This window comes from Ambystoma mexicanum, chromosome 1q, assembly GCF_040938575.1.
Source record: "Ambystoma mexicanum isolate Mex_15411 chromosome 1q, UKY_AmexF1_1, whole genome shotgun sequence".
NCBI lineage: Eukaryota > Metazoa > Chordata > Amphibia > Caudata > Ambystomatidae > Ambystoma > Ambystoma mexicanum.
The window spans coordinates 495,830,394-496,118,751 of NC_090922.1; the positions used below are offsets into that span (position 1 = coordinate 495,830,394).

Below are 288,358 nucleotides of genomic sequence, written 5' to 3' on the forward strand. Positions count from 1 at the left end.
AAGACCAAAGTCCAAAGGCTAGTGTCAACACCTGCTCTAAATCCATATAGCAGTAATCCACTGAAAGCCATGCTCTGCATGCAAGACAAAGGCAACAACAGAAATGTTACCATGTTCAAAGGGGCATCCAAGGGGGAAGATCTTACCACCATCAAGCACTCCCATGGGCACTGGCCTAGGCTACTGGCGAGTCCTTCACTAATACATTTTGTGGTGAGAGAATGACATCTGGGTCCACCTGCAAGAGAAAGAACGGAGGAGAGTTTTCCATGATCCAACCAAATTATTTAGCTCACTACACCTTTCACAGAAGAGACATTTCCATTATATATCAGTCTTTGTCCTGCCCAGGGGAAGTCCAGCACAAAAATGCCAGGCAATTCTCTTCTGAACAAGAGTACCAACAGCAACCGCAGACACGTGTTTCGGCCTGGTTGGGCCTCATCAGTGAGGTGGAGCTGTGCCTCTCTAAGAACGGCGAGCAAGGGGTCCACGTCCAGATTACCCTAGTAACTTGGGGTGAGAACCCAAAGCTACTTAATGTGCACAGACAAGGGTGGTCCTGGGAGTCCCTCTCTACCGGCCAATATCCCGGGAGAGTCTCAACCAGATTCTTTAGCCTACTATCCCTTTCACAGAAGAGAAATTTCCATTACATATCAATCTTTGTCCTGCCCAAGGGAAGTCATGTAGTCCCACATAACTCTGGTTTTGCACTGAAACTGTTTTTGCAGCACCCATCACGGTATCCAAGGGAGAGCAGGAAGGATATTAGTCTTTTCCATCTTGCCGTCCTTTGGTTTGTGTAAACATCCTGTGTTTCCATGCAGACATAGATAGCTCGAGCGTACATCAGCTTTTGTTATCCATCTCTTTATCCCGATCTTTTGGCAGCAAGACCCCTTTAATATAGCTCGATAGAGCTCTCCTGTGTATTATTAGGTCTCTCCATTCAGTGTGTGCCTCTGAGTCAAATTAATGTTCTCTGATGGGTCCTATATCAACAATACCACCTTGAGGCTTTTATTTTCAAAAATACACTGACACGATTCTCTTGAGAGACAGTTCTATTTGATTTAATATTATTAAGTAAAGCAAAAAATGAATACAACTACTACTCAGTTGTGCTTTAATTGCGGCAAACATTTTCCTTCTGTCTTCTTTCCATAGTAGTGCAGTTCTGTAGACGCTGGAATGCAGGTTTGGAAGCCTTAACTCGCAGACTGACGAGAAGCAAGGCCTTCCCTGGCTGATGGCACTTTGATGTCACACCTTTTTTCCATTTGTGCACTCATTGTATTTATTATATATAATTATACCTCCTGGGTACACCGGAAGATGATTACACTTCAGCGCACTCGCACAACCATAAACAGCCACTTCCATAGGATTCTCTGTGCAGAGACAAATACATCGGTTTAGCAACAAGACAGAAATAGGTTGAGACAAGTTACTAGAAATTGCATATAGCGTAAGACATAACGTACAATGGAGGTATCGTAGAGTTGGGATGATAAAATTGTTACAAAAAATTAAGTGCAGTTTTGGACATAATAGAAAGTTAGGCAAAAGTTGCTAAGGAGGTGGGTTAATGAAGGAAGACGCTGCATGTAGTGATACAGGATGTGGAAGTACTTGGATTGAGAAGAAAAGAGTGGCAATGGTGAGGAGAGTGTTGTGAATGGTAGATCAGGGTAAGAAGTTCGACAATGGTGGTCGGGCAGTGAATTGTTAGAGGTAGCTACTGAGAATGTTCCAGGACACAGAAGAAACTAGAGATGTGTAAAATGCAGTAGAGTAGGGGTTGAATCCCTTTACAGAGAGTTTTTTGAGATTGCAAATAGGAGGATGGAGTTGTAGGCATGTGCTATGGTAGAGCTAGAGTACATTGGGGACATTGTGGGATTAAGATAGAAATGTTGGTGGGTTTAGAGGAGAGTAATTTTAAAAATGATACAGGCATTGACTGTGTGAAAGGACTATCGGCATTAGAGAGAAAACCAATATTTGATGTAGTCCTAAAAAAATGGCAATGGCTGAGAAGTGAATGTCAGAAGGTGTTGAGGATAGAGTTTTTCAAGGTTAAAAAAGTTGGGGAAAAGCTGTTGTTGCACTACAGACATGGAGTTGATGTTGTTGAAGATATATTGTGAATTCACATACTACTGGTTTCAAACTGACAGTTCATGAAAGATTTTCCTCTAAAATATACAGTTGATGCAAACCCGAATCATTTCAAAATAAGCATGTGCGTATCACATTTTCTGGTAATTCCTGTGTGGATTTCAGTCTGGCCTTCCAGCAAAACCTCCTTGCCTATGAGAGAGAACTGTGAGCCAACGGTGTGTTGTCACCCCTTCCTTGTCCAATCTGTTGAATAATGGCATAACACACAGATCAGGGGATCCTTGTTCTAGTTCTCAAATGTTAGCTAGGATAGAGTTGATCCTTAGAAAGAGGACTGATATCTTTTTCCACGTTAGCACCTCTAAGAAGGTATAGGTATTTGAGGCAGTATTGTGGGAAAGTTTGTAAGGGACCACATCTCACATCAGCTTCAGGGAGGTATGGGGTGTCAGTATCAGGTGCCTGTTAGGCTTAACAGACTCACGACAGCAAGAGTTGAATGCTATTGATTCTACTGCCTTATCACGTTTCGATTACAAGAATCAGTACATTACAATTATTACAAGAATCAGTGTACGTTTGCTGGTATATTTTATTAATGCTTTTACACTCAGTTTCTTGACTGGATCTATTAGAATTTATAATGCTGTGTTTCAATTATTTATTTCATTTTACATAGATAAACCTTTTAGTAGCTATGCCTGATTCATTGATCGTTCTGTGCAGCTGGGCCTTTAATCACCTTAACCCAAACAGGCCCACCACTTAAGAAGTGCGTACACGGTTGTACATAATGCATGTTTACTGTACGATTCTCCTGGTAGTAGTTAGATGGTGTTGCAGGACCAACAAAACACATCAGTTCACATCTTTGATACAATTTGGCAACAGTTAAAACACTCCCAAATACTTTATTGCAATCCACCCCCAAAACATGATTGGACAAAACTGTTTTAAAAGAAATCCCATCTTTTCCCAATTCCTACATTTGTATTGGCCAGTTTTATTTTAATAGTCATCTTCATATCACATTCATAACACACCTCTTCTTAGGATTCATCTGTAGTATGTCATGACATCAGCACATGGTTACACATTGATATTGAAACAAAATTCATTATTTGCAATAACTGCCCTAAGCCTATAGACCCCAACTCTTGATTTGCACATGGCTTGCATACAAATTCCCTGCGATATGAGGAAGGCTGGGTGAATGATTTCTCTTTGAGTTAGTGATGCTATCTCATTCCCCAGGGCACTGTTCCATTGAAGCTCTCCAATCTACAAAACTCCCACTTCATCGCAAAATTAAAACTCGTGAATAGCTTTAGGCACTGGCTTACCCCACGTTTTACTACTCACCAAAATAAATAACAAAACACCTTCTGTCATGCGATCAGGCACATGGAGATTACATCTACTAGCTACGATACTTATCAGACCATAAAAACGCTATTTTGTACAGCTGTACTGAGCACAACGTTTATGAAGTTACTTATTCACCTTGTCCTCAGCTCCTAAAACCTCACAGAATGAGTTTCAAAGTTCTCTTTGCAAAACAGCCCTCAACTACTCCGTTTCTGATTCATTTGTGAGATTCATTAATTCCCCATGTATTTATTTTATTGTACATGTATGCTTTTCGCATTTGGTGGGTTTAAAATTTTATCTTTCTGTGCGCATGCAAGCTAATATGTATCAATGTGTAGACCAACAGGAATACTAAAGTAACATATCCCATCCACAATTAACTACACTTTGATACCTATGACATTGCAACATGGCGCCCAGCTCACTGCCACCCCCAGCTTGCAATACGGAGTGTGCAACATGAACCACTAGTAATCACGGGGGCCTTTTCTAACCACCACAACAGTTCTTAATACTTAGTGGTCTTCTGTCCCCAGGCATATTTGGAGCACACTGCACTTTCATTACACCTTTAGGCATTGATTAGGGATGAGAAATGTGTAAGGGACCACATCTCCCATCAGCTGCAGGCAGGCATCAGTTTCAGGCAACTGCTAGGCTTAACAGACTCAACACTGTAATCAGGTTTAGCTTGTTTAGGCCTGTTTGGGCTGATGGGGCTGGCAGTGGTGGTAAACTGCTTTTCAGCATTCTCTTTTATTTACACCTTTGAAAAGGAGTGTTATAGGAACTCTCTTTTTATGATGCATAGTTCTCCTCGTATGGCGCTGTAATTAAAAAAAATACATGGACTTTGCACGATCTGACTGGACATAACTTTTGAGGCAAGATAACTCGGAGTTTTATGGAAATATTTTTTTAAATGCATAGCCCTTGCTTTCCAATCTCTCTAACGACCCTATCGGTAACATAGGGCTACAAGACCATCTTATGTTTGAGTTAATGAAAATACTCTCCATGGGTTTGAGACCATATATGATAGGAAGTGTCGCCCAAACTAACAAACAAGTCATTTAATCAAGATAATCGAGCTCTTCTGCAGCACTTTGATAGCAGTGTTTTTCCAATTAAATTGAACCTGGTTTGCATAATGATTATATCACTGATGTGAAACCTCTTCATGGTCACATTTTACTTTTCAATATACTTTCTGAGCCAGTGGGAACTTCTCACTCATTCTGTGTGAGAAGGCTTGCAGTGAGCATTGTTTAATGTCCGCTTGGTGCTAGCACACGCTGTTGAAATCTGAAACATAATTAGTGATCTTAATTTAGATTTGTTAGCCATCTTTGAAACCAGCCATACCATCTGTTTACCTCCAGGATGTTCTATTATTACATCAAATATGTTGAAGGGTGTTCTGCTCAAGGATATTCATGGATGGTTATGAAACAATTCTTAATCCTGCATATATTGTTAATTATAGATTGGAATTTTTCAGAAGTAAGAACACCACAGAAGAGTTTTATCAGACAGACCTGAACATTTTATGTACACCCAAATAGGGTGTCTAATAATACAATAGGGTCATTATAAATTGATAAATCCATGATAAACCCATGAATATCCTTCAGCAAAACACACATTTAGAATTCCTACCTTTTTAACAGATGTTCAAACCTCTGTGAAAAACATCAAAGTGACCACTTCTACCACACAATCGAATTAGGCAGATAGGATTGGTAGTTCAAATTCTTATTTGATATTATTATTAGGTAACTGACAATACGCAGATCACAGATTCAATAGAATGCAATACATTAATTAGGGCTATTTTTCCTTTGATTAGGAGGTTCATTTACAGCAGTAAATGTGGAAAACGTGACTCTGGGCCTCATTAAGACCCAGGTGGTAGGGGGTTAACAGCGCCAGTAGAGCTGCCTGCGCCGTTTACCCCCTACCGCCTCATTACAAGGTCTGCTTGCAGGTCCCTAGTTAAAACCAGTCGTCCTTAGTCGGGTCCCGCAAGCAGACCAGGATGCTAACAACGGGCCCGTCATTAACAGCCTGTTGTTAGCATCCTCCCCATTCCCATTGGGCCCTATGGGGGCTCAAATGGGAATGGGGATTTACCGGGTCCCGATTCCTTGAATGGGGAAATACCAGGCCCTCCAAGGTCGGAATGGCCCGGTATTTCCCTATTCAAGTAACCCGGACCCGGTATGCTGCTAAATGCGGCATGGCTACCTCCATACTCGTAATGAGGCCCTATGTCTATAACTGTAAGAAGACATGTTGTAATGTCACAAGTAACAATAAGCTTTGTATTCCACAAACAAATGTATTGAGTTTAACTTGACAGAATGGACACTATTTTGAAATTATTTTTCTAAATTGTTTATACAAATGTAATAAGAAAAAATCCCCTTATGAAGAGAGAACTTTTAGAAACGCGTTGAGACCTACCCCTTCACTATGTTTTGTTGACTGACGTTGTAATTAAAGTACATTAAAACTATGTGTTTGGACTAACCCATAAGGATGATTGAAAATATAAATTTGTAATTAAAATCTTAAGATTTTAGTTTCTCTGAATATCGGTATTGGAGTTGTAAACTTTAACTATACATACATACATTATTTGGCGATCAGCCCTAGACAACGTGCAGGGGACGGAAGTTCCCCATTTAGGGAACCTCTTTCTATTTTGTATATTTCTACTGCCCATGTGCCAGGACAGTCTATTCTCTTCTCCACCTAGACTCCACATAAGTTATAGATACTTCTTTCAAACTCTTGGTATTTTTATATTCCAGCATAAATTTAAGGGTGTGCATAGTGCATCATTAGATACACAGTGAGAGAGAGGCCAGGAGAGATACGGAGCCTGCAGACCAGGCATTCAAAGGAGTAGTAAGCCTGCATATGAATGACAGAAGCAGGGACCCACACCATAAAGATCACAGGCACTCCACCTCCAGGTCAGTTGTTCTGGGCTCGCAGAGGATCTTGGAGCCCTCAGGGAGGAGAGTGTCAAAACTCATGACAGAGCTGGCCATGAACCATGTCTCAGTGAGAGCGAGGACATCCAGGTTAAGTTCTATGAGGAGGTGTCAGATGTCAGAGGAGTGTTTGAGAGCAGAGTGAGAGTTGAGAGTAGCGGCATGTGGGGTACAGGCTTGAGGTACACCCAGCAGAAGTGGTAGAGGGGCTAGAGAGTGAGCAGAGGTCGTAGCGGGAGATGGGATAGTAGCAAGAGACAAGGAGGACGGGGCCAGAGAGGCGGTGGAGACAGGAAGTTGATAAGATGTAGGAGACACCTTTCGGAAAAGAGGATAATGGGCTGAGGGCCCTGGACCAGGACGGTGCCATTAAGATAGATATTAATGATGGTCTTGGAGGAGTCAAAGGAGGCCAAGAGGACCTCCTACCGAGTGCCACCATTAACGTGAGAGGAAGAGATAGGAGAGAGAACCAAGACCATATGAGGTGTCCATAGGTCTGGTGAGGGAATGACAATGGGGATGTCAGTGAGAGTCTGTCTAGAGGAAGCACTGATGTAAGTATCAGCGCTAGGAAGGCCTGGATTAGAGACCAAGATGTCCCTCTTGAACATCTTCCTTCCAGACTTAGTGAGAGGGAAAGGATAGGAGATAGAGTAGCAGTTAGAGAAGATGGGAGCACCATAGAGGGTGCAAGGAGGAAAGTGGAGGAGGAGGGAGCGAAAGAGAGAAGGAGAGACACAGCCCAGCCCCACACAATGCAGGAAGTGCACAGAGGTGTGGGGGTCACACAGTAGATAACACACAGGAGGAGCAGACAGGAGACACACAACAGTACAACGCTACCCCCAGCAGGAGGTGGGACCAGTAGAGTGGGAGAGAGAGCCTAATGGAACACAGTTAACAGTAACCACAATGCAAAACCACCCAGATTCGACTTTCCTAAAAACAGGCAAAATGGCCTTGTTTTAAACACAGCAGCAGTGCAAATGCGAAACTACCAGGAAATTTGAGGGGTGGCTAAACAATACAATTAACTGAGGTGCTAAAGGATGGTGTGGTAGCGAAATAGGAATAATTTGAGGGGTGGGTCATTTTAGTGCAGTGCAGTGATTGCTACCCCCTGACCGCACCGCACCTTCATGGTTGGTAGTAGCAGTTTGACGGCTGCTGGCTTCTTGCTTCCCCGGCTGTCACCAGCAGACAAGATCTGGAGCTGCTTCGGTAGGAGCTGCCCTTTGTCTTGGGGTCCTTAGCTGAGGGCAGCCTAGGCAAGGCCACCCTGGAAGGGCTTTTGAAATACAGCTGTTCCAGTCACAGGTGTGGCACGGACCAATGAGATTCAAACGAGCAGAGAGACACCTGACTGCTTGAGTTAATTGCAAGGGGAAAGGTGGGGACAGTAAGAAATCCAGAAACAAACAAAGGACTACACCACAGAGAATGCAGAGCCTAGATGCAGACCAGTTCAGAACACTGAGTGAGCGTCCACAAAAACACATGATAAACCCCATGGAAAACCACAAACTAGACAGAAATCGATTCACAAAAGCACACAAATCCCTCCACAAAAGCAGCTGGAACAGGCCAAAGACGCATTGAAATCAATGTAAAGCTACTCACTAAGCATCAACCAGCCCCTAAGACTGCTTTTCAAGTGGTTACCTTGCAGGATGTTTCTGGATTACAGTAAGGAAGGCAAGTGGAAATGGCTGCCAGGGACAGAGGCAGAGAGACACATATAGAGATAGTTGTCAACTGGTCATCTAAATCAAATTTTTGGGGAATGCAGAAGTGTTCCATACTGACCGGGATATACCTGCTGCTTTTGTGACCAAATACAATAATTCCATCCAGTCTACTATATACGTGTTGCACCTTTAAAAACTAAAAATATTAAACAAAACAGCTAGGAAATATCTGGTTGAATCAGAGTTAGCCATGAAGGAAATACCCATAAAGAGATTAGAACATAGGAGAAGAAACCCCTATCAGGAAGAATTTGTGATCCAAAAATGTGAAGAAGTATAATATAAAAGGGCACTGCTAAAGTCTAAAAGACAATTCCTAGATTCTAGAATCAATATGGTGACCAGTTCCTCCAAAGCTGTCTTTAGGATGCTAGAGGACCAATGATCTCTTCTTATAAGGATAAGTAATGCATCCTCCTCTAATTAATAGTACAATAATATGCATAACAACAAGGATATGTGAAACACAATTCCAGTCCAATTTTGAGTAATCAGATAATGCAGAGTCAGGGTAATTAATGATGATGCTAGCATCTAAAAAATAACTTTTTTAATTTAAAAAAGAGGTACAATTCTCAGTTTAAAACTAACAAACTGTCAAGGCAAATCGTGTCAATCCTGGGTTGTGAAAGACTGTGTTCATTCTATGTCTTCTATAATATCTCATATTATTAATGCCTCCTTTAGAAAATCCATAACCCATGATTGTCTGAAATATTGATGGATAACACCTATTCTTAAAAAAAACTTCTTTGCATCTTCTCGGAGGCAGACAATCAGTTTTTCAACTAGAAATACTTAATTTTCCCTTATTCATGTGAAAGGCACACTTTTAAAAAATGAAGGTGATATTGTATTCTAATGCTTCTGGATCTCTCTGAAGCATTCAATACATTTGGATCAAACAATCATTTGAACGGGGTCACTGGTATATCAGATAAGGCTTGCTCTTGCATTGCCACCTTTTTAAGGAAAATAATTTCCAGGATGAACATTAGGGACCTTTCTGCGGTCAAGGGTTACTCACTTGTGTCATGCCTCAAGGTTTCTGTATTTTTATTCTTGTTATTTAACATGTATGTTAAACTGATCCAGGATTTACTGAGACAATTGCTGACAACACACATATTATGTTTAATCTAAATGGATCCTGAACATCTGCATAATTCTCTTTTTCTCCCCTTTCACTGGGCTAAGACTCTCATCTCCCCTGTTGTTCTCATGAAGCTGGATTTCTACTCTAACCACCCCATTGAAGTCCTTCTCTAATCAATTACCTGATTCAACAAGGTTCTCAATTTAGCCACTCTCCTTCTCGTTAATATTCCAAGGTCCTCATCCACCTCTGTGCACCGTCTTAGTGTGGGATGACTGCGCATGAACAATTGCTCCAACTTTAAGGTGCTTCATCTTGTGTACAAATCCATCAATGGATTGCCCCTCTTCCCCACTAAACAACCTCCACCTCTTCCAACTCTACTTGCATTCTCAGATCTTCAAATCTCCTCAACTTTTATGTTCCCTGTCATCCCTTTGATAACTCTTGCTTTCGCTCTTTCTTCATACTTGCCCCAACCACTGGGACTCCCGCCCCCATGTAATCATCTCTTTCCCCACTTCATTAGGATTCAATAATGGCCACAAAAGGCAACTCCCCTTCATTGAATGAGTAATTGAGCAGATAGTTTTGACATTCCACTCACTCCTTGAAAACCTATCCTCCTCTATTAATATTGTGCATATGATGTTCTGTAATATGTAAATAATTTACTCTGCCAGTCATATTACATGTATGTTTAAACATGTCTGTGCTGTCATATCTTACTGTCTCTTTGCACCTGTGGGATATTTTGTCCCATTCCAATGTGCCTCACTACATCACTGTACTGAAATGGTGAAAGAAACAGCCCAAAATGACCATGCTGACTCCTGTGCGCGCCAAAATCTTAAAAACTGCGTTTGTGGCACAACAAGAAAAAGGCTGCACACCCTGCCACACACAGTCAGGGGAGTGAAAATAGAGTCCTCACTGCAGGAGCATGCCAGTGGGCTCTGCCACAGTCAACATGGAGCAAAGTGAAGGAATTGTGCTGAAACCCCAAAATGCCTTTTAAAGTGACATTTTTCGAACCTTAAAAAGTGCTGTTTTTGGCAACAGAACCAATCATTTTTACTGAATCCTTGAGACTAAAGGGCCCTGCAATGCCCAGGATCATCCAGTGTGGTTCAGAGGAACCAGGCCTCATTGGAATGACAGCTCCTATAAAATGTATCTATGAAAAAGCAACGCAGGAACCCTTGTTTTCATCTTCCTTGGAAAAAACGCAGCTAATTCTTTGCTACAAGTATCAGGAAACAGCTGTCCAGAGAAATTCTAAACAAAGGCATGATACATGTATCTGGGCTGTAAACAACTCCAGCACTCAAGGGAAGAACTAATGCTGACTGAAATGTGTATGTGCTGCAGATGAAAATCGGATTGAAAGAAATAAGTTTAATATGCTTTTTCATGAATGAAGCGCAAAATCACCTGTTTTAAAGTATGTTCTTTTTTAAAGGCTTAATTCTTTAAGAATGTCAAAGGATTGCTAAGGTTAAAAATCCACCTATAAACTGTGTTAATTTATATGTTTAAATGAAAGATTTAGGTGAAACTTAAAGCTAAACCTAGTCTGAGTTAATCAACTATATGAAAAAACAACCCTGCTCTGAGCCTGAGAAAGGTTGGCACCTCCACTGCTGGCAGGAAAGGCTAATTGCTGCTGGGAGGACTCCCATACTCATGACAAAGGGACCTCATTAGACATTTGTCTGTGCCCCAGGCGAAGACAATAGCAGGCTTGGACACTCACCCTTCCAGGTGAGGGGCAGGAAGCTCCACTCTCCAGGGAGAGGCCCCTCATTCAACTTCAAAGGATATGCCATTTGCTCACACTTGGGAAGAAAGAAAACAAAGCTGACATGTGATTTTTGGGGTTGAAATGCTTATTTTGCCACTGAACTACAAGACTTTGAACTTGGCAGCAAGAATAAGAAAAAGAGGGAAGGAATCTGTTCTCGCCCGAGTGTACGTGAACAACGGTAAGAGCTTTATCAGCGAAGCCATGTTCTGAAAACTCCCAAAAGATCCAGTAATTCCCACATTTAAATTGATAGACAAATGGGAAATGGTCCTGGAAACTCCCAATTCCAAACATCTCCTGCCTAGCAGGTGTATGCTCAAAATTTCGATAGGCAACAAAAGCTTAGTACATAACTGTTGGGTCGTGCTGCATTTTATTTAGGCAGTGACATTCTCAATCGCTTTGCCATTAATACGGACCTGATTAACTACATAGCCTGGTCCCATTTATGGGGTAATCCCATGGACTTTGATGATTCAGAAAAAGCATTTCGGTCAGCCCAATTGCTGCCATATGCAGTTGAAGTTCAAATTGGAGAGGAAGTCACCATCCCAGGACGGACACGACTAGCCTCACTTAAAGTAAAAATTAAAAGAGGACAGAGACTGCAAAATCCTGACGCATATGTTCACCTCAACGCCCACCTCCAACCGCAAGGGTTGGGGTTAAATCCAACACCATTAGTCACTATAGAACACAACACCATTCCAATATTGGTGGATAAAAGCGACCTTAGGAGTATCACTCTGGGCGCAGGCACCATTATTGGAACGGTGGCTGATGACCACCATTTTTCCATAGATTTAGGAAATTAACTGATAGGACCAATCCCCAATGACTGTTTTGACAGTGATAGCGACAATGACATACCAGACAGGACCGACACCCGGCATGGGGGGAATTTCCTGGTGTACTCTTCCTGCCCTTATGGTAAGAAAGAGGTGACCTGTGAGTTCAGGAGGGATGAGGTAATCTTCCAGGTCCACAAGGACTGCCTCCCCTGCCTGGAACCCTCTGTCCAGGTCAATACTTTAACCAGGGACATCTCCACCCAGCTGGAGGAGGCAGCTGAGATAGCCAAACCAGAAGTCTTCCGGGCTTCAGGCAAATGGTTGAAGAGAGAGTCAACCTAGGTGATGCCTGTGAGACTCTGGAACAAAAGCAAAAGTTGAAACAAGATTTTCAGGATCTCTTTGCAACAATTCCCACGGACCCTGGCATGACTCCAGTGTTTGTGAAGCAATATCGCTTGCCTCTCGCTTCCAAGGAGTCCCTCACAGAAATAATTAAAAACCTTGAGTCCCGTGGGATAATTCGTCCAGTCCACAGCACCTTTAATAATCTGGTGGTGGGGATTTTAAAACCAAATGGCCAGTGGAGACTCTGTGCTGACCTAAGGGAGCTAAACAAACGGGTCCATACATCCCGATGGCCCCTCCCCTACATTGACCAGGGGCTGGCCAGATCCAGGGGTCAAAGGTATAAACTGCCATTGACCAGACCAATGGGTACTGGACCATACCTGTCAGTAGTGAGGACCAATGCAAGCTGGCCTTTACCTTTGGAGGGCAGCAGTACACATGGACCCAGACTCCCTTTGGATACATCAATGAATTTAATATCTTCTTACACAAAGCCATGCCCGACTTGGGTGAAAGGGGTAACCTGGCCTATGTAGATGATGTTCTGATCAAAAGCTCAACTGTGGAGGGACACATGGTGGAAATCCGTTATGTTCGGACACAGTTGAGGGTTGCCGGAGCAAAACTATCTCTCCAAAAGGCACAGTGGTGCAGGACCCGTGTCAATTTCTTGGGGCATGAGATAACTCCTGAGTGTCTCTGTCCCCTGGAAAAGAAAGTGGAAGCACTCCTGAAACTAAAAGACCCCACAACTCTGCGTGAGCTAAGGAGACTCCTTGGACTGACTAATTACAGTAGAAAGTTCATTGAGGATTATGCAGAGAGCACAAGACCCCTGATCCATCTGTTGAACGGGAGGGTCAAGTGGGAGTGGGGTCCAGAACAAGCCGAGGCAGTAAAGCAACTCAAAAGAAGCCTTTCACAAGCGCCTTGCCTAGCTTACCCTGTCAAAAACAAGGAGTTCTTCTTGGAGACAGGGTTCTCAAATACATGCTTGACCGCAGTATTATACCAAAAGCATGACAAGTTCAATAAAGTCATCTCCTATGCAAGTAAGACTTTATCCTCTGTGGAGGAAAAATTCAACGATTGTGAGAAGGCACTCCTTTTTTGGCATGATAAATAAGGGAACTTCACAACACGCAGACACTCTGATTCCTGACTCCATCCTGATTTCCACATGGCAGCCTGTTCCTGAATTCTCCATCTTTGTTCCTGATTCCTGATTTCTTTGCAAAGCCAAGGCCTCAGCATTGCTGAACTTCTTTTCAGCTAGGCCCAAATTCTGAAACAATCCCAAAACGTAAGGGAAGCAATTTGATCCAGTCTGCCTTGCTACCACTAAATGCTTGTCTGCTCCAAACTCGCCATCCCACTGATCTCCGGTCTCCAGTAACCAGTGCAGTCCAGTGCAGTCAAGTCCGAGGTGCCAGTCCAGGTGACCAGAACTGCCCAGCTGACCTAATTCCACCAAATGTGCCCTGCTGTCCTTTAGACCCGATCCGTGTGATGACCAGAGCCCCTGACGGTCCAAAACCTTAAATTAAAGTGGACTGTAAGTATTAATAGGAATCATAGTAAACCATAGCATATTTTGCATTGCCTTGTCGTATCCTAATCTCTAACCCATCCTGTCTTTACCTTAAGAACCTATAATATTGTCAGAACCATTCTTGCAACCCGGTTTGTGATTCCGAGTGTTTAGCGCCGAGATTCTCCTCATTTTTGTTTTACTAGACCATAAACCATTAGTGATTTTGATTAAATAAAGTAATTCCCATAAAGAAAACGGGGTATCGGCCACGTGAAGGGTTACAAGCAGCCGTGTAACTGTGGAGATTCACGGGTGACAGTCTCTTTTTCTTAGCCACAGTGTATTTCACCCGTTTTTCTTAAAAAACGTTTAGTGAATTTTAGGCGGGAATTCGCATTTCTGCAAAGCTGTACACGTGTGATTTTCAATTTCAATTATTTCCAAACTTCCATTAAGAGTCAAAGTGTGTAATTTTGCTCATACTAAAACTTATGATTGTTGGCATCTTTCCCCTGTTGCTTTTGCAACTTTTCATTGTTTTGCTCAGCCATTTTCGAATGTCATTTTAAAAGTGTAAGATTTCCAAACCGTTTTTCTCTCTTGTTTGGGGACGGAAGGTTGTATCCAGATCCTGTACACTGTCCTTTGTTCCTGAATACCTGCTGCTCCCTCACATCTGTGTAGATTTGCTGTGTAGAATTGCTTATTTGTGAGTTGAGAAATTTGCACGGGGAAATGTTAACTTAAATGCTATCTTTCAAACAAGCCAAAACTGTTGTTTTCTCTGTGTTTTATATTTTGTGTTGCTAAAAGTGAATTCAACTGCATTACCTACTTTTTCAATTGTATTGTCACTACATTGGTGATTGCTGCCCCATATATTAAAACATCTGTTTGATTTGAATTTTAAATAAATAAATAAATATTACCTTTGCCAACCATCCTGATTCCTGGTCCATTGTGACCTGGGGGTATTTTGAGAAGGGGTGTGATATGAGTGGTATATCACTCAGAATATTGAACCTATATACAAAATAAAATAAGTATTTCATTTGTGCACTGCACACTAGGCTGAGACGAGGGTGTATTGCCTGATTGAAATCATTAACACACCCCTACTACACATAGTTTGTGTCTCTGTCATTGCTATTATTGTGTTATTGTAAGGCACTCTAGTCTTTTCTAATGTAATAGACTATAATAGTATGGCCTCCTCTATTGTAAGGCATTCCGTGGGAATGCCCAGTAAGCCATACATGCTCATGTACAGAGTGTCCTGCTATGCTAATACACCTCTCTATATATAAAAGGGACATTTGTGGATATGCGTGCGTCTATTCAAAATGTTCAGCATACTTCCCAAATTCAGTTTAGTTTAATTTCTGTATTTATAGAGCGCACTGAGCCCATCAGCAACTGGGCGCTAAACTTACATGTTATAGTAATACAGACATTTGTAGAGAAAAACCTCAACGAATGCAGTACTTACAGACAATGATGAGATTACAGTATTTACAGACATTAATGAGATGATCAGAGAGATAGCACCGATTTAAAATATACAAACAGAGGAATGAAAAGGGAGAAATAGCATTTACAAAGTACAGGTGTGTGCAGGGCGAATCTATGTCGGGCAGGCTAGGCTTTAGATATGGTATGTTACTCTTGGAGCCATGATTTGGTCTTTTTCCGGAATAGGTGATAGGAGGGTTCCTCTCTTAGTGCATGGGGGAGGGCATTCCATTTTCTGGCTGCAAGGACAGGGAAGCTAGCTCCTCCTGCACATTGTAGCCTAGATCTGGGTATGTTAACACTGTGCCTTAATGCAGTTCTGGTGGAACGCAATGATGTATGGCGAGAGATGGTGTTAGCCAGTTAGATGGGTGCTTGGTTGAAGATCATTAGTTTGTAAGTGACAGAGTTTTGAAGGCAATTCTTTGGTACATGTTGAGCCATGTTAATGATTGTCTGGTTTCAGAGTTGTGTTGATTTCTTAGGAGATTCAGCGCTGCTCGGATGGCAATATTTTGCAGAACTTGCATGTTATTGATGTTTTGTTGTGAGATGCCAAGGTATAGTGCATTACAATAGTCAAGCTTAGAGAGCACTAAGACGCTGGCTATTGTGATGCAGTTTTCTGGGGATAGGTAGGGTCGGCACGCTGTGGTGAGCTTGCAAGTGTAGGCAGATGAAGAGGCCAGTGCATTAGTTTGTCTAGTCAGGTTTAGTGCAGAGTCGATGTAGATTCCTAGTGGTTTCACCACATTAGCGACTTTAATGATGTTGCCATCAATGTTGAATGAGGTGAATAATGCGTCCATGTTTTTCAGGTTGGCCGGCTCCCCTAAAAGGAGCAGCTCTGTCTTATCATCATTAAGACAGAGCCCATGCTTCCCCATCCAAGCTTGTATGATGAGATACATGTTGTTGAGTGTTCTGCTGTCTACAATATAATCACCAGTAATAGGGATAAGTATCTCGGTGTCATACGCATAGTTGGTGTAAGTGACACCCAGATAGTCAAGTTCATCAAAAAGAGGCTTGGTGAAAACATTGTAGAGAGTCGGGGACAAACAGGAACCTTGGGGCACCCTGCAGGGGACGGGGGTAGGTATAGCAGAAGCAGAAGGTGAAAAGACCCTCATGGATTTGTTGTTGAGGAAGGATTCAATCCAAGCGTTCACTTGTTCTGAAAAGTTCACAGCAGATGAGAGGTGTTTGCATAGAATTTTATGGTTCATGAAATCAAAAGCTGCTGATAGGTCTAGTAGGAGAAGCAAGGCTAACTGGCTTTTGTCTTTCCTGGCCTGGATTTGGGACTTGAGGTTGATGAGGACAGTGTCAGTTCCATGTCTGGGTCTAAATCCAGATTGCCTCAGTCCTAGTAAGTTATTGGATTCAAGGTGAAGTTGTATCTGCAAATATGCAGCTCGGTCGAGTATTTTTAGTATGAATGGGACCGTTGTAATAGGTCTGTAATTAGCTGGGTGTTTAGGGTCTAGCAATCGTTTTCTTTTTTAAAATTGGGAGTACCTAGGCATCTTTCAAGTTATTAGCTACTGTGCTAGATTTGAAAGAGGCATTAATGACTGAAGTGATAAAGGGGGCTAATTCCTTAGTGGCTTCCTTAACAAGGGAGGTAGGACATGCGTCACCCTGACAATTAGATGGTTTAAGATTGTAAGAGGATTCAATTCAACACTACAGCTAAGTCAATGCCTAGTCTGGGATACTGAATGGAAACCCTTATTGATATATCTTTGTGTCCAGTTCATGCGTTCTGGATGACTACCCCTATATAACACCCCTCTCTTGGAATCCCCCTGACCCCACTGAGCCAAGAAGTAGTTCTGTTTTGCAAGTTTAAAGGTTTATTTGATAATTTAAACAATATATATATATATATATATATATATATATATATATATATATATATATATATATATATATATATATATATATCACGGTTTATAATAAATTAATAATTGAATATCACACTGAATCTGAGCAGTAATCAATAATGGATAGTCTGGCACTAGCACACTTGTGAATAGGAACAGAAGAATAAGGTGGTAGAGAATACTTTATATAAGTTCAGATGGATGTAATGTTGAATGAAAAATGCAATACAGAAAATACTCAATATGATTTCAACAAAACAATGTAATCACTTTTCTCTGGCAATTCACCCCCCCTTTTATGCAATGCAAGGAAATGGAGGGAAAGCACACAGTTCTCAGAAATGCAATCAAATGTAATTCAGTTCACCCCAGCAAGCTTAGACTACAGAAGTTTGAAACACAGGCCCAAAATGCTTTTATATGTGCTGGCAATGAAGTGAAAAATATGCTAAAATGCTTTTAATTCCCTCTAGAGGTTCAGGGTGAGTGGTGTCAAGTTAATATTAGTCCAGGCTCACTCTAGCAATGATTCAGGGATGGTTCTTATGAGGCAAACGAATTTTTAGCAAGGAAAGCAAAGAATCTGCTGTTTTCACACGTGGAGAAATTTGCAAATCGCGGTAAATTCGCGAGTGTGTTTTTCGCGATTGCGGCAAACATATAGGGGGTTGGAATGCGGTTCTAGGTTCGTTGAAAAGCCAAGATTCCTAGCTTTCAGAGGAAAGTTACTGCAAGTCTCTAAGACAAACGGTCACGGAGATATGAGCGATATGGTAAAGGTCGTTTTTCAGATTTGAAATTTTAAAGTTCAAAAAGACAAGTGACAGCTAGCAACTAAAAATGACAGGTGACAGCTTTGCAAATGACAGGCGACAGTTAAGAGGCAGTTCTACTTAGATTAAAATAGCTTGGATTAGATTATTTTAACTAAGAGATTGGTTCTGCACAGTTCTGCTAGGTACTCACAATATATTAAGAAATAGAATGGGCCTCGCCACGGATCTGGTCAGGTTTTAGACTGGACTCTGGTCTGGTCTCGGCACTTCACAGTGATCTGGGTCAGCTCTCTGGTTCTGCTAACAGTGGTCTGGGTCAGCTCTGCTCTCTCTGGTTACAGCACTGCTTCTGGATCTTTCTGCACAGCTTTCTCTGGAGATTGATGGATTTGAAGTCTGGATCTCTGGATGTGGTATAGTCCGGCAGCATGCTCCGCAGCAAATGGAATTGAATGTCCCTATCTGTCCTGTCTGTCTGCTTTTATGTGTTTTGAAAATGGGTGGAGAGGGTATCTTCCTAGGCCCTACCCCTCTCCACGTGTCATTGGCCACTTCATCCTCTTCCCCTTGATTGGGGGAATGAAATGAAGTGTCATCATGATGAGGTCTGTTTATGGTACAGAGAACCCACCCCTGTCAAATTACACACAATCTATATTTTGACCCAAAAGAAATATTTGCACAGGTACACATTTGTTTAAAATTACATGCACCCATCACATATCACAGGAGGTATACCCTGTCCAAATCTGCTCTTCCTGAGAGCTTGCATTGAGAAATGGCAACATATTTCACTTTTTGGTCAAGTTACCAATATCAGATTCTTACTCAAATTTACCCAAATGTGTGCAAGGCATGCAGGCATTGATTGATGAAGTATCAGACTTTTCACATGCAGACATTTTAAGTAATACCCTCTTAACTGCTAGTTTGCCCCCAGAACATCACACAAATTGGAGTTTGGGCTTGAATTGAAGGTACATTTTTTAAATTAAGGCTCTCAAAGTTATACATTTCTGTCATTTGATTACAAAGAGTTATCAGTGTTTCTGTAAATATATATTTTGCTTTCAATTCAGTTCTCAGAGTGTTGGAGTCCGCCTCCAAGACTTGGGTGGGTCAGTCACATGTGTCTTCTGGCAGGCAGGCCTTTGTTGACAGGAAACAGTCAACATCAACATATCCTATTCAATTGCAAGAGCCTATTGTGTGGTCTCCAGGAGGCTCCCAGCCAGTCTGCCTTCTATCAATCAAGAGGTCATGTGAGATTCTAACTCCTGGTGTGAATCTCTAGAGGTGAGAGGGTTTCCCAGGCTTCAGGCCTCTGGGAACAGCAGGTGGCTAATTTTTAATTAAAATGCAGCCTTTGAAGTCAGCTGAGTCAAATCCCTTTGTCAGCAACTGCACTCAGTTCTCCTGTCAGAGTTTAGACCGCTAGCGCCGCCTTGAGGATTTTGTTGGTACTGCATGCAATTTTGGGATCTTTCTTGGATTAATGCATTCTAAACAGGAATGGTTCTTACATGGTAGTAAATCCTTGCTTAACATTGTTTTGATGGGGCTCCTTACAGTAAGATGGTTATGTGGAACCCCACAAAAGGGTTGAATCTTTAAAGTGGTCCAATGAGCCACGATTTCAGCAACTTTTTGACATCAGTAACAGTGGATTTTGTTAACAAAGATCTTTCTTTACACTGGTGGGTGGCAAGTTAGGTAACCATTTTGGTGTGCGCACAAACTGCGTGGTTCTCCTGGATTCTGGCGCACTTGTGGGCTTTTTGGCCATCTTGGATTTCTAAGCCCACAGCACCAAATGCTGCAGCATGATAGTCCAAACGTGGGTCAGGACACCCAACAAGTTACAAGATAATGGTTTCAACCTCTTTGATGGAAAGTGGTGAGAAGTTGAATTGAGGTTGTATGTTATTGGTTGTTGAATTAGATTCAGGTGTAGGGTCTGTATTAGAAATAATGGATTTCTTCATTGCTATTTTGTTTTGTAGCATGGTGATTTTGTCTTGGAGAGCATTCTGTATATCAGTGCACCATTGAGTGTCTTTGATACACGTGTCAGGGGGTGGGGCTGGAGATTCTAACTCTTTCAGGATGTTGATGTGTTCCTTTGTGTTGCACTCAGCTTTGCCAATACCGTCATTATAATTATCTTTTTTAGCTTATATTATGGCTATTTTTTAGTTGAAGGGGATTGCTGCAAAGTTGACTTTGTTTTCGGAAGTGGGATTGTTTTTCCATAGGGTTTCTGATGATCTTTTGTTTTTTCTAAGTACCTTAAAATGGGGGGGGTGTACCAAGTATTGAGGCGGGTGTGTGGTTTGACTTTACGAAATTTCATTGGTGCCAGCATGTTAATTGCCTTAAGAATGGCATGATTAAATAAATCAACTAAGGCTTTAGGGTCATCAATGGTCGTGGTGGGATTGATAATTGGCTACAATAATGGTATGAGCTTGTCTAAGGTAAGCTTTTGTTTATTCCTAGTCATCATGGCTGGAGCTTGGGGGATTTGGCAAGTGGGTGAGGCAGTTTGAATGATGTTGAACCTGATGAGATGATGGTCAGTCCAAGCGCAAGGAGAGTTGGTCACGGTGTCAATATTACAGTTGAGGTCAGCAATCTAATCTAGGATTCAGCCCTTATTGTGGGTAGGAGCAGTGATGCGGTGAGAGAACCCTAGTTCAGTCATAGTGTCCTTGAGGGAGCAGGCTTTCTGGTCATTGGGGTCATGTAAGCCTAAGTTAAAATCCCCAAGGATGATAACTTGTGACTTGTGTTTTGTGTTGGAAGATAATAGCTATGCAATATCATTTTCAAAGGTCTTGGTTGGACCTGGTGGGTGATAGACAAGGTGCATGGTGATGGTAGAAGTTGGGTGACGTAGATAATTTGGCAGATAGAAGTTCTGCTGAGGGCAGGGAGAAATTTGTGATTTTTCTCAAGCCTAAGGATGTCTTGTGTAAACATGCTATACCTCCTCCTTTGGAAATATTGGCATCTCTATATTCGCGGATAATCGAATAGCTATCCGGAATGGCAAGGGCAAGAGAGGGCCTGAGGCTGTGTGCAGCCAGGTTTCTGTGATCGCATTGAAATCTAGGTCATGTGATGTTATGAGATCTGCGATGTCTAGGGCGTGAGCCTGTAGAGATCTGGCATTAATGAGGGCAGATTTTAGGGGCGATGAGAGGTTATTTTGTTTTCCGTTTGAAGGTCTTGGTCTGGTTTTAAGAGTATTATGAGCCTGAAGGGGTGGTTGTGATAATTGCTGATGTGGTCCCCTGAGTAATAGGGGTAGAGTGTTGTTGTTTGGATCTGGAGCTTAATCTTTGGTTTCTGTACAGTCTAGAGCATGGCAGAGTACCAAATACATTTGGAGTGCGTATGAGGTGTGGTGGGCTATTGGTGGTAACAGATTGGTCAGTGGAGAAAGACGTGGATGTGTTGTTGGTAGGAGTGGTTTTAGGGAGATGCTGATCTGTAAGTTTTATGTTAGGTCCACGTAACGTTAACTTTTGGGGCAACACCGAAGCATAATCTAAACAAGGTGGTAAAAAACGAGATGGTGGTATAGAGGCAAAAATGGCATATTAGGTGATTGTGCCAGGCGAACGGAAGGCACCCTTTGGTGGGTGAGCGAATGCATGGATAGCTGGATGAGTTGGCTAGTCATGGTAAGTAATAGTATAAGCAAATTTCGATAAGCAAAGCAGCTGGGTGGGCTCGTTAGAGCTTGGTGGTATACTTTCATGGCTTTGATGGCTAGGGGTAACCCTGGTTTTCAGGGCTTCACCGGGGGTCGTGCAGTCCAGGTAAGACACTTGTATTCGTATATTAAGGAACATAGGGATAGCGTCATAGAAAGCAAACAGTGCATAACAAAAATACAGGCGCAATGTGAAGGCAAGAGTATTTGCTGTGCTGAATAAGCAGGCATAATATAGGCAGATACCATTTAGTGTCACAGGTTTAAGGCAGCAGAACAGAGACTAAGCAATCACAGTGTAGAAAGATACCATTACTTTTTTCACAGTTAGGATACTCAGTATTCGTAATTCAGGCACATAGGGACAGTGTCGTAAAAAGCATGCAGTGCATATCAGTGATATAGGTGCTATGTCTGCAAGATGGCAAATAATTGTTGCTAAGCTGGTAAAACAGGCATGCCATGGGCAAATGCAGTTTGGTGGCACAGGTTAAGGCAGCAGAATAATGACTAAGCAATCACAAAATATCCAAATTCCATTACCTTTTTCAACATTCACTAGGTAGGCACGGAGATATAACGTGAGATTTGGAGGCTAGTATTGGTGATAGAGTGGTAAAGTTAATAGCGCAATGCGCGGATCACTTTTAGTCATACCGTTATACAGTATATAATGGAGATATTGGCCGTTGTAGTATCTCCGGCTGAGCAAGGGCCGCGTATCTAGTCTAAAGCAGATTGTGGAATACTCGAGGCCACTTGCGATGGGCTGTAAGTCTTGTGTTATTGTGCAGGGAAGGTAAGCTAGTAGAACAGAGGTGCACTCACTGCAGCGTTAGGGCAAAGGGGCGTGCGGCTCACACCGGCGAACAAGGGCAAACAAGGCCTTAGCACTGGCCTTCTTCACATGGCCTGCTTCCTTCTGCCTACTGGCGGATGTGGGCAGTGAAAATAAGGATAAGTTGCTTAGCAACTACAAGCAGCCTCGATGTGAGGCTGTGTTGCGCTGGCCATTTTGGAGCCAGGCACGGCTGGAACAGCTGATTTTGTTGCACGCCAATTCAAATGGTGCATATCATGCTATCAGGGCTTGGTATAAGTCAATGCTGGTTACAGTGAAGCTACCCAGTCATTATGCTGCTCAGAGGTTGTTGCAGATCGCTACTCGCCAGAACGATCTCGTGTTGCTGCAAGATGTGGTCAATCTCAGCACTCCGCATGTGTTGAGGTGCGCAGCTGTAGAAGGGGGAGGAGGGCTCTGGCCCTCTCCGACTCCAGAGGTGGTGTAGCAATGGGTAAGGGATGGGCAAACAATGCCTTTTTCACTGGCCTTCTTCGTATGGCTGGCTTCCTTCCGCCTGCCAGCGGATGTGGGCAGTGAAAATAAGGATAAGTGGCTTAGCAACTACAAGCAGCCTCGATGTGAGGCTGTGTTGGGCCGGCCATTTTGGAGTTAGGCACGGCTACTGGAACAGCTGATTTTGTTGCGTTCCAATTCAAATGGTGCATATTGTGCTATCTGGGCTTGGTATAAGTCAATGCTGTTTACAGTGAAGCTCACTAGTCATTATGCTGCTCAGAGATCGTTGCAGATCGCTACCCGCCAGGTCGATCTCGTGATGCTGTAAGATTTGGTTTATCTCAGCGCTCTGCATACATTGAGATGCTGCAGTTTTAGAAGGGCGAGGAGGGCTCCCAACATGCTACAAACCTGACATTTTGCATGTTGGTAGGTTCTGTGGTATGTGCAATGTAAAACGTATAACATATGAATGTTTCTGTTTTTTTAATCAGTCTGCAATGCTTTCCCCTGACATATGTGGATATGTGTGTGTGTCTGTTTGAAATGTTAGCATACTTCCCATCATGCTACAAACCTGAAATTTGGCATCTGGGTAGGTTCCATGGTGTCGATAATGTAATAAGTATAATATATACATTTTACTATTTTTTTTTATTCTTTAAGCCGTCTGCAATGCTTACACCTGCCATATGACACTTTGCACCGTAGTTCTGCCGTAGTTCTACGTAAACTTCAGCAGTTCATTGTTCTTAAACTTTCCACACTATCAGCATTATAGGTGATTTAAGTAGCACTCACTTCTGAAGTCATGCCAGTTACAGAAAACAGTGCTTTTGTAGTAATGCGGGTGACAGGAAATGGTGCATGTCTCTTCAATAGTGTCCGCAGTGACATTGTCTGTAACACCGTGGCAAATCTCTCATGATAATTAAAGGAACTTCATTTTCGCACGGGAGTTGATGAATATATGCCATCTCAACAGTACAAAGCGCACATGCTTCAGCCATACATGTATGGGTATGGCACTTCAAGCTTACATGTACAGGTACAGCATTTATGTTGCGGTCGCTGCTGCCTCAGCTGTAGTTCATGAAATGAATAATGTTGCTGCGCAAGCTCAACACTCCATCTCAAAGTAGCTGGAATCGATTGCGTTGTTATTCGGGTAAAGCAAACAACCATGCCACATCATCATCTATATGTGTTCATTGAATGAACTTCAAACTTGAGATGAAGTTGGAATTACCATGCAAAGCACAGGTACACTTGCTAGCAGAGCCGGCCTTAAGGGGGGGCGAGCCGGGTGACCGCCCGGGGCACCACGCCCCCCAGGGCACCCTTTGCCCCTGCCACGCCAGCTTGGCAGAGTCTTTCAAGGGCTCCCCTGAGCTGGTGTTGTGGGAGAAGGTGCAGCAGGTGGCCTTTTACTGAAAAATGTGCCCGTGGCAGGGAGGTGCATTTAAATGAGCCCCTCTGCCACAAGCACTTTCCACAAGAATAGGCACCATTAGCCCCACACCACGCCTGCTCTGGGGAGTCTTTCAAGGGCTCCCCGAGCTGGCGTGGTGGCAGAAGGCGTGGCAGGCACCTCATTGCCATAGAATGAACCCTCGGCGGCAGACTCATTCAATGGCAATGGGGTGCTAACGCGCCCCATTTAACCTCCTCCCCAAAGCGAGGAGGTAAAAAAAAAAAAGTGGCCCCTCTTGGCCCCGCCCCCTTCTGCACCGCCCCCTGTTAACCAGGGGAGCACGGTGGGTGAGGGGGGGTGCAAATTCACCCAGGGCGCCGCTGCACTTAAGGCCGTCCCTGCCTGCTATTGCTGATATAAATCACACAAATAATGTATGCATAAAACACGAACGTAACATCAACCACCAGATTGGTTTCCAAATGCACGTGGATAATGCATGTGCCAAACACACATGAACCAACAACAGCTAGGTTTGTTTGGACTTGCACAAGGAAACCGATGATACATGGACAAAACATAGACAAAACACACACTGAACACCACCAACTGGATTTGAACAGATATACATATATATAGATAGTGCATGCCCAAAAAAAAAAACACATGCACAAATACCAACCAGACTCTCTGAGCATGCTTATGATTACAAAAAATGCAAACACAAAAATGAAAATATGACATACTTACCGAATCATAAACTATGAACTATTGGCTTTTGCAGCCTTATCTATTCAACCACAATTAAAAGTATACAGTGGGGGTCATTCCTAGGTTGTAGGTAAGGGAAAAACGATGCCGGTAAAGGATTAACGGCATTGCTTACCACTATGGGTTATTCTGACCACGAGACCGCTATTTACGGCATCGTACTTTAAGATGCCGTAAATAGTGGTCTATGCGCGCGCACGCGACACACCATGCCGGCATTAGCGGCATGCCCTAAACCGGAGCTGATCCCAAGTAATGCGGACATGCAAATAACGGCCTTCTGAAGGCCGAAAAAGAGCTTACCGGCATGGTGTAAATACCGGCATCTCCCAGAAGGCGTAAAGAACCCTCAGCAGTGTTAAGAAGTGCCACAAATGCACACAATCAACACAGATGGAGGCAATGGAGTGAGGGCCAGTACAAAAGGAGCACACCCACATACCACACCCCCTCCCACACCAAGATGATACCAATAGTAATAGCATTACTGGAGCTGGAGGCCCTGCTTGCAAGGCCTCAACAACAACAACAACAACAGCCCCCACCACAGAGGAGACACAGGAGGAGAAGAAGGGTGAAACAGGCCCAGCATGCCCCACCAGTGCAGCCACAGTTACCACGCCGGCAGCCCCCAATCCCTTGCATCAGAGCCACCCCCTTCAACCTAACACCTGAGCAGATCCACACCCTATACCGGCTTGACCGTGACACCATCACCACCGTAGTGGACCTGATACACAACGACATAGTGAGCCTCATAGAAATACGCACCGCCATCCCCCCTCTACTGAAGGTAGTGTCTGTGCTGCACTCCCTTGCCACAGGCCCCTACCAGCACACAGTGGGGCACATGCATGGCATATCACAACCCTTATTTTCCCGGATACTGAACCAAGTGCTGGATGCCCTCCTCAAGCACACAAGGGACACCATATCCCTACCACGGACTTGCCAGGAGATATTCAATACAAAAGTTGCCTTCCATGCACTGGCAGGCATGCCAAATTGTGTAGGTGCCCTTGACTGCACCCACATGGAGTTGGTAGTCCTGCATGCCATGGAGGTGGTGTATCACAACCGCAAGCAATATCACTCCATCAATGTGCAGATGGTGTGCAACGCCAGCAAAATCATCACACATTGCTGTGCCAGATATCCAGGATCAACTCATGACTCATTGGTCCTGCGGAACTCCACACTACCATGCTTCATGGTGCGACATGCCGGACGACATGCCTGGCTGCTTGGTGGGTAGCCTGACTGGCACATGGCAGTGCATCGGGGTTGTGAGGCGGGTGGCTGCATACTCCACCTGGGTGGGAAGGGGGGGGGGGTGCATACTCTACCTGGATTGGAAGAGGGGGATGCATACTCCACCTGGGTGGGAAGGGGGGTGCATACTCCACCTGGGTGGGAAGGGGGGATGCATATTCCACCTGGATGGGAAGGGGGGGATGCATACTCCACCTGGGTGGGAATGGGGGGGATGCATACCCCACCTGGGCAGTAAGGGGTCGGGGATGCATACTCCACCTGGGTGGTAATGTTGACGTCAGTGCACAATGTGCACATCACCGAACACTGTACCCCAAAGCAACTGAAACGGCACATGACAACCAAATTCCATTGTGATGAAGTAAGTCTGACACCTATCACTACATGATTAACAGTTAACCAGCCCACATCCCACAACACATGCACCACTCATCGCGGCCCTCACACACTGTAAGGCCATCCTGCACTATGCACTGCATATGCACTATGTTGCTGTATCCAGCATATCACCACACATGACAGTCCTCCCTGGGAGTGCATTGAATTGAGCCAACCAGGGATACCACAGTGTGTCCCTGGTTCCGCACACCCATAGGAGCGCTGCAAGTCACCATGGAACTGATCAGTGCAGAATGACGAATATGGTACTGACTAGAGCCAACAATCCCTATTACAAAATCTCACAGGACACAACACATGAATGATTTTACTCCAACACTGCTGCATGTATATATGATGCGCGTGCAACAAGATGTCAGTGCACACCATGACCCATCTCGAAGATGCAACCCACTCCATCAGTCCATTGCACAGGACACATAGCGTGGCCAGAAATGGGGTAAAAGCATCCGGGACATGTGCGTGTGGGCAGAAATTACCTGCTGCCATGTGAGACTAGTACAGTTGTCCACCATGAATGTACAAACACTTACCTTCATTCCCCTCTTATGCAGGTGATGGTGGCTATCCCTTGAAGCCGTGGCTCATGACCCCTGTCTGAAACCCACAGAACAGGCACGAGGAAGACTACAATCGTTCCCATAGCCGTACACGTGTGGTGATTGAGCAGACCTTTGGCCTGTTGAAGGCACGATTTCGCTGCCTCAGCCGGTCGGGTGGGGCACTCCTCTACAGCCATGAGAAGGTGTCCAAGATAACCATGGCATGTGTAATGCTGCACAATATGTGCAATCGTCGGAACATGCCCCTGCCCCCTGACATGGAACTGCTACCGCCAGATGATGATGAAGGGGAGGAGGAAGATGTGGCAGGACATCATCAGGGTGCCGATGCACAGGAGGGACGTGGACAATATTTATGACACACAAGTCAGCAGAGGGTGTCATAATTTGAGGACATAGGGCACTGGGTGTGGGGATACATTTACACTGTGCACTGTTATATATTAAATGACACATGCACAATGATGAATGTCCACTCTGGTTTTTCTTTGCAACACAACTGCTGTATTAAAAGTGAAAATGTCTAAGTGAAAAACAAACCCTCCACCACACTCACCCCCCTCCACCTCCCCCCCCAACTCCCAAACACTAGTCCCATAGGGCCCACGTAGCTCACATGTGGCTGGCAGTAAAGTCACTCTGCGCTCCCGGAGCCAGGGGGAGGCATGTCCCGGCGGCGCTGGCCACGGAGCGACTGACGGAGTGGTCTGGTCTGGATGGAGTTGCTCGTTGAAGGGATGTCCTCATGCTGAGGCTGTTGGCCAGGATGAGCAGCCTCCAGAGCATCGGCTATGTGGCTGAGCACCTCACAGAGCCAGTTGGTGCTGTCCGTTATTACCTGGCCCAGTGCCCTCAATTCATCACGCCACTCCTCCCTGGCCTGCCGATTGTCCTGCACAAAATCTGTGATCAGGGCTGTGAGCTGGTCAGCCCGCTGTGCATTGGCGGATGAGGTAGTGGCCCTGCTGGGGATCGAGCTTACATGTCTTGTCAGCGCTTCCTCAAGGGAACTGGGCACAGGACTGGCATGTCCCTGTGTTGGTTCCTGGCCAGATTGCTCGAATGTGTCGGTCTCACCCGAGTCACTAAAGGATACCTGAGGGTTACAGTAGGTTTTAGGGGTGTGCACGACTTCAACTGTGTCATCCTCAGTCGCTCCCCAGATGGAATTGGGGCTGTCCGCACCTTCGAGGGGGGCCGTGGCTGCCAGCACCCCAGCCACACTCGACTCCTCAGACCGTGGCATTGGGCATGTGTCTGCAGCCAGTGCAGGGAGGGGCGGGGGTGGTGCACCCTCCACAGGCCTTGCTGGAGCTGGTGGTGTACGTCCAGGTGTTGTCTCCTCGCTGGGAGACGGCGGCCCATGCCTTGTGTTATGAAGATGGCAGGCAGAGACAGGTAAGGGTTCGAAGATATATTTATTTCAGTTTCTCTGGATACTAGGAGGGAAGAAGACCCCCAACATTAAGGGGCTCCACCTCATTCAGCCCTTGGCTCCAACTGACAACATTAGAATCAAAACAGAACTATCAGAACTATGCCACAAGAACATTCCGTGACATCACGCAGGATGATGTATGATACTGCTCCTCTCAATACACCTCATACTATCATGGAAGACATCTCAACACATCTTCCCCTTTTTTTTTAACATAATCTATCACTATATATTTATCAACTAAACACTACCTAGGCTTCAACAACATTCCGCGACCTCACCTCTCACATGTCCTCTCCTCACAGTGGCTATTCTGTCTTTGTTCCACACCTGTCCACCAGTCACTCGAACAGCCCCGCTCATGACTGCCACGACTCTGACAGGATCGGAATATAAAGAATGCCCTTTCTTCTTGACCAGACCCTTCCTTATCCTGACCCAATTTCCACACTCCACACGAAGCACTTTCTTTCCTCTCCTCAGATTCTCGCGCGTGACCCACTCTGTCTTCTCTTTTATCAATGACTTTCTTACTTCATCAATGACTAGATCCGTTTCCCTGCTCCTACCAAGCCATGGTGGACACGCCATGGAATACGGCTTCCTGCCCCTCATAAGTTCAAACGGACACAAACCGGTTGTAGAATGAGGTGCCATCCTCAAAGCCCAAATTCTATTCTGTATCATGACCAGCTTGTCCAAACCACACTCCTCTCCCATACGTACACTCTCCATCACACATCTATTCATCCTTTTGACCACCCCATTAGACTTGGGATGATATAATGAAGTCCTTTTGTGGCCAATTCCACACTTCCTCAAATATTTTGTGAAGTTTTCCCCTATAAACTGGGGACCATTGTCCGTCAGTACGGTTTCAGGTAAACCTTCATTCGCAAAAATCTCCTGTAGGACCTTTATCATATTCTCACCAGTAATGTCTCTTACCACTTTAAAATCCACCCATCTGGAAAACAAATCTACAACCAAAACAATGCATTTCCCACGGCCGTAACCCAGCTCCATGGGACCTAATATGTCCATGGCCAGATCACTCCATATCCACCAATGGCTGCTTTTTGGCCACTACTCCCTTCCCACTCTTGGCACAAAATTGACGATTTGCCAAACAATTTTCTATCTCCTTATCAAAACCCGGCCACCAATAGTCTTCTCTTAGAACTGCTTTGGTTTTGGTAACACCAATGTGACCACTATATGCCAGATCTATCACTTTCTTCCTTAAACCGATCGGGACCACTGCCCTACCCCATCTAAACAAAATACCTTAATTTACCGATAATTCGTCCTTCACCTCCCAAAATGGCTTCATGCCCTCCGCCAATTCCACCTTGTTTGGCCATGCCGCAGACACTACATAGGGAATTACCTTCTTTATGATATCATCTCTTTCAATTTCCTCCAACCACTCCTGTTTGGACACAATACCATCTGTGTTGACAAACACTAGTTCCATGTCCTCATTCTCCACAATTTCATGGTTTGTCCCCCGTACTCTCGACAAACTGTCGGCCAAAACTTTTTCCCTCCCGGGTATAACTTCCATCCCAAAACAGTGAGTCTGCATCCTGGTGACCCAACCTGCCACTCTGCGTGAAACTTTGTCTAAGCCCTTATTCTCAAAAATAGATTTCAGGGGTTTATGATCAGTCCCAATTACAAAATCTACACCCCACACAAAATTTCTGAAATGTTCCACAGATCAAAAACAAGCCAGGGCCTCTTTTTCTAGAACAGAATACCTCAACTCCGCCCCCTTGAGACCCCTCGAGGCATGGGCTATCACCACTTCAGATCCGTCACTCTGCCTCTGGGACAACACAGCTCCCAAGCCAGTTTCACTAGCGTCCACTGTGATGATGGACGGCTTCCTCGTATCAAAATAACCTAAAGGACGAGCCATATTTATTTCCTCCTTTATTCTGGTAAACTCCATATCACATTTGCTATTCCACACAAAGCCAGCTCCCTTTCTCAGAATCTTTCTCAGTTCCTGCACTTCATCAGCTAGTTTACCACAAATTTATGATAAAATTCCGTCAACCCCAGAAAAGATCGCAGTTCGCTCTTGTTTTTCGGTTTTTCAATACTCTTTATGGAATTCACCATATCTTCTTTGGGCCTGACTCCATCCCCCGAGACTTCATGACCAAGATAGTCCACCTTTGTCACCACAAACATACATTTCTCTCCTCTCAAAGTAATGCCTCTCTCCTCAAATATCTTCAAAACTTCACTCAAATTCCTGCCATGCTCTTCCAAGGTCTCTCCACTCACCAACACATCATCTTGAAAACAGAACACCCCTTTCACTCTTCTCAACAATCGGTCCATGATCTTCTGAAACACTGAAGAGGCAGATGCCAAGCCAAATGGCATCCTCCTAAATTGAAACACACCTTCATGTGTCACAAACGCGGTAACTTTCGTACAAGCCTCCTCCAGTTCATCTTGATGATAGGCTGAAGTCATGTCCAATTTGGAGAAATATTTTCCCCCACCCACCATGGTCAATAGCTCACCCATGTTGGGCAGAGGATGCCTGTCTACCAACACACACTTATTCAGTTCGCGCATGTCAACGCATAATCTCAGATCCCCTGAACTTTTCTTCACAATCACGACTGGGACGCTCACAATCATCCGTCTCTCCACTATTTGTGACCACATTAACGGTATTAACGATAATATTTTGCACTGGCATCACAACTTCGTCATCTGAGGACTTCCCATCTTCTTCCTCATTTATGTAAAGGACCTTTCTTTGGGTTGACTGTCCAAATTGATAGTTCTTGCAGCATGTAGCCAAATGTCCTCTTCTTTTGCACTTTGTGCAAATGCTCTTCCGGCCCGGGCATATTACTGAAGATGCAAAGTGTGTTGCACTAGCGCATCGATAACATAGCCTCTCTTCCTTTCTGTCCTCCTTCTTATCGTTTCTCTGCATTAATTCTTGGTTCCTCTTTTCTTCCGGGTTGTTCCTCCCTGACTGTTTGTTTCTTCCTCTCCTTTTGTTCTTTCCTTCAGACACATTTAATACTTCCGCCTTATTTTCTTTGGACTCTCCTCCTTCGGTCTTGGAAAGTTTGGCCACACATGCCAAGGAATGTTCTACACGTTTGGCAAAGCTAATACCTCATCTAAATTTGGCTCATCCTTCAGCCATAGTTCCTCCCGAATCTTGTTTGATCGGCAATGTGTCATAAATTGATCTCGAATGTGTTCGTCGAAACTACCTTGAAATTTACATGTCAGAGCCAGATGTCGCAATGCAGTCACATAGTCCTCAACAGATTCGCCCTGAGCTTGTGTGCGCATACGGAAATTGTAGCGTTCTAAAATTGTGCTCCTTTTTGGGTTGAAATGCTTGTCAAGTTTTAGCAATGCTGATTCAAATTCATTTAATTCATCACCACTTCCATCACTCACTAACTGGGGAAGAGTTTCAAAAATCCTCTGGCCTTCGTAACCTAATAAATGCAGCAATAGTGCTAGTTTCCTCTCGCTGGAATAAGCTGTTCCCTCAGCAGCTTTCATATAATGCATAAACCCCTTGCGCCACTGAGGGACGCAATCTTTGCTGCTCCAGGAGCAGGCATGAAAATGGGTGGGCCTGATATGCCAGGTAAGGCTGCCATTATTTAGTGTCTACCCAAAACAACTGGGTTTGGACAATAAAACTCCTCTGAATTTCTTGGAACTTCAAATCTCTTCTTCTGGCTCCTGGTTGCAATCTTTTTTTTAAATTAAAAAGTAACAGTGGGTTCTGAGATTTTTTTTCTACAGAACAACAATTGGCAGTGTCATCTGCGGTGATCACTACAGCGTGTTGTGTGTTCTACATGGAAGCCCCTCCGCTGTGCACTACAGTGACTGCCTTGCCAAGCGCCTGGATGCTTCACACAGTTTGCATCCCCCCTTTTACAGTCAATGTGGTAGTTCCTGCAACCTCTTGGCAGATCCCCTGGCAGCTTCCTTAATCCTCTTCTTTTAGGGGTAATACGGTAGGAAGGATGGCTCCACCCCCCCGGCACACGCACTTAATCCACAGCCTTGGTATTACGAGAGTCCAAACCCTCTGCCGGCTGCTGCTGAAAGCGGCGCACAACTAATGGGCAGCACTTATTTGTCGGGAGGTGCGAAGGTGCCAGGTGCCGGATTAACGTTAGCGGGCGCTCAACACCAGAGCAAACGGAGCGGCCAGCAGGGCTGCTCCTCCTTCACCCGGCGGTACACCCGCAGGAAGGCACTTCGATGGGCGTCACAAGTTGGAAACTTCTTTGTGGATTGCGGGCCGCTCAACGCAGGCAGAGGAGCAGCCCACGGCAGTTGCAGCAATCGCCTTTCCAGGTGGATGTGGGCCGCTCAACACAGTAGACGGAGCAGCCCACTGCGGATGCGAGCAGGGCCTCTTCAAACGGTGTCGCTGACTCCACGGTGCCCACGAGAGGGAATCGCCGCTGCACGTCGACCGTCGCTCAACGCCGAGGTAAAGCGGAGCGGACGTGGTCGGTCGCTGGGGGTCTCCGCCAATTTGCCTCTGATGGCCTCACCATCCCATCCTCGTCGCCATTGTTATGAAGATGGCAGGCAGAGACAGGTAAGGGTTCAAAGATATATTTATTTCAGTTTCTCTGGATACTAGGAGGAAAGAAGACCCCCAGCATTAAGAGGCTCCACCTCATTCAGCCCTTGGCTCCAACTGACAACATTAGAATCAAAACAGAACTATCAGAACTATGCCACAAGAACATTCCGTGACATCACGCAGGATGATGTATGATACTGCTCCTCTCAATACACCTCATACTACCATGGAAGACATCTCAACACCTTGGCCCCTGGAAGTGCTGGGACGGTAGCTCTCCTACTCCTCACTGTCATGCTCACTGCCTGAGTGATGATATGAGAGCCAGCATTTATACATTTATACATGCTACAATAGCACATTCAGATATTTGTGGGTTATCGGAATTTGGATAGGGAACGGCACATCATTCAATACTTGGGTGGTAAATGCATGCATATGTCGTTGTCAATCATGTTGGCGGGGTACTGTGCTGTCTAACATGCACACTGTTTACATCAACTGCCCTGTGTGTCTCATGGAATGGGCCCCTTTGTGTGGTATGTGTCATGTACTTTAGGGCCTTGCACCTGGCAGTAGCTTGGGTCTCACTTGCTTCGGCATGATTTACAGGGGGGTGTGGCCGACCATGCCGTGACTCCTTGGCCAGACCTTAGCAGTGACTTTCATAACATTGGCGTTGGCAGTATTGACTTTGGACACTCACCTCCATCAGTGGATGACATTGCACCACACTCCATTTCTCCGACCGCTTCAATGGATTCGGAGCCTATCATGGCCGCACATGTCTCCTCCCACGGCATTAGTTTCATAGGCAAACTTGGGCCTCCTCCAGTCTCCAAGGACTGGCTTCCATTCGCAGAGAGGATGTTCTGCACCCTCAGCTGCAGGTCGTCCCACCTTTTGCGGCAATCCTTTGTGGTGCGGGGGGTGTTGCCCACAGCGCTCACCTGCTGGGCCACTAGTGCCCAGATGTCTTTTTTTTCAAGCACCCCCACACTCCGCATGTCGTTGCTGAAAACAGTCCCAGCAAGCTCATGGAGGGTATCCACAAGCATTTGCAGCTCATCTGGGCTGAACCGCTCCTTTCGGAGGCGGCAGCTCACTTCTTTGGCGCTTTGGGCATTCCTCGGTAGTAGTGGTAACTTTCCGGTAGGTCAACATTGTGCCAGGGGCCCTGTCTGGTGAGGATGGCAATGGATTGTGTTTTTAAAGATGGCCACTGTGCTCCTTCCAGTTCCTGTGCGATGACGCTATTTCCGGTTCCGCATTTTAACGGTGACCGTAAATAACAGTGACCGCTATTTACAGTCACCGCTAATGCCGCGTTGCTCTATTGCGGTAGTGTTCACTACGGTGCGGTCCATGCCGGTAGGGGGTTTTTTGGGCATTTTTGCGGCATGCCGCTACATTCATTACCGGCATGGCGCAAAGCTCGTGCCCGCGAACTCGTAATAGTGCGATTTTAGCGGTCGATTGCCAGCTCGGACACGCTATTTGCGCCATGCCGGTAATGGACGGTACTTAACTCCAAACTCAGAATGAGGGCCAGTACATTACCAAACTTTCAGAATGCATGATAGGGTTAATCTATTCACTTCAGACCAATAAAGTATGGTGAATTGAAATAAGCATGTATTTATTTCTATGAGGAAAGCATAATATAGGAGATGGCCTAAGCAATACTCTCTCTTCTAACCTTGACCCATTTTCAAAATCCTGTTCAAAACACATTATAGCAGCATTGCACTCAGAATAAAATAATTTGCATTTGGTAAACGAAATAATACATTTCAAAGGTTTTAATTACTCACTGCAAATACACTTAGAATTGGATTGGTAAATAGGGATTTGGCCCTTTTGAACCAGATTTTTCAGACAGTTGGGGGAAGTACCTGAAATGTCTCCAAGGGCTATGACAAGGTAGACCTCGAAGAAGCAGATCCTGTTCCAACCAACATGATCGCTACCTGCCTCAGTAAGGGAGCAGCCAAAACTATGATGACTTGGACAAGCTTGCAATTCTAGTTTTTGAGCCTAAAAAAAAGACTTTGCCAATTTTTCCACATACTGATTATGAATGAGCTAAATTACAAATCTGAACTACCTTGGAAACAAACAGCAAACATTGTTTAAATGTCTTCACCCTGAGACAGTAAACTGTTCTGCGACTAAACATTAGCACTTTGGCAATTTTTCGAAATTGCAATTTTTTGAATTATTCCAATATTTTAAGCACTGAAAAAAAGCTATTTTTACACTTTTTTAGACATATACATATTTTTTTCCATAGGAAAATCATTCCGAGATGTAAGACTCCATGAAGCGTTTTTGTTAGTTTAGCATTTCAACTTTCCCTCTGCTGGTGAAACATAGGTTTGACACAACGCCCACGTGTAACTTGCGTTACCCCTCATTCTTCTTCTGCGAGGATAAGGGATATCATCCAAGGAACGTGCATGAGGTATCCTTGCAGTCGGATTTAAAAATGTTTTGTAATATTTGCTGACCCAAGACTGCAGATCACTTTCAGCTTGTTCTTAGTAAACTGCCCATTGAAACCATGTACTTTTAAGAGAGAATTCAACCCTTTTAACTTAGTGGGCTATTCAGAGGTTAGTCTGTCTAACTACACATTTCCTCTAGCTTGCCAAAGCACAGGAATACAATTGTGAGCATTATTTTAACTTTACTGGACCACAATGGCAATACACATCGGTTATTGGTAGTAGGTAGTTTTACCATTTTAGAAGTGGATATTACAGTAGGATGCTAGGTATCTACTCAACTACTATTTTGCTAATATTAGGAACTATATATTGTTTGACTATTTTATTTTAATTCCGATATATTTTCTCTACAGGAGAATACATGTACATGTGTGCTGAACAGGAGAGAGCGTTATTAACGTGGTTCTAGCTTTGAATATAAAAGACACTATTTTGCAAGTGCAAACAATGTTTCTGTTAGTGATAACACTGTTTAGGTAGGAATGCTGTTGATAGAACATAATTATGAGCCACCCAATGGTAATAAGCATTGATACAAAGATACACCCAGAAGGTGGATCCATAACAAAGTTGCCATACAATAGTAAGCATGTCTGGTGCTCAGAGATAGTAGTTTCTCTTGAAATATAAAGCAGACATCCAACTTTCTCCAGAACCTTGCTTCGGGTGTAACACTATCCTCTGTTGCAAAACCTGCCACAGCCCCTGGTGGACATTAAGACAGCGTTTGGGCGGAGTTTCGGATCTGGCAGGCAGAGTATGATTTAAATCAAGGTACTACTTACTGAAGCAACTTCTTTCACTTTCCCAAAGCACACATAGCGCTCTCCCTTATAGTGGAAGTTGCAGTAGTATGGCTGAATTATGTGGCGCTTTGAAAGCCTGCGTCATAATGGCTACAAATATGCAATACCCAAGAGCAAGGCATACATATCAAGCCAGGTAAAACATATTTCCACTTTGGGAGAGGTTCATCATAGCCCTGGCTTGTGAATATAAAACATATAAAACAAGTTTTGTGGAACGTTAACTTGCATTGTTTATTTGATAACCCAACGTCTATAACAACAGTGTGGTGAGAATAGCACACAACTGCTATAAAGTGCTGGTCATACAAGATATTGCTTACGAAAGACTGGGTTAGTCACTCATTGTAACATATGTACTTAACGAAGTGGCATGGGATGCAGAGGTGTACCTACATATGAGGGAGTCTCGCCTCTTTCAAGATTCCGAGAACATTCCTAACAGAATTCGTCTTAAAGTCCGATCAGATATAGTGACATTTTGTTAATCTATATCTGCATCCCAAGTGGTCTGTGCCCATGCACATTTTTGTTAGTGGACTTGACTCAGTTATTTGACTTGATTTTTCTGACATTTGACTGACATTTTTCTTAATGTGTTAAATGAATACGTTAATGTCAAAAGGTTATCATACAATAATGAATTGATTGTAATTTACAGGTATTCTATGAATACTCAGAGATAAGTAGAGAATAATTTCCATTTTAAAGTAAGCTAATATGAAACAATTAAGTACTCTTAGTTCCTTGTTATCATTGGTTTTGAATCTAGGATACTGTGTTCTTTTAACTAGATCATTTTTAATGAATTAATAGTGTAATCTATTATTATTCTATTGTATTAGCTATTGTGCTCTTGTAGAAAAGTGTCGTGAAATGAATGTGTTTATTTATTCAATCAGAAGGCTATTTAACCTGGGACAGTTACAATTATTCATTTGCTTTCTGGCTGTCTCACTTTCCTCTATCATTACTGTAGGGTTAAAGAGACTCCTTGTGACATACTCAATTGTGGGGATAGCTAAACCAACAAAGATTGCGTTAATGTCCACTGAACTCTGGCCCACAGTGGATTGGCTAAAAGCGCTACAATAATCCAGAAATGTAGATTTAATGTCATGGTAAGAACTAATTCTTGACCAACGATTATGGGCCTTGCTTTTCTTGAATACACCATTTGTTGTGCTTATTGTGAAGAATCAGATGTTGTATTTTCTTCAGCGTATGGTAGTCTGCCTTGTTGAAGATTTTTAGTATACATTTTTATTTTATTGTTCATTTATAACACGCTTAATACCAGCGAATGGTTTCTAAGCTTGGGATCAGGGATTCAAACTTGTGTTGTACCGCCTTGTCCAAGGCAAACGTGTTGCCGCTTAGCTATCCTTCCCCCATACACACTGAAAGTTTCGTTCACACTATAGACACTATAGATGCTGTCTATATTCCTAACCCCTGTGTTTTTGTTTTTGAATGAATAAGATGATGTCATCACTCCTCCCCCGGGGAAGTCTCCCCACATGTGGCCTGGGCACAGCAGCTGTTCCCTGATCCTGATGCTGGGGGCAGCAAGGCGAGGGAGGATCAAATGGGGGGAGGCGACTCTTGTTGGCAGGGAGTTGACACAACAGGTGAGACATGATATCCCCTTTTCCTTTTAGGGATACTCATCCATTCCCCACGCCTTAATGGCATATTGTCATGGCTTCCTTCATCCACCCATGGAAGCTACTGAGAATACCGTACCATATTCTATACATATGTCACCAAGAACTGACTACCATTCCCATGCATGTCAAAATACTGCAATGAGAAAGCTGAATGGAGTAATGAGGATTAGCAAAGGTGAGAAGCGCAAGATGTGCTCTAGGGGTTGCAAGCACACAATAGGTGCCGGGACATTTAAAAATGCTAGCCAGTTGACAGGGGATAGATGCTGCTTGCAGAAGTTTAGCCCTCTCACTGTTGACCTAGTGACCATCAAGCTAAGAAGTCTGTGGAGAAAGTAGTCTCAAGGATAAAGCTGAAGAGGACTTTGAGAGCAGCTTTGCCATTTGGAGACTGCAGGAGAAGGATAGGAGAGACTTCCTCACAGGAACCCTTGGAGCAGCCTCAATGCCACCGAAAATTGAGAGAGGCTCAGGAGGTAAATGGATGATGCGAAAGACGTGGAAGCCACAGAACGAAGCCGGCAAGCGTTTGAGGTGGAGACAGGACACAACGCCTCTTCCCATTTACTGCAGAGGAACTGAAGAACGCCACAACAAAGCCAGTGAGTTCTGCAATGGGGAAGGGGCACACCAAGGCGATTCAGCATTGCTGTTAGAGAAGGATAAAGGAAACTAGAACAAATGAGAGGGAATGTGAAACCCAATATTTGCAGAAAAAGACTAAAATAATGAATGCGAGATAACAGTTTTCAAATGTAAAATGTCCTGGCATGATAGTACATCAGTCACAGACAAGTTTACATGTGTGAAATTAATGTCCCATAAAAAGCTTAGAAAAAGCATAAAAAGAGAGCTTACCAGGCACAGAAAGGTTTCCATGTTTGTAAAGCAAGTCACAACATAATCCCTGGCAGGATAGAATACCGGGCCAGCAAGTCACATAAAAACCCCAGCGGGAGAGTATACCAGGCCCAAAAAAGTTTACAAGTGTATAAAGCAAGTCACATCGAAAGCCCTGTCAGGAGAATACACCAGGTACAGTTGAGTTTACAAGTGTGTAGAGCAAGTCAAGTTATGTTTGCACATATATCAAGTGAAGCACATGATAAAGCCAAGTTGGCAAGAGTGTAAAGTGACTTAAATGAGGAAGTCCTGGTAGGAGATGACGCAATGCGAAGCCAAGACTGTGAGAAAATGTTACATTAAAGAGGTGAAGAAACCTGATAGGGGAGTACACCAAATATTCTATGAAATTGATACTAACAGTCAAGTTGCTCAACATACAAGTTGTTTTATTTTGTTAATCAGAGAACTGCAAGGAAGACAACTACCCTTAGGAGTTTAAAGTATCATGAAGAGAAAACCTTCGGAAGGAAGCAATCGCTTGTAGATGGGAGGCCAAATCTGACCCTGTTGTCCTCCACACAACTCTCAACACGAAGGCAGAGAAACAACAGATGTGCCTCATTTTTAGGCCCATCACTGCAAACTTCAATGTATCGTAGGTGTTAGAAGCATTATTCAGTCACACAGCAATTCAAACCATACCCAATTGAGGACTTGGACGACATGTTAATTACATTGATTGAGCAAGTCGACTGACTGCAAAGCCAAAAATCAATGACGTCATAACTGACATGAGGATGTAGCCACATTATACATGAAGGATATATTCATCCATTCATGGAGGTACACAAACATGTTCTAGTTTATTGCATATAGGCACGCCCAAAGCACATGCTTATGACCCACGTAGGTAGAGGACGGATACACATACATATCTGTATATTCATATCTTTTGCAAAAGCTGAAGCCGCAAGATGCAAAGTACTCATATATTTAGCTTGCACATGCTTGACTGCGATTAACATGGAGAAGCCATAGGGAATGATACAGAAGCTATAGGTCTCTGAAATGGATGACAAAGGAGAGACAAGCTTCGAGTACATGGAAAAGCCGACATGATCGACACAGCCAGAGGCGAGCAGAAACAGGGCATTCAACCAAAGGCAAATGAAGATGGGAAAGTTCCAGTAATCAAGACAATGAGCCACTTGCAGAAAAATCAGACTGAAATTGTCATAATTACAAGCAGGACAGCTTCATGTCGAGGTCCCCACACACGTGACCGAGCCAAAAAAGGACAATGCCAATTCAATCAAGGTAGATGAAAAGGACTGGTCCCATCAAACAAGAAGAGGAAAAAAGCTACAAGTGTTGCCTACAAGTGGCTAATTGAAAACACTCTCCCAGACTTAGGTGATCAGAGATGGCAACATTAGAGAACAATTTGCACCTCCATGTTCATTCATTGCCTTGAAAAGGTACACTCTGATAACTGTCCAGGATCCCAAGGATGGGAGGACTAATTCTTACCAATTCAGATTCACCTTTCACATGGGGATATAATTTGTTGCAAGGGCCAATGGTCTCTCTGCGACCCTGCAGCATTGTAGATTGATACCAGCAGAGTTGATCTTAGGAGGAGCCACTTAATATGGCTATCTAATTGCAGAACTAACCCGTATGTATCCTACCCAAATTGACTAATATAAATGTGTGATAGTTTCTGGGATGGAACCTGGATTTGTGACATCACATCAGTATAAAACCGGGTGACACATGCTTAGAAGACAAGAACTAGAGAGAATACTTGTTTTTCTGTTGTGATCCCTGTAATTTAAAAGACCGTAACTTTGCCCCATGGCTGAGCCTTCCGTTCTTGTGGCGGAGAGCATTTGAAGGGCCCAAGTGTTCTCTGCTGATAATTGGGATGACTGCTAGAGGTCCCCAGCAACACCTATACAAAGTGGTAGCAGAGGACAGTTGATAGGATTTTTTTGCGACATACCATCTCATCCCACCACATGCCTGAGGGGCTATGTGGCGACGCATGGTAATCAATACATTAAAATCACATGTGTATGAAGAGAGGGTCAACAGGAGCCACCTTTTGAGGTATATTCCTGCCCGGTTCCCATGGAACGCCTATCAGACCAGATGGCAGAGTGGCAGGTTGTGGGAGAGTCGGTGTCAGAGAGACCTCAGTGGATCACAGAGTGTAAGTATAGACTCAGCTATATGCCATGTGTGGGAGGGAAGGTCCGTTTGATTTTGTTTTTGAAGGCTTTGTTTGATGTGAGGATATCTGATTTGAGGAAGTCTATTTGGGCGGTCAGCTTAGACAGTCAGCTTAGCATGGGGATAAAAGAAAAAATAAACTTTGACAAAAGAGGAAACATATATTTCCCCTTGATTTGGGCAGTTCAACTTGGTTCATCAATGATTATTTAATGGTTTACCTATGTATATTGGTTAGCAGAAGAAGCTACCGTATACAGCAGAAGGTCGTTTCCTGTTTTACCTTGGAGAGATACATTTCTATTAGGCGACACTATAGAAAGGGGACCACAAGATGTATTTAATTTCCCTATTAGGAGACAGCAAGGCGGCCGTATAGATGTTATGTTGTGTTTGTCATTGTGTTTGGGGCAAGTCATAAGCAGACACATCAATTGAAAAATGGAGTATTGAAACCTCTTCCTCTATGGTAGTGGTAACATCACTGGTGATGTTGTTTAATAGGACTTGAAGTGTACAGAACGCAGTAGAACTTGGTGGGTATTTTGGCCATTGTGATTGAAAATCAGTGTTGTACCATTTGGGCAGAACTTGAGAAGCTTACAAATGGAGTTGTGATTTGAGCCTTCCGGGTTGTAAAGCCACAAAAGGGGTGTTGTGTGGAACATGCCTGCGTTTTTTGGTGGTGAGCCGGAGAGCCTAAGAAAAGATTTGTTATATTGTATTGTTTAAATTGAATGTGTCAAAATCCTGATTTGAGTTCAAGTAAGTATTGATAAGTATTACATAGGGTGATGAAAATGAGGGATACACCACTTCACTATATGTGTAAGTCCCTCCCGCGGTACCAAGACAAAATACACAAGTATATTGCTGAATGAACTCGCGACACAGAGGGCAAGTTGATAATACCATGACCCAAAGATGGACGTTTATCCAAATGGGTATAGCAACAAATGATCACTTATTTGCAGGCAGTTTAGAAGGGGAGTAAACTATTGGCTATATTAGAATTATAGAAAATGATTTAGGACAAGGAAGGGGATTTGCTTCGGCGGCATTGGATGCTGAGCCAATGGGATATGGGGGACAAACAGCCCTCGACTCCCCCTTCCCTTTTCCTCCTCAAACATAGGACGAAGACACAGCAACAGTGTTAGGGAGAATTCTCTGTTTAGGCTGAATTTCCTAACCTAGTGAGTCCCCCAGCAGCTTTGCTGGATTTTTGGGGTTTATTTTTTTCTCCTGCCAAGAGTGAGACTCTTTTACCCTCACTCTTGGGCATGACTTGAGAGTGTTTCTGTGACTTGCTATGTGCTTATGGGCTATGGGGTATTTTTTCCCCATAGGCTATCATTGGTTTTTGAATGTGTGTTACACAGCACCCTCAGTGCAGTAACACAGGGGTGTCATAGAGACCCCCAAACATAGGCTCCACACCCTGGGACTGACTACTGTCTCCCTGGGTCTGTAAAGTCACCATTGACTTTACTAGTCTTAACTTAGGAACCTAACCAGTACAAACCATCATACTGTGGAAGTACTGGTAGGGGCAATTAGATTGCCCCTGGGTCTGTTGTCGAGGGGGTACTGTCCCGTCCCCCCTCGCCGAGTTTCTGGCTGGTGGCAGTGGATACCACAGAAATATTCCACCGGAATATTTCCCAATGGGATTTCCCATTGATTTTAATGCACCACTTTTTGGTGCAATGTTAAAGATACCGCCGGTTTATTTATTTAATATAAATTCACCGGTTGGGATTTTTTGCCAGAACTCGCCGCCAAAATGGCGTCTAGGTTCACTTCAGTAACCCTGAACCCGAGTCGAGCCTTTGTTCCACTTTTGGCGGGCTTCTGCACAGAAGCCCTCCAAAGTGGTGCCATTCTGTCTGGGTACCACAGGGGGTGTGGGAGGGGGTTTAGGCACCCTGGACTGAGTTGCCTTGCCAACTCATGTCGCACTCTGGTGTGATTGGCCCAAGTGGTGAGCCGCCCCGCTCACCACTTAGCATGTTTGAGTGACAGCTAGGGTGTATGAATGGGGGTTTGCTGCATAAAAGCAGGGTTTTTGGGACTGGTTCTTCAGAAGTCGCCACAGGACCTAAGAATCCGAAGAGGGAGAAGCCGAGCCGACCTGCCAAGACGACACCACCGGTGGAGCCCTGCGGAACCGTCTCACCACTTTTCCCAACGACAGAAGAGATCTCCCGCCTGGAGAGTCTTCTTCCCTTGACTGGTGGGGACAACCAGTTTCTGCCTTCTTTTTGCCGCCCTGAAGCATCTCGTGGCCGCCTTGCCTGTGCCAAGCACCCCGGCAACTGGGATACCACTTTTTACCTCAACCGCGAAAGAGGGGTAACATCCTTTTAACCGGAAAAACTCCACGGCTGGTTTCTTCCCTGGTAGTGCAACGACCTTCAGTTTTCCTCCACGATGAGATCTTCTCTTCCTCTGGACGACGCCATAACTTGCACCCACTACCAGGAACCACTGCCACCGCTGGAGGATCCTTTCCATTTTAAAGGTACCGTGTTCCGCCCGGCTTCCCTTGCCACCGATTGTACGGGGTAGATTTAGCCCTCGACTCTCGAACCTGGGTAAGCCTGGGACACCCTAACTAAACTTTTCTAAACTTAGTAAAACCTTTTCTACTCACCTGTAAAGACTTGTGACATTGTGTGATCTTGGGCATCTTTTCGCCTGGCTTTCCCTAGAGTGGGCCTGGCAACCGAACTTCCTTGCTCCTCAATAGACTGCCTTTCTAAACTCACTGTGAATCTCTGAAAAGTGTTTTGCCTTGCTATTTTCATTACTTTTGCCTTTCCCCTCCCTTTTTAACTAACTTGTTGGAGTGCCATCTAACGTTAAGCGCTCACCTCTGTTTGGAAATAAGTGGTGTTAACTTAGAACTGTCCAACAAATAACTAGGGATGTACATATAAGTAATAGTGACTGTGTTTTGACTTACTTACCTTTTCTGTGCTAGTGTAATTTATGAGTGTGTCTTTTAAATAAATAATTATATACTTTTACACCTAGCTCTGGTCAGTGTTTGCTTGTACTACTGGGCCTCTGTACCTATTATGTATGCTCTGTATACTGCCTAACTCTTCTTGAGGGAAGTCTGACTGCTCAGCCACAGCTACCAGGTAAATATGGGTGGTACAGACTGCTACCAAGTGGGTTTACTGCCAAACACCTGTAGTCTTAAATATTTTGCAGTGGTCCCAGAGGGAACTGCACAGGTTTCTGCCTAACAAACAGAAAGCAAGGAATTTTACCCCATGAATGAATTAAAATGCAGCAGCAGTATACACCAATCCCACTTTTGCACCTCAAGCGCCTACTGGCGAAAGCGCACCTGATGGCGCAAAGCAAGAAAGTAAAGCAGCACGAGACAGTAGCAGCGAACTTAAGGAGAGCAGCGTGATGCAAGCAAAGCTAAATGCCAAGAATCAGGTGTATCAAATGAATGGATAGGTGGACAGGTATTTCTCAAACAGGAATGGAAAATGGCAAGTGAGACAGGGCATGCAGGGATGGAATTACTGAGTAGCAAATACGCTGGAGGATGAAGCTAAGGAATTAGCAGAGATAATGAAGGAGGTACACAGTAGAGAAAGGGAAGAAAAGGAGGACATTGAAAGACTGCTATAAGAAAGGGAGGGAGCTGGAACACTATAGAGAGAGGGAAAGGAGAGAAGAAAAAAGAGAGAGCACAAAGATATAACAACGAGAAAAGCAGAAGAGTGGGAAAGGCAACTGCAGATAAAGAAGTTGAAAAGGAGGTTAGAAGTCGAGAGGCTTGTTAAAGAACAATGACACAGGAAAAGAGAGCAGCGCGGAAGCTAGCAAAACACAGACAAGAGCAGAGAGAGACACTCTTCGAAGGTGGTAGAGCTCAAGATGGAATTTGCCAAGTTTAGATGATGAGGATGGGGAAGGTATGAGAAGAATAGGGGACTTCTGTAGGAGCAGGAGAAGCAGAAGGGTTGCCCCATGGGCAGACAGGAGCACTGAACCCTCAGTGATGGGAGCACAAAGTTGCGGATTGACCAAGTGAAACGCGGTGGGAAGACACAACATTAAGAACAGTTAGCTTTGATGAAGACAGAAAAGGGGACAGAGACAGTAAGTAGTATTGGGACCATGTGGTCAGGCAAGGATTCACAAGGGAGCAAAGACAAGGAGGAGAAAAGGCACTCTTGACACTGCATGGAAGCAAGCCCAGACAGAGACGCAATATAGGGAGGCAAAGAGAATATAGGTTGAGGAGAGGAGGACATTGCTGGGTGACTACCACATTCCGAGTGTGGGTCACAGAGCACAGACAATATCACTCCATATGCACAGAGACTCAGGGCATTCACCACCACTAAAGACATGGGAAGGCAGGACAGAGGGACGACACAGACACTGTTCACATTGCTGGGAAAGGTGGAGGGTGAACTCAGTATACACTATGGCAACAGATGGACACAGATAATTTGAGATGCAAGCTGCCTTCGTTAACTGCGGGGGCTGTCAAATGGATTTATGTGCTTGAAAGACTGACAGCAGGGGCGGCATTAGCGGTAGGGGATATGAAGAGTCTACTCTCAGCCATGCTTGGGGAGGTATGAGACGATGTATGGAGAAGAGCAGCATATCCTGGAATGACTGCACAAAACACGGCACATGATGGTGCGCTGTTAAATAACTGCCAAGCGGGCGTATGGCAAGCTCTAAGAGTTCAATACCCAGACACATCGGACATAAGCATGATTATGGCATGCAAAATGCGTGAGGATGAAGACACACTTCAATATATTCAAGAAATTCAAGATGAATGGTGTCTCAAGACAAGAGAGCACTGGCAAAAAAACAGTGGGGTTATTTTACAACATATTATGTCAGGGGTTACCCAAGCAAGTACAAGAACAGCTTGAGAAGCTAGTGGTGATGGAGGTTAAGCTTATTAAAAATTCAGCTAACCATAGTACACTATTGCAAGCTAATGCATGAGAATACAAGAAAGAATGTGGGGAGAGGAAACAAGAAGAAGCAAAGTTAGTGCAGAACTAATTATCTAAGTATACAATGGAAGGGGTAATATTGACGAGCGGAGAAGAAGTAGTTGCTCAGCAGGCGTAGAATGGCTGACAGATGACCGGCAGACGTTTTGCAACACGAGGGCATATGACTCAGTGGCCAAGAGGACAAGGAGGGATAACTCCCAATGCAGCAGAGGGTTTCATGGGGGACACAAAGACCAATGGGAGGTCCCACACAATGCTGGGTGTGCGGAAAATTGGCCACATATTGCAAGTGTGCAGATACAGGGATTGGATGCCGCAAATGGGGGAATGCAGCAACAGCCCACATACCAGACTGAGCATACTGACTATTCGGCACAAAGATCACAGGCAAGTACAGATGTATGCACCACAACAGACGTATACCCAAGACAGGCAAGTGCAGCAGTACTAGCCCATGACACATGCATTACAGCTGCAGATACACATGCAGCAATCACATCCAGCACAGCAGGCACCAGTTCAACAGAACATCATAACCAGGACACATACAGGCTCCACAATCGGACAGCCCACAGACAGACCTGATGTGTTCAATCCTATTTGTTACACCCAATCTGGATGAGGAACCACATGAAGGGTTTACTTTAGGTGACAACACTTTTTCAATTCTCGTGGATTCAGGATTGACTAGGTCTTGTGTAAGGGAGGGGTGATACCCAATGTCAGGCATTGGCACAAATGTACAGGGATTCTCTGAGGCCACAGATTTGGTTCCTTTTACTGACAAATTACCACTTTATGTGGATGAACATGACCTGACCATGCTACTGTTAATTTCCCGACAGACACATTTCATTCACAGGCCAAGGGATAGAGTGCTCAACATCAGGGATTCATTACATGAATGTGAGGGAACTCATCCAGGCTTATTGCGGCCTGACAGTACCGAGGGGGGAGCCAGTAGTCATTGAACTGTTTTCATATGGGGTAGAAGTTTTAATCGCATGGCTTCCAGGGATACAGGGTAGACTGTTATGCATACCCAATGAATTCCTTTTCAGGCCAGAGGTTCCTTTAGATGAGAAAAAAGGAAAGGTGATCCCAATAGAACTCGAGGCAGCAATAGTGAAAGACAAGAGAATAGTACTACATGGGACTGACAAAACAGGACAATCATGGAGATCTGTAATTGCAGTGGGGGAAGGAGAGTGGTTTACTGACTTGACAGATGATGTGTTATTCCAAGACGATCGATCAGACAGCGAGGTGGTGTTTGACATAAGCATTACACATTGGGTGGAAATTCATTACAGGGAAGTGCCACAGAGAATGGGCCTCATTACACGGACGGCGGTAAGGGTTAACGGTCACCGTTAATGGCAACGGTGACCGTTAACACTTACCGCCGTACTACGAGGTCCCTTTGCGGGTTGGAGGATTTAACGCCTGCTTCTTGCAGGCGTTAAAATCCAACCCGCTAAGGGACCTCGGAGCTAATTACGGCAACCGTAATTTACGGTGCCGTAATTAGCGCCTTCCCCATCCCATTATGCCCTATGGGGCAAAAATGGGAATGGGGAAGGGCAATGGCGGAAAGGGGATTTACCGCCCCTCCAACCTTGGAATGGGGCGGTAAATCCCCTTTCCGCCAAGGCGGTGCCGGTATTTTACCGGCATGAGCCATGGCGCTAATAGCGCCAGGCTCACTGCCTACCGTGTAATGAGGCCCAATGTCTGTGTTGCGAAAACCTGCACCACCATTTCTTGAGGAAGTCTTAGGACGGGTAGCCAGTGTCTTATGGACCAAAAGTCCCTACGATGTGGGTCTGTTAAAAGGGATAGAAGTGATCAAGATAAAGCTTAAACTAGGGTCTATTTTACCAAGGGCAAGGCAGTGGGCCACATTACACGGAAGGCGGTAAGGGTTAACGGTCACCGGTAATGCTACCGGTGACCGTTAACCCTTAACCGCCTTACTACGAGGTCCCTTTGCGGGTTGGTACTTTAACGCCTGCTTTTTAGCAGGCGTTAAAAACCAACCCGCAAAGGGACCAGGGTGCGAATTACGGTACTGCAATTTGCGGTACCATAATTAGCACCTTCCCCATTCCCATTATGCCCTATGGGGCAAGAATGGGAATGGGGAAGGGCAATGGGGGAAGGGGGAATTACCGCCCCGCCAACCTTGGAATAGGGTGGTAATTCCCCTTTCCTCCAAGGTGGTGCCGGTATTTTACCAGCATGGACCAAGGTGCTAATATCACCTTGGTCCACTGCCTACCATGTAATGAGGCCCAGTATCCGCTATCAAGGCAGGCAGACAAGGGTATTTATGAGACAATTGCTGCATTAGTGAAGCAAGGCATTCTGGCACCCCCAGAATGGCAGTGCAACACTGCATTGTATCTGGTGAAAACGGTGATCATTGTGTTTTATTCAGGATTTGCGCCCGTTGAACCAAATTGTTGAAGCAGAATTCCTGTTAGTTTGAACCCAGTGAAAATCCTGTGCGGCATAGGACTTAACTTCCCTCCTATATGGAAAACGGAAGTGGAAACACATGATAGCAAGCACAGTCATACAATGTGCAGACAACATTTTAATTGCAAGCAAATAAGAGCAAAGGTGTGGAAATGGCTTGGGATATTTGCTGCAAGTATTGTCAGAAATGGTTTACAAGGTAGACAAGGCAAAATTACAATTTTGCAAAACGGAAGTGCTATATATAGGGCAGTGGATATCACAAAAAGGGTCAAAAGTGACTCCAGAAAGGGCTGAGGCAATCTGTAGAACGCAGATGCCCAATACAGTGAGGGAAATGCAGCAGTTTCTGCGCCTTTGCAATTATTGCAGAGCTTGGGTGTTTGACTACAGCACATACACAAGACCCTTGTTGAGCAGGCTCAGGGAGGCACAGAGAGGGAATGGTAAATTGGTATGGAGACATCAAATGACTGAAGTTTTCAAAGAGCTGAAGAAAGCAAAATGCATAGCCCCAGTACTAGGGATCACAGACTATCACGACAAATGTTATTTGTTCTTACACTCCAATGGAGTAGTGATGACTGCGGTACTCACACAGAAGACTACCCTATGGCACAAGCCATTGGTCTATTATAACGTTTAGACCCAGTGATGAGTGGACATTACCCTTGTGAGCAAGCTCTGGCTGCTTCCACATTCGCGGTAGAGAAGTCAGCGAGTATCAACATGGGGTGCAGCACCACACTTTACGTGTAGCATGCTTTCTTTGCAATTCGAACAAGACCCAAGAGTTCCTTTGACCACACAGTGAGCTTTTGGATACAAGGTAATTATCTCAAATCCAGCTATCAAGCTAGTGTGGTGCAGGACCTTAAATCCAGTGACATTTTTAGCTGAGCCAGTAGAAGACGGTGACTATGTAAACGATTATATTAAATACATGGACCAGTATGACGATCTTTCCAAGGTGGGGGAAAAACCAATTGAGTGGGTCGAGATGGTTTATATTGACAGGTCATCGACAATAGATCAGACAACAGGGGAAAAGGCATACAGGAACAGCAGTTGTGAGACTAAAAGCATATGGTACAGCAAAAGTAGTAGCAAGTGTGAGGTTGCCTTCACATTTTTTGGCGCAAGCAGCAGAATTAGTGGCTATCATAATTGGCATTAGAAGCGCATAGGGACCAGTAAATCACAGTGTATTCAGATTCGGCCTACGTGATGTCTACAGTACACTTTGTGCAGTCACAATGGCAGAGGAGGGGCTTTAGATGTGTTGATGGCACACTGGTGCAGCACATGCTCCTATTGGGTAGGCTTGTATAAGAGTTTGAACTCAAAGCAGCAGTAGTGGTCGTAAAGTGTCAGGCCCATAAGAGGGGGGAGGATGCAATCTCACTCGGGGCAATAAAGCAGCAGATGCGGAAGCAAAGTGCACAGCATATTTTTTAAGAATAAAAGACTTCTATACCCCATCAAGCACAGGTATCCGTGTGCGTAACATGATTGGAAAGGAAGAATATAAAACGTTACCAGTCACACAGATAGTGGAATTTCAGGGAAGGGCTCCAACTGAAGAGAAAGACTTATGGGTAAGAAGGGGATGTTCAATCTCTCCTATGGATGATCTGAGTCGAGCCATACCTTGCCCAATCGGGCCGTTCCAACATCTCCACATCAACTATGTTGATATGTTGCGGTGTGCCAGGGCTAATGGTACATTATAGTGGTTGTGTACCCATTCTCCCAATGGATTGAAGCTGGTCCCTGTTCACACCCCGATGCTCTCAGGGCAGTAATCTTTCTCGTTAGAGAGGTTTTCATACAATGGGGTGTGTGTGAGGTCCTGCAGTCAGACAATGGACCTCATTTTGTGAATGAGACTTTTGAGCACATCACAACTTTACTGGGGATACAACCCAAATTCTCCTGTGCCTATCACCCGCAAGTAAACAGGGTATCTGGGAACCGCAATGGCCTGCTCAAAGAAAACATTGCAAAAACAAAAGCCACCTTAAAAACATGATATCTTCATTGTTTGGTGTTAGCTCTGTTCGCACTGCGCAATCAGCCCGGATTCCACCACCACTTAACGCCCCATGAGGTGGTAACAGGATGGTGCATGGTCCTACCCCTGGCTCCTCCCACTAGAGCATTGACAGATGCAAATGCAACACTGATGTGTTTGTAAATGAAATGTGCGAACATGTGACTTCTTTGATGGCTAGTGTGTCTTTCATTTCTCGTCAACTGCAGGCGCAGCGTGAGATGTCGAGCAACCGGGGAACACAGTTCTACTCTGGAATGTTGTAAGGCCCTGGTTTAAACCCAGATTCGGGGGCCCCTATACTATGGAGAAAGCAACAGAGCATGCAGTGAAACTGAATGGGAAGAATGTGCGGAGCTACATTGGAAATGTTAAGCCCTGCCGAGGTCAGACCTCTTCCCGTCTAACAGAAGACGATTTGATGCAAGACAGGGAAGAAGAACAACAACCACGAATAAGATGGCCCACAGCAAGAGAGTTAGGGAAGGACAATGCACAGAGCTAGACTAGGCACACTACCTTTTTCTTACAATAGGTAAGAAAAAGGTAGTGTTTCCTCGAGAACGTAAGGACAGTTCAAGCCATATGGTACTTAATACATGTAACCCATTTCGTGAATGCTTTATCCACTTCATGATACATACAGATATTGAACAAATGATTCCTCCAGCATTGTTTTTTCATGCCTTTCTGTTATATGTTGCCCACATCTACCCACAATTGACCCGTGGAATCCCGTCTATCATTACTGTGCTTGTTGATTCGAGAATCCGTATAGTGTGTGATTGATTGATCTTCGCAGCACTCCTCCAGTACTATAGGCGTAGAGGTTAATCTAACATATACTAACATGACAATAATGCACTTCGCAGACTTTTCAGGTGAGTTGCACACATCCTTGGATCAACGCAAAGAAACACTCAAGAACAATAACATGGGAAATATAATTTGTAATATTGTGATAATGTTGTGTGTCTTCTGCTGTCTCTACCTCTTTACACTCCATGCTTTACGGAGGTTGATGTCTCTCCAAGCACAAGCTTTGACCCTTACTAAATTAACCCTGATCCATGCTGTTACAGAGGTCATATCTAGGCAGGCAACAAGCACTGCTAGAGAAGTAAAGTGAGTTAGGCACAGTGCAGAACCAGATTTTAACCGGGTAAATTCCTGCATAACTGATTCAGCCGGTATATATAATATGTGGTATAGCCACATGGCCAAAGGGGGGAACAAACAACAAAAGAGAGCTGTTATGTATGCTCTCTAATCCCCTATGCCCTGAGTGCATCCAGAACATGTGTGGCAACTGAAATTCCAGCGGCAAGAGCACAATGCCTCATGCATTTATCGCTCTGCACCACAAGAGGACGATTTCAAGTGAAACGTGCTACACTAAGGTGGATGTCCAAGAAGATGTTCCCGTACAAATACAACTACATATAGACTCAGGAAATGTTGGATGATTACTGGAATGCTGATACAAATATAGAGTATATCACAGATGGTCAGTGTAAGGGAGAAATACAAATAGCAACACAGAAAGAGTTACGAAGTCCCAAGTAAGGACCCATAGAAATGGGAGGAATGCCAGGATGCTGGGAAAGACTGAAGATCCTCGTGAATGGACAAGTATACACAACAGGTGGATGGAAAGAAGGAGTGGTTGGGAGCAAGGCACATGCTCTCCTAATGGTTTCAGTGCAAGTAGTACAGCAAGCAAATGACAAGTGCCTCAAGGAATGGAAGCTAGTGCCCATCATATCGCTCAAGGGAGCAGCTTTATGTTTCCGGAATGATAGCGAAGTAGAGGTTGGCAAAATGAAGGGTGTCAGCAGATTTCGAAGATACCATGCATGAAGGTTAGAATGGCAGTACTCATAGACCACCATTGGGCCTGTGGGTCGAAGGAATACCTGCAGCTGCCAACAAACTGGGGAGGAATACGTTCACTTGTACATCTCAACACTCCAGCATTAGTAGTGCCCCCGAAGGACATACAAATAGACGGGTTCACTAAAAGGATACAAGCACATGGAAGAAGAGATCTGTATGGCTAACCAGAGTGAAAAGGGAGGTCTATGTCTCATCAGACATGGAAAAGGCATTGGATGTCATACCAGCAGAATGCAGATTGTTTAGCAGAACTGAGATGTTCTTTGCATCTATCGTTGCAGCAGTACAGAAAAGCATGAATTCTAAATGAATCCAGATTATGTGGTGGGAGCTGATTCAGACAATAAACTCAACTGTGAAGGGGTTCAATGCCATCAAGGAAGAGCTCAGAACAGTTAAACCTATGGCCCTCCAGAACAGATACGCTCTAGATCTCCTGACAACCATGGAGGGAGGAGTTTGTGCCAAGCGTGGATCTTCTTGCTGTACATTCACACCTGCCAATGATGAAGGCAACGGGACACTGACAAAGGCCACCACCTGACTCTCAGAACTGCACACGATAATGACAAAAAACTAAAATGTCAGAAAGGATGAAGGTTGGCTGTCCTACATATTCTCATGGATACCCACATGGATGGCCAATGGACTGAAAGTACTGGCAGCAGCTTTGACTAGTGTTGGTGACATTTTATGGCATCAGGATAATCATCACGCAGGGTAGGAAGACAACTAAGAAGAACTTTATGGATGAAAATGCTGATATACGCAGAGACTGAGGAAGATGAAGAAACAAAAACACATCTTGGATGGATAACACATGTCTGGCTCCTGAAATTGCAGACAACCCCAAAAGAGTTGTGAAAGCACTGTGGTTGACAGGTCATGTCTCTCAACATGAAGGCAGAGAAACAACAAATGTGCCTCACTTTTAGCCCATTCACCATGAACTTCAATGTAACGCAGGTGTGAGAAGCGTTATTAGCTCATACAGACATTCAGACCATACCCTTTCGATGACTTGGACTACATGGAAATGACATCGGTAGAGCAAGTCGACTGACTGCAAAGCCAGAAATCAATGACGGCTTGGAAATGCCTGAAACCCTAGTCCTCAAGAATGCCCTTGATTACCTCTATGATGACTCCCCCTACAGATCATGCATAATACCTGCCTAATATGTGTAGTGAGGGGTTACTCATAACATGCTGCTATGGTGAATTGCCCTAGTGATCCTTTGTGGATCACTGGGCTGGTGCCAGGAGGTGTAGAGTCCAGGTGTTCCCCCTCTACACCTTCGTCAGTCTAAGACACATAAAAGATGATGGGCCGGTGTTGACTCCTAGTGGAGCAAATCAAATCCCAGAGCATCATCATTTGCAAGTGGACCAAAGTTGTGAGACAGAAGTCATGACAGTTATGGCCTTTGATGACCATGATGTGAGTGAGTGGTTGGGGGCATGTGCATAGACCAACCAACAAATTAAAAATGAAGTATGAACATGTCCTAGGGACTGGCAGTGCCACATATGCATATGAGGGTCATGCAGGAGAGGGCCAGAACTCACCTACTATGCTGCTGCTTCCACTACCCCAAAGTTCCAGAATCCTTTCTAGAGCCCCTTTGCAATAATCCTCCCATGGACTGCTCACCTTTGTTTATTGGCGCCTATGAAATGTGCATGCACTATGTATCATTATTTCATATTTTACCTCCAGTGAGGTCCACTACTCCTTCAAAGTGTACACAGTTGGTCTCATCTCCGGTGCAGTTCTTCATCACTTTTTCCTTACATTCATAGCCCGTCAGATTGAGGCAGGCGGGGCACTGCACTCCATTCATTGTGTTATTCATTGGTGTAACTGTGAAAGAAAAAGGATAGAAAGGGAATCAGGGGTGAGCTTGGTTAAAACCAGAGATGGACTAGCTTCAAACAAATGGGTTAGGTTGTGAAGCACAATGACCCTGGTAGCAGAGCTGTAGCTTCAAAGGGGTTATCCAAGTGTCAGGTGAAATGTGTCTTGTCAGGTCAAAGTAGGATCATTGGTTCCAAAGCTGTCATGACTTGGGTCAATAAAGACTTCCTGCTGATCTTTCAATTCTCATTTTATTCTGGTGTTATCTCTCTGCGGTGTAATATACTATTATTATTATTATTATTATTATTATTATCATTATTATTATTATTATTATTACTATTATTATTATTGCATTTATTGAGCGAGTACATATCTTTGAGAAGCACTGGAGAGATATACAACAATACAGATATACAGCAGAGCGCTTTACAGAGGCATACAACACTACAGATGCATAACAGAGCACTTTTCAGAGGTAACAACAGAACAGATATACAGTGGGAGTAGGATACAGAAGGACACATAGGAGGGGTTCAGATGTACAGGGTGGTGGGGAGGAGAGGGGTGGAAGCTGTGTAACAAGTCACGTGGTCTGGGGGTATCCTGATAACGTAGGTGTTGAGGAGGCAAGACCCCTTGAAGAGGTGGGTCATGAGTTCTTTTCTGAATTGTGGGAGTGTGGGGGTGAGACTGATGCTGATGGAGAGCAGGTACCATAATTTTGGGGCATAGGCAAAGAAGTCTTGTTTTCAGGTCCTGTCCTTTTTGCAGCAGCGAATGTTAAGTCTGCATGTGTCCTGGCTTCTGGTGGTGTGCTGTCTGCTGGAGATGGAGTTTCTCCATGTGGTAGCTGGGTGACTAAAGAGCAACTGCCTTATAGATGATGCAGCACGATTTAAAGGTGATTTGTATTTGTATTTGTATTTGTATTTATTTATTTGTAATGCGCACCTAACCCAAGGGTAGCCAGGCGCAAAGGCAGCAAGAGGGTTGCAAAGCTTGGTTACATACAGTATGGTGAAGGTCCAGCTAGGGTTACATTGCCGGACGTATCACGCCAAATAGGAACTTAGAACATGTACATTAAAGGCAAAACTATAAACATATTTACAATCAATGGGTAGAGCATGTACATTAAGGGCAATACTGTAAACATATTTACATTCAATGAGGAGCCACAAGGTAGTGGTGATTCTGGGTATCTAAGAGTCGTTAAGAGTCGAGAGATTTGAGCCAGTGGACGGTCCTGGCTCTGAACTGGTGGTAGGGTAGGTCCTCCCTGCAAGTAGGGTGGAGGGAGTTCCAGAATTGCGCTGCTTTTACTGGAAAGCTATTGCCTCCAGATGCAGTACGTTTGAACCTGGGCACCAGAATAAGGTTAGCGTTGGCCGTTCTCGAGGGGCGGGAGAGGGTAGGTCTAGTAAATCTGGCGATGAGGTATTGGGGGGCTGCTTGGTGGAGGCATTTGTGAATCAGGGACACCGATTTAAGGAATATCTTGTTCTTAGTGGATAGCCAATTGACAGATCTTCTGGATTCTGAAATATGGGCTTTCTTCGGAATACTAAGGGCCGCTCTGAGGGCATTATTTTGGAGGATTTGGATTTTGTTACAGATATATTTGTTGCAGCCTACATATAAGGCATTGCAATAGTCCATCTTGGACAGGATCAGCGCCCTGGCCAAGGTGGTGCAGTTGGTGGGGGTGAGAAAGGGTTTGGCTGCCCTGATGAGTTTGCAAGTGTAAGAGGTGCCAGAGGCCATTGCGTTCACTTATTTGTTGAAGGTAAGGGTGGACTCTAGATAGAATCTGAGGGTTTTAACCTCCTTAGCTACCGTGATTTTGTTATCGTCAATTATGAATGATGAGTATTTGTGGCCCAGTTTGTTGAGGTAGTGTGTGAAGCCTAGAATGAGAAGTTCCGTCTTGTCATCATTCAGGCATAGACCATGTGAGGCCATCCATGCCTGGATGATGAGGTACACTTTATTAACGAAGGCCAAATCCTTGTCATAATCCCCCGACAACGGGATGAGGATCGGGGTATCATCGGCGTAATTAGTGTAGGTGATACCCAGATCGTCTAGTTCATCAAAAAGGGGCTTCGTGAAAATGTTATAAAGTGTAGGGGAGACGCAAGATCCTTGCGGCACGCCGCATGTGATAGGGATAGGGTCGGCTGCTGCTGATAATGAGAAGACTCTCATCGTACGGTTATTAAGGAAGGATTGGATCCAGTTGGTTGCTTCTTGAGAGAAGTGGGCAGCTATTTGTAGGTGGTTGCACAAGATCTTATGGTTGACCAGATCGAAGGCCGCAGAGAGATCAAGGAGAAGCAATAATGCTGTCTTTCCCTGGTCTCTCAACTCGTCTATCTGTGTCTTGAGATCTATGAGTGCGGTTTCTGTTCCGTGTTGTGGCCTGAAGCCTGATTGACGGATGCCTAAGAGCTGGAGTTGCTCAAGGTAGTGTTGGATCTGTTGTTATGCTATTTTGTCTATGATTTTATGGAGGAAAGGTACTGTGGTAATAGGGCGGTAGTTAGTTGGGGTGGAAGGGCCTAAATTAGGTTTTTTAAGCAGAAGGAGGACCCAGGACTGTTTTAAATTATTAGGTACGGTGCCTGATGTGAAAGACGCATTTATTAGTTTGGTAATAAATGGTGCGAGATCACGGGCAGCATCCTTAATCAGTTGAGTGGGGCATAGGTCTCCATGGCAGTTTGAGGGTTTGAGGGTAAGAATGGTATTTTCTACCTCTTTGGTTGATACTTTGTGGAAGTTGAAGGAGGGGTAGTGCGCTGGGGGGGAGGATTGAGTCGGGAGAACCTTTTTGTGGGAGACGGTACTCTGCTTGGTGGAGGAGATTAAAGATTTTTTTTATTGCTTATCTTAGTCTTAAGGGAGGAGATTTTGTTCGCTAGGGCATTTTGAATGCCCGTGCACCAATTTTTATCTTTGATGCACGAATCAGGTACTAAGATCGGGGATTCAACCTCTTTAAGTATTGTGAAAAGCTCTCTAGTGTTGGATTTAGCTTGTGAGATTCGCGAGCTGAATGACGATTGTTTAGCCAGTATAATTTCTTTTTATATTGGGAGGCTAGACTACTCAAGTTTTTTTTGTTTTTTTCTGAGGGGGTGGCTCGCCAGATTTTTTCACAGCGTCGCTTTTCCTGTCTGAGGGCTTTGAGATGAGGAGAAAACCAGGAGTTAATGTGTTTCCGGGCTTGCTCTTTTTTAGCTTCAAAGGGGCTATAGCGTCAAGGGATGAGAGCATGATTTTATTGTAGATGTCCACCATCGTGAGTGGATCAGTGTGATCCGGGATGGCATTCAAGGTAGGTGTGATGAGCGGGATCAGGTTTTCCGGGGTGATATTTTTTGTATTTCGGGATTTGACAGCTGGAGCTATGCTGTTAGCTTGAGCTGGGGTTGCCATTAGGGTAAACGAGATCAAATAGTGGTCTGTCCAGGGCTGCGGGAGTATGGCAGAGACCAGGACTGGGCAGTTGTGCACAGCTAACCAGTCCAGAGTTCTACCTTTGATATGGGTAGGCTTGGTAATCTTCTGGGTGAAGCCCAGTTCCTCTAGTGTATTGTTGATTGTACTGACATTGGCGTCTGCAGGGTCGCTGATTTAGCTTGTGAGATTCGCGAGCTGAATGACGATTGTTTAGCCAGTATAATTTCTTTTTATATTGGGAGGCTAGACTACTCAAGTTTTTTTTGTTTTTTTCTGAGGGGGTGGCTCGCCAGATTTTTTCACAGCGTCGCTTTTCCTGTCTGAGGGCTTTGAGATGAGGAGAAAACCAGGAGTTAATGTGTTTCCGGGGCTTGCTCTTTTTTAGCTTCAAAGGGGCTATAGCTTCAAGGGATGAGAGCATGATTTTATTGTAGATGTCCACCATCGTGAGTGGATCAGTGTGATCCGGGATGGCATTCAAGGTAGGTGTGATGAGCGGGATCAGGTTTTCCGGGGTGATATTTTTTGTATTTCGGGATTTGACAGCTGGAGCTATGCTGTTAGCTTGAGCTGGGGTTGCCATTAGGGTAAACGAGATCAAATAGTGGTCTGTCCAGGGCTGCGGGAGTATGGCAGAGACCAGGACTGGGCAGTTGTGCACAGCTAACCAGTCCAGAGTTCTCCCTTTGATATGGGTAGGCTTGGTAATCTTCTGGGTGAAGCCCAGTTCCTCTAGTGTATTGTTGATTGTACTGACATTGGCGTCTGCAGGGTCGCTGAAACACAGGTTAAAGTCTCCTAGTAGGATGCGTTGTGAAGAGTTTTTAAGATTGTTTGTTAAGATATCTGTGAGGTCTTCTTCGAATGATCCTAGGGGGCCCGGTGGTCGGTAGATAAGGTGAATGGAGATGGATTGAGTCCTAGATAGTGGTAACTTGACTGTTAGAGATTCACAGGAGCTAACATTGGTGGGAGATTCAATAGTGATAGTAAATTTAGTTTTGGCTATGATAGCAAGACCTCCACCTCTCGAGGTAGTGCGATCAAGACTTAATAGCGTGTAGTCATCTGGAACTGCTAGCATGATTGCAGGGCCTGCCGTGGGGTGAAGCCAAGATTCGGTAACTGCTAAGAAGTCCAGGTCTTCATTATGTAGCAGGTCAGCAATGTCTGATGCATGGGCAACCATGGAGCGGGCATTTATTAGTGCGCCCTTGGTCCCTAGATCTACTGGGTTTAGGGGAGGTGGCATAGATTCGTGCATTCTTTTCTGGTCCCGGATGGGCTCACGGTGAAGTCTACTGTTCAGTTGAAGAGGGTGTAGGGAAGGATTCCTGGTCACCTTGTTGTGGGCTAGTTTAGATAAGGGGTCATGGAGTCTTGCAAGCCTGGCACGTAATCTAAGGTTTCTTGTGAGAACAGGGCAGGGTGTGGAGTTAATTTCAGTTAATATGTATGGGTTATGTGCTGGCTCACGTGCTGATAGGTTGGGTAGCATGATTAGGTATTGACTGTTCAAGATGTACAGTATTAATCTCAGTAACATTGTATAAAGCACATGGAGATACATTGTAATGTTGGGCAAGGTAGACTGGTGCGGTGTATTTAGTGTCTGGTAGCGTGGGTCTAGTCTAAGAAGGGAACTTAAGTCGATTCGAGCAATCCAGGCACGAAAGCAAGGTCCCTAGCATAGTGCAAAGGCAACGGGTCATTTAGGTTAAATTTTTAGCAATCAAGGCTTAAAGCATAGTTCAGTAGCAGGGTGCGAAGGCATAGGTTTTATCTAGATTCAATTTGAACAATCAAGGCACAAGAGCATTTGACAATCAAGGCACAGGGGGTCTGAGTAGTCAGAGATATGGTTCGATGAGCTATGTATGCACATGGGCTGGGTATAATAGTCCAGCGCAGGCAGATAACGCCTGTGTCGCTAGTAGGGTGCATAGGCAATGGGGCACCTAGGTTCGATTTTAGCAATCAGGCACAAAAAGCATAGGTCACTAGCAAGGTGCATAGGCAATGGGGCACCTAAATTCGATTTTAGCAATCAGGCATAAAAAAGCACAAAATGCATAGGTCACTAGCAGGGTGCATCGGCAATGGGGCACCTACATTCGATTCTAGCAATCAGGCATAAAAAAGCACAAAAGGCATAGGTCACTAGCAGGATGCATAGGCAATGGGGCACCTAAATTCGATTTTAGCAATCAGGCATAAAAAGCACAAAAGACATAGGTCACTAGCAGGGTGCATAGGCAATGGGGCACCTAAATTCGATTTTAACAATCAGGCACAAAAAGCACAAAAGGCATAGGTCACTGGCAGGGTGCACAGACAATGGGGCACCTAAATTCGATTTTAGCAATCAGGCACAAAAAGCACAAAAGGCATAGGTTACTGGCAGGGTGCATAGGCAATGGGGCACCTAAATTCGATTTTAGCAATCAGGCACAAAAAGCACAAAAGGCATAGGTCACTGGCAGGGTGCACAGGCAATGGGGCACCTAAATTCGATTTTAGCAATCAGGCATAAAAAGTACAAAAGGCATAGGTCACTAGCAGGGTGCATAGGCAATGGGGCACCTCGATTTTAGCAATCAGAGTTACAGGTGGTAGGTACGCAGTAGAGAGGCAGTGGACATGCTACTTGGGCGGTTTAGATCCAGTAGCTGAGAGGCAGCCCAATGTTGATATATCATGTAGTAACAGCATTAGTTAGTCTGGTCAAAAACAAACGTAATATTCTAAATGCAATTGTGAGTCTGATGTATATGGCAAAGTCATGGCTGCAGGTGCTTGGGTTACCTTGTATGTGGCTGGTAGGGGGTCTGGCAGACGGCAGACACAGGCACAAACAGGAACCAAACAGGAGCTGGCCTTGTTACTGTGGGCCTTGATGAGTGTGGGCCGGCTTCGCCTGCCGGCGTCCAATGGGGGAACAGATAGGCACGGCAGCCTATCGGATGCGGACGTTGTGGCCTCAATGGGCCCTGTGGATTAGGCAGAGGGAAGGCAGACAGCCATTTTGGAGGGTGCAAGTACCTCGTGTACTTGAATGGCATTTGTGGCACAGCCACTGAATTAAAGATTTGTTGCCATAAAATGTGCTGGAAAAGAGCTTTGCCTTTACTGCTGGTCGGTGGGGATAGCCGATTCAGCAATTTAGAAGGCGATTTCAGGGGAACAGCGTTACGAATGTAGTGCTTGCCTTATTGGGCTGGAAATAAGGTGGTCATGCTACTGGGTGCATTTGTGAATGCAGTTTAGCCAGTGAAGCTGGATGAGTGCCAGGTGATTTGGTCATATCTACGTAGACCCTTGATGAGGCATGCGGCTGCATGTAGGACACTTCCAGAGGGCACAAGGGAAGACAAGAGGAGGCCTTCGGGGAGGTGGGATAGGTCCAGTGCTTAATCAGTGGATCTAATGCTGTCTTGAGGGAGGAAGGGATTGATTTACCACAAGAGTGAGTGTTGACATCAAGCTGTCTGAGTTTTCTTAGCTATGTGTGCCTTGAAGGAGAGGTGTTTGTTGATGTGAACCCGAGGGACTTGGTGCAGGAGGTGAGCTTGGGTCTGAAGCCCTCAGGTTTCATGGTTAAAAACCATGTCGCTATGACTGGGTGTTCAGTGTTTTCGGTGAGAGTAGGAATTCTTTCTTGGAGGGGTTCAGCTTCAAATATACACTGGACATCCAATATGGGATCAGCAAGAGGCAGGTTTTGAGACTGTGGATGTCCTTGATGGAGTCAATGTAGAGGTATAGCTGTGTGGTGTTGGTGTATTGGTGGATGTGGTTGTTGTGTGTGGCTAGAAGGGCTCCCAGTGGCTGCAGGTATAGAATGAAGATCACTTGGGAGAGGATGGAACCATGCTGGACTCCACAGGTGATGGGTAGTATTAGCAATCTAGAGGAGTCCATCTGAGCACACTGCTGGCAGTTGGCGAGGTAGGACTTGAACCAGCGTAGGACAGGGTTGTTGATCCACATGTGCTGATGTAGGGTTTCCGTGAACGCCTGGTGGTCTACTGTGTCAAAAGTGTCCAAGAGGTTGACTAGCACAAGGATGCAAGGGTGGCCGTCGTCATGGATGTTGAAGGTGTCGCCGACCACATGCATGGTTGCCGCCTCCAAGCTGCATCTGGGTCTGAACCCAGATTGGTAGATTTGAAGGAGATTATAGGTGTTGATTTGTTGCTGCAGTTGTGCAGCTATCGTTTTCTTGATGATCTTACCTAGGAAGGGAAGGTGGGTGATGGGGCGATAGCTCCCTAGGTTGTTGGGATTCTGATGGACATTTTGTCACTTAAGGGATTCCCAGCAGGCAATTCTGAATGGGAAATGGGTCATGAAGTCAAGTTTATCTCCAATAACTTTCATATGAAAAGTTCCAAATCTACATGAAAAGCACTGAGATTTGGATTGAAGATCATGATGTGATATATGCAATTTAAATCCTTATCCCGCTTACATCCAATGCAGTGGATTGTATAATTTATGAAGAAAGGGTATATTACACACTTTCCTTTTAAAAAAATGACAAAGTTGTCTAAATGTTTGGCAATAAAACAAAATGAATAAATGTTTTCTAGAATCACACATGTGTACACATACTGCATAACACAATGGCGAATAATGTTCACCATTCCTGCTAAAGGAAGTCTTTTCACTCTCAAGTCGAGAAGTGGCCCCTGCGCATCTATGCTCCAGTTCTAGTGGAGCAAGAGGGGTGTGAGGAGTGATGAGGTCTTTGTCTCTAATTCTTGGAAGAACGTTCACCATCCCTGCTGACTGAAGTCTTTTCTCTCTGGCCTCTACTCGACTTCAGATGTGGAGCCTGTGCAAATATGGTCTAGTTCTAGCGGAGCGAGAACAGTTCGAGGTGTGTTGTGAAGTTTGGCTCTAATTATTGGAAGAATGTTCACCATTCCTGCTAATGGAAATCATTTCTCTCTGGCCACTACTCAATTTCAGAGGCAGACCCTGTGCATATTTATATTTCAAGAGTAAGAGGGGATCGGCATCATCCGCTGCTGTATTGCAAGACGATGTTAACATCTTAACATCTCAGCAACACATTTGGCCTCATTAGGACCCAGGCGGTAAGGGGTTTACAGCGGCGTAAACAGCGCCGACCCTTACCGCCTGATTCCGAGGTCCCTTAGCGCCATGGCGGATTTAACACCTGCTTTTAGCAGGTGTTAAAAACCATGGCGCTAAGGGACCTTGTTGTTAATTACGCCACCGTAATCTACGGGGCAAAAATGGGAATGGGGAAGGGTAAATGGGGATTGGGGACTTACCGCCCCGCCAACCTCGGAATGGGGCGGTAAGTCCGCCAACCACCATGGCGTAAACATAGTTTACGCCATGGTGGTAAAGGTACGACCCAGGCAGTAATTTACCGCCTGGGTCGTAATGAGGCCCATTATCTAGAAGCACTGACATCCCTGTTGGAGTATGTGTACGAAAAGAGTGGGGAAGAGGCTATATCTATCACCACTGGTCACATCCTCCTAATGAGGGGTACGATCTTGCCATCTACGGATGTAATCTGTGCAAAAATGGAGTGCTTTCTCACACTGTGTGCGCATATTGCTGCAGAGCAACGTGAGTTGGCACACATACTGGGCAAAGCGCTCGGTATAATTCTTGACAACAGTGTTTCTGCTTCCATAGCGCAAGTAAATGAGGAAACCAATACCAACAATTTGATAATGGCAAAATTCATTGATGTGGAAAACGAAACAGGGGGCCATTTGGATTGTGACTTTACTCAAAATGCTATCATTATACCTGATACGCTGAATATCATGGTGGCCTGGGAAAGTGACAGCACAGAGGCACTTGGCGATGAATTATGGATGATTGATAGCCCCCATTTTGGAGGAAATGGGAAACAACGTAAGCAACCTATTGCCACCAAAGAAGCTCAAACATGGAACGATAACTATGTCATCACCCACCTCTGGACATAGGGTACTATCAAAAGACCTGGGGAATGGTGCCACCGTCATGTGATTTTGCAGGGCCCTATGGATAAATGGCTATGCTCGGCACAGCCAACTAATCCTCGCCTTTTATTTGCATCGCATGGACCCAATACGAAATTAGTAAACAACTCCATGACAAGGATGGTCAAAATACTGTTTGGATCCATGAAAATATTGGACGCCCGCCCAAGCATTGTCTATCCCCAAGGGCCTAACTAGCCATGATCCACGGCCTGACAACTGCCTTGCACAAGCAGAGGTGACCTTCTACGCATCACTGGGAAAGGTGGTGAAACTTGAAGAAATGTACGCTAACAGGGAGAGTGCTTCCTTTAATCGTACTAACTTCTCTCGCTATAGAAATCCATCCCTTGGATTGTTGCTATTGCAAAACTTTGATATCCTCCACCTAGAGCTGCTGAAGTTGGATAGCATACAGACGTGGGTACTCATAGAATTTAGATATCCAGCAGTAGCGTTATTACTATGGCTCTGCGTTGAATCATTGACATCGATGGGTTTAAGACTCATATGATGTAACAGGAGAGAGAGAAAATAAATAATAATATCTGTGCCTCAAAGACCCTATACATACTAGGGGATTGAGTAGTGAGGCTGCAAATTTAGAAAGAGTGCTCCCCTCTTATAAACCAACTCACAAAATCCCTTGCCTTAAGAGCGATAGGGGGTACGACAATAGACAATCCTCGTACATGACACAGGAGGATATATGACTGTGGTGACAGAAGGTAACAATAAAATGGCTGTGTTGGAACACACATGGTTTTCGGTTATTTATAGTGAACCCTTAGGCATAAACTTTATTAAAGCAAGAGATATATTTTTGCTGCAGGAGACCTGGGCCTGTGAAGAGTTTTCTATCGATGGCTATACTATATTGTACTCTCCAGACATACGTGATGTTAGGGGATGACCTTGTAGTGGCCTGGCAATTGGTGCAAATGTCAAATACACCCTAAAAGGTTACAACATGTACACACCTTCACACATTGTGATGGCCACTATGCTCCTAGAGCCCATAAACAGGATTCTCATTATCAGTATCTATGACTTCCAAGGTGGCATGGCTACAGCTGGGATTATCACAAATATTGAAAAACTGTTGATGACCTGGCAGGATGTTTGCCCTAAGGGTGGGGGATAATTGTTGTAGGTAATCTTAATGCCGTTCTCTCTTGCAAAATGTTTTGCTCTCTCTGGATGTGATTGACAACATCTGATGGGGGAGGAAATATTCATCTTGTCTCCTCTACTGTTTCTGAAGGGATGAACTTGTGTCATGTCCACGATCTTGCCTGCTTAAATATCGAACACAGCAGCAATTCCATTTCCAGAGACACTGGGGGTCATTCCAAGTATGGCGGTAAGGGGTTAACGGCACCGGTAAGGATGCCGGTGCCGTTAACCCCCTACCGCCGCATTCCAAGGTTTTACCAGCTGCCCTTAGTGGGACCCGTTAAGGGACCATGGAGCTAATAACATTATAAGCTCCTTCCCCATTCCCATTGAGCCCTATGTGGGCTCAAATGGGAATGGGGAATGGTTTTCGAAATGGGGAGCCACAAAGGTCGGAATGTCCCGGTAAGTCCCCATTCCGACACCACAGACCCAGACCCGAGTTTGGAGGCAGCCATGGTGCTAATAGCACCATGGCTGCCTCCAAACTCGGAATGACCCCCACTGAGTCTACCAGTACCAGTGTGTCCTGTTTGGACTACATATTTGTTGATAGGCACAATTGGGATAGTTGTAGGGACCTTACCATTTAATACTGTTAACGACCATGCTATGTTAGGGTCGACCTACAATCTACCTACTCCAAGATATTTGCAACATATGTTTTTTTTTTAATCTGTTAGCACACAGGGCCACCGTGTTGTTTTGAGTGATAGGAATGTAACCAGAATTAGCAATTCTGTCCAACATAACCAGCATACACTTTTGAAATGGCTGGCTGAGCAAGAGTGGGACATATCTAAAGTGATGAAATGTTTTAACAAACAGTTATACTGAGTCATAACGTCCCTACTCCATTCATTGGCATTCGAGTAATTTTGATATCATTGTCCATCATGCCAAGAAAGCCCATCAAAGGAGGTATAATGCCATTAGGAAACATAAATTACAGTGACCTGGATAAAAAGAGCCTATTGGCCCCCCTCTCTACTACATACAAGAACTGGCGACATAGTTATACATTCTCAATGATGGGTGCAGATTGGAAAGCTGTGGTTTGCATATTAAGAAGTAAGGATTATAAAAAATGTTGTCCAAAAATCAGAATATTCACTAATGGTACTAGCAAGCTAGAATTGAATCGCATTAGCGTGCTGTATGACAAACCAGACATTGGAGTAATTTCAGTACCTTATATCTCTAACTTTACTTTTAGCATGGTATTCGACAACGATGATATCGAGATGATTATTACATCACTAAATATTTCCCTTGTGCCTGGGCCTGATAGGATGGCTGACATGATTTTATTCTAGACCTGATTCTGAATGGCATGGAGCTATTTTGTCAAGAGGGATCAAAATTAGAGAGCGAGTCACAAAAAATCATAAAAGCTTATAAATGTGGTGCTATTTGACGAATCTGCCCAAAGGTTTGCAAAATGATTTTAAATCTAGATATACATGTTGTTGTAAAGTTTGGTGGGATTTTGTCAAGAGGGGGCTAAAATAGAGGGGGGGCCTCAACATTTTTACATGGCTTATAACTATGTTGCCGTCTGACGAATGTGGACAAAGGATTTTGAATGGATTTTGTCAAGTTATATGACTATTGTTTGTACATACATTTTGACACCTATGAAAAAATAAAACATGGGTGGATGTCAAACAAACTCTTATAAGGAGCATTGGCAAGGACCTTAAAGCATGGTTTTGCAAATGTGCCTGTGTTTTATTTTTTGACAAGTGACATAATGTAGGTACAAAAAATAGTGATATACCTTTGGTGACTGAGCTATAGCCTGTGGCCAGATTATCCGTTTCATGGCATGGTATCAGGTAATAAAGTTGTGGCAAAAATGCTGTGGTTTGATGCGGTAAAGGTGTACCCCATTATACCATTTAAGGGGAGCAGGGGTTGCGGGGGTGTCCCCTGTTCCCCTTAAATGGTATAATGGTTCCGGCAGTTGTGGGGGTGTCCCCCACATCCTTTACATGATTGTGACAGCAAGACCACTGCATTTTTGCCGTGTTACTTTGCATTCACAGCCATTTTTGCTGTAACTTTAAGACATGGAACCCATGGCATTATTTCATGACCCGGACAATCTGGCTGGCCGTGACCATGAGAGACGGCAAATGGGGTTAAAGTGGCCATGTCCACCTGGGACCAGCTATGTGCCAGAGTTATCCAAAAGTGGGATATGTTTGAAAGGGAAAAAAAGTGTGCTTGTGGTAATATGGTCATAGTGTTCTCTCTTCCACTTCTGCAGGGTGCCATGGAATGGGAAGAGGGCCCCACCTTCCCTTTCCATGGTGGCCATCTTGGAAAATAATTTTCTTTCCTACAGCGGGACACCGCAGGCATCCCGGTGTAGGAAGAAAAATCCTTTTTTTAGCCCCCGATTCCTGCTTTGGGAGCCAGGGGTGCTAATGGCCTTCATCCCCCATGCAGGGGCTGGAATGGGAGATAACGGTCCAGAGCATTATTCATTTATTTATATATGTATAACCCGGCAAAGCCCGCAGGCATCAGGGCGCACACAGACACACTTCGCTTTGTCCGATAACTTGGGCTGCTGGGCTGTTATCCCCCGTTCCAGTCCCTGCAACGGGGGATGAATGCTACATTTTTCCCATTAGCATAACACAAAATGCTAATGGAAATGTTGGAACATCTTATTGCGTCTATGGGCCTCATTACGACCCTGGCGCTCACGTAATGAAGGGTGCCGGTACGGTTTATTACGTGAGCGCTGATTACGAGTTTCCCTTTGCGGGACCCGGACCAGACATCTGGTAAAACCAGACGTCCATTCCGGGTCCCGCAAGGGGAAGAGGGAGGTAATAACGGGCCATTTGTAATGTGCCCGTTATTACCTCCCTCCCCATTCCCATTGAGCCCTATGGGGGCTCAAATGGGAATGGGAATGGTTCCTTCAAGGAGGAATTACCGGGTCCTCCAATGTTGGAATGACCCGGTTATTCCTCATTGAAGGAACCCGATAATGGAGCCTGGTCTGGAGACAGCCATGGTGCTAATAGCACTATGGCTGCTTCCAAACTCGTAATGAGGCCCTCTGTACTTTAATGAGAAATGTACACTACATGGAGGGACATGAGGGAAGAGGCACCAAGCACTAATATGGAGGGGCAGGTGGACAGGGGAAGATGTTGTGTGTGTGTTACTTCTAAGGTAGGGGGCAGTGTTTCTCATGCTCCTTGATTACAGCTTCAAAAGCACTTCGAAATTGCTTCCCCCTGCAGAGTGGTGTGTTGCAGTATCTACAGAGGACTATTGTCTTTGAAAGGTATGGATCAACAGCCTCTTGTATTGCTGGCAAGGTAGCTGATGGGATCTTGAGTCCCACAGAAGTAGGCTGTGTGGTTACAGTATTGGTTTAGGAAGATGATGTGGAGGAAGACAACCTACTACTTGCTAAGAAGGGAACAACCTTTCTGAGCACATTGCAGTGGTTGGGTTTGGTGTGGCGGCGCATGGAGGTGGTCCCGTAGGAGTAATGTCCAGGTAGTCCGCGACTAAGTACAAAGTTGCACTCAGTGCATTTCACTTTTGTAGCTTTAACCCTTGGTACATTTAAAACAGTGGTAAAGAACTGCCACACCCATTATTCTCTCTGGGTGCTAGAGGTAAGCAGTTCCTCTACCTCATCTTCTTGGTCCTCTTCGTTGTCTTTGGAAGTACTGTATTGTGCTTTTTTTTTGTTTTGCGTAGTTTCTCCAGCTTGTGATGGTGCTGGCTCTTGGGGAGGACGGTTGGCAAAAGCTGATGCCCTTTTTAAGATAAATAGCAGTTTTGCTAATATTCTTCCAAGTATGTGCTCTGTACTAGATTGTTAATGGATGATGAGTAAGACTAGGTGTAGGAGCTGTGCAAGGGTACATTTTGAACTAGAAAGTTCCTCAATCAGTAGAAAATGCAGTTCCGAAGTATCTTCGAAGCACGGACCCGATCACAAAGTATCTACATGTTCCTGAACACGTCATCATGCCGCGCGAAAGCGCATGGTCAGTGGCACTGTCCGAAAGGTCTGCGATAATGTCAGACATTCGCAGACGTTGACGGATGCGAAAACAGTGAAAAAGTTTGCAAAGAGTGTATAGAAGTGTTAAACATGATGCTAGAAGGTGGTGAAACTTTGGAAATTGGACAACAACGTTGCTAAACTGGGGTAAATATGATATTACTAGTTGTAGGAAAATAACATGCACTGGTAAACACCCATGAAATTCACTGAAAAAAATGTATTAAAGGGACATTATGGTTAAGTTGCACTAATGAAAATCTATGAAATTCAATGAAAAAACATTGTTAAAGGGACGTTATGGTTACAAGTAAAACCGAAAAACCTCAGAAATGTGCCAGTTATGGCAAGCTAAGCAACCATAACTCGCGCCACTGCCATGCACTGCTAGGACTAACACCCAGGACATCAAATTCAGTGCCACAAATTCGGTGTTACGTGATATTTTATCATGAATTTTAACAGTATGTTGAATATATGATAGACCTCAATATGTTCTAAAGAGCTTCTATGCTCCTAATGCTCTCTGAGTGCTCGGACCATTTGTTGCCTTTTGCTGAATTGCATTCTGATATTTGTAGTCTCCCAGTGAAGATGTGCGGAATAATGCCACACTTGTGCACTTGTTGACTAAAGAGGTTCTATAAGGATTTTTATATTTGAGTGACACTATGGTATGTGTACTTTTCAAGTTATCTTTATAAAGCAGAGTATTGGTGAACGCCAGACATGGGGGTAAGGAGGGGAAATTATGAGAGGGGAAGTAAGTCATGAGTATTTTCCATGATGTGGCAAAAGAGGTTACCATCTTGGACACTGGTGCAGTTATTTTCCCCTGATTTATTTATTTATTTTTTGTGTGCTTGTTAGGTGCTTATACAGGAAATACATTCTGTTTCAAATCGCTCACAGGGCAGCCGGGAGAGAACACGGGATAGCAGTACAGTTAAATACAAAAAATACAGAGGGAGAAGGGCCGGCCAGACCTAATGCCTTGTGAGTGTTCACAATATGCACGTGCAGGAAGGATGAGGGTAGTGGGGTAGGTGCTGAGGTGTCCGTGTTCGAGGGTAGGCCACAGATGAAGTGCAAGGTAAGGTAAGTGCTATGTAGCCAAGAGCCGCGTTGGGAGGAAAGTGCAAATCTCCAGTGCGGAGGATGTGCCGAGGCAAGTGCTGAGGAAGACAGATACTGGGGAGATTGAGTGTGAATGGTCAGACGCCCAGATGATGCATAAGGGTCCAAGACACCAATCACAGCAACTATGGGATTAGCATAGGAAGGGAGAAGGGATGGATGAGGAAAAGAGGAGAGTCTTGAGGTGCTTTCGGAACTTCAATAGGTCCTGCTCAAGATGCAGAGGGAGGGGGAGGCTGTTCCAGGGGAGGGATCCAGCGGAGGAAACGAAGCAGCCTCCTACTGTCTGTTTAGTGAAATGTTTTATACACAGAGAGTTGGCTCCAGAGAAGCGTAGAGGTCCAGACGAAGGAGAGTATTTGGTAAGAGCGAGTTGCAGATAGTGTGGTCCCCAGACATCCTTGTGCAGATGGATTTGAATTTTATCTGTGCAGGAACTGGGAGCCAGTAGAGGCTTTTTAGGGCAGGACAGATGCAGTACCTGGTCTTTAGGAGAAGGATATGTCTCGTTGCTCTATTCTGGATTAACTGAAGGGGTTGCAGAGTAGAAGAAGGTAGATTGAGGAAGAGGCTGTTCCAATAGTCAAGCCTAGAGAGAACCGTGACTCGGGAAACATTGAGCTTCTCGGGGGGGGAAAGTGAGAAATGGGAGAATTCCTTTGAGAAGGAATATTTGGAAGTGGGACTTCTTGGAAATGTCCTGTGGGTGAGGGAGTCAGGATAAAGAGGAGCCAAAGATGATTCCAAGGTTTCTGGCTTCAGAAGAAGGAGCAGTGGGAAAGGCCAAGGTGGGAGGCAAGAGAGAAGGGAAGAAGCATCGAACAGGGACCCAATCAGAAGGATCACAGTTTTGCTGCATTGAGGCAGAGATCATAAGAAGAGCACCAAGCCTGAATGGCAGACAGGCAGTCAGGGATGAAGAAGGTGTGATTGAATCAGCAGGATGTCTGAAAAAGAGGTGTGTGTCGTTTGCATAGCACTGGAAGTTGAGGGAGAAGGAAGAGATGAGATGTGCTAGATGAGCAAGGTAGATGTTAAAGAGCCAGGGGAGAGGATAGATCCCTGGGGGAAACCACAGGTGGAGAAGGAACTAGGAGAGGCTGACATGGGAAGAGCGGTCAGTTAGGAAAGACTTCATCCATTCTAGTGCCCATTCCGAGATACCAAAGGTATCGTGGAGACTTTGTATGAGGATGGAATGGTTGACAGTGTCAAAGGCAGAAAAGAGATCAAGTAAAATGAGGACAGCCGGGAAGTTGGAGTTCGGGGATGCAAGTGGTTCTTCATATGTGTGTGGAGGAGCAGTTTCAGTGCCTCTGGATGCTCAGAATCCAGATTGATGATCGTGGAGATCACCAACAAGTTCAGTGTGTGAGTTGAGTTGGGGCAAGGCCAGCCTCTCCAGCAGTTTCCCCAAGAAAGGGGTAATTGAAATAGGGCGGTAATTGGATGGACAGGTATGGTCTGCTGAAGGATTTTCCAACAGTGGGCGCACCCGGGAGTGCTTGAGGGAGGAGGGAAAAGAGCCAGTGGTAAAAGAGTGGTTGCAGAAATCAGTAAGTGTGAGGTAAGAGAGCCAATGTTGTCTTTGAAAGTTCTGGATGAGCAGGGGGCAACTTTTCATGGAACAAGTACAGTACACATGTGGGTGTAGAGCGTACATTTTCTTTTCATAGGGCAACCACAATCCCTTGGTTTATTTTTACGTTAGCAAGCTTTCTCAAGTATTTAGCATGAATGAATGTGCTCAGGTTGTCATGTTCCCAGTGCAGACACTTACCCACAAGACCACAAGCACTTGTCCTGTATTGAGATTTAATTTTACAGGAAAATTTCAATACAGATTGCTGGGTTTAAAAGGTGACCAAATTCCTACAGAGAAAATATGACCAGGACCATATCTGAAAGAGTTGAATATATCCCAGAGAGACTCTATTAACACCAAGACCACCAACGACTAGTTCCTTATTGGTATACGCAACTACATACTCCACACAGAGTGTCAGAACTAAGAAGGTGATAAAGAAACATTGACATATGATGCAAATTGACCCCATCTCGCTCATGCTATTTCGTGAAACTGCCAACCTTTGCATACAGGAAAAGCCAGGCACTTAGGAATACACCTGTGAGAGCAGAGTGTGTACTACCCAAAAGATTGGGTACACAATTCTTGGGAACGCAACTTTTATTTATTTTATTTACTGGTTATTTATAATGCACCTATACACAATGTGTTTACACAACCTTGCTATAATTGGCAGCACTGTGGAAACACTATCAAGGGGAATAATATTACACACGCATATTCGGGCAAGAAAATTGATCAGAAACATTCATGCACATGTGATTCAATGTGGGTACGTGTATGTAGGGATAACAACATGCAAAGCAAAGGTTCATTGGACCGAGCATAAGTCCAATAATAGAACTAAGAACCTCAAATCCCCAGTAGAGACACGCTTCTTGAAGGCTTGACACAATGTAGCATAATTAATATGCGCACTTATGGAACAAATGACAATGCCCAAAAGGGCAGGTGACCTATAGAGGAGATTGATGAAGAGGGAGGTTGTATGGCTCGACCTTCTAGACTCACTGTCACCAAGGGGAATGAATTGTGAGTGGGACCTAATATGCTATGTATAGACCTTAGACTGTGTGGAATTCATAGATTGTGAGCATGATTTACCTGAGAGAACTGGTTGGACAATAAATATGGTCAATGCAAGCAAATGTGGATAATCACCTCAGTACTATAGACAGAGTGGTGCAGAAACTCTGTCATACATAGATAGGGATAGACTGAGCGCAGGAACATCATGAGACGTTAGCTCTTAAAAAAAATACCAGGGGTCAGGCAACTGACAGTGGACTAGATTTCTAAGCAGGGATAGATAATAGACTGGTAGGTGTGAGCAGGGTTTACCTGCAAGCTATGCAGGGCCACATCACTGTATAGGAAAAGTTCTTATGAAAAATCGACATGAATCCCAGGACTTGAGCTGAAAAGTGTATCTTGAACAGGTATGAGGGACTACACCATAGGAGACTGTTATACGTTTTAAAGGGATTGTACTGACATAGAACATCATTGTAGATATGGAAAAATAGGTTAATAAGGTGGGCAGGAAGATGCTCCTTAATGGCCGACTCAAGGTTGAGGGATCTTGATTGACATCTGTATAAGAACAAAGAAAAACTACTGGCGAGGAACACTGGACCACTCCATTGGTCAATAGCTCTGATGGCTGATCCTTAAGTAGAGGATACCCCGCACATTGTTTCATGAGTGGGAGACTGTGATACACATTAACATTTAAGCAAATGAATTAGAGCATCATACTTCTAACATAACAGTATGGGTTACATGCCTCATGAGATGCATGGTTACTAGAAATACTAATTTGAACATCGACCAGTCGGTCGCTTGATAGAAAATATGGAAGAAAGCGTCCTTGACACTGCTTCTGAAATTAAGAATAGATAAGAACTCCATTAAAAAGATGGCTGCTGTGTGTGTGTGTCCATATCCATACGGAGCATGAACAGACATTACTCGTTCTGCAGTCTCCTACTTACACAGATGCAGGGCACCCAACCGGTAATGCCGGTCTGCTGCCTCGTCATCCATTGATTTATTCATCTTACATAGTAAGTACGGAATTGCTGCTCTGGAGAGAATAGGTGGCTGTTATTTTACAAAGTTTCGAGTTGGTACAATGCTGGAGTGCATGCTCCATGAGTGTAAATATTTCACTCTACCGCGGCAAATAGGTGCATATCATGCAAAATGGGAAGTAAGGTACTACTGTACTGTGGCTCAAGCATATCACAGATAAGGATCTCATTTATAGTTGGCGCCGGATGCTGTTAACAATATTATCACAGCGAGTATAAAATAAATAATAGATTCTCTATACTTAAAAATGAACATTGGCTTTTCATAAGCAGTAAGCGCTGTCTTACTGCTTCATAGGTGGCTTCAGACAGCCTGACTCATTGGTGAACTGCAAGGTGATCATATCTTCTTTAACCTTGTTGCAGAGATTGTGAAGGCTCACATTCCTTAGACGTGGAAAGCAACCCCTACAATACCCAGTGGAACCTGACTCTGAGGAGCCGGGTGAGCTCTTCTTTCTAATGCCTCACAATTACTTGTACATCAGAACAATTAATCAGAAGATCTTAGAAAACATTCATATTTACAATAGTAACCTTTTTGTTTTAGGCAAACCTTAAGGGTGATTTATGGTGAAAGGAAGAGGTTAGTGATAACAAATGATATATTTTATAATTTTTAAAGACATTAGAATACATTAAAATAACACACCACTACCTTTTGTAGGTTTAATGACGAGAATTCCAGGTATTATAAGAAAAGGGAAGGGCGGCTTAAAAGCCCTGAATATGGATAACATAATGTATTTGAAATGCAGCAGCATAAAGGAGAGACAATTTTGTTGACTCAAATTATTAAGCTGTACGAAATGTCTAGAATAGTTTTGATTTGTCTAGGAGCTGAATAATCGAGGAGAGTTTTAGGCCTCCTTACACGGTAGGCGGTGGACCAAGGTGCTGTTAGCACCTTGGTCCATGCCGGTAAATTACCGGCACCGCCTTGGCGGAAAGGGGAATTACCGCCCTACTCCAAGGTTGGTGGGGCGGTAATTCCCCCTTCCACCATTGCCCTTCCCCATTCCCATTTTTGCCCCATAGGACATAATGGGAATGGGGAAGGTGCTAATTACGGTACCGCAAATTTGCGGTGCCGTAATTAGCACCAAGGTCCCTTTGCGGGTTGGGTTTTAATGCCTGCAAAAAACAGGCGTTAAATTCCCCAACCCGCAAAGGGACCTCGTAGTACGGCGGTAAGGGTTAACGGTCACCGTTACCATTAACGGTGACCGTTAACCCTTACCGCCGTCCATGTAATGAGGCCCTATATTTCTGTTTTTGTGCCTAAAAGAAATATTTTACAACTATGTGAATTGTGTTACTTCAATATGAATTGGTTGGTGCACCTAATGTCTTACTTACGCTTCACACACCTTTTAAACTTTGCCTGCATATTTATTGGAACATTTCCTCCCTCAAGTTATTTTTCTGGTGATCTTATTTCATTTAAAGTCCAATGCTATTTTGTCTTGCCCACTTTCTTGGAAGAAAAGGTCAATTGAACTACATTTGTATATTTCACTTGCAGTGCGTATATTCATGGCTGCCAGATTGTTTTTTTCTTTTTTGCAATCATACATTTCTTTATTAAACTACTCACAAGCCAATAGCGGCATGGCTACCGTCAAAATCATAATGAGGCCCTATGTCTCGATACATACAGCAGTTAGCCACTATCTTGCTTTCAAAATACCAGACTACACATTTTATTGTAAACTTACCCAATTTTACATTCACACTAACTAGCTGATTGGTCAGACTAGTGGCTCGATTTTTGAACCACGTAAACAGCTTGACAACGAAGGCCCTAAATTAAACAAAAAGTAAATCAGCAAATTAGCTTTAGACACTACATTATTCCCAATATGCCAATAGAATTTGCTATTTTTCTTACTTTTAGTTAGCTGGATAACTCTAGATTTAACAGCGTTAACTTTGAGGGTCTGACCTTCTACAAATTCCACAAAAGCATTTATTATTTGCTGAAGACCTATCACGGTACAATCAAATAATAAATAATCACCCACGTAGGCCAATCAGCAAAATCTCAGATTATGGAGTATAGGAGACACAAAAGATACAGGTAGTAACTGTTCATCTTTGTCTGCAAGATATACATTAAACGTGCAGGGAGCAAGAACGCAACCCTGTCTGACACCACTTGCAGTCACAATTATACATGAAAGATCCCCTGATAGATTTAAACGTACTTGAACATCTGTATTTGAGTACAGACCCATAATTAGTTTCAATAATCCTAGTGGGATCCCCCAGGAGTGAAGCCTAGCTCATAAAAGCATGCAGTCCACTGTATCAAAAGTTGCACTCAGATCTAATGAGGCAACATATATATTCTCAAATTTGGGGGGGCGTGGCTTACCAGCCATGGATTAGGACGTGCGGGCGAGAGCTGCTCCTATGATCCGACGCTGATCCTTAAGGAAATGCACTTAATACCTGCCAAATTGCTCCCAAAAGAGAAACGCGTGCGTGGGAACGTATGTGCTACCAGATCTAAGAAGATTGAAGCCCGCTGTGCAAACATCAACGAGATAGAGGACTCTGAGGTGCCTGGCTGCAATGATACATTGTATCTAAAATGGCGGCGAACAAAGGATAAACGGCCGTAGCTGCAGAGCGGCCAAGCGGATAAAAGCGTACCGCGTACATCGAAGCCATGCCACTAAGAAGACGTGCTGATCCCCTGCTCCTCTAACGACCTGTGGGGAAGAAATTACAGAGGCGGATCGAGTGAGGCAAAACACGTGAAGCGGATAACAACCGTGAACGGAGCCGGTTGACGAAGCGCGGAGACGAGGTAGCCCCCCCTCGGCCACACCAACTGACTTGATGCGCGGGTCCCGCTGCCTGCGGGAAATGAAATAAAAGCATTGAGGGGCCTCGGATGGGAAATCGAACAAAATGACTGGCGAGGCGGAACAAAGAGATACAATATAGCAGTAGGAGACGTGAGGAGACCCGAAGAGTGGATAATCAGAATCCACGCAATTATAAAGCGTGTTATGTTGTGATTACACAAAGCCGAATTTACGGTGAGGCTCCGCTGCTCGGCTGAACAAATAGAACAGCTGGTGTGATACGAAACAAGCAGTAGATGTGACGGGCTCAGTGGGGGACTGAAGGCGCTGCAACCAGCATGAGCAAGTTTTAGAGTGGAAGCCGGCACAACAAAGGGAGACCAGCAAGCGGCAGCTCATGTAGTGGCCCGTGAAGGACTGGCACACAGCGGGACGGGAAACATTTTCCTTTGTTATTGAAGCGAGGGGCTCCGGCGCAGGCCATAACCGGAACTCGGTTATAGTATAGACACGATTTGGCTGCACAGAACGAATGTGCGCCATACTACTGCATGTGGGACTCATTGACCTGGAGCATTTGGCCCCCAACTGAGCGTTAAACTGGCCATAATTAGCAGGCCCGCATGGAAGTGTGAAGGTGCAGTGATATGTCAAATGGATTTTGGGATAGTGGCTCACTGTGTGTCTGATACGATGAACTCAGCCATAACACAACTGGGAAGGTGAGCCAGCGAGTATACATATGAGAGGCCATGGGGGCATGGTGCATGGAACTGTTGTGCTGGTAGGCACTGCCCAATGGTACACTGAAGTGTGATGAGACAGAGCCTAAGAGCAACCGGCATCACAGAGAAGCACGGCATATGGTAGGATGCGAGGAAGATTGCTGATGACATACCCAACGGTGCACATTGTGCAGAGGGCCCAAAAGTCAGGTGCCTACGGCAAATGGAAAACTTATCCCTGAGATCAATAAAATGAACCAATACGTGGGAGAGCACAACCCACTCCAGGTACAGCACGGTGAACGCAAGCCTATACGGAACCTCTCCTGGTCAACTTTCTTGGACCTGGGTTTGCATCGAAACAGAAGTGCGGAGTCGACACGTCAGAGACCAAGCAACCTCAGACATATAGCTGTGGCTACAAGATGGTGGGAAGAGGGACCACAACCAAGAGTAAGAGTAAACAGTCCACTATGGAAGCATTTTCCAAGACGCAGTTGTCTCCTGCGACCACAGCACTCAAGGGTGCGTCAGTACCGATGGAGAGCACCACAACGATCGAAAACCACCAGATTCTGGCAGCTATCATGGAACTAAAAGATTCATGGGGGTTAGCGATGGCAGACTTGCGCACTTCCCTGGAGGCCAAGATAGATGCAGTGGGCATCGATGTCGCCTTGCTGAGACAGGATGTTAGGGCGTTGGCAGAGAGAACGAGTAGCTTGGAAAGTGCGGTGAAAATCAACACGGACACTAGTAGCAGCAATGCAAAGGAGGTTCACGTGCTGAAGCAACAGGTAGATAACCTGGAGAATCGGGCAGAGGAGGCGGAAGGGAGAGCAAGGAGGAACAACATCCGCATGGTCGGCCTGCCGGAGGGGGAGGAAGGCCAAGACCCTACAGACTATGTTGAGAACCTACTGCTGCAAGAAATAGGGGCTGAAAAACGTTCACAAGGATTTGCAGTGGAGCGGGCGCACAGAGCCCTTATGAGGAGACCGAAGCCTGGGGCACCCCCCCCAGGCAATAATTGCGAAAATATTGAATTATAAAGATCGCAAGAAGATACTAGAGTACTTCCGCAAAGGAGGAACCATTGAAAGGGCTTCATGCGCTATCACAGCGTACCCTGACTATACAATGCTAGTCCAGAGGCAGCGGTACAGCTACGTTGCAGTCAAGAGGAGACAGCGCACAGCGGGAATAAAATACATGCTTCTGTACCCTGCAAAATTGAAAGTGCAGCACAAGGGCTAGATGTACTTTTTTGACACCCCGGAAGAAGTAACGACATGGCTGGACCTTCAAGGCTGCCCGGAACAAGATGTGGAACCAGCGCGAGGGGAACACGATAAGTGATGGGGCATTGCAATATATTGAGGGGATGCAGAGCGAGTATCCCAGCGGAGACACTGATAGTGTTTCAGAGTAAGGGAGGTGACTGAGTAAGCTCATACTCTGCTGGGATACCCTTGACATTGTTCATTTAAGAGACTGGAATATAGTAATGTGCATACATGCGCAGATTGGGTAATAATGTGTAATTAAACTATTGCATATAGGAGCGGCAAGACACAAGCACCCTACTCCCCCCGAGTAATAATGGTAGTTGTAGGAGGTTGGTCACTAGGTCGACCTCACCCTGCAGAGCTTCGAGTATAGGCGCGAGCCAGAAAGAGCTAGATGCGGGGGAGCCTGAGATCCAGGGATGGAGCAGTTGAGTGGGGTGTTGTTGGGGGTGGGAGGGGTTGTGAGAAGGGAGTATGGGAAGTTGGGGGAGGGCAAGGTGGCGGGAGGGGGAGAGGGAGGGTTGTTTGGGGTGGTTGTAGTTGTGGGTAGTTGGTTTTGGGGAGCGAGCCTATATAGTCAGAAATGGAAAAAGGATCTGGCCTGCATTGGCGGAGGGGGAATGGGACTACTAACATGCCATGGGGGACCTTAAAATAATTACATGGAATGTCAGAGGCCTCAATAGTTATTTAAAAAGGAACAAAGTGATGTTATACTTGCGTAGACAAAAGATAGACATTGCACTGCTACAGGAGACTCACTTGACGCGGGAAAAGCTGGAAACAGTTGTGAAGAAATGGAAAGGGGTCGTAGTGGGCTCGACATACTCTGCATATGCCAGAAGCGTGCTTATATGGGTGGCACCGCATGTCCCATTTTACAAGTTGCAAGAAACTGCGGAAGTAGACAGGAGGATGGTTATGTTGAGGGGACTGGTGGAGAATAAGGATGTATGTATTGTGAACACTTATGCCCCCAATCAGAACACAGCGACATATTTCAGAGCCCTGAGCACTAATCTTAGTATGTGCATGGGAAGCGCAGTGATTTGGGGAGGTGATTTCAACTGTGTATTAAGCCCTATGATAGACAGATCAGACCAGAGGTTTGTTAGACCTGCTCCAGCAGCAAAAGCGTTACAGACACTGTTAGACGACTTTGGCCTTGTGGACATATGGAGAGTGAAACATCCCCATGAAAGGCAGTACTCGCATTACTCTGCCCCACAGCAGCTGCATACGAGGCTGGACTACGTCTTTGTCATGTCTGAAACTGTGGCAGAGGTAGTGCAAGTAGAATATAAGGCGCGGGTACTGTCGGACCACTCGCCCCTGGTAGTTAGCTGGCAATACCTCCCCCCAAGAGCCAGGATACCAACGTGGTGCCTCCGGGCGGAGGCACTCAAAGACCCCTTTTTCTAGAGAAGATATAAGGGAGGAGATTATAAATTACTTTGAGGTGAATACGGGCAGTGTGGACTCAGCGAGCACGCTATGGGAAGCTTTTAAGGTGGTGATGCGGGGCATAGCCATAGCAAAATATAAAGGCCTGCAAGGCGGAATTCTGGCTGATCTAAATAATGCAGAAAGGGAATTAGAAGAGGCGCTGAAGGGAAAAGATGATACAGGGATAGACATGGAGTTGATACTCAAATGGCAACAGACATGTGCGGAGCTGTGGGATAAACTGTCTAACCTTAATTATAAGAAATATGTTGAAAGACAGCATGCGGGAGGTGATAAAACGGGAAGGCTCTTGGCATGGTTATACAAAAGCGAGGTCACCAGGCCCACCATCAGGACAATTACAAGAGAAGATGGCAGTGTAGCTGATACTCAGGAGGTTAATTTGGAGTTTGCTAATTATTACAGGGACCTATATGGGGATGTGGAGGGAAGCAGTTGTGGAGAAATAAGAGAGACACTAGATGATATAGGTCTACCAACAATAAGCATCGAAGAAAAAGAGGAACTAGATGCACCAATTACCATGGAGGAGCTGGAAGAAGTAGTGAGGCAGCTACCCACTAGCAAGACCCCGGAGGCAGATGGCTTTCCAAGCAAGTTTTATAAAGTTTATAAGGCAGAAGTGCTCCCCCCGATGCTGGATATGCTAAATGAAGCATTTGACATAGGACGGCTGCCAGAGTCACTTAGAGAAGCGATAATAATACCGCTTCCCAAGACTAATAAGCCTGGACACAGCTGTGGATCATATAGGCCGCTCTCAATGCTGAATCAAGACAGCAAGATATTGACAGCTGTCCTGGCAAGCAGACTGCGTAGGGTCATTGGCAAGCTGATACACCCAGACCAGACAGGGTATGTCCCGAACAGGAACATAACTCATAACCATAGGCGACTCCATCGGGTTGTTGAATGGGGGTGTAAGAATGATGGCAAAATGGCGATAGTGTCCTTAGACGCTGTGAAGGCTTTTGATTCTGTCAAGTGGCCATGGTTACTGCCAGCCTTGGCGGGTTATGGTATGGGGCCTGGATACATAAGGTGGGCAAAGATGTTGTATAGCGAGCCGTTGGCCAGGGTCAAAACAGGAGCAGTGATTTCTGAAAGATGGCAACTAGGCAGGGGCACCAGACAGGGGTCCATGGCCCCCTATGCTGTATATATTAGCTTTAGAGCCTTTGGCAATATACCTTAGACAACAGTACGATATGATAGGTATTGAAGTGGGTGGGGAGAGACATTTGATCTCCTTATATGCGGATGACCTGCTGCTGTACCTGAGATACCCAGAAGAGAATCTCCAGTATGTCTTGGAGGTCATGGATAGGTACGCGAGGCTGTCTGGCATAGCGGTGAACCCACAGAAATCTATTATTTTCCCATTGGGTAACTAAAAAGAGCGATTGCCGGTGCTGCAGGCTCCTTCGGTGGTTGATACTTTTCGGTACCTTGGGATAGATGTGTATCATACAGTAGAAGAAGAGCATAGACATAATACCGAGATAGCCATAAGAAAAATTGAAAAAAACATGACATTTTGGGCAAAGCTCCCTCTAGCAATGATGGGGCGAAGTGCAATGCTCAAAATGGTAGTTTTGCCCAGGCTCCTACATTATTTTGGAAATATTCCGTATGTAATACCCAAGAAGTTTTTTATTAGATTGAAAGGCCTATGCAGAGACTTCCTGTGGCAGGGTACCAGGAACAGGATGGCGCTATGAAAGTTGCAGAACTTCTATGAAAAAGGGGGAATAAAATGACCTAACTATGAGGTTTATTATGTAGCTAGTCAGCTGCAATACGTTGCCAAATGGCTCTCGGACGAAGTGACACCTGAGGCTAGGTTGTTTAAAACAGATTGTGCCCCATACTATTTAAAAGAAATTATCTGGCTGCCCAAAATAGAAAGGAAAGCGGGCCCTATGTTGATGATGCTCGGGTGGAAGATCTGGTGCCGAGCATGCCAGATGATCGAAAACTCAGCCCCATGCTCTCCACAGATACCGCTAGTGGCGTTGACCAAGGGAGACGAGCAGCTACGAAGGACAATTAGGGGCCACTGGGAGTCGGTGGGGTTGGTGACTGTGGGAGATGTCTGGCAGGAAGGGGCTATCATAAATTTTGAAGAGTTAGTGGAGGAAGTGGGGCTACGTGTGGGTCAATATATTACATATTACAAAATGGTGCAGGAATTTAAAAAATCTTGGCCTGAGACAATACTGGTAGGAGAGCCTGATGCAACCATAGATACGATATATGATATTACGGAAGGAGGGCATCAGATTTCCAGATTGTATGAAATGCTGATGACCAGGGTTGGAAAGGAACCAACGCAATTAAGATTAGACTGGGAAGCGGAGGTGGAAGCCCCGATGGAGGATGGGATGGGGGAGCATGCCCTGGGATACCACAAAAAGGTGTCGAGGAACGCTAGATTAAAACAGATGCAACTATATAACACGCATAGGGCATACATGACACCCCTGAGAATATCGAGTTCGAGAACGCTAGCAGACAGGCATGCCCCAAATGTGATGAGGAAAAGGCCGATATGGTACATATGTTCTGGTCCTGCCCGGTGATTGAGTGCTTCTGGAGGGAGGTAGCGGGGAAACTGGCGGAAAAGGGGGTTATTATTGTCATAGACTCAGCCTGGGCTTGTTTACTGGGAGTGTTCCCCAGATCGCAGAAACTTAAGCATGTTAACAAATTGAAAGATTTAGCATATGTGCTCGCAGAAAGGAGAATTGCCATGGGATGGAAGGCTTGTCACAGGCCATGGATGGAGATGTGGTGGAAAGAATTGCAGAAATGGGCGGAGGCAGAGACCATGGTATGGCAGGATGCAAGTAATATATGGGGAGAGGAAGAAGTGGGAACCCTGATGGCATGGAAACTGATGGTAGCGGAATTGTTTGGAACAACACAAGAGTTGACAGCATCCACAGGAAAGGTGACCCCTCTAAGTGGTGCGGACGCAGAGCGAGAAGAACAAAAGGCTCGTTGGGGGGGTGGGATGAGGGGAGTAGTGGTTAATATTGAGTGCTTTTGTATTGTGTGTTTGGTTGGTGTTTTTGTTTTGTTTATTTTGAAAAATTAAAAATTGTTCCAAAAAAAAATATATATTCTCAAATTTCCCACTCCATGCCAGATGTTGTAAAAAGTTCACTGGCAGACCATTCAGAGAGGTGCCCATCTTGCGCCTATAACCAGTCTGCCATTTTTCCAAGATACCCATAGCATCCATCCACGATACCAGATGCGACAGAAGAATTGATGCAAATACCTTAGTTTCAGCATCCAGAATCCCGATGGGCATATAGCTCAGAAGACTAGGTCGGTCTCCTTGTTCATATATAGGGACTACAAAAGCTGTAGACAACTTTTCTGCATGCACTTTTGTTCTTAAAATATCACCAAAAAGTATGGATAGAACCTTAGCCCAGGCAATGTGATCTCCCATAATACAATATTAGATGGTGTACGCGAGGGCCTGATTTTTGTCAGTACCTTATGAACTTTTCCAAAACCAAAGTCATCAAGGACAAGATCTACGGGGGTTACTCACCCACTGAGGCACCCCCCATAGTCCGCCTGATCGGTCTTCAAATACCTTGCTGTAATGAGACACCCAGACAGATTACAAAACTCCATTGATCTGATGTTGAGATTATGTTACCTCAGTAGTGTTAATAATTTGCCAAACCGCTTTCGTGTTTGTCTTTCATGCATGTTAGCATCAACTCTCCATCCTCTGTAATATATTCGCCCGAGACTGGGATAACCAGTTTTTGTAAGATTGGCGTATAATTTATTCTACCTCACCTTTCTTCTAAGGAAATATCCCTCACCTTTTTCAACTGAGAGATCTTGTATCTCAAGTCCTTTTTCCATCTTACAACTTCCTCATTATATACATGACAATGTACCTTTAATCCTCCTTTTGCTTTACATTTCATTACAACTTTCCCAGTTTCAAGTAAACATTTTACAAAGTCACCAAAATGAGAAGTTGTAAAGGTTAGAAATGTTCAATCTTCAGATAAAAGGTTTAAATGGTTAACAAGGAGGTTATTAACACTCTGAACCTGAACCCCATTAGGCTTCCTAGAGATCCGGTTACCCGTCAAGATGGATCCAAGGTTTACCACACACCTAGGTTGCAGAACCCATTCACCAAAGTTAATGAAAAAACAGGTTTCCAACATGGCATGATCACTATGGGGGGTAGAAATAACTTCAAATGTGTCACAACTTGAGGAAAAATATTCATCCACAAACACATAGTCCACTGTCGATTTCATATGGCAATTTGTCCAGGTTGGGACTACATGTTTGGAGGAAGTAACAGCTCTGTTCAGTGGTGCTAAACCAAAACCTCCAAAACACTTTAAACAATGGGGGTCATTACAAGTTTGCCGGTCCGGAAACAACGGTACCAGTAAGCTTGCCGGTACCATTTTTTCCAGACCAGAAAACTACGAGTTCTGTGAGTGGATCCTTGAAGGATGCACCGGCACCATTCATGAATGGTGCCGGTGCATCCGTCCACCCCATTCCCATTGAGTCCAATTGGTCTCAAATGGGAATGGGGAGCAATATTTTCTGGTGGCCGGCAATGAGGAATTACCAGGACTTCCGGGGCTGTAATGCCCCGGTAAATTCCCATTGCCGGGCACCAGAAAAAAAATTACTCCGGCGGCAGCCGCGCCGTTTTTACTGGCAAAGCTACCGCCGGACTCATAATGAGGCCCATTGTCTCCCATACCCCCTTTTATTCTAACTCCATTGTCCCTTTTGACCAGTCTCTTCTCAGTTTTCAGTGTTTTTACAGTCTGAATTCAGAACACCATTCAACATGACATGAGTTCCCGGAGAGCAATTATTCCATTCATAAATGCGTCTTGAAATACTTTTAAGCATATCCTCATGCCAGTAGATATTCAGAACCAACAGATTCATGGGGTGACCTTTCAGCATCCTAATGTGTGTTGGCAACACACCCCGACATACATCAAATGATCCGACCATTTCAATTGTGGTGGATGATTTAATTAGTGCCAACAAACCACCAGATGGTCAACTAATAAGCCCTTGTCTAGCTGACTGAAAGGAGATGACATAGCAATCAAACGATGGAGGGATGGTTGACCAAGTTTCTTGTAGTACTATAACACTATAATACAGAACGTTTGAAGTTTTTGAAACCAATTCAGGTGAGGAGAACAATTGTCCATGGCCCCTAGTATTCCATAATAACAATTTGAACTGAGTAACCAGGTTGTTGTCTGTAACCAAATTATGCTCCTTTGTGGTGCATGGCTTTCAGTGACCAGTTGTTAGGACATTCAGAGCGTTCCATTTTTTGTTTCACTTATTCTATTTCCGCTCTTGGTATCTACCCATCCATCAAACAACCCTCATCTATAGGCCTTTTGCACTCTTTTAAAGAAAATATGACATATGAAAACCATATGCTTGAATCGTGTCTCTTTCTTTCAGAATTGAATCAAAAACAAATTGAGTGTTAAAAACTGCAATTGAACACTCCAACCTTTGACGATCAATGAAGTCCCCCCTGCTTATGTCATTAGATGAGACTCCCACCAATATAGGGATTTCTGATAAAAGCTGTAAGATTGCGTTTGATATAAAAATCCACATCAATGTTATATGAACTGGCTTTGATACAGAGTGTAATTAGAGACTGGCAGTTTGCTTCAAAGAGCCTGCACAAAAGTTCAAATTATTGGGCCTCATTACGAGTCCGGCGGTAGCCGTGCTGGTTAAACCGGCAGGCTGCTGCCGGACTAGTGATCAATTACCGGCATCTGACTTGCCGGAATAACGGGGGCATTACAACCCCGTCGGTCCGGTAAGTCAAATAGCGGCAATTGTTACTCCCCATTCCCATTCGAGCCCCATAGGACTCAATGGGAATGGGGGGTATGGAAGCACCGGCACTGCATGCAACAGTGCTGGTGCTTCCGTCAAAGTCTGCTGACGGGTGCCGTTCCACCCTCCAGGATCAGGCCCTCATCTGCCAGGCTGATTAAATATGTTTTATGGTGCTTAGAATGCGCTCAAAGGCACTCAGCTGTCCATTTTTAAACTAAACAGCTATGTGCTTTTAATGGGTGCCCAGTCAAAGGATCGATTACAAAAGGTTTGAATGCAAAAAGTGAGAGACAATATTGTCGAAAACCAAGGGTTCACATATTTTCGTTTATATATTTATTTTTGGGTTTCCGTGTAGGTAAAAAAAGTGGTTTTTACCACAAAAACGGGGGTTGTGGGGGGGACCCCCCCCAAAAAATATATATATATCTATTAAAAAAAAAATTTGAACCTTTTGTTTTCGAGACTATTGACTCGAACCTTTTGTCATTCAACCCTTTGCAGTCGATCCTTTGACCTATAACCCTTTTAATGATGTGTTTAAAAGTGTACAGTTTGCTTAGAATTCTGTGTGGTTGTGCATGTCAGCCAGGATAACACAGAGGTGCTGGTAATGCCGGATTGCGTGTGTGTGTGTTGTTTTTGAGATTTTGACTACAGCGCTTGCGAATATGTTGAAAATGTGTAGATGGGTTTGTAAGTGTTTAGAGATTATGGCACTGCTACACAATCAATCAGACACTTCAGTATTAAAGCTTGGAAAGTATGAGGTCGAGACAGCTAAATCAACAAACCAGTATTCAGAATCTTGAATTTCACTGAGTCTCTGAAAGTGCAAACATGTTCATATTCTGTAAAGAATGCATTTCTAGTTCCATTATTTATTTATATATTTTTATGGGCTCACTGCCACCCTTATAGCTGTCCGAAACATTCAGTTTAAAAAAAATAAAAGCCAAAGGGCCTCATTACGACCCTGTCAGTCCGGGAACTATGGTACCGGTATGAGTATGCATGCCAGTACCGCAGTAACCCAGACCGCCATACTACGTGTTGTGGTTGCGGGTGCCTGTCAGCCTGCCAGGTTTTTCCTGGCAGGCTGACCAGCACCCGCGAGCACAGCACGTCGGATGCACTGGCAGAACTCTGGAAGAACTCTGAATGGGGCACAAGGGGGATGTGAATGGGGATGTGCAGGCCCTTGATACCAGCACCGAAAACAGGCAAGTACCGGGTCCGCCTAACTCAGCATGAAACGGTTTTTGCCCATTCATGGGTGCCGGAAAAAATGCTACCGCCAGAGTTGTAATGAGGCCCAAAGTCTTTGCACGAATAAAGCCTGACTGCACTTTTGGTGCACTTGTCTTTTTGTGATGCAACATATTTGCAAAAACACAATGCAGTGATACAGTGCTGATAAAGTTGATAACATATTTTTAGTGTGTGAAATAATTAGATTGTATTAAAATGCATGCAATGTGAAGTTAGTATTTGCCAAAGTTCACACATGCTGTGTTGAATAAAAGATAGACGTAATGGTGGAATTTTTTAAAGGGTGGCAGGTCGCAGGATGTTATACCGGGCTTGAGATATTTGGGGATGTGTAAAACCCGGCTTCTTTTAAGTTTTCATGACTGTTCCAGTGCATGTTTTCGATTGTGATGGATTAGTTTTGTACTTCCAATCAGGGACTATTGTATTTTATTTTGAGCGCAGAGTGGCACAAAGTAAAACTAAATGTGTCCATTATCTGTCTGCAAGGGAAGAGCAGAGTGATGGCCTGCATCTTTACATCGTTTAAAGCAGCATTTTGCTAATAGTATGCAAGCAATTTAAAATACAGTTCTAACTTTTGCAATGTTTTATAGACTATAGACAGGCCACAAGATGTAGTGGATTTAAGTATGTGTTGAAGATCACACCTTTGATGAAGCGCTGCATTAGATATTTATTTCCACAAAACGCTGGAATGGTGTATTTTCTTAAGGGTGGCAAGTACCAGGGTGTTATACTCGGCTTGAGGTGTTTGTGGATGTGTTATGTATTGATGGAGGACTGTTCCTGTCTAAAAGATGGCCTATTCTGATTCTATATTCTTTCTATTTAAAGCCGGGATGTCTCCCGAAAACTTGATTTTGCAGCAGGCAGATTCTGAAAAAACAAAATGTGTCAACTGACAAGCGTCACCCGTTGGATTTTTGCAAATTTGTGCAGCTGATGCAACATGCCCAGAATGTTCTAGGGTCCGAGGATGGGGGGCACATGCTTTTGCCAGATAACAAAGGACCGATGGATTGGTGGCTCCAATGCGGCAGAGTTCTCCTCAGATTTGGCAATGGGCACAGGTGGCTTTTCTGCTTCCAAAATGTGCCTCTGTAATCAGTGTCTTGGCAATGTCTCGGCTTATGGATGCAGGCCCTGGGACAGCGGCACAACCAATGTTCAATCATGGAACTCTATAGGTTGTGATATTTAGACCCCAGATGGTGCTAAAGGTTGTGACAGAGCCCACAACAGTTTGTAAGTGTGAAACATTGTCGTGCAGGTTTCAACCATTTCACTATACCACAGCGCCCTTGTCGTCTCTACCTTTAAATCATCTAGGTCACACAGGCAATGCACGCATCCTAGCTGAGTGTCTGAGAGTTAGTTGTTTGAATCTGCATGTTTATTCTTTCTTTGCATTACAACTATTTCTCCCTGCATTGACCTCATTGTGCATAATCTTTTTTCTTTTCTGTATCAAATATGTCGTTTTATATGAATAAATATATTTTCAAAATCATTAAAAGCTCTGGCTCTTTATTACGTGTTCCTATTTATTATGTATAATGACACCCATTGCTTGTTGATTTTTAAAAAGTTATTTCATTCAGAGGTATAACGCTAGGATGTGGTGGGGGACAGGAATCCGATACGGTCTAAAGAAACAGTTTCAATTTTATTAATCACACTTTGTAAGTTAAGACACAGATGACACTCCAAGCTCTCAACATCCTTCCATACCTATAAACATTCCTTTGTCTTAATATATTTCCAACAATGTCATGGCCGGGCATGTTCGTACCACAACAGCTTTGATGTAATTTTCCACTTCTTATCACATCAGAGTGGAACACCTCTGTGATGCCATCACTGCATCACTGTCCAAAACCCTAGATTCACAGTCCTGGCTTCGGAGCTCACTTTGCTCCCAGCGCTGGACTGATGCTCCCATCTTTACCTAGATTTTATACAAAAAAGATATCAAAAACATTTTAACATCTCATTTCCTATAGAAATATACATTTGATATAAAATCGATATCCAATATTTTTGATATCTTTTTATTTCAAATTCATGGTAGGTTTGTATCAAAGTGTATTAAAGGGGGGCGGGACTAAGACCGGCCACCTGTCAAAAATGAAATGAAGGTAAAAAGGGCATATCTCTACTACTTATGTGCTTGTGAATTGGTTGTGCAAAAAGATATCTGCCCCAGCAGATTTATGTTTGTGAATCAGCCCAATGGGTGAAAACAGTATCTTAGATTTGCCAATTTATACATGATCTGAGTAATGTGCACTTCAGTGTTTGTTTTGCAAGGTTTTGCGTTAGCCCTCCTGCCCTCAATGTCATAGGGCCTCATTACGACCCTTGCGGAAATGGAAAAATGATGGCGGAAATGCAATACCGCCATCGAACACCGCTCGTTGCGATCATGACCCGTCACCGTAAAGTACGATGCCATTAGCGACACCGCAGTGAACGGCAACGCTAACTGCACCAAGTACGCGCACGCGCGCCTTGCAAAACCGGAATCACCGCCATGGCGCAACGGTACGCGAATTCTGACCCTAGCGGACATGTACTGAACGCCATCAAGCACGTCGTAAAGTACCATTCCGCCATGGCGAGAAATACGGCAACGCGAACCAACCGTAAATGGCCCACTGAGTGCCTGTACTCCACTCCCTGGCCTCATTGCACAACTCCTGGCAGGCGCAATGTACTCACACTATGCAACCAGTGAAATCCACTATTCACCCATGCATGCCAACGTAGAAAAGCATGCAGGGGCTCAAAGCGCCCCGTGAGTGGGCATCCATGTACGGCATGTCACCATAGCCGTACTGACGCAGCACAGGCATGTGAAGGTACAACACATCAAAATGAAAATCAAGAACACATGACACAAAACAACAGTAGTCCCCCATCGCTTGCCACCAGCGCAAGGCAACATCCACAACAGCATCCTGAGGGGGATTGCACCAGCCCTGTACTCATGCCAGTAAACAAACCAACCATCAGCAGAAGCATGTACCACACAAGTCAACTCAGAAGGCGGAACACAAAGCAGATCATCATGCAATACATACCGCCACAAAGCGAAAATCGCCACATCACCTGCAAAGAACAACGCAACACGACAAATATCGGAATACAATTTAAATGCACATCCAAATGACAAAGGCCCCACATCAATTTGCAAAATCCCACCAAAACAACCATCATCACCGAGGGCTGCATCTGCAATAATTGACCGGCTTCCACTTGTGTGACGCCCTGTACCATCATGGCACACAGGGCTTACATCAACGTTCCAAAAGGCAACATGGAAGCGGCAAGAACCGCAGGTCCGTCCCATGAGGCAGGCACTAGTCGAGCTGAAAGGCCGAAATGTTGCACCTAGCCACCAGTACAGCGTAAGGGCATGTGGCCCATTGGCGATCGTCCCATATGATCGAAATGGTGCTCCACTGATTCACCCGAAGCTGCAGGAGTCGAGAGTAAAAACCATCTGGAGGAGTGGCGTAGAGATGGCATCTGCAATAGGGCAGGAGATACCTGTCACCCAAAAGAAACACAAATCAACCGATTGCATTACGGGACTCATGATGCATTACAATCTTCATTCAACACACCAAATCCACACCCATATGCATGCTAGCCCACTCCAAAGGAATATACACACCCCTAATCCAGTATCGAATCACAACGAAACCAATCGAGCTAAATACACCATTGGCAACGTCGGTTACTGTGCATGCGTCCGTCAAGATAGAACCCATGACATGGGATTAGTAACGTGCCTAGACACAAGTGTATGAAGGCGCGTCGAGACAGGGAGGATCCGACAAGGGCAGAGAGACGTATGTCCCACTATGGCAGCCTTGCATCACATAACGCAGGGGAAGGGGAGTGAACCAAGAAACCCATGTACATGGCAGACCCTAAACGGATTCATCAGTCCATGCATCCACACATCATTCCCTCATCCCGCAATGAAAACGCATGAATATTCACTCACATAATATGTGAAACTTCCATCGCGTCTGTGCGTAATGCAGTCCGCAAAAACCACTGTGCCCCTGGCCGGATCTGTAGTGTTGTGAAGCAAGATGGATTTGGGAACGTCCTGCCTTATCGTCCACTACGCTATTGCGCATCCCATTCAATTCATATCATTCATTGCCTGCTCGTTATGGGCCATGTCCCAAGGACATTCTACAATAGAACGTTACATTTCCAGCCAGACCTGTGGGCGTATCCTCGCCGCTACTTCAAAACCAAAAATGCTGGCCTTCGAATACCTCACTTGCAACATTACGTCGAAAAGGCTTCTGTGAACGCTTGCATTCACAATTACATCAATGTAGTGCGGCTGTGTGTCATGATGCTAACTGGCTGCAATCACAAATGGCACGCCACGCCCGTCGGTGAAGTACGTTACTGTGCTGCATGAGGGTCGGCCATCGATCGAGCCCTACATACCACTGACTCTTCACAGGTATGTAAGCGGCTGCAATCATAGCATGTGTAACAATGGGAGCATAGCATGAAAATCAGTCAAAGTACATCACACTGCCATCGGGATTTGATACATGATTCCAATCCCAAGATGCCATGCGGCCAAATGCAGCCTTACGTGCGGGCCGTGCTCGACCAGAAGGGATTGCATCTGCCACAGATTCATTCAATCAGCACAGGTGGAGGCCATACAGGCCGACAGCACATATATTGCAGACCCAAACCCCTCCCACAACCACTCCCACTCCAAAATGCTACCGGCAGGACTAGCGATGTTGGGCCTGGGGTACCAGATAGCACTGCAAGTGCTACAACTACAAGAAGACGACGAACAACAACAGGTACAACAACCGGGCGCACAGGGGAGACGGAGGAGAAGGAGGAGGAGGAGGGCAAGGCAGGGTCAGCAAGGCCCACAAGCACTGCCACCACCACCACGCAGGCGGCCCGCAATCCCACGCCTCCGAGCCGATCCGTTCAACCTCACTGCTGAGCAGATCCACACCCTCTACCGTTTGGACCGGGACACCATAATCGCCATTGTGGACATGACACATGCTGACCTCGTGAGCATGCTAGATAGCCCAACCGCCATCCCACCCCTACTGAAGGTGGTGTCTGCACTCCACTTCCTGGCCACAGGCACCTACCAGCACACAGTGGGACAGTTGCATGGCATTTCACAGCCACTGTTCTCACGGACACTCTTCCAAGTGCACGATGCCCTCCTGAAGCACGCCGACGACCACATCACACTACCACGCACGTACCAGGAGATTACCAACGCTAAAGTGGGATTCCATGCACTTGGCGGCATCCCGGGTTGCATTGGTGCCATCGACTGCACCCATGTTGAATTGGTTGTCCCACATGCCATGGAGGTCCAGTACCGCAACCGGAAACAATTTCATTCAATCAATGTGCAAATGGTGTGTGACTCCAACAAGATCTTTACGCATTGTTGTGCCAGATTTCCAGGATCTACCCATGATTCTATGGTCCTGAGGAACACAAGAATACCACGCTACATGGAGCGACACGCAGGGCACAGATCCTGGCTACTCGGTGAGTCTCATTTCATGCATGACATCGTGGCCCATTTGATGCGTCAATGACCTTGCAGGGGGGGGGGGGGGCTACTTAGCACTATCATTCCACTGACACCCTTTATTCGTCTCATACAGGTGATGCCGGGTATCCACTGAAGAGATGGCTCCTTACACCAATCCGGAACCCACAGAACGAGCATGAGGAGGACTACAACCATGCCCACTCACGTACCCGTGTGGTCATTGAACAGGCATTCGGCCTACTGAAGGCTCGTTTCCGCAGCCTCAGCAGGTCTGGCGGGGCACTCATATACAGCCATGAGAAGGTTTCTAAGATGGTCATGGCATGTGTCATGCTGCACAACATGTGCATACGTAGGAATGTGCCCATGCCCCCTGACGCTGTACTGCATGCACCTGAAGATGATGATGATGATGATGAGGGTGGGGATGTGGAGGCACCTCAAGGAGTCCATGAGGCACAGGATGCACGTGCAATCCGACAGAGCATCATAGATGCATGCTTCTAGCAACCACGCATGGTGCCTATTACACGGAAAGGGGACCTGTGGCACTGTGTGTGTGTAGTACAGGCACATTGTGGACTGTACGCCTATGAAGGCCTCGTACGCAAATATCAATGTCCACACATGTCATTGGATGATAATGAGGTGCTGTATTGTTGATGTGATTTGATTTATACACCCTATGGACCCGCCACCCAGTGAAGCCCAACACACCCCCTCCACCCTACTACCTCCCCCCCAACACCAGTGTCCAAATATGCATGCTGTCCGTGGGTAGACGCTATTGCAAGCCCCCTCTACGGGTATCAGGGGCACCCCTGCCCGTGGAGCGCAGGTTCCTGCCAGATCTGCGTTGGGGGCTGCCCTGGACGGAACTTGCCACGGATGAGGTCTCTGCCTGCTCGCGTCCATGCATGTCTCTGAGGGTTTGTGAGAGCTCCGAGAGCACACGGCGCACAGCAGCAAGTTCAGCACAAACGTCTTTGGACGTCGCATGCAGTTCCCCCCTCAGGCTCTCGGTGCTTTTCTCCATTTGTGCTCTCAGGCTCTCGGTGCTTCTCTCCATTTCTCCCCTGAGGCTCTCACTACTTTTCTCTATTTGTGCCCTGAGTGTCTCGGTGGATGTTTCCATGGCTGCCCTGGAACCCCCGCATTCATTTGCATGGTCCTTGAGTAGCGTGGACGCTTCCTGCTGTTGCTCGATCAGCAGGTCGAGGGACTGTTGCCTCTGCTGGGCCATGGACATTTGCGGTGGTGTGACAGGGGGGCTGCTCAACACATGTTGCCTTGGCACAGGACTTGTGGGGGTTGGCCAGTCGTCGTCTTCAGGGTGCCCCTGCGTGGTTTCGTCATGGTGTAGGGGATGGGACATGCAGGGGGATTGGGAAAGGTCATGGATGGTACCTACGTCGCCAGCACTGTTTTCCGTGTCGGAGCATGCTGGCATGACAGCTGTGTCCCCTATGGTGCTGCTACCACCAGAGGCGGTGCCATCAGATACGTTCTTTGGGGGGACCTGTGGTGCTGGGGTTGTGGACTTGCTGGCTGCTGGGGTGCCTGTTGCAGTCCCCTCCAGTGTGCTGCCACTTGATTCCTGCTGCTGCCGTGTCTTGATCCTTGCACCTGAGGTGGAGGCTCTTGGGACGTTGGTCCTGGCCCTCTTTGCAGGCGTGCTGGTAGGGGTGTCCTGCAGCTCGTCGTTGGTATCGGACCCTGTGGTGGAGTAAAGAGGGGCGAGCGTTAGTTATGGGTCTGTCGGATTTGGAATGGCAACGTATCAAATGCATTGGGGTGGTACATGAGGCTGGTTTGGGACTGGGCCTTGGAGGTGGTCTCATTTTCGTGTGGATTGAGGATGCATTCATTTGGCTGCCTGCAGTTAGGGGGTGCATGCTGCACATGTAGGGGTTGTTTATGGCTTCTTGATTGATTTGTTTGTTCATTCTGACTTTTAGAGGGCGCTGTCAGGGCTAAGTATGTATTGCACTATGGGGTCACATGGTACTGCACATGTTCGTGGTTTGTGGATTTCGCATTGTTTCTCTTGGCCAACCGACCTGATTCTCCGGATGTCGGCACTCCTTTCTCCATCCCTCCGACTCCCTCTATGCTCTCCATTCCTATGGTGGAGGCGCAGATTTCCTCCCAGGGGGTCAACTTGATGGGCGACTCTGAACCCCCCCCGGTAGCTGTGGCGATGTTCCTGTTCGCAGAAAGTATGCTGCGTACGCGGATCCGCAGGTCGTCCCACCGCTTGCGACATTGCTGTGGCGTGCGGGGTGTTGTCCCCACCGCACTTACGCGCTGTGCCACCAGGACCCATATGGCCTTCTTGTTGGCAAGGGCCGTCCTGGTCATTTGACTGGAGAAGACGACGGCGGAATTTTCCTGTAGGGTCTCGGTGAGCACGGTCAGTTCCTCTCGGGAGAAGTGTACCTGCCGCTTGCGGTCACACGCTTTCTTGGCTACCTTTCCCATATTTATTTTTTTAACTGGGGTTGCTAACGGGTTGGGATGTGTCAGGGTCGGATTTTTTATGGTTGTGTTGGGATTCGGATTTTATAGTTGTGCGGCGTGCTGTTTCCCGTTCCGGCCACATGCTTTTACTTCCGTTTCCGTATATTTACGGTGGCCGTAATTTGCGGTGCACGCTCGTTACGGTGACCGCTCATTACGGTGACCGCTAAGATGGGTGGCGGTATTGCACCTGGTGCAGCGTACGGCGGCGGTAAGGGCCGTTTTGGGGTCATTTCCGCCATCGCAGCCTTTCGGATTCCGCCATGGCGTAATGCTCGTGCCCGATGGGTCGTGATTGGCCGCACTTTGCTCCTTCGTGCAATGGCGGAAACGCTATTTACGCTGTTGCGGTCCGGTCAGTCGATTTCCGCAAGGGTCGTAATGAGGGCCATTGTCTCAGGCCTGTTAACTCATTTTTTAATACACCTTTTTCCAAAAAAGGAGTAGGAGAATAATTTGAGGGAGATTATTTAGAAAGGAGGATGATCAGGGGTGTAACAACAGAGAATGCAGAAGTAGTGGTGAATGAAACAGGAGTCCAAAAGGGATGAGAGGAGATGGAAGAGGAAGCAAGATGGCGGACAGACAGCGTGGGAGGATGAAGAGATAAGAATGAAAAGAGGAGGATGAATGTGAAGTGGCAAAAGAGAATGGAATAATCTAGATGAAGGATAAAGACAGGGGGTGTAGAGAGCAATACAAGGTTCAGGGGAGCTATTCAGGTGGAGGTGACAGAGAGGTAGATTAAAGAGAGAAGCATGAAGGGAGGAGGAAATGAAAAGACGGTGAAGGAATACGGACAAGGGGAAAGGTGAAAGCAAGGAGCAGAGTTGAGATGAGAGAAAATGTAGATCCGAGAAAACTGAGAGCAACTTACACTCAATATTGCGTGAGTTGCAGCCATCACCTTTGCAGTAGACTTGCATTGCCCTCTCGTAGGCCCCTATGGCAGACTTGCTGATATAATAATCCTTTAATTTGTCATCTTTGCAACCCTTGAAGACAATTTCAAATGATTGGGTCCCTGTAAGAAATAATAAAGAACATTGCTGGTTTAAACAACTCCATATGAAGAGACTCAGTTCCTCCCTCATGTCCAACAAAATACTGTCCCAATGTCTGCAGTTCAATTACCATTACTCAACACTGGTCAATGGGTGGGTCTAAAAACCGAGCTGCTTCCTTCCCAAAATACATGAATATGAGTAATTTAAGCATTCCAGGTAACACTTTGTGGAAGATAGCTAACGGTCAGTGTTAGCCTGGCGTATAGGGATAGTGGGCCTCATTACGACCCAGGCGGTAAGTTACCGCCTGGGCCGTGACTTTACCACCATGGCGTAAACTACATTTACGCCATGGTGGTTGGCAGACTTACCGCCCCATTCCGAGGTCGGCGGGGCGGTAAGTCCCCAATCCCCATTTACCCTTCCCCATTCCCATTTTTGCCCCATAGGGCATAATGGGAGTGGGGAAGGCGTTAATTACGCCACCGTAAATTACGGTGGCGTAATTAACTCCATGGTCCCTTAGCGCCATGGATTTTAACACCTGCTAAAAGCAGGTGTTAAAAGCGCCATGGCGCTAAGGGACCTCGTAATTGGCGGTAAGGGGTCGGCGCAGCTAACGCTGGCGTTAACCCCTTACCGCCAGGGTCGTAATGAGGCCCAATGTGAGAATTGGGGAAATGCAAAGCACAACATGTAACTGATTCTGCTTCAATGCTCATCGGTTTCAGATGCATCAGCCTCTTACACATCGTATTTATTCCCTAATCAGTCAGCCCCTTGATCCTCCTAGCACACTAACCCACCTTCCTAACCATCCTTGTTGGCTCTTAACCAAAAATGAAGATGTGCAACACAGCTTCCACTTGATACTCACAACCTCTGATGCTTCACCAACACGCTAGCAAAGTATGGCATAAATGATGGATCCATTTGGGCTCAGATCATTCTTCAGACCCCTTAAAATATCATGTGCCATGCCACTGTTCAAGACTGGTGAAAGTTCTAGGTTGCCAGTAAGTTTTTCTATTGGATACGTTTGCAGCAGGTGTGTTCTTGGGCATTTCCATATGGACAGAACAAAAATCAAGCTGAACAGAGTATCTGGTGTGGCTGGACCTGCTGATTAGTCCTACGGACATTGCCTGCTGCAACTCTGTTATTAACAGAGCCTTTCCTCAGTGTTTGCCATTGACACCTCCTGCTTACACTCGCACATATTACCATCCGCCTAAGCTAAGCATAGCGGAGTGAGCAGAGTGTCTGGTGTGTCTGGTCCTGCTGATTATTCTTTCGGACATTGCCTGCTGCAATTCTGTTGATAACAGAGTCTTTCCTCATTGTTTGCCGTTGACACCCCTCCTCCTGCTTACTTACGGTCGCACATATCACCATCTTCCTAAGCGAAGGGTAGCACAGTGAGCAGAGTGTCTGGTGTCCGGTGGGCCGATGGCATGTGGATCTATGGAAGAAAGTTGCTCATCAAGGGGCGGCAAAACACGGAAAGCTGAAGAGCCTGCCTACACACCCCAGCTGGAAGGAAAATGTTGTCGCTGCATTTACCTGGTACGGCGGAGAGTCTGGACCCTCTCACAAGACTGACGGGTAAGGCGCTAGCGAATTCCACACCTATGAATACTGAAAGGAGCTCTCCCCCTGTGGCAGTGTTTCAAGCTGTTTTTAGCGAGGAGGCTGCATACATGCTGGGGGCAGATAGAGATGACTCCTGCACTTTCTACCCCTTTAACATTGAGGTTAAAATTGCAGCTAGTACAGCGCTGTATATTGACAACCAGACTGCGACCAAACCCACCATAATGCCTGATGCTGGGTGCTGCACCGATCGCGCAGAGTTGATTGAGTGCAGTGGAAGCAATGTGCTGTAGGGCGCTACCGTGGATACGCCTGTGGATGTGGAGGTGGGGGTGTTTCAGGTTGTGGAGGGTGAGGCTCCAGAGAAGAATGGGAGAGGGGGTATGATCCTCCCCAACAAGAGCCTAGAATTGTACACCTGGCTGAGTCTAATTATAAGAGCACCTCTCAGTCTATAACTCCAAGAAGTTTGACATTGAATAGGATGGAGACAGGTGCCTTCATAAAGAGAAAGCTGAGCATCGTTGATGAAGAAAGATGCAAAGCCGATGCCTCCTCTGAGCTAAACCTGGTGGATAACTCTGCATGTCAAGAAGAATCATCAGCCCTATAGAAAGGCAATATAGAAAAAAAGAGCAAAAATTGCAGGTGGAGCAGAGCCCTCTCTGGGGAACAGTTGACTGCCAGCTGTAAATTTGGGGCTGTGAAAAAATATACAGTGGGGAAAGACCACTTTTTGGGGTAGAGGAAGAGGCACAAAGCCCAGACATAACACAATCGGTTGGCCACAACTGGAAAAAAAACATCTGGAAACCGCCAAAGTTGACTCCAGCTTGTGAAATGATGGGCAGGCGTTTCTTCTTTAACAAAATGAGGCTGACAGGGGGTGAAACTCAATGGCTAACAGCCTTCGAAAAATCGGAAGCAGGGTCACTGAATGCAGGGGAAGACATTCCAGACTGTTGGGCAGAATCACATGCAGAACCCTTTGGGAACACCACATACAATTAAGCCTACAAGTGCAAGTACAAACACTCAAGGTTTCTGAGTAAAATAATATACATTTATTTACACCATCATTTGTAAAACAATTCACTAAAGTAAAGCAGCAGAAAAATCACAATCTTAATGCACTACACAGCACTCAATGAATTCTGGACAAGTTAAGCTCAAAATGAAGTGTGAGTAAAATGGCACACCAGTAATTTAAAAAGGGAGGGAAAGACAAGGTTATACAAAATCAAACAGCACCAACAAGTGAGTAGGCAGGACAATCAAGAAAAGGCTTGCTACAATGAGTATTCAAATCAATAGGCCTGGGCAAATGTTAATGGTTCAGAGTCGTTGCAGAGGATCACACAGTTCAGAGTAGTTCGCGGTTAAGTCTTTGCTAAGAGTTTGAAACAAAGTTGGTCAAAGGAAATGTTATTTAAAAGAGTAGAGAAGCACAAGCACTCGGATTGGTGAAAGATTTAAAAAAACTTTCATCGCGGTCTGACTGAATGAAAAACTGGGCTTGAACAGTACCTTAGAAGAAGAAGAATGCTGTAGCTGAGGCAGAAGTTCCTGGCAGTTCCTTCAGGCACACGGTTCCTGAAGCGACTGTCGGACTGACACGAAGGAGGAAGACTGGAGGGTCCTGCACGGCCCAGGGAAGAAACCAGCAGCAGAGCAAAGCAACAAATAAAAGGTATGCTCCTTAAAACCCAAACAGGGTCTGGTCCTCCTGGCTATCCGGTTCACTGCAGCTGTGCACAGCAAATTTGACCAGGAGAGGGAGGACCTGCTTGGTGTTTGGTGAACTGGTTGGTCCCACCAGCTCAAGGGAAGAAGATTCCTTGCAGATCATCTCTGTTGTCAAAGTGTAGGAGATTCAGACCCGCATCAGTGCTTCACCGGGAGGTTCAGTAGATGCAGCAGTCCTCTTCCTTCAGCTTCTCTTCGGTTCTCTCGATCCAGTGGCGACTCTGCCTTCCAAGTCCCAGAGACCTGCTTTTTATGCAGTTTTCCCCCATTCACACAGCCTGGCAGTCAATCACACAGCATGGTTGCTGTCCTGGCAGGAGAGTCACCTAGCCAATCAAACAAGAGTGTGACTTGTGCAGAGGGCAAACCCCTCCTTCACATCCTGTCTACCTAGACTCTCAGGTGCCTAAGGAGGGCTTCTGTGCAGAAGCCTGCCAAAGGACGGCAAACAAAGGAAACAAACCTGGTTTGGCACGCAGAGTAAAACACGAGAAAGACCCTTACGAAATGAAATGGCGAATAAACTCAGCCGGAACCAAAGAAAAGTAAATGGGGTCCAGCGGATTTAAGTTTGAGGCTACTAACATAGCCTAAACAGTACCATGGCTATTTTCATAGAAGACAGCGGTAGGAAAAATATGGTGGATACCGCTGCCACCTGCCAAATCTTAAAGAAAGGGGAACAAAATAATATTCCATGAGAGACAGACAAAAAGGGATAACTATTAACCCTTTCCAGTACTCTATGTAAGATAGTTTGTACTGGGTCTGTGAATTTAAAAAGACTTATAAAGTCAATGGCAACCTTACATGTTCTGGGAGACAGTAGTCAGTCCTAGAAAATGGAGTTTAAAGTGGGAAGTCTGAAAAAGACAACCCTGTGTCACTGCACTAAAGTGATGTGCGACACATAGTAAAAAGATGATGCCTACAGAGTAGGTGAGGCTCCACAGTCTATGAACACAAAAAAGTAAAACACACAGCAAAACACATATAAGAGTGGGAAAAAAGGCTCACACTCTTACCAGGTGAAAAAAATAAATCCTAGAAATTCAGCAAAGCTGCTATGGGACTCAGTAGGTAAGGGAAATTAGCCATTCTGGAGAATTCTCCATAACACAGACCAGCTGCTGTTGGAAAGCTCCCTGGTGGTTGAAAAGGAAAGTAACTCGCACAAAAGGTCCAAGCTGAAAAACAGTGAAAATAGTAGCCTTATAGGAAATGGCCATCATAGGCAGCATAAAGAGATCTAAAAGTACCAAAACAATGGGAAGAAAAGCCACAACTGAAGAGCGAGCACCACTAGTAACCACAACAAAAGACTGCACCACAATGCCTTGACATGGCAAAATGGTGAGGAGGGTCTCTCTAGAGAAACTCTAGAGCCCTGCCAGGGAAAGGTAACATACCACCACTTTTTACTGGTCTCGACCCTGTCAACCACAATGGCCCCCATTTATGAACCTATATGAGAACATTGGAGACACACTAAAAGATCATACCACCATGTTAGCGATGCTCGACTCAGAAATGGTCTTTGAGAAAGTCTCTATTGCAGCTATACAGGACAAAATTGGGAATGAGATAGAGCAGATTGTTTCATCCAACTCCACTCCCAAAACTGTTCTGCTCGGAGACTTCAATCTAGGTCTTAATGACCCTCAGGATTCCAATGCACTATCCTTGTCCAGCACACTATCATCACTTGGCTTTACCCACAGGATACAGGAACCTACTCATGTAAAAGGTTTCACAATCGAAGGGCTGGCTGACATCAACTGCACCGCCTCCATCACCTCTAACTCTCCCTGCCCATGGACTGACCACCACCTTATCACCTTTAACATCAACACTGTGAGCAGCCTTAACCACAACACTTACAGTGCCCCAGAAACTCCCTCTAGAAATGAAAAAACATTACTGCCAACAATCTGCTCCCCTTATTACAACCTGTCATAGCTTCTACCACGACTAACTCCACCGACCCCACCAGTATGACCAAAACCTACAGTGACACTATCCTAGCGTCCATAAACAAAATTGCCCCGCTCGAGAAAGGCAAAGCTAAACAACCAGCCCACCTCCATACCTGGTTCACCCCCGAGTTAAAAGACCTAAGAATCACCAAAAGAAAAACTGAAGCTCAATGGAAAAAATCCCCCACATCGGCCAACAAAACCCTCTTTGATACAACCTCCAGGGATTTCAACCTAAAAGTACTGTGTACCAAACGGGAGCTATTCAATGACAGCATTGCTAAAGCTAGCTCCAGCACAAAGGAACTTTTCCAAAACCTCAGAGAACTAGAAACTCCCATCCCTGCCCCTGATAGGTTCAACAAAGATGCTAACTGGTGCGAGAACATTCAAACCGCTCTACAAAATGAAATCATTCACCTCCAATCCACAATTGAAGCAAAACAAAACAGCCTTGACAAGCTCCACAAAACACCACCACCACCCACTAACTCCTCTATCCCCAAGGAGCTTCCCCAATTTGAATACTCTGAGGTCTCGATCCCAGAAGTCCTAAAAATCATCCTCAGCCTTAAACCTTCCAGATGCCAAGGAGACCCCTGTCCACCCACAGTCATCAAAGAATTTGCCCCCCAAATCGCCCCTTTCATCAGCAACCCGATCAATGCCTCGTTCAAAGAGAACTGCATCCCATCCGACCTAAAAAAAGCTTGGGTTCTACCCCTCCTAAAAGAAAACAACCCTGGACCCTAACATCCCCGCCAACTACTGCCCTATTACCATGGTCCCCTTTCTCTTGAAAATACTTGATCGCGTAGCATATCTGCAGATCCAGAATTACCAGGAAGTTAACAATATCCTTGGGCTACGCCAATCCGGTTTCCATCCAAGACACAGGACAGAAACTGCACTATTGGATTTAAGAATCTAAATGGACCACCTCAGAGACAATGGGAAACTATCTGTGCTTCTTCTCCTAGACCTCTCTGCTGCTTTTGACTTGGTGGATCACAATATCCTTTGTGAACACCTAGCATCTGCAGCGAACCTCTCCCCAAATGCCACACTCTGGATAAAGTCTTTCCTCAGTGACAGATCCATGAGAGTCATCTCCCCCAAGCAAAGGAGCCCCCCAGCCCAGTCACTTGTGGAGTGCCAGAAGGCTCTTGTGTGTCCCCCACCCTATAAAACATCTTCACAAAGCCACTCTTTGACCACCTGGATGACATGGGTGTCATCTACACTAATTACACTGATGACACCCAGGTCCTTGTACCCATCTCTGGAGACCACGCCACAGACACAACCACCATCAACTGCATATTCCGAGCCATCCAAGACTGGATGGCCCATCATGGTCTTTGCCTGAATGATGACAAGATCGAGTTGCTTAACTACCTATTTCAATCTTTCAACATAGATGGACACACTATCAAAGTCACAAATGAGGAAAAAACACTCAGCTTCCATCTAGACTCCTCCTTGAATCTCAACAAACAAATAAATGCCATCACCTAAGCCACCGCATACACAAGCAAACTCATCAGAGCATGCAGGAAATTCCTATCCACTGATAGTTGTCTCACTTTGGCCAGATCCCTGATCCTCACGCGCCTAGACTACTGCAATGCTCTGTATGAAGGGACAACAAATCTGAATATCAGTAAACTACAGGTCTTACAAAATAATGCCCTGAGGGCCGCTCTCAACATTCCCAAATCTTCACACATCTCAAGCACTAGACAACAGCAACATTGGCTCCCAGTACAGAAACGCATTATTTTGTATAACAAATTGCAGTCCTTGGCGGCTTTTGTTTCCTATTTTGATGATTTCTTTGTGCACAAAGTTAACTTTTTGCTTGCCTGGATGCTGCACCCTTAAGTGTATATTGTGGCTGCTGCAATATTTAAATCAATAATTCTTTTTGAAAACACTTATATGGAGTGCGCTTCTGGCACGAACAGTATTATCACACCAACAAAATAACTTTTTCAGTAGTATTTATTTTTTGCATTGAGATCATGCGGTTTCCTTCTTTATACATTAATACACATCCTTATAAATATTTCCTCTCAGTACACATCCTTATAATTCTTTCCTCTCATTTCCTCTCAGTACACATCCTTATGATTCTTTCCTCTCAACACGTGTTTCCCCACGTGAAATACACGTGGTTCATCAGGAGAGATTCTAATTAAGAGAAGAAATTTATACAAAAAGTAAGACAAGATTAACTCTTTTTTTTAAAGAAACAATAGTGGTGGTAAATGTTATGAGCAATTATAATAGTATTGCCTTTCAGTTATACTCACCAAAATTCTGTGTTTTGTGATATTATTTCTGACATATTATTCCTTTGTTCATAATTATCTCTCTCATTTATGAAAATCTTTCTTTATTAAAGTAAGATATAGGCAGGTTTCTGTAAAATAGTAAGACGTGTGATGTCATCGCGTCACGCTGTGCGATGATGTCACACGTCCCGCCGCGCGGTGACATCACACGCCACACAGAGACGTCTGGAGGCCATTTTAATTCCATAATTTTACCATGAGACCTTGATAATTTTTAAGCTTTCCTAATTTTAGTCTTAATTAGTCTTACTTATGAGACCTATATTTTAATGGTACCCAGCCTCAGAGGATATATAAAGAGTAAGAATAAACGAAAGACTACAGAAAACAAACAAAATCCTTAAAGAATAGACAATCACCTCTTAACAAACAGCTTGACTTTTCTTTGCTACTCCTTTATACATTCCATATTTTAACCCTGAACAATACTTAACTTTAGCAAACAACTTGTGTGGTGTGACATGTGATGTCATCACGCAGCGTGACGCGATGACGTCACACATCGTGAGATCGCGGTTTGTATAAAAAAAAGTGAAAATCATGACCTCGTGCATGAGCTATCTTTCATTACAGGCAAGGATTACCTGGAATTTGCTATCCTTGTTTAGAAAGACACGTGTACGGGAAAACATCTTGCAATTTGAAATCCTCCACAGCGCCACGGCCAAAGGACAAAACGTTGTGGCAATGTGGATGCAGCGTTGCAAAAGCTTACTAGATGAATACGACATTAACATCAACCTGCTCCACGAAAACCCTGATGCTGCAAAATTGAAAATCTGGCGTTCAGATTTTGAGAGAACTTGCTCTCAAAGAGCTATGGCAAAATTGATGACAGACGTGCCATCTGAAGCACATGCCTTTAACACCACTCAACGTTACATCAGCCTTTTTCCAGATCCCTACGCACGGAGACGCTTCATGATGTTTCATATGAATCTGTTTAAAACCAAAGGGCGTTTACAAACATGGAGTTGTAATAAGACCATAAACCTCACGTGCAGATTCTGCATGAAAGACCCAGAAACATTGAAACATTTGGTACTTTTCTGTAATAGCCTCTGCAGTGAAAGAACTATGCAACTCTGTCTGTGGAGCAGGAATCACCCCTCCTTGTGTGCGGAAGAATGGTGGGGTCACATGTTTAACGGAGTTGATTCAAAATTGTTAATTCCATTGACGCACTTCTTAAAAACAATTGAACAACGGCTAGATGCGGTCTCTGGAACTTAGGATCTGAGTCATGACAGAGGGGCCAATGGGGAATTTTGGACATGGCCAGAGGAGGGTCGAGGGGACAATGCAGGATGTCTGTTTGTTGTTAACTGATTTGTGTAAACATTTTAAAGGTCTGTATAAACTGTATAAAATAAAACTGCAGGTCTAGTGGAATGTGCAAGCCCTGAATCATCTCACTAATGTCTTACTTACGGTACGCAAACATGCTATATTGTTGCTCCTTTTATGTCTTAAGTACAAATAACCTCTGGTGACATTAAACCGATTAGTACAGCATTGCTAATCCAGAACATTTTAATTAGCAAACTCTCCTAATCCATTTTTGAAAACAAATTTATTCCTTGCCGTGGATTTTTATCATGGCGAGCATTACTGGACAAGTAGTCCTTGTGGCTTGTATCTGTCGCATGCTTTTTTTTTGGGCCATCTAGTGGACAGTTTGTACAATTACTTGCAAAATCAAACTGGCATTGGCAATGGCAACAATATGGGATTGCGTAGGCATGGGAAAAGCAGTTGCCAGCCCCTGCTGTAGTTGTATTAACTGGCTATTGACGGTAGCACATGCAAAATGGTGTGAGTACTTGGGTGACAGTGCCTGGAAAATGCCAAGTACCTATACACAAACTGTTGGCTTTGCCAATGCCAAGTGTGAAGAGAAAGCATCAAGATTATGACTGGTGTATGATAACAAAGCAAAACAATGGGTATACGTTTTACAAAGAATATGCCAGGTTTCTTAGGAAAAGAGGAGATGGATCTCCCCATCTCATTAAGTTTCCGTGTGATAAGGCAAGAATGTTGAACATGCGATTTTAAACTCGACCAGTTTTTAACAAACAACGAATACAACACTGGCAACGTGATGTAGCAACTAATAACATGGCCTTATGCCGCTTTTGCAATGGTATGAAAGCGAGAATTTGAGCATGTACTGTTTGTATTTTGACAACACTTGCATGATTGTGTCCAACAAATATATTGTAAGTAAATCTCCGCTCTCACTAGAGAATGTTTATGGACTAGATGCATGTGGGGGAACAATCCAGCTTTGGTCCTATCTGACACAGTAATTGATAATAAACTACAAAACTTACAAATGGTTAAAACCCGAAATGTAACTTGGAGAGCATGGTTGATGTTATGTTTGGTGTGTAATCAGGATTTAAATGTTCATGACTCTGAAAGAATATTATTGGGGTCTTGGCTTATACTGTAAGAAGGGGAATGATTTCAAATTGTTCTTGGCTCTGACCCTTCCATAGGCAGTAAGCAATGATAAATTACTGGAATCAAAACGGATGGATTAAACCTGAAATCCAAATATGGAATGACAAACTTCCTTGCTAGGTTTAGGATCATGGTCTCGATGTTTATTTTGAAATGTGATCATGATTTAAAATCATGATTCGGCATGAATGTTCATGGATCTCGGCTCATATTATAAGAATTGAAACAATGAAGGGTAATGGTACCGGGTCCACAACTTTGTTAGATTGATGGACCCATAAAGACAATAGTTTTTTTTTCTTAAGCTATAGCTTAGTCTTTTAGTGACTTCTTGTAGAGGCATGCATTTTTAGATCATGAATAATTAATTTATTGCTCACCTATGTGTATGTAGTTGACTTACAGAGCCATGGGAACGAGCAAAGAAATCTTTTTAGGATTAAAAATTGGGAAGTTGTTTAAGAATTAATTGAAAGATTGTTTTACTCTGTGTTTTTGTTTTAGAATTTTATATATGTCAAATGTACTTGTTTTAAGAAACTTCCTTATGTCAACTTTCTATGTTTTATTATGAGACGATAATGCATATTTAAAGGTTTAGTGTACAAACCATACACAAATAAATAAAAAAATGCTGTTTTCACAAGTCGTCAGTGAAGGACAGACAGTGCTTATACATCGAGTGGCTGAAGGCAGAGCTGGTTGACATTTGTTTTACACCAGTAGCATGGTTCGACCCAATTAAGTCATTAACTCGCAGAAGACTGCTTTGAAAAATCGCTGATGGGCACTTCGCGGGCAGTTTCAGCAGTCTTGATTAAAGCGAGATCTGAGATTCCCAGAGGTGGTGTCTTGGGCGGGGCAGGAACTGGGTGGAAATGGCCATAGGCATTAGCATGGTCATGGGCAGTGAAATAACCAAACTCCTTCAAAGATGTATGTCCCTCCTGATATGCCATTTCCCCCAATATGTACTCTGATTATAGATGGCTCTGCCACCTAAAAATCCCATACTAAAATGATTGCACTGTTAAACAGTTACACCATCGTAGTCCCTCTTTGTCTGTACTGTGAAATGTCATATCAGTGGTAAACTGACTGCAGAAATCTACAAATACAGTATCTGCCCAAGATGGTGGGCTATCCATCGACACTTCCCCTCAACTATGAGGACTTAACACTGATTCATGACAATTTACAACTTGCACTGGCCATTTTCAAGCCAGGAGTAACTTTTACCTTACTCACAAATGCTTGTTGAAGGAATGGCTTGAGACCATCGATGTACGACTGTTTACACCAAGAATGTCAGCAGCTTTGACTAAACCAGTTACAAAAGACGTCAACACTTTATGGATCAAATATATATATTACATGATCGATTTCAAGTAATTCTGCTTCCCTTCCAGTAGCTGCATTCTGGGTTCCATTGTGAAACGCGTTTGTACGGCTTTAATGGCTGTAGAAAAATCGTCATGCAGCTACAACCTGGATGATGCAAATGTGGCAGGGCAGACTGCCCTTCCAGCTTTCCGATCAGGAATCTATTCTCAAACCAATTTTTCTAGTGACCCACCCCACCCCCATTACAAAAGCAGAAAGAATGTCATGAACCCCATACCAGATCCCGTTAAATGATTCATAGGCTAATACCACTACCTTGCCACTACAAGTGTCCCCGACAATAGTGTGAATTAAGTCGCAAACTCAAATGACTACCATGGACACCAGCCAGTGCAGTATAGAAGAGGGCCAAGTGTGCCCACTCATTCGACTTTAGCTCCCAAAGTGACAAATCGGTCAGCAATTACTTCACACCATACTACACTACCACTGATATAACAAGGCACCAACAGTGAAAGTCGAATCTAGAATTGCATTGAAACCGCGCCCAATAGCCTCTCTGAGAAAAGCTGAATTTGATGAGTTCATGATTGCATTTTGAAGTTGCGCCCAATAGCCTCCCTGAGAAAAGTTGAATTAGAAGTGTTCCCAATTGCATTCAGAAACTGCACCCAATAGCCTCTCTGAGAAAAGCTGAATCTGATGTGTAAATGATTGCACATTGAAGCTGCGCCCAATAGCCTCCCTGTGAAAAGTTGAATTAGAAGTGTTCCCAATTGCATTCAGAAACTGCGCCCAATAGCCTCTCTGAGAAAAGTTGAATCTGATGTGTACATGATTACATTTTGAAGCTGCGCCCAATAGCCTCCCTGTGAAAGTTGAATGAGAAGTGTTCCCAATTGCACTCAGAAACTGCGCCCAATAGTCTCTCTGAGAAAAGTTGAATCTGATGAGTTCATGATTGCAGTTTGAAGTTGCGCCCAATAGCCTCCCTGAGAAAAGTTTAATTAAAAGTGTTCCCAATTGCATTCAGAAACTGCGCCCAATAGCCTCTCTGAGAAAAGTTGAATCTGATGTGTAAATGATTGCATTTTGAAACTGCGCCCAATAGCCTCCCTGAGAAAAGTTGAATCTGATGTGTACATGATTGCATTTAGAAAGTTGCGCCCAATAGCCTCTCTGAGAAAAGCTGAATTTGATGAGTTCATGATTGCATTTTGAAGTTGCGCCCAATAGCCTCCATGAGAAAAGTTGAATTAGAAGTGTTCCCAATTGCATTCAGAAACTGCGCCCAATAGCCTCCCTGAGAAAAGCTGAATCTGATGTGTAAATGATTGCATATTGAAGCTGCGCCCAATAGCCTCCCTGTGAAAAGTTGAATTAGAAGTGTTCCCAATTGCATTCAGAAACTGCGCCCATTAGCCTCTCTGAGAAAAGTTGAATCTGATGTGTACATGATTACATTTTGAAGCTGCACCCAATAGCCTCCCTGTGAAAGTTGAATGAGAAGTGTTCCCAATTGCACTCAGAAACTGCGCCCAATAGCCTCTCTGAGAAAAGTTGAATCTGATGAGTTCATGATTGCAGTTTGAAGTTGCGCCCAATAGCCTCTGAGAATTGCTGAATTTAGAAGCGTACACGATTGCTTTTAGAAGCAATCTTGAAGCTGCGCACAATAACCTCTCTAAGAAAAGTTCAACTTAGAAGTGTACATGATTTCATTTAGAAGTTGCGCCCAATAGCCTCTCTGAGAAAAGTTGAATTGATGAGTGCTCTCAATTACATTTAGAAACTGCGCCCAATAGCCTCTCTGAGAAAAGTTGAATCTAGAAGTGTACATGATTGCTTTCAGAAGTTGCGCCCATTAGCCTCTGTGAGAAAAGTTGAATCTAGAAGTGTTCTAAACTGCATTTAGAAGTTGCGCCCAATAACCTCTTTAAGAAAAGTTGAATTTAGAAGTGTACACGATTGCTTTTAGAAGTTGCACCCAATAGCCTCTCTAAGAAAGTTGTATTAGAAGGTCCTAACTGCACCTAGATGTTTCTCGCAATCGCATCTTGAAACTGCGCCCAATAGCCTCTCTGAGAAAAGTTGAATTAGAAGTGTTCCTAATTGCACCCTGAAGTTTCTCCCAATTGCATTTAAAAGTTGTGCCCAATAGCCTCTCTGGGAAAAGTTGAATTAGAAGTGTTCCTAATTGCACCCTGAAGTTTCTCCCAATTGCATTTAAAAGTTGTGCCCAATAGCCTCTCTGGGAAAAGTTGAATTAGAAGTGTTCCAAACTGCATTTATAAACTGTGCCCATTAGTCTCTATGATAAGTGGAAATTAGAAGTGTACTCGACTGCACTTAGAAGTTGCGCCCAATAGCCTCTCTGAAAAAGTTGAATTTGAAGTGATCCCAATTATATCTAGAAGCTGCCCCCAACAGCTCTCTAAGAAAAATTGCATTAGAAGTATTCCCAATTGTATCCAGAAAGCACCAAATAAGTCGTCGACCAGTTGAACCCGAAAGTCTCCCTAAAAAGCGTTAATCATCAACCCTTGAACTACAATCAGAAACCCTCCTAAATCAACCCAAAGCTCGCACCGATCATGAGTGCAGTCACTCCCCCCACTCCTGTCAGAAACGACTCCCGTGGACCACCTCCATTCTCCGATCCGCCTTCCCTCCCGCCCCCCCTTCCCTTATCAGCCCACCCTCGTCCGCAATCCTTGCCACCACCCTCTCCAAACACCAAGCCAGGGGTGCACGATGGCGAGCAACCCACCCTAAAACCACGCATCCCCTGAACTCCACCGCCGACCTGCCAGCAGTGCCCACTGTGCCCACTCCCGCCCTCCTTACTATCATATCTAACACACCCGACCCTCCAATCGCCCAACCTCCTCCTTGCCCCCATACCCCTACCACTTTCACCGGCCGACCGCACCATTTCCCATCCCTAAAAACTGCACGCCTTGCACTAGCAAGAACCAAAGCCGCTTCCCTCTCCCCCTCTGACCCCCCTACCCTCTCTCACACACCAGTTGCAGCAAAGAAACTAAAGAGGAAACGTCCCTGGTCCCCCTCAACCTCTCAGCTCTCCTCGCCTCCCCTATCTCGACCCTGCACCTCTCTCCCACACTCTCCTCCTTCCCCCATGGCCTCTCCTTTCCTGAAACCCCTCTCCCTCGATTTCTCCTCGACTCCAACTGAAACTCCTAACCGCCCACTCCCCTTCCTCAAATCCCCCACCCCGAACCCGATCAACCTATCACAAGCAACCACCCAACCACGCCCGAAGCCTAAATACTTCTCTGCTCGCCCACTTTTCACCAACCTTAACCCCCTCCCTCCAGCCTCTCCGCCCCCCCCACCCAAGCACCAAACTCAACCCTGCCCGCAGATGTAAACTGTATCCTTTTTAACGCGCGATCTGTAGCTAAAAACAGACACTGCATCTTTGACTTCCTCACCTCTGTCAAACCGGACCTAGTCTTCATCACTGAAACCTGGTTCTCTGATGACTTCGGCCCAATCGCCAATGAAGCCTTTCCACCTGACTATTGCCTCATCCCACTGAACCGTCCGTCCAGAGGAGGGGGGATAGCATTCGTCTTCAAATCTCACTTCCGTGCCACAATCATGGACAACCAAACCTCCATTCCATCCTGTGAATCGCTCCTCGTTAAACTATCCCTCTCCCCGTCGCTCTCACACAGCTTCCTAATAATCTACAGGCCTCCTGGCTACGATAGACATTTCGCAAACAACCTTTGTGACTCCATCGCCCCCCTCCAAATCAATCATCCCAACCTCACCCTCCTTGGAGACTTCAACATGTGGCTCGACAACCCCACCAACCCTATGACCCACGCCCTGGTCGACGGTCTAGACGCAATTAACCTCCAACCCCACATAAACGGCCCGACTCACTTTAAAGGACACACTCTCGATGCCATCTTTAGCTCCAATACCCTGATTCACCTAAAGCCCCCCACCCATATCATCTGGTCCGATCATTTTATTCTCTCGTTCAACATCCACTCTCCCAGCCCCCTTCCCATATGCACATCTCAGCCTCCGAACCTACGCAAGTGCTGGAAAAAACTAAAAATCACCCCAGACCTAGCCGAGGCACTCCTCCAGTCTCGACCACCTACCTACCGTCCCCACAACCATCTAACGCCTGAAGCCTTTGACTCATGGCTCAATGCATCTCTGACACGACTCACTCCCCTGGGCAAACCATCATCCCGCCTTGGCCCTTTTCCCAGATGGTTCACTCCTGAGTTAAAAACCACTAAACGGCATTACAAATACCTTGAACGCAAATGGCGGAAAGAGAAAACCCAAGAGAGCAAGACCACCTTGGCCCGACAATTGTATCAGTACAAGGCCGAAATCCGGAAAGCAAAAAAAGCCCACTACAACACCCGAATCCTAAACTCCAAAAACCCAAGCAAAGAACTCCACAAAATCATCTCCGAATTCACCAATCCAGCTTGTAACACAACCATCCCGACCCCGTCACAATCACTGTGTGATTCACTCTCCCTCCATTTTTACACCACGGCTATTGAAAGGACTAAAACTCTAAACACCAAATTGGCTCTCCTACAACCAATTGACACTCCGCCGCCCGCACTGGCCAGCCCCTCACCTGCGACCTCAAAGCAACCAACGCTTGAATCCTTTAGTCCATTATCACCAGAGCAATTTCTCAAACTTCTATCTGCCCGCAAGCCATCTGGATCACCACTAGACCCTTGCCCAGCAAAGGAATTTTTGCCTCCACCTGCGCAGGGGAGCACGCAAGATCTATCATAAACAACTCCCTTTCCTCCGGTATATTTCCCGAGGCATTCAAAATGGTATACGTCAAACCTCTAATAAAAAAATCTTTGCTCGACCCTCTCGAGGTCAAAAACTACCGGCCAATCTCAAACACCAGGTTCCTTGCCAAACTCATTGACCGAACCGTCTACTCCCAACTAAATGCCTTTGTCGAAGCCAATAACCTCCTAGACCCTGCTCAATCAGGTTTCAGGTCACGTCACGGAACCGAAACCAACCTAGCGTCGATCTGGGATGACCTCAAAATGACAGCAGACGCCGCAGGATGCGCAGCACTAATCCTCCTTGACCTATCCGCTGCCTTTGACACGATCAATCACTCAATCCTCCTAGACCGCCTCCACTCCCTAGGAATCTGTGAAACCGCTCTTAAATGCATAGCCTCTTTCCTCAAAGACAGGCACCAGATAACTACACTCTCTGGCTTTACCTCCCAAGTTCGACCTGTCGACACGGGAGTCCCTCAAGGAGCATGTCTATCTGCCCTGCTGTTCAATCTCTACCTGATCACCCTCCCGCCAATAATTCGCTCACACAACATCATATGTTAGAACTACGCCGACGACACCCAACTAATCTTAAAATTCCTGAACTCGAAACCCAACTCCCGACCGACCTGGCAGCCTGCCTCCTTAACATTGACCGCTGGATGACCCAAAGCCACCTCCGCCATGGGCAACTCACCGACACCCTCCAACACAGTGAAAAATCTTGGATGCACCCTAGACTCCGGCCTAACACTCTCGCGCCAAGTCAACAATGTCTCAAAGTCCTGCCACTATCACCTTAAAACCCTCAGGCGCATCTTTCCATACCTCTCATTTCCGAACAGAGTCTCTGCCGTCCAATCAATCGTTATATCCAGACTGGACTATGGAAACCCCCTATACCTCGGAATCCATGCCTACCAGCTGAATAAACTCCAAAGAGCACAAAACGCGGCGGCCAAAATGCTACTTGCGCTAGGTCCAAGAGACCACGTATCCCCAGCCCTCAAGACACTGCACTGGCTTCCAGTAGCCCGTAGGGTGGCTTTCAAAACCTTATGCCTCACCCATCGAGCGCTGCATAAAACTGGACCTCAATATCTTCAAGAAAAACTAATACCATATCATCCCTCTCGCACCCTAAGATCAAGCTCAGCCGGCCTCCTAACAATTCCTAAGACAAACTCAATCAGGATAGGCGGAACATCATTCTCAGCCCAAGCTCCAACCCTGTGGAACTCGCTCCCACCCCACATCCGCCTAACTGAGGACTTAACGTCCTTCCGCAAACTACTGAAAACCTGGCTCTTCCCCTAAAACCAACCGGCTTCCAAACTAGCACCATCACACCGACCTATCAATAAACGACTAAAGTAGATCAAATACAGGGAAGCGGATATTATGAATAAATCAATGAGAAACTAAGGAGATCTGAACCGATGAAATGCACATAGCAGTATGTAAAAGCTAACGTGAACGCAAATACAGAGAAGCAAACAGAACTAAGGAGCACGTAGAACTGATGATGGCGTATAAAATTAACTTTACTGAACCAACAAACGTATAGACTAGGTGAACGCGTGGCCAGACGATCGTATACAAGCGAACGAGCATATAGTCAGGATGACCGTGGAGAGCGGAAGAGTGTTGAGGGCGGATGTGTGTTGAGGGCGGATGTGTGTTGAGGGCGGATGTGTGTTGAGGGCGGATGTGTGTTGAGGGCGGATGTGTGTTGAGGGCGCATGAGTGTTGAGGGCCCATGATTATTGAGGGCGGCCGAGTGTGGAGGGTGGCCGGGTGTGGAGGGCGGCCGGGTGTGGAGGGCGGCCGGGTGTGGAGCGCGGCTGGGTGTGCAGGGCAGCCGGGTGTAGAGAGCGGCCTGGTGTGGAGGGCAGCCGGGTGTGTAGGACGGCCGGATGTAGTGAGTGAAGACATGTGTGGAGAGAAGACGTGTGTGGAGAGAAGACGTGTGTGGGGAGAAGACGTGTGTGGAGAGAAGACGTGTGTGGAGTGAAGACGTGTGTGGAGTGAAGACGTGTGTGGAGAGAAGACGTGTGTGGAGAGAAGACGTGTGTGGAGTGAAGACGTGTGTGGAGAGAAGACGTGTGTGGAGAGAAGACGTGTGTGACGAGAGAAAGTGTTGTGGCGAGAGGACGCGTTGTGACGAGAGGACGTGTGTGGCGAGAGGACGTGTGTGGCGAGAGGACGTGTGTGGCGAGAAGACGTGTGCGGCGAGAGGACGTGTGCGGCGAGAGGACGTGTGTGGCGAGAGGACGTGTGTGGCGAGAGGACGGGGGTGGCGAGAGGACGTGGGTGGCGAGAGGTCGTGGGTGGCGAGAGGTCGTGTTGTGGCAAAAGGACGTGTTATGGAGAGAGAATGGGTTATGGCGAGAGGACGTGTTGTGGCGAGAGGACGTGTTGTGGCGAGAGGACGTGTTGTGGCGAGAGGACGTGGTGTGGCGAGAGGACGTGTGGAGGGCCGACGAATGTGCAGAACGGACGAATTGCTTAACTGCATGACATCCATATTATACCTAGAATGCATGGATCCTTTAAAAGATCACACCTCATATCACACCCCACGCTTACTCTCTCCTTACACCACCACCCAACTAGAACACAGAGATACTATGACACCATTCGGTATAACTGTTCTCATATCAACATCTGACGCCGCTCACTCCACATCACTCTATTGTAATCACTGCTGGTCTCGCACCCCCAGCCAGGCGTTCTCCTCAGGCCTTACGCTGCCACTCTCGGTCTGGATTATTCCCGCCATATTCGAACACATACTCCTGACCTCTCAGCCACCACACCTACCGCTATGAAGCAGCATCCACAGGAATTTTCGCACCAGCTGCACACATACCAGATGCGCACTCGCACCTTTTGGATCCTCTCTCCTCCCTCTACTGACAAGAACTTCGGTTCCCAAGGGCGTTCAACCTACCAGCGCCTTCAGACCATACCAATGGTATATAAGGCGCTATATAAGTGCAAAATAACATAACATAACATAACATAGTTAAGCAGTGCGGATCGAGGCAGACCGGAGGCAATCGTACCAAGGGCAATAATAGGTAACTTTCTTATGAGAGGAATATAATCTGGGCTTTAATGGAACATCTTAGAGACTATACAGCCTTAGGCCATGGAGGAACAGGAAAGCTTGGGTTTAACTCATGATACCCTTTCTTACTATTTTACAGAAACCTGCCTATATCTTACTTTAATAAAGAAAGATTTTCATAAATGAGAGAGATAATTATGAACAAAGGAATAATATATCAGAAATAATATCACACAACACAGAATTTTGGTGAGTATAACTGAAAGGCAATACTATTATAATTGCTTATAACATTTACCACCACTATTGTTTATTTTAAAAAAAAGAGTTAATCTTGTCTTACTTTTTGTATAATTTTCTTCTCTTAATTAGAATCTCTCCTGATGAACCACAGAAACGCATTATGTTCAAGTCACTCACCCTCAGGCACTAATGCAGCCACCGGAAGGCACCAGCCTATCTATCCAACAGCTTCACACTGAAACAACGCTCCAGACCCACATGAGCAACCCATCCGCACTGACTCACCATTCCCAGATTCAAGCTCCATAAGGCCGGTGGTAGCAGCTTCCCTACGTTTGCCAGCAAACTCTGGAACTCTCTTCCACTACCACTCAGAACCCAAGACTCTTTCTGGATCTTCAAGAAACAACTTAAAACGCATCTCTTCACTTAAAGCTTAAGCCACCAAAACACCCTCCTCCTATATATATACTGCCACTGCCTTGAGCCCTCTTGACTAATCGATGTTTGTTAACATTTGTGTTCCTCAGTCTAAGCGCTCACCCCCTTAGGGGCTGTCTGTTTCATGTATTTCCTCTATTTCATGTGTCTCATGTATTTCCTCTGCAGCTATTGTAACTTTTACTCACTGTAAGTAAGCGCCCAGATGCCTCCGGGCTAGGTGTGCTATATAAGTGTCAAAATTAATTAATAAATAAACATGGATAATAGTTCAGCGAGGGTCTCACATTTACTCCATAGTATTTTGGAGCCCATTTTTAAGGAAAAAATGAATAGGAGATCCTCTCGAATGTCAGAAGTGATGGGCCCAACACCATCAGGAGCACTTTAATCCGAGAGGAGCCAGTTGCCGCCACACGCATGGCTACCAAAATGTTGGCAGAGAGACAGGAGGGAACTCAGATGAGCGCAACAATGAATGCTAACAACACACTGAATCTAGCACATGAGCTTGGCCAACGGCCTCATGACATAGCACTGACAAAAGGTGATAATACACAGATCCCTGCTAATGTGTTATCACAAGATCCTCAGCGTGGTCCCACTCAAGATGTGGTCCCATTGATCGAACCTCCAGAGCCAGAACTTCAAAAAGAGGAATAAAAGTGAACATCAAGGAAGACCCAACCAGAAAATATGTGAAATTTTCACTAAGCAACCGAAAGAGAGAAAAAGACAGTAACCCACTCACAACTTAATGTAGGCCAACTAAGCACAGTTCAACCTAAAGGAACGGCAGGGAAAGAAACTGCAAAAGAAATCAAAAAACCAAGTAAACTTTCCTAAACAAAAATCTAATGGTAGTCAGGCCTTCATTAGAAACCTAACAATTCTCATAAGTCTCTGATACAAACTAGATTTATTAAGACGTCTAATATCAAGGAGCACATCAAGAAAGGCCAAAAAGGAATGGTGATCAGTGAACATGAGCTGCCTGAACTGGAAGAGGAGGAGTCGGTCTCAACTTACCTAATGGATTTATCCAAATATACAGTTTCCGAAGGAGAGTTGACGGACACTGATACCAGACAACTTGAAAATGAATAATTTGATGCGGATATAACAGGAAGTGAGCATACTAGGATAGAAGAGGAAGGCTTGGGACACAGGCCACAAATAAAGGAGCCAGTCACCTTAAAGTCAGTGATATATATTAAGGAAACTCCTTTGATGGTTAACATAGGCATAGAAGCCTCTAGAAGGCTATCCTATGTACAATTTCAAGAAGAGAGAAAACTGCAAGTACAACCAAGACAACCTACTATACTGAGAGTATGCAAGGATATGGAGGACAGACCGCGCCCAATGAGCCTCCAAAAACAAGAGCAGTGCAGACAGTGAGGCCAAGTAGGCAAGGTCAAACAAAAGGTGTTGAACAACAGATAAAACTGAATAAAAAGGTCCATCAACAATCCCTGCCATCTAAATCAAGGGTGACTAAACCAAACCTGAGGGTGTCCAAGATCTCACGACAGACTGTAACTACAACTCAACTCAACAGGCAAGAACGACAAAAGAACAGGAGTAGGAGATTCGACTGCCACAGTGAGGGGTTGATGTTGGAAAGAATCTTATATCACAATGATGGGCTAATCTTGAACCGATCCAATGTGGTTCAGCTGTTACACCATGTGCCCATGTTAAGACTTGTGTCCTTAGAAGACCTGACCATTATTGAACATCCGGATGAAAACACAACGGAGAGAGTAATCATATATATGGCCTCAGCGTTGATCAAACAACTCCTGATGGAAGAAACTCATTACTTAAGGCCAATGGGCTTTGACCTATCAGAGAAAGCTCCAAGAGCATGGGAGGTGGAAAGCCAAGAATGGTATCAACCAACAAGCCCTAGACCTCCCCACCTTCATAGAGAGGTTGACTAGGAGCCAACCGAAAACTTGGAAAGGTGAACAAGAGACTCTACGAAGAAAACAACACTGGATGCCATGATCCCCAGATCAAAAAAAGATGGGCATGAGGAAAAATGGAAGTGGTTGGTGGGTCTGTTGGCAGGCACAATGAATAACCCATACTGCCAAGAGGCAGAAGGGGGACTTGACATTAGCAGGATGGAATATCGGGGGATTCACCCACTTGTTTGTTAAAGGTGAAACTGCAGTTTGATGCATTTGACGTGCTCGGTCTGCAGGGAACATGGCTAAGAGACAGCCCATCCCTAGGTGGCAACACTGTTTTCTTAAATCAAGAAATTAAGGGTATTAAAGGAAGACCGATGTCGGAACTCCTGGTCGCCATTAAAAATGATCTTCATTTCACACTCTTACAAACCCAGCATCCAAGCCCATGTATACAGTTGGTGTCTTTTGAGATAACTAAAGAAGAGATGAACACGAACGGGTGCTAGTCATCATCAACATATACTGGAACCCCGCAATTTAGGTTAACAAGGACCTCCTGGATCAGATTGCGGAACTGGTGGATGAACAAAGGATCAGATTGTAACGCTCACCTGATTCCCGTAGAGGCGCCGGTCTTGACTGAGCGTATACCGTATCTTCAAAGGTGATGTGTAACACACGGCTGGCTCTTTGGGCTGGACCTCTGGGCACTGTATGTCTGACTCGAAGGGTAAGATGTCTTAGGTAAGTGAACGCTGTGCTCTCCATCTGCCTCGGGGCAGGGTGCTGTAACCAGTTTCTTCACTGGATTAGGGGAGCAGGCCTCTTGACTTCAGAGGACTGCTGTCCGTCGTTTACTGCACGAACGGTAAGTTTCGAGTAATTCTAATGTCTTTAAAGTCTTTAGTAATGATGTCTCTTGTTTTGCAGGGTTCCGGCGATGGTGGATGACGGGCTGAAGTGATTTGAAGATGGAGCCCATGTGATGAATAGAAGCGCCTGGAAGCACGTAAGTAAGCGCTTGTTGCCTGCTTCACGATGCGCTCTAACTGTCTTTTTATTTTGCAGGTACAAGTTCGGAGCGGCTGCAGGGTGCCGAAATACCCACTGGGTTAGATGTGGAAAGGAGTAATGGCACGTGAGTATTAAAGTTCCCCAATGTCTTTAAACACACCTTGTTTTGTCTTTCAGATGCGGGATGCAGCGCCGAAGGCCTCCGGAGCGTGCAAAGAGTTGGTAAGCTTTTGTCTTTCAGATGCCGGAATGCAGTGTGAAGACCTCCGGAGCGCACGAAGAGTAGGTAAGCCTTTGTCTTTCAGATGTCGGAATGCAGCGCGAGGCGTTGGTGACAGCCGATGGACCAGGTAAGTGAAGAGCTGTCACTGAAGACCGTAATGCTAACCTGTTCTTTCTTGTCTTTATAGGTGTTGCTGAAGACTGGATTCAGGATGGTAAGCCTTTTTCCTTAGGCCCAGGATCAGATGCAGAAGACACGATGAGCGTTCCGCTGCAGGGGATGCAGAATAACACAAAGCAAGATTCATCCATCTGGTGTGGTTTAAATAGCCTCCTGTAGTGCTTAGGTGTCTCCTTCCACAGCCACGCCTAGGTAAGAAAAGAGTTCCTGCTTTCCAGAAGAGTTCCAGTGTTCTGAACCTAGGGAGTGGCTCCTGCCCCACCCAACAGGAAAAGTAGTTCCAAACAGAAGAGGATCAGAGGCTCAACTGGCAGGCAAGTAAGCAGCATGGTCTGCTGCAGGTAAGTCCACCCAAGCATTATGAGCCCGGCGCTTCCAGAGCTGGGACTGGGCATATTTATGAGCCTGGTGCCACTGGCGCCAGGACTGGGTCCAAAAGGTCCCAATTGGGACTGGTTGGCACTCGGAACATGGGTTATGGATCTGCTTCCAAGGGAGTTGGGAAAACCCTGACCTTTTGGAAGCAGAGATCATGACACAGATGGAAAGATCCCTGGTTCATCATAAGGGGTGATCGAAACTGTACTTGCCTAGGCCAAACTGGTCAAGTAATTAAAGATTAAATTAAATTAACGGTAACCACGTAATAGATTACAAAACCCTATTTCGAGATTATGAGATTATGAGATGAAAAACATCAAAGGAAACACTAAAACTCTTTTGCCTCACCGTCATACTTATGACACAGAAACTGTTAAAAAAAGAAAATACGACAACAAGCATATTAACAAAAAGAGTATGTGGGACGCTGAAGAAATGTTATGGATGATTAGGACTAAAAACTGGCTGAAATATGAGCCACTATCAATGAGATGGACTCCACACAAGATTCCTTAATCATAAATCCAATACCACCCATGGCTTGGACTAACTATTATGCCAAATTTCTAGATAAGGAGGAGGTAGCAATACCTAGGCAGATGAGCTCAACAACAGCAGGAGAACATCTGGATATCGAACCATAATCTGTTGAGGACATTATTGCCAAGGCAAGTAACTCAAGAGCACCTGGTTGCAATGGTATGACGAAAAGTGATGATGAAACAAAACCTGAAGCAGTGTGCGATGTTCCTCCATCATCTCTTTCAATATATCATTTATTCACAAAATATTCCAATATCGTAGAAATCAGCAGTAATTACACCAATCTTTAAAAAGGGCTGAAGGATGAATCCAGAAAAACATCGTCCAATAGCCTTGCTAGATGTGGCCGGCAAGGTTTTTGCTTCGATAACCCTAGAAGCTCTGACAAAGTGGAGCATCTCAACTAGCCACAGAGACATATGGCAGGTGGGGTTCGTTAAGGGGATTGGGACCCCCCCTAAACATCTTCTTAATCAACATCCTAAAGGCAAGGACAGAGAGGAACAAAGAGCAGAAGATGTTCATGGCATTCATAGACCTGTCCCAAGCCTTTGACACCATCAGACAACCTAAATTATGGGGAAAACTGGCCGATTGGAAATGCCCAAACACAATTGTGGAAACCATCAAAGACATATATTCAGAAACTTCCATAAAGGTATGGCTAGACAAATCAGGCCTGTTTTCAAGCCATATACCAACTAATATAGGCTTAAACCTAGACTGTCCATTGGCCCCCAAACTTTTCAACCTCCTTGTATCAGATCTTGAAAACGTCTTTCTTCCGATTCGATGCTTAATGCCAAAAAGTGCAGGAGTTTTGATTGGTAGACTTCTATATGCCGACGACACCGTGTCAAAAGGAGGTTGCAGTAAGAAGACACATATTTTGCATCTAAGAGAAGAAAACATCTTGGAAGTCTGTTTTTGTTTGCTTATTTGGGAGTTTTCTTGAAAACCAGCAGATGCGATGCACTTCGAGCAGAAGCATTGAGACGAAAGGTTGAACATTTTGCCGCCCAAGGAAGTTTATTACTGAAGAGATACTGCTGCTTCTCACTGGTTCCGTTACTTACTTTCCACTGGATGAAGGTTGTACCTATTCTAACCTATGGCGCAGAGACATCCGTTTCATTTCCAGAGGAGACCTGGCCTATTCTGCAAGGCATCTTTTGGAAGATGGTTCTTCGACTGCCAAATAGCTTACCAGTACAGATAATCAGAACAAAACTGGCTTTAACATCTCTAAAAGCCATATCAGCTTGGAAATCCTTGTTACTTTACCACAAATGCATTGAGGAAAACCCACAGGGAGGTTTTTTCCGTTATTGAACAAGGCACTGGGAAACAACATTGAAAAAACTCTAACAAAATGGTGCATCATCTGTCAAGCAATTGTTGAAGACCTAGGCAAATCTGATTCTTCTCTGGTGAGAAATCCAAGCAGGATCAAGAGGAAGTTGTACATCAGAGATTGGATTAAGACTCAGGACAAAAGACAGAGGTACAAACAATATGGGAACCATTTAAAAGAAGCCAGAAAACTCAATACGCTGCCTCGATACCTGCAAATATTCCCAAACTTTTTCTTTAGAGGCCAATTTATATGTTCCCATGCAACTTATTTCCAACCAGATAAGTATTACAAACAAGACAAGGACATGGAATGGACGTCTCATGCAGACTGTGTCGAATAAAGGATGCTAAGGAATCATTAAAACACTTAACTCTACTCTGCCCGACACTGATTAACGAGAGAGTTATTTTACTGGGAGAGGTGACTAAAACATATGTTGCCAGGTCGCTGGATGACTGGTGGAGGGTACTGGTTGAAGGTGATAAAACCCACATCACTCTTGCTTTGATTATGTTTTTGTTGATTAGCTTCAGAGAAATAGACAATGGTGATCTGGCATAGATGATAAAAGTCAATGGATCTTGGACTACGTGATACTTAGAAGGTGGACAATTAACAGAATGTTCATGAACTTGATTGTATGGGGATATTGGGCTAAAGGTTTTCTATGTTTTAAACCATTTTAAGCCAACAAAAACAAAAATCAAGGAAGATACAACATTCTAGCTAAAAGCAATAGTATTTAACACCAGTGACAAGTTCCGAGCTGCAACTCAAATCAACTGGGATATTTCACGTACATGTGATTCGCAATGGCTCCCATATCAACCATTTCAATTTGGGAAAACTATAATTTATGGAAGAGGGCTATATCTTTCCTGACTTCCTTTAATCTACAATAGTTTGCAGGAAAATATATAGGACGTCAAGTCTTCATGTTTGAGGTTGTGTGTGAGGATTATATACCGATAGAGTGGTGCAGCTTAAAGGTAGGCAGTGGCCTGTTGTGAGATTGCATACTGTGTTGAGGCTTGAGGCATATATTGTGGTGGTCACATGAGCACTGTTTGCTGGGCAGAAAAAAAGCCCAGACAGAAAATATAGTGGGTCTGTCCCAAGCCACGTTGATTTCTTTAAGAAGTGGATGGGACATGCTGGAAGGAGTGCAATACAGCACATGTCTCTGACGGGTGAACTGTTAATTATCTACTGCCCTATTCAGATCTCTTGTTCCAGTGGCCTGGGATTCAGGGAACACAGGATGACTTTTTGCTGGAGTAATTGCGAAAGAATTGTTAAATAAATGTTTCAATGCAGAGCTTGTAATTTAGACAGAACTTCGTTGTAGTGGACACAGAGTAACAGAGGAGCTTGAAAGGGAGTGTAGCCCTCCATAGTGAAGCCCCCACCAGGTGGGGTTTCAGAGTACCATCAAGGCCCATGTAAATACCGGAGTATAGGTATACTGCAAGAGTGTGGTACTGGGTGAATTTGTTAATTATGCTATTTGGCTAGTGTGCCCATTTCAGGAAATACATCTATGCATCTAGTGGTCTGATGAACATCTGAGCAGCTGATGAAATGGGTATCCCAGATATTGAGTGGAAGTCTTTGCTTATTCCATGATGGAACAGAAGAGAGGGGTGTCGGCTGGAATACAACACCCAGAGAATTTGGGAGCAGTACACAGATCCTTGATTGATCAGTGGTATGGAGACACAGGCCAGTCCTTGAATGATTCTTGGGTCTGTGAGCATGTTCAGTGGGTAAGTGGTCACGTTTTCCCAGATGACAATTGTCCATTTGGTCTACCTTTAGTAAAAGTTAACTATCACCCATGCCATTTTACAATTACTATGTCAGAGGGGGTAGCGGTTTATGGCTGGATATCCTCTGGAGAAGCAGATAACACATGCCTTCATCACCAGGGGTGATGAACTGGTAGCACCTGACATCATGTCCTGGCAGGTGGGAGGGTAGGCGGGATATGGACCGAGAAGGCACATTAGTGCACATGGCAGAGAAAGGAATAAACAAGCTCTTTGTGTTACTAGTCTCATATACCACATTAGTTACTAAAGAAGAGAGCACTGTTGTTCAACAAAGTGTACGCATCCATCTATGCATGCATGTGCTTACTGGATCATCATTCAAAGAATCAGGGAGAGGCCTACTAATGATGAGCACACACGGACCCAATGTGTATCCTGCCAGAGTTTTTTTTCGTCTACATAACATCCTTTAATGTGAAAGAAATTACTCAATTTCGCATAGCTCCCCTTTTCTCTCAATGCCTTTGTGCTCACACTTCACAGATTCATATAGCTCCCCATTTCTAAAGGTCTTCCTTCTTGACACAGAGGCTGTTTTCTCTAAAGTACATTTCACGTGGAGACTTTCGAAAATGTCCCTTCCCTTCTTTGAAGGAACGCGACCATTCCGATACAATGTATACTTTAAAACTGGATGGATTAATTCTTCCTCTAGCGCTCACGATCACAGTCACACTTCCTCCCTCCCTCCCTCACGCAACGGCTACCCTTTGAAGACTTTCCTCTCTATTGCGCTTGCCACAAACCTCGTGAAATGCCTCCAGGGGTTCTTCCTCTACCACTCAGGCACTGCAGCACAATCACAGGGGGGTGAGCACTCCTCTTGGTGGGTGAAAGAATGGCCCCTCAGCTGATCCCCTTCATCTGCCTTGCCTCTGTCCCAAGGAGCTCCAGCTCCTAAGGCACAGATGCCAGAACCAACAGCCTTCCTAGACCCCAGGGTGTGGGTGCTTTCCAGGCTACAGCACTGCACACAACTGCTCCCTTCAGACTCTTGCCTCCTTTCAGCTTCTCTTCTGGATTCATAACCATGTCTGCTTCTGTCACTCCCAGGACTGCAAATGCTGTTGCTGCTTTCTCCCTCATTTTCATTCACCTGTGACTGATTAATGGGTCGCAGGTGGGCATACTTAGTTTCAATTGCCTGACTTCGCCTGGCCTTGTTATTTGGACATCTCCACTGAGTATGCTGGTGTGCCTCTGTTTGCATCTTCTTCGTCCAGTGTACCATAGTGGTATTACACAAAGGAAGTCTGTATTCCTCCTGACTCCCTCTTCTTGGTCACAGTACTATAGTGGTGCTTTCCAAAGGCAGCATGCATTGGTCTTGCCACCCTCATCTTCATCACAGTACTTTGGGGAACCTCAAGGAAAACAATGGGATGTGACCTTGTCTCTGTCATCTGAGAGGGGGCCCTATGAGAGGGAAATGGGAGAATGCTCTCAGAATTCTCACAAGACCCAGGAAGGTGAAGCCTACCATGTCCCCATCTGACGGGCAGCTGTTTATGGGGGCAGTGAGAGTCATCATCAAGAACATGGGGACGTTTACCATGCCATGTGGTAAAAGGCTATATTACCAGTTGGTGAAATCAATGTGCCAAGGAACAAACAAGCTGGGAGCAGTCTCCTGGTATGGATTACAAAGCATACAATGAGAAGTGGGTTTTTCTACTTTCTGACATCCATGCACGAGGCATTTTCTTAAGGTAAAGGACAACAGTGTGGTGTGCCAATAATTGAACATATCATGTCTTATTGAATAAGGTAGTTCAACAAAACAGAAAATAACCTAAACCTAAACATCTACAACCAAAGGAGGAAGAGAATTATCAGTTCCAAACAAACACTGCCCCATGTTTCCCAAGGAATTGCTTTACCAAAGAGAATTTCGATTCAACAAATAGATTTGAATATGTCTCAACTACAGGCGCGTGTCTTTTCAAAGGTAGACAGTAAACAAGGGAGACTATCAAATGGAGGTACATTCTCAGCCAGAGTATAATACAACATTCTCAGCACAGATGGGGATCTGCTCTGCAAGTGCAAGTGCATCTGAACTTTGTTGGCTTCCGAAATATTTCAAGAGGTCGTACATCAGGCATGTTGACAACTGCTGAAATTAAAACAGAAACCTTTTGGCATTTGGTGAGTCACAGGAACAGCATCGGGCATACCTCAATAAAGGATGAAAAGCATTTAGTTGATCGATGCAAGTCTCAAGCTGACACCTTACACATGTGAGTACAATAAAAGTCAGTTGCAATTATTCTTTGGCTTCAGGTTCTCCAGCAAAATAATGCTGATTCGCCCAAAGAGGTATCAACAAACCCATCTCAAATGATGATGGTTAACTAACAAGACGTTTGGAGATTGTCATCTATCTTATCAGATACCATAAATAATATACAAAATAATATACAAACACCAGCACACCACTGAGAGAATCAACTAAGGAAATCTGAACGTTTCAATGGTCTGCAGAAGTGGCAAATATCAAGATCAAATGTCCCTTTGACAGAACGCATGCCATACTTTGGCATTTTACTTTTCACCAATCACACAGTCAATGCCTTTATTTATTCATTTCTAGAGCTCCTTAGCCCGCAGTCATCAAGGCGCAGTCCACACATCACGGTTCACAAGACAAGACAAGAACACAACTTATCAACAGAACAGCAGTGTCTTTAGCTTTCTTTTACATTGAGCAAGGTGTTCTTCCTAACTAAAGGACTTCTTCATCCAGCTGGCTTAGTGGCACTTCTAACTCAGTATAAGATAAGACGAAGCTTAATTCACGTGGGGAGACCTTACCCTAGACCCCTGGAAAAAAGCCTGAAGATGTTTGCACATGCATGCACGCATGCAATTTCATACTCTTTTGTATCACAAAACAATTACTATTGCTATTGGTCCCCGTGGTGTGTAATCAATATATGGCAATCCAAACTCAAAAATGATTAGAGAAAGAGTCCTGGCTACCTTGCAATTCAAATTTCAGAAAAATGTATTCCAACGCCATTTGCGGTTTATACAGTGCAGGTTTTATTATTATTTTAGTGTGGACTTCTAGTCCTCAAAGTGGCCAGTCGACACGGGTCCTTTTCAAGGCTAAGCAGGTTGGTTTGAGCAGACACTGAGGCAGCACTCGCTGGACCAAGACTTTGGACCAAAGGCCCATCAGGACCAAGGCTGTGAACACACAGGACCTGCTCAAACCAACCTGCTTGAACCACAAACGAGACCCCCACCCAGGGCCACACCTACCTGCACTGTATAAACCACAAATAGCATGGAAATGAATGTTTCCAAAAATTGAATTACAAGGTAGCCAGGACTCTTTCTCTAATCATACAAAGAGGTGTGGGCTTCACCTCAACCAAAACCTGTGACCTTGCAGAAACAACTATGGCAACACAAAAATAAGAGCTTAGCGCATGAGTGTTAAAAAACTAGGTCCCAGTCTCTTTTCCTCTCTCAAACTCAAAAATGCTTCCAATATCTGAGCAGTAGGTAGTGAAGCTATATAAATATGGATTTGCAATAATTCGTAAAATGGCTAAAGAATATTTTCCTGTGGACTTTGTGTTCAGACATCCTCCAAAAACAACAGTAATTCAGGAATATGCCAGAGAGGAATGCTGAGCATATGAGGATGCATCCCACAGTCAATGAGATTGACAAACTGATAGTGAAGTAGTGTTGGAGATATCTTTAAGAAACAATTAACTATTCTGTGCCTATGCACCAATACGTTCTCATCATCTTCATCAGCATCATCAGTTTTCAAAGCATTGACAAAGGTACATGAAAAAAACGTTCTAAAGCAGCAGTAGATGCTGTTCTCTATGAACATTGACAAAACATATCGCTGACATGGTCCCCATTGATGGAGTGTGCCTAAACGAGTAGGATAATGCATGGGTTGGAAGTGCACAAGTAAATCAGGCGCCTAGTCCCTTGCAAGGTTTTGTCAAATACGGGGAACTAATCTCAAACAAAAAAACTCCTCTGAGGACCCAGGCAGAAGAAATTGTGGAGTAATTCATGGAACAGTCCATCACAGCAAGAGAGATGTGTGTCCTATATTAAGCCTTTGATACACCTTACCTAGACAATTGCACTTCACCACACAGTTTAATGTGCAAAGGCCGAGCACAACTCAAGCTTGAACAACAAGCAATAGCCAGGATGCTACACATCTTTGCAACCTCACCACAAATATCACTGCAGCAACTCGGAGCACTGTTTAAGGAGATCCTTAAACCCAAATTCCATGCACATAACGTCTCCAGTCTACCCATCCCAGTTGCCCTGGTGGGAGAAATGAACAGAACTGACTCTTGAATGCTGACTGGTTCCTGGTCCATGCCCATCATACAACCAGTGCCCTTGGATGTGGGCCCACACAATCTGCAACTTGGATTCTGCATTCAGTTCCTAGTTGCAATCACTAGTAGGTAGGCTGGTTGCAGAAAAGATCCTCTAGTGTCAGAGACAGCAACAGAGTCAAACAAATTCAGAGTTACTGCCTGCAAAGAAAATGTTCATGGCTGAGCTTTCCTTTCCTGATTCACTGCCGAGAATTTGGCATCAAGAAAAACATTAGAAAGATTAACGTTCTGGAAATCTGGGTATGAGTCAGCATGCACAAATCACCAGAACTTTTAGGTGTAGTAACTGTGAAGAGCTCTTTGAAGAAAATAGAAAAATAACTCTACGAAGAAACTAGAAAAATAACTCTACGATGAACACAATTGTATGCATATCACAACTGCACTACATGCCTAGCACAACATCAGAAATAGTGCACTGGAGTGAATATAAAATAGATAAGGGTCCACCTGATGGAGGACCCTTGTGTTCCTGGTGTGACTTAAGCACAGTGTGAAAGAGAGCACAACAAAGTCCACCCTGGGGGTGCGTAGGGGCTCAACGTTTATTGTTCTCAATCTCAGATGAACTGAAGCACAGCTGTGCAGATCAACAGCACTCTTAATATTATCCCTGGTGTGTGTCCCTTATTTGCAGCAATCTGTTGCTTATCAGTTTGGTTTGTGCTCCATAAATCACATGCATACATGCACACACATATACAGTGTGCTGAATATTTGAGAGTCAACAATGTGTGGACCAAGTCCTAGGGTTATGACTGCACTGAGGTATGTAGGGATGTAAATACAAGAAGAGGAGGCAATTAGGCACCACTGTTGTAAGTCATAATGCATCCAACATATCACCCAAAATCAAAATGGCGCTATCAGTGACCGTTGATGTCATTATACGTGTCTATCTAAGTGGCCTGGTAAAATGTACTTTGTTGGCTAGTGGCCCTGCAACTTTTACATTTTGTAGCAAGTGACTCTCGAACGTATATATTTTGGTCTCTATTTTCCCAGAACCTGCACTTTCATTGCAATTGAAAGGGTAACCTGAAGCCTGCACTTTTGTTACCTAGTGACCCTGATCACTGGTGACCTTTGGCTACTAGGCTCCCCGAAAATGTAGTATTGTGATTGATAGAGGTCCTGTAACCAATTTCCTTTGTCACTAGTGACCAGGTAACCTGTAGATTTGAACTCTTGTGACAATCTAATCTGTACTGTGTTTCCTTATCCCCCTATAACGAGTATTTGGCCTCCAGAGGACCTCCGACCCATACTTTGGTTTCTAGTATCTGTGTAATATGTTCTTTTGCTTGATAGTGACCCATTAACCTGATGTAGTCACAAATGACCTTGTCCCCTGTACCTTGTTTGCTAGCAACCCTGTAACTTATACTTTCTTTGCTTATCTGTGGTTGTGTTCGCTAGTCACTCAGTGACCTGAACGTGTTGCTAGTGACAGCTTAACCTCCACTTTTGGGAGCAATTTACCTGGCAACCTTTACCTTTGGATGCGAGTGACACTATAACCTCTAAGTCGGTCACTAGTGAAGCTGTAGCTTGTATTTTGGTTTGTAATGACCTGCCCACCACCCATATTCTCACCATTCAATTCCACTACCTCATTCACCTGCTCACATATCTCTCTTTAAACTTTTACCCAAAGTATTTAACCCTGCTCCAGTAGATCTCCACCTTTATTTTTCCACCACTGAACACCTACCTTTCCTATATTATCTCTTACTTTAACATCACTTGTGAAAGGCATTCTGACCATCAATCACATTCCAAACTGATCTAACCAAAATCTAACCTTTCCACCACCTTGTCCTCCAATACTACTCCCAATGAAATTCCAAACCTCCTTGTTAACAAAAAACATTTCACACTGACTAGTTTGACTTTCACAACCCCCAGCTTGTAGTAAGGAGCTTCATTGACAGGTCAATGCTATTGCTGCATCCTCAGCATACTATTCCAAAGTCCTCAACGCAGCTAGGCCCTTCCTGGCCCGTCAAAGCTGCCTCACAATTGCCAGGGCACTCATCGGGTCAAGACTAGACTACTGTAATGCCCTTCTTGTGGGGACATCCAACAAAATCCTGGCCAAACCCCAGCTAGCCCAAAACAATGCACTAAGGACAGCCACCGGCACCACAAAAAGAAACCATATCTCCGAAGACAGAAGGCAAGTACACTGGCTCCCTGTTGAAGTGAGAATGATCTTTAAAACTCTTGCCCTCACCCACAAATGCCTTCACAAACTTGCCCCTCCTTACCTGACTAACAGAATTACCAGGCACACCGCCACGAGACCTCTCAGATCCCTTTATGCCAACTCAATTGTTACGCCTACTACACGTAAAGTGCGCGCTGGGGGCTCCAGCTTCCCCACCCAAGCAGCCATGCAATGGAACGCTCTGCCACCTCACCTAAGACTCATTGAGTCCCACCTAGCCTTTCGTAAGGCTATCAAAACTCGACTTTTTGTCTTACTTGCTGAAACTGTATCATCTACTGCATATATGCCTGCCAATCTGTAACTAAGAGCCCTCCTGGCACCTTCCTGTAATCTTAAATCTGTGTATCCTCTGTAACAGCGCCTCAATGCCTTATGGGCTGCAAGTGCGCTTAACAAATGCAAATAAATAAAAAATAAATAAAAATTGATTTCCCTCTATTATAATGCTACACATATTGCACTACACATGGATTCTGCTACCTTCTTTTACTATTTCCCAGTGACCAAGACCGAAAGTCGGTTTGGCTTAAACCTCAACGAGGTGTACCTCGCTATACTCCTTCTGCCATATCACTTTCTTGCACGCTGTTTGAGCACACTGCCATATACCTCCTTGTATATCCTTCCCTCACTATCCCGCTGAACTTCATAAATCCAGGCCCACTTAATTCTATCATCCCTGACCTCAAGGTCTTTCTTGACCCTCTTCAAACTGAAGGTTGCGCTGTTCACAAGTGTGACTTTCACCTTTACAAAGAGCATGATCACACCTACTTGCACAATCACTGACCTCTCTCTATAACCTACCTACTCACACTCAAGGTAACACGCTTGGCTTGATCTTTATCTCTTCATTCCTTGCCACCTTTAGCTTGTTACAGACCATTCCTTGTCAAACCCTCTCTCCTCCATCAACGTATTTGGCACTCATCCTCTCTGCCACTTCTTTATTCAAAATATTAAGCCTAACTCACTGGCCACTGACCTGGTTAAAGTCAGAAACTCACTTCTCGCCTCATCTCCACCTCACGCCTTCACGTAGCCATTTCAATTGTTAATGCTAGCTTTCAGGGGCCCATATGGAAATCGCTCTGCAGATAACACAATAACTCTATTCAGCCCTCACAATGGGCCTGAATCACCCCTGAGATTTACCAGTTTAAGAGTAACGTGTGCCTACAACTGCGCTGCTGGTGCAAATTTCACTCAACTCCACTCAAAACCACCTTTAAGGATGCCGTTGGCACTCACTGAAGCTATGGATGTTATGAATTCCAATTAAGTCACATTCTCCTATCCTCCCTTGACTCTCAACCCAGTACACTCTCCTTTAACTAACAAGCCATGCTGGCACACACTGATCCTGATCTATTTACTCCTACCACTCGGATTACAACCTTTCACTTTGCTTCACTTCTAAGATGTCAAAGATCTCAGACACTGTTTCCAACCTCCCCTGCCACCCTCTACACCATTTTACTCCTCAGACCCTCTCAGCACTACTCTAGACTGCATTGGCACCCAACCCATCTTGTGTTCCATTGGACCCCTTATCTCCTCAATCCATCAAAGAAAAAAACACCTACTATATAATCTGCTTCTATTGCTCCAACCTCTGTAACCTTTCACTTTCTAGTGGGATCTTCCCTGCTTACTTCAACATTGCCACCACAAGAAGCACTCTGCTGACCCCAACAATCCAACTAATTATCAGACTTTTCTCACTTCTTTACCACTAATCAACTCCTGGAATGCCCAGACTTTCATAACATTACCAGTTAGGAGGAAACATGTGGTCTTTGGAACTTTCTTCAAATTGGGGGTCTGTATCCAACACTGCATAAAGACAGCCTGGTCCATGACTTAAACGTTCTCATTATGGCAAATACATACAGTTTGGCTCTCCTCTATACACATCCTACAAGACCTGTCTGCAACCTTTGATACTGTGGATGACCCTTTGTTCCATCTAGATATATGCAAGCAGGTTATCCACACCACACTAATCAAACATTATCAATCTCTTATGTCAATGAAGTCTCTGATCCCACCCTTCCTTTTCGTTGGGTCCATGTCTCTCCATTCTCGGCACACTACTCTTTCCTCCATAAAAATCGATTCTTGGTAAGCATAACTATTCATTTGTGTTTTCCTACTAATATTTTATGAATGACACAAAGATAAGTTATCTTCCTAGCTATTCCCTTAAACTCTACTTGAAAACATCTAGCCATATTTTTGCTCTCAGCGACTGGAGGCTACTTCACAGTATTATCTTCAGGTCCTCAGGTCCTCCAAGAACAAAGCCATCTAGAACCTTACCAGAATGCCTGCCTCTTTCCGTTTTAGCAATATCTTCTCATCCGGTCCACCTCAACCCATACCCAAGGCTTGCAATCTTGGGGACCTCTCTGACAGCAATTTTTTACTTCAATAATTCATCACCTACCTCTGCTAGGATTAATCTTCTAATTGTCAGGCAGACTTGATCTCTTCCCATCTACAATTCTACAAAATGGCTCATCACCACTCTAGCATTCAAGAAACATAACAACTACCCAAGCCTGCCCTGGACATTGTCATCTACTCTTTGCACCCCTCAATGCAATTCTCAACCTTTCAGCTCACACCCTCTGCAATATCCTATATTCTTCACAAACCTTTCCCCACTACCTGGATGCTGGCTTCCCCTTTGATAGGGAGAATTCTCATAAATGTGCTAATTCCTTTCACCTTGGAGACCACCAGCAACTTTGTTGGATTTTGAGGACTTGATTTCTGTACCTGGAGAGAGTGTGAGCCTTTTTTTCCCTCCCACTCTCTCGTGTATTCTGATGTGTGCTTTACTCTTGTGGCCTTTGATTATGGAGTTTTAGACAACTCCATAGGCATCATCTTTTCATGTGTATCACACAGCACCCTCCATGCAGTTACACAGGGAAGCCTTTTAGGCTGTCCCAACTTCTAAACACCTTCTCTGGGATAAACTACTTTTTCCCAGAGAATGTAAAGTTAAATTGGCTTTACTACTCGTTTTAAATTCCTAGACCCAGCACACACTATCTTCCAATAGAGTGCTGGATGGGTTACCTAGTATCCCCTATGTCTAGAAACTCATGTAGCAGTCAAATGCTAATCTTTCCTATCGAAATGGCTAGTGGCAGTGGTTTTACATCGAACTACAATGATTTTCCCGACCGCGAACACAGGTAGCTAAAAATCAAGGGAGCCATGTTTTTCAAGATGGCGTCTGAGCCCCCTTTGTTTAAACAGGTCCCAATCTTCTTTTTTCACCATTCCTTTTTGGAAAGGACCTTCTAGAGTTTGTCTCTGCGCGTCCAAACCAGGTTTGGTCCCTTTGTTCCTACGTCTTTGTACTGGACTGGACTGAAGCCCGCCTCTGGCGCCTGAGTGTCTGCGGTGGGCAGGAAGTGAGGGAGGTGCCCGAAACTCCCTGTGATTATTCTCCTAGGAGATTCAAATACACTCTGGCGTGATTGGCTGGCTGACTGTTTGGCAAGGACAGCCACCCTGCTAGGTGAGTGGCAGCTAGGCTGGAATTAATGGGAGAAAAACTGTTGAAAAGGTGAGTCTCTCTTGGCTTGGAAGGCAGGGTCGACCACTGGAACGAAAGAACTGAAGACGAGCTGGAAGAGGGCGACTGCTGAAACTCCTGGACCTTTGGTTTGCCCAGTGAAGCCCTGCTGCAGGTCCAAATCACCAAGTTCATCTCGACAGAGAAGCCCTTCAAGGACGACATCTTCCTTTGAGTTGGTGGGACCAATAAACTTGTAAACCACCTGGACAGCATTCTCAGAGCTGGTTGTATTTTCCTCAGAGTGCTGGAGGAAACCGATTAGCTAGGGAGAAGGACACCAGTTTGTGGGCTTGAAGACAGCTACCGGAATCGAAGATTTGCCAGTTTACCAGCTTTTTGACCAGTGCCTGTGCTGTGCAGGAGTCCCCCGATGTCTTCCCTCTTGTCCCCACGACTGAGGCTCAGGAACAGCAAGATCTGTAGGAACTGCCAGGAACAGAAGTATTCGGCTGCATCTTTTTCTTCAATCTAAGGTACTGTGAAAACCCGACAGAGAGAACTTAACTATCACTGCGAAAATGCATACAACTTTGGCAACTTGCTGGCCTAGTCAGTTTATGGCCCGACATATGAGCCTTTCTTCTTACTACTTCTGAGAACCATGGCAAAGACTTTTCCGTTTAAATACCAGAACCGTTTTTACCTATTGAAGACACTAGTCCATTGACTTTGGCCTATCTATTGCATTGAATCAACTCCTTTGGTGAACTCAAACTATTTGCACTGTTTTAAAGTAACTATATTATTTGTTTTATTAACATATGCCTTTTTGCTCCTACTTCAAATGCTCTGAATACCAAGTAATTTAAATGTTTCAGAACTGGTTAGTGTGAAGTACTGTAGTATATATTTGTGTGATATTGATTGCCTCCTTTTAGTGAATGTTTTATAACTGACTGTGTAATAAATTAATACGGTTTTTACTTGTAATTTTAGACCTCTGTGTAACACCTTTACAAGCTCACATTCCCTCTTGAGATAAGCCTGGCTGCTCAGCTCACTATCAAAAACTGTGTGGTACAGACTTATACCAAAGGTTGGTTTTGCTTACACCTGTAGTCCTAGTTGTGTGTAGTGGTCCCAGAGGGTCCTGCATACAAGCTTTGCCTAAAACCTTTTTTGCACAACTTGTCCTTCTACATATTTTTTCTACTGCCCTTCAAATGTGTGTATGTGCTAACCCACCATACCCCACACCCCAAGGATAAAATCATCTACTACGCCTCACCTTGCACCATCCATACTAGCACCATACTCAATCTCACTTTACCCTGCCCACCATGTGAATTTTCTTGTTTATGATCCTTTGTCATGCTGACCCATTACCAGTGGGACCTCTACACACTGAAATCATAAACATAACCAAATATCTTGGATTTGAGATATTCCTCATGATCTATCTCCTTCTCATTGAAATGGTCCTAAAACTAGGCTTGTGCATTTCCCTGAATGTTGTTTCCCATGACATCACTGTAATTTCACACACCGCTGTAAATATCTTATGCCTGTTACCAGTTTGTCTCTATTGTCCCCAATTCATATTCTAACTCACCCCTAACATCATCTGGTTCATTTTTCCATTATGCGTTTGAAGTGGAAGACAGTGTTGCCATGACTACTGCATGTATTTATATATTATTTTGTTGTCTAAACATGGTGTCCTCCTTAGTAAAAATAATAACCACCTGAATAAATATTATGAATACAAAGAGACCTCCAAGTTACTAGGTCGTATAGTTAAGCCATGGATAAAAGCGTACACTGACCAAAAAAAACATGCTTGTCAACAAAGAAGGAGACTGATTGTGCAATAAACATAGAACATCTGAGATCATCTTTAATACCACAGCCCTGAAAGTGTCACACATTAAAGGAATGATGAAAATGACAGACAATGCAGAACTACTTCTTACAGAATACCTTGTACTTCAAAGTGAGCATACTTAATAGCCATGATCAAAAGTAATAAGAAGTTACGAGAGTTGTTGGGACATCGCTAGTCCAAGTGCTGTGTTTCGAAAAAAGTTAAAGACATTCCTGTTTAGATAGATCTTGTTTCTGACCAGGGATGACTCATAAACCGGACCAGTATTGTTCTATGCATTTGTTGCTGTCCAGACTTTGTATGTAAATCGGCACCCGTAAGCCTCGGGGTCACCTGGTGTACCTTATAAATATACTAAAGTAAAGTAAAGTAATCAAGGAAATCCAGGCAGCGTATGAAGTGCCTTCAGAGGCCAAATGAGGAAGGGTAATCCGGGACATGATTCAATTGCAGGGGAGATGTGGGGAAACAAATCATATATGCTCACTCCAACAGAAGATTAACTGTGAATAACAGATAATAATTCCTGTTAAGTGAGATGCAGGATAGGAAGAGGGAGCTTAGGTGATGGGCAGAGAACGAGGCAGATGTGCAGGGACCACCTCTGCATATTACTATTTCTTATAATATTTTAAGACGCAAACGGAGAATTAATCTCAGAAACAATCATAGATCTTTGTACTTCCTGCCTTCTCATATGAGGCATCATGTAAGGAACAGTGTCTCACCCATGAACATGTTATACAGGGGCCACAGAGAACACTGAGATAGTTGCCTCATACTTCCTATGGTACAGAGCCTGATATGGAGAAGTGTCGCTGAGTTTTAAATGATTTTCTGTCTAACTTTCACTCAGATATGGTGTAGTTTGAAGTGGTATGTTAGGGCAGAATTCCATTGTTGGGGTTCCGTGGTTCCATTTTATGTGACAGTAAAACACATTTTTTTGTGTTTGGTTTACTTAGTTCTCTCCCTGTAGTGTAGTAGGTTGGTGGTAGCTCCATTTTAGTTTTGGCTTAATCGGTGCAGTCAGTTTGACCACATCAATAGCCATTGGGAAAATAGTCCATGTTTAAGTCCTGCTGTCAGATATTTTATTTGTGGCCATCCCTTGTTTTGTAAGAAGCTTTTGGCAAGCCTAACATGCCTGTTGTGCTTAAATGGGCCCACTCTGAGTCCAGCTCTTGACCCTTGTTAGTGTCTTTGACTGGTTTAACTTGGTATCCTGCCCCAGATAGCACAATAAACAAACTGGGTGGGTGGACCTGCAAAGTTGGCAGTTTTGAGGGCTATCCCGATTGGTTGACTGCCAAAACGTTTTGTGTATCTGCATGGTGTGTGATTGTAGGGCAGGCTTAGGACATCCCATAAGTGAATATGTATATCTAGCTGAGACCCTGCACTTTCTTCAATTCTGAATTGCTGGAAGATGTGCCTCAAATAGGGGATGCAAATCTCTAGGACCAGCTTTTGCCACACTGCCTGGGTTCTCTGTCCTTAGTCATTATCTCCAGTTAATTTATTTCTACTGTAGACATTCTTCCTGGGCTTTTCATCCACCTGGTCCTCCTCACTGGCTGGATCAAATGTCCCTTGCAGGGACAGGTTGCAGCCTATTTTACTGCCATCTTGCTTTGTTAACACCACTGGTACTAGAGTCTATAGGTATGAAGAGTTGCTCATCCAGAAAGTCCATTGACACCACCAGCCTACATCTACCCTTTATCTGGACCATCCTGGATCACCTCTACTAACCCCGCATCATCAACCATTTTCTGCTGTCTTGCTGCTCAATATTTCCTCCTGAGCTGTTTGAATCTTCTTTATTGGGTTCCAACGCCTCCACTTCTCTGTCTTTGCCACTGGTGGATCACACTGTGTCACCCTCTTTGAAAGCTGATTCTTCTTCGTTTGGGTTGCTTGGATAATTTTTGGTCTGAGGAGTATTTTGTATTTCAGGTCTCGTTTTGTATTTTGCATTTTTTTAGCTTCTGATAAAGAACCTAAAAGAAAGGTGTATTAGATTCAGTGTACTTATTCTGTGTTCAGGTTTCTTGGTTTGGTAAACAGATGGATGCAGAGTGCATGGTAAACTCATTTTACTGAAGGCAGTAATTCACTTCATAACATGTGGTAAAAGATAAAAAGCAACTAGTCATGGTGAAGTGAGTTTTTCTATGGGGCTCTGCGTGAATGATAGTATTTTATGTATATGGCAAATGTATTCTGAGATACTGCCAAAAGGGCATAACGTGGTATTGAAAATAAAATACTGCAAGACACATGAAGTTATTGTCTAGAGTGTACTCGTCCAGTCTTGACTTACTGTTAGTGACCCTGGTATAAAAACAATCACCAGGCCAATCACTATATTTAGGCTCACCACTACACAAATTAGCCCAACCACTATACCAAAGAAAAACTACAGAAATACCACCAAAACGTACTGCCAAGACATATCTCCTACAGAATTATGTTTCATTGGCCGGGAAGTGTGCAGTAAAATAATAACTGGCTCAATCTTGCATAGCATAACCATATTGGGTGCTCATTGTCTGATAAAGGGCTGTGAGGAAAGTGGAAGCCATTGTGTTCTGTGTACTCTCACTTTTGTTATCATATCCCAGATTGAGGGTGAATTTTCAGTTATCGGATTACCTCGAGGCCAAACTCTATGCTTATGCAACCTGGTCATCTTAAAATCTGATAACATGTCAAAAAGGGATCAGTACTGAAATTCAAAAAGAGGCTTCTGAAAGTATGTTTGATGAAGGAAGCATTGTACAAACATGTCTCCTTAGACTGTTCTGAGCGTCAGAGAACAAGGAAGAGAAAGACCTCCTCATCAGATTGTGCGCTAAAATTTGGTTTCTGTTACACAAATCCATAAAGCTGCAAAGGTAAGACTGTGAGGTCATTAGCAAATTGCAATGTGATTTAGATGCAGAAAGAGAGTGATTGCTACAGATGGAAAAAACATGGGGAATTAGACACACAATTGCAGGCCAAATGTAGCGAGTTGAGTACCCAGCTGACTCAGAGAAACAAACAATTGGCTGAAAGAGAGCAAGAATGCATCCATTAAAAAAAAAGTATTAGATGATGTAAGACATGACCAAGATGTCGCAATTTCAGAAATTCAGACCCATAGAAAAGATAAAGATAAGGAATTCCGTGCCATGGAATAAGAAATATGTAAATTACTGGATGAGAATGAAGAAAAATCTAAATCAGTTGAACGTTGTCAGACACAAATTCACGAGTTGCAAGAGATAATCACTAAAGTCAGGGATAAGAATTCTAATTGTTGCCACGAAGCAGCTTCATGCACAGTGAAGAGAATTGAAACAGCAAATTGTTGATCTTTATTCTCAAGAAAAGCAGCAATGCACCATGTTCACGGAAGCTGAATTTGGTCGCAGCCCTAGCCAGGGAAATGTACCAGCACCTGTCCAAATGGCAAAATCTGGTTATGATCCAATGTTATGGTCTGAATCACCTGCAACTGCTCACACACATTCTCACCCACTAGAGAACAAGAGTGAGGGACAAAATGGCACATACCAGAATGCACCATGTAGTCCTTTAAAAATTATCAAAACCTTGATTAGCCCATTCAAGAAAGGAGGAGATTGCTGCATAGAAGATCATTTGGAGGTAGCCTCTGATATATTTAAAACCCTACAGATTCCTAGGGAACAACATGGCAGTATTTTCACCTCACTCTAGATGTGGCTTCTGCTAGTGTTATCCATGGTCTGAATGAACAGGAACATTTGTCAAGGGGAGATTTTGAGAAATGAATTAGACACAAATGTTTACCCTATTGGTCTGTACAGTAAGCCAGGAAAGCTGCTTATAGCATGGCTGCACAATCAACTGACTCCCCTAGCCAGCTGTTTCAAAACTTTAAAAGGGCATACTCATGTTTTTATGTGACCTTTAACCTTAACTCAGTAGAATTTAAAACTGCATATTTCTATGGGCTCCAAAAATGAATTGCCAATTAATCTGTGAATTTGACAGGGAAAACCCATAGAATGGATAATTGAACATGCAACCAAACTGTATGAGGTGATATTTAATCAAAAAAAGGAGGGACTTAAAAATAAGGAGACAAAAGCCAAGTCTAAGGAATCCCCACCAGCAATTTTGGAGTTAAAGTCTATAAAGATGCCACTAGAACTAGCCCAAACTCGGGCAAAGAATAACCCGTCACCTTATCAAAGGGCTCTGGCTCCACAGGGAACACCGTCCCATGTTCCTATGTTACAATCCATTTATTCCAGCAACAGCAGTTCTTTCATTAGTCCTCTTTACCGTGGTAATTCTCCCAGAGTGGGGTTTTGCCATGATATATGCCAGAACTAAATAACAATCAAAATCAGATGTACAATGGTTCTTACCGGACATTATGGGCTCAGAGTAGATTTGACCCAAACCTAATGGTGTCAGGCCATCAAGAAAGACCAAGACACGCGGATAGATTCATTGAAAATGGAATCAGTATAGGGAACTGTTTCCACTGAATGAAAGGCAAAATATGAATGCTGTACCTCGCCAATATAGTCAGTCCCCACCACAGGGTGACCATGGTCAGAGGATGGTCACCCCACATTCTCCACCTCCTGCGTCACGAGAATTCAGGGGAAACGCAAACAGAAATCAATCTCCTGAAAGGTATTACAACATGCCTAATCAGGATGAATTTAACCATTACCGGCCTGGACCACAAAGAGGATAATTCAGAGACGTGGGCAGATTTCAGCGCTTAGAGGCCCAAGTTAAACTCTTGTCTGAGAAAATATGGAAACTATGTGTGGTTCAAAAGAAACAACCATGCGAAGGTGCAAAAAGTCATAGGAGTGATCTTGCACGTAACGACAACAAATGACAAGCTAGTCACCTCTTCCTTGATGAGAACACAGATGCCCATGAATCACTTCTGAATAAAAACACTGAATTACTTGCCGATTTAAAACCAAGAAAACAAACACATGAAAGTGAGACAGGGACTCATACCACACAACAAAAGGGAGTGTGGTTTAACTTAGAGTTGAAACAGACCATTCAGGTGTGTGGAAATGATGAACAAAAAGAGGAAAATGAACAAGCAAAACCCAATTAACAGAGAGGTAGATTTAAAAAGAATATGCATATTTGAAAATGAAACACAAAACGAAGAGTCGGGATAAACAGATAACTTACCCTTACCTGATCATCAAAATACTGTTGATACCACAGCAGAAATAAAAATTCCCCTAAAGGCAGATGCAGGTCAGTTATCTGAGGAGTATTTTGAACCACAGATATTCCAAGAGATAGAAGTGACAGGCACCGTGCAAAATGCAGAGAAGTGCCACACACCAGAAACTGACATGCTGTGACCTGACACTTATGAAAATACAGAGCCAATAGGTTCCAGAATGGAGGTAAGCAGAGAGGACACAGACAATGGCGAAGGCACATCAAGAAATTGGGGCGTGAACAATGATGGTCCAAAGTCAGAGGGTCAATCAGTGGCTACACTTCACATGGGTTGTGAGCCCAGGAAAATAGACAAAGAAATAAAAAAAGAAATGGGCTAAAAGGAGGGTAAAAAGTAATTTCATTTGCCCCTTTGCACAGCAAAAAGCCAGGCTTATCTGAGAAAAGGAAATTCCTGAGATCCGTAACAATTCACACTTTCTATGCAGACTGGAAGCATTTGAGGACAGAGACTATTCTCCCATCACTGTTGAAGAGAAATTTAACAACTTTGCTATGATTGACACAGCTGCCCAAGCAACGATAATGTCAAGGGAACTGATACAAAGTATCAATGAGGGGAGATCCCCACAAAACTATGTAAAGGTGAGGCAAAGTGAAGGCCTGTGCACAATTCAATCAGGAATAAATACCTATCGATGGTGTCACTGAGATTGACATAAAAATAGGGACACAGAGGATGAGACTGGAAGTATTGGTCGCACCCATTAATGAAATAAACTTCCTAGGTACAAATTGCCTAAGCAGGCGGTTGCCCCCTCATTGATGGGGTAAATGGTGTATTGTGGTTGTTATCCAAGAAACCACTGAAACCTAAGAAAATAATGACCCAAAGCAACGGTGTAAGAGAATGCCAAACTGTTGCTAAATCAGAAAGTGCAGTGGAAGTATATCTTCAGAATGGCTTTGTGCCTAGCGTCACTTTTATTATCGTGTGTCAGAATGATATGCAACGCGAGAAAGAGAAGCGAAAGAAATGCTGGCAAACAGAAATAAATAGAAAACACATTGTTCTTTTATTTAAATGAAGAAAACTGCAAACCAATTATTACTCCAGAATCAGATCACGAGAAATGCATTTTAACAATTGCTGAAATACACGTGGGAGAAGGGCAACCATGGATCCCTATCCATGTAAATGGCCAAATGAAGTGCTATGCTGTCCTCAGGGTGATTGAATCCTATTTCATTAAGATGAATCTGAAAGAGAAAATCAGCTTATTGAAGTGCAGGTCAATATTCCAAAATATTTGAGGGTCGCTACTCTCCAAAGAGATGCTGCCACACGGTTAGAGGAAAGCACAGAAGTCTGTCCTTTGCAGGATTTACCAGAGTTTTCTAAAATGGTAGATGATCAGATTTAAAGCGCAGGTGCTTGCAGAAATGAAGAAGAAAAAGAACAATCAAGGAAAATATGTATGGAGTTCAAACAGGTTTTTGCCAAAGATGCCTATGACTGTAGACTGACCGATTTACATGTTTCCATGCTACGAGAAGGACATGGTAGGGAGACAGTATTTGTGCGACAAGATGAGTTGCCCCTAGCTTGTCTAGAGTCAATGGCTGAAATAATTACACAGTTGCAATCCAGAGGCATCATTAGGCCTATTCATAGTACATCAAATATTCCCATATTAGGTGTGCTAAAATCAATGTCAAATGGTGTTTGTGTGCAGACTTAAGAAAATTAAACAAGAGGGTATTTATCACCTTGGATCTCACAACTGGGTACTGGTGTGTGCCACTAGCTGAAGATCTGCAACATTCAGTTGCCTTTTCCGTTGACAAATCACAATTTGTATGGTGTCGAACCCTTTTCGGGTATGTCAATAGTGGGAGGGAATTTGGGATATTCCTGAGCAAGGCACTCCCAGATGCAGCTGAAAGAGGAACACGTGTTTATGTGGATGATGTGCTAATCATAAAATAAAATTTGAAAAGTAATTTCAATGAAATTCTGCATGTACTCAGCCAGCTACAGAAGGCTGGAGCAAAGGTATTGATACCGAACGCACAGTAGTGCAGAAAGATTGTAAACTTTCTAGGCCCTGAAGTGACAGAAAATGTGTTAAACTCACAAAAGAAAAAGGTAGAAGCAATTCAGAAACTAAAAGATCCCACTAATTTGAAAAGTTTCAAAAGCTGGTTAGGAATGCCAAGTTATAGCAGCAAATGTACTGAAAATGATGCAGAGATTACAGAACCTTTGACAAAGTTACTGAAGCAGGGTGTACCCTGGAAATGTGTAAAGCAACAAAATGAGGCAATAGCCAAGTTAAAAAACTGTTTAATGAAAGCTCCATATTTAGCTTATCCAATAACAAAACAGGATTTCTTTGTAGAAATAGGATTCACAGAACAATGTAGGTCAGTAGTGTTATATCAAAAACATGATGCAAATAACAAAACCATATAATATGCCAGCAAGGCATTGTCTGAGCTAGAGAAACAATTCAGTGAATGTTAAAAGGCACTTCTGACAACTGTCTGGACATTGCAACATTTCTGTCCCATAGTTCAAGGGGAGTAGGTAATTGTTGAAACAAATCACCAGCCTCTTAAATTTTTGCAAAGTAAAAAGATCAGATTAGGGAATTTGGCCCAGTGAAGAATCACTTCATGGACATTAGTACATCAGGGATTTCCAGTGGAGGGGAGATATGGACAGAACAGAAAGACCCAGTTGTCCGGCCTCAGAGTAAAAGTCTGTTTTACTGCTGTGTCTATGGTTGGATATTACTGGAGCCTTTTTATTTTATATCTCCATACCTCGTTTTGCCTGAAAGGTATTGTGTGAGTTTGATCACAATTTTCCCGGAATTGCTGCCTTTCTGCTGCCTTTCTCTTTAAGGCTGTAGGAAAAAGAAGCCACACCCCCTGACGATCCAGGAAGCTAAAAACAGTGCATCAAGCCCTTGCGGCGTGAAGCCCGGCCCCGGAGTAAAGAACGGTGCATCTGTGGTCTGGAGAGCTGTTTTGCTGCTGTGGCTCTGGTGGCGTCAGTGTTGAAGACACCTGGACTTGGCGCACTCGGAGGTCGTTTGTGTGCGCCGCGGCCCGGGAGTGCCGAGTTGTGTCTTCTGTGATGCTTCGCTCTGATTTCAGTCGCAGTGGTGCCTGCTTTTGTATTGCTGTGGCCGGTGTGGAGAGGTGGAGGCAGACGCACACCGGTCGCATCAACTATTCCCGGCCGTTCAAAGGTAATAGAAACAAAATCACAGAAACTGTTATTCTATTTGAACTGTATGCCAGAATATCAGCTCCATAGGATAAATATCAAAGATTAAAGCAAAGCAAAGCGAGGCTTCAAGAGTGGGGAGCAGGCGTGGCAGCAGGTACCTTGGCTTCAGCCGGCACTCGCATTGGCCAGTCACTCACGCCCTCCATTTTTGTATAGAACTAATCCTGACATTGTTTACAGAACCTGAGTTAGCGCATGAGCGGAGCCCGTGCGACAAATTGAAAATGTGTAGAGGTGGTATACTCATCGCGCAAAAGGGAATATCTTTTCTCCAACATTTGTATTCCCCCTGGGAGCCCAGCCTCCCGCTTGACCAGCAAAAGTCCTCTAAAAAAAAAAAGAGACTTCGCAGTACTCCTTCACTGTAGTGCACTCCTGACCAGGGTGGCTCTTATCTGGAACAGATACAGGGTTCAGGGGAGGGCAACGTGGAACCTGTAATGACAATTCCAGCTTTACAACAGAATGCTATTATTAACAACATGTGCATTACTCCATATGCACACACACCAAGCAACTGGGGAAGATAATACACTTACCTCACAAAAAAAGGGGTGGAAGCAGGGTTTGGAATATACCATAACCACAAAAAAAATCCAGAGCTGAATTAAAGACCATTTTTATAAGAAAAGAAATAAAAGTCTAAATGATACAGAGGATCTTCAAGAGAGTGAGTGGCAAATGCCAGATTCAATGCAAGGGGGAGAAGACATGGTTGCACCCTCGAATAGGGACCATAGAGAAAAGACCGCTGTAGAATTGAATAATCAAGTAAAGGCAAGCCAGATCACAACACAGATCTCCACAGTTAGAACCTCTGGAGGTATACAAGATACTTTACCACAGGCAAGTGAAAGTACATTGTCGGCGCTGAGCTTTGTACTAAACTCACTGGTTTCAGTATTTGAATTGCTAAAAATGGAAGTACAAGCACAAGCTGGCATATTGTTAGAATTGACGAATGAGACGGCAAAAAGTGAATCTGAAATGGTGGGCCTTAGCAACGTGGTGAACAGTATCGTGATTCCAACTCTCAAGGAAACCCAACTGGATGGGGCAAGGGCTAGACATCGCCCAAATTTACCACCTACTTAAGATGGGGAAAAAGGACAATGATACTACCCATGAGCTCTTAAAGGTACTCTCAGTGGGTTTACAGCCGCATTTAATCCCAGGACAAGAACCGAGTGAAGAGGGCCCGGATGTAAACCGAATATTCGATGATACACCATTATCCGAATCAACATTGGAAGAATTCCAGAGACTTGCAAATGTGGTGATCGAGGAAGACACCAATCTAAGGAACAACCCTAATGAAGACACATGGACACCAGCATCCTGCCAAAACTATAAAGGAAGAAAAAGAACAAAACGTAAAAAAGGGGGTAGAAACTGGGCAGGCACACCCCCCCCCACAGGCAAGAAGAGTATTAAAAAAGACAAAAAAACAGACAAACCAACGTGTAAAGAATACAGCAGCAAACCTGTTTTTGAAAAATCTGTCTCTGCCTGTGCTAAGTGAGGCTGCTGAGACTACATCTCCTATCCTTGTCTTATCAGGACCCAACCAGAGTGAGGAAGACACATACATAAAGCCGAGTGAGTCGATCCCAAAAAAAATCTGGGAAAAAGGGTCAGCAAATGGGGAAAACATGGGCCCAAAGGGAAACAAGATACAAAAAACAAGCATCAGCCTACAAACAGACCCATTGCAGCAATGCCCAAAGACTCAGAGCATGACGAGCAGGGAAAAAGGACAAGCCAGCATCAAAATAGCCCCAATATCTTTGAAAAAAAAAACAATCTTAGGATCAACACATTACAGCTGAACTTGTAACCCAAAATGATGCCCCAAAGGTAATTAAGAACTTGGCACTGATGTTTTTAAAAACAGAACAGGAAACCTGTATCCCATCCGGGCATAAGCCCACCCAAACCAGACACACATGAGGGAGATGGGGCCCTTCAAGAGAAGCCTTTAACAGTTAAGGGTGCATGGAATGGTTCGGGAAAATGCAGGAGCCACTTGGAGGAGCACGCAGTAATCATCCCCAAAGATCTGATTGAAACTGAGGAAATTGTAGTGGCTGACTACTCAATTCCAAAGGCTTAGCTGAGGTTGGTCGACAGTAATATAAACAAATCACTCTGCAGATCAGTGATATTATCCTATTTTAAAAAGATCCCAAATTTATACCTACTTGCGAGTTGCGAGTGATGACATGAATATGTGAAATTTCTGCATAAGAAAACCAGTACTTTGTGGAAATTGGCCTGAAATCACGAAGGGCTCAGCAAGCAATATTCAACAACATGAAGGAACTAGGCCGGGCAGACCTGAAATACGATGAGCCCTGTGGAAAGAGAAAGATGCAAAAAAGAGGGCAATGCTCGAACAACTCAAATGTCAGAGCCAAGACCAGACCTGGGTACAAACACAAATGGAAACCTTCTGTCAAATATCATCTCCCAAATATTTGAAAAACTAGGAGTGGAGGCAAAAAATCTTTAGGCAAATCGGTTTGAAGCTGGTGAGCTCGAACACGCAGGGTCCAGGCCTGTTTAAATGGAAGAAACTTAAAGAAGATCTTTTTGGGCCAAACAATATTTTATTACTCCAGGAGACTTGGCTGGTAAACCCCATTCAGATTGAGGGATTTTCAATTCAGAACCTGCAGGCATTACAAAAAGCTAAGTGGAGACCATCAGGGGGCCTCCTCCTGGCAATCAAAAACTCCATCGTCAAATCAACTATGCCACTGTGTAACAATCCGATAGGAATACACACCTGCAAAATTGATCTGAAAATAGATATGCCACATCCAGAAATGGTAATCGTCAACATCTACTGGAACCCTGCTCGCTCAGAACCATGGCACTTTTTAGTGGACTTGAACTCCCTATTGACAAGGGTGAAGACTGAGTTTGGGGGAATAAATCTCCTCCTAGCAGGCAATTTTAACGCAGAATGTACCCGCCAGGATAGTAGAAACCCCCATCAACCAGGAAGGAAATCATCCAGAAAAGGCAAAATCTGGCTGGAATTTTTGGCTGCATGGGATTTAGAGATGATACGAGGGATGGCCCCGAAGGTTGAAAATGCCCCAGTGACTTGTTGCCGGGGGAACTCAGCATCTACGCTGGATTACATCTTCGTGTCATCAGGCCTATCATGTCTACGCTCAAGCTTAGACATAAAACATGAAGGGGGAGCGACCAGGCAAGGTTGGAAGTGTCCTTTCCCGATATGCAAGGTACACGATGTGCCATGAATGGGCAGGAAGTAGAGGGCTTCAAAGGAAAGCTGAGAGTGACAAAGTACAAATAAGGTGGGAAAACCTTAAATGAGAAACTAGGAGAAATATAGAACTCGACCTGGAGTGATGAGTCCCACCCAGAAAAATTTTGAAAGTTCATCTGCTCCATACACCCCCTGAGTAAGATAGGCGCCAACCTGAAGCAAGAGCATTTTCATATCTTCTATGAGGAGACCCAAAAGAAAAAAAGGAAACTCAGATGCACAATGCACAGTTTAAAAAAAAAGTGCAGTGATTCCTATACACTTTGCCATGAAGTTAAAAATAGTAAAGCAGACCTACAGGAACTGGTAAAAAAATCAGAGGCACCAACGGTTACACCAGGATGGATAGCAAATGTTACACCTGTTAAGTGGGAACAAATCCAGGAACTTCTGGGCGGTGGTGGGACAATTAGAAATGGGGATTAACAGCTCCCTGTGTAATTTAGTCCCAGAAGCAAAATGGGTGGAGTATCTCTCAGGTAACTTTAAATGTTCCGGGGTAACAGACAACAATATGCTCATAGACACTCCCTGGCATCTCACATTTGAAGAGCAGGATATTCTCGAAATAATAACGAAATCATCTACATCTAAAGCCACAGGCCCAAGCCGTTTGACCTATCAGGTCTTGAGAAATAACCAAAAACTCTGGGCTAAGATACTTTTTCGAGAAATCCTGAAGAATCGCACATTTCCTCCCTCATGGAAGAACGCGCTTGTCATTCCATTATTCAAGGAGGGCGATCGGCTAAGCCCAGCAAACTATCGGCCAATCGCCCTCCTTGACATTGACAGCAAGGTCTTCATGAAACTTCAGTTGAGGTAGCTATCCCAGTGGGTGGAGACAAGTAAGATTCTATCGTGCCACCAGACAGGGTTTAGACAGGGACTGTCTACCAGCCTCAACTGTCTAATCTTAAACCTAGTAAGTGAAAAATCAAGGGAGAAAGTGGATGCCCCGCTTTACGGGGCTTGGGTAGATCTAGCCAAAGCTTTCAACCATGTGGATAGATCCTTGCTCCTGCTGGCAAAGCTAATTGACTTACACAGAAACACCACCACAAGGCTGCGGTTGGATGCACAAGGACACCTGTCAGAACTAATACATGTCTTTAGAGGGGTAACACAAGGTTGCCTAGGTGCTCCACTGTTCTTTAATCTTTTTTCTGTCAGATCTGGGAGAGTTCTTGTTTTCCTCTGCGTTGGTCAGTCCAATGATAAATGGAAGGAGGATTCACTGGCTGGCCTTCGCGGACGATATAGTACTCCTGGATAGGTCTGCAGTTGGCCTGCAACATCTCCTAAATAAGTTTGGGGAATATGCCAGCTTAAATGGGCTTTCAATGAACCCTCTAAAATCCAAAATCCTAGTCTTCAAGCATCCAAGAAAGAAAATTGGTTATGGGAACTGGGCTTTGGAGGGGAAAACTATCCCCCAGGTTGAGGAGTTAATATATCTGGGATATAAGATATATGCCTCCCCAGCAAAAAGTAAAGCTGAAAAGGAAATTATGGATACAGTTGCACAAATAACACCTCAAATGAAAAAACTAAATTCCACATACTGCAGATTCTCCATTTTACCCCTAATTAGATTCTACACGGCAAAAGCAATTTGAGTCCTACTTTAAGGCCTGGAAGCAAAACCATTGCTTTAGCATATAAATTGGAGGCCTCCTCTGGAAAAGAACCCTGGGCCTCCCGATGTGGACACCAATTCGGAGTCTACGATTTGAACTGGGTCTAGTACCTTTGGGGTGTCGAGCAGAATGGAAGCTTATCACACTGTATCGGGAAATAATTACCATAGAGAAGAACTCACTGTATGTGGGCGTGAAGGAGCATTTTAAAAACTCAAGATCTCAGATAGTTCTTAGTTTGGAGCAGAAAATAAGAGAAATCCTGAACAGACTTGATCTGAACTTGGAAACTCTAGTTTCAAATCCATTGAAAGTGAAGTGGTCACTAGAAACAAGTGATTGGATAGACACAATCGCGGGCGTGAGATCTCTAAATCCTCCAAATCTATTTCTTATATTTGAAAAAAAAACTAGGATGCTTACCACGATATCTACAAAAATTCCCAGATAAAACTGTGAGAAATAAGTTTTGAGACTCAGGTTAAACATTGTTCATACTAGGAAAATATTGGCAAAGAGAAAGCAGGGGGACCAGGCAAAAAAGCTCTGTGGACAGTGCGAATCACCCTGTAAACAATCACTAAGACACTTATTAATGTAGTGCGAGGGCACTTGGGAAGCCAGACTATTATTATTCAGGAGATTTGTGGCCCGGGAGGAGGGCTTGATATCAGAGTTTTTTGGGACAGAATGATAGCTGGACATGAGACAGCAACAACAGTACAAGTTTTGAAAATAAGTACCATCATAATATAAAGGGAAAACATACGAAGCACGAAAGATGGTATCCATGTCAAGCCGGGTCTATGGACTTTTTCTTTTTTTCCTTTTTATCTTCTCTCCTTTTTCTGTTTTTCTGTTTTTTTCTTCCTCTTTTCTCTAAAATGGGCTCTCACTCATATTGAAGCTCACACTGTCTTGAGAGGAACAGTTGTTTGTTATGTGACTGTGCACTTTGTAAAGGATTTTTTTAAACCAAAACAAATAAATAAAAACATGAAAAAGAAAGACCCCAGTTGCTCAAGGGCTAGCCGATTTACATGACTGTGCAGCTGTTTTTGCACCTGAAGATACAGAATTAAAAACCAATTTAGGTGAGTGTGAGCAATCCCCACACAGGTTTTTCACTGAAGAAACATGTAAGGATCTCCCAACTTTGTATGTTGATGGATGTGCATAGCATGTTGAAGGTGATTGTGAAAAACAACTGGTGGCAGGAATAGGAAACTGGTGGATTAAATGCTATGGAATCCCAAGAGTAGGTAGGGGGCTGGGCCCCAAACGCAGACAAGTTGCAGAATTGGCAACCATGTATAAGACAATGGGCCTCATTCCGAGTATGGCGGTAAGGGATAGCGGCCACTGGTAACGAGACCGGTGGCGGTAATCCCTTACCGCCATACTCCGAGTTCCCTCTGCGCCCTCGCCCTTAACGCCTGCTTTGACCAGGTGTTAAAGTCGAGGGCGCAAAGGGGCCTCCAAGCCAATAACGGTGACCGTAATGAACGGTCACCGTTATTTGCATCTTCCCCATTCCCATTGAGCCCTATGGGGGCTCATTCGGGAATGGGGAAGAGCCTTGGTGAATGGGGAATTACCGCCCCGCCAACCTTGGAATGGGGCGGTGATTCAGCCATCCACCAAGGCGCTGCCGGTCTGGGCACGGCGTCAACCAAGGCGTTAATAACGCCATTGGTAAGCGCCGTACTCGGAATGAGGCCCAATATCTTCAGCAATAGAAAATAAACATACAAAATAGTTTTAGTACTGATTCTGATTATGCACGAAATTGTTTTGTGGAGCATTTACCTGGTTGAAAATTGAAAGAAATGCTCACGCATAACAACAAAACACTTAAACATGGCAACATTATTCAAGCCATAGAAACATTTGTTTCAGAAAATGACATGATCATCCATTGGAGGAAGATACATGGTCATTTGAAAACACCAGGGGAAGATACTGTGGTAAATGATAAGGCAGATCAATTGGCCAAAATTGGGGCTTTGATGGGTGAGTTGTTTCCCAATTAACACTTGCTTGGTGAAATCCAGGTGGATGCAATAACACAGTCCAAATCTCTGTAAACAATTGATCAGGCTGTGGCACAGTGGAGTTTTGATACTCCTGATCAAGACCTGATTAAGGCACAAAAATAACATCCTATTTTAGGCCAATTTTACAATCACTTTTTAGATGGTGTACAAAATCCCCTGACTGTAGAGGATTGCAAAGGGGAAGAGGAGAAGGTGTTGTTAAAAAGCAAAAAGATAATTAGTTTACAAGATAGGCTGATAATTAGGGAATCTGTGTCAGGCCAAATTCAATGGGTAGTGCCTTGGTTATTTCGGGGATTGATGTCACATCATGTCCACAATGCCATAACTGCAGGCCATAGAGGTACCCAGAAAACTTTGGAAATCTTAAAAGATTATGGGCCTCATTCCAAGATTGGAGGCATCCATGGTGATATAAGCACCATGGCTGCCTCCAATACAGGGTCCATGTCATGTCTGGCTGAATGGGGACTTACCGGGTCATTCCGACCCTGGAGGACCCAGTAAGTCCCCATTCAGTAAACCATTCCCCATTCCCATTTGAGCACCCATAGGACTCAATGGGATTGGGGAAGGCGCTAATTATGGGCCCACAAATAGCGGGTGCTGGCCGCACGTCCTTTGCGGTTCCCGCTAAGGGACCTCAGAATTGAGCGGTAAGGGTTTTCCGGCACCGGCATCCTTACCGGTGCCCGTTAACCCTTACCGCCCAACTCACAATGACCCCCTATGTATATTGGCCACAGGTGTCACAGGATGTAGAACTCTATACAAGGGTATGTTTAGTGTGTGCACAATTTCAGCCTGCGCCCCAGACTCACAGAGCACCATTAATGAAAAGAGGTTTGACACTCCCATGGTATGATCTGTAAATCGATTTTATAGTGCCCGTTCAAAGATCAGCAAGGGGAAAAAAGGTATATGTTGACAGTCATTTGTTTAATGTGCAATGGGTTGAATGAACTCCAGCCTCAGACTGCAGTGCCCAAACCGCGGCCACTTTGTTAGTATATTGAACATGGAAGTCATTTCACTAGTGCAGTAATGAGGAAAATGTGACAAATCATGGGCGTGAAAAGGAAGTTGCACATTTCGTACCGGCCCTCCTCTTCAAAGGGGGTAGAACAGTGTAATAGATCAATAGTTGACATGTTAAAAAAGTGTGCAGCTGAAGCAGGATCTAGCTGGGATCTGTGACTTCCTTTGGTGTTAACCAACACCATTTCGATCGACAAATGTGAGCCCACACAACATTTTAACAGGTAGGAAAATGGTTTTGCCACAACACCTACTTTACACAACAAATGAACAGGTCTTTGTAAATGCGTCCATAATCCATGAATATGTGAAAGAGCTGAGAAAGCACTTGCAATATGATTTTGCATTTGCACAGTGAAATTTGGAAAAAGCCACTTACAGTGCAAAATCATATCATGATAGAAAAGCATCTGTGAGAGAATATGAGGTAAAAGTAAACATAAAAACTCCAAATTCCTTGCCTAATGATGCGGTCCATTTGAGATTGTAGATATGGTTTCACTTGTAGTCTACAGAATCTCTAAAAAGGAGGGAGAGTTAGTCCATGTTAACCAAATGAAGCCCTTCCACCCAAAACATGAAATAAAAAGGCTTGAATTAACTGGAGAAACCAGAGAGTGAGAAATGTAAGCATATTCTGGAAATAAAGCCTTTTTATATCAAATAGACTCACCATAACAGGTAAGCAGGTTTAAATATTTTGAAGAATATCAACTTGGAGTGTAAAGGGGTCAAAAGGAGGGATGAAACAAGTGAGTACACAAATGGAAATATGAGCCCAAAGTGTTCAGGTAGTAAATAAATATATAGATAGTTAAGAAAGGGGGAATAGCAGGTAAGTAAGATATATACATAGATGAGAAAGGTGGAAAGTAGTATCACAGGGTGAGTATGATTAGATTAGCAAGGATGTTTAATGAAAGTGAATTGTTTTTAATTAATGTGTCTTATTTATGGTCAAGTTAAAAGTGCTGTATTGGATTTTGTGCTTAATTTGGGTGTTATTTACAGGTGATTGTGGAGACATCTTTGAGTGAAAGAATGAAAGAGTGAAAGATCATCATTGTATATTTTATATTTCATATGCATAATTCCATTTATTTCAGATGATGTCCAGGGGAAGTTAAGAAAAAAGGGAAAAAGGAATGAATTGATGTACTTGATTTTTAATTTGTTTTTTTTCTCTTTGCTCTAGACACTAACTGATCCTCCGGGCAGCGCTCCGGGAGTTGGAGTTTGCTGGATTTCTGGAGGATACCCCTGGAAAAACCAGAGACTCCGGGACCAATGGACTCTTGGACCGAAAAGGGGAGGAGAAGATGGTGATACCAAAAGGACGCCCTGCTTACAGAGGGTGGAGGCCTGATTGACCTTTAAAAGTATTTCATGGATAAGAGCCTGATTTCCGAGTTACCTGATACCTGAGAACACTTATTTTTTAAGAGAACATCTTTTAAACATTTCGCGTCAGTTTTTTATAAACTTTGACTTTAATGGTGTGAGTTCCAGGATTGCACTGATGCAGCCACCTGGCACTGATGCCGCCACATGGGATGAACATTTTTCATTTGTTATGGCAATATAAATGTTGATAATGTGTACGTTGCAATGATTTATTTATTTAAAAAATATAAACAAATATATAAAAATATCACTTCCACTTGTTTTTCATTTTTATCAGCCACTTAACTGCACATTTGGTGTCAGAACTCTGAGACGCCACATTTTGGAACAGTGTACCTTTGGTTTCCACAAGGGCATTGTACGTTTCGCCATGCCTTAAACTAATGTGTAATGTTTTTCACTTATACCATCACCTGTGTACTCCACTACTAATAATTGCAGTGTAGGATTGTGATGACACCACGTAATGTTGGCACAATGTTTAGTGTTATAACAGGTGAACTACACTCAGATCCACTCAAGTTGACCATCTAACTAACACAACCATTAGAGTCACATATGACTACAACGACACAAGAATTTTCATGCGCGTCTGGTCTCCATGACTAAGTTGCGCTCTGTGGGGGAGAGCAGGACGATTATATTAGCTTGTTCTTGGGCTGCACCCTCCAGCTACACTCTTAGCAGGGTTTGGATGTATCTATCACATATTAGCCATCACATATTAGTCATTTATTTACTCCAAGATACCGCTTTGTGGTTGCCATGGCAACCCACCATAACAATCAAAGATTAAGATTCCACAATTGACCATTGACCATTGACTCCCCAGATATACGTAATTTGTATGGTTTGGATTTTAATTTGCACAAGACGCACCAGGCAGATGCAGTATGGGCTCTACTTTCTCTGCCACGTTGGCCACCGGATTAAATACTATGGTAGTCTTCACAACAGGACTCAGTCTCCAGCACATCAGCCAGAGGTTTCCACACAGAGATCCGGACACATGCCACGATTTTACCCATAAGAGGTAAGGATACTCTCTCTAACAAAACGCACGTTAGAAATAATTCATCTCACACAGCACACACTGCTTGAGTATCACGTAGCATGGTTGGGAAACAGGGATCAGTTATGCCATACTGACACTGGGCCTCATTACGACCCAGGCGGTAAGTTACCGCCTGGGCCGTGACTTTACCACCATGGCGTAAACTACATTTACGCCATGGCGGTTGGCGGATTTACCGCCCCATTCCAACCTTGGCGGGGCGGTAAATCCCCATTTTCCCATTTTCCCTTCCCCGTTCCCATTTTGCCCCATAGGGCATAATGGGAGTGGGGAAGGCGTTAATTACGCCACCGTAAATTACGGTGGCGTAATTAACATCAATGTCCCTTAGCGCCATGGATTTTAACACCTGCTAAAAGCAGGTGTTAAAACCTCCAATAGCGCTAAGGGACCTCAGAATCAGGCGGTAAGGGTCGGCGCTGTTTACGCCGCCATAAAACCCTTACCGCCTGAGTCGTAATGAGGCCCACTGTGTTCTCCCAGCCAACACATGCACGTATGATTCAACAGGTGCGATCCTGCATTGATGATGCGCTCTCTCTTCCCTTTTATTGGACTCACCAGCATTTAGATGTGGTGACATACTGACATATCCGGTCTGCCAATGAAGAGCGGGGTAAGACTCTTTTATTCCTTGGACTATCTATTTCATCATTGGACCTCAGTAACCGCGAGACATGGTATTAACACTTCCGGTCCTTATCTACAGATTGGACCTACACTGGATCATTGAATCACTGCACCTGGACAAATATGGACGTCCAGACTCTTTCAATCCCACACTGTGATTGCAACCCAACACTATAAGATCTAGTGTATTAGTCTCCATTTCAAGCATTAGTTGCCATTGATTTATAAATTTACTGTCTGCTTAGAACCCCACACACTCCTGATTTGCCTCTCTGTCTGATTTTCCCAATAAAGTCCACAGGATACTCCCATTATAAAAATGCTCCGTTCTGATGAAGGCCGACACAACGGCAGCAACATAATGCAGCTCTATTAGGCCGAAACACAGTCGTGTTGAGGATATGACTCTAAGTCCCAGTCTCTCATACACTGTTCAGATTAATGCATTGAAGCACCTTGCATCGTACATGTGTTTCTCATGTTGATCCTGATTGGATCTGAGGGTATGTTTTTGTTTTAAATCCCAATCCAGATATTCACTATGGATGACCACAAATTGTATCATGTATGGATATTGTATGTCATCTGTCGAGTTTCCTGTGAGAGTTTGTAAATTGAACATTGTTTCAATGTATGTATTAAATTTGCCAGAAGTAATCTTTGTAAAATGTGGTAATCCATAAACGCAGTGGGTGTTTTGGGTTCTGTGACCTTGCTCATTTGTTTTACTTAATGTGCACAGAACACATGCCAGATAAAATGAAGGTTTTGAATTCGGCATTGCATAACATGATGTTATCATTTTGCACCACTACACCACAGTCATGGGCTGGCTTGCACTGAAAAACATGAAACTAACATAAACTAAGTTATACTAATATCCCCTACAAATATTTAGAGCAAGTCAGTTCATGACTTTTATATAATTATGGTGCAGATAGATACACTGAATGTGCAAGTAATTTGTGCTGTACTAAGTTAATTTGAAATGCAAGAAAAATAATCATGACAAGTTAGCTCTGTCTTCATGTGCATTGAAGTGAGCCCAATGTTAACTATTCAAAGTGGAATGCAGTGCAGGAGAAAAGTAACTCTCTCATCTGTTCTGCTGGCATTCCAAGCAGCTCAAAATAATCACATGCTTGAAGGTGGTTGATTAAAAGGGAGATGGTTCTGATGGCAGAAAAAGGCGGACACTTTTACGCTTAATGTAAGTCAAATTTAAACGTGGGTAATCTTAGGCAGAGGGCTTAAATAGCACGGCAGCCAGTAGCCTGGCTCTCTAGGGCTGGTGCATGTATCGCAGAAGAGTTTGGCTGTCTCGGGCACTCTTTATCTCTGGCTGACCCTGAGGGTGTGCAGCAAGTGCTGACAAGCAGGTTGGGGAAAATACTTTGTGGACTCCTTCAAACCTCAGAGGAGAATAGAAGCAGGTGAAGAGAACCTCCCGTGAAGGCGTTATCCTGATAGACAGTGGTCGCTGGCAGTCAGGAGGCACTCATAATTAAGCTTCATTCTTGGTGAGTGTCTGCGTAATTGAGGTGCGAGCTAAACAAGTGCATTCCAGCCCTTGATTACAAGGATATTTTACATGCAATTGAATGCTGGTGAAATTTCGAATTCATTTTAGGTTCTGCACAGAGTATTTAAATGTGGGCAGCTGCATTCATTTTTCAACGTGCTTCAGATGTGGCTTAAGCTCACACATTGCAAAGCCTGTGATAAGCACAAGGTCAACTTTAACAGAGTTCTGGGCATTTATCAAAAAGAAATGAATTGTAGCTTGTTTGCAGACAATCTATTTACAGTGAGGGAATCTTTGATTCGAAATCAGTAGCTCTTTTATCGCAGGGAAAACAACTGCAGATGAGATGTGTTTATAAATGCTTTCTCTTCATCTTTGAAATACAGATTTGAAATGTCATGTGGAAATTGTGCATTGCACATCTCATTATGCATTTTGCATATTAGTTAGCTTCTGATAAAGAACCCAAGAGAAAGATGAATTAGTCTCAGTGTACTTATTCTGTGTTTCAGGTTTCTTGGTTTGGGACACAGAAGGATGTAGAGCAGGTGGTAAACTCATTTTACTGCAGACAGTAAATAACTTTGTAAAATATAAAACCAACTGGTCATGGTGAATTGAGTTTTTCTATGGAAAAGAAATGATAGTGTTTTATGGTAAATGTATTCTGAGATACCACCAAAAGGGCATAATGTGGTATTGTAAATAAAATACAAAAAGGGGCATGAAGTTTTCTTCTAGAGTGTACTAAATCCAGTCTTGACTCACCATTAGTGACCCTGGAATGAAAACCATCAACAGGTTGTTCACTATATTTAGGCTCACCACTAAACAAAAAGCCCCAACCACCATACCAGAGAAATACTACAGAAATAACACCAAAGCTTACCACCACGAAATATCTCTAACAGATTCAAGTCCCTGGGTACAATCAGATTTCCTATCAGGCGACCCCATTGTCTGATATTAGTGGGGTTCTATGGGTCCCCCCTACCATTGTACACCATTGACTATTATTGGTCTGAATCCTGCTTTGCTTTCTTCCTTCCTGGCTATATGGAGTCTTAAAGCTGGAACTGGAGCATTTCAAATGGTCTCCTTTGATGTCAGTTGGGATTGGTTCCAGCTTTTCTCTGCAGCAGTGGGGTAGCACACAGACCTACCCACCTTTCCCCCTTAACTGTGGCTCAGCCTTCTGGATCTGTCTTGTTAATTCCTGTAGGGATATTTTCTACTATCTCCACTGAAGTGACTTTGAAAGGTGCTTACCTGAACAGATACTTTTCCTGAATCTTCAGAGGCTTCTTCAAGCAACTGAACATTTGGTAGGTACCATTGATTTACAAGCTCTTTTTAAATATTTATATGGCCCTCCTGCTTATGAACAAATGCGTTTTTGTTTGATATTTTGTTTCACCTTATCACCTATCATGTAATGGGGCTATTCAGGTCTGGTATTATAAGTCTAACCCGATTCAGACTTTTAGTAACCCCATTGAGTATTGTTGGAAACATGTAGGCTGCTTCTAGGTACTGTATTAGGTGCATGGTCCACATTTGTATAAATAACTTTACTGTGCATTAGAGGCGTTGTAGAATACTGTGACTATGCATCTGCTGCTATGGGACCTGGGTCTTTGTGAAAGCATTCTTATTATTGACTAGGGCTGCCTTGTCCTCCTCCGTCCCTTAGACTTGAAATGAGTCTGCTTACCATCAGGTGCTGGGCATGCGTTTATCTTATATGTGGGTATTACCTTTTTATTGTTGTGTTTTTGACAAAAAGAACACATATGACCTTATAGTTTGTCTATGCATAACGTTATAATGAACTATATTTTTTTTCCAGTATACAAGTGTAGCGTGTTCTCTGGAGAAACTATTGAGACTAACTGTACCTTAGTGCCAGCCTACCTCCTCTGTTCAACTGCTAAGCCATTGTTACCTTTAAAAGTGTTTGGTTGAAACCCTGTGATGCCATTTGGTTACACAGTTGTACATCACTTACTTGAGGGTTGTAAAAACATGTGCTTGATAGTATGTTTGAGGGTCACTGATTTCTGCCTTACACTAAGGTTTGTGGATGTACATGATTGGCGTGGAATGATTGTGCATCACGTTTAAAAAAAAAAAAAAAAACGTTCTTTATTATTTTTTCCCCATCAACAATTACAATAAGAAAAAGAAACACAAAAAGAAACAAGCAAGTAGAAAGCCCTCCAATTGTGCATCACTTTTAACCTGCGTGTGGACATATTAGAGAGGTTTGTCAGAGTCTCAAATGCAGCCACCCTGTTGTCTTCCTGGAGAGGAATGTCTGGCTATTACTAATAGCTACTGTGTGAGTGGGTTGGAGAACTACCATAGATTGTATAGAAGGAAGAATCTGAGTTTATTGGTCTCACCTTAAGTACCTGAGAGAGTGGGGTTAATAGGGAAAGACTGGATAGGTATTGGCCCATGTTCCCACCTAAGTGATTGAGTGGTGTTCCCTACTGCATGGAACATGCTATTGTCCTAAAATTGTGAGATGGCACCACATCTATATGGGTGCCATATTCGGGACATGGACGACTGTTTAAAACAACGGCGGTCATAAATATGGTGTAATCAAACCCCATTGTATGTGTATTGGATTATTAATGTAACCTTGTTGACCCTTTGTAAAGTACTACAATAGTGATGGCTTCTGATATTCCACTGGTTTTTAAGAGGTGGTACAATCATCCAGCAGGACAGGAGTGTGGCCTGCTCGTCCCAATTGTCCCAAGAACCGTGGCCATTTTCCATCATTCAAGGCAGATCAGTGATACTCACGAACGCACAGCGCTAAGTAGACCCCAAAATAGCAACGCAAATGACTTCGGCAATATAGGGTGCTACAAAGAAAGGATTAATCACAAGCTTGTATTGTATGTCTTCACACTCTGCTGCAATGTGCGCAAAATGCCCAACATATCTCCATTTTCGAAAGAATCTAAATTGCTCACCGATTTCAGCGTTGAAAATGAAGGTTTCACAGTAGGATACGTTTGGATCACAGGCCACCAGGCTGCTAGAACACGTTGTGCCATTCCTGTTGGAACATTTTTGACACATGATGGAATTTCCTAGAAAAAAAAGACACAGAATCGACATCTTGTGTTACTGACTTGGCAGCATAGAATTTATCATAAGTTCATTGTGGCGTGAAAGCAGTAGATAGCGCCTGGGTATGCTCATAGAGGCAGCGCAATCGCGATCGTGTCCAACAACAAGTATCTTGCACTGGATGGTAGAGCTTGCAGTTTAAGGTCCATAGAGGCTTATTGTGAATTTAGTGGTTCAGTACATTTGTGGCTGTAATTCCATTACCATCACATTTTTGGTGATTATGGAATAACAGCCAGTTTTGGCAAATTCTGAGATGGCACTGAGGATTTTCCTCCTGACAATGGCTGGACTTAAATCCTCCATGTTAACGCTGATATTTGGAACATCCAAACCCTCCATGGAGTCCTGTGGACTCAAGGGGACTAACATGCCACCCTGCCACTCATAATCCAAGGATAAGCCTGACAAACTGAGTGGTGGTATCAGTAATCAAGTTTGTCAGTAATTCTGATGGCATTATTGCCAAACCCATAATGAGGCCGACAATCTTTTCTTATGTGAAGACATGGGAGAATTAAGTATGTATGGCCAGGTAATAACGGCCTTGAGAAATTGCCTGGAGTTCTTGGTTATTTAGGACAAAGGTTTTGGCACTCAGTCATTTCGTATGGATGTTGCTATGGAGAGGTTTGGCTAGTTCAGTCTGGAGACAAGATTGTTGGTGGACTGGTTGATACAAAGTCCATATTAGGTGGTGTTGAGGGTTTTAACGTTGTTGGGATGGTGGTGGGAGGGAAATCGACTGCCTGTGATAGTTTTGAGTTGATTATGTCACTTTTTCACAGACACAAAGCAAACAAAGTAAAGGAAAATACCCTGATTTACAACCAGTCAATCTCAAGTGTGCAAAGTTATTTAATTTGCATTGGCACATAACACCACAACTATTGTTCTCAGAGGGCCTGGCGCTTCTAATTAAAAATGAAAATGCCCTGGTCAAACTTGTGAACATGTTTACTCATTGCTATAACAATTATGATGGCAATCAGCACTGAGAAATAGACGAGAATGACACCAATCGGCAGAGCCGGTGTTTATAAGTGACTGAGCAATATTATGACCAGGTCTACAGATAAACTCTCTACCAATCCCTTTTACTTCCTAAACACGTGCAAATATACCTGAAAAAAAACAGAGCAAGTTGCTCTCAACACAAAATATGAAACAACTGATACATAGGAGCTTGCCAACCACCCTGCTTCCACAGGCACAGCTCCACAGACTCATTTCAATCAGTGGAATGATCAGAGCAGTGCCACAATTAGAATTTGTAGCTAGAAGGTGTACCTGTACTGAGAACCAAAATTACTTGGCCCTTGCCTATGGCCTAATATTGCTTGCCCCCATAATCTTCTGTTGCCATTGCCGATGCCAGATTCACCTCTCAGATTGCGTTCTATGCGGCTCTTCACCTCGCAGTCGCCATTTTGCTTGTTGTTTATATTACAAGTATGACATCATGCGTGATAGGACATAGGATATAGGCCATGTCATTTTGGTTCTTTGTACATGTATACTTTATAGCTATAAATTATAATCGTGGTTATTTAATGCATTCTAGTCTTATTACTGAAATACACTTCCGAGAACGCAGCGATGTTTCCAGAAACATATTACCATTAGCAAGGAAATATTTCTAAGTGCCTACTCAGGCTTTTAGTGGATCCGGCAGTAATGCCTCATTATTAGGTTAAGGGATCTCCTTTTACAATGGTGTAACCCATCACTTTCACGTCATTTGCCCCCAGGCGCATCCCTGATGAATCCAATTCCCATGCCTTTCTCTTACAAATGCTGAAACCTGGGATTCCTGCTCAGCCACAGCTTGCCTCCATACATTATCGCTTAGAGGAAAATCAATAAGCTACAAAGGGATTTAGGTCACTTCTCTTATGGTATGTTTGAGACCACCCACATTGCGAGACTACCTAATGAGTTTGTTTCCTTCACTACCTTTCTGCACCCCAGAAAAGCACGACTGTAGGAATTCCTAGCACAGTCCCAGCACTGCTGGTTCAGCCACCAATTAGTGGTTAACCAGAAATTGTGTCCTACTTAACCACTTAGGGATCATATACACGGGCTGGGCTTATGGTTTCAAATGATTCCTTGTGCATGCTGGACACTGTATCACAGAGGAATGTGTTATTATTTTCAATCCATTTGAAATAACCATTGGCTTAACCAACACGATCTATTTATAAAAAGCAACGCTATAATTCTTATGCTCGATATAGATGCAATGTTCTGACAACTTGTTTTACTATTCTTAACAACCACTAATGGTTGCTCATTCTTTTTTCTCCTGTTTCTCCTGTCTGTTCTTCTCCCCTTCCCTCTTCCCCACATTGTCCCCTAACAGGTCCATTCTAACTTTTGGTTTTAATTGACACTGCATTATGTTACCATATGATGTACAAAACAGCCTTGAGATTCTCCGTGGAGGTTGAAACACGTGTTGGCTGTTACATGTTGGTCTATCTTTTATTTGATTTAAAATAATAATGGGAGAAAATTAAGGGGGTAATTCATAGAAATCGGTGCACAAGTGGCGCACGCGGCTGGCTCACAGAGTGTGTGTGCGGCAGTCTGCGCCAGCTGCGTGCGCCAAAACCCATTTAGGCACACAGCGTATTCATGGATTTATACATCCATAAGCAGCCATGGCGCAGAGTGGTGCAGCGACCCTGCAGCAGTGCCAGTTATGCCCCTAACCCCGCCCCGTGCGCCAAAAACATCGCACAAATCCAGTACATGGCACAAAGGCCAGTGCACCAGCATACAGCCCCCCAACCACGAAAACAAGTGTAAAACTCCCAGCGCACCCCTCGGAACACACGTACCCCGCTAGCGCCAGGCCAATCGCATGTAAAACTCCCCACGCACCCCTCAGAATACACGTACCCCGCTCCCGCCAGCGAAATCGCGTGTAAAACTCCACACGCAACCCCCGAATACACGTACCCCGCTCACGCCAGGCCATTTGCATGTAAAACTCCCCACGCACCCATCTGAATACACGTAACCTGCTTGCGCCAGCGAAATCACGTGTTAAACTCCACGCGCACCCCCGGAATACACGTACCCGGCTCGTGCCAGGCCAATCATGTGTTACAACTCCCTGCGCATCCCTCGGAATACACGTACCCCACTCGCGCCAGCGAAATTGCGTGTTAAACTCCATGCGCACCCCTGGAATACATGTACCCCGCTCGCGCCAGGCCAATCGCGTATAAAACTCCCTACGCACCCCTCGGAATACCCGTACCCCCCTCGCTCCAGCGAAATCGCATGTAAAACTCCACGCGCACCCCCGGAATACACATACCCCACTTGCACCAGGCCAATCACATGTAAAACTCCCTGCGCACCCCTTGGAATACATGTACCCCGCTCGTGTCAGGTAAAATGCATGGAAAAAGTCCCCCCTGTAGTGAGGGCTGCCTGTGGGGCATGGTCATGGTGACTGATCTGCCAGCAGGGCATGGGGAGGGTGAAAGGGCTGCCTGCGCATATTCCGGGGGTGCGCGTGCAATTCCACACGCGATAGGCCTGGCACGAGCAGGCTACGTTTATTCCTAGGGGTGTGTGGGGAGTTTTACACGCAATTGGCCTGGCGCGAGCTGGGTACGTGTATTCCGGGGGTGCGCGTGGAGTTTTACAGGCAATTGACCTGGCGCGAACGGGTTACATGTATTCCAAGGGGTGCACGGGGAGTTTTACACGTGATTGGCTAGGCGTGAGAGGGGTACATGTATTCCGAGGGGTGCACGGGGAGTTTTACACATGATTTTGCTGGCGCGAGTGTGGTACGTGTATTCCGAGGGGTGCGCAGGGAGTTTTACACGCAATTTTACAGTGTCGGCCCTCCCGGGTGTGCCCGTCCCTCCTCCCCATCCCCGCAGGCAGCCCATCCACCCTCCCCATGCTCCGCAGGCAGCCCATCATCCCTGAACATGACCTGCAGGCAGGCCAAATGGCACCATGCACTTGGGAGCCCCGACTCATGTCCCTACCCCACCCCCAGTGACGGGCACCTGCCAGCAGGCCCCGACTTATGTCCTTTTCCCACACCCAGTGATGGGCACCTGCCAGCGGGCCCCAACTTATGTCCCCCACCCAACACGTCATCACAATCCATATCCATGGCCCTTATGGCCACCCAAATCCCACCCCACGCCACCCCAGTCCAAATACCCAACCAAGCATTCCATCCACTCCAAATTGAAATCCCCATGTCATGATAGATCCAAAATAACCAGTATGCCCATGAGTACATGTACGTCAGACCCACACAATGGCGACACACGACTGAGAAAACCCACATTGTGACATGCACAAACCCAATTACAGAAGACCACACAAATGAAGTAAAAAAATTAAAAAAAAATTACACAAGAAAAAAATGATAAATAGAAGGATGTCCGTAATGAAGGAAAATGTATTAATGGTGAAATGAATAAAATGCAAAGAAAAATGCCTCCAAAGTGTCTGTCCATAACACCAAATCCAAAGTCAAAATAAAAACAAAACCATTCCTCCATGGTAAAAAAAAAAAATTATGTAAAATCAGGTCCATAACTATATACAATGTAAAAATCAAGGGTCCAGGTGCCCAACAATCCAAAGGAAACCTAAGAAAAAACCTACCCAATAAATAACTATTTACAAAAAGGCAGGGCACAGTCCATGCGCCCCAAAGGAAAAAAGAAATAAAGGAAACCTACAACTACATAACTATTTACAAAGGTGGCGGGCAAGTCCCATGGCTCACTGTTTGATGTTCCGGCCCAGGGCATCATTGAACTCCACGTCGATGTTGCGGAGGCGGGCCTGTTCCCTGGACTCGAGTTCTCGCAGGGATGCAGCCATGGAATCCATCAACTCCCTGCGAGTTTCCTCGAGACCCTCCACCCGCCGCAAAGCCCGGTGAATGGAGTTCTCCGCCCTGACCATCCTGAGCCGTGCCCTCTCCGCCCGCCGCCTCTCCGCATCTATTTGCCAGCCCAACCTCTACCACACGGAAGACACTCCCAGTCCGGGGTCCTCCTGGCCCTCGGCCGATGCTTGTCCCCAGTGTGTTGATGGCCCCAAGCCATGATGCCTCCCACGTTGAGCCTGCTGCTGCCTCTGACGCAACTGCCTCTGCCACCACAACGGCATCTGGACTGATGGAATCCACCGGTGCCGTCGTGCACATGCCCTGCCCGATGATGTCGGCACATCCTCCATCCGCTGGGGTTCAGTTGGTGGGTGGCCACCCCTGCTGGACCTCCGACCCCTGACTGCGGCAGGGATGAGATCTCCACCTGGCTGGCTGCGTTCGTTGGGGCAGACCCACAGGGGGCCCTTGTGGCATCTGGGCTGGAAGACAGCACAGAGAATGACTGGCGTATAGTGTGCACAGAGGAGGAGAGGGCCGCAAGACTGGCCGACACATGGAGGAAACCCCTGACCATGGACCCTCCCAACTGGGCCACGTTGGCACACAGCTCTTTGTGATGATGTGCGTGGTCCCCACAGGAACGATGCACGTCATCACAAATGTCACGTGTGCGCAACGCGACACAAATCAGGACGGACTCCATCCGGTCACGGGTCCCCTCGTCCACAGGTAGAGGAGTGCCAAATGACGTGGACCTCCCCCCTACCTGCGGACGGGCCTGGGACAAGGGCATCCCTGCTGGTGCATGGTGATGCAGTCACAGTGTCAGTGTCAAGGACAGAGACATGCACAGGCACCTCTGTGGCAACCTGTGCTGCCTCCTGCCCTTGGACTGCACCACTTGCACCAGTGGTACCACCCCACCAGGCCCCATCTGCGGCTCTGTTGCGGCCTCCTCCTCCTTTATAGACACCACCAACCTGGATGGCTCTGCACCGTCTTCCACCGTTTCAAGCCCCTGTGGGGGCTCATCTGCCCCTTCCGCTGCAGCCGTAGTGGCAGACGCGTCACCAGTCCCCTCGCTCCTGGATGATGGAATTTCCTGGGAGGATGACTGGGCCTTGCGTTGCTGTCCGGTGGAGGCATCCCTGCCGCTCCACAGCCAGTCTCCGCCCTCTTCTTCACTCGCTGATGTGTAACGGGAGACATTGAACACTAGCATCTGGGTAGTTTACAATAGTCCCCTAGACAGAAAGCAATAGCACATGAGTGGCACTGTCAAACGTCACTTCCATCATGTCTGCCAACAACACATGGGTCAGTGCAGGCAACACACATGCAGGAACCGGCATGGCACATGCAACAAACATTTGCATCCATGTCCACCGCACAGTAGAAACATCCAATGGTGGGCTGAAATTTACATGCATCATGGGACATGCTGATCAAATGCACACGCATCACCAGAGGGTCATGCATCTGGCCCGGTATGCCCTCAGACACAGTGGATACAAGGATGAGTAGGTTGTATCAGTGAATCAACACATCGTCACATACATGTGTCATGCATCCATGGTGCACACACTACTCAGACACACAGGCATGTACATCATGCATGTCCATGACAGCAGCACACATCTCTCACACCCCAAACATGTCAAAGTGCATTCTGCATGCTGCTCCGCATGATGCATTGTAACACATACACCATCCATGTGGGTCACGCCTGACTGGACTCACATGTAGCACCATCATGTCCCTGCACACACACATCCATACATGACCCATGTCACACATGCAACCAAGTAGCTAACTACCAGCACACTGCAACATGCACTGTTTTAAATGTGAATGCATGGCCACTTACTGCTCGACTCCAGACGGGCCTGCATCTTGAGAATCTGATGGTGAAGCAAATGCGAATGCGCTCCAGGACCCTCATCTGCTGGGCGGTAAGCGGGGCCCAGCACCCCACTGCAGCCGCTGCCTCCAACAGTCTCCGGGCCTTCTTGAGGGTCCTGGACTTGTAGTCCTCCCAGCGCTTCTGGATGTGTTTCATGTCGCGGTCGTGGGGTGCCACCCCCTGCGCATTGATGGCACCCACTATGTCCTTCCAGATCCTCTTTTGTCCTTCTGTGTCGGCGCGCAATGGTGTCAAGAAGGCATCAAAATGCCCCAGAACTTGCTACACCAGGATACCAACTTCCTTTTCACTGAAGCTGGTATCCCTCCGCCTCTCTGGTGGGGGCTTGCCATTGGTGCCGGAAGGTGTTGTGTCGGACATGGCAACACCCGAGGCAGGTGTGGGTGGACAACTGGGTCCTGGGGCTGGGCTGTGGAGTGATGGAACACCAGTCGGGAGTCTTCTGTTCCAGCAGGGGTGGTCACAGCAACTGGGCCCCTGCAGATGGCAGATGTGCAGGCACCAAATGGCAGGGCACAGTGGCAGCAGGCAGGCAGCAGCAGGTGGCTCGTGGGAGGCTGCTTGGGGCTCTCGGGGGCAGTAATTCAGCTTTCTGGGCAAGAGTGTGGTCTTCTGTGTGTTGTCACGTGGCCAGCTTGATACAGAGTGAATCGGCACGTGAAAAACAGCACGTTTGCATGAATTCCAAGGAAAGGACCTTGCACGGGTTGAACGTCCCACATGGGTTTCCATCGCTCTGTACGTGCTTTTTGTGGAAAGCAGTGCGTGTGTTTTTCCAGGTGTTGGGGTTCACTCGCGTGTTGGCTATGCGTTCTTCTTCTACATTCAAGGCAGACGGTGAGTCGCACATGCTATTTTTCATAATGCGGGTGTCCCTGTTAGTCGTATACGCCTTTTTCCGGGCATACTAGCCTGTGTGTTGATCACGTATGTATTTTTTGTGTTCCTGGCTGCCACAGAGTACTGCGTGTGTTTTTTTACACTGACGTGGGTTACAGGGGTCGCTTATCTCTTTTTCTTGCTTTTTTGGGATGCCTGAGCGTTGCATGACATGTCATTTCACCTAGGGGGCCACAGAATGGGACATTCATCATAGCTGTATACACGTGTTTGTTGTTTGCGCGCACTTTTGTACTGCGCAGGGACGCTACCGCTTGCCTTCATTTGGTGGACGTGTTTAGGCCTGTGCATGTCTTTGGCCATGCGCGGGTTTCCCCTATTCGATTCCATGAATATGTGTAGTTTGTGTGCGTGTGGGCATTCCGTGTACTTCCCAGCAGTATATCCCCAGTTATGCCCTTATTTTCATGCGCTGTTCCCCATTCCATGCATCCTGCCCAGTGTTCCGCCCCCTTTTTGGTGTGTGTGCTAACATTGTGCGCTTTCGCTGTGCGTGTCGCGCATGGCATTCTGGATGTTGCAATGACGTGTGCGCCCGTGTGCGCCACGCACGGATTTCGCGCATATCCCCGGGAAAACATGCGCAGGCCCTTCCATGAATCGCATGCGTGCGCTTGTGCTTGCTTTTTCACGCTTGCGCCATGATTTTCGGCGCACATTTGTTCCATGAATCGGCCCCTAAATCACATATTACAATATACAGATATTTTTAGAATCAATGCTTGTGAATCAGTGACTGAATGGAATGTTGAATGTCCTAGCACTTCATGGTCACAGGAACTTTGGGGGTAATTCATAGAATTTAGCGCACAGTGTGCGCGTGCGAATCTCTGCGCCAGCCGCGTGTGCTAAAATCCATTTCCACGCACAGCGTATTCATGGATTTCAGCTACCAAAACCAGCCGGTGGTGCACAGTGGCGCAGCGACCCATCAGCAGCGCCAGTTACGCCCCCAAGAACGCCCCTCGCGCAGTATCAGTGGTGTGCGGGAAGTTTCACATGCAATTTCAGCAGGGTACGTCTATTACAGGGGTGCACGGGAAGTTTCACACGCGATTTCAGCAGGGTACGTGTATTTCAGGGGTGCGTGGGAAGTTTCACATGCGATTTCAGCAGGGTACGTGTATTTCAGGGGTGCGCGGGAAGTTTCACACGCAATTTCAGCAGGGTACGTGTATTACTGGGGTTCGCAGGAAGTTTCACACGCGATTGGCCCTGTGCGAGTGGGGTACGTGTATATCAGGGGTGCGCGGGAAGTTTCACATGTGATTTCAGCAGGGTACGTGTATTACAGGGGTGCGCGGGAAGTTTCACATGCAATTTCAGCAGGGTACGTGTATTTCAGGGGTGCCGGAGAGTCCTACACGTGATTTGGCAGTGTGGGTCCTCCCAGGTGTTCCCTGTACACCCTCCACAGCCCCTGCAGGCAGCCCACACCACAGGGGACTACCCTGCACCCCTGGTCATGTCCCGCAGGCAGCCCACCCAACATGGGCATGCCCCCCCAGCAAAGGCACATGTCTCCTTGCACTACTGATCACCAACTCATGTCCCCTTGCACCCCCACCCCCCAGCAGTGTGGGGTACCTGCCAGCAGGCCCCCACTCATATCCACTTACACCCCCACCCCCCAGCAGTGTGGGGCACCTGCCAGCAGGCCCCCACTCATGTCCTCCTGCACCCCAGCCCCCAGCAGGGTGGGGCACCTGCCAGCAGGCCCCCACTCCTGTCCCCTTGCACACACACCCCCCAGCAGTGCGGGGTACCTGCCAGAAGGCCCCCACTCATGTCCCCCTGCAACCCCACCCCCCAGCAGGGCGGGGCACCTGCCAGCAGGCCCCGACACATGTCCCCCAGCCAACACGTCATCACAATCTAGATCCCTGGCCCTTATGGGCAGCCTCCACATGCCAAACACCCATCCAAGTATTGCATCCACCCACTTAGAAATGCCAATTACATGATACAACCCCAATGGCAAGTATGTAAATGAAAACATGTCCATCACATACACACAATAGGTGCAAGTGAATGTCAAAACCCATATCATGACATGCATGAAACCAATGAGATGATACCACACATCGAAGTTTGATGAAAAAAATGTATTAAAAGCAACATGAATGGAATTAAAATCAAACAAACATCAGTGGAAATTAAAAAAGAAAAGCTGCATGTCTGTAAAATAATGAAAAACAACAAATCATAATCCAAAGGAAAGGTGTCCAAAGTCACAGTTCCAAAAATGAAATCCAAGGGCAAAACAAAAGTGAAAACCATTGCTCCATGGGGAAATCCAAAAAAAAAAAGTAGAATCCAACAGTGAACTATATACAGATGAACAATCCAGGGTCCATGATCCCAACTGAAGAAATGAAACCTATCAAAAACTCCTACCTAATAAAAAAAACTATATACAAAAATGTGGTCCATTGTCCTAAAGGTCCAAAATAAAGAAAAAACCAAAGGAAACCTAACACTATCTAACTATTTACAAGGGCAGCGGCTAGTCTGACGGCTCACTTTTGGATGTCCCGGGCCAGGGCATCATCGAACTCCTGCTCAATGTCCCAGAGGCGGTCCTCTTCCATGGCCCCGAGGGTTCGCAGGGACGATGACATCTGGAACTCCAGGTCCCTGCAAATGGCCTCGAGGCACTCGGCCTGCCTCAGGGCCCTACGCATGGAGTTCTCCGCCCTGACCATCATGAGCCGTGCCTCTTCTGCCCCCTGCCGCTCCGCATCTATCGCATGGCCCAACCGCTGTCACACGGAAGACACTTCCCGTCCAGGGTCCTCCTGCCCTCTGGCCGATGCCTGCCCCTCTGATGATGAAGGCCCCGAGCCATCATGGCTCCCACCTTGTTGCTGCTGCTGCTGTGCGGCTGCCTGTGCCCTGGCTCCTGCTGCCTGCACATCCTCCTCCAGCTGGGGTGCAGTTGTGGAGGTGGCCACACCTGCTGGACGTCCGACTCCTTACTGTGGCAGGGATCTGTTGTCCTCCAGCCTGGCCGCAGGTTCAGAGGCAGCTCCACAGGGCACCCAGGTGATACATGGGTGGGAAGAGGGCATGGAGGACGACTGGGGCAAAGGGGGTTCAGTTGAGGAGTGGGTCGGAACAAGGTCCAGGAAACGGAGGAATCCGGCCCTGGTGAGCTGTCCCAGTGGGTCAATGCGGTCAACGAGCCATGCAAGAAGACGTGCAGTCTCATCATGAAAAGACTGCAGGTCACCTCGCATGGCACGTTGACGCAACGCCACCCCACCCAGGACAGGCTCAACCTGGTGCCAGATAGCCACATCCACAGGGAGAGGAAGGCCAGTTGGTGTAAGCCAATCCCCTCCCTGAGAACGGGTCTGGACGTAGGCATCCCTGCTGGTGTGCAAGATGATGCAGTGACAGGATCAGGGACATGATTTCACACAGGTACCTCCGCGGCAGCCTGTGCTGCCTCCTGTCCCTGGTCCTGCACTGCACCACTAGCACCAGTGGAATCCCCACCTCCACACCCCGTCTCTGTCCCTTGCACGGCCTCCTCCTCCACCAAACCCCCCACCAACCTGGATGACTCCATGCCATCTTCCTCCCTTGGGCCTTGTGGGGTCTCAGCTGCCCCTTCTGCTGCCGAGGAGTCCAACTCCGACCTCTGCCTCTTGGAACTCCCCTCAGCAGCTGCGGCCTGGGACACGGCACCGGACTCCTCACTCCCCGACGAGATGACAACCTGGGAGGGGAGCCGGGCCTTGCGTCTCCGGCTGGCGGGGCGATCCCTGTCACTGTGCTCCACAGCATCTTCTCCGCCCTCTTCATCAGTTGACGCTGCAGACAGGGAGAAATAAAACACAGGCATCAGGGCAATGTACAATGGACTCATACACACATGACAGTTCCATATGAGTGGCATTGTCAAACTTCAGACATGGCATCACAATCCCCAACACACATGTCATTTTGACTCACACACATGAGCTATTCCACAGCCATATTGCAACAGCCAGCACCATCCATACACATACAACAGCATGAGCAGCCAAAGGTGAGCCAGACATCACATGAAACACAGGGAGTGCACTACACATGCACACACGCCACCACACTTACATGCATGTGTACACCTCCGCCAACTGTCGAAGTGTTGAGATCGGCATCCATGTCACATCTGCAAATCAGTTTTCCACATATCAGGGTCACATGCATCCATGTTGCATCACTGTTGCACCCTTGTCAAATAGAGACACATGCACATGTACACGGTGCACATACATGCAGCTGGAACCAACATCCATGTGTGACACCACAACCATGCCAACTGACATACACAGTAATCCAAACATGTGTGCTCACACATCTGCATTTGACTTGCATGCTTACCCACACATACACCATCCATGTGTCTCACACATGAAAGGACTTGCATGTGTCTGCCTCACAGCCCTGTACATACACATCCATACATGGCCCTAGAAAAACACATGTACAACCTGCACACTGATGGGACACCATCACACGCACAGCTTCCAATCAGTATGCATGTACACTTACCGCTCGACTCCAGACGGGTCTGCCTCTCAAGGACCTGGACGTGGAGCGCTGGGCATATGCGTTCCAGGACCCTCATCTGATGTTCTGACAGGTGGCCCCGGCGCCCCTTAGCATCCGCTGCCTTCATGAGGCGCCGGGCCTTGTTGAGGGTCCTGGACCTGAAGTCCCCCCAGTGCTTCTTGACATGTTGGAAGTCGCAGACTGCCACCCCTTCCACGTTGATGGCAGTCACGATGTCCATCCAGATCCGAGTCCGTCCTTCCTTGTCGGCACGGCAACTTCCGAAGAGGGCATCATATTGCCCCAGGACCTGCTCCACCAGGACACCAACTTCGGTGGCAGTGAAGCTGGTGCCCCTCTGCCTCTCTGGCTGGGGGTTGCCAGTGGTGCCAGATGGTGTAGTGCCCGACATGGCAACCCCAGAGGCAGGAGTGGGTGGGCAACTGGGTCCTGGGGCTGGGATGTGGAGCAATGGTATCCCAGTCGGGAGTCTTCTGTTCCAGCAGGGGTGGTCACAGCAACTGCACCCCTGGCTGATGTGCAGGCAGCAAATAGCAGGGCACATGGGCAGCAGGCAGTCAGGCAGCAGCAGATGGCAGGTGGGAGCGTGGTCGGGGCTCTGGGGGGCAGTGATTCGGCCTTTTGGGTAGGAGCGTGGTCTTCCGTGTGTTTTCGCGTGGCCAGCTTGATACGGAGTGATTTGGCACGTGAAAAATGTGCACGTCAGCGTGTAATTCGAGGAAAGGCCCTTAGCGCGTAAGCGTGTCAGCACGCATACGCGATTTCATTGGACCAAAGGCCCTTAGCGCGTAAGCGCGTCTGTGACGTATCGTGCACGGGCGTTGCCCTGGCAGGGCTTGAAGATCCCACATGGATTTCCATTGCTCTGTACGTGCTTTCCGTGGGGTGCGGTGCGTGTGTTTTCCAGGCTTTGGGGTTCACACGCTATTACTTCACAGCGGGTGGGTGTTGGCTACGCGTTCTTCTACACGCAGACGGTGAGTGGTACCCCGCTCGCCCAAGGCCTATCGCGTGTGAAACTTCCCGCGCACCCCCGAAATACACATACCCCGCTCAATCACGTGTGAAACTTCCCGCGCACCCCCGAAATACACATACCCCGCTCAATCACGTGTGAAACTTCCCGCGCACCGCCGAAATACACGTACCCCGCTCAATCGCGTGTGAAACTTCCCGCGCACCCCCGAAATACACATACCACGCTCAATCGCGTGTGAAACCTCCCGCGCACCCCCGAAATACACGTGCCCCGCTCGCACAGGCCCAATCGCAGTATGGGACATTCATCATTGCTGTATATTGCCACTTTTGTAATGCGCAGGGACGCTACCGCCTGCCTTCGTGTGGCGGACGTGTTTCGGCTTGTGCGTGTCTTTGGCTGTGCGCGGCTTTGCCCTATTCGATTCCATGAATACGTGTGGTTCGAGTGCATGTGGGCGTTCCGTCTGCTTCCCTGCAGTACATCCCCAGTTACGCCCTTATTTTGGCACGTTGTTCACCATTCCGCGTGTTACGCCCTGTGTTCCGCCCACTTTCTGGTGTATGCGCCGAGGTTGTGCGCGTTCACTGTGTGCGTCGCGCACGCCGTTCGGGATGTTGCAGTGATGTGTGCGCCATGCACTGGTTTGGCGCACATCCCGAGGAAAACACACGCAGGGACGTCCATGAATCGCACGCTGTTTTTTCGCGCTTGGCGCCTGCCTGCGCCAAGATTTTCGGCGCACGGTTGTTCCATGAATCGGCCCCAGAGTGTGCATGCAATTTTGTTTGACTATATGTAGTCTATATATTTCATTTAAAAAATGTTAGTTTAACATGATTTGAGTGTGTGTGTATAAAGAAATTAAGAGGGTAATTCATAGAAATTCGCAGAAAAGTGTCGCAAGCGGCTGGCGCAGAATGTCTGCGTGCGATTGTCTGCGCCAGGCACGTGCGCTAAAACCGATTTCCGCGCACAGCGTATTCATGGATTCTAGGCTCCCAAACCAGCCGTGGCGCAGAGAATCGCAGCGACCCTGCAGCAGCGCCAGTAACGCCCCGAAGAACGCCCTCGCGCAAGGAAAAGCCATCAAAATCGCTAAATCATCGCAAAGGGCTGCGCTAACCCTGGACCAGTTCACCGGGCTGGCAAACAGCAAACGGCAAGCGGGGAACGTGTATTTCAGGGGTGCGCGGGAATTTCCACACGCGATTGGCCCAGTGCGAGCAAGGTATGTGAATTTCAGGGGTGCGCGGGAAGTTCCACACGCGATTTCAGCAGGGTACGTGTATTTCAGGGGTTCGCGGGAAGTTTCTCACGCGATCGGGCCTGGGGGAGCGGGCTACTTGTATTACAGGGGTTCGCGTGAACTTTCTCACGCGATCGGGCCTGGGGGAGCGGGCTACGTGTATTTCAGGGGTTGGCGTGAATTTTTTCACATGATCGGGCCAGGGGGAGCGGGCTATGTGTATTTCAGGGCTTCACGTTAATTTTTTCACGCGATCGGGCCTGGGGGAGCGGGCTACATGTATTACAGGGCTTCGCGTGAACTTTCTCACGCGATCGGCCTGGGGGAGCGGGCTACGTATATTTCAGGGGTTCGCGTGAATTTTCTCACGCAATCGGGCCTGGGGGAGCGGGCTATGTGTATTACAGGGGTTTGCGTGAACTTTCTCACGCGATCGGGCCTGGGGGAGCGGGCTACGTGTATTTCAGGGGTTCACGTGAACTTTCTCACGCGATCGGGCCTGGGGGAGCAGCCTACGTGTATTTCAGGGGTTAGCGTGAAGTTGCACACGCGATAGTCCCAGTGCGAGCAGGGTACGTGTATTTCAGGGGTGCGCGGGAAGTTCCACACGCGATAGTCCCAGTGCGAGCAGGGTACGTGTACTTCAGGGGTGCGCGGGAAGTTCCACACGCGATAGTCCCAGTGCGAGCAGGGTACGTGTATTTCAGGGGTGCGCGGGAAGTTCCACACGCGATACCAGCAGGGAATGTGTATTTCAGGGGTTCTGCGGAGTACTACACGTGAATTGGCCGTGTGGGTCCTCCCAGGTGTACGCTTCACAACCTCCACGGCCCCTGCAGGCAGCCCACACCACGGGGGACTACCCTGCACCCCTGCCCATGTCCCGCAGGCAGCCCATTCACCATGGGCATGCCCCCCAGCCAACCCACATGTCACCTTGCACTACTGATCAACAATGCATGTCTCCCACCACCCCCACCCCCCAGCAGTGCAGGGGCAGCCTCCACCAGGCCCCCACTCATGTCCCCCTGCACCCCCACCCCCAGCATCCAGGGTCACCCTCCACCAGGCCCCCACTCATGTCTCCCACCACCCCCACCCCCCAGCCACCATGGGCAGCCCCCACCAGGCCCCCACTCATGTCTCCCACCACCCCCACCCCCCGGCAGTGCAGGGGCAGCCTCCACCAGGCCCCCACTCATGTCCCCCTGCACCCCCACCCCCCAGCATCCAGGGTCACCCTCCACCAGGCCCCCACTCATGTCCCCCTGCACCCCCACCCCCCAGCATCCAGGGTCACCCTCCACCAGGCCCCCACTCATGTCCCTCTGCACCCCCAACACCCAGCATCCAGGGTCACCCTCCACCAGGCCCCCACTCATGTCTCCCACCACCCCCAACCCCCGGCAGTGCAGGGGCAGCCTCCACCAGGCCCCCACTCATGTCTCCCACCACCCCCACCCCCCTGCCACCATGGGCAGACCCCACCAGGCCCCCACTCATGTCTCCCACCACCCCCACCCCCCGGCAGTGCAGGGGCAGCCTCCACCAGGCGCCCACTCATGTCCCCCTGCACCCCCACCCCCCAGCATCCAGGGTCACCCTCCACCAGGCCCCCACTCATGTCTCCCACCACCCCCACCCCCCGGCAGTGCAGGGGCAGCCTCCACCAGGTCCCCACTCATGTCTCCCACCACCCCCACCCCCTGGCAGTGCAGGGGCAGCCTCCACCAGGTCCCCACTCATGTCCCCTGCACCCCCACCCCCGGCAGTGCAGGGGCAGCCTCCACCAGGCCCCCACTCATGTCTCCCACCACCCCACCCCCCGGCAGTGCAGGGTCACCCTCCACCAGGCCCCCACTCATGTCTCCCACCACCCCCACCCCCCTGCCACCATGGGCAGCCCCCACCAGGCCCCCACTCATGTCTCCCACCACCCCCACCCCCCTGCCACCATGGGCAGCCCCCACCAGGTCCTCACAATCCCCAATCATGTGCGTAATGGTCAGCCTCCACAGCCAAAAAGCCCTACCAAGTAACCCATTCACCCACATAGAAATGGAAATCACATGTTACACCCCCAATGTTCATGAAGCTAATGAACCCATGTCCGTCACACACATTTTTTGCAATTGAATGTGAAAACACACAGCATGAAATGCATGAAACCAATGAGATGATACCACACAGTGAACTATGCCAACAAAATTGTATTTAAAAAAATAAAGAATGCTAAAGAAAGAAAACTAACTACAATGTAAATGTGAAAAAATAAGCTGCATGTCCGCATAAAAACACAAAACAGGAAATCCAAATCCTAAAAAATTTTGTCCAAAGTCAAATGTAAAAAAATCTCCATGCAACAAAGAACTATGTACAAAAATAACAAGGGTCCACGAGCCCAACTGAACTAAGGAAACCTCCTAAAAAACCTACCTAAATATCAACTATATACAAAAAGTGGAGCAGTGTCCGTCGACTCCAAATCATAATAAGAACGAAAGGAAACCTAAAACTAAAGAACTATATACAAAGGCGGCGGGCAAGTCCAGCGGCTCACTCTGTGGTGTCCCGGGCCAGGGCATCATCGAACTCCTGTTCGATGTCCCGGAGGCGGTCCAGTTCCATGGCCCCGAGGGTCCTCAGGGACGACGCTGTGTCCTCCTCCAACCCCCTGCGGATTGCCTCGAGGCACTCGGCCCGCCTCAGGGCCCTCCGCATGGAGTTCTCTGCCCTGACCATTGTGAGCCGCGCCTCTTCCGCCCGCCGCCGCTCCGCACCTATGGCGTGGCCCAACCGCTGCCACACGGAAGACACTCTCTGTCCTGGGTCCCCCTGCCCTCCAGCCGATGCCTGCCCCTCCGATGTCGAAAGCCCCGAGCCTTCATGTCTCCCACCATGTTGCTGCTGCTGCTGCTCTGCCTCTGCCCGTGCACTGCCTCCTGCTGCCTGCACATCCTCCGCCGGCTGGGGTGCACTTGTTGATGTGGCCACCCCTGCTGGACCTCCGACTCCCGACTGTGGCAGGGATGCCTCCTCCACCAGCCTGGCCGCACCGTCAGAGGCAGCTCCACAGGGCACCCAGGTGACTGATGGGTGGGAAGATGGCACAGAGGACGACTGGCGTGTAGGGGGTCCAGTTGAGGAGGGGGTCGGAGCAAGCCCCATCAGACAGCGGAATCCGGCCTGGGTGACCTGTCCCAGCAGGCTGACGTGGTCAACGAGCCATTCGAGATGACGTGCAGTCTCTCCATGAAAAGACTGCAGGTCACCTCGCATGGCCCGTTGACGCAACGCCACACCAGCCAGGACAGGCTCAACCCGGACCTGGATGGTCACGTCCGCAGGCAGAGGAAGGGCAGTTGACGTCAGCTCATCCCCTGCCTGAAAACGGGTCTGGACGTAGGCATCCCTGCTGGTGCAAGATGATGCAGGGACAGGATCGGGGACAGGATTGCACACAGGCACCTCCGTGGCCGCCTGTGCTGCCTCCTGTCCCTGGTCCTGCTCTGCACCACTAGCACCAGTGGGATCCCCACCTCCAGACCCTGTCTCTGGTGCTTGCGCGGCCCCCTCCTCCACCAAACCCCCCACCAACCTGGATGACTCCGTGCCATCTTCCGCTGTTGGGCCCTGTGGGGTCCCAGCTGCCCCTTCTGCTGCCGAGGAGTCCAACTGCAACCTCCGCCTCTTGGACCTCCCCCCGGCAGCTGTGGCCTGGGACGCGGCACCGGACTCCTCACTCCCCCACGAGATGACAACACGGGAGGGGAGCCGGGCCTTGCGTCTCCGGCTGGCGGTCGGATCCCCGCCGCTGTGCTCCACAGCACCTTCTCCGCCCTCTTCATCAATTGACGCTGCAGACAGGGAGAAACAAAACACAGGCATCAGGGCACTGTACAATGGACACATACACGCATGACAGTTGCACAGGAGTGGCATTGGCAAACCTCAGACATGTCATCACAATCCCCAACACACATGTCATTGCAACTGGCACACATGAGCCATACCACAGCCATATCGCAACTGCCAGCACCATCCCTACACATACAACAGCATCAGCAGCCAAAGGGGAGCCAGACATCACATGCAACACAGGAAGTGCACCACACATGTACACACACCACCACACTTGCATGCATGTCTACACCTCTGCCAAGTGTCGCACTGTTCAGACGGGCATCCATGTCACATCTGCCAATCAGGCTTCCACATACCGCTGTCACATGCATCCATGTTGCATCACTGTTGCACCCTTGTCAAATACACACACATGCACATGTACACAGTGCTCATACATGCAGCCAAAAACAACATACATGCCTGACATCACGGACATGTCTACTTACATACACATTCATCCAAACATGTGTGCACGCACAACTGCATTTGCCATGCAAGCCCACACACACAAGCACCATCCATGTCTCACACATTACAGCCCTAGCATGTGTCAGCCCCACGGCCCTGTACACCCCCACCCATACTCGACCCCATACAAACAGATGTGCAACCGGCACAATGGCGAATGATCACCACACGCACTGCTCACAACCAGGATGCATGTACACTCACCGCTCGACTCCAGACGGGTCTGCTTCTCTAGGACCTGGACGTGGAGTGCTGGGGATATGCGTTCCAGGACCCCCATCTGTTCTTCCGACAAGTGGCCCCGGCGCCCCTTGGCACCCGCTGCCTTCAAGAGGCGCCGGGCCTTGTTCAGGGTCCTGGACCTGAAGTCCTCCCAGCGCTTCCTGACATGTTGTAAGTCCCAGATTGCCACCCCCTCCGCGTTGATGGCAGTCACGATGTCAGTCCAGATCCGAGTCCGTCCTTCCTTGTCGGCGCGGGAACTTGCAAAGAGGGCATCATACTGCCCCAGGACTTTCTCCACCAGGACACCAACTTCGGTGGCACTGAAGCTGATGCCCCTCTGCCTCTCTGGCCGGGGGTTGTCAGTGGTCACAGATGGTGTTTGCCCCGACATGACAACCCCAGAGGCAGGAGTGGGTGGGCAACTGGGTCCTGGGGCTGGGCTGTGGAGCGATGGAATTCCAGTCGGGAGTCTTCGGTTCCAGCAGGGGTGGTCACAGCAACAGCACCCCTGGATGATGTGCAGGCAGCAAATGGCAGTGCACGTGGGCAGCAGGCAGTCAGGCAGCAGCAGATGGCAGGTGGGAGCGTGCTCGGGGCTCTGGGGGGCAGTGTTCGGCCTTCTGGGCAGGAGCGTGGTCTTCCGTGTGCTTACGCGTGGCCAGCTTGGTACGGAGTGATTTGGCACGTGAAAATCCTGCACGTCAGCGTGAAAACCGAGGAAAGGCCCTTAGCGCGTAAGCGCGTCAGCACGCATACGCGATTCTATTGGACCAAAGGCCCTCAGCGCGTAAGCGCGTCTGTGACGTGACCCGCACGGGTGTTTCCCACACAGCACGTGATGACAGAGCACACGTGGAAAGACCTCACGTCAGAGTCTCATCGCGTGTGATTGGTGGAAATGGCCGTACACGCAGAAGTGACAAAGCGTGTAATTGGTGGAAATGGCCGTACACGCAGAAGTCACAAAGCGTGTAATTGGTGGAAATGGCCGTACACGCAGAAGTCACAAAGCGTGTAATTGGTGGAAATGGCCCTAGCGCGTACACGCCGCGTAAGTGACATTGGACGTGTGGGCCTGTATAAAAGGTACGCGTAGAACACCATTTCCTTGTACGTGCTTTTCGTGGAGAGCGAGTGGGTGAATTCTGTACTTCTTGTCGGTTCACACGCGATTTACTTCACGGCGTTTCAAGTTCGTATTCCTGTTACCTCTGACAGATTTTTCTCTTTTTTCTCTTTTACTGGTTTACCTGGGCCTGTTCCCTCAAAAAGTGTTCCCTTCTACTGTTGTCCTGTCTCCTCAGACAGCGTACAAATCTTCTTTTGGCGGGGGTGTTGCGAACCAAACACGCTCCTTTTTCACGCTCTTTTACCTGGCAGACGGTGAGTCACGCACGTATCTAACATCTGTGCTTGCCCCGTGTGTAGCCTACCCCTTCAGAGGTCATTCTAGGCTGCGTGTGACACGCATACGTTCATTCTTGTGTTACTGGGTGCCACAGCGTAGTGCAGGTTTTTCTTTCTGCACACGTGGTCTAGGAGGGGTTGCGTGCACGTCATCTCCCTTTTTTGGGGCTCCTGTGCGTAGCGTGACCCGTCATCTTTCCCCAGGGGTTACAATCAGCCTTGCAAGAGCACTGGGGTACAATTACCATCTGGTACCCAACCCCTTTGACCCCCAATTGCCCAGGACAATATTTTACAGCCACTCCCATACGCACATCAACATCAGTGCCATGGTTGGGAGGCGAGGATTCCGTAAGGGTGGCAAAGGTGGAAGAGCCACAAGCGGTGGGGACGTGGTCGTTACTTGCAGGGTGAGCCTGTCCCCCCATGTGTGGAGGACCAGTCAAGGGCACCCATTATCCCCCCCCCTCCCGTTGAGGCTGATGTGGCTGACACCATCCATGCTCAGCCCTTGTTGGACCAGCCCATTGTGGCACCAGACCTGGCTGACTCCATGGCTGACTTCCAGGTCAGTAGGCCTATGACATGTGCGCTGGTGCACGTTGATGTCACCATGCCACGTGCATCTGGGGCAGCAAGGTCATCTGCTGCACCAAGGAGGCAGGGCGGAGAGGCTGCAGGGGCAGCTGCGGCTCCATCCACCCCAGCCCTCACACACCCAGCCCGGACAGTGTCGGTCCTAGTCCATGCTGCTGATATTCCCCCTGACACCATCACACTAGAGCCAATGCCTGCACCAACTCCCATGCTGAGTGTGCAATCCCACACTCCTGATACAGAGTCCACCAGGGCTCCTGCCCCTAGTGTCCAGAGCGGCACAGGACACTCAGGGTCACCACCACCTTCCAAGCGGAATAGGAAGAGTGCTCGTCCGGCACAGGCTGATGCCCCAGACACGGCTACACAGTCCGGCCCGTCCAGGAAGCCCAACTTCACGGATGACGAACTGAATGCACTTGTCAAGTATGTGTCCGCACATGACAACAAGATGGTCATTGTTGCAGGATCCAAGACCACACCTGCACAACGCCAGGCACACTGGCAGACCGTTGCGGACATCGTAAGTGCCCTTGGAATCGTGAGGCGCACAGCCAATGATTGCTATAAGCGCTGGAATGACCTAAAGCGCAGGGCAAAGAGTAAGCTGGCCTCAAGTCATGCCGCAACTCTAGTGACTGGAGGTGGGTCTCCAGTAGTAGACATGGAACTCACTCCACATGAGTCAGTCGCTGGGACCTACGTCACGGAGGAACAGATCCAAGGCGTGGGAGATCTCCCTGATTACGAGGCATTGTCCGGTGAGTGCACATGCATGTGTGTCATCCACGTGCATGGTGTGTGTGAGGGCTTCTGTTTGTGTGCCAGGTGAGAGTGTGTGCGCCTGAGTCGTATGGGTCAGCCATGTGCTTCATGCAATACATCCTGCGCAGCTGCATTTGGCCATAGCTGTATCCCTTCTGCCAACAGTAGACATGTAGTCCAACTGCACGCCAGTTGCCCTTGAAGTGTCACCTTGCCACAACATTGTTGCAAAATTTAGCACTGTTAATTTAGTCAGATATTTTCCATTCCACCACTTTTACTAGGCATGTACCAGTCCTCTAGTCACATGTCTGACATGGCTATGGTAAAGTTGAGTGACTTAGTTACCTGGATATCATTTGTTCAAACATGTCCCTGTGCAATTGCACCATTTCGGACTGGCAGCTCCAGGTGAAGAATCTGACCTGTTAGAATTAGAAAAGCTATTACATGCGGGAACTGGACAGTATGCATAGGTGCTGCACTCCTCTCCATCTTCACTCAATAGCAATGGTAGATGCCATCTGTGTGATGGCATGTGTGTTTCACCTGCCAATCACAGGCCAATGTGTGATGCCACTGCCAGGCAGCATGCAGAAAATGTGTTCATCTTCAATCTTGGTGTCATTTGCCTGCCCTTCATACGCAGTGAGGGTGCATGCATGGGAGGGTTTTAGTCATGTGGGACATGTGTCAAACAAGTACTGTTTCTCTTGCTTCTCAGCCCTCATTGTGTGCCATGGTGCTAATGCCTGTTTCCATTTCTTTGTTTTTATGTCTTTGCAGGGGAAGATGCACCTGATACTGCTGGGGTTGTGGAGATGGTGCAGACCCAGGAGGGGCCCGAGGGCCGACCAACCACCAGTGAGAGACGTGGTGTGGTGGTGGGTGAGAACCCACAAGTGCTGCAGGTCCTGCTCTCAAGGGGTGTCTCTGGCTGCACCTCTCCCCCGAGCTGTACTCAGGTGTTGATTCGGATGAGACCTACGTGCCGTCGCAGGTGAGTGTTCCAGGGAGGGATTCTGTTCTGTCTCACGCACCTGCACCAGGGTCAGAACCCTCAATGGGGATGTCAGTGTTGGCAGCTACGCCTTTGGTGGTTACGGATGCAGGGTCACACTCCGCGACATCTGATCCTGTTCCTGGGCCAGCAGATCAGAGGGGGAATGCAGTCCTGCAGCCTCAGGCAGTGCCGGCACAGCAAGGCGCAGTTCGCCTTGCCCCAGACAGGTGTGGTGCCCGCCAACGTGGTGGCCGTACGGCACCTGGCAATACTGCATGGGAGCAATCCATTTACGGTATGGCAACCCAACAGGCAGCATCATCCGAGATGATGGCTCAGGCCATGGATAGGGTGGCCACTTCCATTGTCCCCCCTGAAAGGCTGATGGAGCGACTAGAGCAGGCAACCGACACCATCTGCCAGTCACACAGGGAGGACATGTTGGGGTCCAACAGGGACAGGCGGGCGGCACTGGCGACTCTGCAGGAGGCCATCTCCATTGAGTCCCAGGGCCACAGGGAAGCCCTGAGGCAGGAGCTCCTTCACCTCAGGACGACTCTTGTTGAGCTTGAGGCTTCTACACACCAAAGGACAGAACAGCAGCTGGAGCGTCTCACCCGCACGCTCTCAGCTGAGATGCAGGCAACGAGGGTGGAGGTCCGGGCATCCCGTGAGTTGTTGCATGGGGACCTCCGCACACTCATCCTCCAGAACCAGACCTACCATACCCGCATGCTTGCAGCCATGGAGGAGCAGACTAGGGCCTTGCGTGGGCTGCCTCCCATAGTGCAACCACCTCCGGATGCAGCTGCACAGGGTGATAATAGCGACAGCAGTGATACTCCCACAATAGGGTAGCCGTGTGGGCCATGAGCCCATGGAGGTGTTTTTTTTCCCCAGGATCCACGCAGGTGGGTTCTGGTGTGCATCCTGTCCTCGGACCTCCTGGGTGGCCTCCCCAACCCCCCCGGGCCCTTCAATGTCCATTTTTGATTTTTATTATTTTTTTTTTTTTTATTTTTATTTCTTTTATTCCCAATTTTTTTGGGACGATTTGTTGGCTTCCGTGGTTCCTGTGGGCATACGCTGCATTGTGGCTGGGCACATGCAGGCTTGTAATGTATTTGGTTCAGATGCTTGGGTTTGAGTCACACACACCCCTCCTGCTTCCCGTTTCCATGGGCTTGCAAAGGGTGTGCCCAAGTGACAGTGAATTACACAGTGACGTTGGACTCCCATGAGCTGTGTGGGCAGTCTGTAGTCAATACTGTGTATACATTCCTAGTGCATATTGCTGTTGTGTTGTACACTGCATGTTGCATTGATGTGTAACTCATCTTCTGTGTCTACCTCCCAATTTGCAGGTCCCTTCCTCATGTCTACACAAGGACCTCTACTCTGGAGATGTGGTCCATGTTGGCAGCAGTGCACCTACAACTCTACAGGCGCCAACACTGCACAGTTGGTAGTGGTGGGAGTGCAGGCATTTCCAGGTGGTGAGACTACTAATATTATACATTAGTGATGTCATGTTAATGGTAGTACGTGCTCAAGTTTGTTGTTGGTCCGGCATTACTGTGAGCATTTCAGGTGTTGCAAGTTTCTAATAGGGACACTGTACATTGTGACACTAGTGTCATGTTGTGGGGATTACTTTGTTTACGTGCAAATAGCATGACATGGCACGGTGTGTCGTGTGGCGGTGCTGGGGTTGGGTTGGCTGACATGGCACTGTCCTCTTGTTGCATTTTGCAAGTGGGTATTCATTTCAGCTGCTTGAATTTGTAACTTCACAAAACTGCATTGGTGGTGTCAGTGTGGGTAGGGATGCACACATTGTGACACTTCCAGGTGAACAATCTCAGGCTGATATGGTTTTCACGGTTCTTTCTCCAGACATTCAGGATCAGTGTCAGGTTGAGTCATCATTGATTGTCAGATGGAATGTGCCAGGGCAGTGTGCACTCCACAGGGGTGTGATTTCTATGTGGAGTAATTAGCCACTAGCTGTGTACGGGCTGCCTCCCCCCATGCCCTTTCCCCTCCCATGCGCAGCGGCTGTGCATGTGGTTGGGGATGGGGGGGCACCACCATGTCCACGGCCAGGCCCCGGCGTGTTGCAACGTTGTGCAGGACACATGCTGCCACTATGATCCTGCACACTACTGGGGGAGCGTACAACAGCTGCCCGCCAGAACGGTCAAGGGAGCGAAAGCGTGACTTCAGCACTCCAAATGTGCGCTCCACTATGCCCCGGGTTGTAATGTGGGCTGCGTTATATCTTACCTGGGGTGGCGTGGTGGGGTTCCGAATTGGCGTCATCATGTGGGGGCTGAGAGGGTAGGCACTGTCCCCTGTGGAGGTGGTGATTGGTATCATTGGTGGGGTTGTGACCTTGCTCAGTATCTGACATGCATGCATGTGCAGTGGCATTCATACTCACCAAGCAGCCATGTATCGCCATGCCGGCCAGCTTCTAGGTCCCGGCTTAGGGTGGACATTCGGTAAATGAAGCTGTCGTGGGTTGACCCAGGATAGTTGGCATATACTGAGGTGATGATTCCCTTGGCATTACATACTACCTGCACGTTGATGGAATGCCAGTGCTTGCGGTTCCTATAGATGTGCTCAGATGCCCTGGGGGGACGTAGAGCCACATGGGTGCAGTCAATGGCACCTAGCACTTTGGGGAATCGTGCCACAGCGTAGAAATCCAGGGCGGCAGCATGCCTTTCTGCAGGGGTTCTGGGCAGGTATATGTGCCTGCGGACTGATGGGCGTGCAGTGATGATGTTCAAGACCTGGTGTAGGCAGCGTGACTGGGTGGCCTGTGATACACCACCCACAATGGCACTTGTCCGCTGAAATGATCCAGTGGCTAAGAAGTGCAGTACATTGAGGACCTTCTCCAGGGGGCTGAGTGCTTGGGAGCACAGGATGGGTGATGTGAGGTCGTCCTCCCACTCACTCACCAGGTCCAGTATGATGTGTGGTGGAAACCTGCACCTCCCATGCACCTGGTCATCAGGCATCCCGAAAAGGCTGGTTCTGGGTGTGAATGTTCTGGCCCTGACTATCCTCCTCCTCCTCCTTTGGTAGGCCACGCCCACTGCTGCTAGGAACGGTATGGTCATCCTGGGTCTGAGCTAGTTATTTTGTTAGCGCGCAAATTAATGTGTTGCGCGTGTTGTAGGCGAGCGTGTGACCCGCGCACCCCTCAAATCCAGTGCCCAGTCCAATAGCGTGTGGAAATTGGCACGCACACCGGGATACAGGTGCGCTGACGTACTTGCGTGTGTAAGTGTCCGCGCACACCTGATATACACGTACATAGGCCAATCGCGTGTACACGCACTTTTGTCCAATTACACGCGATGAGACTCTGACGTGCAGTCTTTCCACGTGTGCTCTGTCATCACGTGCTGTGTGGGAAACACCCGTGCGGGTCACGTCACAGACGCGCTTTCGCGCTGAGGGCCTTTGGTCCAATGGATTCGCGTATGCGTGCTGACGCGCTTACGCGCTAAGGGCCTTTCCTCGGTTTTCACGCTGACGTGCAGGATTTTCACGTGCCAAATCACTCCGTACCAAGCTGGCCATGCGTAAGCACATGGAAGACCACGCTCCTGCCCAGAAGGCCGAACTACTGCCCCCCAGAGCCCCGAGCACGCTCCCACCTGCCATCTGCTGCTGCCTGACTGCCTGCTGCCCACGTGCACTGCCCTTTGCTGCCTGCACATCAGCCAGGGGTGCTGTTGCTGTGACCACCCCTGCTGGAACCGAAGACTCCCGACTGGAATTCCATCGCTCCACAGCCCAGCCCCAGGACCCAGTTGCCCACACACTCCTGCCTCTGGGGTTGTCATGTCGGGGCATACACCATCTGTGACCACTGACAACCCCCGGCCAGAGAGGCAGAGGGGCACCAGCTTCAGTGCCACCGAAGTTGGTGTCCTGGTGGAGCAAGTCCTGGGGCAGTATGATGCCCTCTTTGGAAGTTCCCGCGCCGACAAGGAAGGACGGACTCGGATATGGACTGACATCGTGACTGCCATCAACGCGGAGGGGGTGGCAGTCCGGGACTTACAACATGTCAGGAAGCGCTGGGAGGACTTCAGGTCCAAGACCCTGAACAAGGCCCGGCGCCTCTTGAAGGCAGCGGATACCAAGGGGCGCCGGGGCCACTTGTCGGAAGAACAGATGGGGGTCCTGGAACGCATATCCCCAGCGCTCCACGTCCAGGTCCTAGAGAAGCAGACCCGTCTGGAGTCGAGCGGTGAGTGTACATGCATCCTGGTTGTGAGCAGTGCGTGTGGTGATCATTCGCCATTGTGCCGGTTACACATCTGTTTGTATGGGGTCGAGTATGGGTGGGGGTGTACAGGGCCGTGGGGCTGACACATGCGAGGGCTGTAATGTGTGAGACATGGATGGTGCTTGTGTGTGTGGGCTTGCATGGCAAATGCAGTTGTGCGTGCACACATGTTTGGATGAATGTGTATGTAAGTAGACATGTCCGTGATATCAGGCATGTATGTTGTTTTCGGCTGCATGTATGAGCACTGTGTACATGTGCATGTGTGTGTATTTGACAAGAGTGCAACAGTGATGCAACATGGATGCATGTGACAGCGGTATGTGGAAGCCTGATTGGCAGATGTGACATGGATGCCCGTCTGAACAGTGCAACACTTGGGAGAGGTGTAGACATGCATGCAAGTGTGGTGGTGTGTGTACATGTGTGGTGCACTTCCTGTGTTGCATGTGATGTCTGGCTCCCCTTTGGCTGCTGATGCTGTTGTATGTGTAGGGATGGTGGTGGCAGTTGCGATATGGCTGTGGTATGGCTCATGTGTGCCAGTTGCAATGACATGTGTGTTGGGGATTGTGATGACATGTCTGAGGTTTGCCAATGCCACTCATGTGCAACTGTCATGCGTGTATGTGTCCATTGTACAGTGCCCTGGTGCCTGTGTTTTGTTTCTCCCTGTCTGCAGCGTCAACTGATGAAGAGGGCGGAGAAGGTGCTGTGGAGCACAGCGGCGGGGATCCGACCGCCAGCCGGAGACGCAAGGCCCGGCTCCCCTCCCGTGTTGTCATCTCGTCGGGGAGTGAGGAGTCCGGTGCCGCGTCCCAGGCCGCAGCTGCCGGGGGGAGGTCCAAGAGGCGGAGGTTGCAGTTGGACTCCTCGGCAGCAGAAGGGGCAGCTGGGACCCCACAGGGCCCAACAGGGGAAGATGGCACGGAGTCATCCAGGTTGGTGGGGGGTTTGGTGGAGGAGGGGGCCGCGCAAGCACCAGAGACGGGGTCTGGAGGTGGGGATCCCACTGGTGCTAGTGGTGCAGTGCAGGACCAGGGACAGGAGGCAGCACAGGCGGCCACGGAGGTGCCTGTGTGCAATCCTGTCCCCGATCCTGTCCCTGCATCATCTTGCACCAGCAGGGATGCCTACGTCCAGACCCAGGCAGGGGATGAGCTGACGTCAACTGGCCTTCCTCTGCCTGCGGACATGGCCATCCAGGTCCGGGTTGAGCCTGTCCTGGCTGGTGTGGCGTTGCGTCAACGGGCCATGCGAGGTGACCTGCAGTCTTTTCATGGAGAGACTGCACGTCATCTCGAATGGCTGGTTGACCACGTCAGCCTGCTGGGACAGGTCACCCATGCCGGATTCCTCCGTCTGATGGGACTTGCTCCGACCCCCTCCTCAACTGGACCCCCTACGCGCCAGTCGTCCTCTGTGCCAGCTTCCCACCCATCAGTCACCTGGGTGCCCTGTGGAGCTGCCTCTGACGGTGCGGCCAGGCTGGTGGAGGAGGCATCCCTTCCACAGTCGGGAGTCGGAGGTCCAGCAGGGGTGGCCACATCAACAAGTGCACCCCCGCCCTGCGGAGGATGTGCAGGCAGCAGGTGGCAGTGCACGGGCAGAGGCAGAGCAGCAGCAGCAGCAACATGGTGGGAGACATGAAGGCTCGGGGCTTTCGACATCGGAGGGGCGGCCATCGGCCGGAGGGCAGGGGGACCCAGGACAGAGAGTGTCTTCCGTGTGGCAGCGGTTGGGCCACGCCATAGGTGCGGAGCAGCGGCGGGCGGAAGAGGCGCGGCTCACAATGGTCAGGGCGGAGAACTCCATGCGGAGGGCCCTGAGGCGGGCCGAGTGCCTCGAGGCAATCCGCAGGGGGTTGGAGGAAGACACAGCGTCGTCCCTGCGGACCCTCGGGGCCATGGAACTGGACCGCCACCGGGACATCGAACAGGAGTTCGATGATGCCCTGGCCCGGGACACCACGGAGTGAGCCGCTCGACTTGCCCGCCGCCTTTGTATATAGTTCTTTAGTTTTAGGTTTCCTTTCTTTCTAATTATGATTTGGAGTCGACGGACACTGCTCCACTTTTTGTATATAGTTGATTTTTAGGTAGGTTTTTTAGTAGGTTTCCTTTGTTCAGTTGGGCTCATGGACCCTTGGTATTTTTTTATACGGACATGCATGTTTTTTTTTCTCATTCACATTGTAGTTAGTTTTCTTTCTTTGGCATTCTTAATTTTTTTTAATACAATTTTGTTAGCATACTTCACTGTGTGGTATCATCTCATTGGTTTCATGCATGTCATGTTGTGTGTTTTCCCATTATATTGCAACCATTGTGTGTGACGGACATGGGTTTATTAGCTTCATGTACATTGGGGGTGTAACATGTGATTTCCATTTCCATGTGGGTGAATGGGTTACTTGGTAGGGCTTTTTGGATGTGGAGGCTGTCCATTACGCACATGATTGGGGATTGTGAGCACCTGGTGGAGGCTGCCCCTGCACTGCTGGGGGGTGGGGGTGGCGGGAGACATGAGTGGGGGCCTGGTGGAGGGTGACCCTGCACTGCCGGGGGGTGGGGGTGGTGGTAGACATGAGTGGGGGCCTGGTGGGGGCTGCCCATGTTGGCAGGGGGGTGGGGGTGGTGGGAGACATGAGTGGGGGCCTGGTGGAGGGTGACCTTGCACTGCTGGGGGGTGGGGGTGGTGGGAGACATGAGTGGGGGCCTGGTGGAGGCTGCCCATGGTGGCAGGGGGGTGGGGGTGGTAGGAGACATGAGTGGGGGCCTGGTGGAGGCTGCCCCTGCACTGCTGGGTGGTGGGGGTGGTGGGAGACATGAGTGGGGGCCTGGTGGAGGCTGCCCCTGCACTGCTGGGGGGTGGGGGTGGTGGTAGACATGAGTGGGGGCCTGGTGGAGGCTGCCCATGGTGGCAGGGGGGTGGGGGTGGTGGGAGACATGAGTGGGTGCCTGGTGGAGGCTGCCCCTGCACTGCTGGGGGGTGGGGGTGGTGGGAGACATGAGTGGGGGCCTGGTGGAGGGTGACCCTGGATGCTGGGGGGTGGGGGTACAGGGGGACATGAGTGGGGACCTGGTGGAGGATGCCCATGGTGGCAGGGGGGTGGGGGTGGTGGGAGACATGGGTGGGGGCCTGGTGGAGGCTGCCCCTGGTGGCTGGGGGGTGGGGGTGGTGGGAGACATGAGTGGGGGCCTGCTGGAGGCTGCCCCTGGTGGCTGAGGGGTGGGGGTGGTGGGACACATGGGTGGGGGCCTGGTGGAGGCTGCCCATGGTGGCAGGGGGGTGGGGGTGGTGGGAGACATGGATGGGGGCCTGCTGGAGGCTGCCCCTGGTGGCTGGGGGGTGGGGGTGGTGGGACACATGAGTGGGGGCCTGCTGGAGTCTGCCCCTGGTGGCTGGGGGGTGGGGGTGGTGGGACACATGAGTGGGGGCCTGGTGGAGGCTGCCCATGGTGGCAGGGGGGTGGGGGTGGTGGGAGACATTAGTGGGTGCCTGGTGGAGGCTGCCCCTGCACTGCTGGGGGGTGGGGGTGGTGGGAGACATGAGTGGGGGCCTGGTGGAGGGTGACCCTGGATGCAGGGGGGTGGGGGTGCAGGGGGACATGAGTGGGGGCCTGGTGGAGGATGCCCATGGTGGCAGGGGGGTGGGGGTGGTGGGAGACATGGGTGGGGGCCTGGTGGAGGCCGCCCCTGGCTTCTGGGGGTCGGGGTGGTGGGAGACATGAGTGGGGGCCTGCTGGAGGCTGCCCCTGCACTGCTGGGGGGTGGGGGTGGTGGTAGACATGAGTGGGGGACTGGTGGAGGCTGTCCCGGCACTGCTGGGGGGTGGGGATGCTGGGAGACATGAGTGGTGGCCTGGTGGAGGCTGCCCCTGCACTGCCGGGGGTGGGGGTGGTGGGAGACATGAGTGGGGGCCTGGTGGGGGCTGCCCATGGCGGCAGGGGTGTGGGGGTGGTGGGAAACATGAGTGGGGGCCTGGTGGAGGCTGCCCCTGGATGCTGGGGGGTGGGGGTGCAGGGGGACATGAGTGGGGGCCTGGTGGAGGCTGCCCCTGCACTGCCGGGGGGTGGGGGTGGTGGGAGACATGAGTGGGGGCCTGGTGGAGGCTGCCCCTGCACTGCTGGGGGGTGTGGGTGGTGGGAGACATGAGTGGGGGCCTGGTGGAGGGTGACCCTGGATGCTGGGGGGTGGGGGTGCAGGGGGACATGAGTGGGGGCTTGGTGGAGGATGCCCATGGTGGCAGGGGGGTGGGGGTGGTGGGAGACATGGGTGGGGGCCTGGTGGAGGCTGCTCCTGGTGGCTGGGGGGTGGGGGTGGTGGGACACATGAGTGGGGGCCTGCTGGAGGCTGCCCCTGGTGGCTGGGGGGTGGGGGTGTTGGGACACATGAGTGGGGGCCTGGTGGAGGCTGCCCATGGTGGCAGGGGGGTGGGGGTGCAGGGGAACATGAGTGGGGGCCTGGTGGAGGCTGCCCCTGCACTGCCGGGGGGTGGGGGTGGTGGGAGACATGAGTGGGGGCCTGGTGGGGGCTGCCCATGGTGGCAGGGGGTGGGGGTGGTGGGACACATGAGTGGGGGCCTGGTGGAGGCTGCCCCTGGATGCTGGGGGGTGGGGGTGCAGGGGTACATGAGTGGGGGCCTTGTGGAGGCTGCCCCTGCACTGCCGGGGGGTGGGGGTGGTGGGAGACATGAGTGGGGGCCTGGTGGAGGCTGCCCCTGCACTGCTGGGGGGTGGGGGTGGTGGGAGACATGACTGGGGGCCTGGTGGAGGGTGACCCTGGATGCTGGGTGGTGGGGGTACAGGGGGACATGGGTGGGGGCTTGGTGGAGGATGCCCATGGTGGCAGGGGGTGGGGGTGGTGGGAGACATGGGTGGGGGCCTGGTGGAGGCTGCTCCTGGTGGCTGGGGGGTGGGGGTGGTGGGACACATGAGTGGGGGCCTGCTGGAGGCTGCCCCTGGTGGCTGGGGGGTGGGGGTGGTGGGACACATGAGTGGGGGCCTGGTGGAGGCTGCCCATGGTGGCAGGGGGGTGGGGGTGTAGGGGAACATGAGTGGGGGCCTGGTGGAGGCTGCCCCTGCACTGCCGGGGGGTGGGGGTGGTGGGAGACATGAGTGGGGGCCTGGTGGGGGCTGCCCATGGTGGCAGGGGGGTGGGGGTGGTGGGACACATGAGTGGGGGCCTGGTGGAGGCTGCCCCTGGATGCTGGGGGGTGGGGGTGGTTGGAGACATGAGTGGGGGCCTGGTGGGGGCTGCCCATGGTGGCAGGGGGGTGGGGGTGGTGGGAGACATGAGTGGGGGCCTGGTGGAGGCTGCCCCTGCACTGCCAGGGGGTGGGGGTGGTGGGAGACATGAGTGGGGGCCTGGTGGGGGCTGCCCATAGTGGCAGGGGGGTGGGGGTGGTGGGAGACATGAGTGGGGGCCTGGTGGAGGCTGCCCCTGCACTGCCGGGTGGTGGGGGTGGTGGGAGATATGAGTGGGGGCCTGGTGGGGGCTGCCCATGGTGGCAGGGGGGTGGGGGTGGTGGGAGACATGAGTGGGGCCTGGTGGAGGCTGCCCCTGCACTGCTGGGGGGTGGGGGTGGTGGGAGACATCAGTGGGGGCCTGGTGGAGGCTGCCCCTGCACTGCTGGGGGGTGGGGGTGGTGGTAGGCATGAGTGGGGGCCTGGTGGAGGCTGCCCCTGAACTGCTGGGGGGTGGGGGTGGTGGTAGACATGAGCGGGGGCCTGGTGGAGGCTGCCCCTGCACTGCTGGGGGGTGGGGGTGGTGGGAGACATGGGTGGGGGCCTGGTGGAGGCTGCCCCTGGTGGCTGGGGGGTGGGGGTGGTGGTAGACATGAGTGGGGGCCTGCTGGAGGCTGCCCCTGGTGTTTGGGGGGTGGGGGTGGTGGGACACATGAGTGGGGGCCTGGTGGAGGCTGCCCATGGTGGCAGGGGGGTGGGGGTGGTGGGAGACATGAGTGGGGGCCTGGTGGAGGTTGCCCATGGTGGCAGGGGGGTGGGGGTGGTGGGAGACATGCATTGTTGATCAGTAGTGCAAGGTGACATGTGGGTTGGCTGGGGGCATGCCCATGGTGGATGGGCTGCCTGCGGGACATGAGCAGGGGTGCAGGGTAGTCCCCCGTGGTGAGGGCTGCCTGCAGGGGCCGTGGAGGTTGTGGAGCGTACACCTGGGAGGACACACACATGGCCAATTCACGTGTAGTACTCCCCAGAACCCCTGAAATACATATTCCCTGCTGGTATCGCGTGTGCAACTTACCGCGCACCCATGAAATACACGTACCCTGCTCGCACTGGGCCAATCGCGTGTGGAACTTCCCGCGCACCCCTGAAATACACGTACCCTGCTCGCACTGGGCCAATCGCGTGTGGAACTTCCCGCGAACCTCTGAAATACACGTACCCTGCTCGCACTGGGACTATCGCGTGTGGAACTTCCCGCGCACCCCTGAAATACACGTACCCTGATGGAATCGCGTGTGGAGCTTCCCGCGCACCCATGTAATACACGTACCCTGCTCGCACTGGCCCATTTGCTTGTGGAACTTCCCGCGCACCCCTGAAATGCACGTACCCTGCAGAATTCGCGTGTGGTACTTCCGGCGCACCCATGAAATACACGTACCCGGCTCGCACTGGGACAATCGCGTGTGTAACTTCCGGTGCACCCCAGAAATACACGTACCCTGCTCGCACTGGCCCATTCGCGTGTGGAACTTCCCGCGCACCCCTGAAATGCACGTACCCTGCAGGATTTGCGTGTGGAACTTCCCGCGCACCCCTGCAATACACGTACCCTGCTGAAATCGCGTGTGGAACTTCCCGCGCACCCCTGAAATACACATACCTTTATGAAATCACGTGTGGAACTTCACGCGCACCCCTGAAATCCACGTACCCGGCCAAATCGCGTGTGACACTTCCCGCGCACCCCGGTATACACGCACACGTATTTTTTGTCAGCGGGTCCGTGTTTGTGGGTACCCCTTTGCAAGTCATTTGTCCTGGAGGGCCACAGTATAGGACATTCATCATGGCAGTATATAGGTGCTATTTGTTGGCGTACCTTTTGGCGCACATTTCTTACAGCCGCAGAGACGCTACCGCCTGCTTTCTTGTGGCGGTCGTGTTTGTGCCTGTGCGCTGGTTTGAGCGTGCGCTTTTTTGCCCTATTCTTTTCCATGAATACGTGTTGTAGGCGAGCGTATGGGCGTTCCGCGCACTTGTGCCCTGTACTTCCCCCATGACGCACACGTTTTGGCAAATTGTTCCCCATTCCGACTGTTACGCCCATGTTCCGCCTACTTTTGTTGCGTGCGCCGCGCTATGTGCGATTTTCGCTCTGGCCTGTGCGATTTTCGCTGTGACCTGGCGCACGCTGTTAGATGGCCTGTGCGCCAACGTGCGCCGCGCACTTTTTTATCGCACATCCGCTAGTTTTCTCGCGCACGGACTTCCATGAATCGATGTGCGCTGCTTTTCGTGCGATTTCCGCACTTGCACTGCGATTTTCGCTATTCCACTGCGATTCGCACGTTTTTGCCCACTTGCGCCGCGCTAATTATTCCATGAATCGGCCTCAATATGGTATAAAGATTTGTAAGTGACAGTTGATTTTAGGAGATTGAAAAAAAGACAGTAGATTCATTTTACAGATTATACAAGCTAAAAGTCAGTTAGAAAATGTGTTCATGTACTGTACAGAAAATATGCATACCTGTAGTTTGTGTTCATGCATATGGATATGCATGGAGCTGCAAGTAGAAATCTTGGAGACTTGTACAGTATTTCTTGTAGATGGTGCTTACCAATGATATGACACTTGTAGAGGTCTTGAATGTGATTGGTGGATGGCCATGTGACTTCTTAGCTACATCCAATGAGGGAATGGCACAGAGAGTGAACTGGAAATGGTAGAAGGGCTGTTAATGTTACGATATGTCCGCGGACATGGCGGTAGTTCGCAGACATCGGGTGTTACATGCGGGGAATTTTGGGTTCAGAAGTCATGCAAATGAGAATGAGCACTGAAAGGGATTGGTCAGGAAAGTTTAGTGAGTGTGTTGTGCCAGGAGAGAGTTTCTCGGATACTCTTTTTGCTGAGAGAAGAACAGATAGCTATGGGTGTGTGTTTCAGAAAATAGATTGTTTGGATTTTGGGATACTCGTGGATACATTGGTTGAATGTGCATGCAGAAACCTGTGGAGTAGCTTTAGATCTTGGATTCCCACATGTGGAAGTACACTGGCATGGAGGAGTACGTGGAATGAAGTGGTTGGACTTGTTACCTCTCTGTGCTACTTTGGAGACAGAGCAACATCCAGATATAATTATAATTCATTGTGGAGGGAACATTTTAGGACATGTGTCTGCAATTTGCAATGAAAGAAGGACTTGGGGAGATCATGGACATGTTTCCAAATTCTCAAGTAATTTTTTTCACGGATTGCGCAGAGACAAATGTGGCTTGGTTCTTCTTCATTTGGTCCACAAATGGAGAAAGCAAGGCGGAATGTCAATAAGACTGTTTGTGCCTTTCTAAGAGATTTTGGCATGTCCTCTTTTCACAATGAAAATATTATGTTTCATAGTACATACATTTTTCGCAGAGATGGAGTACATCTAACTTATGCTGGCAATCAGATTTTTCTAAGAAACATACAAAATGTCTTGCAACCTTTTTTAGAATGACAGCATCCATTTTGAAGTAGGTGTTGAGTATTTATAATTTTTTAAACACAAACACCTCCCAAAGGCTCTTTTCAGAGCCACCACTTCCTTCCAGAGAAAATTGCAATGGTTTTGATAGGGTAGCACCCCAAAATTTTAGATGTCCGCAGACTGTCCGCAGACTTCTAAAAAATATAAAGGACCCTGCTTCATTTATTTTCACTTCTATTTTTTAACTGTGAAAGGCGGCTCTGAAAAGAGGCTTATTTTTTTGTTGATTTTTGTTATTTTATATTTTACTGTGTTTTTTTATACACGACACACTAGGAGAGGCGGGGAAAGGTGGGTGAAGGGGGGGACACCAACCACCGGGATAAGAAAGGGCGAGCTGAGAGAGGAAGATGTAGAGTGGGTTTTATTTGGGTAGTGAGCAGATCTTCTCGTGCTCTGAGACGATAGTCTCAAAAGCACTACAAAGTCGCTCCCCCCTGCAGAGTACTGTGTCGCAGTACATACACACAACTGTGACCCTCGAAAGGTAAGGGTCATCAGCATTATGTATGGCCTGTGAGGCAGCTTGAGGAAGACGCTGTCCCACAGAGGTGTCGCTTGTGGTGACAGGATCAGAAACGGAGGATGAAGTAGAGGAAATCAACCTACTATGCTCCTCGCAAGGTACAACCTTGTGAATGGCCCCAGAGTGAAATGACCTTAGGTGTCGCTTCATGATAGCGGTCCCAAAGCTGTACGAACCATGCCTCCCGCGACTGAGTACCATTTTACACTCATTGCAGGTGACTCAGTTCGCACGAGCCTTAGGACCATCCCCATGAATGGTAAATAACCGCCACACCCAAGACTCACGCCGAGTGCGGGTATTAGGGATTTCCACTACCTCATTCTCGTCATCCTTTTCTTCCTCCTCTGCATCCTCATTCCTGTTCCCTCTTCAGGCCCTTGGGGAGGTGATGGTTGTGGAGGGGCTGGGGGTGGTGCTGAAGCAGGTGCAGCACCAGGTGGCAGTTGTTAAGATGGATTTCTGAACTCTGTCCTGGAGGGGCAGAGGTTCAGAAGGCCAGCCTAGTTTCTTGGAACATGGTAACCTCTGGACAAGCCAAACCAATCAAGGTAGCGATCGCGGCAGTCAAGACTAGGTCTCAAGAGGGGTGAGGGTGACCGAAAGCCCACAATGAGCACAAAGAGCAAGGACACTTACAAATTACTCCAAGCAGGTGTTATATTAAAAATATAGACACATTTATTACAAGGCCTTTGTAATATTGACCATAGCAAAGAATCACGATAAAACTCAAGTAAACCAACACATCACAATCAAATACAATATATATACAATTACCGAAGGGCCTAAAGAGTTAGAAGCACTAAATATGCAGACCACCTAGATGGGGAGGAAAACAGGCAGTGCAAGTAATCGTTTAGACCCAGTTCGCCTTCAGAGGCCACCTAACTAGAAGGAAGACCGAACCCTATGAAGAGTGGAGCCCTGTGCTCAAAAGTACCTGCACCCGCTGGTGCCAATGGGCCAAGGGGAGTCTCTTCAAGGAAGTCAGGCAGTTCAGAGCGGTGAACAAAGGAGGGCGAACCGATCTACGCTACTCAAGCGCAGCCTCCACTTGTGGGCAGAAACAGAGCACAAGTGTGAAAAAGGTGTGCTGTTTAACACAGCGAGGAAAAGCTACAGGCTACTGCAGGAGGGCGACCAGTTCGTAGAGCTGCTACTCACCGGTCCCCGATGCAGGCAGACCCAGGCTTCTCCACGTCAGTTTCAGTGCTGGCAGGTTCAGATACGAGCAGGGGATGTCTCGGCGTTGTGTAGATTCCGCAGCAGCAGAAGTTAGAGTTGAGGATGTCCCAAACGCAGTGAACCCGCACAGATTGTTACCACAGCAGGGCAACGAAGCGGCTCAGTGTATTTCAGCCCAATGTACACTTCTCACTTCAGATCTGGGACTGCCAAGTGTACGAATCGTGTGAGAGTGTCAAGGACTCGGAATACAGCAGCAACCTGATGGCGGTTACAGAGCAAGACTCCTGGGTAAGCTGGTCAGTCCACTGCATGGCCCAGAGACGCTTCCGAAGGCTTACGTGCATGAGATGATGAAGATGCCGAATATAGTTGTTCCCACTATTCCAAAGGGTTGAAGTACCAGTACAGGCCTTCTCGTTCAATCAGAGGCAGAATGGTTTCACAGAGAGACAGCAGTGCAGAGGAGCAGTCCTTCAGCGGGTCACCAGCAATTCCTCAGTTCAGCCTCTTGGTTGCAGGATACTTGGCTCCTGTATCCGTCGTTCTTGAGAACTCAGGAGATCGACATGGTAGTGGTGTTTCCAGCCGCCTCTTATCCAGAGTTCCCCTCGCGCCAAAACGGAGAGGATCCAATGGGAGATCTGCTCACAAAACACTCACACCATACGTGGACCTATCACGGACCACGGTGGTCCCAGGCATTCAAGACACACTAGACTCTCTGGCACCCAGGGTGTGTATTGGGACCAGACATCCCAGCCCACATCCTGGAGGCACACACAAGGCCTGTAGAAGCCTGCGAAAGCATCTGTGTTTTGCGGGAAAGTACATGCCCAAATAAGGAAGGCCCCAGGTCGGCTCGACCTGGGGAGGTGAACGGGGCAAGACGGTCAGTGGGCAGGACAAAGAGCCTCGTGGTCTGGCAATTTTGGAAGCCAGGCCACCATTTTGGGCTAAGCGCGAGAAACGCGCTTAAACAGCCAAAAAGAGCTCAAAACACAAAGAAACGATCGCTGCCACCAGTCCCGTCCATGATTCACTTGCACCATTCGTTGACAATCCCAAGAGAGTGTCTAGGGCCTGTAGAGTGACTGGAGACCCAAGAGAGCAGTAACTTAGCTTACAGAGCCCTCTTGTGTCATGTTGCACGAAAGCTGCAGCATGATAAAAGAACTATGGAAAACAACGTTTCCCGGTACTGACTGTCTTAAGGGCATGTCAGTTTCCCTGTAAGAATGGAGAGGAGTGCAGCAGAAGGCTGCGCTTCTCTGGCAAAGTCTAGATCATGGTGAAAAACAACAGCAAAAAGGTTAGGGGTTGCCACATGGAAGGAAAATTACCCACAATTAAGAAATCTTTCCTAACAGCAGTAGTGCAGCCATGGATGCCATCTCAATGATGGTGTAATCTGCAAGTTACAGGAAAAATAGCTGTGCTCTGAAGAATAGCCAGAAACACAATGAGAATAAGCTCTAGGGTGTGGTCTTTTATAGGGGTGCTTGTACGCGGCTCGCGGACATGCGCGCTGTCCGCAGACAGATCGAACACAAAAAAAGGTTCAAAAACGTTCAAAAAGTATGTAGAAACTCAGGATTAGTATGTGGGACTTGTGCTATGGTGAGTTTTTATTGAGAAATATTGTGGATTACTTGAAAATGTTCTTTTAAATTGTTCAGGGACACGAACAGTGTCCGCATTCAGAACACGCGATCAGCATGGGCGCGGTCACATGATCGCTTCGCGAACATGTTCGCGAAAGAAGCAGCTGGCCGCAGGACACCAAATGCATGGACATTGGTTTGCGCATGTGCGTTGATGTTCTACTGACACTGTTCGGGTCCTGAAGTAATTAAAAGTGCGTCACACGTCAAACGAACAGTTACGGACAACCGTTTGTTCTTAGAACAGTTTAACTTCCTTGCGAACAATACGAACAGACATAGCGTCCTCAGGACACCTCCATTTCCGTTTATTTATGAACATTTGAGAACACCGCGTGTGTTCTTAGAACAGTTTCAACTTGCTAGCGAGCAGTACGGACAGGTATACTATTCTTCAGGGCACCTCCATTTTCGTTTATTTATGAACATTTCAGGACACCGCTTGTTTTCTTAGAACAGTTTCAACTTGGTGGTGAACATTATGGACAGGTATAGTGTTCTTCAGGACACCTCCATTTTTGTTTATTTACGAACATTTCAGGACACCACTTGTGTTCTTAGAACAGTTTCAACTTGCTAGCGAACAATACGGATAGGTATAGTGTTCTTCAGGACACCCCCATTTTATTTATTTACGAACATTTCAGGACATCGCGTGTGTTCTAGAACAGTTTCAACATGCTAGCGAACAGTACAGACAGGTATAGTGTTCTTCAGGACACCTCCATTTTCATTTATTTACAAACATTTCAGGACATTGCGTGTGTTCTAGAACAGTTTCAACTTGCTAGCGAACAGTATGGACAGGTATAGTGTTCTTCAGGACACCTCCATTTTCGTTTATTTACGAACATTTCAGGACATCACTTGTGTTCTTAGAACAGTTTCAACTTGCTAGCGAACACTACGGACAGGTATAGTGTTCTTCAGGACACCTCCATTTTCGTTTATTTACGAACATTTCAGGACACCGTGTGTGTTCTAGAACAGTTTCAACTTGCTAGCGGACAGTACGGACAGGTATAGTGTTCTTCAGGCCACATCCATTTTCATTTATTTACGAACATTTCAGAACAACCGCGCTGTCCGCGGACACCTAAATTGTTTTTTTTTAAAAAACGGAAACTAATTACAACACAATATAAAAATGTAACTTTATTTAACATATATTAACAATTCATGACAGAGAAGGTGAGGCAGAAACAGAAACAAAAACAGGAGAGTTAGGGGTTTCAATATGATTGGTATCAGGTGAAGAAGGGATGGAAGTCTCATCAAAACATTTTGGGTTATGTAGAGGGTTTGGGGATAATGGACTGTGATATGGTGAGGGGGGACAAGTACATGTGGGACAATGGTTTTCAAATTATTAAAATTGATCAACGATATATCCATGTTTTCTTTTGTGCTGTCAAGAGTGTAATCCATAATAGTTTCTTCAGAGGTATTTTCTATTTTGGTATGCTCTGTACAAGCAAAAATATATATGTTAAATGTATATAAAATAATAATAATTAAATGGTTTACATTGTAAAGTGTGTACCATTAGTTTCACTATCTTCTGACATTTCCTCATGTGGGAAATGCTCCTCTAGCCATTCCAGAGTACTAGACATTTCTGTGAGAAAAAAAAAAGATAATATATTTTTTTTATCTAATACAGAAAGTTTATAAATATGTGAGTTACTATTTCAGGTAAGATATGTTCAGAGTACTCTGTAGGTCTGGTCTTGCTCTTAGATGTGGAGTGTCTGTGAGGTAATTTTGTTGGAAGCCAATTTATCTTCTTTTGGTATATTCCATTTTAGAACATATTGTATTTAAATGAATGGTTAGTGTGTTACATATATGGGTTACATTTCTTATGTATTACTACATATAATATGTATGTGTGCTGCTTTGTGAATTTTTCAAAGGTTACTATGTTATGATATAACAATTAAACATACCCTCCCAGAGTTTTTAGGTAGTGGTACTGTTGTCCGAACATGTCTGCGGACATCAAAAAGGTTCGCGGACATCAAATTCAGTAGAAGGGGTTCAGTATGTTCCATATTACATGCACATAAAGTCAAAGTTATTATTGTTAAGTTATGCTACTAAAAACCTATGAAATTCAGTGAAAAAACTTTGTTAAAGGGACGTTATGGTTAAGTTGCACTACTAAAAACCTATGAAATTCAGTGAAAAACCTTTGTTAAAGGGACAGTATGGTTCCAAGTAAAACCGAAAAACCCTTGAAATTCACCAGTTATGGTAAGCTAAGCAACCATAACTTGCGCCACCACCGTGCACTGCTAAGCCTAACACCCAGGACATCAAAGATGACATCACAAATGTTATTGATGACATCACTGATGACATCACATGTACATTTACCTTTCATGAAAAGTCTGTACAAGGGATTCTTAGTGTAATGTTAATAAAAAATGTGTCAAAGATTATTGGAATAAATATCAAGTGCTAATCAGTGCATTAAGCTATGCATTGATATAAATAGCATTCTATTATTAACTTCAATCCAGTAAACTAAGGTACTCATGTAGAAACATAGGCATTGTGTGCAACATACATGATGGAGGTGCAATATTCATAAGCTTGCCATGTTGAATAGTGAAATGATAACTGTTTTCATATTAGAGCTTTGCGTACAGTGAAACTTGTGATAAGTAGGTAATAAAACCCACTTACTACATAATTGCATTATTATAGACAAATCACAAAGAGACAACACCACATACAAATATGAATATATACAAGGGAATTGAAGTAAGAAAAAAACAGCAATAGTAGCAGAAAGTGTTCATACCTAACTGATTACCTTCATGCAGAGAAATGATTGCTCTGTTTCAAAGCTGTTACTTACCCTATCTATATATATCACATGACGTGTCTGGACCCTAAGGAAAATAGTGTGAGTACAACATATAAAAATATGAGCATATACAGGGAAAGTACAGTAATAAAAAATCATCAAAACTATCAGAAAGTGCTGATAACTCTACTGATAATTTTAATGCACAAAAAGGATTGCTGTCTTTCAAGGTTGTTTCTTCCCCTATGTATATGTTTCATATGATATGACTGGACCATAAGGGAATTATTGTAAGAACATACTTGAAGGATAAGTCTACAAATATAGTACATTTACAATTTTTAGTTCCTGACTGTTACTGAAGAAAATCATGTGGCCTAGATATGTCAGGAAAGGAAAAAAGGGGGCGTCAGACATGTGATGTCATCAGTGATGTCATCAATGACATTTGTGATGTCATCTTTGATGTCCTGGGTGTTAGGCTTAGCAGTGCACCGTGGTGGCGCGAGTTACGGTTGGTTAGCTTACCATAACTGGCGAATTTCAAGTGTTTTCCGGTTTTACTTGGAACCATAACATCCCTTTAACAAAGTTTTTTCATTGAATTTCATAGGTTTTTAGTAGCGCAACTTAATCATAACGTCCCTTTAACAAAGTTTTTTCACTGAATATATATATATATATATATATATATATATGGGCGGCAGAAAAGACCTGAGGTAAAGGGCTAGCCTCTTATGTTTTGTTTTTGATTCCGGACCGCTCAGACCCTTAAAACAACACATTCCTGTGGGGACAGTTTGAACTGTTTGTTTACAAGCCGTGTTTGTTTTTCTACAGTAACGCCTCTCTTTAACCCAGTTGCCATTGATGTGATTCATCATACACAGCCTGATGGGATACCCTGCTCAAGAACCGCATTGAAAAATTGCGATAAAGACAATAGGTAAGGGGGTACATTTATTTTTCACACTGGCCCTACCTATGTTCTTTTGTCTATGTACCCCCAGGGTTGTCATGCACCACACCCACAAGCTGACTGATTTAATATTTTGAATGTCGGATTTTGACTAATAGGAAGTTTATTTCAACCATAAGATCCAGCAAATATTATTTCAGTTCACAACTACACGTATGAGTGCTGCATTCATCATTGGTGTTAGACTGACTGCTATAAGTAGTTTAATAACAACTCTGCAATAGGTACATTTAGAATGTAGAACATTAATCTTTCCTGCATTTTATGAATGCTTCACAATGCGCATTAACTTGACATACATGTCTACCAGAGCGCACAAATTCTGTCACAGTACTATCCATCAAGAATTGCCAATCAGCAACCTTATACTGACAACATCTGTTTCCAGGTAAATTAATGGATGTAAAGGCCTTTGAGTTTATCACCAATGAGGCATGGGTGTTTTTCATTTCCTCTGGAATTTTTCACCTGTTACTTTGGGTGACCATCAATGTTGTTTAGTCTGAGCCGGCATGCAGTCACCATTGTCTAACTTGGTTATGGTGCCCTGTCTATTGAACAGTCAACAGTTCTGCTGGACGTTTGCTCTTCCTTCTCCTCTCAACTTCAATTCTTGAGGCGGTCCGCTCCAACTGAGGTTCTGCAGATACACACTGGTGGATAATATTTTTATTATTGGTTTCATTTTGCATTCCAAAATCTTAGGCTTGAAGTGAATTTGTCCTTCTTCCTGTTTCCATCTCACTCCTGTTCCCCCCTTTTTAAAATCATCATGCAGTGGATGGGCGTGTAGTAGCCCGCCTTGCTTATGTCTGTAGATGAACTATTCTAAGTCTGTGAATTTTTTTGTCACAGCAGAAATTAGCCATTTTTTACCACCTTTCATCCACTTTGTCCCGATGAGGCTGGTCTGCAAAACATCTTGAGGACCCTTGGTAAAGCGGAAACACGAGTCAACGTAGAGAGTTTGTAAATAATATACAACTCACAGTACCATCAAAATATTGAAGAATTTTGGACATTTGTATTTAAATCGTAATGGTTTCATACATCCAGTTTGTTTAGCAATGTATAACTTTATATGATTTTAGCTTGTGTTCCTTTTTTGGTTATGATTGGTTATGTCATGTGTGTGTGTGGTATATAAGAGTGCTGTGAAAGCAGTGGGTGTGTTTTGATAATTGGTAGGTTAGCAGTGTCAAATTTGCATTGCAAATCAGTATTGTAAACAATTTTGGGTTAGGTGAATTATTTATGCTATTGTGATCAACAATATAGACAAAAATTAAGTATTTTCTTTTTTAGATCCATTGAAAGATTTTGTTTGTTTAAATATATAATAATACATGGCTAGAGGGCATTGTACTTCTTTTTTGTGCATTATTGACCTAGTTTAGGTTGTTTAGTGTGCTAGCCCTTGTTAAGCTTTTTGCTTGCACCCCTTTCTTGTGTGTGTTGTGCCCAGTGTCCTGTGTCTCTGCCACTGTCTGCTGCACATTCCAGCCATTTTGAAGTGGCAACGTAATTTGCAAGGCAAATGAAGAGGCATAACTATTTTAGTAATTGCATTGTAAACATCCACAGAATTTATTTCAAGCGTCTTCCTGTTCCAATAAAACAGACCATTTTGAACATTCACCCAGGATCACATATACTGCAGACACAACCTAACACTAATTTAGAGCATAGGCTGCACCCTGCACAAAAGCACTATTTTTATGCTTCCAAAACATCCAATCGTATTGATCTTTCTAATCATCTTCAATTTATTTTGGACAATGGGTTGCTTCCTTTGAAATAGGTAACTATATATGAAATTGTACAGGTAACAAAGGTCACATTCTTGGACAAGAATTCAATCTAATTAGACCATTGTGGCTTCACACTGGTGTATAATATTGTTGCCCCTGGCTGCCTAGCGGTAGAGAAATAGCAAAGCCTACTATCCCAGGCAAAGATCCTAGACAGCGGACGGCAAAGCGTTGCAGTGATTAATGCAGCACTCCTGCTTCTCACCCTGTTGTGGGGCTGGGGATGGGACTGGAACCCGGCCTCGCTGCAGCACCCGGCAAGTGATCACACTGCATTTTCATGTGTTCGCTTTCAGTTACAACTTAACATAGTTTGCAATTAAATGTACCAATCAGAGTTCAAAACTATGTAAATTAAACATGTAAAGGAATGCCTTAGTGAAAATAAAAGCATGCATTGGCAGTGCCAACAGTTTAGGCTTTTATGTAGGCATGGCAAAGGCACTTGCCAGGCCCTGCCATAGTAGTATTAACTGCCCATTGATGGTAGCAAGTGCAGAATGGTGCAAGTACCTGGACATCTAATAGCAGTGGATGGCAAATGTCTAATACTTATACACAATCAAAAACTGTCGGCTTTGTCATTGCTTGTTTTTGACAGGACTTCAGTGAAGGACACACAGAGTGCTTATAAAACGAGTGGACAAAGCCTGCAATGATTCCTTACAGGAGTTCAAGGCGAACATACACACCCTTAGCACTTGAGAATTCCATATCAGTAAAATATCATGTTGAACTTCAATATTACAAAAACAATGCACTTTGCTAGGAAAGGGGTGCTTTCATCCGGTTCTGCAAACATGTACAAGTGTGAAACATGTTTTTTGTGTTATTATTCTTTGACAAGACTGGAAGCTTACTAATATTCTGGGGTGGACTGGGAACCAAAAGAGGCCCTGGAAATAATGTTCAAAATGGTCCCATTTTACACATTTTCAGAAAGTCCAACCATTTTCCTATGAGAAAATATGGAAATAAAATAGGTTACCACACCTGCTAATATTAACCATTAACTTATCCACTTGTCTGATAGGAAGGAAACAGTACACTTTAAAGTACTCTTTAAAGAACATTGTGTATGTGTAGCATTTAAAGTACTTACTCGACTCCTAATGAAACAGAGTCATGGCCCCTAGAACAAACAATTCACACAGGGTACACGCACACAAACGTATGTGCAATGAGACCTACATCCTTTTTCGTTGCTGCTCGCCACAGCAAATAAGTAGCCCACATTTCAGTATTCACTACTTATTTCTGTGTAATGGCTTGTAAAGATGTATACATTTGTGTGTCCTGTGGAGCTGTCCTTCAGTGCAATGCTGCATTGGCTCATAGGCAAACCGAGCCTGCCAGTCAATTTACCATTGAGGCTGCTCCGAACAGCCTCACTGCTAATTTGACTGGCAACTCAGCTAGCATTTTGTTTTGTGTGCATCCCGGACCAGTTCTGAAAGCTCTCTGTCTACGCACCCAAGGAAGCGGCTTCTTGTCTGTCAGGCAGGGAATACTACTAAGAGACAGGTGTAGGCATTGGTTCCCGTGCCCATGTTCTCTTGCAAAATGAATAGAACTCCACACGTGTATTACCCCAGCCGAGCTCATTCGGTTAAGTAATGACATCAAAGATCTGTGGCTAACCTTAAATCCTTGTCTCATTGCTTTCTTAAAGCACCTGCTCTCGACCCGGCAGGCCACAGAATCAGGCCAACATCAGATGTTAATACAATGCAATACGATGTTAACTTAAAAGCAGTTACATGTTTATGATTTTACACTTTACATTGGCAACTTGGGATCTGTGCAAGCTGCCCTATAGGTTGAGCTACCTTCAAGCCATAGACACACCCTGGAAGGCACTGTGATAAAGTAACTTGCCTGAGAGCATTGTTTGGCACAGACATGTATCTTGCAGATATGCATAATGTGCAACACCTTTCATTTACACAAAAAAGTAAACATGGTTTATGCTCATCAAAGAATCAGACATGAACCAATCCATGTTTTAAATCTTTTAAAAATAGGTTTACTTTGTGATTCAGTTTGCCATTTGAAGTGCTAATGACCCAGACTTAAAAACATAACCAAAGCAGAGATTTACAGAGACAAGATTACTAGAACATTCTTTGTGGTGTCAGCTGCAGCCATGTCAACCGAATACTGTGAACATTGTGAATTTCATGCCCTGTTAAGACAGGTCCATGTCAATCATGAAGTCTCTCACACTCTGGCAAACTGCCCAGAAATGTAACAGGCAACAGTGGCTCTATTTAGTGTAGGTACCTTTCAAGCTGAAGGCTGGAAAAGGTGCGCACTGTGCAGCATCACAGGAGAGCGAGCGAGGCAATTTCGGCTCTAGTGTTCATCTGAGGAAATTCTACCAGTGAAGGTATGAGGCTTAAACTTTGACAGGAGCCCTTGGCTGCCCGACAGTGGCAGCCAGCCCCTCTGAAGCCTGGTGTGGGCTTGGGGAGTTTTTCCTTTGTGTTCTGTGTGGACTGCGCCACGTGCTTCAGTTATCAGCGGCCTGGGCACAGGGGACACTTAGAGGCAGCGCTGGGGGACAGCTGGCTGGAGGTGCAGTAGGAGCTAGTGCTGCATTCTCTTCCTTCGTTACAGCTCTCTTTTAACCTCTTTTTTTCTTCTCTACCTGCCCTGTCCCCATAGTTTTGGTGCCTTCCTTTATACGGTTGGCATATTTGTTTCATTTTCTATAACGTTGCAAATGTTACATCAAAAAGCATTCCTCAATCCTCATCATAATAGGTTCTCTTAATTTCGCATTCTATTGCCCCACTTCCACTCTTCAGTCATTCACATCTCGTGCAGAGTATCACTTGTGGCCTCTCCCTCTCAGAGTCACCAACATCATGTTCTGGGGGCCACACCACTCTCTCACCATTCTTCTCCCCCTATTTGCTTGCTCTCCTTACCATCATCTCTTTCACTTTCTCCTCTTACAAGCCACCCTATATTTGCAAAATGGCTTCTGTCACGCTGGCGGGCCATGCATTTGTTCGATTTTGTGTTCACTCTAATAGATCATGACACATGTGTTTACATTTAACACACAGATAATTTCCACCTGTAACTGTGAACCAATCAGCAATTCATTGTACACATTGGCTGTAATTTTACTCTCAATGCACAGTAGTCAAGAACAGAGAACACACCCAGAGTGCCCACTCTGCATGGCCTGGTGTCACACCCAATAGACACTGTGCCAGGCAAGGTGATGCCTTCAGTCCTGCACAATAAAGAAAAAGAAAAAGCAAATTCCCCAAGGTGTCCCCTGTCCCCCCAGATTCTATGTGTCTCCTACACCCCTGCCATCATCCAAGGTAAAAAGTATAGGTTGATGACTGCGTGCCTGACATTGTTTTGGTGAGTGGACCTCCTGTCTGAAACGATTCCCTGACCCACATTGTATCACTACACTACAGTGCGGACAGTATAAGAAAAGTTGACCTTTCAAGCAAGGCGTACAATGAGGAACACTGCATAGAGAGCGAGAGAGAGAAAAATAAAGAGAGAGAGATACAGAGGGGCATGGGAGATTAAGAGAGAGCGAGAGAGGTAGAGGCATGAGGCTTTTGGGCATGTGGCACGTTACAAGAAATAAAAAAAAGGATAAAGAGAGAGAGAGGAGAGAGAGAGATCTAGAGCGATTAAGATATGTATATAGAGAGAGAGAGCAATCTCGAAGGAGAGAGAGAAGGGGGCTAGTTTGAAATGTCAATATTGTCTATTGTGCAGTGAAGTAGGTGAAGGTAGATATGACACATACATGTAAAATATAACTACAGTAGGGGCCCAGGGGGGAGATAGGAAAGAGACACTTCCAACCCTGAGGGGTGTAAGAAGCATAGAGCGGAAATCTGAGAGACACATTTTGATAATGATTATGAGTTCCAGAATAAATAGCATGAGCATTGCATACATGTTGTAAGTACTGCATCTTGATGACAAAACTAAGCGACAGAAATGTGTCACCTCCACACCAGCACTGCATGCAATAGCTTTTAGCCCTTTTGGTTCAGGTTCTGAATCCCTAGATGCTGTGTAAGGGCTCGAGCAATACACTCTAAATCCCATTTTAAATGTGAATTTGTAATTCAGTCGTTTCTGACCTGTAAATTGCACGCTTGTCTCTCCAGCAGGCGCTCAACTGGCTGAGCTATGTGGTATGGCGCATGTCCCTGATGTCAGAGAGAGCAGACTCACCTGCAGCTATGAGAGCGAAGAGGAGACTGGCGAGGAAGGCCCACATGTTGATGAAGAGAATGTGCCTGGATGTGCAGGGCAGACCTCAGGACCTCAGCTTCTTCTGTCTGGTCTGTCCCTGAGCATGCTGTCTTTAAAGCCTGTTCTGTAGCCTCGGGGAGGCTTTGTGAACACGTGCTACAATGTGATTGGGGAAGGACGCACATCCTGCCTGGCTGCTCCAACTCCTACGTGGCAGTCTCCTTGGAATACAATGTCACGATAGCCCCCCACTATAACTCCACCAACCTCGGTGTCTGTGCCTTTCCGGATAACGCACAGTAAACATCACTGTGTACGTAGAATGAAATGTGTATATGAAAGCCATCGATTGCACGCCCTGTATCCACGATTGTAGAGTTTCATTAAGTATGTAATGTTTGTCTAACAAGCCTCTCAACCTCTCATTGCCTCTTGCTCGGTTTTCTTATCCGACCCCCTTTGTTTTAGTTGCTCCGTTTTATTTCTTACTTACTTTTTCTCTATCGCTGCTTCTTTCCCATTGTCTATGTTTCTTCTTCTCTGTAACGTTCCTTGCTGCATGCTGACATATCTTCTTTCTTTCTCGTTTTGTTTCTCTTTTCTGGGACTTTTTCCATTTGTATTTTTCCCTCTGTAGCATTATCTTGTTCTTTATCTTAGCACCGTTTTCATTCTTTGTCATCTTTGTCATCTTTGTCATCTTTATATATAAAGCGGAATGAATGTATGTGTGTGTGTGTATGGTTGTCCAGCTTTACACATCCACACCGTCGAACCCACTTCTACCAACTTTTGCATGGATTAAACTTGTGTCTGGGGCAAGATCGTAGTCTATGTTGGGTGTGTGTCTGTATGTTAATCCGGCTATAAAAATCCACACCGCTGAACCCCCTGATTCCAAATTTTGCATGCATTCCTCATTCGTCTGGGGCAAGATTGTAGTCTGGGTTTGGATGCAACAAATTCACTCCATTGACACCCTCATTTACTGATGCTCCCTCCGATTCACTACAGTAGGTACTAGAAGGAGGCAGAATTTTGAAAAGTGTCTGAAGCAAAATGTTCGATGTGTTGGTTATTTCGTTGACATTTATTATTACTGTATACAGTTTGAAAGTGTTTATTAAAGATTTTTTAAAGGGAATTAAAAAAATATATTTCTTTTTTTATCACAGCACTCCAAATATGGGAACTGGCAAGGTTAAAGATTACTTAAGTTCATTCACGGGAAGAGAGAACACTCAATCAATCTTTCTTGGACATTTTCTCAAATGTGCTCAAGCCATTGAGTGACGAAGATGGCACACAAAAAATGAACATCACTTGGAAAAGCCCCATCTGATGCAAAGTGAAAATCAATATCAAGAACTTCTGAAGCACAATAACAAACAGCAGCACAACTTGCTGACCAGAGGACAAGAGCAACTTTCTCAAGGGCAAATGAGATGCCAGAGCAAACTGAAGGATGTCTTGCCGATAAGAGGACAAGAGCAACATCCTCCAGGGCACATGAGATACCACTCGATCAGGACATGGGCAACGCTGGTTACCCCAGCTAGTTTTTAATAACCTTATTTTCTCCTTTTGTTCTTTTTCAATTTCTGTACCTTACCTACTCTTTATTTCTCTTGGGCATGCAAACATGGCACAGCTTTGTTCTGCATAGTGCTTCCTTTTCTAATCCTCTTACCCTCCCTGATGTGTTGTTGTGTTCTTATATTATCCTTTGACAATCATGTTCACTTTTGGTTCCTTTTCTTTCCTCCTCCCATATCTTTCTCTTCCTTTCCTTATTTCTCAATTTTCTAATTCTCTTTTGTTTCAGCTTGCCTTTTGATGTGTGTGCCTTATTTCTACTTTATCGAAAGATGTGTAGTGGGCGGTACTTTGCTAATGTGAGAAAGGTGTCTTTGAAGTTTGCATTTGGGCTACGGGTGCTCTTCGCACAGTAACACTCCAGTGCTTCGTCTACATTCCTTTTACATACATGTTTTTGCCTACTGCCATAACAGATAGACAAACAGAGGCGTATAGGACAAACAGATGCTATCCAACAAGGATCACGTGCAATTATCTAAACAGCAAAGTTGTATGTTTTTTTTTTTACTGGTCCAGTGATTTCATTTCTCTCAGGTCTGGCGATATAGCATTCCATGCTCTAGACATCGCCACAGAGAAGGACCCTTTGCTTACCTGGATGAGCTTAGATCTTAGCACCACCAACAGGTTGGTGTCATTGGATTCAAGTGCTCTCAGTACACGTTTCTTCATCAGTGTTTCTGCTAAGCACTGGGCTGATCCCTATCAGGCATTTATGTGTTATTAACAGCAAGCAATACTATATTCTGGCATTAATGGGGAACCAGTGCTGTCTTTTTCTTGCCTCTGATATATGATCACTTCTTTTCAGATGTGCAATTGCTGTAACTGCACTATTTTGAATTACTTCTAGTCTGGCACAGTCACCTTTGCATATGCCGACCAAAAGACTACTACAGTAATTGACTTTGGTGCTAATAATAGTTCTGGCTACTGCCTCACAGCATTTTTTCATAAGGTAAGGCCGTATCTGTGATAGAAGCTTAAAATAGTATGCTGACACACAGAACAGGCTGTTTACCTGGGCTTGCATGTTTAGGTTTTGATCCAAGTATATCCTCAAAGTGTTCACTTTCTGTTTTGTGGCGATCCTGCAGCCTGCAAGCTGAAAGTGTCAATACTCTGGCCCAAACGTCTGTACTCTGGTCTCTGTACCCACCACCATCAGCTCTGTCTTTTCATCTACAACAACAGAACAAACCACACATAACCTTGCACAACATCACCTAACAACTACCGACCGAAAATTCACACCAATGCCCAGCGAACAGTGTAAACCGAACTGAAGCTTCCAACAGTACATCACAGCATTTTTGTGTTTTTTTAACACACTGTCCTACTAACTTACCTTAGCCTCTTGATTTTCAGATCCACCAGAGCACCAGTGGACCACTCAGGTGGTGATAGTGTATGGTATAAATATCCTTTAACATAACATAACATGCAATTTAAGACTAAGCCGCTTTTTACTATCCAGGCCTGAATCACCCCATACACTTTATTAATAGTGCTTGCACCCTCCTTGTACACTCCTGGTAAGGGAATAATTCACTGTGTATCATCTGCGTAATTATAAAGGGTATTCTCCTATCTTCAAGCATCTGAAAGAGTGGGACAGTGAAAATGTTATACAAAGACAGTGGGCTCATTACGAGAATGGAGGTAATGGAAAAATAAAGGCGGAATGGTAATAGCGGCATCGTTAACGGGTCCGGGGCATTCCGACCCGACAACCCACCAATACCGGCACCGCCGTACCGTGCCCCCTCATACCGGCATGGGCGCGTACACGTGCCCCTTTGGGGAGCAATTACCGGCATGCCGGTAATAGGAGGACATTACAACCCACGCGGACATGCAAATACCGGTATCCCGAAGGCGGTAATCAGGGGATGCACGATGCCGGCCATACAGGCATCGCGGACCACCCGCAAATAGCAATCAGCAATCAAGCCAACTGCAACAGGTGCACACAATCACCACAGGTGGAGTCAATGGAGGCTGGTCAGTATAACATGAGTACACCCACACACCACACCCCTTCCTACACCAAAGTGCTACCACTAGCTGTTGCAATCATGGCACTGGAGGACATGCCTATACTGCTACAACTACAGCAAGAACAGCAACTCCAACAACAACTACAGCAGCAACAACAGACAGCACAGAGGAGACGCAGGAGGAGAAGGAGGGCGAGACAGGGCCAGCAATTAACACCAGCACAGCCAGCAGTGCCTCGTAGGCAGCCACCAATCCCTCGCATCAGACCCAGGCCATTCAACCTAACCCCTGAGCAGATCACACCCAGTACCGGTTGGACCGGGACACCATCACCACCATAGTGGACATGATACACAACGACATTGCCAGCCTCATAGAAATACGCACTGCCACCCCCCGCTACTGAAGGTGGTGTCTGTGCTCCACTTCCTGGCCACAGGCACCTATCAACACACAGTGGGGCAGCTGAATGGCATTTCACAACCACTATTTTCATGCATGCTGAACCAAGTGCTGGATGCCCTCCTGAAGCACGCAAGCACCCACATATCCCTACCACGGACTGCCCAGGAGATAGCCGACACCAAAGTAGGCTTCCATGCACTGGCAGACATGCCCAATTGTGTTGGTGCCCTCGACTGCACCCATATGGAATTGGTAGTCCCCCATACCATAGAAGCGGTGTTCCACAATCGCAAGCAATACCATTCCATCAATGTGCAAATGGTATGTGACTCCAGCAAGATCATCACACATTGCTGTGCCCGATTTCCCGGATCAACACATGATGCCATGGTGCTGCGTAACTCCATGCTACCCCGTCACATATATCGACATGCTGGACCACGTGCCTGTATGCTTGGTGAGTTGCCTGAGTGGGTCTTGGTAGTGCAATGGGCTACTGATGTGTAGGGATGCATACTCCACCTGGGTGGGAAAGGGGGGGGGATGCATACTCCACCTGGGTGGCAATTGATGGTGATTGGAGAATGCATGCAGAGTTAGACACTCCTGACAAGAATCTACAAAACCCAAAATGACACATCACTGCCAAACATTTGACCAATTATGCATATCGATGACAACAAGTAAGAGGCACAACCAGGCCACCATGGGTATGTCAACCAATGCATAACTGAACAGGATTGCAACTGTGCCAATGTGGCTAGTGTGACCATGCACAGTGTACAATACACAGCATAAATGGGAGGCTAACATTGTCGTACAACCACAGTTCATCCGCCTCAGCATGCATTATTTCACCCTTCATCATCTACTGAACGCCATCCAGACTACCACATCTCATAGCAGTATAGAATGCATCTAGTTAACATTTGTGAATACGTACAGGGACATGTGCATGTCCACACCAAATAGCTGCGGCCATGACTGTGCATCCTGAAGGTGGCAGCTCAGAGTGACACACACCTATTTGAATTTGCTTGCAGGTGATGGAGGATATCCCTTGAGGCTGTGGCTACTTACCCCTGTGCGGAACCCGCAGAACAGCCATGAAGAGTAGTACTATTGTGTTCACACCCGTACCCGTGTTGTGATTGAGCAGACCTTTGGCCTGTTGAAGGTGCGTTTCTGCTGCCTAAGCAGGTCTGGCGGGGCACTCCTTTATAGGCGTGAGCAGGTGGCAAAGATCACCATGGCCTGTGTCATGCTGCACAACATGTGCGTCCGGAGAAATGTAGCACTGCCACCTGACATTGACATGCATGCACCGGGTGAGGATGGAGACAGAGGTGAAGTAGCCCCCCTGCCAGTATGTGATGCTTGGGATGGCCATGCAGTACGCCAAGCACTGATTCAGAAATACTTCTGAACCACAGGGACTATGTTAGACGTGTCAGTGACACACTGGGTCCATGTGGACATGCACACAGGGATTGTTGGGAGTTGGCCACTGAACACCGTCACACATTAAAGGGATACACACGAAATGAACAATGTCCAGCCATTGAATGTTTTTTCTCACAACAGGTGTATTAGTTCAAACAGCAAAAATGTGACCACCCCTGACCCCCAGTGAACTCCCAAACCCACCCAACAAACTCCAAAACCCCCCCAATAAACTCCACAAAATGCTCCCCTTCACACCCAACCATGTGTCCCACTCCCATTGTCTGCCCACACTACTTGCTTGACTTGTTGCTGTCCGGGTGGTATTTCGGTGAGCCATGCACTCCTTTGGGTCTGGCACACAGGGCTGGTGGGGACTGAGGAGGCAGGTGTGGTGGCTGATCATGAGTCGGTGGCAGGTTCCACACCTGCTGCAAGGCGTGGCCGCTGCATGTGGAGCAGGATTGAAGTAAGTACTTGTGTCACTGCCCCCAGACAGTCCCTCACCAGCACAGCCAACGCATTCACAGCGGCTGTGTTTGCTGCAATGGCCGCTGTGGTCTTCGCAATGGCAGTGGCGATTCCCTGCCTGGTGTCCTCTCCATCGGCAACCTACTGCCGCAGGAGCTCCAACATGGCCTCCTGTCGGGCCTCCACCCTCGACAGACGTGACTCGAGGGTGTTGGTGGGAGCTGGAGTGGTGGGTGGTGCACTCATGGGGCCTGCATTTTGGGTGCTGTCCTCCTCGAAGGGGCTCAGGTCCGAGTCATGGAGGCAGTGATCAGCACTGCTGTAGGTAGGTGAGGGCTCGATATGGGGTGGGGGGGTTGACACAGGGCTTGGGCTGGGTGGACATGCCACTTCTGTGACTCCCTCCTGGTCCACTTTGCGACCCATGTCATCCTCAGTGGTGGCCGGTGCTTGTATGGACTCCCCTTCAACTGGTGTGGGTGTGGGCTGCTGAGTCTCTAGTGTGTGAGGCACACTGGCAGCAGGTGTTGTTGGCTGTGTCTCGGCTCGGTCAGGCACACTGGCTGTGGGTGTGGCCTGCTTGGCTGCCACGGAGGTGGTGGTGGCGGTACCCCTTTTCTTTGGGTGGGACGTGGATGCCCTTGCGGTGTTGTCTTGTCTGGCATCTTCCTCAACGGTGCCTGGGGGGTAGAAGAGATGCAGGGCATCAGTGATGGTGTTACATGACAGAAGCATACAGTGGTGCTGTTCATTGTTCATTTAATCATGAATTCATGTCTTACAGGTGTGTCACACAGGGTATTCTGAGGGGGCATTTTTGGCATTCACTGCATGGCAGGTGGCATGCCGTTGATTTGGGGTTTGTGTGGTGTGTTATATGGGCATGGTCCAGGTGTGTTGGCTGTGTTTTTGTTATGGGATTGGCACTCAGCATGCATTTCTGTCTGGCAGGGTTTGGGCCGCCATCTGGACTTGGATATGTTGATGTGGGTGTTGGGACATGCATTGCCTTGCCTAGACTCTCTTCCACATCACTTGTGCTACATCATGGTTTCCCCTACAGGGATCTGCAGGGTCACTCACCTCCTTCTGGGGATGATGCCACATCCGTCTCCATCTCCCCGAATCCCTTGATGGACTCTGGATCTATGAAGCTGCTTGCGGTCTCCTCCCAGGGCATCATTTTGGCAGGAGAGTGGGGACCCCCGCCGGTGGCCATGGCCTGCCTCCTGTTGCTTGCCATGATGTTGCGGACCCTCAAGCGGAGGTCATCCCACCTCTTCCTGCAGTCCTTGACACTACATGTGATGGTTCCTACGGCCGACACCTTGCGGGTTACCTCCTGCCAGATGTCCTTCTCCTTCTGCTGCACCTCACGCTTCATGTCATGGGATTTCATGAGGTCTGCATGTGCAGCAAGTGTGTTCGCTAACATATTCAATTCAGTGTCGGAGAAACGCTGTTTCCGCAGCCGGGGGGTGGTCTTCTGGGTAGCCTTAGACATCCTCAAAGTATTGGCACCGAGCTCTCCAGGAATCAACTGGTAGTTTGGGAGGATTGCAATAGATTGTGTTTTTAAAGATGGCCGCCGGCCCATTTCCCATTCCGAAGCGGTGACGTTATTTCCGGGTCGGTTTTCCGAGCCCGGTATTAGCATGCTGGTATTACCGGGTCGGTATTTAGGGGTTCCTCCTAGGCAGTGGTGGTATCGGTGGGTCCCGTGATGGCACTATCGGGGGGTTGGGGGGCCTTTTGCGGCATGCCAGTATGGCCATTACTGGCATGGGGGTTTGTGCATGCTCGCGCACTCGTAATCACCCGCTATTAGCAGCGTCATACGAGCACGGACCCGCTCGTTCCGCCATGCTGGTAATGACCCCGTTTTTACTGTGCTACTCGTAATGAGGCCCAGTGAGAGGTAAGCACCCAGTGTGACTCCATGTTTCAGGTGAGCTGGGGTTGCTTCTGCACAATTGCTACAAACCCATATCGTTCTGTTTTCCAGAAAATACTTGACCCATACTGCTGCGCGGTCAGAAAAAGCCAACGTTGCCTTTAATCTCTCAATCAAAAGAAAGTGGTCCACCAAATCGAAAGTGGTGGATGAATACAGCAGCATGAGCAGTACTGTAGGCCCTTTCTGTATCATAACCTGGCCTAAAACCTGATTGCCATTTATTCAGGATGTTATGGTTCGTCAGATGCTCTAGGATCTGCCTATAGGCCACTCAATCACATATTTTAAGCAAGAATGATGTGTTAGTAATCGCCCGATAATTGGATGGCGCCTAAGAGTTGAGCCCTGTTTTTCTTTTACAAGAGGCATAATCTATGCGTTCTTTAATTCACCTGGCATGTGATTTTCCATTTGTCAAAATCCCTATCAGAGCTGGAAGTGAGGGCCTTAACTGTAATTACGGGACAGATGTCTACTTAGTAGGTTTAAGTTTACTAATAATGTCCAAACACCACATTGTCTATTCCTGTACTGAGCAAAAGTGCTGCTTTATTCCCTCAGGCTTTTTGCAATTACTCTACTACACTTCGGCTGAAGAATTACTTCAGGAATATAGCCTCCATCCTGTAGGCACCTGGCACTTCATTAACAACACCTGATGGGGTGTCGCACTTTAGCACCTTTTTATGTGTGCAAGACTAGCGTTGAGTGCAGAATCCGATACCAGTGATGTCTAAGGGCCAATTGTAAGGTGCATGTAAAATTAGAAAAGCGACGTTCAGAAGGACACTTTGCTAAATTGCGTCGCATTCACCTTAAACCTGACAGTGGTGGATTGGATCACAATCCTCCTCTTTCTGGCATCATATAAAGTCCATCCTTGCCTTATGGCTCAGGAACCCCCTTGCTGACCGGCTTATGGGCACAGTAGTGGTGGCGAGGCTGTTCTCCTGGCTTTGAACCCTCTGACCTCCAACATAACATGGCAATATCGACTGAAACGTCGAGAGTTGTCATTACAAGAGCAAATATATCTTTACGGGTTTCATTCCGAAATCATAGGTTTTGTTTTACAAAAAAACGACCGTTAAAATGGCATTCCATTTTTGAGCACAAGATGGCACCGTGAGCTATCATGAAGCAGGTATACTAAGGAAAGTAATTTCAAACCCCAGCTTTATAATCTGATGCAATTTCAAAGGAATCCACTGGCATGCATGTTTTTGAAAGCACTACGGAACATCTACAGACATTTCTACTTTACAGAGAGCAAAACAGAAAACCTGAGGTGTGCCAGGTGAATAGCGCTTGAGCAATTAAATATTGCAGAATTAACCCAATTAAACCTCAAAGGATAGGCTGCAGCACCCTGAGGGAAAAGCGGGCACCTCAAACCCACTTAACAAGACAAATGGAACATTAGATATTCCCACATTGAGGATGCACTAGCAGCAAATCATTTAAACATCACGATATAGAAAAGTCCTCATGCACACTTCCTGTGCAATGATAGTTATGAATAACACTTGAATAAAAGTTTTCAAAGTTTAATCTTCATCACATCCAGTATGTGATGTCACATGACAGACTGATGTGCCAATACGTGTTTCGACCTCTCTCGGTCTTTCTCAAGGCAAAACTCTGTTCAACAAATATTGTGTACAATTGTTTTGATGCATATAAAAGGTCCCCATTTGTAAACCAGGACATAAAATGCAGAGAACACAACAAACAAGGGTAACGAAATGTGCGTATATACATTACCAGCAGGAATATCGGCAGCACATGAAAAGATAATTGAAAAATGCGGAAAGAAAAAACATATTATCCGTATATTTATAATTTGAGTAACATGTTACAGCATTGTAAACTCAAATGAATATACAATTAGTGCAATAAATGTGCTGCCGGAATCGAGTGCCACCTATATCAGTACTAGCCCACATAGCGTGAAAACATTCTGCATGTGGATCTCCATGCACCATTGAGCACTGTATATCCCTTCTATATTTCAATTCGTGCATGTCATCGCCAGGGGCCAAAAAACCACCAGTTCAGCACACATCACCGAACCCAGTCGGTCAAAACTTGAATTATGTCAAAAATGGCCTGTGAAATGTCAAAATTAAGCACCAGTTCAAACTAGTGAGCACAAAAAAATTCCAATACCACACCCCAACAAAGTGACAAGTTGCCAAATAGAATTTAACAAATTACCGTTGTTTAGTGTTGCAATGTGTAGGTGTCTTGGGTCTATTCTCACACCCGAAGACTCTAGAGAAACATATGATAAATAAATCCAGGTGGTGAAAAAGCCACTAGAAACCAGTGTAGGTATTTTATAGGTGAGCCATTACCTTCCTTTCCAAAATTTAGATTGTGTCAATACGAACATTCTAATTCGGTTGAAGCGTCCCGCCTAGATTGGCATGTCTGTTAAAGAGAACCGAAGCATGTATTGATGTAAAACCATTCTCCAAACCAGATTCCCATTTCATCATAAACACTGAACGTTAAATGGTGTGCGAATCACTTGCCATCATAATCTCTTGTCTGCAGTAGTCCTGTTATACCCGATACATATCTAAACGCGGTGCAGTCCGCGTCCCGTATAAAAAGAAAGAGAAAGAATATAGAAAAGAGCACCCTACGATCACGTGATCGATAATCACGTGTACGGCGCCGCGCAGTGGAAACGCGTTGATATCAGAAGAAGAAAAGTTCCGGTCACGTGGTGGTTAGTCACGTGTTCGGACACAGATCACCTGGAACAATAACACGTAGACAAAAATGATAACGTCGATGAGTTGCTAGATCCATCACTAAATGAACTAGATGATAAATAGGCAATTTTACTATAATCAGCCTATAATGAATGGGATGAATAAGAAAAATGTAAACCAATCCAACACCGTATTGTGAAATAAAATAATTGTAGTTGCGGATTGCCAAGCATAGTGAACCAAATAAGAAAAGCAATATTGTAAAAAAATTTTAAATTAATATTATACAGGTTAATTTGGCCCATTGGTGCTGCGATAGTGCCTTGCCGGTCCACTCGACTCCCGCAATGACACACACGAACAGAGAATCCCCTGTTTGCCACATTTTAACCTCACCATCTACAAGAAAACATGTAGTTCCATATCGCTGTTTAGTCCCAGGGTAGTGCAGCGTAACCTACAAATGGTGCGTGCTTCTAATTGTTGCAATAATGCGGAGCGTTCCCCACCTCTAGGATGAGGTCTTGCCTGCATGAGGCCTATAAACCTGATATCGCTCACATTTTCCATTTGATGCTGTTCCTGCCAATATATAGCTACGGGTAATTTGGAATCAAACTTCCTCAAACTTGCCAGGTGTTCCCTAATGCGTATCCGTAATTCCCTGATGGTCGAACCCACATACACTTTACCACAAATACACAGAATAGCATAAACCACATATTTCGTCTTGCAATTCAAAAAGTCACGTATTTGGACTGATAAACCATTATGACAGACAAAATGATCAGCCTGAATAGCGAATTGACAAAAATTACATGAGGCACATTTGAAGAAACCCTTTGGTTTAGGGGGTAACCATGATCTGGGGTTGGCCGAGTTGATTGTGGGAGCTAAAAAGGAAGGACATAGATGCCCCTTGAGTGTGCGATTCCGCAAGAAAATAAATCTTGGGTGATCAGCTATATAAGGTGTGATATTAGGGTCAAGTTGTAATAGGTGCCAATGCTTATTCAATACTTTATATAACATCTCCGAATTATGAACATATTTGGTAATGATGCATACATCAGAGAACCCGATGGGTCTTTGCCTCCCCTGGTCCATCAACATTTCCTCACGTGATATAACACTCGCCCGATTTATACCATTTTGAATGCAGCGATTTGAATAACCTCTTTGCTTAAACCTTGCTCGAATTTGTGATACCTCATTAGTGAATTCCTCCAAATTACTACAATTGCGTCGTGGTATAACAGGACTACTGCAGATGAGAGATTATGATGGCAAGTGATTCGCACACCATTTAACGTTCAGTGTTTATGATGAAATGGGAATCTGGTTTGGAGAATGGTTTTACATCAATACATGCTTCGGTTCTCTTTAACAGACATGCCAATCTAGGCGGGACGCTTCAACCAAATTAGAATGTTCGTATTGACACAATCTAAATTTTGGAAAGGAAGGTAATGGCTCACCTATAAAATACCTACACTGGTTTCTAGTGGCTTTTTCACCACCTGGATTTATTTATCATATGTTTCTCTAGAGTCTTCGGGTGTGAGAATAGACCCAAGACACCTACACATTGCAACACTAAACAACAGTAATTTGTTAAATTCTATTTGGCAACTTGTCACTTTGTTGGGGTGTGGTATTGGAATTTTTTTGTGCTCACTAGTTTGAACTGGTGCTTAATTTTGACATTTCACAGGCCATTTTTGACATAATTCAAGTTTTGACCCACTGGGTTCGGTGATGTGTGCTGAACTGGTGGTTTTTTTGGCCCCTGGCGATGACATGCACAAATTGAAATATAGAAGGGATATACAGTGCTCAATGGTGCATGGAGATCCACATGCAGAACGTTTTCACGCTATGTGGGCTAGTACTGATATAGGTGGCACTCGATTCCGGCAGCACATTTATTGCACTAATTGTATATTCATTTGAGTTTACAATGCTGTAACATGTTACTCTAAATATAAATATACGGATAATATGTTTTTTCTTTTCGCATTTTTCAATTATCTTTTCATGTGCTGCCGATATTCCTGCTGGTAATGTATATACGCACATTTCATTACCCTTTTTTGTTGTGTTCTCTGCATTTTATGTCCTGGTTTACAAATGGGGACCTTTTATATGCATCAAAACAATTGTACACAATATTTGTTGAACAGAGTTTTGCCTTGAGAAAGACCGAGAGAGGTCGAAACACGTGTTGGCACATCACTCTGTCATGTGACATCACATACTGGATGTGATGAAGATTAAACTTTGAAAACTTTTATTCAAGTGTTATTCATATATTCATAACTATCATTGCACAGGAAGTGTGCATGAGGACTTTTCTATATCGTGATGTTTAAATGATTTGCTGGCAGCGCATCCTCAATGTGGGAATATCTAATGTTCTACTTTACAGAGAGTGCAGCTGGGTCAGCAAGCACTCTAATACTTTCTGTTATGTAGACACATGTTTTTCTGTTCCGATTTGGCACCGCAGGTGCTCTGTGAATGTTAACCCTGGAGCGCTACTACAGCCAGGGGCGGACTGGGAAGGGGGGCATTAGATGCAATTGCCTCCCAGACTGGCTGCGCTGCTTGTCACAGGGCCAGAGCTGCAAAAAGACAACAAACATTCCAAAACAGAAACTCCAGGATGCTGCAAAGGAACTTAGTGCTGTAAGGCCTGCTCAGCTTCTTTGTATTTGGGGTGAGGTACTCATCTTGATTTCAGCAATTTTGGCGATGTGCATGGGGCCTGGTTTGCCACCACACATATCCCTCCATAGTGAGTGAGTGAGAAGAGCCTGGGCCATAGGCGCTTTTTCATACTCCCCAGTGGCAATGCATGCATTTAAATGGCATGTTCTGTCACCTTGGATTGTAACGTTCGTACCACACTACCCCATGACACATTGGTCTGTTAAAATATCAGCAGCTTATTATAGCTCCTACTTGACAAGCAAGTAAGGTTCCATATTTTATTGCAGTTGTTCCTTGGCGTCATTCTGTAAGAACTCTTTCCCTATGTCCCAGTGAATTTCATGATCACTAGTGAATTTCTTCTAACAGTACCCTGATTAACACCCATGAATGTTGCCAAATGGTGGCTATGGAAATAGATGTTGGTTTGTTTGTGGTACTCAATGTTGTGCACAGTTAAAAAAACACTTACAGAAACATGTAACATTCCGGCATTAAGTCTTTGTAGACTGCAAACTAAGGTGGTCATTCAGAGTAGGGTGGATTTATATTACGAAATAACACTGGAGAAATTTACCACCTCCACTGGTGTTATTTATGAAACTCCACCCAATTCAGAGTTTACCCCCGGGGGCCGGGGGGAGCACCTCTGCAATGCCTACAGAGGCATTTCAGAAATGCTACCTTTGCTGGTGCTAACAAAACGTGTTTTTAGAACAAAGAATTTTCCAGCCATTGTCAGCTTCCGTAGAAGGCGGAGTTATGGACAGTAGTGGCGGATACCACTATTGTACATTTTGAGTTGCACAAAAGTGTCGATTGTGACTCTTTCATGGATTACATGGATACGTTCTTGAGAGGGTTGGCATTGGAGATGTCCACACTTTCACCGGCTTAACATGGCCCTCTGTAAAAACATTTTTGAATGTATTTAAGGTAAGCACCTGTGCTTTCCTTCTGTACAGTAATACAACTTTAAAAAAAAATTGGGGACAATTTTGAAATGTTACCTCCACCTTTTAGCAGGATGAAACAACGGGTGGATTTCTTGCGGAAAGTCTGCCTGAAATACTGTCACAGGTATTCCCATGCAATACTGATGGTGGTATTTGATCAACCCTAGAACTGGGTGGATGTTAAAAACAATGTTATTTGCCAAATACTGTCAATTTTACTGTTGCCACCGAATTCTGAATGACCCCCTAAGTCTGTGATCATCTTTATTGTCTTGTCCAGAACACTGTTATGTGAGCTATAAAAGACAAATATGTAAATCAACAACATATACAGATATATATAGATAAAAGGTCACATGAACACGCATACATTCTTCCACCTACACTTTACACAGTCACAAATACACTCAACATACCACTGTAGTCACAGAACCTGAAATATAGACACAAAAACAGAGAGACGCACAGACACACTCACGCACACACTCCACCTCCTTGAAAACACAAATAAATATAATAGATTGCTCTTGCTACCTCGTCATCACCAGGTGCCAGTTGGGCTACCCACACAGTTCCCTCTGCTTCCATGAATTGATATATGCAGCCGACTGTACAAGAAAGAAAGAAACTTTGGAGCACAGTGGAAGGCAAGCCCTGTCAGCATCTTTCACTCGACATTGTCGAAATGCAGAACCATAAGCTGATGGGTAAATTGATGTGCTCTGATCTCTACATGTGTACCAAGGCAATGGAAAGGGGTCAGGGACAAGGAATTGGTCACTGAGCAATGTGGACAAGGGAAAGTGTGAGGGCAAGGGAAGGGGATTGGGTTAAGGGTTAAAGAATGGAGCAACTGGGGAAAAGGGTATGAAAGTTTATTGTGAGGAAGGGGAGTAAAGAGGCATCATGGATCTGGAGCAAGGGAAGGACAGGGGAAGGTGATGAGTAAGGAAAATAGAGTGCATGAGACAAATCTGGAAGGGAGGTCCTGGGGGTCAATTGACTGTTGCTGAGATCTGTGCCTTACCTGCATGCCATTGCACCCGAATGTGCGACTGGCTCAACCCCTTTCTTTTTTCTAACACAGTTATGCATACTTGCTTCATATTGAGACTTGTCTTAAATATTTCAGCTTGCTTTATAATGTGACATGGTGCTTTGAAAGTAGACACACTTGTACAGTCTAAGCTTATAATCATAGAGACGTTTCCATATACTTATAATCTGAGTCTGTGCAATTGTCTGTACTTTCAGATGTTTTCTCCTGAGGATATACCCTATTAAGAGGCTTCCCTCTTGAAGATGCATTGCTGTTTTCAAAATCCAGATGTATAATATTGAACAGTTTAGCCCTCGAATTTCAACTTTGCAGAATGCATTTTGTTGGTTCTAATATTGAAGATGGAAATAGAAGAGGATGGAGTGTCCTTTGCCCTCTAAATAGGAAACTGTGGAACTAGGAAAACAGGGCTCACATCCCCACCTTCTACACTTCATACATTATGCAATCATAGGCAAATCACGTTTCATCACTGTTCTTCATTTTCTTTAACTATCTGTAGGGAAATTCTTACTAATATGGGTTTATTATCTGTGCTGTTACTCCATTAATTATTATTATTGTAACAATGTATATATTGTGAACTGTTGGGGAGGCAAGTTTCCAAGTGAGGGTCTTATGTGTATGGGTTGGGGTAGACCTATAGGGGTTCCTGCCTCCCCAGGTAGGGGTTTTGTGTTGTAGCCTGGGGGTCTGGAAGCCAGCTATGGGTCTTTTTGTGTTCCAACTCCTGTTTGGCCTTGAGAGAGTGGTTAATCTATGGCTCAGCTTTACCAATGAATACTCTCGTTTTGCCGTCTCTTTACAGAGGTCTTAAACTAAAGTTGGGAGTGGATGGGATGGGAAGAGATGTAGCCTGCTGTGAAATTGTAAACTGGGACATGATACCAGCTCTCCCATTTCACCTGTTATATGACCCTGGTGAAATAGTTTTACTATGTCTGGAGCATGGGAGAGTTTGCTAGAGTCAGGGTCTCTAAGAAACTACAAACAGAGATCAAAGTGGGTGGGAACTAGAGGGAACGATGTCCCTTATTTGTTGGTTCAATCAGTCATAGTTCCCTTACTTTATTAGATCCAGAGTACCGTTTCAGGACAGCAACTCTTGTATTTCTTTTTGCTTCAAACTTCTCTCCCACTGGAGATTCAAAGCTGAGCCCTGCTCATTACAAGCTAGTGTAACATCTCACTGCGCAATCTCGCAGGTGCTGGATTGGTGTTGTTTATTGCAATAGACTGTTTGGGCTATAAAACCCATTCCCAAGCAGGCAAAAAGCCCAGCTCAACAGTGATGTATGAATGGCTGTAGGTGTAACGTTGGTTTTCAGGCAATGGGATGGGGTGTGTGTGTGTGGTTATAGTCATGGGATGGATGGGGAGGCTGCATAAAGCTGCACGCTGTGGGAGACAATGACACACTAAAGGCAGTCATTTCAATGCATTTTCGTTCACTTTGTTTTCTTCAGTCTTGAGCTAGAACTGTTGTAAAACACAGTGTTGGGGGGTGGAGCAGTTGAAATGAAGGAAATGAAGGACCCATGTATGGGGTTTGAATTGGAGGGTAGAGTATGAAGGGGCAAAAAAGTGGCAGGGCAAAAGGAACATTGTTCCATTACTTCTTTTTACACTTCGACCACTGACCACACATATAACTCAAAGATAGGTTGCATAAATGGAAAGGAATGTAAATAATGCCTATTATGTATACTTGAGAATGTGTGGGAGAGTGAGAGGTTGGCATTCTATTTACCTGTTCTGGAAGTTGGGGCTGCTGCATTGTGGGTTTTGGCCTCTGCACCATGGGCCAAATAATTATACTCAAGTCCCAGGCCAAAGCATGCCAGTCATCCCCTGACTTCAGCGCTCATTTTACATTCATTTTCCAGGCGGCTGCCATGAAAGTTTCCTGCCAATTTTGCTCTCATCCTCAGAATTGAGGCGAGAGGGTGTGGTTGGGAGATGTCAAATGTATGCATGGCATTTTACCACCTGATTCTGAGCTTCATGAAATGCAAGAAAATTGTCATTTTGGGACGGGAGGACACTTGTCTTATTTGGCCAAATTCTGTAGAGTTACAAGTATTGGCACATAGGGACTACTTCTGAGCTGTCCTTGAAAGCAGCATGGAAAGCCGACATTTTCTCCTCCAGTTTCCAGCAACAACATTCTCCTCCATGGAAAACACTTTTCTATTTTTGCATACACCTCAGACATGGACCCAAAAGATGGAGCAAATAAGCCAAGTGCTATTCCATCACAGAATTACACTTTTCTTTTTTTACATGAAGATCAGAATCAGACCCTAAGCAGTTGTTGTTGTCACTAGGGGCCCAATTCTGAGCTTCTGAGAAATTGTTAGGCATCATTTCAGCTTTCCACACAAGGTTCAATTTAGGAACATAATTGCGCCTTCACTGGAGAAAACAATATGCCCTTTTTTGATGATCACACTTTGTGGTAGACCTGACAGACTCCTGCAGGCTGTGCTGCATCTTTCCTGGACTGATACGTAAGGGGAGGCATTGTGCCAATAGTGGGGTAAGGTATTCACTTGGGAGGATGGGAGCAAAGTCAATGAGCTTGGCACCAATTAGAAATGTTGTGCACAGAATTTCACTCAACCGGCAAATTGCTTAGCCCGTCCCCCATTGATCCTACAACTAACTCTGAGCCCAATCATTCCTTTGGGATTGATAATAACAGTTCCTTGATCAAACCTAGTTTAAACTTGAAGCATAACCTATTGGGGAAGAAATCAGTTATCTATAATGGTAATAGTTCAATAGTTGAAGACCTTTCAGCCTGTCCCAACCTTGCAGTCCTACCTTCAAGTCCAAAGTTTTTGGGTGAAGAAAGTTCATGTGCAGAAGTTGCAACTGCTGCCCCAAACAATTTCTCTATATTGGAAATGAGCTCAACATTTCTTTATCTTCCCACCTTTATTTGATCCTTTCCAGAGTTGAGACATTGTTAATACTTTGTACAAACTTTGCAACAGAACACCAAGAACTGAAAAAAAAAATATCAGAAAAGTTGTGGATGTTATTTTGGCAAGTACTATGGAATCAAATAACCGACTAAGAAGGCCTCCCATTGTGACCCTGTCTGGGGCCCAAATGCCAGTAGGAGAGAAAGAAACAGGGCAGCATTCTGATAATGTGAGCTCACTAGCAAATATGGCAAGCGTGGTGGAAGAGCAACAGCAGGATAGCCCCCCTGCCGGATCCTCCTATGCCTTGGAGGGATACCCTAACTATAATTGCGGCAACGGAAGAGGATGCCAATGAAGCAGCATGCCTTGAGATATCCCTATTAGGTTGCTCACATGAACAGTATGGTGGGTGTGAGAAAATGCTTACGAGAAGAAAACGACACCGGGGCTTGAAAAGAGTGGAGTTTGCTAATGAGATGGCGGGTCCATCGAGACCTAGAACTCTTGATCTGCTAACACCAAGTATTATGTCTAACGATGTGGGTAATGGACATATAAGGCAGGTTGACCTTAGGGGTCCCATCGACAAATGGCTCAAAAGTAATGCTAAGTGCCATGAAAACCTTGCCAATGGAAAGCGAGCAACCGGGAAATTATGATGTTCCGGGGCCCTTAAATAACATTCATATTGCCAACAGTTCGAACTTTAATAACACGCCTGGCCTAGTACCTTTGAAGTGCATGGCTAATGTGAACTATAAAATGTGTCATTGCTCAAGAACTTTTTCTGACCCAGGGACATTAAGGTTTCTTGGCCAACTGCTAAATCTGGAAGAACTTCTTCCAACGGCCGACAACCCTTTCTTAAATCGATTCAGACTACTTGCAATTCAGGAAAGCATCCCATGGGTTTCTCCAATTAAAAGGTATTGTTTGCTATGTGTAGAATTAGCCAAGAGAGATAGTCCCACAAACTGGGCATTGATTTAATTGGCCTCACCAGCTATCGCTTCTTTAGTCTGTGCATGTTCAGCTGCATTGTTGGAGTTGGGGTTCAGTTTGACGATGTATTATGATGGGAATGGGAGAGGGTGTATGAGTGATGCATGTATGACGCCAAGTATGAGTAATTTGGGGCAGGCTGCCTGAACAAATGTGCAAGGCATTGAGGTAGTGACTGAGCACCCCTTGAAGGTTCTTTGCTGGAATATAGCAGGCCTAAATAGAGTAACATCTGACCGGGATTGGTGCAATTTTACTAAAGAACATCAGGTGCTGATGTTCCCGGAAACATGGGTTTTAAACTCAATCTCGAAGGCTATGCAAATTATATGATCCCAGCCACCAGGGGCACAAGGGGAAGACCATAGGGGGGCCTTCAGATATGGATTGATGCCAAACTTGAATGGAAGGTGGTTAATGTAGAAACCCATTATGTGGACCTCAATATTCTCCCGGTGGTAACAAAAGGGGCAGAGGGATTTGTATTAATTAATTTTTAAAACAGGCCTAATGGCGATCCAGACAGAGACACATTTTCGAAATTGCAGGAGATGACCTGCTCAAAAAATCCTCTGATTCTCCAAGGGAATTTAGTGTCGTTGGTGGAGATATGAATTATCAGATAGAACCTCTGAAAGAAATTTTTGAACTATGGGACAACCAAGATATGGCCTGGCCTATCCCTATTCTCTGGACTGCCCCCCCCCCCAACCCCCAAAAAGGGTTGACACTCAAGCGGTGGAATCAGCCTGTGCTATCGCTAACCTGAACCTTAGGGCTTGAATCGGTAGATTGCCAGCTGATCAGCCAGCAAAAATAACATTTAATGGCGATAATGGTTCATAACATATTGACTATATATTTATTACAGCCAATAGCTGGTCCAAGGTTTTAGAATTCGAAGTGGTTGAAAGAAGTGAGAGCGACCATTGTCCCCTTATGCTTAAAGTTTGCATCAGGGGTTTAATATCGACAATGAAGCATGGTTCACTTAAGAATGTATCCCTGGCAACTTCAGCCAATGTAAGGAAAAAATCAAATGGGCTAATTGGATTGGAAGAGATGGGAAACCAAAAGTATATGATGCCATCAATGACAATGTGGGAAACATCCACAGTAATAACCTGCCTGATAGAATGGTTACTGCAGAATTTGAATGAATAGGCAGGAAATGAATCCCATTTTTAACAAACGCAGCAAGCCGATGAAGTAAGAAGGCTATGGTGACACATCCTTGGTAGGACTGGGATTGCACAAGGGCAAAGAAAGCAATTATTTTATGTAAAAGATCTGCAGTAGCTCTTGATAAGCTTCACCTTTGAGATTCTAGAGAAAAATATAAGGCCCTACTTTCTAGGTAAAAAAACAGTATGTAAAACCATGGTGCGAATCCCTTCATGTGACACTAGTGCAGGGAAATAGTATTGGCTTTAGGCGATTTGCATAATCAAGTGAAACAAATGCAGATCAAGTCCTGCAATGCCATATTTCTGCTGACGTGTGGCGGGGATACTTCTCTGTATGTGAGTGCAGACCCATTAACAGGGATGCCCTAGGGAAAAAAGGAAATGACTTGATTATGCTGGGAACTAGCACATCTCGACTGATGAGGTCAAAAATGCCTTGTGCTCCCATAAGTCAGAAAAAATTGGCTGGTCCTGATCTGATATCAGTTGATTTGTACAAAGATGAATGAATGATCTGGGTTCCAATTCTATGTAAGGTTTTTGATGCTGCTATTTGCTCTGTAGAAATCGCTAAAACATGGGAAAAGGCAACCATAGTCCCCATATATTAGAAAGGGGGAGGGGTCTTCCAGAGAATTATTGTCCAATCTCACTATAATATTGTGTCGGGAAAATATTTGGCAAGAACATCCTGACTAGATTGCCAAATTGGGCAGATGAAGCTGGGATTGTTAATTAAGCACAAGTCGGCTGTTGTGTCAGTAGAGGTACTGTGGATGATTGTTTATTCCTGACTTTATTCATTCAAAAATATGTATTTTTAGAAAAAAACTAAATTGTATGCAATTGTTGGGGACTTAAAGTCAGCTTTTGATTCTGTCTCGAGAAACACACTTTGGTGGGTACTAGGTGAATGGAATGAAGCTTTGCCATTGGTTGATTCTACCAAATCGTTATACTCAAAAATGGAGGCATCTGTGCATTATGGATCAAGTGGGGAGAAATCAAGGCTGTTTGCTGTGAACAGAGGGGTGCACCAGGGTTGTGTCTTGGCACTCCTTCTTTTCTTAATCCACATACAGGGTATAATAGATGCATTAGAAAGGAGTTCTCTTGATCCCCCAAGAATTGCAAATAGCAGATGGCCTACTTTGTTCAATGCTGATGATGCTGTCATCTTGGCTACTTCCCCAAAAGGTTTAGAGACAGCATTGGCTATCTTTAAGAGCAAATGCCGTGAGATTGGTCTTGAATTGAATGCTTAAAAAACTAAATTCCTGGTATTTGAACCTCCTTTTGTGAAAAGTACCCCCCGGAGTACAATGGTAGATTATATAACGCTGGAACAAGTTAAATGAATCAGGGAGTGGACTGATTATTTGGCTAAGTCCAAAATTAGTTTGGGAAAATATAGTAGTGGAATGTATTATTTTTAAAAAAGTCACTGTATAGGACAATTTCACCAGCCATGGAGATTTTCGTTTAGCAAGCTCCACCTGTAGCTCACTCTGGGTTGGAAATTTGGGGTTACATCAAATTGTCTGCTCTGACATGTACCGAGAACACGTTGAAAAAAAAATGTATTGCCTGCAAGTGCTGAGACTTCATTGGTGTTAATGTATTTTGGTTTTGTTTCCATAGCTGAACAGATTGCCATCAAACTTGGCCCTAACACATTTCTTACTTCTGGAGGGGGCAGGAGCCTGCGGCTGGTTGGCCCACATTAAACAAATACTGTACATGTGGGACAACAGAGCTCTCCGGGATAATCCCTTGAATTGCTTGAAGTCTTCAAAATCAGATCCTAAAGCAAATGCCAAAAGGAAATCTCTGGAAAAGTTGGAAATGTAATGAGCCTGCTTGAAGAACGCCCTGGAGTGTTTTCCCAGTGCAATGACAGGAAATGTAATGAGCCTTTAGGATGAAATTCACCCACCTTAAGAGCGTTCTTTGTTAGTAAATATGAGACTGGGTCTTTTGCACATTGCCTAGCACACTCGATCATGGTCAATTTCGAGATCTGGACTATGTCCATTGTGTGGTTCTGCTGATGAAACATTAATACATTTCATGTTAATTTGTCCTACTACTCTCAAAATAAAGCGTTTGTACTTGAAACCACTATTTAACAAAGAGTTTGTACTACTAACAACGCCATGCAACTGTTAACGCGCTCTATTGAAAGGAAAGTTGTTTTTGCATCTGCAGGGTATGTGCATCAGGCCTGGTTACTAAAGTGAAGATTTATGGGACTTGCTTTTAACAGAGAGGCTGCGAGCGTGCTCTCGTCAAAAATGTGATATTAGATGACAGTGCCATTATTACCCAAATGGAGGGTATTAATTTGTTTTTAACATATGTATTTTTTACTTATTGTGCTATATGTATAGTTGTACATTTCTTTTATCAGTGCTAATGGTTTTTCATGCAGAATTAAAGTTTGAATGTGTGAGTAAGACCTATAAGCATACAATGTTTTGCAGTCATGGCAACTGCTGGGAGCCCCCAGGAAACTGAAACACAGCCCTCTTTGGCACCATAAACATCATTAATGCATTTCATTTCACCAAAAGCGGTGGAAACTCCAACATGGGTGACTAATGAGGGTGGACCACCTGAACAATCCACAAGGGCTCCAGCTAGGACTGGTACCCAATGGAGCCCTAATGAAGCCAGGCCCTTTCACTCCACACTCTCCTAGAACATACCACCACACGGATACAAAATATGTTTCACCCACAATGCCCTGTGAACCTTCCCTGCTGCCCACACAAAACAAAAAGAGGCTTTCCTCGTGGCAGCTAGGACTTTTATAGCTTCCAGGTACGGGAGCATATTCGTAGCAGGACCCTGCTGGCAGCGTGGCTCCCCTCTTGTGGAGCAGAGCTATCCTGCATCAGAGAGGCAGCCCAATATGGTGACTCGATCTCTATCATCCACTACACGGTCAAGTGCAGACTCAGAGAGAGTTCACTATTATGAGGTTTCAAACACGATCCTAACAGGATGAACACAGGAGCACATGGAAAAGGAACAGACGGTGTCTGTATTTGGATGTGGTCCACTCTTTGGTTGTGGCAAAGCCAGACGTTTGCTGACATTCGAGCCTGGAGTTATTCATCATGTTGCTGACTGATTAATAGCTTTTGAGTAGCAAGATTACAGGATAAAGTGCCAATCAGACATGTCCTAATGGGCTTCAATTCAGACTGCAAACGGGGAATCCCAGATGATGCATTAACAGAGGCAGGTCAGTGTGGGTCATACAAAGGAGCATAAGTGATTGAAAGCTGTGAGCAATGTATTGGGAAGATGATGGAAACCAGTGTATCACTTAGGGCTGACCAATGAACCGTAGGTAGTGAAGTTTGAGGCAGCTTCTTTGAATCAATGCCTTACATCAGAAACCTGGGCGTGGACACACAGACACTTCGACTATTGAATCAAAGCCAAGAGGCCGAACCATCTGCCAAACGTCTATCAGCTGTGTGCAGGAAGATAGACAATATTGCTGTGAGGAATGGCCTACTGGTGAGGGTGCAAAGCTGTGGATTTCTTGATTTTCAATACATAAGTCGATTCAGGTAATTCCTTCTCCAAATAGGTAATCTGCTAACCAGACCCCCCTTTGTCACAACTCCATGCCAAAAGCATAGTGCCTTTGTGCCCTGCTGCATAACTAGCCTGATCTGATATGATATGATATGACATTTATAACGAGCCTATACACAAGTGTTTCGAGGTGCGACATCATCTGCGCACCCACTCTGCTTGTAGTGCAGAGCAGGTTCAAAGGTCAGAAGATGCTCACTTGACTGCGGCAGTGACACTGTGCACTACGCACTGGGGCAACATTTTAAGATATGACCCAGGTACCCAAATCACGATGATCATGAATACCCCATTCTGATTGCAGTGTAATCTCTAAGAATATGCTATGCCTGGTTTTAGGCATAGTGCATGGCAATACTTACGATCATGGCTGCCACATCCAAATTGGTATTGCACATGTCAGCTCCTGTGAGCTAGCCCTACTGCAGGATGGATTGTGTATTTGTGTCAGATGGGCCGATACTGTCACTTGGCAGGACAGAAACACTGAGGACCCTGCCCCTCTTTATGTCTCTTGTGAGGGCTGGTAACCCCCATCCCTGGAGACAACTGAACAGCAGGCACATATCCCGGGCCAAGATATCAAAAGGGCACACGCATTCAGGAGGAGTAGCCTCACATCAGAGAATGGAACATTTAAGGGTCTTTGGTGTCCTCTCGGAGGGAAGGGGTTGGGAGTAGGATAAGCAGGATTGCTCTGGGCAGAGGAAGAAGCTTTCCACCATTTTGTCTCTCAATGCCCCTCTTTCCCTTTCCTGTCTCCATTACTTTGCCTGGAGCAAAGCACTCTGGGTGCAATATCAACAGGGCAAAGTCCACTCTAGTCCCCTAAAGCAGTCTGGCTTTAGACCAATCACTTGGAGACTTCCATCCCTTCAAGCAAACACCTTCAGTTTCTCGACGATCATTTAGGTTCTGAAGAATCTCACCTGGGCGTATTTTGGGACAGTTGCACTGAGGTGAAGAAAGAACTGTCCAAGACAGAAGAAAGCTCTTTTTGGGAAAGCGCTGTTGGATAAGGGCTGTCTGTGGCTGCTCCACATTCTGTTCCTTTCAACGACACCAACCCGCTCAACATATTCACTATTCTGGATTGACGGTGGCGAACTCCAGATACTTTCTAAGTGCTTTTGCACCACCTATATTGCCCACAATCCTATTTACATCACGGATTCACGCTTTTTGCACACACGCTTTTTGGGAAAGCGCTGTTTGATAAGGGCTGTGTGTGGATGCTCCACACTCTGCTCCTTTCAACGATCTCAACACGCTCAACTTATTCAACGTTCTGGATTGACGGTATCCATTGCAGCTGACTACTGCCCACAGCTTATACTGAAGACTTTAAAGTTGCAATGCAACGTGAGACTTATACTTTCTGTGTGTTTTAGGTGGCGAACTCCAGATAATTTCTAAGTGGTATAGCACCACCCTTATTGCCCACAATCCTATTTACATGAAGCACAGACTTGTGCTTTTTGCGGGCACGCTTTTTGGGAAAACGTTGTTGGATAAGGGCTGTCTGTGTCTGTCTTGTGGTGGCTGGGGGTGCAGGGTAAACACTTATTACTTATCATGGTTGATTCATACCTGTATGTTGATCCTTAATTTAATATAACCATGGTGATTACAGGCTCACACTTAAACCCGAAACGTTCTCAATACGCAATGTATTCTCTGAAAACTAACATGCCTTTAATGCTAAAATCCACTAGTCTCGGTCACGAGCAGATTCAAACTATTTGAATCTTTCACTGGCTCAGCTTGCAGTCAAGAAAGCTATTTTGGTTGCGTCATGTGCCCTCAACAAACAAACTTGTACTTCTGACATTCATTGTCACTATCCGCTGCACAATAAACAGTCATTAATGACTCAGGAGGAGCCCATTGTGTCTAATGACGCAATGTGTGCCGTAAACTTAACAACTCAAGAAAAGGTGAATTCCACCGCAAAAGCTCCTCTGCCGGAATGGAATGACGTTCCAAAAGATTCTCTTGTTCCTTCTGAGGTTGTTAAACTTTTATTGAAGCCTACTTATCATACGCTTACTTGGGAAATAATTTCAAACCCGAGCAAATGAAGAACTTTGACTTGAGATACCCCTTTCAATTTATTCACCCAATTGAAATCACAGCCTTCATTATTTGGAACACCAGTGTCTGCCCCCCCAATGACCAATGCAAAAGACGAGACCGATAATCTCTCGCAGTCACTACTAATGTTCCAACAATCACCACAAAACCTAACCATGTCTCCAATATTCTATTCCAATCCTACACCCAGAAAACGGACCCATGCAAAGAATTCCTTGCGTGATCAATCAGAACCCATACAAATAAGCTTGTCCACTACTTTGTTGGAACTGACATTAAATGCCATGAACACCACGTTGTCCTCACTATTTAAACTCTTCTAGATGCTAGATGATAAATTAAATTATCAATCTGACTTATTAAAAATATTATCACATCAACAACTCAATAGGATAATAAGCTCAGAAGCCAAGGCATCTGTGCCGATTGAAGTAACGCAAACATGCTGTACTGTCCTTAGTAACCTTAAAGAAAATAATGAGGCAATTCAGAGTCAGAGAAATTCTAGAAGTTTGGTGGGACATGATGCTGTGCTTCCAACTTTTTCTGTCATCATTAAACCAATAGAGGTGACGACTCTACCTCCCCCTACTACTTCATCCTCCACCATTAAAGGATAAGAAGCAAGCAACAAACTCCATGAACGAAACCAACCGAAAGAAGGCATATCAAATTTTTGCTCCATTGCCATCAACAAAACAGATCACAAAACTGCAACCAAACGATTTGTGAGAGCTATCTCACTGAAAAGATCGCAGAATGTGATCCTGTCTACTACCAGTGGGGAAAAAACACTCTACAACAACAAAACAGAAACCAGAAACTAAAGACTCACCTTGCCAAAGTGCACTCAGCTACCAACCTTCAGACGATCTAGCTGAAGCAGTGAAGCAAGACATCTCTAACAGACCATCTAATGCCATTCAAGCATAAGCTGCAAAAAACATAGTGATCATATCTCCTGCTAAATCAAATGACTTAACAAAATCGTGTTATGAACTAATTAATTTAGATCAATGACAAGCAGAGATTCAGACTTCGCTGCAACTATTTTTTGGCAGGTCAAACATGACAACAAAGGAACATCCACAGGTATCATGCACATTGTTTTTTACCAAAGAAAGCTCTTTCCCCGAACCAATCCCATGTAACACAAGGAGTGACCAGTGCTGTGGATAAGGACCAACAATCTGCAACAGATCTTCTGTGCCTGAAGAGCAGACCCTGAACTGGAGTATCCTGTCCTCGAGGCCTTTGCGAAGGCCTCAAAGCAATCTGAAAGACTGGACCGGCCAAAGCTCCGTGTTCAACAGAACCAAACCAGACTCTCCTCGTTTACTGCATCCTGAGCAAGAGGGAAGGTGTTGGTGCGGATATCTACGTTCCTCCAGCCAGCCAAACTATTACAATGTATTAACATCAGCTCAACACAGCTAAAGAACCACCACCTCAATATTGCACATCAAAGCCCCTTGAGCACCACTTCATGATTGCTGACCACCGGTCAATGGTGAATTGTTCGTGGTATCTCGTGGGATCTCCAGACCTGCATCACTTGACTCACCAGAGTTCAGCCACCCCGAGCACAAGCATTCACCCCTGCTTGACGCCTGCTTGCTGGCAAGTACTCCTTGGTCCTACATGCCCTACTGGGCCTGATGAGCTCCCATCATTGTTCAAACCTGAGTCAGCCACGTCGCCCTACCAAGAACCAAATTCAGGTACTGTGACACTGAAATGAACCTTTCGTCCACTTGGGCCCTAAATACCCCCAGCCACAACAGCAACACTCCTGAAGCACTCCTTGAATGCGCATCAATTTAATAATCATCAAGAAAACCTAAACATCAAGTTTCCTGGAGAAGAAGAATGTCAAATGTTGAAAAAAGTTAACAAAATCCTCATCAAGCAGCTAAACTGCAAAGCAAGTCACATTCTTTGAAATGATTCTAAGAATATTAACTGCAGTGGGCTTAAATCATCAGTTGTACCACACACAGCCCTCCCTTCATCGAGATTATCATGAATAAATTAGCAAAAGTTAAACGACCGCTTTGAGCAACGTGGAATGAGGGGACAGTCACCTTCCTCACTTTGAAGCTAGGCGGGATCGGTCCCAGTTACAGAATGGATGGGAGACAGTCCACAGTTCCAGATGCCGTGTGTTTTCTTAGTTTTAAATATCTCATAACACATTAAGAAAACACATGGCTTCCATTTTATTTTATTTTAAAAACATGTTAATGTCAGTACTTGAAAGTATTGCACTTAGAGACCATTATTTTGCCTTTTGCTGAATTGCATTCTGGTATTTATAGTTTCCCAGTCAAGATGTGGGGAATAATGCCACAATTTGAGACTTTTTGCCTAACATGGTTCGATTTAAATATTTGAGTGACAATATGGTATGCATACTTTTCAAGGTATCTTTACAAAGCAGAGTATTGTTGAAAGCCAAAAATGTGGCAATCATTCTCACTTACTAGTTGGAATACTCGTAGGTGCAAACACCTAATAAACAATGTTAAGAATGAACTGCATCATAGCACTGCAAGAAACATGGTTTTCAGAAGCCACAGTATTTTAAAGTGATTGCAGTTCCATCAATAACCCAATCCAAAGGTAGACCTATGGCAGGTTTACTGGGGGCAGCTAAAATATCAACAGGCTGCAATATTTGAAAATGGGAACAACCCAATGAGTATACCCAACTAGTCAAAATCAATATACAAGAAAGAAGTATTGCAATGATAAATATTTACTTCAACCATCAAGCGATTCCGATGAAAACATTTCTTCAAAGCATAGAAGCTCTCATGGACAAAATTACAGGTGATCTGTCAATCTGAACAATTATACTAGCAGGTGAACTTAATATTCATTGTTTAATGAATAACAACAAAAACCAGTCAATAGCAACTCGTAGAAGGGAAGCTTTAATGTCAACCAGACAAATTATAATGTTTAACAGAACAATTGAAACAGATATCCCTCTGGCATGCACCTGGAAGAGAGCCAATCAGCAGGCCATTATAGATTATGTATACTCTGATAGATGATGTTTACTGCATGTAGAAACTTTTTAAATCCAACAACAAGACACCAGCAACCACAATCAACTGGTGGTAACATGGAAATGGCCTTGTCAAACAAAGAATATACATCATACAAAATATAACAACAAGATCACGATGTCTGGTGGGAGAAATTGGTTACATTGTTCTGAGTCTCAACTTGAGAATCTAAATGAAATAATGAGATCAAAACCTTTACTACAAGAGACAACTGATGGATATTACCTGGCAGCCTTACAATTATTTAAAGAAACATCCATAAATAAATCAAGCTCGACCGTCAGACACAAACATATCTATGATATTGAAGTCTACCATCAAAAAACGAGACTCCGTAGAGAAATGACAATGATTCACAAACTACCCATCAAAGAGAAATTAGAACAAACCAAAAATATCAAATCAAAATACAAGAACTGAATGAATCTGTACCATAATGACAGTCAGGCCTTGTTACTCTCCATGCAAATGAAGTATTCAAAACAAATATTGGATCTTATTAATCAAGCCACGCATAATTCGCAAACTTCATTGCAGATAAACGCCATATCGGAAGCTCAACGGACAACACGTTTTTCTACTCTATATGCAGCTATAGAGCAAGATCATTATGCCAGCCAAAAAGAGAAAACATCTCCTATCCCAATAAAATTTGATTTGGAGGACATCAAATTCTATATCTCAAAACTGAGCATATCGAGAGCCCCAGGGCCGGACAGTCAAATGAATTATATGCTCAAGCAAAATCCAGATCAGAGGGCTGAAATACTACTTAAAATATTCAAAGAAACGATGGAAACCCAGAATATTACACCATCATGGCGAAAATCAATAATCATACCGGTGTTTAAAAAGGGGAACAGGCAAGAGGCTGGCAACTATCGACCAATTGCCTTATTAGATGCTCCGGGAAAATTATTTGCCAGATTGATTATGAGGGATTTCCAACAGTGGCCATGAGAACAAAACTTACAGAATTCAAATCAAACCAGTTTTGTTGTAGCATCTCAGCAATTCAATTGCAAATGCAAAACATTGAACAGGCCATCTACATGACCTTCATAGATTTTAAAGCAGCATTTGATTCTATTTCCCAAAATAAGCTATTTAACAAACTGAGAGTCGCATGCTATCCAGGGAGGCTGTTAAACGTTATCCATCAATTACATCTCAACACCTTGATCACACAATATTCCACCGAAAGTCATACCCTGTTAAAAGATCTTCTCTAAACATTAGCGTATTCTGGCTTTAGATCCAGATTTTCAAGGATACATCAAAGAAGGACCCACCTTTGTTTACACTATAGCCCCCAAGTTGAGAACTGCACTCTGTCCCTCATTCCTTAGTCCTCTGAGGACATAAAAAACATGGTTGCATCAGAATTTGGTTGGTTTTTACAAGTATGGTACTTGTATAATGTGTCAGTATTCTAGGGAAACCAAAAGAGTTAAAATCAATGTCAGAGAACAATATGAAATCGAAGACTTTATTCATAGCAGGTACACATTTGTGGGTTATGGTATCATATGTGTGTATAAACTTGTATATATTGGAAGTACCATTCGGGGGCTGCATGAACATTTGAGTGCATTAAGAAATGATGATTTGCAACAGATCCAGCACATTCAGCATGCTGAGGGACTTCCTTAGGTCAGACTTTTTTTTGTTCTGATGGGCTCTGCTGGGCTCTCACCAGCATTCCTGGAGCACTTACTCCGGTCCAACATGGTCACCATTGCCTAGCCAGTGGGTACTGGGACCTGCAGTGTGGAATTCCCACCTCCACAATCAAGGCATTAGCTAGGAGTATATTTTTGTATTCATGTATGAGGTAGCCGGCAGGCGAGGCCGGCCCTGTCTAAGGGCCCCCTTTAAGGGCTTCACCTTCCCCTGTCTGGGCCTGTCAGGGCCAGGAAGGCCACTTGCATGTCTCCATATGAAGATATGTGCAAACTAATCATCCTTTCATCAGTTCAATCCCACTATCTTCATTCTACCCCCTTACCACACATACTGGCATTAATGCAGCACCTGACTTTACAGTCCTTACACAGAGGCCTTCCGACTAAACCTTTGCTTTGGTCCTTGTACCCCTAACACTGGACCTTAAATCACTACAGTGTGTGCAATGCCATATTCTTAACTATTACCTGGACACCTTGTCTAGCACTGTCATGATTTCCCTAAAGGAGGAGACAAGGAGAGAACATTATGACAAACAGAAGCCAAAATGATTTGTGAATACAGAACGGTTCAAAATGGTTTGAACACAGACCATTAAATGGTAATCTTCATGTGATGTTCCACAATACAATCTGGAGTTAAGTGGTTTGGAATTTCAACTTGCTATTTTCAGCCTTTTTGATATTCTTAAATAATGAACATCACCTGTTATAAAGACATGTAACCAACTGTATCTAACTGCCCACTGTAATACGCTAGTGGCTTGTGTCCTAAGGTAGTCTTCTGTGTGAGTACCACCATCATCACCACTCCATTGGAGTGTGAGACTAGAAAGATTTGTCTTGGTAATCTGGGATCCCTAACAGAGGAGCTGTGCATATTGCCTTCTGCAGCTCCTCAAATGTATCTGTCATCTCATCTGTCCATTGTAATGTACCCTCCCCTCTCTGAGCTTCCCTAAGCACACAAAGGTCTTGTATATGTGCTATAGTCAAACATACAAGCTCTGCAATAATTACTGTGAACCAATTCTGCTGTCACTTTTTGCCTGTCCAATGTGTAGCACTTCCTCTAGGTAATACTGTGGCTTGGCTGTGTCCACCTTGTATCCCTTCTCTGCTAGTATTGTCAACTTGTGTACTGAGTCATTTCTACACTGTATTTCCGATTTGCTACAAATCAAAATATCATCACTGTACTGTATGTCAGTGCTCTCCATTGGTATGCTGCCTAGGTCCATCGGTAGGACCGAGTTAAAGATAGAGGATTACTCACAGTACCCTTTGTGGTAATCTCATCTGTTTCCACTTCCGGTTTATATATAGGAAGGAATTCAAGTCCTGTGACTCCTCATTAAGTGGTATAGAGAAGAAAGCATTCTTCAAGTCTATTACCGTTAAGTGGGTGTCTTCCGTGGAAATGCTACACAAAATTGTCACTGGATTTGGAACTAGAGGACATTCTGCTTCAACAATTTGGATGAAAGGGCGCAAGTTCCGGATGAAATGCCACAATCCCCCTGTCTCCTTTTTCACAGGTATACTGCGGTATTGCACTGTGATTCTAATGGTACCAGAATACCCTGTTTCACTAGTGCGGCAATGGTCTCATAAATGCCCTCATCTGCTTCCCTCGATAAAGGAGATTGTTTTACCCTTGGTAAAATCGCTCCTGGTTTAAGCTTTATTTTAATTTCCCCTATCCCTATTAATAAACCCACGTCATAGGGTTTATTGGTCCATAGAACACTGGGTCATCTTCCCAAATCTTCCATGAGAAATGGTGGTGGTGCCTTTTGCAAAATTGCCATTCTCTGTGGTACCTCCCTATAATGTATTCTCACCGAATAGGTAACTCTGATGTCAAACACTACCTCATAATCTGATTGATTGTAGTGAAACAGTTCTTCATCAGTCACATTAGTAAATCTGTACCATTCAGTCACTACAATCACTGTCCTCCAGGATCGTCCTGTGCCATCATCCCATGCAATGTTATCCTCTGTTCACTTACTATTACCGCCTCAAGTTCTATGGAAACCACTTTCCCTTCTGACTCATCCGAAGGAACCTATGGCCCGAATATAAACTAATTTGTTAAGCACCATCGCCTCCCCAGAATGCCTGGAATCCATGCTATTAGTACCTCCACTCCAAACTGATTTAACTCTAAGGGCCTCATTCCGAGATTGGAGGTTGCCATGGTGCTATTTGCGCCATGGATGCCTCCAATACCGGGTCCGGCACCGGTCTTGTTCAATGGGGACTTACCGGTGCATTCCGACCCTGGAGGGACCGGTAAATCCCCATTGAACAAACCATTGCCCATTCCCATTTGATCCCCATGGGGCTCAAATGGGAATGGGGAAGTAGCTAATAACGGTACCGCAATTTGCAGTACCGTTATTAGCGCCCTGGTCCCTTAGCGGGACCCGTAAAGGACATGTGGTCAGACTACACGTTCTTTGAGGCTCCCGCTAAGGGACCTCAGAATTGGGCGGTAAGGGATTACCGGCTCCGGTCTCCTAACCGGTGCCCAGTATTCCTTACTGCCCAACTTGTAATGGCCCCCTAAGTCTGCTAGCACTCCCCTCTGTACCGTGTGCCCGCAATATGCCTGTATGATTTCCCTCACATTCATGCAATGAATTCCTGGTGTTGAGCACACTATCCCCTGGTCTGTGAATGAGATGGTCATGTTAAGTTTATTCATGATGTCTCTTCCCATTAAATTCACTGGTGTCTCTGGGGAGTATAAAAGTGGCATTGTTAGGTCATGGTCTCCCACAGAAAGTGAAAATTCATCTGTGAAAGGAACCAAATCTGTCGTCCCAGAGAATCCATGCGCATTCTTGGCATTGCCTGACATTGGGTATCTCCCTTCCCTCATACAGGATCTAGTTGCCCCCATGTACATGAGAAAGGGAAAAGTTACAGCTGGCCTCATCCTTACCACTGATGTCCCTGTGTGCCTTTTCCCTGATGTCTGGTCTATAGTCGAAGCACCATAAAAATAAAGCCCTTCTCCCCCCTCAAGAGGGTTTTCCCTCACTTCAGGAATGTCATCATATTGTTCCATGTATGTAGTGCAGTCGTGCACATAGTCTTTCTCTTTTACTGGTTCAGTTACTAATGTTGCCGTATTCATGCCTCATTGTCAGCATATATGTTGTTCCTCAGACAAATTGGGTGTAACCGATAGGATTGAACACATCAGGTCTGTCTGTGGGCTGTCCTATTGTGAGTATAATGACATTCCCATCCCCATGAATAGGTTGCCCCCCACAACAGTTGCCCCGTCTTACCTTCGAATAGAAGTCGTTCCCATGGTGTATGCAGGAGTCAGTGTCGTGACATGCTGAAGTGTTGCTTGTGGCATTGTCATGTGTCCCTGCACCTTTGGTGTAGGTGGTGCACATTGATATGAATGGGTCATTGTATCTGCGGTGCAGGTGTCATTGGCTGGTGTGACTGCTTCTGTGTGTTTTGTGCCTGTGGCTGTCGTGGATCATTTGCCTGTCCTTGCATTTGGTCCAGGGTATAATAGTCAGTCTGTTCAGTTTGGTAAGTGGGTTGGTGCAGTATTCCCCCATTCTGTTGCATCTCGCCTCTGCTTATACATACTCGAGAAATGTGCACCACTTGTCTGCACACCCAACACTGCAGTGGTCCTCCCACTGGTCTCTGATAGCCCCCTTGAAACCCTTTGGGTCCCTTCTGCATGTGATAGCCATACCCTCTTCCCTCGGGTTCTCCTCCTCATGGTGCATGTCTCCTCATCCTGTGAATGGCGTGTCACCTCATCATGTGAATGGCCCACTCCATTGGTGGCGGTCGCTGCTGCGCATGCAGCATAACTGATCCCTCACTGCTGGTTAATAATGCTCTTTCCATTTTGTACTTCGATAATATGTTCTGCACTATCTTGGCTTCCTCCTGTTTTCTCTCCTCGCATTTCTTCCTCGCATTTTCTAGCATCAGCCTACAATAATGCACTATAGTCTACTGTATTTCTGACCACGGTTTAGCCTCCATCCCTACAATCTTCTTGAGTATCTCCAAATGCCATTTCTCCTGAATAGCTTGAATTATTGGAGTGGATCCTCGCCTTCCCCCATTTTGCATGCCATAACTGTACTATTGTCCAAGGTGTCTGGGTACTGCACTCTTAAAGCATGCCACACAGCCACTCGACAAATATTGAATGGCACGCCATTGTGCACCATTTTCTGTCCTGTCACTCCAGGATACCCTGCTCTTTTCCATACATCGTCTGCTACCTCCCTGAGAATTGCCGACAGCAAACTCTTCATGTCACCTACTGCTAATGTAGTTCCTTCCATCAGCCTTTCAAGCTCATCAATCCACTTTCCAGCCCCACAACAGAAAAAACAATGGTAACTTGCATCTTAAATTGTATTTGTCCATCTGCTGCCATGTTATATACTGAGGTCGCCCTCCTCCCTTCTCTAATAGTGGGCACTGGGTCAGTCCTATCGCTCCATTCTGTCTCCTCGCATCTTTGGTTGCAGTAAATGCCTGTGTCAATTATGTTTGTTGTTGCCCTGGCCATGCTCTAAGCCTAAGCGTATAAGGGGTAATATTGTCTGTGCTACGTGAGCCACCTTCACGCTGTGGTCACCGACCCCCCGTGTATTCTCCTGTCCTGTGCAGGTGTTTGTCGCCATCCCATACTGTCTCCCTCTTGGGGCTTGTCTCTGGTCCTCGTCGACCTCACTTCCCAGTGAGTCGGTATCTGACCTCTCGCTCTCATTGATACTGTTGCTGTCCCCTTCTTTGGCATCCTCAAAGCTAAGCCTCTTCAACACCACACCTCTCTCCCGCTTTCCTCCTGCTCAGCTGGAGTTCCATGTTCCCCATCTCTCTGAGTATTCACCTTCATTTCTGTCTAACCACGGGGTAGTCATGCTACTTCTGCTGCTTCTTCCCGGCCCTCTCCTTCCCTACATTCCTCTTCTGTCGTCATCATTCAAATGTGCTAAATCCATTTTACCCTCTACCACTCTTAAAGAGCGTCCCTCTTCCTCTTTGTATCAGCGCTCGCCCCAGACTTGCTCAATTCTAACTTTTTCTTGTCTTTCTTTCTTTGCTCTTGCCTTTCCCGCTCTTCTTGTACCTTCCGTCTTGCTATGTCCTCGAAACTCTTTCCATCTCCTCTTTTCCCTTTCCTCTCGCTCTCATGCTTCTTGTTAGGCAGAATCCTGTGCGGTGCCCTTAGGGACCACTACACACAATTAAGACCACAGGTGGTAAAACAAGTTTTACCTTTGGTACACGCCTGTACTACTAGGTTATAGCGGAGCAGCCAGGCTTATCTCAAGAGTACATGAGCAGTAGCAGAGATTACACAAAGGGACACAATTACTGTGGCTCAAGCAAACACTGACTCAAGATTTCAGGTAAAAAATATAAGTACATTTATTTTTAAACCTTTTGTCATTAACACAACACTTCTATTAAAATTTAAAACCATACGTTAAATACACTACAACTGACCAATTCACTTTGTTCGGTATAAATCAAGGTAAGTACCCTGTGTTTGAGAGAACCGGTGTTACGAAACAATACACGTTACCGTGAATACGATTGCGATCACTTTTTTGACAGTTCGGTCTACTAAATAAACGCGTATCCGCGTCAAGAAATGCTACCGGGGCAGAAACACACTTAGCACCTGAGATACCCAGAGATACCCAGAGAGAGTTGGGGCCAAAAATCATAGGCAAACGGAATCAAAGAACACTCATATACAGAAATACAAGACAAGAGTCAAGAGGCCTGAGCCAGTGTCAATTGGATCCGGGTTCCTGTGTCGAGGATCACACGTCGGATAGTTTGCGATTCAATGTTGCCAAAAGTACTTTAGATATTGTCAAATGTTCGGAAGCAAAAGTTATAAGAAGGAGGGAAAAATAAGGGCAAGCCTTATAAGCGAGAAATAGGGATTTCACCCAAAATTCCGCAAGCAGGACACAGTACCTTTTCAAAGAAGAAGCTGGTGCCACGGCAGTTGTTCCTGATAGTTTCCCGTAGACCCACGATTCCTGACTTCAGCACGAAGAAGGACGATGAAGGGGGTCTACACCACACAGCGATGAGGCCAGCAGCAGAGACAATGAATAAAAGGTGCGCTCCTTAAAAAAACAGGAGAGGCTATTCAGGTGGCTATCCGGACCACTACAGCAGTGTGCAGCGATTTCGACCACAAAGGCGACCTCTGGCTGAAGAAGACGAGCTGGTTTTCCCCACCAGGCTCAAGGGAAGAAGACTCCGGACTGTATCTCCTCTTAGTTGTTGAAGGGTAGATAGCTCAGGACTGCAGCAGGGCTTCACCGGTACGGGATAGTTGCAGCAGTCGACCTCTCCTCCGCTTCTCTTTGGTTCCTTGTAGTTCCAGTGGCAACTCTCTGACTTCCAGCCGAAGAGACCTGCCTTTTATGCGAAAATCCCCCATTCACACAGCCTGGCTGTCAATCACACAACATGGGTCGTTGTCCAGCCCGGACAACCACCTCACACAATCTTGAAAAAGTGTGACTTGGGTTTCCTAGGATATCCTGTGCAGGGGGTGACTACACCCCTCCCTCACATTCAGCCCACCTAGACACCCAGGCGCCTTGAAGAGGGCTTCTTGGCAGAAGCCTGTCAAAAGACAGTGAACAAAGAAGGAAAACCTGGTTTGCCGTGCAAAGTAAAACACAAGAAGGATTTTAACAAAAAGAATTATCGAATAAACCGCACCTGAGCCAAAAGAAAAAGTATTTGGTCAAGCGGGTTTAAGTTCGAGGCTAACACAATAGCCTACAATATTACCACAGTTATATAAAATAACCGCGGTAGAAAATTAGGGTATATACCACTGCCACCAGTTATGTCTAAATGTTAAAAGAGCGAAACAATGCTCTACGAGGTACAGATAAAAAGGGCTAAGAGTTAACCCTTCCAGTACTCCATGTAAGATGGGGTGTACCGGAACTGTGGTTAATTTGACAAAGGAAAGTTAATGGTAACTTTACCCTTTTCTGGGGGACAGTAGTCAGCCTCAGAAATGGAGTCGGGAGGAAGTCTGAACGACAACCCCGTGTCACTGCACAGAAGGTGCTGTGTGACACACAAAAGAAGGGGGCTACTGAAGTGGTGTACTCCAGAGTCCACAATCATAAAAACAGTAAGAGTGGTGAAAATCTCACACTCTTACCAAATGGAAAGAAATAACTCCAGGGTTCCAGCAAAGTTGCTGAGGGACTCACTAGGTAAGGGAAATTAGCCATGAAATGAGAATTCTCCCTAACAATTGCCGCCCCCCAGACTAAGGGACAGGAGGATTTAATCCACTCCTGGATGGTTCTCATACCTCTAGTCAGTTACAAACATTCTAGAGAGACCAACAGCATTTTGGTGGTGACTTCCTGCTCTGTGCTCAATGGAAAATCAAATCCTTGCAGGCAGATTGACCATCTAAGTAACTTTGGGTTTTCCCCTTTCATTTGCATCAGCCATCTCTAGGGATGGTGGTCAGTCTGAATGATGAAGGTAGATCCATACAAGTATGGCCTAAACCTCTTCAGTGACCACACAATAGCAAAACATTATCGTTCTATTGTTGTCCACCTTGTCTCAGGATCCTTTAACTTCCTGATGATGAAACAAATGGGGTGTTCCCTACCTTTCTCATCCAGTTGACTAAGGACTGCACCTATACCTACATTAGAAGCATCAGTTTATACAATGAAGGGTTGGTGATAGTCAGGAGCTCTTAGGACTGGAGCTTAACAAAGGGCTTTCTTCAGACCTTCAAATGCTTGATTGCACTCCTCATTGAACCTTTTAGGAAATTTGGGAGAGGAGACGACATTCAAGGGAGAAGCTATGGTCCCATAGTTCTCCATGAAGTTACAATAGTACCCAGTGAGGCCTAAGAAGGCTCTCACTTGGGTTTGAGTAGTAGGAGTGGCCCAGTTGTGTACAGCTTGTACTTTGCTAGGCAGTGGCCTTATTTTACCTCCTCCTACCTCATGTCCAAGGTAGACTACTGAACTCTGACCAATTTGACATTTGCTTGTCTTTATGGTTAGATGGGCCTCTTCCAGAGCCTGCAATACATAGCCTAGGTGTTCAATATGTTATTTCCATATAGGGCTGAACAATGCAATGTCATCCAGGTATGCCATTCAAAAGTCCTCCATCCCATTCAGAACTTTATTGACCATCCTCTGAAATGTAGCAGGTGCATTCTTTAATTGAAAAGGCATTACCTTGAATTGGTAGAGGTCAGCTGGGGTAGAAAATGCAGTTTTCTCCTTGGCATGGTCTGTCAAGGCTATTTGCCAATAGCCTGATGTTAGATCAAATGTGCTGAGGTACTTGGCTGCACCAAGTTTGTCCACCAGCTCATCTGTCCTAGGTATGGGCATCAGTCATTGTGACTGCATTTAGAGATCTATAGTCCACACAGAATCTCAACTCCTTGGATCCTGCCTTTGGTACAAGCACAAGTGAGCTAGACCATGGGCTAGTAGAGGGCTCTATAACCCCGAGATCAAGCATCTTGTTGACCTCATTCCTTATATGGGTTCTTACATTGTCAGACATTCTGTAACCCCTGCTCTTGACAGGCAAACAGCCACCAGTGAGTATATCATGTTGGCCCCAAGGGGTTAAGCCTGGTGAACATGAGAACAGGGAGGAAAACTGATTTAACAGTAACTTGTACTCATCCTGATGGTCAGATGTGAGACTGGAAGAGAGATTAACTGCTTCCACTTGCTCATCTAAAGGTAAGCCTCAGAGGAGGTCAGGCAGAGGTTCACTCTCCTCCTCCTCTTGAGCTGAAGCTAGAAGCAAAGCTCCTATGTCAGGTCGAGAGACATATGCCTTCAAATGGTTGGTGTGAAAGACTCTGGGAGCCTCCTTAGGTTTGTCTAAGTCCACCAGATAGTTCACCTTCCAAGTTTACCCACAACCTTGAAGGGTCCTATCCATTTGTCCTGCAAGGCCCTCTGCCTTGTAGGGACAATAACAAGAACAAGCTGGTCTTGAGTAAACTCAAACATGTTAGTCTTCTGGGCATGCCAATGTTTGACCAGAGCTTGACCAGCCTCCAAGTTATCAGTTGTCTCTGCCATCATGTGTGACATTCTCCTCCAGAGACCTATCACATAGTCAGTCACTCTGACTGGCTTAGGAGAGGAAGCACTCTCCAAACCCTCCTTAATCAGGGCCAATGGAACTCTGACTGGATGGCCATAAAGAAGTTCGAAGGGACTAAATCCTACTCCCTCCTGAGGGACTTCTCTATATGCAAAGAGAAGGCATGGCAGTAGAATGTCCCACTTTCTCTTAAGGGGTTCTTCTAAAGCACCTATCATGCTCTTCATAGTTCTGTTAAACCTCTCTACCAACCCATTGGTTTGGGGATGGTAGGCAGTTGAGAACTTGTAGGTTACTCCACAGGTTTCCCACATGGCTTGCATGTAGTTGGGCATAAAATTTGATCCCCTGTCGGATATCACATCCTTAGGAAAACCTACTGTGGTAAAACTACCAAGTAGGGCCTTAGCCACAGCTGGAGCCGTAACAGTCCTCATAGGTATAGCTTCAGGAAATCTAGTGGCATGATCCACTACAACCAGGATAAACCTGTTGCCTGGAGATGTGGGAGGATGAAGAGGACCAACAATGTCAATCCTGACCCTCTCAAAAGGAACTCCCACTACTGGGAGAGTCACTGAGGGTGCCACATTCTTGGATCCACTCTTGCCAGAAGTTTGGCAAGTGTGACAGCTTCTGCAGAATCTGTCTACTTCTGAGCCCATTTTAGGCCAGTAGAAGTAAAGAGAGAGCCTTTCCTTGGTCTTCTTAAAACTTAAGTGACCAGCCAAAGGTATCTCGTGGGCTAGCTTCAGAAACTGGAGTTGGTTCACTAGAGGTACTACAAGTCTTTTCAGTCTCCAGGGGTTGACTCAGTTGGTTCACTGTAGAAGAGGCCATATTCCCAGTGCAATCTGTACTTCCCAGGCTCAGTCCTATTGAGCTGAGTTGTTGCCTGTTGGCAAAGACCTTCCAATGTAGGACATTCTCACATTCTCTTTGTCCCTTGCTGAAATCTGCCCTGTTGGGTCCACCTTCTGCCAGTAAAGGCTGCAGCTCAGGATGGTCAACAGGGTCCAGATCTCCTACCAAGGTAAGATCCTCTTCTAGATCTGATTCCTCAGTATCTAGTTTGACCATACAGGGTTGAACCTCACACTCAGCCTTAGGTGGTGTTGGAGTCACAGATGTGACTTTGGACAGTCTTGGAGATGTCCTTCTGGGCACAGGAGTGCTTCTTGGTTTCTTGCTGGCAGACTTGGGTTTCCCCCTTGTCTTTTCTTGTCCTGCAATGGCAGTAAGTAAGTCCTGTGGACTTGGGGTGATACCTTCCTCTATCATGTGCCCAGGAGAGCCTCTCAAGGTTCTCTCCCTTGCAGACCTTGTGAGCTCCTACTTTCTTCTGCTGGGGGACCTGGGGGTACTAGACACAACACCAAGAGTTTTTTTTTATTTGTCTATGGTTCAATTACAAGTGTAGAACCTTTAAAAATTAATATGCTAGAAACAAAATAAAAAATTACATTCACATTTGTTGTCATCTTACAATAAAATGCATTTTTACTATCCTTAAAATTTTAAACATCTATGTCTCATGATTAAGAAGTTTTTTTCAATAGACTTGCACAAGACTGACCAATTCAAAAACAAGAGGTTTGTGCACACCCTGCATCATCCGTGCCCAAAGATATTGCAGGCAGTCCTCGAAGTCGATGTTAACAAATTTCATCACGCGATTAGAATGTATAGATTTAAAGTGAGGACATTTGAGAATTAGATGTTTCAAGGTTTCTAAGGGCTCATTACATCCAGGAAAGCGACAGTTAAACCGCGGAGCGCCATTACTATTCCAATGCACAGTTCTTTCTCTGGTATGATACAAATTCATTCTAAACCATACATAGGCTTTCCTGGAATGATTGCATGGAAACAGGGTAACATGATCGAATCTCGGTTAGCGAGGTTTGAGAAACATTCCATACTCTCTGTATAATTTGTAAAATGATATCCTTTCAATTGTATGTCGCCAATCTTGTTCAAAGAGTTTTTTTTTGGCATAAGCCGGACGCTGATGGACATCTTCAATGGAAATACTCAATGAATTCAATAAGTATTCCATGAAGGATTGATATCGAGCAAAGGATGCCAAATTAGTGGAGTCCATCAATTCATGAAGATCTACGTATAAAGAATTTTTGGAGGGGAAATGAATTTTTTCATATCTACACAATTGGCGCCATTTCCAGTGTCCAGATAGTGCCACAAGTCCAAACTCATGTCTAATTATTGCATTGGGAACTGACATTGGTAATTGCATCGCACTTTTGATCATCGAACCCTGAATGCTATCTAGTATATCACTCATGTCACAAAGACAGATGTCAAGGCAGTAAAGGATAACACTTTTTATTTTCAACATCAGAAAGTCCAACATTAGCATAAGTGAAAATTTACAACATTTTTGATAGATCATTTTTAGCTGAGATGTTAGGGGGCGGATCTTGTTTTTAATTAGTTCTGTCCACACCTTTTTGGAGTTCCGGGCTTGGAGATTATATCCTAAATAAATCGCTCTAATAACACACAATATTTTAGTTTTCATGCTCTCCCATTGATATCCTTTACTGTTTTGTTTGGTACCAAATTTTAGAATCACCGTTTTTGCAAGGTTCGGAGACAAGTTGTGGGCCACAGCAAATTTTTCAAACAAAGAGAGTTTCTTTTGCAATCCTCCAGGTGTAGGATCGAAAATAACAATGTTGTCTGCAAATGACATCGATTTATGGCGTAATGAGCCAACCTTTACTGCAAATAAATTGTATATATTAAGAAATGCCACTGAGAACAGCTACCCACCTACACACGTCGTGGGTGTTTCTAGTGGTAATTCGGTTTAGAGGCCGATCTAATTCGATGCCACACACGCCAAAGAAGAAATGAAAAGGTTAATGTTAATAGTTGCATGTTGCATGTGCATGTGCACACCGATAGAGACACGACACTTCCATCCAGATTTTAATTATGTCACCAAACACTTTTGTTTGTTTTGGTTTTTAGATTGCTACACTATGAAAGTTCAACCAATGAATTTCATTCTGTCATCCAAATTTTGATGCCATTACTTAACGTCCTGAAGACGGGTCCAGCACACATCTCATAGCAGTCTAAGCCAGCTACAGAGTGTGGTCTAAAATTGCTGCTAGAACCCAGAAACACATTTTTCTGTGTCGACAGAGTCAAGGACAAATGAATGATTAATTGAGGATATATGTAATAGTAACATGTCTACCTCACATTCTTACTAACCTCACAATGTTGTTTCAATTCAATAATCTTGTTAGGGTTAGTTTTTAGAAAATATCGACTTTCATAAATTGTGTATTGTTTTATGTGATGGTTCGTGTAAACAAAATGCATTTTTGTCTTTTTATGAAATATTTTGAGTGTTTTTATACTTATAAATTAAAATGTGTTTATCTCTATCTTTCATGTTCTAATCGATTGACTTACACGATTGTTAGCACCTGTTGCAACTAGACACAACCACGACGTGTGTAGGCCGGTAGCTGTTCTCAGTGGCATTTCTTTATATAAATATTTACACTTGGTCCTCAGCCACACCTCCCCCTAAAAAAGAGGACTCCTTAGCTCTAATAGCTTTTTCTACTGCAAATAAATTGTTACATTCCCATTGTTTATCTAAATCTGCAAGGTAAAGATTAAAGAATGTGGCCGCAAGATTGCAACCTTGCTTAAGCCCAATCAAGGTTTTAATTGGATCAGTAGTTCGTCCATCCACTGAGATCTTAATCCTATATAAAGTGTTAGTGTGAAGTTTGATAAATCAAAAGAGTAGAACAGATGGAATTCGCATAGTTTGCATCTTGTTCCACAAAAGGTTTTGGATAACATTATCAAACGCTGATGTCATGTTTATCATAGCTACATAGACAGATTGAGCATTGCTTCCTCTTGTGCCCTCTATAACGTGAGCCATAATAGCAGCATTCAAGGAACAACTCATTCCTCTCCTGAAGCCTGTTTGATATCTTGAATACAGGTCATTATCTGCTATGAATTTTTCTAATTCATGTAGGAGAAGAATAGAGAACAACTTTGCGTCAGTGTCAATCAATGAAATAGGTCTGTAATTCTGGGGAAGCGCAGGATTACCCTTTTTGAATATAGGTACGATGTTTGCAGTGGTCCATGAGGATGGAATAGTTCCCGTATTAATAATGGATTCAAATTTGATTTTCAAGAATTTGGCACAGCAAACAGTCAACAGTACTTCCGTACTTCCACAGGTGCGCATGCAGGGTGCGCAGGGGCTGAGTATTTAACTCCTCACAGAGGCGGGATGCAGTCATCACGTGAGCGCGAGCTCGAGTCTCTAAGATAGAAACAAAGGGCGGACTTTAGTAGGCGCGCTGGTAAGGGAGTGTCGCAGGCAAACAACTTACACAACTTACACAACTTGCACAATGCACCCGCTGGCCAACATTAAAAGGTGCCGATATTAGCACAACAAAGTTCTAAGCATTCTTAGGCAATTACTTTTCTTAAAGGTCCAGTGCACTTCTCTCCCAAAAACAGTGCAGCCTTAAAAACCGTCCTCCGGTTCCAATTCCAATCAAAAATAGCAGAGTCTTTCAACAGCCAACAGTACTTCCGTACTTCCATAGGTGCGCGCCTCCAAGAGTTTTGAGGTCATTACTCAGCAGGACCCTCCCAGGCACGTTATTTTGCACACTTACAGGTATCCTGACAGTCATGTCATTACACTGGATGAGAGCTGGTAACTGGGGAACCATTTGTGCAGGGCCTCCAGCTAACTTGGTTAAGTGTTTGGGTGCCTTAGCAGCATCCTCCACTTTGAAAAAACATTCATCAACCACAGTTATGCTGGCTCCAGTGTCTCGGATGGCAGGGTTCCCCTGTCCATTCACAAGAACACTATCTTTGTAGTACTCTTTAGTATTATCTGGGATTGAGTTATAGACATCTAAGTTCTGTTGTTCCCAAAGACCCAAGGACACTAAAGAAACACTAGCTGAGACTCTCATGGGCTCATCAGCTAGTAACTGAAAGTTTCCACTGGTCATAGGTACTTCATCCACCTGGGTGAAGGCTAAGGAGACAGTGTTGACCCCTGAAGGTTTACCCTTACATCTGGGATCTCCTTTCACATGGTCAGGTAGCCCACAAACAAAGCATTTCCCAAATGCTCTTTGGAATGGGGGTTTACTCTGACCTCAATCTGGTTTGGGACCAGATGGTACACTAGCCTGATTCGGTTTCCCTTGTGGCTTACTCTGGTTATGTTTGGGACCCTCTTTTGGATTGGAATTATTGGAATTCTCTTTGTTGTCTTTCTTTGGCTGCTTTCCCTCATCCTTCTTCTGAGTTGCCCCAGAATCTTTGTGAGAGCCCGGTTGGCAACCCACAAGTCAGCAGCCTTAGCTAGCGTCTTAGGATCTATCTCCTTTGAATCAGCTAAGTGCTGTCTAAGCTCAGGGGTACAGAGATCAAAAATAGATTCCAACATTACAAGATTCCTCAAACCTTCATAAGTGTTCACTTTGTAACCCTTAACACAACCATCTAAGTTTTTCAAAAATTCACACACCCAGGTAGCCCAAGGGGTACCATCATGCTTTTTGAGGGTTCTAAACATCTTAAGGTACTGGGAAGGGGTCTTCCCAAATCTAGCTATTAATGCTAGCTTCAACACTCATAATCCTGTTTATCCTCCTCCCCCAACTCCATTACAGCATCATATGCAAAAGGGGGAAGCCTAGAGAAAAGCCAGGGAAACAGCTGATTCCCTGAGATACCTTGAATCCCATGATTGTACTCAAACATTGCTAACCAATCCAAAACATCAAGTTTAGTCTCATACATACCAATAATTTCCTTTGGCATACAGGTTCTCTTAGGGCTGACAGACCTAGAAGACTCTGGGAGAGAAGCATTTTCTACAGACAACTTTTTCATCTCTAGTTCATGACTCAGCTCCACTTCTCTAAGCCTTAACTCTTGATATTTCAGGGCAGTTTGTGCATCAATATGTTTCACTTCTAACTCAAGTCTCATTTTCTCAAGTGCAATAAATTCAGGAGTAAGTGTAGGACCTGTTGGGGTCCCAGCTGATAGAGGTTGTGCTTTACGAGCAGAAAAAGGAGTTGTAGGGTTACCTAACAAGGTCTCATCTACTTCTTCCAAATGAATACTCTCAGAATCAGAAACATCAGTATCCACATTTGCTGGAGGGGTAGGCCCTTCTGACCCACTCTCCAGACTTTGCTTTCCTATTAACTTTGCAATCAATTCAGATTTCTTTCCTTTACCAGAGAGAAACCTCTCTCTACACATGGTTCTCAAAACCTCAGCAGTGTAGTTCAAGAGACTCTCTTCAGTGTAGCTTTCCATATTTGACATGATTTCTCAGTAAAATAGAATTAGTGGTGTTAACTTTGTCATTAGTTGATCCCAAGCAACAGCTGCACTCTAAGTCTAATCACTCTACTTCCAAATCCTCACCGTTGTACACCAGTGTTAGGCAGAATCCTGTGCAGTGCCCTTAGGGACCACTGCACACAATTAAGACCACAGGTGGTAATACACGTTCTACCTTTGGTACAAGCCTGTACTACTAGGGGTATAGTGGTAGCAGTAGTGGAGCAGCTAGGCTTATCTCAAGAGTATATGAGCAGTAGCAGAGATTACACAAAGGGACACAATTACTGTGGCTCAAGCAAACACTGACTCAAGGTTTCAGGTAAAAAATATAAGTACATTTATTTTTAAACCATTTGTTATTAACACAACACTTCTATTAAAATTTAAAACCATATGTTAAATACACTACAACTGACCAATTCACTGTGTTCGGTATAAATCAAGGCAAATACCCTGTGTTTGAGAGAACCGGTGTTACGAAACAAAATACGTTACCGTGAATACGATTGCGATCATTTTTTGACAGTTCGGTCTTCTAAATAAACGCATATCCACGGCAAGAAATGCTACTGGGGCAGAAACACACTTAGCAGCTGAGATACCCAGAGAGAGTTGGGGGCAAAAATCATAGGCAATTTGTTAGATAGGCAAACACAATCGAAGAACACTCATAGACAGAAATGCAAGAGTCAAGAGGCAGGAGCCAGTGTCAATTGGAACCGGGTTTCTGTGTCGAGGATCACACATCGGACAGTTTGCGATTCAATGTTGCCAAAAGTACTTTAGATATTGTCAAATGTTCGGAAGCAAAAGTTATAAGAAGGAGGGAAAAATAAGGGCAAGCCTTATAAGTGAGAAATAGGGATTTCACCCAAAATTCCTCAAGCAGGACAGGCAGTTGTTCTTGGTAGTTTCCCGTAGACCCACGATTCCTGGCTTCGGCATGAAGAAGGACGATGAAGGGGGTCTACATCACACAGGGATGAGGCCGGCAGCAGCGACAATGAATAAAAGATGTGCTTCTTAAAAAAACAGGAAAGGCTCTTCAGGTGGCTATCCGGACCACTAGAGCAGTGTGCAGCGATTTTGACCACAAAGGCGACCTCTGGCTGAAGGAGATGAGCTGGTTATCCCCACCAGGCTCAAGGGAAGAAGACTCCGGACTGGATCTCCTCTTAGTCGTTGAAGGGTAGATAGCTCAGGACTGCAGCAGGGCTTCACCGGTAAGGGATAGTTGCAGCAGTCAACCTCTCCTCCACTTCTCTTTGGTTCCTTGTAATTCCAGTGGCGACTCTCTGACTTCCAGCCCAAGAGACCTGACTTTTATGCGAAAATCCCCCATTCACACAGCCTGGCTGTCAATCACACAGCAGGGGGGTTGTCCAGCCCGGACAACCACCTCAGCCAATCATGAAAAGTGTGACTTGGGTTTCCTAGGATACCCTGTGCAGGGGGTGACTACACCCCTCCCTCACATTCAGCCTACTTAGACACCCAGGCGCCTTGAGGAGGGCTTCTTGGCAGAAGCCCGCCAAAAGACAGTGAACGAAGAAGGCAAACCTGGTTTGCCGCGCAAAGTAAACACAAGAAGGATTTTAACAAAAAGAAGTGGGTAATAAACCGAACCGGAGCCAAAAGAAAAAGTATTTGGTCAAGCGGGTTTAAGTTCGAGGCTAACACAATATCCTACAATATTACCACAGTTATATGAGATAACCGCGGTAGAAAATTAGGGTAGATACCACTGCCACCAGCCATGTCTAAATGTTAAAAGAGCAAAACAATGCTCTACGAGGTACATATAAAAAGGGCTAAGAGTTAACCCTTCCAGTACTCCATGTAAGATGGGGTGTACCGGATCTGTGGCTAATTTGACTAAGTAAAGTTAATGGTAACTTTACCCTTTTCTGGGTGATAGTAGTCAACCTCAGAAATGGAGTCGGGGGGAAGTCTGAACGGCAACCCCGTGTCACTGCACAGAAGGTGCTGTGTGACACACAAAAGAAGGGGGCTACTGAAGTTGCGTACTCCAGAGTCCACAATCATAAAAACAGGTAAAACACATAGCAAAACACAAGTAAGAGTGGTGAAAGGCTCACACTCTTACCAAGTGGAAAGAAATAACTCCAGGGATCCAGCAAAGCTGCAGAGGGACTCACTAGGTAAGGGAAATTAGCCATGAAAGGGGAATTCTCCCTAACCCTCCTGTTCTTTCTTTCTCTGTACATGCCCCTTGCTTTTCTTCCTTTTCCTGTCTTTCTACTTCCCCCAATATTTCTGCCCATTCTTTTGCCTTATCAGTATCTTTGTTACTCGATAATTCTCTGTTCCCGCACCCTATGTCCCCTGCAGATTTCCATTCTAATTTTAGCAATATCTGTCCACCTACCCATTCATTTGGAACTATTGCCTCCTGTCCCTCATCAACTCCTGTCTTTTCCAGATAATATTCTTTCAATCTCTCCTGTGTTTCACTGCACTCCTTGCCTTCTCCGCCAGCAATTTGTGCACCTTCAATCGCCAGTTTTGCCTTTCTTTGCCCTTCTTTGCTACTATATGCTGGAGGTGCAACTTTAGGATTGGTATAACCCAGTACTGCTTTTAATTCCCTTGCTGGGTATAAACCTTGGGTTTCTGTTACTGCTCCCATGTCCTCTGTTTGAGGAGGAGGAGGGAGAGCCAAGGGCTGTTAACCTTCTGCTACTCACCGGTTTAGTATCCATTGTCACCCTGCCAGGTCCCCTTTCTCATCCTTTAACAATCTTCATAACGGTAATATAATATAATATAATATAATATAATATAATATAATATAATATAATATAATATAATGTAAATAAGGGTCTAGTTGTTGCTGCACACATTTGGAAAAGCTCCCATCTTTGGGCCAGGGCTTTGCCAATTTGTCCTCTGTCCCGCAAGTCCATTGTGTGCTATATTTCTGAATTGTGTCCTTATACTGCGGGGGGGGCCTTGCACATGTTCTGAAGGGGTGTGTCTCTCATATTCTGACCCGTATACAAAATGTGTCAATACTTACTTGACCCAAAATTGGGATTTTGACACATCGACCCTTAAAGTACACTTAGTCAATCTTACCAATTAGAACAATTAAATCACCACATTGACCTCAGTTGCTCTGGCTCACCACCATTGCTGTGGGTGCGCTCTGCCCTTCTAATGCTCTCTGCCCTCAGGGCTCAACAGACAACTTTGCTCATGCGCTTCTTCAGCTGCGCCCCAAAGGCTCAACCACTGTTTTGAAAGTCAATCGGAATTTTGTATCCGCATAAAAGCTCTGCACCTCCCGTGTAACCAGGCTCTACAAAACGATGTCACTGGTGACATCACCCCTACATTAAGACAGAAAAAAAAGTCTGCCAATAGTTACCCGTTCAAGAAATCTCAGCTGAAACCCTTCGCAAACATATTGACAAATCTGACAAAACATAAATAACATGTACATGGCCACCTTTCTGCCTAATCAGCACGGAAAACCAATAATTCATGTGGTCCTCTTTTATCTATAGCGTCGCCTTATAGAGGTCTACTTCCACGAGGGGGACCAAGGATTTCACCTTCTGTAATATAAGCTTGCTATTTCCTGCCAATTCTGTTCACATGTAAACCATCATCAAGCTAAAACGACTAACCCACAGAAAATCCAATATTTACATACCTTTTTTTATCCATGCCCTTAAGCCAATCGTCTAACCTGACTGCCCAAAGTGAACACCTCAAGACTTCATGTTCCCTAGCCAAAACAAAAGTTGATCAAGAACTCTCTCCACAAAACCAAAACCTCAACACAGATTTCGAGCAAAACCTTTCCACACCCTCCCCTTTTTGCCAGATAGCTCAGTCTATACTTACACTCTGTGATCTGTTGATATTTTTCGGACACGTCTCTCCCACAACCTGCCACTCTGTCTTTGCGGTCTGCTGGCGACTAACGGAAAGCGGGCAGGAATTCTTCCAAGGCAGCTCCTGACAACCTCTTCTTGGTGCACGTGCAGTAGCAATCTTGTTTTCTGCTGATCACCAGGCATGCTGATGGACAAGACGGCTCAGTGCTGACCGGTTGTAGCAACCATCCTCTGCTACCAGCTGTCAAAGACCAGATGAGTGGAGATTCACAGTTGTTGCATCCCAACCATAGCAGAGATTCTTGGGCCCATGAAAGACTCCCCAACACAAGAACAGAAGACTCAGCCATGGGGCAAAGTTTACTGTCTTTGATATCACAAGAAGACAGGGATAACACAGGAAAACAAAATCTCCTGCACTCTCAACTTTGAAGCATGTGTCAAGCAGTTTTGTACAGGTTTCACTTCACAAAATCCGTTCCAACCCCGAAAACCTATGAGATACTACAATTGGTCGGTCCATGCTGGGGTTACCACATTCGTTGGCCAGCAATATCAGGTGGCTCCTCCTGGGACCACCTCTAAATGTTACTAACTACACTGTTGCAGGTCGCAGGATTACCATTGGCCCATGCAACATTTTATTCTATCTCACGAAAGGTGCTTCAGGATTGGCTAGGATGGGTCCTTCCAGGCCTGGGACCCTGTCTGGTCACAGAGCTTGGTGTACTTTTTCAAGGTAATCGAAAAGAACATGAAGGGCGATGGGTTCCATATTGTTACCACTTGTCTGATCACCTAAGCCTGTGAGAGTGCAAGCAGGTTGCAGTTTCGTGGGCATCGCTTGTAACAGTCTAGCTTGATTGTGCTTGGAATGGCTTCTCTTCTCACCACGAGTAAATGAGAATTGTCCTGCTCGCTGAGTCATGTGTGAGGGGACTGCAAAACAGAGCTCTTCTGTGTGTAATGTGAGAAACCAGAGGGTGTCTCACCCGCTAGTCCCCGGAGAGCTCTCTCTCAGGTGGCCAGGGTACAGCCATCGCCTTTGGATACAGACTCTATGGGTGGACCAGTTTGGGGGGGATCACCTGGGTGAGGGGTCTTCGGGTAGTGGGGGTGAGGCAGCCGATGGTGAGACGTGGTAATCCCTCCTATTTGTTTATCCAACCCATCCTATTTTTAAGGATTCACTGAGGTCCCAACCCCCCCTCGCCCTTTTTTACACAAACACTGGGCAGAGGAAGAGGGTGACTGAGAGTAACAACATTAACTTTCACGCATCGTACTGGACATATCCCACTAAACGGGTCAGGCAAAGTCAGGCACTTAACTCTAAGTGTATACACTTGATACCAATTAGCTCTCCTAACACAAATAAAAGGCAGCACCAAAAGACACACTCTGAGCAACGGAAACGAGTCGAGCAGAACTTCTGGGATGAAGGCAAACCTATGGGAGATGCAAAACACGTGGTGAAGGCCAGATCTCACAAGTGAAGACTGAATTGTGTTTCAAGGATGCCAGCAACCCTCCCAGGTGAACAGCAGAGTTGGGGAGGTGAGGCCAAGCCTGTGGTACGAACCTTGACTCGTGCATAGAGTAGCGCAAAACCAAGAAAGAAACGCGCAGAGCCAGGAAGTTGTCAAGCAACCTCAGACACCGGTGTATGTTCAAGTTTGAAGTAGCAACATTATATTGAAAGTGAAGACTGTACGTGTGTGGATGAGATGTGAGGAAAGGCAGACCTGTGAATGAACTTTGAAGTAAACGACAGCTGCGAAATCAGCGATACTAAGTGATCCGGAGAAAGGAAGTAGCCCACTCAAAAGTCTCCACGAAAGGTACATTGGTTGAAGCGATAAAGCGAATTAACAGCAAAAGTGAAATAAAGAAGTTTAACTCCTAGAGAAGGGGAGAGTGAAAGTTAAATTGTAAACTTTGAGTTGAAGTGGTCCTGTGGTGGTCTGTAAAGAAAGCCACACACATTCGAAAGTCTTCGACCTCCATAAGTGTTCCGAGCCCGACAGAGGGAGACCGAAGTATAATAAAGGCATGAACTCAACAGAGCGGGACCTTTGTGAACTTTCTGATTGGAACATTATTTTGGAAGTCAGGTAAAGAAACTTTAATGTGGAAGGCCAGGCGGTCCCTGAACCACATTTTTTTAATGCGTTATTGTGTTGGAATCCGAGCCAGAGTGTGTCATCCTGTCTACAGGGACCGCCTTACTCTGTGAGGTCTAATGTGTGGAGGAGAGCTGGTTCAACCACATTTATTTATTTGAACATTGATTTTTCCTTTTGCATACATTTCTCGTTTTTACACTTTTTGTACAAGAGATAGGGCAGGCATTAGGTTTTGTTAGCATGGGCCATTTTGATTTGATGGACTGCACTAGAACTGCATCATGTATTATTTGATGGTTGGGACTACTCCCATCTTATTTATAGGACAAAGTAGGAGTTTATTCAACTCCAACAATTTCAATAAAGGTTTACAAATTGCACCCATTGTGTCAGTGTCATACCCATGATACCATGCCTCCCCTACATACATTATAAAGGATTTTAGCATGAATTCTTGCAGGTGGCTTGCAGTCCTGACAATTGGGAAGTTTCCATATAGCAGTGTCTTTGGCTGGCTGCCCTGTGCTCCGCAGATCTGACTGCAGCGATCATTTCTCCTCTTCCATGTCTTTTGCGCGCTTCTCCATTAAATCCACTGGCCTATAGTCTCCCTATATGTACCAAAAGCTTCTAATGATTAATTGTAGCATAGCATAAGCAAGCTTGGTTCACGTACACTTCTTGCGTCTTGTGGGTTTCTTGCAGTTTTGCCTTAGTAAAGAATCTAATAGCATGAAACGCTATGTATGTGTAGCCGTCCTCTGCCCTACATGAGTAAGCATGTCCTTCCTGTCTATGTGCAATAAACTTGTGCATGTTTATGAATCTTCATGAATGGATGCATATTTGCTTCATATCTAAATGTCACTATGTTGTGATGTCCCTAATGACGTCATCGATATCTGACTTCACAGTCAGTTAACGTGATCAATTGATGAGACCTCTATCTACTCGAAACCATCAACTGGATATCATTTAAATGGTTGTCTGGGCAACTAGCGCTTTTCATATCTCTGAGGTAGAAGTGTAGTCGGTGACAGGCCAAAGAGCAAGTTACACCTTTCACTCCTCATTCTGCGAGCTGACATTTGCATAAGGATTATAAGGGCCATTCCCAGGACCCTCTCTTCAGTAAGCCTGGTTAATGTTCTGCTGCTGAGCAGCTGTATGGCAGCTCAGACTGCTACTGAAATCTGCTCCGGCCGGCAGATTTTGGACAGTTATGTTATATTATGTTGTTTTGCATTTATATAGCGCCTTATGTACCATTGGTATGGTCTGAAGGCGCTGGTAGGTTGAACGCTCTCGGGAACTGAAGTTCAAGTCAGTAGAGAGAATAGAGAGAGTCAATGGTGCGTGTGAGCACCGGATATGTGTGCAGCTGGTGTGGCATTCATGTGATAGCTGCTTTTTAGCGGTAGATGTGGTGGTTGAGAGATCAAGAGTATGTGTTCGTTCTGGCAGGTTTGTATCCAGACCGATTCTGGCTGTGTTAGGCCTGCGGAGAACTCCTAGGCTGGAGGGTCCATAACCAGCAGTGTTTAATTAGGGTGATGGGGAGTATGAGGCAGATGATGGTATGAGAACAGCTATACCGAATGGTGTCATAGTATCGCAAGTGTTCTTGTTGAGTGGTGGTGTAAAGAAGAGAGTAAGCGTGGAGATGAGATATGGTGGTTTACCTTAGATGTTTGAGATTTGGCCCACTCCAATAGTACTATGTACTCCATCCGTTCCATGTACTCCGACTGTTCCATGCATTACGACCGTTTCAAGCACTCAGAAACCATTCACTGCCATGCTCTTTTAAACGTTCCAGCACTCAAATCATTCCATCCCGCACATATATCACCCGTTTGCTCCACACTCGATATCCGCTCTGCGCTCTACACCAGCTACGCACTCTACATCCGCTCCGCACTTTACACCAGTTCCGCACTCTACACCTGCTCCTCACCCACACCATAATCTACATCTGTTCAGCACCTTACATTGGTTCAATACCACCGCACCCTACATCCACTCAACACCCTACATCTGGTCAGCCCCATCACGCCCTACATTGGTTCAACACCCTAAATCAGCTCAACACTCTACATCCGCTCCATTCTATTATCAACTCACACAACCTACATCCGCACCACGCCCTGCATTCGCACCACAACCTGCATCTGCACCACTCTCATATCTGTTCCATGCTCTTATATGCTCCATGACCTCATTTATTTTGCGCTCTTGTCCGCTCTACGCACTCATCGGGGCCACGCACTCATCCGCTCCAGGCACTCATCCGCTCCAGGCACTCCTCCGCTCTACGCACTCATCTGCTCTACGCACCCATCCCCTCTATGCACCCATCTGCTCTACGCACCCATCCGCTCTATGCACCCATCCGCTCTACGCACCCATCACCTCTACGCACTAATCACCTCTACACACTCATCACCTCTATGCACTCATCTGCTCAACGCACTCATCTGCTCTGCACACGTATCCACTCTACGCACTCATCCGCTCTACGCACTCATCCGCTCTATGCACTCATCCGCTCTATGCACCCATCTGCTTTGCGCACTCATTTGCTATACGCACTCATCCGCTCAACTGACTCATCCGCTCAACAGACTCATCCGCTCTATCCACTCATCTGTTCTACGCATTCATCCGCTCTATGCACTCATCCGCTCTACGCACTTATCTGCTCTACACACTCATCCGCTCTACGCACCCATCTACTCTGCGCACTCCTCTGCTCTCCACACTCATCCGCTCTCCACACTCATCTGCTCTCCACACTCATCCGTTCTACACACTCATTCGCTCTACATACACATCTGCTTTACACACTTGTCCACTCTACACACTCATCCGCTCTACATACTCATCCGCTCTACACATTTGTCCACTCTACACACTCATCTGCCCAACGCACTCATCCGCTCAACGCACTCATCCGTTCAGCGCACTCATCTGCTCTACGTGCTTCATTCACTCGAACGACTTTGTCCGCTCCACTCACTTCGTTTATTCATCCTGTATTATCGGTTCAACGCATCTCACTTGTTGTGCGCACTCGATCCGTTACGTGTTCTCCATCTGTCCAATGCACTACACCTGTCTCATGTATTTCAATCATGTATTTTGTACTTTCCATTTATACTATGCACGCATACATTCCATGTCATCTGTCTGTGTATTCATCCGTCTCCTGTATTCATTTTCCCTCCTCTTCATTTTATTCATTCTGTCTATTTTGTTCCTTTCATTCATTGCAATCATTACATCAATTTCATTAATTTCAGTAATTTCAACCGCTTTACTCCTTTAGTATAGTTTATTCTTTTTCCACTTCACTCCTGGAGGTACGTGGAGGGTGATAGGGTTTTAATTTGTCTTGCAGATATTGAGGTCCGGTTTTATGCAGTGCTCGGTGAGAAATGCATAATGTTTTGAAGGTCACCCTTTGGGCAATGGGAAGCCAATGCAGAGTTTTGAGGGCTCGGGAGATGTGGTCTCTCGGGCCGAGCGCTAGTAGCAGTTTGGCTGCAGCGTTTTGTGCTCTTTGTAGTTTAGTCAGTTGGTAAGCGTGGACTCCGAAGTAGAGGGCGTTAGTGTAGTCCAGTCTTGATATAACAATTGATTGGACTGCGGAGAGTCTGTTGGGAAAGGAGAGGTATGGAAAAATGCGCCTAAGAGTTTTAAGGTGGTAGTGGAAGAACTTTGAGACATTGTTGACTTGGCGTGATGGTGTTAGGTCAGAGTCTAGGGTGCATCCAAGGTTTTTTACTGAATTAGAGGGGGTCGGTGAGTTGCCCATGGCAGCTGGCCAGGGTAGTGGGTATGGAAGAAGTTTGGAGTTGCCACATACCATGATTACGGTTTTGAAGGGTTTTAGCAAGAGGTGGTTTGTGGCCACCCATAGCTCTATGTCGAGGTGGCAGGAGGCAAGGTCAGGTTGGCAGTTGGGTTTTGAGTTCAGAAGTTTTAGAATTAGTTGAGTGTCATCAGCGTAGTTGTAAGACAGGATGTTGTGCGAACAAATTATTCATGGGAGGGTGGCCATGTAGAGATTGAACAGGAGGGCTCATAGGCATTCCACTTGTGGGACTCCTGTGTCTACTGGTCAGGCTTGGGAGGAATAGGTGGACAGTAGGGTTATTTGTGATGACTTGAGTATTTGTGTCTATGTCCATAGGGGGGCTAGGCTCTGAATTATATTTTACATTTTAGTGGAGGGAAAAAATAGCCCCTGTGCAAACTGCAGATCTTTAAGTTCAACAAGTCTGTAGTTGATTGTTTATCGGAGGATGTTCTGGCACATTGTACTATGTCTTTTCTGATCACGGAGACACATCCTCTTACATGGAGTATCCACTGGATGCATTAATTTGTTAGGGCTGTGTTGAATTCAAATTGCCTAGCCTGTAGGTTAGGTACGCTATGCATAAAAATTGTTTGGCAACTACTCCATTGTTGGATCTGTTATATCTAGGGATTACGGGAACTGTTAGTGGGGGGTGGGAGGGAGATTCTGAGCGGAATCTGCTATTGTTCGCAACTGTACGTGTCTGTGATGAGTAGGATGGGGACAGACTATGGGGACTTGTCTAGAACCCTGATGGTTATGAGAGGGCCTATGCCAGTCTCTGATGGCTCCATTAATTTTCAGAGCAACATATGATTAATCTTTTATGCGTTCATACTAATACCTAGTCCATGCACAGTTATAGGAAGTTGGGACTTGTCCATGGCCTTGGGCTGATGGATTATAGATGATAGTGGTACGCTATTACATTGATCTGGTTGAGAGTTAGTGTGTTTATAGGTGAGTGATTTAAATATGTTATCAGGTGTTGAATCGCCCAAATGTTTTTCTTTTCATAAGATTTTTAACCCAGTCAACTCATTTGTTAGTGCTACGACCAGTTATTTTAGTGTTTCCATGATACTCCTTAATTTGCTACAATTACATTGTTTTACATCTGTCTCACCCATACTTAACAGGGTCTCTGCTACTGCAAGTTCAGTATTAGATGTAACACCAGGTAGAGTTTGACAGTCTTTGGCACTTTCACCTTGTGTGTTGTTCTGGTTATTTGTGTTTACGGTTTCGGTCCTTGAGTCCGGATTCAAATTCCATATTTGTGCCCCTTGCGTGTGGGTGGTAACCCCAATGGACAAAACTGAACTGCTCTGTTGTGCTTAATAGGCACATCCAACTCCTCCTTCTTCTCATCTACTGTTTCCACTTCGATTTGAATAGACAGCACATCACCCAGGCTTTGGACATAATCAATGTTTTTGGTAGGGTGCAATGATGCAGGAATTTCAGTAGTTCTGCCCCTTCCTGGATTTTATATCTTGGAATTTCAATCTTGCCCAAAAGATCATCCATTTTATTTGTTTTATTGCCCATTAGGTTAGATGTATTATCAGATTCAGCCACCATCCAAGGTGGCTCCAATTTTGTGTTAATTGCAGAGGGGCCCTAGCCCCTTTCAGACCCTGGTTGATCAAGTTAAATGCTAAGCAAGCCTCTAAGAATACAACTGTTCTTAGTAGGATTTGCTCATTTGTTATGTTTGTCTTGACCCAATAGGTGCTCAGTCTCCGCAATCAACTTGTTCGCCTCGCTAATTGGTTTCGTAATAATTGAATATTTCCTTTTTACAGTGCCATGGGGTGATAGGCTAGAGGTCACTTTACGTTTAGCCATGGGGATACAATACTGGAGTAATGTTTTGTTAGTGGGCTTGTGGGCTCTCTGCTTATGGCTTTAAATGTGTCGGGGTGATTTCCCGGGGGCCGGCAGAGCCGTCCGCGGACCTCTGGGCTTGAGGGGGTCCAACTCCTCCCGCATCCCAAAAAGAGTATGAGACACACACAAGGAGCAAGGTAATTACTGCTGTTTATTATAGTAACGGCAGGGATACGCTCAGACCATATGCATCCGGAGAGGCTCTCGTTGTTAGTGGGGCTTGCAGGCCCTTTTTACAGCAGTATGACGCGCTACTTGCGTCACCTGGGAAAATCATCACAAAACCTATCGCCACTTCGGGTTGGTTCCCCGAGTGGTAGGGTTAGTATAGGTACCCTATGGGAAGAAATGTTAGTGGAAAAGGACAGGTCAGGTGGTACACTTGGGCTGTCCCTAACAGTTGCTACATTGGAATTGTTACAAGGGGACCCTTGGTGATTTTTTAGGAGTAATGGCCTCATTGCTGAGCCCCCTGTATTCTGATTGGTTCCCTCGTGAGCCCCCAAGCCTGGGCCATCGCCGTTCCCAGCTCGAAGTGTACCTGACATTAGCAACAATGTGCAACTATGTGTTTGTGGTAGACAATTGACAGGTCTGCTTACGGGCTGGTGTGCATGTATTTCCCATCACTGTAGGTGTCCAACTTGTCACTTCGTTCTTGCTGATTGTGTCCCAGACTTGGGACCCTGGCCGTTCTCTGTCTCGTAAGCTTGGCACCTTGTCAGTTCGGCTTGGTCACGTGTGGGGAGACCGTAGCTGGTGTACAATTATGAGCATTAGATTTTGAATTCTGTCTCTGAGGGCTTGGCACCTGCAGGTATAACCTTGGCGCTGGGCGCGCGGCGTGCTGGTTGCAACATTGTGGCCTTGGCTGTGGGCTCTCGTTGGGGGCTCGTTATGCATGGTCAGCACTTGCATTTTCGTTCTGGGAGGATTTCCGTTTGCGAGGCTCCTGCCTGAGGACTCTTGCTTGCAGCCTACTTGGGCCTAGTCCATGGGTGGCGGTACATAATCCATACTATGGAGGTCGAGGGGTGACAGAGTGGCATACGCAGCACTAGATATACATGGTGGCATCTTCATAGGGATAGGTAGCGAGAAAGCATCAGCAAGCATATATACAAGCTTTTCAGGCCTATGTGAAAAAAAACAACGATGTATGTCAGTGGGTGTGTCAGTCACCTACGTCATAGCACTGAGTATGTTCTTCGTGTGGGTTGGTGCGCGAATGACCAGTGTGCATGGTGGCACACGTGTTCTTGTCTGTTGGCTATGTCGTCATGGCATCTCTAACGATGTGAATACTTGTGGCTGTTGTTCTAGTCGAGCTGATCCATGTCGCAGGCATCGGCTTGACCCGGGCGTGCTAGTGGGCATACTCTTCGTATGTGTATGCTCTTGAAGCAGGATATTTTGTCATCTGGTAAGTAAACTCCTCTCGTAGGAGGTGCCTGGGCCATGGTCCCCTAGGCCATGGTCTGGATGAGATTGGGAGAAGGGTGTTATCCCATTCTCCTACTTCAGTCCCTCCTCTGGTCGACTTGTCGACCACAAAATCATCCTTTTCCTTATCTCCTTTCACTCTCCATACTTTCGTTATTCCAGCCAGGTGTCCATAGTGTTTGACATCATCTTCAAATGACCAATACATGTAAACGCAGCCGCCGCAGGGTTTACAGTATACCCATCTTCCAACATAGCTCCTCGGGTTCCTTGGGTTCTCCACCTTCACAGGTGGCGGGTGTAGGTGATTTTCAAGTATCTGTTTGCGCAACCTTTCTCTTTCTTGTATAATAATGTCTGTGTGCTTGTCATTTTCGGCTGGTAGCAGGGCGTGCATGCCGACCATTTCCATCATCGCATCCGTTGTACATGCTTTTCTTGCTTATAAAAACCTTATTCCTATTAACAGAGCCACTCCTACTATTAAACAGCCAACTATCAATTTTAGTCCATCTGACAGCCATGAGGGCATCCATGACCATAAAAAGGAAAACCAGCTGCCATCTTTCTTTACTCCTTTACTTTCTTCAACCATTTTCGAGTGCATCAGGGCAAGTTGTGATACTGCTTCAGTAAGTGTTCCATTGTCTGCGTCATTAGCAGGGTGGAATGTGCAACACGATTGTCCACTTTTTGCACAGACACCTCCTTCCATTGCCGTGAGGAGGTCCAGCACATATCTGTTTTGTAGTGCTACCATTCGTACCGCCCTCAGTTCTTCTTTTATTGCATTAACTCCATTGACGGTGGAATTAATTGTCATCATTAGCTCCCATCGGTTTATTTGGAGCCATTTTGCATTTGCATATGCCTGCAGTCCTGGATGTATTATTGATGAGAAGAACATTGCTGCTCTGCTAAACAGTCTGTGTTCTGGTGGAATGGCATTGAGAGCTGTTTCCGATCTTCCCCACAGGTAGTTTCCCGTCAGTGGTTCTCCTTGTCTTTTCATTCTCGACAGAATGTTTTGTCGTTGTTCTCGTCACCGTCTTCAAAAGTCACAGATCTTTTCTTCCTTTGGTCTCCTTCGTCCATCTTGGGGAAGTTGGCCACGTTGACATCTTTCTGAGGCACAACCAGAGATGGTACGTTGATGTGTACCATAGTGCATATTCCATTCCATGATGGAGGTAATGTGTGGTATGCTTTATCGCCGCACGCCCAATAGTGGTCCATTAGAACTGCTGTGCTGGCACCCTCCTCATTTATCAATATTATACTTTTACAGTTGTTATTTCCAACATCAACATCACTGTTGTGTTGATAGCACAGTGTGGGTGAAGTTAGGCGTAGTATAGTTATTGGGTCTTCGTCTTTCTCCAGCCATGTTAACAGTTGTACACTTTTTACCCACTCCATCCAACATTTGTGGTTTGTTTTGTTTATTGAATTCACATTTTCAATTGTTATCATATTGCTTCCCACCACTCCCTCTGTCCATCCTTCATTTGTGTATATCTTCCCATATATTACAATGAGAGCTCTTTCCCAACAACCTTGTTCACCAGCAACTTCATTTGCATACCAATCACACGGCAGGTATTCTAACGTTACTTTCTTTGTCTCTCCTTTGTCGGGTCCATCCGTCGCGTATCTGAACCCTTGAGTGTGTAGGCGGTAGCTGTTGTACATCTTAAGCGTTTTGATGAAGTTATTTTCATATGGGTGTGAGTCTCTCGTCTTCCATTGCAATGATACTACTGTCCCTTTAAATCATCCTTTTGTTTGGAACAGTGCCAGATATATCAGGCATTCCACTGTCTTTGCTAGCACTTCAGTAGCTACAACCGTCCTTGATGCGCTCATGACGTATGGGATCAACGAGCACACATAGCAGTTGTCCTTAGTTGTCTGCTTACCAATTTTGGACATGTGCTGATACCACATGTTGTTCGTGACGTGTGCTGAATCTGTGAGATATGTGTCAATCCCATTATTATCTCTGTATGTGCTATGTTTAACCCTATTCCCATTAGCTCTTGGGTTACTTGTTCCACCTGACACCGTACCTGTTGCAGCTTTGGGAGGGGGTACATTAATTTTAGGTGCAGCCATAAATCGAGAAGCATAGTGTGTCTGCCAGAAAGAGGCAGCAAGTAGACCAGTGATGACCAACACTCCTACAATCTTTATTACAATAGCTAATATCACCGGCATTTTGCTCTTACCTTTGCTGCGGTCCTGCAGCTTATTCTATGAGATGTTAAAGATGCCCGCCTAAAAATTTCTGAAAATATGTGTTAATTTGCAAGTTTTCTTTAATCAAGCTCTCCCTATCAGATAGTCGTTTAATGCCCAGGCGAAGAGCTGTTCCCATGCTAATCTCAGAGACATATCTCTCAGAGCTGGTAAGTGCTCATGGAGGTGCGGGAATGATTGTTCTATGGCCAAAATGAACGTGTTGTAATATATACGTATCCTTCTCTTCTATAGATATTTTGGTCTTTTTATAGCGTGTACAAATTGGTGTGACAGGGTGTTAGGGAGAATTCTCTGTTTAGGCTGAATTTCCTAACCTAGTGAGTCCCCCAGCAGCTTTGCTGGATTTTTGGGGTTTATTTTTTTCTCCTGCCAAGAGTTAGACTCTTTTACCCTCACTCTTGGACATGACTTGAGAGTGTTACTGTGACTTGCTATGTGCTTATGGGCTATGGGGTATTTTTTCCCCATAGGCTATCATTGGGTTTTGAATGTGTGTTACACAGCACCCTCCGTGCAGTAACAGAGGGGTGTCATAGTGACCCCCAAACATAGACTCCACACCCTGGGGCTGACTACTGTCTCCCTGGGTCTGTAAAGTCACCATTGACTTTACTAGTCTTAACTTAGGAACTTAACCAATACAAACCATCTTACTGTGGAAGTACTGGTAGGGGCAATTAGATTGCCCCTGGGTCTGTTGTCGAGGGGGTACTGTCCCGTCACCCCTCGCCGAGTTCTGGCTGGTGGCAGTGGATACCACGGAAATATTCCACCGGAATATTTCCCAATGGGATTTCCCATTGTTTTGAATGCACCACTTTTTGGTGCAATGTTAAAGATACCGCCGGTTTATTTATTTAATATAAATTCACCAGTTGGGATTTTTTGCCAGAACTCGCCGCCAAAATGGCGTCTAGGTTCACTTCAGTAACCCTGAACCCGAGTCGAGCCTTTGTTCCACTTTTGGCGGGCTTCTGCACAGAAGCCCTCCAAAGTGGTACCATTCTGTCTGGGTACCACAGGGGGTGTGGGAGGGGGTTTAGGCACCCTGGACTGAGTTGCCTTGCCAACTCAAGTCGCACTCTGGTGTGATTGGCCCAAGTGGTGAGCCCCCCCGCTCACCACTTAGCATGTTTGAGTGACAGCTAGGCTGTATGAATGGGGGTTTGCTGCATAAAAGCAGGGTTTTTGGGACTGGTTCTTCAGAAGTCGCCACAGGACCTAAGAAGCCGAAGAGGGAGAAGCTGAGCCGACCTGCCAAGACGATACCACCGGTGGAGCCCTGCAGAACCGTCTCACCACTTTTTTTTCCCGACGACAGAGGAGATCTCCCGCCGGAGAGTCTTCTTCCCTTGACTGGTGGGGACAACCAGTTTCTGCCTTCTTTTCGCCGTCCCGAAGCATCTCGTGGCCGCCTGGCCTGTGCCAAGCACCCCAGCAACCGGGATACCATTTTTTACCTCAACCGCGAAAGAGGGGTAAAATCCTTTGTGACCGGAAAACTCCACGGCTGGTCTCTTCCCTGGTAGTGCAACGATCTGCAGCTTTCCTCCACGTCGGGATCACCTCTTCCCCTGGACGACGCCGCGACTTGCACCAACTACCAGGAACAACTACCACCGCTGGAGGATCCTTTCCACTTTTAAAGGTACTGTGTTCCGCCCGGCTTTCCTTACCACCGATTGTACGGGGTAGATTTAGCCCTCGGCTCTCGAACCTGGGTAAGCCTGGGACACCCTAACTAAACTTTTCTAATCTCAGAAAAACCTTTTCTACTCACCTGTAAAGACTTGTGACATTGTGTGATCTTGGGCATATTTTCGCCTGGCTCCCTCTAAAGCGGGCCCCGAACCAATTCTCCTTGTCCCACAATTGATTGTCTTTCTAACCTTATGTGAAAAGTGTTTTACTTTGATGTTTGCATTACTCCTACCTTTTTCCCTCCCTTTTCAGTAACTTGTTGGAGTGCCATCTAACGTTAAGCGCTCTCCTCTGTTTGGAAATAAGTGGTGTTAACTTAGACTTGTCCAACAAATGACTAGGGATGTACATATAATTAATAATAATGACTGTGTTTTGACTTACTTACCTTTTTCTGTGCTAGTGTAATTTATGAGTGTGCCTTTAAAATAAATAAGTATATACTTTTACACCTAGCTCTGGTCAGTGTTTGCTTATACTACTGTGCCTCTGTACCTATCCTGTATCCTCTATATACTGTCTAACTCTTCTTGAGGGAGGTCTGACTGCTCAGCCACAGCTACCACAGTGAATCTGTGTGGTACAGACTGCTACCAAGTGGGTTTACTGCCAACACCTGTAGACTTAAATCTTTTGCAGTGGTCCCAGAGGGAACTGCACAGGTTTCTGCCTAACACTGGTGTACAGCGGTGGGATTTGTATTGAGTATACACTTTAGTGTACTTTTGAGATACCTTACTGCAACTAACCACAAAGCTTAAGCACAAGAAGAAAAAGTCATTTTCTAACCTGTCTACTATGGAAAGTTATAGTCAAGAATCCCTTGCTACAAAAACTGCTGATTGTCTAAGACTTCTCTGTAAGCATAAGAATTTCATGACTAGAGGAAAGAAAATGGAACTAATAGAAAGGTTGTTAGAAGACCAAAGTCTGGATGATGGTTCAGAGGAACCTATCACTCCAGCAAATGTAGAGAACAGCAATGATATTGATATTGAACAAAGTATTGATGATCTTGGGTCAGAACCAGAAGAGGAGGATGAAACTGTTGTAGATGTTCCCTCTAGGCCTCTGTCTGCTCTACCAGCTGTACCTACTGGACCTTTGCCAGGTCCCACATTTGGTCCTCAGTACTATGAACTGGAGAAAATGAAACTTGAATTAGAGTACAAGAAACTTACTGCTCAAACTGAAAAAGAACTAAGGCTAAGAGAAATGGAGCTCAAGTATGAGCTAGAATTGAAGAAATTGTCTGTTGAGAATGCTTCTCTCTCTGGCTCCTCTAGAAGTTCCAGTCCTAAAAGACCCCGGATGCCTAAAGAATTGATTGGTATGTATGAGCCTAAGTTGGATGTGTTGGATTGGTTGTCTATGTTTGAGTATAATCATGGGCTCCAGAACATCACAGGAAATGACTTACTCACCTGGTTGTTCTCTAGGCTTCCCCCTGTTGCAACTGATGCGGTAATGGAATTGGGGGAGGGGGATAGGAAAGAGTATGAATGTGTGAAACTAGCTTTGATAGCTAGGTTTGGGAAGACCCCTTCCCAGTATCTTAAGAGGTTTGGAGGCCTCAAAAAGCATGATGGTACCCCTTGGGCTACCTGGGTGTGTGAAGGGTTGAAAAACTTAGAGGGATGGATTAAGGGTTACAAAGTGAACACTTATGAAGGAATGAGAAATCTTGTAATGATGGAGTCAATTTATGATGCCTGCTCTCCTGAGCTCAGACATCACTTGGCTGATTCACGGGAATTAGATCCTAGGAAACTAGCTAAGGCTGCTGATTTGTGGGTTGCCAACAGGGCTACTCACAAGGATTCTGGGGTAACTCAGAAGAAGGATGAGGGAAGACAGCCTAAGAAAGACTCCAAAGAGAATTCTAATAATTCTAATTCCAAAGAGGGCCCCAAACCAAACCATAAGGGTAAGCCACCTGGGAAACCACAGCAGAGTAGTATACCTTCTGGTGCTAAACCAGAAGGAGGTCAGAACAAGCCTCCATTCCAAAGGACCTTTGGGGCCTGTTATGTTTGTAAGGCTACTGACCATGTGAAAGGAGATCCCAGATGTAAGGGTAAACCTTCAGGGGTCCAGCTTGTCTCCTTAGCCTTCGCTCCAGAGGAGGAAGTCACTATGGCAAGTGGAAACTTTCTACTACTGGCTGATGAACCCACTGGAGTCTCAGCCAGTGTTTCTTTAGTCTCTCTGGGGTTGTGGGAACAACAAAATTTAGATGTGTATAATTCTATCCCAGATAATACTAAAGAGTATTACAAGGACAGTGTCCACGTGAATGGTCAGGAGACTCCTGCCATCAGGGACACTGGGGCCAGCATAACTGTTGTGGATGAATCATTTTTCAAGGAAGAGGATGTTGCTAAGGCACCCAAATGCCTCCCCAAGTTAGCTGGAGGGCCTGTGCAGATGTGTCCCCAGTTACCAGTTCTCATCCAGTGTAATGATATGGCTGTGAAGATACCTGTCAGTATACAATGTGAAGTGCCAGGAAGGGTTCCGTTAGGAAATGACCTGAAAGCTCTTGGAGTTGTGTCACATACCCCCAGACCTCCTAGTAAAAGGTTACAGGAGCTCACCAAACCTGCAAGAGAGAAAACCCTGCGAGGTTTATCTCAGGAGATGATGACAGAAATCACTCCTGTCCCACTGGAGCAACTTACTGCAGTAACTACCAGATCAGGAGCAAAGGGGCAACCCAAGACTCCTAGGAAAAAGCCTACAGCAAGCACCCCAGTGCTTCCAACAAGGACTTCCCCGAGGTTGTCCAAAGTTACACCTGTAACTCCACCGCCAGCTGAGGCTAAGAGGGAGGTACAACCCTGTCTGGTTGAACTAGACTCTGAAGAAGAGCTAGTAGGAGGCCCAGAACTTATTGGAGACCTGGACCCGGCTGACCATCCTGAGCTGCAGTCTTTACTGGCAGAAGGTGGACCCAGCAGTACAGCTTTTCGTAAGGGACAAAGAGAATGTCCAACTCTGGAGGGCCTTCGCCAACAGGCAGCTTCTCAGGCTGATGGGCAAGAGCCTGGGAAGTATAGGTTACACTGGGAATATGGCCTCTTCTACAGTGAACCAACTGAATCTGAACCTGGAGCCTACCAACGCCTGGTAGTGCCCCAAGAGAACAGACAACAGTTCTTGCAACTAGCCCACGAGATTCCTTTGGCTGGTCACTTGAGTTTCAAGAAGACCAAGGAAAGGCTCTCCCTCTACTTTTATTGGCCAAAGATGGGGGCTGAAGTAGATAGATATTGCAGGAGCTGCCATACCTGCCAGACTTCTGGTAAGGTTGGTTCCAAGAATGTGGCACCTTTAGTGCCTCTCCCAGTTGTGGGAGTCCCATTTGAGAGGGTAGGGATTGACATTGTTGGTCCCCTTGATCCCCCAACCTCCTCAGGCAACAGGTTTATCCTTGTTGTAGTAGACCATGCTACTAATTACCCTGAGGCAATTCCTATGAGGACTGTTACAGCTCAGGCTGTGGCTAAGGCCCTCCTTGGTATCTTTACCAGGGTTGGGTTTCCTAAGGAGGTGATCTCTGACAGGGGGTCACATTTTATGTCCAACTACATGAAAGCCATGTGGAAAACCTGCGGAGTCACCTACAAGTTCTCAACCGCATACCACCCCCAGACAAACGGGTTGGTAGAAAGGTTTAACAGAACCATGAAGAGCATGATAGGTGCTTTAGAAGAACCCCTTAAAAAGAAGTGGGACCTTCTATTGTCATGCCTTCTCTTTGCTTATAGAGAAGTCCCTCAGGAGGGAGTAGGTTATTCTCCCTTTGAACTTCTCTATGGCCATCCAGTCAGAGGCCCCTTGCACTGATTAAGGAGGGGTTGGAGAGTGCCACTTCCCCCAAGCCAGTCAGAGTGACTGACTATGTGATAGGTCTCCGAAGGAGAATGTCACACATGATGGCAGAAGCAAGTGACAACTTGAAAGCTGGCCAAGCTCTGATCAAACATTGGCATGATCAGAAGGCTAACATGGTTGAGTTTACTCAAGACCAGCTAGTTCTAGTTATGCTTCCAACAAGGCAGAGGGCCTTGCAAGACAAATGGATGGGACCCTTCAAGGTTGTGGGGAAACTTGGAGAGGTCAACTATCTGGTGGATCTGGGCAAACCCAGGGAAGCTCCCAGAGTCTTCCACACCAACCGCCTCAAAGCCTATGTCTCTAGACCAGAGTAGGAGCATTGCTTCTAGCTTCATCAGAAGAGGAGGAGGAGAGTGAAGCTCTACCTGACCTCCTGAGAGGCTTACCTTTGGACGAAAAGGTTGAAGGAGTAAATCTCTCTTCAGATCTGACCCCCGAGCAACAGGAGGAGTGCAAAGCTATGTTAAATCAGTTTGCCCCCCTGTTCTCACTTTCACCAGGCTTGACCCCTTGGGGACAGCATGATATACTCACTGGTGACTGTCTGCCAGTCAAAAGCAGAGGATATAGAATGTCAGAACATGTCAGAACCCACATCAAAGGTGAGGTCAAGAACATGCTTGATCTCGGGGTAATAGAGCCCTCTACTAGTCCATGGTCTAGCCCAGTGGTGTTAGTACCAAAGGCAGGATCCAAAGAGTTGAGATTCTGTGTGGACTATAGAGCTCTTAATGCAGTCACCAAGACTGATGCCCACCCTTTGCCAAGGACAGATGAGTTGGTGGATAAACTTGGTGCAGCCAAGTACCTCAGCACACTGGACCTTACGTCAGGCTATTGGCAAATAGCCCTGACAGACCATGCCAAGGAGAAAACTGCATTTTCTACCCCAGTTGGCCTATACCAATTCAAGGTTATGCCTTTTGGACTGAAAAATGCACCTGCAACATTCCAAAGGATGGTGAACCAAGTTCTAGCTGGGATGGAGGACTTCTGCATGGCATACTTGGATGACATTGCAGTCTTCAGCCACTCCTGGGAGGAACATGTGAACCACTTAGGACATGTTTTGCAGGCTCTTGAGAAGGCCAATCTGACCATAAAGGCAAACAAATGCCAAATTGGTCAGAGTAAAGCGGTCTACCTTGGGCATGAGGTAGGAGGTGGAGAAATAAGGCCTTTGCTCAGCAAGATTGAAGCTGTGCAAAATTGGACAACACCTACTACTCAGACCCAGGTGAGAGCCTTCTTAGGCCTCACTGGGTACTACAGGAATTTCATTGAGAACTATGGGACCATAGCTTCTCCTCTGAATGTGATCTCCTCTCCAAAATTCCCTAAAAAAGTCAAATGGAATGAGGAATGCAATCAGGCCTTTGAAAACCTGAAGAAAGCTCTTTGCCAAGCTCCAGTACTCAGAGCTCCTGACTACCACCAAACTTTCATTGTACAAACTGATGCTTCCAATGTAGGTATAGGTGCAGTTCTTAGCCAACTGGATGAGAAGGGTAGGGAACACCCCATTTGCTTCATCAGTAGAAAACTGAAGGATCCTGAAACAAGGTGGGCAACAATAGAAAGAGAATGCTTTGCTATTGTGTGGGCACTGAAGAAGTTTAGGCCATACTTGTATGGTTCTACTTTTGTCATTCAGACTGACCACCAACCCTTGAGATGGTTAATGCAGATGAAAGGGGAAAATCCAAAACTATTGAGATGGTCAAGCTGCCTTCAAGGGTTTGATTTCACCATTGAGCACAGGTCAGGGTGTCACCATCAAAATGCTGATGGACTCTCTAGGATGTATGTCATCGACTAGAGGTATGAGGTTCATCCAGGAGTGGATTAAATCCTCCTGTCCCTTAGTCTGGGGGGGGCGAGTGTTAGGGAGAATTCTCTGTTTAGGCTGAATTTCCTAACCTAGTGAGTCCCCCAGCAGCTTTGCTGGATTTTTGGGGTTTATTTTTTTCTCCTGCCAAGAGTGAGACTCTTTTACCCTCACTCTTGGACATGACTTGAGAGTGTTACTGTGACTTGCTATGTGCTTATGGGCTATGGGGTATTTTTTCCCCATAGGCTATCATTGGGTTTTGAATGTGTGTTACACAGCACCCTCCGTGCAGTAACACAGGGGTGTCATAGTGACCCCCAAACATAGACTCCACACCCTGGGGCTGACTACTGTCTCCCTGAGTCTGTAAAGTCACCATTGACTTTACCAGTCTTAACTTAGGAACTTAACCAGTACAAACCATCTTACTGTGGAAGTACTGGTAGGGGCAATTAGATTGCCCCTGGGTCTGTTGTCGAGTGGGTACTGTCCCGTCCCCCCTCGCCGAGTTCTGGCTGGTGGCAGTGGATACCACAGAAATATTCCACCGGAATATTTCCCAATGGGATTTCCCATTGTTTTGAATGCACCACTTTTTGGTGCAATGTTAAAGATACCGCCGGTTTATTTATTTAATATAAATTCACCGGTTGGGATTTTTTGCCAGAACTCGCCGCCAAAATGGCGTCTAGGTTCACTTCAGTAACCCTGAACCCGAGTTGAGCCTTTGTTCCACTTTTGGCGGGCTTCTGCACAGAAGCCCTCCAAAGTAGTGCCATTCTGTCTGGGTACCACAGGGGGTGTGGGAGGGGGTTTAGGCACCCTGGACTGAGTTGCCTTGCCAACTCAAGTCGCACTCTGGTGTGATTGGCCCAAGTGGTGAGCCCCCCCCCGCTCACCACTTAGCATGTTTGAGTGACAGCTAGGCTGTATGAATGGGGGTTTGCTGCATAAAAGCAGGGTTTTTGGGACTGGTTCTTCAGAAGTCACCACAGGACCTAAGAAGCCGAAGAGGGAGAAGCCGAGCCAACCTGCCAAGATGACACCACCGGTGGAGCCCTGCAGAACCGTCTCACCACTTTTTTTTCCCCGACGACAGAGGAGATCTCTCGCCGGAGAGCCTTCTTCCCTTGACTGGTGGGGACAACCAGTTTCTGCCTTCTTTTCGCCGTCCCGAAGCATCTCGTGGCCGCCTGGCCTGTGCCAAGCACCCCAGCAACCGGGATACCATTTTTTACCTCAACCGCGAAAGAGGGGTAAAATCCTTTGTGACCGGAAAACTCCACGGCTGGTCTCTTCCCTGGTAGTGCAACGATCTGCAGCTTTCCTCCACGTCGGGATCACCTCTTCCCCTGGACGACGCCCTGACTTGCACCCACTACCAGGAACAACTACCACCGCTGGAGGATCCTTTCCACTTTTAAAGGTACTGTGTTCCGCCCGGCTTTCCTTACCACCGATTGTACGGGGTAGATTTAGCCCTCGGCTCTCGAACCTGGGTAAGCCTGGGACACCCTAACTAAACTTTTCTAATCTCAGAAAAACCTTTTCTACTAACCTGTAAAGACTTGTGACATTGTGTGATCTTGGGCATATTTTCGCCTGGCTCCCTCTAAAGCAGGCCCCGAACCAATTCTCCTTGTCCCACAATTGATTGTCTTTCTAACCTTATGTGAAAAGTGTTTTACTTTGATGTTTGCATTACTCCTACCTTTTTCCCTCCCTTTTCAGTAACTTGTTGGAGTGCCATCTAACGTTAAGCGCTCACCTCTGTTTGGAAATAAGTGGTGTTAACTTAGACTTGTCCAACAAATGACTAGGGATGTACATATAATTAATAGTGACTGTGTTTTGACTTACTTACCTTTTTCTGTGCTAGTGTAATTTATGAGTGTGCCTTTAAAATAAATAAGTATATACTTTTACACCTAGCTCTGGTCAGTGTTTGCATATACTAATGTGCCTCTGTACCTATCCTGTATCCTCTATATACTGTCTAACTCTTCTTGAGGGAGGTCTGACTGCTCAGCCACAGCTACCACAGTGAATCTGTGTGGTACAGACTGCTACCAAGTGGGTTTACTGCCAACACCTGTAGACTTAAATCTTTTGCAGTGGTCCCAGAGGGAACTGCACAGGTTTCTGCCTAACATAGGGCTTCAGGGGTGTTATCGTCTGTGGGTAGCATTTACCCCTGGGCAAAATGCAATGTTAGTTTCTTCACTTTCCCTTATACAGAAACAGTTGTGCGCTGTACCTGCATGTTCGAGACAAAAAGAGAAAGAGAACATGCATGTGTCTACAAGTGTGGTGCAATGTGACAGTTTGTTACTCAATGTCCTTTATTTGGGTAGTGGCAGGGCCGGGCTGGCCGGGGCAGGGTTTTGTTTGATCTGGGATCTTGTGACCATGGGGTGGGCTGTGGGCGATTGTCCATAGTTTTTAGGTTTGTCTGTAGTTGGGGAGGGGGCAGGGGCAATGTCACAATTGTCTTTTGTTACAGTTGATTCTTTGTTGTCTTTCGTTGTTGTTGTTGTTGCTGTTGCGTTGGCCCTGTCGTCAACACAAGGGCAGGTCTGATCTTTGTAGGGCTTGACGTCATGTAAGTGGTTCCACACTTTCTTATCACGGAGCATTACAGCTCGAGAAGCTACTTCTTCCACCTGGTGGGGCCCAGTGAACCTGTGGCTGCTCCACCGGCGGTTGAAGTTGCGGAGGAGAACGTGGTCCCCTTCCGCAATAGTCCAGTTTGTTTGTTGTCCTTGTTCCTCTTTTGTTTCTTCTTGTCCAGTTGTTTTCGACCTGCCCTGCGTGCGCTCGAGCTGTTGAGAGATAAAGGCGACGCTAGTAATCAAAGAAGACACATATTGGTACATTTCATCACCAAAGACATTTGCAGAGCTATCATAATCGGTCAAGGCCCTTGATGGTGGCGTTAGTGGAAGGCGCATCTGACGTCCAGTCACCACCTAATGGGGTGTGAGGTGGTAGTCTGACCCTGGCCTATTTCTTAAATCAAACAGGGCCAAGGGGAGGCAGTACAACCAGCTTTTCTTTGTTGTCTGCTGAATTTTAGCAATTTCTTCCTTTAGGAAGCCGTTCAGGCGTTCACAAAAACCGTTAGCCTGTGGGTGATATGCGCATGCAAATTTGTGTTTGATGCCGAGTAGTGCAGTTATGTGTTCAAACATTTCGTTTGCAAAGTGCGGGCCATTGTCTGACCGCAGCACTTCGCAAACTCCCCACCTCGGGAAGACCTCCCTCACTAGGAATCTTGCTGCTCTGAAGGCGTCTGCATGAGAGCAGTACCCAGCCTCTATCCACCTTGAAAATGGTCATAAAACTACAATCATGTATCTGTGTCCTTGACATACATTGATCAAGTCAACGTAGTCAATGTGCAGGTGCAGGAACGGTCCTTCTGGCCGGGGTATAGTACCTTTTATCACTTGCAAAGTGTGACCGGCTGTGATCTGTTGACAGGTTAGGCATTTGCTGATAAAGTTTGCAACATGTGAATTTAATTCAGGACAGAACCAGGCCTCCTTTTTTCGTGCTGCAATCACTTCCTTTCCTGTGTGTGTTGGATGGTGTAGTTGAGCCAGGGCTGTTTTCAATAGGGTTAGGGGCATCACTACCTTGCCTGTATTATTCTGATGCCATAATGCATCTGTGGGGGACATTGTGCACCCTCTTTTGACCCATAGCTCCTTTTCCGCCATGGGTGCTGCTGCCTGTAATTCCATTATCTGTGTTTCAGGCATGTGTGTGTATCCCACTCGACCAGCATCTGTCTTGCTCCCGCCCTCCCTTTATCTTCTTGTTTTTCTGGGAGGGTCCACATCTCACCAAAGTATGCAGCATGTTTGGCATGTGCGTCTGCTGTTTCATTTCCTTTTGAGATAGGGTCATCCCCGTTAGTGTGTGCCTGACACTTCACCAGGGATATTTCTCTAGGGTCATTAATTACTTCAATCAGTTCAGCAAGTAGAAGGGCATGTTGCACCGGGGTACCATCAGCTCTTCTGAACCCCCTTTGTTGCCATTGTATTAACACTAGTGCACCGTCAATGTGACGTATGTACTGTCTGAATATATTGTTACCCTCTTGTCATTGCTCTCTTTTAGTGCCAAGATTAGGGCCACTAGTTCTGCTGCTTGGGCTGAGTAATGTTGTGGCAGCTGCACACATTTTACTGGAACATACATCCAAACCTCTGTCAGCCTAACCACTGCTGCTCCTGTTCTTCTTACCCCATCACTATGGTCAATTGTTGAGGACCCATCAATGTACATTATCTCCCCCCCAGGGCATTTTCCTCAACCTTTCTTGCGCAGGAGTACATTTCAATGGCCTGTGTGCAATCATGAGCGTAGTCACCATCTTCAACTACCTCTGCTATAGATCTTGCTGGGTTTACATTACTGCACCTAACAATTTTTAATTCTCGTCGTGACAAAATTATTTCATATCCTGATGCCCTCTGCGTGGTCAATATCGATTTGGGCTAGTTCAGTATGGCAAAGAGGGCGTGTTCCACAAATAGTGTGGTAGGGCACCCCCAGGCTGCAGGCTGCAGCGGCCAGGCTCTGTTCGCAAGGTAAGGGACCTAGCATTACAGGGTCCAAATGTCCGCTGTAAAATGCTACAAGCTTGTGTCCCATGCTGGGTTTTTGTGTCAGTACTACCTTCATTACTACCGAGTCGCAATGTGAGAAGATAAAAAAATTGGTGTTCATAGTTTGGAGTGGCCAGCACTGGTGCTGTTGAGATGGAGTTTTTTAATTCGTCAAATGCTTCTTTCATTTCTCTTGTCCACCCCAACCTTTTTTGTCCCTTCAGTGCTTCTCTGAGGGCCTCGAGCAGTGGTCCTATATATGAGCTGTAGTCGAAAACCCACGCCCTGCAGTAATTGCATAGGCCCAGAAATTGCTGGAGTTCTCTCACCGTCTGTGGTTATGGTGTGTTTGTTATGGCTTGTGCCCTTTGTGGTGCAATGTACGTTCCATGCTCTGAAATGAGCTGACCAATGTAGAGCACCTGTTCCTGGCAGTACTGTAACTTTTCCTTCTCCACCTTGTAATCCTTCTCAGCTAACATTGTGAGCATCTTTACTGAGTCCTTCCTACACCTTTCTTCTGTGGTGCTGCAAATGATGATGTCATCTACGTATTGGAGCACCATGCTCTCCATCTCAATGTTCCCCAAATCCATTTGTATCACTCTGTTTAAGATGGATGGTGACTTACAGTACCCTTGGGGCAACCTTGTGTGTTTCAATTTGGTGTTGCGGTATGTGAAGCTTGTCAGGTCCTGTGAGTCTGGGTGCAGAGGTATCGAGAAAAAAGCATTTTTGAGGTCAATCACGGTAAACCGTGATGCCTCTGCTGGTATCCCACATAGTATGGTAGCCGGGTTAGCTGCTATGGGGTATTCTGCTTCTACAATGTGGTTCAAGGTCCTTAGGTCCTGGATAGAACGCCAAGACCCTCCTTTTGCTTTGCGTACAGGATACACAGCAGTGTTGCAAGGTGATTCTGATGGCACTAGTATACCATTGTTTATTAGGGTGCTTATTGTTTCATATATGCCCTCATCGGCCTCTTTTGATAGTGGGTATTGTTTCACTCTTGGTAGTATTGCTCCTTTTTTCAGTTTAATTTTTACTCCACCAATGCTTTTTATGCAGCCAACGTCATATGGACTGGTGGTCCACAGTGATGTTGGTACAGCTGCCATGTCTTTCTCGTAAAATGGCACTGGTGTAGGGGCAGGTGCCTCTAGTGCCATTGCCATTTGTTGTGCCACCTGCTTGTATGTTACCTTCAACCAAATGTTAATGCTCATTCCGAACACCATCTCTCCCTCACCACTGTCGTCTGAGAAGAGCTCCTCATCAGATACTTGTGTAAGTCTGCATCCCTCTGCCAGTGCTATTACAGCTCTCCAGGCCCTCCCCTCCCTGTCTTGGGCATGTACTGCGATGTAGTCTGCAGTTGCCATAATGCTCTCAATTCTTACTGAAATCAATTTCCCCTCAATTTCACTTGCTGCTGTCTCTGGTCTGAATAAGTATGCTGCTGGCCTCCTCCAAAGTTTGTCCTCAATTCCAGGCAACCATGCAATTGCCATGTCTGTCCCATATTGGAAGATCTCTCCATCTACAGGCTCAGCCCGGGCCACTGTTTGACCACAGTAAGCCTGCAGTGTTTGTCGTGCTGTGAGCATGTTAATTCCTGGTGTAGAGCAAATTATGCCCTTCTCCGTGAAGGAGATGGTCATATTCAATCTGCTCAATATATCCCTCCCAAGTATGTTTACTGGTGACTGCTCCGAGTACAGAAGTGGGAGAGACATGTCGTAATCTCCAATAGATAAGGAGATGTTATCAGTGAAGGGAACCAACCCTCGAGCCCCAGAGAATCCTTGAGTGTGCATGGCTTCACCTGACATTTTAAATGTACCCTCCCTTATGCAGGACCTAGTGGCCCCGGTGTCAACTAGGAAGGAACATGTTTTGTCACCTATCGCTACCTGTATGCGTGGTTCCTCCGCAGTATTAGGTGTTACAGATAGGATGGGACACATCAAAGACATCTGTGGGCTGTCATATTGTGGATATAGTGAAGGACCGTTTCCTGTGTAAGGGTTTTGCCCCATTATTGTCACCTTCCCCAGCTGTGTTTGCTGTAGGGGTGCATCAGTGGTTGATACTGCATTGTCCTGTATCTGTGTGAGCTGCTGTACCATTTGTACTTGATGTTGTTGTGTTGCTACCACCTGTTGCTGTGGTGGTGGTTATGTTTGTACATGTTGCTGTGGTGGTGTGTATGTTTGCTGTGGTGGTGTGTATGTTTGTACCTGTTGCTGTGGTGGTGTGTATGTTTGTACCTGTTGCTGTGGTTGTTGCAGTGGCGCTTGTTGTTGTGGTAGGCATTGTTGTATTCCTTGCTATTGTTGGTAAACTTGTTGTCCCCCCATATGTCCTTGCTGCCCTTGTTCCCCCCAGGCTGGTGTGGTGGGCTCATCCTACAAGTGCGTGACATGTGTCCCACCATCCCACAAATCCAACTTGTTGGTGGTTCTCTGGCCTGCCATGGGAAACCGCCCATGTTGTCCTGGTACCCTGCTGTCTGTTTGGGTAGTAGCCCCAGAACCCACCCCCTTGTTGTTGTGCAGGTGGGCCGTAGCCCTCCCTCTCATCATGCCGCCCCTCCCCCTGTAGTTGTTTGAGTATCAATTTCCCATCTGCATATATCCTCCTCCTGCTTATGCCGTGTATGGTGGGAGCGGGGGCATCTGTTGTGTTATTATTTGTGTTGGCTGCTGTAATTGTGCTACCTGTTGTGTTGTGTCTTGTGCAACCGTTACTTGTGTGGGTGTTGGTGTTGCTACCATGGGCATTGTTATTAGTGCTCCTTCCATGGCATATTTAGATAGCTTTTTCTGCACCGATTTTGCCTCCTCTGCCTTTCTATCTTCCTCCTTTTGTTTCATCTTTTCCTGCCACATCCTGCAGTGGTGTACTATAGTTAGTTGTATTTCCAGCCAGGACTTAACTTCCATCCCCACTATTTTCTTCAGCTGCCTTTGTACTTGCTCCGGGAGCCCTTGTACTAATATATGGTAGAACATAGCTAGTGTTTTATCCCACGGCTCCCAAGTTTCCAGGCACCATTTCTCCTCAATCTCCTGGATGTACTCAACAGGATCTTCATCCTCAAGCATCTTGCGTGACGTTATTGCTCTTATGTCTGACATGTCTGGGTACTGAACCCTTGGAGCCTGCCACAGCGCATGTCTGCAGTTGGCAAATGGCGCTCCATCATGGGACATGTCTGTTTTGTGACCCCTGGGAAGCCCGCCCTTTTCCATATGCCATCTGCAGCATCCCCCAATATCGATATTAGGAGACCCTTCATGTCTCCCACCGCTAATTTTTGTCCCGCAGTGTGTTTTTCCATCTCATATATCCACTTTCCTGCTCCTCCACTTAGTGATGGGAGTCTGCATTTTATGTTCTCTTTATCGGCATGCTTCCAGGAGACATATTGTGGTCTGGCCCCTCCCCTTTCTAGAAGTGGCATTAAATTGGACCCCCTCACTTCCCCCCATGCCCATGGGGTTATGTCAGTGTATTCATCCTCTTCCTCTGTGTCGGGTAATTCTTCAATCATATCAATATTACAGTTAATTGCTCTATCGTCCTTTTATTCTTTCTCCCTCTCCTTTTACCCTCTTCTCTCACTGTGGGCGTGCTTGCCCGTTCTTCCTGTCTGCGTCCTGTGAGGTCCCTAAGTCTGCCGACATATGGGGTGTTTGCAGGGGTTGGTGTCAGTGGGGGTGGTGGTGTTAGAGGGCGTGGTGTTTGTACTCATGTTGGTGTTAATGGTTGTGGCGTTCTCCTTGCTACCTCTCTTATCTGTCCTTCACCTGTGTTTTCTTCTTCTCTTCTTCCCCATGACCATGGTGACTCACAGTTTGTGTATGTAATGTACAGTTTGTCTAAACTCTCCCCATTGCCATCTCCTCCACTTTTCCCTAAGCACTCTTCCTCCTTGCTGCAAAATCCATCAGGAAAAGACAATCCCCACTCTGTGCGTTTTCCACCCACTGTCACCGTCCTTGAATCTATTAAGTCCTCTTCCTTGTGTTCTCCTCCTTTAACAGCTGCCCCTTGTGTTGATGTTGTAGCCACCTCCAAGTCCTGGCGTGTGTATGCTCTTATTCTGTGCTCCACCCTCCTATCTCCTCTCTCCTCATCCTTTTTCCCTATTATTTCACAACCTATTTCCGCTCTCTTCCTGTTTAGTTCTTCCAACACCTCTGCACCTACCTTTGCTAATATCCTCTCTTTCTCTTTCTTCCTTTCCCATTTTCCCCTTTCCCTTTTTAATATGCTCTCTATTACTTTACCTTCTTCATACTTCCGGGCGCTTTCAGATAGTATTTTCTTTTTCCAC

General features: G+C 45.8%; 1 protein-coding gene across 1 annotated transcript; it reads right to left on the reverse strand.

Moving 5' to 3' along the window:
• Window positions 1-1,059: 1,059 nt before the first annotated feature.
• On the reverse strand, window positions 1,060-210,090 carry LOC138529516 (phospholipase A2 inhibitor and Ly6/PLAUR domain-containing protein-like). Its single transcript, XM_069640838.1, has 5 exons — window positions 210,000-210,090; window positions 160,715-160,834; window positions 96,846-96,992; window positions 54,727-54,876; window positions 1,060-1,394 (listed from the first exon to the last, which is right to left on the reverse strand). Exons 1-5 carry the CDS (start codon window positions 210,043-210,045, stop codon window positions 1,267-1,269), a joined length of 591 nt encoding a protein of 196 aa, XP_069496939.1. The 5' UTR covers window positions 210,046-210,090; the 3' UTR covers window positions 1,060-1,266.
• Between the last annotated feature and the right edge of the window lie 78,268 nt (window positions 210,091-288,358).

What these genes read in the sequence shown, in the direction of transcription:
- LOC138529516 (XM_069640838.1), bottom strand. Translation starts at nt 210,045, where the DNA reads ATGTGGGCCTTCCTCGCCAGTCTCCTCTTCGCTCTCATAGCTGCAG. An exon ending in CTTCGCTCTCATAGCTGCAG is followed by an intron (nt 160,835 to 209,999) that starts GTGAGTCTGCTC and finishes TTTTTTTTCTAG; the next exon opens with GAAATTCCATCATGTGTCAA. An exon ending in CAACTCACGCAATATTGAGT is followed by an intron (nt 54,877 to 96,845) that starts GTAAGTTGCTCT and finishes TTTCTTTCACAG; the next exon opens with TTACACCAATGAATAACACA.